This window comes from Colletes gigas, unplaced genomic scaffold (assembly GCF_013123115.1).
Source record: "Colletes gigas isolate AHSC1104 unplaced genomic scaffold, ASM1312311v1 Colletes_gigas_Sc00020, whole genome shotgun sequence".
Classification (NCBI taxonomy): Eukaryota; Metazoa; Arthropoda; class Insecta; order Hymenoptera; family Colletidae; genus Colletes; species Colletes gigas.
In genome coordinates, this window is record NW_025106649.1 from 2,758,864 (window position 1) to 3,031,587 (window position 272,724).

General features: G+C 37.4%; 24 protein-coding genes and 1 non-coding gene across 46 annotated transcripts; 13 read left to right on the forward strand and 12 right to left on the reverse strand.

Moving 5' to 3' along the window:
- Window positions 1-1,952: 1,952 nt before the first annotated feature.
- LOC122400940 (MICAL-like protein 1) lies at window positions 1,953-30,559 on the forward strand. 4 transcript variants are annotated; one of them, XM_043402731.1, is made up of 12 exons: window positions 1,953-2,398; window positions 7,959-8,159; window positions 8,972-9,250; window positions 10,335-10,513; window positions 15,245-15,333; window positions 20,608-22,373; window positions 24,063-24,285; window positions 25,045-25,380; window positions 25,776-25,911; window positions 27,113-27,341; window positions 29,256-29,368; window positions 29,437-30,559. In XM_043402731.1, exons 3-12 carry the CDS (start codon window positions 9,099-9,101, stop codon window positions 29,622-29,624), a joined length of 3,411 nt encoding a protein of 1,136 aa, XP_043258666.1. In that variant the 5' UTR covers window positions 1,953-2,398; window positions 7,959-8,159; window positions 8,972-9,098; the 3' UTR covers window positions 29,625-30,559. The 4 variants fall into 4 exon arrangements, with proteins under 4 accessions (XP_043258666.1, XP_043258667.1, XP_043258668.1 ...); XM_043402732.1 differs by having other exon boundaries at window positions 29,277-29,368; XM_043402733.1 differs by having other exon boundaries at window positions 25,839-25,911.
- Window positions 22,897-39,223, reverse strand: LOC122400943 (E3 ubiquitin-protein ligase ZNRF2). Of its 2 annotated transcripts, none has more exons than XM_043402739.1 (4): window positions 38,447-39,223; window positions 36,408-36,503; window positions 34,844-34,969; window positions 22,897-22,908 (listed from the first exon to the last, which is right to left on the reverse strand). In XM_043402739.1, exons 1-3 carry the CDS (start codon window positions 38,823-38,825, stop codon window positions 34,860-34,862), a joined length of 585 nt encoding a protein of 194 aa, XP_043258674.1. In that variant the 5' UTR covers window positions 38,826-39,223; the 3' UTR covers window positions 22,897-22,908; window positions 34,844-34,859. The 2 variants fall into 2 exon arrangements, with proteins under 2 accessions (XP_043258674.1, XP_043258673.1); XM_043402738.1 differs by lacking the exon at window positions 22,897-22,908 and adding an exon at window positions 33,393-34,605 and having other exon boundaries at window positions 34,864-34,969; window positions 38,447-39,214.
- Window positions 39,224-40,221: 998 nt separating this feature from the next.
- Window positions 40,222-42,013, forward strand: LOC122400944 (protein stunted-like). Of its 2 annotated transcripts, XM_043402740.1 has the most exons (4): window positions 40,222-40,376; window positions 40,508-40,638; window positions 41,228-41,253; window positions 41,847-42,013. In XM_043402740.1, the coding sequence occupies exons 1-3, from the start codon at window positions 40,348-40,350 to the stop codon at window positions 41,239-41,241; spliced, it is 174 nt and encodes a 57-aa protein (XP_043258675.1). In that variant the 5' UTR covers window positions 40,222-40,347; the 3' UTR covers window positions 41,242-41,253; window positions 41,847-42,013. The 2 variants fall into 2 exon arrangements, with proteins under 2 accessions (XP_043258675.1, XP_043258676.1); XM_043402741.1 differs by lacking the exon at window positions 41,228-41,253.
- Window positions 41,908-48,263, reverse strand: LOC122400942 (negative elongation factor D). 2 transcript variants are annotated; one of them, XM_043402735.1, is made up of 12 exons: window positions 48,090-48,263; window positions 47,239-47,422; window positions 44,873-45,092; window positions 44,670-44,777; window positions 44,435-44,584; window positions 44,064-44,194; window positions 43,512-43,699; window positions 43,165-43,417; window positions 42,853-43,063; window positions 42,374-42,514; window positions 42,167-42,296; window positions 41,908-42,093 (listed from the first exon to the last, which is right to left on the reverse strand). In XM_043402735.1, exons 2-12 carry the CDS (start codon window positions 47,415-47,417, stop codon window positions 42,059-42,061), a joined length of 1,746 nt encoding a protein of 581 aa, XP_043258670.1. In that variant the 5' UTR covers window positions 47,418-47,422; window positions 48,090-48,263; the 3' UTR covers window positions 41,908-42,058. The 2 variants fall into 2 exon arrangements, with proteins under 2 accessions (XP_043258670.1, XP_043258671.1); XM_043402736.1 differs by lacking the exon at window positions 48,090-48,263 and adding an exon at window positions 45,167-45,426 and having other exon boundaries at window positions 47,239-47,345.
- A 1,571-nt stretch (window positions 48,264-49,834) lies between these two features.
- On the forward strand, window positions 49,835-60,252 carry LOC122400734 (protein angel). Of its 4 annotated transcripts, none has more exons than XM_043402348.1 (7): window positions 50,023-50,151; window positions 52,601-52,729; window positions 57,036-57,405; window positions 57,465-57,643; window positions 58,069-58,442; window positions 59,266-59,512; window positions 59,833-60,252. In XM_043402348.1, exons 3-7 carry the CDS (start codon window positions 57,075-57,077, stop codon window positions 60,226-60,228), a joined length of 1,527 nt encoding a protein of 508 aa, XP_043258283.1. In that variant the 5' UTR covers window positions 50,023-50,151; window positions 52,601-52,729; window positions 57,036-57,074; the 3' UTR covers window positions 60,229-60,252. The 4 variants fall into 4 exon arrangements, with proteins under 4 accessions (XP_043258281.1, XP_043258283.1, XP_043258282.1 ...); XM_043402347.1 differs by having other exon boundaries at window positions 50,027-50,151; window positions 52,566-52,729; XM_043402346.1 differs by lacking the exon at window positions 52,601-52,729 and having other exon boundaries at window positions 49,835-50,151.
- A 900-nt stretch (window positions 60,253-61,152) lies between these two features.
- LOC122400753 (lysosome-associated membrane glycoprotein 1) lies at window positions 61,153-69,730 on the forward strand. 2 transcript variants are annotated; one of them, XM_043402382.1, is made up of 5 exons: window positions 61,153-61,386; window positions 67,399-67,841; window positions 68,208-68,427; window positions 68,585-68,806; window positions 69,088-69,722. In XM_043402382.1, the coding sequence occupies exons 1-5, from the start codon at window positions 61,338-61,340 to the stop codon at window positions 69,225-69,227; spliced, it is 1,074 nt and encodes a 357-aa protein (XP_043258317.1). In that variant the 5' UTR covers window positions 61,153-61,337; the 3' UTR covers window positions 69,228-69,722. The 2 variants fall into 2 exon arrangements, with proteins under 2 accessions (XP_043258317.1, XP_043258316.1); XM_043402381.1 differs by lacking the exon at window positions 61,153-61,386 and adding an exon at window positions 65,163-65,307 and having other exon boundaries at window positions 69,088-69,730.
- A 2,068-nt stretch (window positions 69,731-71,798) lies between these two features.
- LOC122400874 lies at window positions 71,799-72,714 on the forward strand. Its single transcript, XM_043402608.1, has 4 exons — window positions 71,799-71,948; window positions 72,027-72,220; window positions 72,310-72,474; window positions 72,587-72,714. Exons 1-4 carry the CDS (start codon window positions 71,850-71,852, stop codon window positions 72,639-72,641), a joined length of 513 nt encoding a protein of 170 aa, XP_043258543.1. The 5' UTR covers window positions 71,799-71,849; the 3' UTR covers window positions 72,642-72,714.
- Window positions 72,715-72,919: 205 nt separating this feature from the next.
- LOC122400873 (meteorin-like protein) lies at window positions 72,920-77,159 on the forward strand. Its single transcript, XM_043402607.1, has 3 exons — window positions 72,920-73,850; window positions 74,786-75,428; window positions 76,806-77,159. Exons 1-3 carry the CDS (start codon window positions 73,717-73,719, stop codon window positions 77,019-77,021), a joined length of 993 nt encoding a protein of 330 aa, XP_043258542.1. The 5' UTR covers window positions 72,920-73,716; the 3' UTR covers window positions 77,022-77,159.
- A 63-nt stretch (window positions 77,160-77,222) lies between these two features.
- Window positions 77,223-82,096, reverse strand: LOC122400872 (testis-expressed protein 2-like). Of its 2 annotated transcripts, XM_043402605.1 has the most exons (5): window positions 81,687-82,096; window positions 81,128-81,567; window positions 78,615-81,025; window positions 78,469-78,541; window positions 77,223-78,382 (listed from the first exon to the last, which is right to left on the reverse strand). In XM_043402605.1, the coding sequence occupies exons 1-5, from the start codon at window positions 81,733-81,735 to the stop codon at window positions 78,050-78,052; spliced, it is 3,306 nt and encodes a 1,101-aa protein (XP_043258540.1). In that variant the 5' UTR covers window positions 81,736-82,096; the 3' UTR covers window positions 77,223-78,049. The 2 variants fall into 2 exon arrangements, with proteins under 2 accessions (XP_043258540.1, XP_043258539.1); XM_043402604.1 differs by having other exon boundaries at window positions 77,442-78,382; window positions 78,615-81,567.
- Window positions 82,097-82,233: 137 nt separating this feature from the next.
- On the forward strand, window positions 82,234-89,599 carry LOC122400875 (serine/threonine-protein kinase/endoribonuclease IRE1). Of its 2 annotated transcripts, none has more exons than XM_043402609.1 (13): window positions 82,234-83,282; window positions 83,367-83,487; window positions 83,564-83,606; window positions 83,671-84,050; window positions 84,132-84,351; window positions 84,426-84,670; window positions 84,759-85,108; window positions 85,261-85,424; window positions 86,104-86,390; window positions 86,993-87,289; window positions 87,601-87,776; window positions 88,775-88,966; window positions 89,222-89,599. In XM_043402609.1, the coding sequence occupies exons 1-13, from the start codon at window positions 83,169-83,171 to the stop codon at window positions 89,597-89,599; spliced, it is 2,967 nt and encodes a 988-aa protein (XP_043258544.1). In that variant the 5' UTR covers window positions 82,234-83,168. The 2 variants fall into 2 exon arrangements, with proteins under 2 accessions (XP_043258544.1, XP_043258545.1); XM_043402610.1 differs by having other exon boundaries at window positions 85,264-85,424.
- Window positions 89,600-90,572: 973 nt separating this feature from the next.
- LOC122400876 (putative inorganic phosphate cotransporter) lies at window positions 90,573-99,190 on the reverse strand. Its single transcript, XM_043402611.1, has 4 exons — window positions 98,309-99,190; window positions 93,330-93,583; window positions 92,342-93,239; window positions 90,573-90,909 (listed from the first exon to the last, which is right to left on the reverse strand). Exons 1-4 carry the CDS (start codon window positions 98,331-98,333, stop codon window positions 90,575-90,577), a joined length of 1,512 nt encoding a protein of 503 aa, XP_043258546.1. The 5' UTR covers window positions 98,334-99,190; the 3' UTR covers window positions 90,573-90,574.
- A 512-nt stretch (window positions 99,191-99,702) lies between these two features.
- LOC122400804 (baculoviral IAP repeat-containing protein 5) lies at window positions 99,703-102,205 on the reverse strand. Of its 2 annotated transcripts, none has more exons than XM_043402472.1 (5): window positions 102,143-102,205; window positions 101,577-101,614; window positions 100,400-100,603; window positions 100,192-100,312; window positions 99,703-100,095 (listed from the first exon to the last, which is right to left on the reverse strand). In XM_043402472.1, exons 2-5 carry the CDS (start codon window positions 101,588-101,590, stop codon window positions 99,982-99,984), a joined length of 453 nt encoding a protein of 150 aa, XP_043258407.1. In that variant the 5' UTR covers window positions 101,591-101,614; window positions 102,143-102,205; the 3' UTR covers window positions 99,703-99,981. The 2 variants fall into 2 exon arrangements, with proteins under 2 accessions (XP_043258407.1, XP_043258406.1); XM_043402471.1 differs by lacking the exon at window positions 102,143-102,205 and adding an exon at window positions 101,683-102,102.
- Window positions 102,206-108,476: 6,271 nt separating this feature from the next.
- On the forward strand, window positions 108,477-114,359 carry LOC122400723 (cilia- and flagella-associated protein 52). Its single transcript, XM_043402326.1, has 10 exons — window positions 108,477-108,609; window positions 108,825-109,024; window positions 109,126-109,303; window positions 109,374-109,608; window positions 110,685-110,952; window positions 112,646-112,818; window positions 112,913-113,061; window positions 113,132-113,277; window positions 113,361-113,512; window positions 113,800-114,359. The coding sequence occupies exons 1-10, from the start codon at window positions 108,564-108,566 to the stop codon at window positions 114,332-114,334; spliced, it is 2,082 nt and encodes a 693-aa protein (XP_043258261.1). The 5' UTR covers window positions 108,477-108,563; the 3' UTR covers window positions 114,335-114,359.
- A 139-nt stretch (window positions 114,360-114,498) lies between these two features.
- Window positions 114,499-116,620, reverse strand: LOC122400724 (autophagy protein 12-like). Of its 3 annotated transcripts, none has more exons than XM_043402330.1 (4): window positions 116,060-116,620; window positions 115,293-115,429; window positions 115,048-115,214; window positions 114,499-114,812 (listed from the first exon to the last, which is right to left on the reverse strand). In XM_043402330.1, the coding sequence occupies exons 1-3, from the start codon at window positions 116,226-116,228 to the stop codon at window positions 115,092-115,094; spliced, it is 429 nt and encodes a 142-aa protein (XP_043258265.1). In that variant the 5' UTR covers window positions 116,229-116,620; the 3' UTR covers window positions 114,499-114,812; window positions 115,048-115,091. The 3 variants fall into 3 exon arrangements, with proteins under 3 accessions (XP_043258265.1, XP_043258263.1, XP_043258262.1); XM_043402328.1 differs by having other exon boundaries at window positions 114,500-114,812; window positions 115,054-115,214; XM_043402327.1 differs by having other exon boundaries at window positions 114,501-115,214.
- A 3,210-nt stretch (window positions 116,621-119,830) lies between these two features.
- LOC122400789 (28S ribosomal protein S34, mitochondrial) lies at window positions 119,831-121,111 on the forward strand. The gene is made up of 2 exons (XM_043402452.1): window positions 119,831-120,148; window positions 120,240-121,111. Exons 1-2 carry the CDS (start codon window positions 119,960-119,962, stop codon window positions 120,630-120,632), a joined length of 582 nt encoding a protein of 193 aa, XP_043258387.1. The 5' UTR covers window positions 119,831-119,959; the 3' UTR covers window positions 120,633-121,111.
- LOC122400891 (IQ domain-containing protein K-like) lies at window positions 120,731-121,966 on the reverse strand. Its single transcript, XM_043402626.1, has 5 exons — window positions 121,739-121,966; window positions 121,458-121,594; window positions 121,260-121,383; window positions 120,925-120,997; window positions 120,731-120,857 (listed from the first exon to the last, which is right to left on the reverse strand). The coding sequence occupies exons 1-5, from the start codon at window positions 121,964-121,966 to the stop codon at window positions 120,739-120,741; spliced, it is 681 nt and encodes a 226-aa protein (XP_043258561.1). The 3' UTR covers window positions 120,731-120,738.
- Window positions 121,967-125,303: 3,337 nt separating this feature from the next.
- On the reverse strand, window positions 125,304-125,396 carry Trnai-uau. Its single transcript is given in 2 exon segments — window positions 125,304-125,339; window positions 125,359-125,396. It is a non-coding gene; the product is annotated as a tRNA-Ile (tRNA).
- A 772-nt stretch (window positions 125,397-126,168) lies between these two features.
- LOC122400911 (TATA element modulatory factor) lies at window positions 126,169-132,818 on the forward strand. The gene is made up of 11 exons (XM_043402653.1): window positions 126,169-126,593; window positions 126,722-128,754; window positions 128,854-128,961; window positions 129,114-129,392; window positions 129,471-129,809; window positions 129,930-130,142; window positions 130,299-130,445; window positions 130,542-130,934; window positions 131,019-131,256; window positions 131,348-131,462; window positions 131,753-132,818. The coding sequence occupies exons 2-11, from the start codon at window positions 126,734-126,736 to the stop codon at window positions 132,037-132,039; spliced, it is 4,140 nt and encodes a 1,379-aa protein (XP_043258588.1). The 5' UTR covers window positions 126,169-126,593; window positions 126,722-126,733; the 3' UTR covers window positions 132,040-132,818.
- Window positions 132,819-132,954: 136 nt separating this feature from the next.
- Window positions 132,955-149,248, reverse strand: LOC122400910 (serine/threonine-protein kinase SMG1). Of its 6 annotated transcripts, none has more exons than XM_043402649.1 (16): window positions 149,179-149,248; window positions 147,930-148,241; window positions 147,644-147,867; window positions 147,306-147,558; window positions 147,080-147,209; window positions 145,085-146,411; window positions 144,824-144,980; window positions 144,114-144,642; window positions 143,794-143,981; window positions 139,615-143,706; window positions 139,156-139,429; window positions 138,823-139,085; window positions 138,422-138,698; window positions 136,157-138,044; window positions 134,954-136,018; window positions 132,955-134,861 (listed from the first exon to the last, which is right to left on the reverse strand). In XM_043402649.1, the coding sequence occupies exons 2-16, from the start codon at window positions 148,205-148,207 to the stop codon at window positions 134,677-134,679; spliced, it is 11,130 nt and encodes a 3,709-aa protein (XP_043258584.1). In that variant the 5' UTR covers window positions 148,208-148,241; window positions 149,179-149,248; the 3' UTR covers window positions 132,955-134,676. The 6 variants fall into 6 exon arrangements, with proteins under 6 accessions (XP_043258584.1, XP_043258585.1, XP_043258587.1 ...); XM_043402650.1 differs by lacking the exon at window positions 149,179-149,248 and adding an exon at window positions 148,960-149,122; XM_043402652.1 differs by lacking the exon at window positions 149,179-149,248 and adding an exon at window positions 148,863-149,122 and having other exon boundaries at window positions 147,930-148,194.
- A 2,629-nt stretch (window positions 149,249-151,877) lies between these two features.
- LOC122400892 lies at window positions 151,878-153,561 on the reverse strand. Its single transcript, XM_043402627.1, has 2 exons — window positions 152,389-153,561; window positions 151,878-152,159 (listed from the first exon to the last, which is right to left on the reverse strand). The coding sequence occupies exons 1-2, from the start codon at window positions 153,445-153,447 to the stop codon at window positions 151,917-151,919; spliced, it is 1,302 nt and encodes a 433-aa protein (XP_043258562.1). The 5' UTR covers window positions 153,448-153,561; the 3' UTR covers window positions 151,878-151,916.
- An 8,470-nt stretch (window positions 153,562-162,031) lies between these two features.
- On the forward strand, window positions 162,032-162,931 carry LOC122400766 (thioredoxin, mitochondrial-like). The gene is made up of 3 exons (XM_043402399.1): window positions 162,032-162,369; window positions 162,442-162,565; window positions 162,639-162,931. The coding sequence occupies exons 1-3, from the start codon at window positions 162,197-162,199 to the stop codon at window positions 162,750-162,752; spliced, it is 411 nt and encodes a 136-aa protein (XP_043258334.1). The 5' UTR covers window positions 162,032-162,196; the 3' UTR covers window positions 162,753-162,931.
- Window positions 162,932-163,109: 178 nt separating this feature from the next.
- LOC122400699 lies at window positions 163,110-167,955 on the reverse strand. The gene is made up of 8 exons (XM_043402282.1): window positions 166,543-167,955; window positions 166,175-166,455; window positions 165,926-166,118; window positions 165,749-165,863; window positions 165,511-165,678; window positions 163,870-164,131; window positions 163,626-163,806; window positions 163,110-163,543 (listed from the first exon to the last, which is right to left on the reverse strand). Exons 1-8 carry the CDS (start codon window positions 167,338-167,340, stop codon window positions 163,268-163,270), a joined length of 2,274 nt encoding a protein of 757 aa, XP_043258217.1. The 5' UTR covers window positions 167,341-167,955; the 3' UTR covers window positions 163,110-163,267.
- LOC122400700 lies at window positions 164,391-165,530 on the forward strand. The gene is made up of 2 exons (XM_043402283.1): window positions 164,391-164,901; window positions 165,082-165,530. Exons 1-2 carry the CDS (start codon window positions 164,831-164,833, stop codon window positions 165,419-165,421), a joined length of 411 nt encoding a protein of 136 aa, XP_043258218.1. The 5' UTR covers window positions 164,391-164,830; the 3' UTR covers window positions 165,422-165,530.
- Window positions 167,956-169,301: 1,346 nt separating the features above from the next.
- Window positions 169,302-175,619, forward strand: LOC122400821 (PHAF1 protein CG7083-like). Of its 2 annotated transcripts, none has more exons than XM_043402493.1 (8): window positions 169,302-170,959; window positions 171,471-171,553; window positions 171,638-171,865; window positions 171,948-172,157; window positions 172,240-172,389; window positions 172,508-172,672; window positions 172,756-172,932; window positions 173,142-175,619. In XM_043402493.1, the coding sequence occupies exons 1-8, from the start codon at window positions 170,896-170,898 to the stop codon at window positions 173,337-173,339; spliced, it is 1,275 nt and encodes a 424-aa protein (XP_043258428.1). In that variant the 5' UTR covers window positions 169,302-170,895; the 3' UTR covers window positions 173,340-175,619. The 2 variants fall into 2 exon arrangements, with proteins under 2 accessions (XP_043258428.1, XP_043258429.1); XM_043402494.1 differs by having other exon boundaries at window positions 169,302-170,843.
- LOC122400893 (dual specificity protein phosphatase CDC14A-like) lies at window positions 174,666-180,696 on the reverse strand. Its single transcript, XM_043402628.1, has 10 exons — window positions 180,621-180,696; window positions 180,343-180,544; window positions 180,003-180,250; window positions 179,670-179,931; window positions 178,093-178,222; window positions 177,788-177,966; window positions 177,436-177,548; window positions 177,041-177,106; window positions 175,673-175,873; window positions 174,666-174,797 (listed from the first exon to the last, which is right to left on the reverse strand). Exons 1-9 carry the CDS (start codon window positions 180,694-180,696, stop codon window positions 175,677-175,679), a joined length of 1,473 nt encoding a protein of 490 aa, XP_043258563.1. The 3' UTR covers window positions 174,666-174,797; window positions 175,673-175,676.
- Between the last annotated feature and the right edge of the window lie 92,028 nt (window positions 180,697-272,724).

Consider the following 272,724-nt stretch of genomic DNA (forward strand, 5'->3'; position numbering starts at 1 on the left):
TTATGCTTGATGTGTTGTGAAACGGTTTCTTATAACTAAGGGAATGATTTGGAGAGGAAGAGAAAGGTAAAAATGATGAGAACACATGGAATTCTTTGAAATTATATCATTTATTGCCATAGATTTACATTATACAAAGCTTTAATACATACATATCATGTCAGAAGTTGTCAACAAAGGTCAGCAGTGGTCAGCAGGGGCCAGCAGAAGTCAGCAGGAGCCAGTAGTAATGGTTATACGTTGCCACATATGTATATCAGAAGTGATACCTGAAACAATATACATATGTACGCTCGTACATAGGAATAATAAAAAAAATTTCTTTTTTTCAATAATTAAAATATGATCAGGGGGTCTTAAAACGTGTATTTCCGTGAAATAAATTTTACAAAATTTTTTTGTCATTATGGGTACTTTGCTTATCTGCGCCTACATAGGCCGGAAAGTAAAAATGCCTGGGCCAGTTTTTCAAGAGCGGGAAGGCAAATGTAAGTCTTTCTCTTTCGACTCCCACGAAGCGATCCGAAATTACTTCGGGCAGCTTCGGAGAATCGAGAAAGAGGGCATGTGTTAGTTTGCCTTTGTCGACTCTCCGAAACTCTACAAGCTCACGTACGCGTGATCTGGCATAGTGTGAGAAAGTGCAATCAGGTATCCCCGGTGCACTCGGGGCTCCGTGTGGCATCTCTGGTCAGAAATCCAGTAAGGGTGCACGAATGGCCACAATGTAGAACCAAAGTCGGAACATCCATCCACTTCAGATGCCCCATGGAAAGTAAAATTTTCATCACCAGCAGGTTTATTTATACCGTGCCATAGGAGAGAGGAATGGTGACGAAGAACAAGGTCGCCGAGTCGATAGTTAATCTACCTCTTCAATCTATTGGAAAAATAATTTTTTCGTAAAATAAATATTCCCAATCATTATTTATACGATATATGTATATTACGAAGAATTAATTATTATTTGATATGAACTATTAATTCTTGTAAATAATAAAAATGAAAAATTTTGAAAAGACTGAAAATTTCAATAAATTTCTATTACTTTTAACATTAAAAGTTACTGTTGCAATATTCGTGTTATTTATGCATTGTAAAATATTAAGCAGCTTACATAAATAAATGTAATGTTCCCTAGTTTTTCTAAATATACATCGAAATTGCAATAATAAAACGTTTTTGTACCGCAGTGTTCATAATTTTCTTCCATATCACCCTGGATACATCAATTTGGAAAGGACACCGTACTCGAAAAGTGACTAATTGCTCATCCACTGTGGCTGCGTTTGTTGTTTCATAAACTTCTTGACATTTACCACAAAAATATTAGTGACATCTCTAAGTAGGACTAATTTATCATTAAGTTATATTTTCGCTATCATAGTATTTACATATTTTAGCAATTGCAGATCAAATGTATTTTTAGTAAAAACGAAAATATTTTCTTAGCATTCAAGATGAAATTGAAGAGAATATGTGATATTAGTTTATTTGTCAGTATCCCTTAATAAGATTCGAAATAAATAAGTAAGATACACGATATTAAATAGATTGGAGTATAGCATTACGTATTGCATTTCTTGACCTCGTATATAAGAATATAACGTTGATTTTATGTAAACTCTTCGTATGGTGAGTCAAAAGAGAAATTAGCAGTACACATAATGCACGTTTAACCTAACCAGTAAGTCACACAGCAATAATCTAGGAAACTATACACCTTTCACGAACAGTGTGAGAGACTGGAACCCGACATCCGAAAGGAAAAAAAAAAAAAGACAGAGAAAAATATATAATTTAAAATAAAAAGAAAAAGACGAAGCTAACAGGCTGATCATGAAATGTATGAGTAAGATAGCCACCAGAGGAAGGAAAAAGAGAGAACGAAAAGCGATGGCGTAAACCCAAGAGTACGGCATTCGTAACGTTCAGTCGCAGGATCACACGTGTGGTGTGAGTGTTGTATTCAATGATTCAACAGGACTTGACCAGTTTTTCTGCTAGTGTTCCTTAATGTAAAAAATCAAAATATACGAATAAAGTAATCTGAACACCATTTTTCCGTTTTTATTTCGGTACATTTAACATTTCAAAAACAAATTTCCGCATCGAATTTTTGTTTTGTTTCATATATGTGCCTGTACTAGATAACCACAAGATTGAGGTTAGAAAAGACGTGACATAGTTCTTTATATCGTGCCCGTGCACAGATTGTTAAGATTGTTGTTAAAATGTGTTTGTAATGCGATCACACGAAATAAAAAAAAATCAGGAAAGCATGCTGTCATTTACGTTCACTTGAAGAGAAGACGCGAAGTTATAGTCTTGTAAACGAACATAAGGAGATCCACATTGGCGGTGAAGCAACAAAACGACGTCGCGCGAATGGCATAAGGTAATGAATTTTTTTACGGATAAATAACTTGTAGAAAAGAAAAGTTGAATAGTCGAAAAGAAATTACATGTATACTATTCCATAAATAGTATTCCTGACACGATATTATAATATATGTAATTACTTCTAATGTCTAGTGATAAAATTATGTATAGTATCATGTATAACATTTATGTTTTGTAACATATACTTAATTTATTAATGGAAAACTGGGTCAAGTAATTTAATATTAAAAAACAGTGTCTTATATTTTAAACTTAAGAATGTGTCATCATTCAAACCGTGTCACACTTAAAAATTATAACCACTGCTTCTAAACCCTTCTAATTAATATTATAAAATATTGTCACTGATAATTTAAAACAAAACTACTATTTCTTGTAAGTTTTTAATGTGTATTGTCTATAAATTCTATTGTCATAAAAATGTATTATTAAATTTCTTCTTTTTCATTTGAAATTAGAACTTATTGATGTCCTTTGCATGTCTGAACACAATTCATAAAAATAATATGTGCAATGAATAACTATTTCATTTAAATCTTTCTATATTAAAAGACAACATTTTTGTTATAATTATATCTAACAAAGATATCCTATAGCCGATGTTACATATGAACGTTGAAAAAACTCAAATTTACAAATGCCAGCATAAAAATTATTTTGTTCCAGTGCACATTTTTTACAGATAAGAAAATTTCAAGACAAAACATTTTTAAGTTTAAATGCTTCGGAGGAAGATTGCATTAGGTGAATGCAAAGAGTATCTACTGTGTTCTTAGCAGTTTTATAGAATTTCTCTATTTTGGAATCTTTTCATAAAGTGTATAATTTTTTGAAAATGATACAGAATATATTACATTTCTGTTACTTTTATAAGGAACATAATCATTCTAGTTATAAAAATTAGTATAATGTGCATATATATAGTTGCAGAGATATATATATATGTATGTATATTATTTGAACAATTTATTAGTAAAGATTTGTATAAAAGGATTACAATATTTGTCAAAAAAGATCACATAAAATTTAATTATCCAAAGTAAACCTTAGAAAACAAATCTAGAATCACACGGGATTCAAATCCCAGATTTTGTACCTACGAAACAGTTGTTTCTTGGATCTACCTAGGAACTTCTTTGTAAAACCTATACCTTCTTATAAGGTAATTAAACTTAAAAACTTTTATGTATCAAACCTCAATTGATCATAAACAATTTGCAATAGAACTAAACATTTTATATAATATCTATATTTGACCTATAAATTTATAGTTTTCCTAAAATGAATTTTATTTTAAGTTGTTTCAAATTATGAGAACATTTATTCCATTTATAATTGTGTTAAATACTTTCCCACAGGACTCTCATGTTAGTATAATACAAAGCCATCTGTGTTTATGTTTCTTCTGTCTAATATCACATTAAAAATATTTCATGGGATATTGCAAATACTCTATTTTATATAGAATATTTAAAAAACAAATTAAAAATTGAATAAAGTTCAAATAAGTAAATTAAAAAATAACATTTTCCTCTACTTCAATGCATATTTGACGTTACAATATTTGTATGCAGTCTGGAAGTATACAAATATAATTCTTTTACAAGTTAAAGGACAATATCATTTTTAGACAGACTGTTTATCGTCGGATTTTATCTGTCCTTTTTTTTCATTTTTTTATTAAAAGCTATAAAACCATTCTGTGATTCATATACTGCATATGAGAAAAATTATACTGTGTTAGCAATGCCAAGTAAAGTTGCCATGCACTATAAAACTCACGTTTCCTGTATATGGACATAATTACTTGCCGGTTGATCGAACATTCGGAGGAACACAAAATATTGCGAAAAAGTTAACACATTCTTTTACTGGAAGGTTATTATAAAATGTACAGGGTGTTCGGCCACCCCTGGGAAAAATTTTAATGGGGGATTCTAGAGGCCAAAATAAGACGAAAATCAAGAATACCAATTTGTTGATGGAGGCTTCGTTAAAAAGTTATTAACAATTAAATTCAAAAATTTTAAATCGTTCCGGAAAAATTATTTTCGATTGCGGGGGTCAATTACAATCATTTTTGGTGAATAGACATACCCTCGAAATCTTACGCATTTTCGAGAAAAAAATTCAGTACGGGTGGAACTTTAAACGTTAATAATTTTTTAAGGAAGACTCCATCAACAAATTCGTACTCTTGATTTTCGTCTTATTTTGGCCTCTAGAATAACCCATTAAAATTTTTTCCAGAAGTGGCCGAACACCCTGTATAAAAATTAAATTTTTAAGAATGAGTCAACATCCGTATAATTGGAAAGTCTAACTAACTAAACCAATAAAGATCATTACAAATTAAAAATGTATTTTAAAATTACCGAAAAGAATGTATAAGAATTAAAAAAAATTGTTTCCAAAGTAAAAATCAGAATAAGAGTAATAAGCCATACTATGTCTCAATCGTTTGAATAACCTGTGACGTATTTTCAATGCAACTGATCTTATCCTATAATGGTTAAAAGGACTCACTTCCATAAATGTTTATTTCATTGCTAGCATATGTCCCAGATTTTTGTAATTAAGTATGATTCGCTAAATACGTTCAGGGTTACCAGCTCGCCAGTTTTGTCACCAAATTGATAGAAAAAATGAGTTAACAATTTTTATGATTTTATTAACTAATACATTTTATTTAAAAACTTTGTTCATACCGAAAATAATAAAAGATGTAGAAATATTTTAGTAACGGTGGTATATTTGTAAAATAATCAAAAATGTTGAAATATATATTAGTGATTGTTTCAGTTAATAATGACATATTAAAAATTAGAATTAAGTTAATCTTAAGTGCTTATCAGAACATCGTGATTGGATCGTGATTGAATTAAAAACATTTTTAAAACAAGTTCTCTTATTACATACTAAAATGTAAATTGTTTGGTCATCAATATGTCATCACTGTACGGAAATGCTTTTTCAGATATGCTTGGTATGTTGAAAAGTTAACAGATAACCGTCCATTTGTCCCGAATATAAATCGAGTATCGTTTCCACTGAAAACCCTCAAAGAAATATAATTTTAAGAATTCTGACTTTGTTTAATGCCCTTGTGTCGTGTTTCAAACTGTTTTTGTATTGTTTATCACACTAAACAATACCGACAAATGAATAAATAAACAAATTTCAAACGGGAAATATTGGATTATTTTTTTCTAGTAAAATTATTGTTTAATAATAATAACTGTTAAATCAGAAAAAAAATTGAAACAGAAATTGTTGGAAATTCGGGTAGAAGTAAGTCTTGTATGAGATTTACGGCTTTTCTGGCCCGAGTTTGTACTCGAGTGTCATGGCTTCCGAATGAATACCGTGTCTACGTTTCGCAAACGTTGCAATTTGCATTTTCAGTCGACAAATCGCTGAACCTAAACGCGGTATCCATCCGGAAGCAATGACACTCGAATGAGTCATGGAGTTCCTACAAAAACTGCACCGAATAATGTCCACGTATTTATGAGAGAAGAGTAAAGTTGAAATTTCGATATCGTTCGAACGTTGTTTATTTTGTATCTGAAATGCTCACGACCTCATAACCTCGCAACACGTCGAGGTGATTCAAAGAAAGATAACCGACTTACGATAATTTATTATAGTATTATTTTCTTGTTTATATATTTTTCAAGATATACTCTCAATGCTAATTTGTTATCACCACTCGACGAAAAAAATTTTCCTTTCTCGTGAGAAATGTCTGGTATATCTTATCATTTTCAGACGTTGAATCCAAATCTAGCAACACAATTTGCCCACCACGTTAAGATTTTAAGAGATAAAGTAATAATTTTAGAATTGAACTGATTTCAGAGAAATGTTATGTATCACAATTCGATTTATTTAAGAAAAATAATTGTTGTATCGAAAACAGAGATTTCTGAAAAACGGAACTTTTTAAAAAGTTGGATAAAGAAATTTTAATTTTAGATATTAATTTTCTTCGCGATCTGATTGTATCAAAATGGTGTATTCAGTGTTTTATAAAATATAATTACATAGATACATAACTGAATACAAGCGTTTAGTAGAATGCTGGATTTCAACGTGTACATTCGATCCTCTTTTGCGAACCTGTCTGAGTAAAGACGTGATGCCAGTGTCGGTGTATTAATCCTTGCGGACGCTGGCGCGCAAACCTAATGCTTTCGCATCTCCGTACACGATTCTTACACTTAATTGATCATGGCTATTTCGCAATTCTGCGTCGATCTTTACGGACGTGCAGCCAAGGTTCAATCGAGTGCTAGCTAATGCAATCTACCTGCGTGCGTGCCTTTACTCGGCACTGTTTTATCAGTTTTAGATTTAAACGCGTAGGATGAAGTCTTGGAAAGAGATTATTCGAAAGAGAAGGTTTGTGAGATGTAAAAATTTCATAATTTTGTAATCGACAGATTGTGATCGATCGTGGCTAAATTTGTTAAAAGCATTCCCGTAATTAACTCTCATTGACGCTGGTGAGTAGTAAATGATTTCGCCACTTATCGCGTTGTAGCGTGTCGCGACATCTGTGTGGTGTTGCCTCCCATGCCCACCACCAGAGGGGTCGTGCTCTCACAAGCGCTTGAATGACCCCTCGGATGCTATACATATACGAGATTTTCAGCTATCCTTGAGAAAAATTTTAATGGGAGATTCTAGAGGCCAAATTAACACGAAAATCAAGAATACCAATTTGTTGATGGAGGCTTCGTTAAAAAGTTATTAATGTTTAAAGTTCCGTCTGTACTGATTTTTTTTCTCGAAAGTGCGTAGGATTTCAGAGGTATGTGTATTCACCAAAAATGATTGCAATTGACCCTCGCAACCGAAAATAATTTTTTTAGAACGATTTGAAATTTGTTTTTTTCGCCGAAAAATTTAGGCACCTAATTAGATTTTCAGTAAAGAATTTTTTTCTCGAAAGTGCGTAGGATTTCGGGGATATGTGTAATGACCAAAAATGATTGTAATTGATCCCCGCAACCGAAAATGATTTTTTAGAACGGGTTGAAAAATTGTTTTTTCGCTGAAACATTTCTGCACCTACCTGATTTTTTTTCTCGAAAGTGGATAGGATTTTGGAGGTATGTGTATTTACCAAAAATGATTGTAATTGACCCCCGCAACCGGAAATAATTTTTCCAGAACGATTTGAAATTTTTGAATTTAATTGTTAATAACTTTTTAACGAAGCCTTCATCAACAAATTGGTATTCTTGATTTTCGTCTTATTTTGGTCTCTAGAATCCCCCATTAAAATTTTTCCCAGGGGTGGCCGAAGATCCTGTATAATCCTCGACCGACTTCTCAATATCCCAGTCGTCTAAGGCAAGGCCTGCTAAAAAGCCTGTTACTGATGCCCCCCTGCTTTGCTTTTCTGTCCTCCTACGAAATTCTCCGAGATCCTACCTCCCCGCAGCAGAGCACAGGCGGCCACATCTGTGTAACCCATTGTAGCTTAATCATAAAACCCACGCTTTGTTAGCGGCAGTTCGTATTTGGAGCAATCGCAATTGTTTCAGGCTAAAGAGACATTCATCAGACCTGGGATCTCGTGTTGGACGGACGGGAATGCTCAAGCCGCGAATGACGAAGCTGTTAGGGATATCGTTTGGCAGGTGCAACCATCATCTACACGTGTTTGAAGGATAGTCCATGGATGTGTTTTATCGCGTTGACTCCTGGGATCATTTGAAACCTCTTTAGAAATGATATTTTATCAGGTTTGAATTGGATGAATTTTTAGTATCGTAAAAATCTTCCCTTATAACAGGAGCACAAAATTAAAAAAAAAGGCTTGTATGTACAGGCAATTAAAATTATATAAAAGTAAACTTTAAAGCATTCTTTAGATGCATCGATGCATAAAATTGAATAAAATTGATATTACACTAATAACTTAAAATCATCTTTTGAGCGAACTGTTGAACTGTTTTACCATTACCTAGCTAATTGTAACGAAGCTTCGTCGTTACTAGATGCCAACGGTGGCGATAAGGGTTTACGTAATATACACTATGCCTATGTTTTAGAAATTATATGGAACTGTTTTATCAATCGAGTGCTCTGTATCGCCGACAGACTATTTTTTTTCTCCAGCAAAGTACTCTGTTTTGCCTTACAATGTTTTCTGTTTTATCCGCAGAACGTTTGATTTTCTTTACGGATTTTAGTATTTTTATCGAACATGCGTTCTGTTTTGCTTTGTGAGAATAAAATAAACAGAGCGCTTTATATTCAACAATATCATTACTTGAATCCTCGTTATTTGAGACTTCGTTTTAAAACTATAAGCAGTTAAATTTACGAGTCCCACTTCTCAATCGTGCGTTTTAACACGTTCACTGTGGTACGGGACAAACATGCTCCGTATCAGCTATACTTTATTGAACTTTCGTTACCTGTTAATAGAATATCCTCATAATTTTGTACTGTATTTATTGAAATTTACTGCTGTATTCCTATTTTCCTTGTACCGCCAGGTATTAAAGTACCTATGTCGTGTCTTTTCAATCAAGAAACACGTTTGTTTCAGAATCGTCGTATTTGGACTTCAAGGATTGAAAAGAAGGATCCTCGTTTCTATTTGTGAGAACAGTAAAGCAAAAGTGAAAGTGAAAATTCATCTAAAGAGCCTGGAGGCAAAGGGGTGAAAAGCTAAAATGGGCGAAAAACGGGGCACAAAGGCGTTGGAACTATGGTGCCGACGGATAACCGCGGGATATACTGGTGTAAATGTACAAAATATGACGACTTCTTGGAGAGACGGCCTTGCATTTTGCGCGATGATCCACCATTTCCGGCCAGATCTCATGTAAGTTAATAGTAGATAAATAATAAGAGCAAAACGAGTTGACTATTTAAGCTTATATTAAGCTCTATCGAAGCTCAGATATCTTATTTAATTCTTATGAAGTAGTCCAACTGTTTGTAGGAACTCTCAGATGAGAGAAATTTATTTGCAAATTCTAATAATTTACTAATAATAGTAACAAGCAGCGTAGCCAACAAAATAAGCTAACCCAATTTTTAAGGAGTGGAAGAAGGCCCAATTTAGCTTATTTTTTGTTGGCTACGCTGGTAACGAGAGATACAATAATGCTTGGCTAATTTTCATAAGATTTGGGACCCAACAGTGAACGTTAGGACAGCACATTTTTTATAAAACTGAACTCGAATATTGCTTAACAACGGAAGGGAATGATTATGACAGGAGGAAGCGAGATGGATCATGCAATATATAAAATTTTACTTTCCGTAGTTTTCATATTACAATTTCTAAATAATTATACTATTTATAAAAATGATATCAATGCATCCTTCGGATTCTTCCGATTAAAACGAGTCCAAACACGACATACATCAAACTGCTCTTAATTGACTTAATACAGTAATGATTCTTAAAATGAAAGAAATGTAGATATACAGGGTGTTCGGCCACCACTGAGAAACATTTTAATGGGAGATTCTAGGGGGTAAAATAAGACGAAAATCAAGAATACCAATTTGTTGATGGAGGCTTTGTTAAAAACTTATTAACGTTTAAAGTTCCACCCGTACTGAATTTTTCTCTCAAAAATGCGCAGGATTTTGGGGGTATGTCTATTCACCAAAAATGATTGTAATTGACCCCCGCAACCAAAAATAATTTTTCCAGAACGATTAGAAATTTTTTAATAACTTTTTAATGAAACCTCAGTCAAGAAATTGATGTTCTTGATTTTCGTCTTATTTTGGCCTCTAGAACCTCCCATTAAAATTTTATCCCAGGAATGGCCGAACACCCTGTATAGGATAAATGATATATGTATTTTATAATAAACTTGAAGAACAAAAATGTTTACGTGTGATTATTGTTAATGTTATTCGAAAGAAAAACTCTTTACGTTTGATCGCAGAGACTTCAACAGCCTAGATAAAAATAATGTGTACGGAAACAACGAGCTAGCGTTCAAAACAGCAGAGAAACACCTTGGAATTCCTGCACTTCTGGATGCCGAAGACATGGCCTCCTGTTCCGTACCAGATCGGTTGTCAATTTTAACCTATCTCTCACAGTTCTATCAAACCTTCGGTGGTAAGTTTTCGCGAACAACTACATATGAACTATTTTATTCCGTAGCCGCATAAATTCAGTTAAGGGGGTCTTCTACTATAAAACGCGTTGTTTTATGGTCTCTTTGGTATTTTTTTTTAGAAAGAAACTATGCAAGTCCTTGCATCGTCGTTCCCCTGCAGGCAGGGTGTTCGGCCACTCCTGGGAAAAATTTTAATGAGAGATTCTAGAGGCCAAAATAAGACGAAAATCAAGGATACTAATTTGTTGATTGAGGCTTCGTTAAAAAGTTATTACAAATTTAAATTAAAAAATTTCAAATCATTCATGAAAAAATTATTTTTGGTTGAGGGAGTCAATTACAATCATTTTTTATGAATAGACATACCCCCAAAATCCTACGCACTCTCGAGGAAAAAATTCTTTACCGAAAATACAATGTCTGACCAGGAATGGAATGATTCCCCTGAAATTTCATTTGTTTCAAAGCGTTCTGAAAAAATTATTTTCGGGTGTGGGGGTTACTTACAATAATGTTTTGTGAAGGGACATACCCCCGAAATCCTACGCACTTTCGAAAAAAAAATTCGAGTGGGTGGACAAAGGGTATAGCCGAATAAGGGGGTCAAATGTGCCCCCAAACCGAATGGAACGAGCCACGGGTCATTCGATAGCAAAAAAAAAATAACCCCTGTGTGCAAATTTTTAACTTGAAATCTCGACCGTGGGGGTAGTAATGGGGTGAAAACGAAAATCATGTTTTTGAATTATTTCTCTTGACCTATTGAGTAAAAAAATGTAAAAAAATTCAGAGACATTTCGGGTACCGGGGCACATACTTTGGGAGATTTTCAGATTTTTTGATTGAAGAACCAGGTAGTGAAAAATAAAAAACAGCAAAAAATGCCGAAAAATGCCGATTACGTATTGAAGGAGGCCCGGAACTACTTTTATACTTTTACAGTAAACAGGTATTACTATTACTATTATTCTCAATTTTTTTCAGATTTTTCATTTTGGTGCGCCGCAGTGAAAAAAAATAAAAACCGAGTTTTTCCTCATTTTCTGCGTATTAGAGTAACTTACACGTTGAAATTTTTATGCATCCTTCAATATATAAGTGTTTTGTAGACTGTTTAATGTTTCTACACTAAGCAGAATTACATAACAATTGAAACAAATAAAATAAAGCCAACCATTGGGTGTATATATCCTAAAAAATCAACGATATTTTCAACGGCGTCGATGGCGCAGCGTTAGAGTGTCCGACTGCTGAACCGCTGGAAGTTTTTTTACCGTAGGTTCGAGTCTCTCTTCTGGACTTAGTATTTTTTTTTCTTCATTATTTTTTTTTTCAAATTCTAACTATATAACAATGCTTTATATTTATTTATAAATGTTCTGATAGCATTTTACAAATATTTTAACCTGAAATATGTATAAATATAGTCTTGGAGTGTTTTTTGCGTTTTTATTTTTTTTGTCAACCACGATTATTGTTTAACATCTCTTACACTGAAATTAATGTGAAATGTTAGTTTTCAAATCTCTTACCTTTGACTATTGTGAATGGATCGGAGCAGAAGATTGTATATTGGCTTACTATTACTTCTTCTCGCCCTTCGATCAAGCAGATCTTTCCTTCTCGTTCTCTTTCTTTGATAAATATGAATGTTTGCTGCGGCTTTAGTATCTAACGTAGACATGTAAGGGTTATTATCCTTTCCTTACTGCTGGTTTTAAAGATAATGAAAACACTTGTAGGACCAACCTCTACGGACCATGCCAAGTAATTATGTATAAATCCCATCGCATACAGTAGCTTGAACTGAGTAATTAAAAAATACATTGTGAAACCCGAACGCGACAATCACCCATTGACCTGAACGGTCTGGGCCCTCACCCAACGAACCTTTATTTCCTTCGTAACGCAGGTAGGACAATTAATCATTTTTCCCCGTGGTTTCCATCGAGCAATGATACTTCATTCAAAAATAAGCATGAAACGATCAAACTGGTACTTAAAAATGGGTTTATTAGAAAAAAGTATCATTGGCAGAGAGTGGGTTAATAGATTTGCGGGGAATGGCCCTTACATGTCTACGTTAGATACTAAAGCCGCAGCAAACATTCATATTTATCAAAGAAAGAGAACGAGAAGGAAAGATCTGCTTGATCGAAGGGCGAGAAGAAGTAATAGTAAGCCAATATACAATCTTCTGCTCCGATCCATTCACAATAGTCAAAGGTAAGAGATTTGAAAACTAACATTTCACATTAATTTCAGTGTAAGAGATGTTAAACAATAATCGTGGTTGACAAAAAAAATAAAAACGCAAAAAACACTCCAAGACTATATTTATACATATTTCAGGTTAAAATATTTGTAAAATGCTATCAGAACATTTATAAATAAATATAAAGCATTGTTATATAGTTAGAATTTGAAAAAAAAATAATGAAGAAAAAAAAATACTAAGTCCAGAAGAGAGACTCGAACCTACGGTAAAAAAACTTCCAGCGGTTCACCAGTCGGACACTCTAACGCTGCGCCATCGACGCCGTTGAAAATATCGTTGATTTTTTAGGATATATACACCCAATGGTTGGCTTTATTTTATTTGTTTCAATTGTTATGTAATTCTGCTTAGTGTAGAAACATTAAACAGTCTACAAAACACTTATATATTGAAGGCTGCATAAAAATTTAACGTGTAAGTTACTCTAATACGCAGAAAATGAGGAAAAACTCGGTTTTTATTTTTTTTCACTGCGGCGCACCAAAATGAAAAATCTGAAAAAAATTGAGAATAATAGTAATAGTAATACCTGTTTACTGTAAAAGTATAAAAGTAGTTCCGGGCCTCCTTCAATACGTAATCGGCATTTTTCGGCATTTTTTGTTGTTTTTTATTTTTCACTACCTGGTTCTTCAATCAAAAAATCTGAAAATCTCCCAAAGTATGTGCCCCGGTACCCGAAATGTCTCTGAATTTTTTTACTCAATAGGTCAAGAGAAATAATTCAAAAACTTGATTTTCGTTTTCACCCCATTACTACCCCCACGGTCGAGATTTCAAGTTAAAAATTTGCACACAGGAGTTATTTTTTTTTTGTTATCGAATGACCCATGGCTCGTTCCATGCGGTTTGGGGGCACATTTGACCCCCTTATTCGGCTATACCCTTTTTCAACAAAATTAAAAAATTTCGAATCATTCATGAAAAAATTATTTTTGGTTGCAGGGGTCAATTACAATCATTTTTGGTGAACAGACACATGCTCGAATTCCTACGCACTTTCGAAAAAAAAATTCTTTACCGAAAATATACTCTGTAGCCGGAAATGTTTCTATAACTTTTTAAAGAAACCTCAATCAACGAATTAGTGTCCTTAATTTTCATCTTATTTTGGCCTCTAGAATCTCCCATTAAAATTTTTCCCAAGGGTGGCCGAATACCCTTATATGCTTTTGCATACTTTACTTTAATTTTTCAAAATAAAATATTATTATTCACCTGTATCATTTTCAGTCTCACTTTATGAATAACTTTTTACGTTAAATGACTGACTCATGGCGTGTGACCGAAGCCTAAGTATAATACAGTATGTCATTGGTGATAATGGTTTGTTATCTCACTTTAATATTCACTGTCCACTATTATTGCCGCTATCGTTTGCTTTTGCGTGACCAATCGCAAAATGCACACACTCTAGAAACGTACGATCATTTGTAATCATAGACTTACCCTGCTTTCAAAATGAACGCTTTGCTAAATTTGTTTAGTAACCGAACTTCAGTCAACACAATCGTAAGGAATTTTTACTCTTTTGACTCTGACGCTTTTTTATAGACAAAATCAACATGTTTTCTACGTATTGCTGGTAAAAAAAAATTCATTTCTTTTTTTCTTTTTTTATTGAATTTATACCATTTTCATAATAAACAGTTTAGTTATTACAGCAAATAGTATTGTATTTCAAGTTTACATAAAACAATGATAATTATTAGTCTTCTGTTTAGTAAAAACTTTCTTAATTTTCGACGATCATAGAAAAAAATGTGAACACAATATCTTTATGAGTATAAGAAACCCAATTATTAAAATATACGGGGTGTTCGGCCACCCCTGGGAATAATTTTAATGGGGGATTCCAGAGGCCAAAATAAGACGAAAATCAAGAATACCAATTTGTTGATGAAGGCTCCGTTAAAAAGTTATTAACATTTAAAGTTCCGCCCATACTGAATTTTTTTCTCGAAAATGCACAAGATTTTGGGGTATGTCTATTCACCAAAAATGCTTGTGATTGACCCCTGTAACTAAATATAATTTTTTTAGTATGATTTGAAATTTTTTAATTTCATCTAAAAATTTCACACCTTCTCCAATTTTTTTCTAGAAAGTAGGTAGGAATTCGGGGGTATGTCTGTTCACCAAAAATTATTATTATTGACCCCCGCAACCGAAAATAATTTTTCCAGAACGATTTGAAATTTTTGAATTTAATTGTTAATAACTTTTTAAGGAAGCCTCAAACGAAAAATTGATATTCTTGATTTTCGTCTTATTTTGGCCTCTACAATCTCCCATTAAAATTTTTCCCAGGTGTGGCCGAACACTCTGCATATTAAAAACTGATTGTCTTTAGAGTGGTGGTATCTAAATTTCAAGAATTTTACATTCTCAGTTTGATACGGCATTATAAGTATGAATGTAAATATTATTTGTTTTTTTATTACTGTTCTAGGTTCTTCGCCAAGTCGAGTTGCCGTGAATAGAACAATGGAAGCCGAAGGTGAAATAATCGTTCCAACGTCCGAGTCCCCGAAACAAAAGGTACGAAAATCTTTGTCGTATGAAATGTAGAGAATCAACGACAATATTTCGCGGAATTCAATGTCGATTTAAAAGAATTTCGTAATCGAGATTATTTACAAGGTTGTGAGCTTACACAAATTTTTGCCAACTGCAACAAGGCACGTTTTAGATAACCACTATTACTGATTAAACAGACAATTAGTTTCTGTTTTCTTTTTTACCGTATCAGGTGATGTAACGTCCTTATTCTATTGAATTTGGGCAAAAGCATCTGAATGCTACTGTAAAAACAATGACTTCTTTGGATCGAAAGAAAGTTAGAAGTTTCATTTTCTTTTAACTTGTCTACAAATAAAAAAAAAAGGACTGAAATGCACCACCATCTGAACATTTGCCGTTAAATTAAAACGCTTAGATAGAAAAGACTGAGATTACATTTCTTTCAAGTTTTACAAAGTATCGATTATGTTGCTCCAACGAAAACTGTGTTCATCGTGTTTGTTTCATATTCTCTTCGTGTCAACCCTTTATTATTATTTAAAAAAATTATTATTTATATTTTAAAAACTGTGCTCGTATGAATAGTTGAAATTATTCCAACGTTTTTGAAATTCTTCGAACAGAAAACATTTTATTTTTTATCTGCATGCATATTTTTTTTTAAAAACATCGTAAGGACAGTGATATTTGTATATATAATATTTCGCTAAAACATAAGAGACATCGATAGTAAATAATAAGTTATTTTCGTTCGAAAAATTTTGGAAGATTTTATACATCTATTAAATACAGAAATGTTTAAGAAATCTGATCTCGAAAATAGTACAACTGTAATCCTGGCTATGCGACCGTAACATGTAATGTCAAAATGATTATTATCGAAGTAGGCACTCGAATTATATACTCATCCCCTTCTCCATGACGCGAAACACTGCCTTTCAATTATTAATTATTCTTTGTTTCGAATTTTCAATATCGTTTAAGGTTTCTTGACAAACAAGACTGGAAAATTGATCTGCTAAAACATATTTACAAAGTATCTGTTAGATAATCATTTTTTACTGAGACTGTATGACCATATTTACGTTTGTTGAAATATTTCTCACGATGTGTTGTAAAAATTCTGTATTATTATGATATTGAATTTTTGTAATAAAAATATAGATCAATTATATCGTCCCCTATAATTATGACTGACTAATATACCATAGTAGGTTTCATAAGGACAAATGGAATGTAAGAGTAAAACCTATTAATCACTTAATATTAATCATATAAATCAAATGATTAATCATTTAATAGGTTTTAATAGGTTTAGCCAAGCTGTTTTCATAAACGAGGTTCTGCAACTCGTTTTTACACGACTTTCTATTCAGACCACGTGTATACCGAGATTGGTAGATGGTATAGAGTTTGTCGTCAGTCAAGTGTGCGACGCCGTTTCCCTACACCATAAAGGCAGTGGAGCACCGCCATTATATTTCTTACTGTGAAGTTCACGAGCCCACCGTTTGTGCGCTAGTGTCAGCACGCGAGCTCCCATGCCCATAAAACGGCCAATTGACCTGCAGTAATTCTGAACGTAGACGATTATCGCCTCCTGACACGGAGGCTAGGATACAATTTATTAATGTTTCTTGTGAAATAGGAAACCGATGCGATGCGCATATACAGATACATTGTTTTACCGTATTGTCTTTGCAATGGATCGTAATTTTATTTTTATAGATTGGGGGGCACTGGAGGACAACTTATGAAACCAAGCAGGAAGTAGATCGAGCAAGCTTGGGGACCATTGGTCTGGAGAGTTGAACGAGCTACCGTACACTTACGGACAAAAGTTAAGAAATTTTAGATTTAACACGAGTTATCATAAGCAGTTGACTCCAAATGAAAATGTCAAGGAATATACATTTCCACCAAATGACAAGTGCATGTTACATTATCGTAGAAAATGCATTGTAATTATTGCAACTCTCTTTTGTTTCATACCTACAATAAATGCACGAAAATATTTCAACCACTCGGTATAGACATAATATTCGTTACCTGGAACCAAATGTGAAACTTAGATATGTCGTCGCATTCTAGAACTGTTTTTGATAAAAAAAAAAAAAGGAACCGAGTCTCCTGTTCGAATCGATAAACCATGGATTGGAATGATTGTTCCAGCATGATAATGACCAAAGCATTCGACCAAGTTGACTCAGGACTTTTAGAAAATAAATGTTCTAAAATGGACAGTCCAATCTCATGATGTAAATCCCACAAAGTATCTGTGGGATTACATAAAACGACAAGTAGTTTCATTGTTATTCTCTAACAAAACTTTATTGTGGTCCAAAGTACCAGCGAACCACCAATTAAAGCGAATCGACGTCATACTGATGCAGTATGAATACGTAACGTGAAACTTCTATGCTCTTAAATATTATAGTTGCTATATTTCGTAAGTTTAATATTTCTATTACATTCATAAACCGTTCTGATATAATTCTCACGATCTCATGCATGCAATAATGTAAATAATTTATTAGACATTAATAAATGTGTACACTGTGTTAACAAAATGACACGATAACTAAAACTATGCACTTGTTTCTTAACTTTTGTCCGTAACTGTATAACGACCGAATAGCTTTTTTCATTTTAATGAACCTCGAAAGTCGTCTCACAGTCTCGTTCGAAAGGTCTAGCAATTCTGCAGTATTCTATAGAAATTTTTGGAACAAATTTCCAGATTCCGTAAACGCGGTAACAAAACCAACTATTAAGGATATTCCTGCGGTAAATACAATTTCACTTACGTACGTGTGTGTTCTTCTTTGTGTGTAAAATACTTCTTCCGTGTGTGTTCTTATTTGAAGTGTAAAATACATCAAGTCCCGTGGGATGCATATTTCATTTTAGAAATCGATCTCTTTGATCTCGGGGCGGGAGCTAAGTTTTGCATGTAGCTCTCGATGAGAAGAGCTAATGACAGAAAAAGAAAGCCCAGAATTACGAATACGGTATTATTATGTTTCATACGATTATAATTGGGTTGGAATCGAGAGAACTGCATGCCTTTCTTTTGCACATGACTCTTTTGTTTTAACCTTACTGTTCATCGAACATTCTAGAACAAATTAGAACGGAGAGCGGGCGCCCTTACGAGACACGTACATTTTATGGCCACGAGCGCCATTTAAGGACACAACAGGTATTCGAACGCATGACCTTCTTAACATGAATCTTAAATACTAACGCATCACCTCGCACAGCTGTTGAATACGACGTGAATTTCTTAAATGTTGTAGGAATTTATAAGAATAAAAATGGTTAATGCCATTTTTTATGAAAAAAAAAAAAAAAAAAAAAAATGGTCTGTACTCTGTGCTTGCATCCATTGGTGACTACAATTTGAGTAGACACCCCCTGCACAATACCAAACTTCTCACACACTATTTGACTTTGGGTTCTGTCCTAGAAGAGACATGTGATAATAAATATAATTATAAATATCTAAAGAACTGTTAAGTTTCTTTATGATAGTATTCTTTAAACAGATGGGCCCAATCTACCAGTGTTCAAAGTTTTATTAAAATAGGTGACATCTTCTTGTCAGTACATATTTCCAATTTCCATGTTGTCCATGTTTTCCTGTTTCTGTAACTTTCTTCTCTTCCCTCCCCTCATTCCTTTTCCTTCCATCTTCTTCACTTCCATACTAAATACTCCAGAGTTAACACTCCCTTGTTCTCTTCGCTATATCTTCTTTAATCCGAATCCTTCCAATACCTGACAGTAACAGGTTGTTACCAATTTCTGCACGTTCACATCTTCATCTTGTTAATTGCCTTTACGGTCCTCGGTAAGTATTTAAAATTTCCAATCTTTCTTCCTTCTAGTACCTTCCATTTTGCTGTTCCTTTCTGACCTAATGCCTGTGCTCACATATCTTTTAAATGATTCCCTCTTTTTCCCCCTCCAATCTTGAGTATTTCTATTCCATTCTCAACACAATTCCCACATTAATTAACACTGTTGCCATCGTGGTTTTATGCATACCTATTTCGATCAAAAGACGTTTGCAAATAACTGCAGATACCTGTGGAAATAATTGTTTAAAAAAAGATACAGGGTGGGGAGAAACGTACATATTGTCAAAAAATAATATGTACAGCGGGAGTGACCGATGTAGATTACAATGAGCGAATGTCGGCCTATCTGCCATCTGACATTGGAAGATCGTGTTACCGTCCTGGCGAATAGAACCCGCACATCTTTCAGGGGGCGAACATTTCAGCTCAACACGATACTTATAGCGTTCTTGTAAGTCAGAGCTGGCCAACTGGGCTTCTCGTGGCCGCAGGGGCGCCCGCCGTTGCCCGTGAGCAAAGTTTCGAGCAAGTGACATCACAGCAAGAAATGAAAGGAGGGGATCAACTGCAAAAGTACATATGTGGTGAGGCTCGCGGTCTGCACTTATACTCGCTCTGCATTCATAGAGTACCCCGCCGCGGAAACTTGCCCTTGCCCGTCAGAGCGTGCTCCCAGTTGCCCACGCGGGCAACCGGGTCGTTATAAGCGTTGCTACTCGTTATCTCTGATCTAGCTTATCTCGTACATCCACACATACTTTCGACAAAATGCGTTTCACACAAAGTAGTATTCTTCTTGTACTATGTAATAAATATTTCTATGTCCCATACTTGTTGAAATTTAATGCATGGATTCCATTCCACGCGAAATCAGACACTTTTCGAAGTAACATTTCGGATTTTGTAAAAACTTGGATATCCTGTAGCCATTAGCAATATTTAAACGTATTTTAAAAAATTCTTCAACATTTTGACAATTATTGATTCTACCAGTCGTTTAAAAAATAATGCTTTTTGTCGATAAATTATAATTGTTGAAATTGTAAATTTCTAGGTACTTGATTCAAGTATCAAATAGAAATTATTTTAGTTTTAAAGGAATTTTGTTTAATTAATTTCTTCATAACAGGGATAAATTGAACAGTTTGAGAAAAGTGAGAATATGGTCGCTAAGTAATCTTCTGAAAATAAATTTTCAGTAATGGTGATATTTTAAAATTGACTATACGAATATTACTTGAAGTTAACGATGTTGCATACATACTACAAATATTCCATTATGCGGCCTGCATAGCAAACATTTATTTTTACTTACTTGAATAATGTAGTTGCGACTTTGAATTAGATATATTTTTGTTACAAATGTTTACTTCAATGAAAACACGAAAACTATAAAGGGAAATGTCTAAAATTGCTTGAAATGATACAGGTGCCATCGCGTCTGGGTATACGACGGGATCCATGCATTGCATGCGGACTTCCGGTCTTCTTGGCGGAGAAATTGGTGGTCTCCCATGTCACTTACCATCGTACTTGTTTTCGCTGTGCCCGCTGCAACAATCAGTTAACCCTTGGTAATTATTATGAAACCGAGGAAGGCCAATTTTGCTGCGAAACGTGCCCGGACGAGGATGCTACATCGTCCGCGACACAAAAACACAACGAGGCCATAAAGTTTAGCGCGGAGAGTGAGAATAATGACATCGCGACGGACTCGAGCTATCAAGAATCTTTCGACGATGAAGAGGACGTAAACAGAGTGTTTAGTTTCAATTCCATAAAAAGCCTGGAACTTGATTCTACCATTCCTGACCTGGTTGCACAAACGTCTCGATTAAGACTGAATTTTATATCGAACCATCTGCTCTCGGAAAAAGATAAAGAAACACCTGTCGCTACAAGTTCTTTAATGGATAGCGATTCGACTGCTTTCGAGAAAGATCCCATACGTTCAGAAACTGAAGCAACAAATAGTATAGACTCGACACACCCTGTAAACGACAAATATGACGAGCTAAACAAAAGGGAGGACGAGTATAATTCTTCTAGCGCGTATTTGAAATCTGAATCTCAGCGTGGAGAAGACACGATCGATGAACCTAGTAGAGATTTCATGAGAACGAAGGACTATGTATATGACAATGTAAATAGTAACGTTAGAAAGGAGGGACGCGTATCGACCTCCACTCCAGTCCGAGCCATAGTTAAGAACGAATCTGTTAATTTAGTCGCCAGAGTGAACAATACCAAAGAGCTGTTAGGTCATTCCGATGAACGCGAGGATGACGATAGCCGTCTTTCTCTAGTTCAAAGAAGGCTGAAGCTGTTTGAATCTCAAGATAGGATAGACCACGCTGGAAGAAGAAAGAACGAACATCGAAGTATCGAAGTATCGGAGCCTAAAACTCCGAATAAGCAGGATATAAATGTAATAAACAACGGCCATAAAGATCCAAACGACTTACAAAAAACTAACGTTATAACTTCAGAAAATAATACAGTCAATAACGTTGCTGAAGGTTTATCGAAATGGAGTCAGATAAATTCCAGTAAATCGAACTCAATAACTAACGAAGCAACTGACCAAGAAACTGATCAAGAAAATTCCTTGTCGAGCAGTACTAGGAACCTCGACGCGGAGAAAGTTATAGAAGATGCAAACACTGTGGATGAATCAAAAATACCGTCATCGCCTCTTAGAGAAATGGCTCAACGCTCAATGACGATTCATACGAGTAAAGAAAATAGCGAAGATAAAGCATTTGTTCCCGTTGCGGAAGAAACTAACCAAATCCGTGCATCGAACGCTGACTTGCGTATAAACGAAAGCTATCCAAAGGATTTGAATCCCTTCAAAAGCGACGACGAAGAAGAAGAAGATATTAGTAAAAGTCAAACGAGCAGTTCTAAAGGTACTAGAGATTTAACAAATCCTTTCGACACTGAAGACATCTCGGACCTGGAGGAGGATAAAATGCAAAATGTCACGCCACCGATACCAGCCGCGAGGAGCAACATTAACGGCAACAAGAATAAACAACAGCTTCTTATGGAAATACAAACAAAACGACGCCTGATTGCGCCACAAATTAATTTGAATTCTTTTTCAAGCGACGAAGATGAACGCAATAGCGACTTGGAATGTCAAGAAGAAAGATTGAAGAATATGCCTGTTCCGAAACCGCGCACCGTTAGGTACGTTTTTGTATTAAAATATTCCATCGTTCTGACAAAGTTTCTACTGTATTACGAGCGCGAGCGCGAGATCCTGGATTCGGTGGAGGACGGTACTCGACCGGTGGTTTTAGGTCTGGGTTAGGAAAGAGAAAGGAGTTCCGGACGAACCAGGGGCTCTATATCTTGAGAGCCACGGGGTTAGATTTATAAGGAAAATGTATGGTTTCACGGACGAACCAGGGGCTCTATACCCTGGGAGCCGCTAGATGCCACGTAGGTTTTTAGGATGTTTTAGGATCTTAGTCTGTCGTAATGGTACAACTCGAGCGGTAAAGGTGTACCGGGTTCGTAAAATACCCCTAGTCTTACTGTTAATAGGGTTCAGGGTTGTATTAAGTGAATGATGCAAGTGAGGATAACTACTTGAATATATTCTAGTCGATGCTCAAGTACAATGGTCAACTAACAGAACTAGTACTGTCCTCCGCTCACTTGAAGTCCCGCGAGACGGCACAGGGGCAAGGGGAGTCGGACCGCCCATTTATCTGTCTTGCTCACTTGCTCTCAGGCAGTCCACATGTGTGTGTAACTGCCGCGACGAATAGCGAGCTAGAGACCAATGTGTGCATGGGAATACGTGTGCCCCTTCTACTTCTCCCGTATTCCTTTCGCGGGACTTCAAGTGAGCGGAGGACAGTACTATTGCTAGGTTGCCTTGACGGCGAAAGTTCTATTAATCTAATGAATAGTCACTAATAAAACCGCTAAGGTAGATACATTGCTTGATGGGGATTATGGCCCGATCTTGTCTCGAGAGTCAAAGTAACGTTGTGTCGAGAGTTTTAGAAAAACTGAGCTCCTCCAGTAAGAAAACACGGCCCTTATACAGGCTGTTCGGCCACCCCTGGGAAAAATTTGAATGGGAGATTCTAGAGGGCAAAACAAGACGAAAATCAAGAATACCAATTTGTTGATGGAGACTTCGTTAAAAAGTTATTAACAATTAAATTCAAAAATTGCAAATCGTTCTGGAAAAATTATTTTCGGTTGCAGAGGTCAATTACAATCATTTTTGGTAAATAGACATACCCCCGAAATCCTATCTACTTTCTAGAAAAAAATTCGAGAAGATGCTGAAATTTTTCGACGGAAAAAAACAATTTCAAATCGTTTTGGAAAAATTATTTTTGGTTGCAGGGGTCAATTACAATCATTTTTGGTGAATAGACATATCCCCGAAATCCTGCTCATTTTCGAGAAAAAAATTCACTACGGGCGGAACTTTAAACGTTAATAACTTTTTAACAAAGCCTCCATCGACAAATTGGTATTCTTGATTTTCGTCTTATTTTGGCCTCTAGAGTCCCCCATTAAAATTTTTCCCAGGGGTGGCCGAACACCCTGTATACTAGAAATTGAGCACTTACAGTGGCGGGGCATGGCCATATAAGGTAATCAAAATTGGGCCGAGTGTTCACATATGACATGAGTCAACCCCGTTCGGGGGGAGGGGGCTAGATCATCGGGCCAACGCCCAAGCTACCAAACGTTTCGGTCCCATACACGAATGATATGTAACAACTGTTATCATAACCCAACAAACTTGCATGAATGAAAATAAAAAAAGGATTATAATAATCTTAATCGTATGTAATAGTTACAATACTATTCCGCGCGAAATGCAATCCAAAATTGTTATATTTTCAGACATATTCAAGAAGTGGGAACGAACGAACGGAAATTGGGTCTTAGCCGAAGTAGTTTATCGACGTCGTACGGTTCTTTAACGAGTTTGGAATCAGGAGTGCCTGTTGGAACCATTTCTCGAAAAAAGAAACCGGCACCACTACCACCAAACATGAAGGAACTATCTATTTCTAATCAACGTACTCCCGTAGCCCACCAACCGCACAATAATTCTTCGGATCAAGTAATTCACCAAATATTTTTTATTTCATACTCAACCGTATTTTATTGGTTGTTTATTTTTAAATAAAAATACAAAAATAAATATATTTTTATGTTGTTAACGTTCGTACTATACAGTGATGACTTGACGGCTAGGCACGCTGATTGGCCGTAGCGTAATAGCGACGCCTGCTCTCACACGCATTGTCATTATTGGCTGAGTCGCTCACAACTATCGTCCTTCCACAAGAAGAAGGCACAGTGTGTTTACATCCCCACTCTTGCTGCACTCCGCTGATTGGCTGTCACCGATCTTCGTCACCGTTTTCGACCAATACCTGTGAGTCAGCGGACTGCAATAGGAGTGGGGATGTAAACACGGTGTGCCTTCTTCTCGTAGAAGAATGGTACAATTCCATCGCGTGGCAAAGAACGCGAACGAAACATATAGCGACAGAGTAGCATAGGACAAGACTGAGAGGCATTGACGTAACCGTACGCTCAAAATACTAGCCATGAATAGAACAAAAGTGTATCTCTCGTGGTTATGAAGACCCTACTACTATGTAGCGTGACGTCAGAGCGGGCCTCTATGGTGGGAATAAGGCGGCGCGTAGACCTTCTCTCCTTGTCCTTGCCCCGTTTAGTTTGTAGGTAACTAGCCAGCAAGTCATCTCTGGATAGTACAAATAATATATCGTTTCAAAATTAATTTTATTTCCAATAACAAGTATATTTTATTTAATGAGTAGCTTATAGTATCTAATATCTTTAATATTAGGATTCGTATCTACGCCCAACGCCTAAGGTGCGCAAAACAAAACCTGCACCACCTCCACCTATGCAAAGCAGTAGCCCGTACAATGCATCCATTAGCACAACATTGAATTTCGAAGAATCTCCAATAATCGAATCGCGTAATATGAACAAAAATCAAAATGCGTCGGAAGATAAAAAGACTAATAAGGACGAAGCAAATAGAAGCAAACAAAGCTTAATGCATATTCCGTGCGGTGACAATTTCGATTACAAATCATACATGGACAAAAGTACTCAAGGAAAATGGAAAAGAAAAAAAGGTCCGGCTCCGCCTTGCCCAATGCCGTATAAAAGAAAAGTAAGTTACTTAAAAATATATTTTATATACATTATTCTAAAAAAAAAGGTTTTATACAAAAGTTGCATTTCTCCTGCCTTTATTTTATAACATACTGCATTGAGGATCTCAGAGGTTTTTAGAACGGATTAAAATAATTATTATGCATGCTTCACAATAATATACAATTTATAAATTACTTTTTCATTAAAAACGAGAATTCATTTGAAAAAACATTTTGTTTTAAAACACTACCTACGTGTTATTGAAGTATTCTCGCGCCTAAAAGATACAATAATTCTATGATACACAAAGGACTTTTAATTTTGTTGCTTACAATAGTTCACCGAGTTTCTTATTGTTTTGTAGCAAACCGTGACAAATAGATTTCTTAATGTGTATGTCATATGTTTCAGGTAAAAATATTGTCCCTTGAGGACGTTAAATTGGAATTGGATGAAATTGAATTACAACAACAGGGCTTGGAGAAACAAGGTGTACGATTGGAACAACTAATTAGAAATAAATGCGAATCTGGACTCAGTACTGACGGTAACTATCAAGAATTTACATAATAGAAACAGGGTGTTCGGCCACCCCTGGGAAAAACTTTAATGGGAGATTCTAGAGGCCAAAATAAGACGAAAATCAAGAATATCAATTTCTTGACTGAGGCTTCGTTAAAAAGTTATTAACAATTATATTAAAAAATTTCAAATTGTTCTGGAAAAATTATTTTCGGTTATGAGGGTCAATTACAATCATTTTTGGTGAATACACATACCTCCGAAATCGTACCCACTTTCGAGAAAAAAATTCAGTACGGGTGGAACTTTAAGCGTTAATAACTTCTTAACGAAGTCTCCATCAAGAAATTGGTATTCTTGATTTTCGTCGTATTTTGGCCTCTAAAATACCCCATTAAAATTTTTCCCAGGGTTGGCCGAACACCCTGTATATACACATGTACATAAATATGAGATATATTGAGTATAGCTTTGCGTAGCAACGCTGAGAGCACCGAGGCGAATTACGCCTATAACCTCTAAAGTCCGAAGACCAATAAGTTTAAAATCCACCCACTGGTTCCATTAAACTGCCAGGTGTATGACCAAAGCCCTTTCAAAGTATCTCATATCATTGAGGATGGATACCCGTCGACTCCAAGTCGCAATTTGCCTGTAAGAATCATTATTCTCAGTTCTGGGGCTCTATACCCAGCCTATAGGAGTCCCAGGGGTCCCAACGAAGAGATGAGATCGACCTGTCATACTTAAAACGCCTCTATAGTCTCAACCTAACCCCCACGTATGAGATACATTTAGTGACCTAACCTATATTAGCCAGAGCCTCGATTGCCGGCATTGCCGTTGCCCAGCGTTCACCACAAGGAAGAGGGGTTGACACTTGCCGTGAACTCGATTTGAGTGCAATATCTCATCCTACAGATTTGAACACCACATATGAGATGCAATTGTGGTAGAAAATTACACTTTACTGCTCGCGAATCTCTCACGACAGGCGCGCCAGACTCTTGCCTCACGACTCCTGCCAAAAAGCCTCGAATCTGCCACGGCGGCATTTACAAAACTATTTACGACACAATGAGCATCAAATTATCTTTTGCAATTTTCACTTTATTTAAATTCAAAATTTTATTACTCTTATTGGAAACCCCTATATTGCGCCGCCTTCGATATACCTAATCTCTGGAAAGAATGCTGTCTAATGCGTAATCTTTTAAATATTTCAGATGTATTTCCTGGGACCGATATAGAAGAATTAGTTTTAGAATTATTTGCCCTGGTAAACGAAAAAAATGAATTGTTCAGGCGGCAAGCTGAATTAATGTTACTTCGAAGACAACAGAGATTAGAGGAAGAACATGTTGAAGTGGAATACCAAATTCGATGTTTAATGTCGCATCACGAATCTACAAAGACGGACTACGACAAACAAAAAGAGGAGGTATTAATACAAAGGTACGTACAAGTATTTTGTTAAAATACGTTTACATGTATAGAGGGCGTTTTACTAATTCTGGAAAGAAAGTGATTTTAAAATCAGAGTAATATGTAGGGTAAAAGACGTCTTCGTGTACCGAGGCTCTTTTTACCTGTAATCACCGTGATCTAGAAATCACAAGCGTATAATCTACCTCCTGGCCATTTCACACCAAAAAATAAAAACTCAAAATTACTAGCCCTCTTAACATTCTACGTATGAAGGGGCGTTATCCTGCTTGAAAACTGAATTTATTCATTCAACTGATCCAACTGGGTGCAATACTTATCCGAATTAAATACAGGTAGCCCTTCTACAACACGGCATCCTATAACACGGTTTCGCTATAACACGATTCATAAATTGCGAGAACCCACCTATCACACGGCATCTTATAACACGGTTCTGCTTTAACACTATAAGAAAATTACGAAAACCTTTGTACAACGCTGTACTTCTACAACACTGGATAACATGATTTTTGCAACATATTTAAAACGAAGGAACAATGAACTATAGTGGCTTTACATGAAAATATACAGGGTGTTTGGCCACCCCTGGGAAAAATTTTAATGGGCGATTCTAGAGGCCAAAATAGGACGAAAGTTAAGAATACCAATTTGATGATGGAGGCTTCGTTAAAAAGTTATTAACGTTTAAAGGTTCGCCCGCACTGAATTTTTTTCTAAAAAGTGGGTAGGATTTCGAGGATATGTCTAATGACCAAAAATGATTGTACTTGACCCTCGCAACCGGAAATAATGTTTCTAGAATTATTTGAAATTTTTTCTTTTCATCGAAAAATTCAGGCACCTAAGTACTTCCCTGTCGATTTTTCTAAAAAATTCGTTTTTCATTTTTAGGAATTTTATTTGACGCCCTACAGAAAAGTTGTCTAATACTTTTTTGTAGATACCCATGAGCTCTACTTTAGAAAAAAGTTTCAACGAGATACGTTCACTATTGTAGGAGTTATGGCCGTTTGAAAATTGAACCATTTTTATGGGGTTTTTCTCATTTTGCGGGGTCAAGGAACAACTTTTCGAATATTTTTGCAACTTCTACATATTCTCCACTAAAATACGCGTTGTTTGCTTTTTGTAACATTAAAATCGTCCAATTCGTTCAGAAGTTATGGCATTTTAAAGATTCGTATGAAATTTTGAGAGTGCATTTCGGTCAGGAATTTTTTTCTCGAAAATGCGAAGGATTTCGGGGATATGTGTAATGATCAAAAATGGTTGTAGTTGACTTCTGTAACTGAATATAATTTTTTAGAACGAATTGAGAAATTTTTTTCGCCGAAAAATTTCAGCACCTACCCAAATTGTTTTCTCGAAAGTGGGTAGGATCGGTGGTATGTGTATTCACAAAAAATGTTTGTAATTGACCGCCACAACCAAAAATAATGTTTCAGAATGATTTGAAATTTTTTGATTTAATTTTTTAATAATTTTTTAACGAAATCTCAGTCAAGAAATTGATATTCTTGATTTTCGTCTTATTTTGGCCTCTAGAATCTCACATTAAAATTTTTCCCAGGGGTGGTTGAACACCCTGTATAAACATATTATAATTTATTAAATTAAGGTGGCGTTAAATTAAAATAATATGCTTATGTAGAATTAAAAAAAAATATTTGTTTTTAATAAGTTTTCGGAACGTAACTCCCCTTTTTATACTGGTTCTGGGTCTCATATAACATGGTTTCACATAACACGCCATTTTATAGGAATCTATCTACCGTGTTATAGGAGGGTTACCTGTGTTTCTTTATTGTTTAAGAGTTCGTAATAAATAATATTCTTTCAATCCCACCATTTCGTAATATCGAAATTGCTGTAATATATAAACCAAAATAAGTACCACTTTATACTTATTTTAATTAACAGACTTGTGGAAATTGTCGAAAGACGGAATGAAATTGTCGAATGCTTGGAAATGGATCGTCGCAGAGAAATAGAGGAAGATAAAAGTATACATAAACACATGGATCTCTTTGCTGGTAAATAAATTTTTAACAAATGAATTTAAACTAATATGAACAAAAATTAATTATTCACTTTGTAATAGCCAAAAAAAAAAACGAGACATCAAACAACGGAACAGATGATCCCTGTTGTTCAAAAATGAAGAAAAGCAAAATAAAGAAAAAAACGAAGGAGAAAAAGTCAAATAAAATGTTCAAGAAAGATATTGATAAAGATATAGATGAGACTGAGTTGACAGCCAAACGTCATAATAAGCGGAAATGGTTTTAAGGTGCACTCCTTACTTAAGTTAAAAGCTGTGCATACACTTACACAATATCAGTCTTTAGAAAATAATTTTTCACATAACTCTTACAGTAAATGTTTTATAATATACAGTAAAATTTTGATAATCCATGTTTTATTTAAATAGAGGTCCGTTATTTTGCAATTGTAATTTAGGAAAGGCTGTGTCGATGTTTGCAATCTGTTAAACTCTTATAATGTCACTAAACATAATATATTTGATTTTATTTATTGGATTTATTAGAAAGGTGTGCCCTTTCAAATTACGCAGCACTCACTGAAAATATTTGTAGATAAAATATAAATGATTAATATAATTATTTTTCTCATTAAAAGTGTAACTTTTTTTAAGGGAATCGTCAAATTTTGATAACCTTCCTAGACGTGATTCAACATGTTCGCTGTAATATTATATTTGGTCCAAAAACACGACACATGTTTTGTGTAACCGAGGTCACATTACTTTCTTATAAAAATTCATGCAGTATGCAGTATTACAAATGTACTTAATTGGCCGACACCTTTGCTGCGTTTTTACTATTAAGGGACTAAGAATTTGAACACTAAACATTGTGGACTTATACAGTACACTTGCTAGGAAACGCAACGAGAGTCAATAATCATTTATCTTGATGTAATTTTTCATAAATAAACTACACGAAACTACTTTACAGATCAGACTTATCCGGTGAACATTTGCAGTTGTTTTTCACGATAAGAAATACTATTTGCAACCCCAATTTAACATAATTGTTCTCCGTAAGAAACAATTTCGTTCTCGCTAATTTCTCGAAAATTATATTTACATTAATTATTAATATCAATTGTCTTATATTCTGTACTTTGTTAATAAAGAAATTCTGTAAACTTTGTTTTCATCTTTATATGTAAGTATGTACTATCCTCGATTGTACCTCTGTTTAAATATTTATTATTCAGCACTCCTTACAAGGAAAGCCCACGGTTATGGAAATCGCTTTTAGTATAAGACTGGATTTAATTTTTAACACCCGTGGACTCACCTTGTAAGAATAAAATTATTGAAACATTCAGACATACAAAGAGTTTTCAATGTACTTCATTTCTTTCATTTACATTTTTGAAAATAGTTTCATGTGTTTTTAAATTTTACAACAATTTATAGAGTACAACTTTTGTCTGTATATTAAGAAACAATTCGAAATTCGCAGCCATTAGCTCGGCCTTACTCGGGAGGAAAGTATTTAGAATACTTTCGTCGCGAGTAACACCGATTACCAGGTCTCACCACTAGGAGGTTGCTGCGACTGGAGACCCGAAGGGAGATACAAGGAGTTCAAGTTACTTCGATCTCCCTTTACGATAGAACTTATTAAAGTAAGGAGATAGACGGAATTCAAGTTCTTTCGGTCTATAGATATTCTACGGTTAGGATAGAAACAGCTCAGTCCTGCCACATTGGCAAGAGTGGCAGGATAAACCGGGTTGGCTGTCCTACAGGATGACACAAGTACTCACCGGGCATGGTTGCTTTGGTGAGTACCTGTGTCGAATCGACAAGGAGGCGACGTCGGTGTGCCACCATTGTGGAGGACCCGAGGACACGGCGCAGCACACGCTGGCAGCCTGTCCAGCTGTGTCCTGGAGCAAGAAGTTGGGAGGAATCTCTTACTGACCACCATAGTGAGAAAGATGGTGGCCAGCAAGAGAACCTGGAAAATGGTGGCCTCCTTCTGTGAGGTAGTCATGTCACAGAAGGAGGCCGCCGAGCGGGGGCGTGAGTAAGCCTTGCATCCGGCTCAGAGAGGGAGGGCTCTGAGGAGGACCAGGGCGAGGCGACCTTCGCCTCCTGGCCCCCTCCAGTGGCCTTGAGGTTCGGAAGGACCTACAGAAGTGGGGCGGCCCGACAGCACCCTCCTCCGGCCACCACGTCGGTTGATTGACGGGCCGCCCCTGAGGGCTGTAGGTGCGAGCGGCCCGAGCACCGACGACAGCCCCGGGGCCGCGGGTGTCGGGTGACTTGGCGTCCGCAGCGGAGAAATCAGGGGGGGGAGGAACATATTATCATTCCCCCCAGGATGAGCCTCGACAGGCAAGGCGCGGCGGGGGACTCTGTGATGCCTCACTAGGGTTCCCAGTCCCCTGCCGCAGCGCCAGAGGACGGTCACCGTGGAGTTTTAGCCGGTAAGAGTCCGGCACTACCCCGAGCCCCCCCCCCCCTTACTAGAAGTATATCATTTTCTTCCGATGTTATGAAAACAGTCATACCAATTAAAAAAATAATGCAGAAGTAAAAATAGAAAAAGGAAACATTACATATAGATAGACAGATAAAGTTGAATTAAGACCAAACAATCGAATAAAATAAACAGGTAAATTTCGTGTTAATGATGTGAGTGGAAGGGGCTTACCACTTGTCAGCAAATAGTTACCAAGTCAGCTGTAAAATAAGAAAACATTCATAATATAACAAAAGCGGTTAGACAGTTAAATAAAGTTAAATTAGAATCAAACAATATGATTGACGAGGGAACAGGAGTATTAAATAATTCTTATCGCTAGTCACCATTGGCCGGCAAGAGTCAAAATTGATCAGCAATGGTCAACAATAGACGGTACGTCACAAATGACCACAAATAGGCCAGAAATCGCGAAACCCGATCCGCTGGACGTTCCAAGAATACTGAAGAATTTTGACATCAGCAGCTTTATTTATAACCCCTTGTTAGATAACGAGAAGGTAGAGGAATGCAACGACGAAGTTGATAGTTACTTTGATAGTTTGATCAGCAAAAACTATTTCGGTTAGTTCTACCTCATGGTCATTCTTAAATTCTCACTAGACCGCTGATACCTTGGTATCAATACCATTAGTGATAATAAACTGACCATTGTTGACCATCGAATAATTAATGACCAATTAAAGCTTTCACGAATTCGAAAATTAAAACCTCCTTTTTACAAGGAACCCCTTAAAATTTGATGCATGATTTTTTTTCAACATTTAATTCACTTTGAGGAAGTATACCTTATGTTATAAAACACGCATGTTTTGAAAGTTAAACGCGTATTTCAATAAAAACTATAGTAAATATCTTATTTTTATTTATTGCTGATTTGATTACTTAGTAACATTGTCATTGCGAATGTTGATTGCATTGCACTCGTAATTTTGTAATTAAGTTATTTTTGCAGTTACTATTGCAAATTTAAAAAAAATCATTATTTTCACAAATTTTACATGCATCTCAATTACAAAATTGAAATATATTAAACTCATAGAAACATTATAAAGAATATTCATAAAGTAAATTGAACCTTTCTACTTGAACAAGATCCATGAACTTTGAACTGAACAATAAAACAATTATTATAATACATATAAAATATAAATTTTACTTTTAATATATTCCTGTATTTGGGATTTATTATAAGATGAAAAGGGTATCTTATAAAAGTCTAAACTCATTTAGTTTTAAAACATATATACAAACTACATATTTTCCTACATAATTTTACAACATGCGAATTATAATATTTCAATTCATTCTATAAACAAATACATAAAATGAATATAATGATTTATAAAATGATTAGCTTAACCGATTTAGTATTTCACAAAACAAACAATTTTTTTGTATACCAATTGAAGTATAATTCAATGGAAATATATTGTGATTCATCAATATAAACGTTGTTACCGCACACGTATTATTTAGGTTTATTACTAGTAATAAAATGTTTGTCAATCTTAAAGAAGGAAACTTTTAGAAATTTACTATTTAGGAATATTATGCCGATAAATCAAATTGTTTGGAAACAAAAATATAACAATACCACTCACTATTCATAATTTTAAAAACAGTAGTAAATTTTATATTTTTCTTAATACAGAATTTATATGTGTACCTCGTATCATTATATCTAATATATTGAATGCTTGATTCATTTTTGTAGTTAGTTTGGTTTGAAATTTTCACTTTATTAGACTTTTCACCTTCTGTAATACAAGTCTAATCCAGATATATACAATACGTACATTACTGGAAAATTGACAGACCATGTTTATTTCTGTTACAAAAACTACTACGAGTTATGTTAATGCTTACCATGTAAAAAAGATATTAATTATAAAATAACTAACTTTAATTAATAGTAAATTACATTCCATAATTGGAGAACGTTGATTTTCTAAAAAAGTAAAAGAAATTTATCACAAAGTTTAAATTCTAATGAAGAAATTAAATCTATACTTTATTGTTACAGATTCAACATCATTACTAGTAAAAGTCCGTTTCTTAAAACTTTTATATATCCAATTCTTCCTTTTATGAAAGTATCAAAAATATCCTTTCTGGTATTCATTCCCCAACAGACAACAAAAATGAAACATTGGATTTATAATTAAATCATTAAAGTATAATTAACTTATTTAAAATAGAAGTTGCCTAATTATTATACAGGCCCTGCGACTACGATTCATTTTACCCCCTTTTCCAAAGAAGGTATAATAACCAATAACAATACACATCATGTCGCTTAACTCTAATTCGACTTCAAGATGTAGAACTAAGTAAAATTTATAAATATGGTACAATTTATAATAAGCTATAGAGTACTAATAGATTAATTACAGATACATATAAGTAATAGCACTGTGTCGTTGAATCTTATGGCGATTTTTTAAGTCCCCTGCTTATAAGTAATATAATCAAGGATTTAATTAAATGTCTGTTCTCATATTCAAATTGAGTATGTGTCATTCAGTCGGAACAACCGCGCGCACCAACCACCACAGTGGACTAGTAGCCATCTTGACTAGCTTTTTTCAAATATTTGCCGTTTCCTTCCATTTTATTCCCATCAAGGTGAGAGTCTCTGGGCCAGCAACAAGTTGCATTGTGCTCCTCCATGTTTAGTCGATAGAAATCAATCCCCAGGATGTTCAGGGCAACTACGGTTCACTTGGAACCATTTATCAATGCAACTGAAACACAATCACATTTTATTGTTTAAAAACGATCATATATTAGAGCCCTTTTACACGACGATACTTATGTGATGCACGTATGAGATACAAATCGGGAGTTTACGAGTACAACCAGTATCCGATCAAACTTGTATTATATACTAATATCGTCGTGTAAAAGGTCTCCTACGATAAACTTAATACGATAAAACAAAAGAATTTGCAATTCACCATTTACCATAATTAAAAAATTTACAGGTTTTAATGTAAACTTACTTTTTATGATATATACAAAGGCAAGGTAAACGGGCTATAACATCACCAGGTTGTAAATCTTCAAGACAGATAACACATTCGCCTTTCTCATCAGATAATACATCTTCTACAATAAAATATGAAAAATAATATGTTAATGGCTACTCGCAATAATCGCTTTAATTGTCATTCTTATAGTTTTTGTTATTAATATGAATGACCTTAATTGTTTTTAGCAATTGATATAAATACAGTTGCACTTTATTACCAGTACATTTGGTAATTATCTTTATCACGATTTATTTTTTTTTTTATTTAAATAAACTCATGCAAACTTTGTGTCAAATATTAAAATAATTTCACAGAATTCTATCCTCATTACAATAACAAATATTGCAAAAAGTATATAGAATAATAAAAGAGCTTTGTACTAGCGACGAACCCTTCAGCTGCAACAAGGTCATAAGTGAAAGCACTTGTATTACATAATATAAAAAAGTTGCTTTTTGGTACAGACATGTGGCACAAAGTTTTGATTGTTGCGAAAGTCAGAATACTTGCAAACTTTTATTTGTACAGTAATGTGGACAAAGCTATTTAAATCAGAATGAAATGTTTGAGCAATATTAACATCATATGTGTTGTTGTAAACAGCTTAACATGTTCGCGACAGGCTTAAATTTGTACTATGTACCACCAGTGGTTCAGCCCATCATGAACGTGTTAATGACTAAGTAAAATATTAAACATGACAAGTTGAATGTAATTTCTGGGTCCCATTATAAACCATTTGCAGCGACAGTGTTAAAAGATATAAAGAAATATATTCATAAGATACTACAATAAACTAAATACTTGTGTATTGCGTTAATTTCGAATTTTTGAAAAACTTAAAAATTCACGTATTTTTAATGTTATTTACACAAATACGCTGGAACCAATATACACCATTATAAACAAATTTTTTACAATAGTTAAGCCTCTGAATTCTTTTCTCAATAAACAACTCTTTATTATAGTCATGGCTCTTATCAAAGAAAAAAAATATCTTATAACAACTAAAGTCTCTATACCTTTTAAAAATTATGTAACAAAAGATTATACAAACACATTTTAATACTTTATCAGCCAGTAACCTATTAATTGACTTTACGATTGCCAATTTTTATCGACCAATAGCCTATTAATAGGTTTTTGGTTGTCAATGGTTTTCATCCAATGGGATTTACTGTTAAGTTTGTTAGTTATACAGCTAAACTGGTTTTTACTAAGTGGCAACCTCACCACTACCGGCAGATAAAGTGTTAACAATTAAAATTGATTACAAATATAAACAAAATGTTGAAATATCATATTATATTGAAAATCAAATTATTTTTTTAAAAAGTAAGGATACATTCACAATAAATTAATTAAAATGACCACATCGTACAATTCATTTTTATACTTGCCAAAAACAAATTAATAAGCATTTATCATTTTATAGAAATGCACAATTTTTTAATATCATTTTCAAGTATAACAATATGATTTTAATCAAACAATAGTACAAAATATAAACTCACCATTGTAACTAAGACGTGGTTTGGTCAGGCACATGACCAGGTGACATTCTATATCATCCGGTAGAATAAATTTGGAGCAAACAGGACACTTCAGACCTTAAAAGTAAAGTAAGTGAATTATCTATGAATAATTACAAACACTTAGACATAAAGATAAATGTCAATAGGTTAACAGAAACTGTACCATAAAAAATTCTTCTCACTTGATTTACTTGAACAACCTCAGTCTCAGACTCATTCAAACACGAACTTATTATAATTCCCATAATAATTTCGACATAACTTTAACTTATCCATTCCAGATAATGATTTTTAACATCATAAAACCCTCACTTCCCTAAATTAAGCTTTTTTTGTAGTCGTAATTTAAAATTTACGCAACTACGTTAAATCACAATTGATTTACATGCAGTTACCAGGACAACTACTTCGACAACACACGCCAACGAATGTCCCCTACTTTGTTTGCAATTAATTTAAAACCGTTGTACAAAACGTTAAGATCGCAACATAACCTTGTTTTTGTTTCTTTCTTCGACTAATATAACCATAATTTAAAAAATATTTTTATACTTTAAAATAATTCATGAATGCAATTAAGTTGACAACATACGGTGATTATTACGAAAATACCAATATAATATATTATTAGAAATTAGCGATAAGCATTTAACAATTTAATTCTGAAACTACTATTTGTGTCTGATGATAAAGTATTGAAAATGATGATCTAATTATATATATGTGCACGCTTACATACACATAACGTGTTACATAATCATTGATAAAATTCATGATATCACTACATTGAAAATAATATAATATTATATATAAAAAAAAATATATATATATATTTAACTCAGAACATCCAAATATTTTAATTGCTTATTAACATGTAAAAAATTGTTTAGAACAAAGTTAAACTATTTAAAGAAATAAACAGCAATAGGGATTAAATTCTGAAGGTCATTTGCCTTGGAGATTCCAAGGTCATAAATATATATTTTTATATATAACAAAGAGTCAAATTCAATGATTTGTAACAATATATTATCCCAATGATCTAATTTAATAATATTCACAGTAATATTTCCATAGTTATTGGATTCATATATAGATGTAATCATTGCATAAAGTTTATTTTGATATGAACTATTTTCTCTTATTGTAATCAAGAAAAATTCAAAAAACAAAAACATACTGTATTTTTTCATCAAACTTCATTAAAAACGTTTGAAAATATTTTTCTACATATAAAATGCACATAGTTTCAACATGATAGTTACCCAGTACACTGTTCTAGAATTATAAGAACAATATTGGATACATTTTTATTTTTGAAATATACTAAAGAGAATTGTATACGTTGAAAAACTTACAATGTTAAAACATACAAAACAACGAATTATTATGGTCTTGTACTTCAATTATGTCAGTATTTATGGGAGTGAAAAATTTCTGTACACATATGAATATGTACGTATACAACTTTAGTTTTGCACTGATGTTAATGATCAACAATTTGATCACCTATTATAGTTTCAAAATGTGTTAACACACTATTAACTGATTTCGAGCAAAACTGATCTGCATTAGACGATCGATAGCAAAGCAGTTTTTAACTTGATTTTTATCAGTCTGTTTATGAATAGATACTGATACACTTTATAATATTTCATAAAATTAGAAAGGTTGTAACAACAATCTATTTACACGATCCTGTATTTACCATGTCTAATCTCTAAATGTTAATAAAACCTAAATATATTGAGATTAGATTAAAATTGTATATTATTAGAGGTTATTAAATTTGTCTTTCAATCCTTTTTAAATTACGTGAAAAGGATATATAAGTTCACTTAAAGAAATACAGATGACCTTGAAATGTTGAACCAAATCAACAGAAGAAAAATATTTTTTGTTAACTCTAAGTTTGTTACTTTCCCTACCTTGAATAGAAATCACATACAAGGCATGCATATACGTGTTAATAACTTTCTTGATATTGCTACATATTGTCAATGGACAAATAAACTTACCATTAAGGGACCAAATATGAGAAGGCAAGCTATGGGTAGCATAAACCCGTCCAGTATCTTCATCTGCATCATCTGAATCAAGTTGGGGTAGACCAAGTGCTTGACCAACTCCGACTCCAACAGAAGAAGCAAGACTGCTTTGTTCTCCGGAAGAAAGATCAGGCACTGAACTCAAAGAGCGAGCACGCTGTCTACTATCTCCGGATACTCGAGAAGTTTGTGATTGATTACCCTGCTGATGTTGGTGCTGCAACATACTAACAGCTCCAGGCAGAAAGCGAAGCACAGACAAACTTGGCATGGTAGTTTCATTTGCTTCAGTAGAGGATTGTCCATTACCTCCAGCAGATTGTGCCACAGTGCTTGCTTTAGCTCCCATCCCAATTTTAAGTAATGACAATGTTTATATTTCAATTCTTCCGAAAGTGTTTTAGTTAAATATGAAAACTGTACCTCGTAATCACAAAAAAAACAAGTATTCTAAATACTGGTCTTGGCAATGATACACGCACTGACACAGTTTTTTCCAAATAGTCTTAGTGTTTCTGTTTTTAGTGTTGAAAAGGATAATCGAAATTGTAAATCTTAATGTCAGCAATATTATAATACTTTAATATTTAATGTAGGCCGGAATTTTGCAGACATGCACCACAATAAGCAAGTCATATCGTCCGAAAGCATACTAGCGATTTGTCACGCAAAACACCCCCCGACATCTTGTGAGAAACTTCCTAGAAGTTAATAATCAGCTACTAGATATTTCTTTAACCTCAGTGCCTTGGATTTTGGCCGTGTGAGAGGAAAGTCACCAAAATCCCGCTGCCCTTTTATTGGAGCCACTAGTCAGAGGGGCGCGAATTTCGTTCTCGATTGTGATTAGCGGGAGTCAAAAATACCAAATCATATCTCTATCTTATATTACAAGATTAAACAGAGCTTTCTGTGCGTGTACAGCCCGAGGACGTCAAAACAACGATATATCGACCCACAGACCACAGCCAAGCTGAGCCAACTCCAAACCCAGCCATGCTGAACGAGAAACAGTAAAATCGCAAGAGTCTGATTTTGCACTTGATAGACAGAGCACGCAGCATGTGTGTATCTCTCTCTATCTAGTACAAAATCGGACTCTCACTCAGCATGGCTCGTATTATAAATTACACCCTATATATTTATAGAGTCAACTATGGCAGGACGTATCAAAATTATGTATAAAAACTATTACAGCTAGATTCCAGAGTTGGTCAAATTTTATTCACGAATAACAAATACAAATTTTAGATCCATTTGTAAATTAACTTCCCTTTTCGTTTAATTCGTAAATTTATTTACGAATAAAAATTTATTAGCAGACTTTTTAACCCGTTATTTAAGCAAACAAAACCTACGCAAAAGCTAGGTATGAATAAATCTAAAATTTTCATTCGTTATTCCTGACTAATATTTGTCCGTTATTCCTGATTGAAAACATTTTGTACATATTCTCAAAGGTTGATCAGTCTGTTTTTTAGTTAAGCACAATTTAAATTGTTTTACATCATCTTATTTGTAATTTCTTTAGCACTATTTTATTTGAAGGTACTATACATACTCAATATATTTTCTCGTAAATCTTAATTATTCGCTAATTCTAAAATTGTAAATATCTTCATTTATTTTTGCATTTTGTTAACTTTTGTCATGATTTGAAAATACATTGTTAACAATAGCTAAATTTTGAGATTTCGAACGAAAATCATTTTACAGTGTTGCCCATCTTGTAAGTGGAATGTCTATGTAGTTGCCCATGCTTTTTGAATGGGAGGTATTTCTTACGAACCGTATGAAAGTAATTGATCTGTTCGTTTCGTTCTACTGCAGTTAAATCGAAATTCTTTCTTTTCAAAGTAAAAGTAATAAAAATGGCTGCGTGGAGACAAGCAGGATTGAAGTAAGAAAATTCTACAAAACGTTTTTGCTAATATTGCATACTAATATTATTAACAAAATGTTATATAACTTACGTACTTCCAAACAGCGAAATTTCTATACACCTATCTAATACAGTATTTTATATTTTAGTTACATCAATTATTCGCAAATAGCTGCAAGACTTGTTAGACAAGCTCTAAAACCCGAATTAAGGCCAGAGGCTCTAAAACGCGATGAAGCAAACGTAAGATTTACAAAGTGGGAAAATGGTAAACCTGTCAGTAAGTATATTAATAAATAATATTATTTAATTAATTTATCTATAATTTTTACATATGCAATATGAAATAAATAAAAGAATCATTACTATGCAAAACGAATATCCTAGGCCATGCTCTTAATATATCATAAACTCAAAAATTCAGAAAATTTTGAAAAATTGTGTGCAAGTAGTTTATCCATAACACAGAACCATTTTTCATTTGTGCATAATTCCAATTTGAGAAGGTGAACTAATTAAGGAGGTAGATACTACTCATCATTGATCTAGTTAATGGTTTATATAGAGATAATTTGTGTAACTATATTTTAACTGTACTTTATTAAGAGATTTAAAATATAATAGAAAGTATCAATTTTTACCCAAGTATATATACACAGAACACCGGGAACGATTTGTTCTCGATTTTAAAAGAGAGACAGTGTAACAGTGTTATATTAGGTGTATCCATGCATCTGTAGAAAGAGGTCATGAAAATTTGGGCCACAAGATAGCATTCAAATTTTTCTACTATTTTTTCAACAAAAGAAGGAATACAACTTATCCACGCCATAAATTACTTACTATATACAACAATATTTTTATTACAGCTGAAAGACAATAGTGACAACAATTTGTAAGTCTATAATCATGTTCAGTGACTGTTTGAAATCTATGTAAAATTAACTGTTTTTGAAATAATGCATGGATTACCACTTATAAATGCAAAGATGCATAAATAATAAGTAACCATTTCTTTGCTGTGTGACATGAAACTAAAATCATGAAAAAATTTAAGTGATATTAAATGACATACAAAAGACTGTAGTTATTTATATTTCTATATACTTATATATATAGAAATATAATTAACATAAGGAACGAAGAAAATCAAAAGTATTGTATTGTTGGTTTTAACATGCAGTTATTCCTAAATAACCATATTTTTCTCTAGACTATTGCTCTGAATATTAAAAACACCAGTTTTTAAAATATTCATTAATTACCCAGGCGTGCAATATTTATTTATATCACTAAAAAATGTTAAAGAAATAAAAGTTTTTGTTTTTATGCCAAAGTATGTCTATAAAACTAACAATTCGAAGATATTTAACGGTATAATATACCATTAAAGTGTTAGAGTGGTTTATTTTTATTTATTAACAAATTCACAAAATTAAGTGATTCACATAAATTACATTGCGTCAATAGTAACTGTTTTTGTTGCAGAAAAAGTATAAACCATATCACAGATGAGTGGAAGTCATCCTTTTCTAAGATATGTGACCACATAAGTTATACATGGCAGAAGAGATAGGAGTTTAATGAAATAGTCATTTATGTATGGTAATTCCTCAATATGTTCATCTGAAGTAAAGATATCTTTTGCGAAGTTACAAGATTCTTTTTCATTCAACCTACCTTTATTAATTGTTGAAACATCATCTCACAGTAGGACAATGTGCTTTACAATGTACTAAAGAATATTTAATTTCAATATTATATATAATTTTTGTAAACACTATCAATAAATTAATCAATAAACTCACCAATAAATTCTGAAACAAGATCATTATCGCTATCCCCGCGCATTGTACCTGTGATTTCTTCATCTTCTACCATAGGCAGAAATAAGTGAACAAATTCAGCAGTATACGGCGGGGCAATTGCTTCTAATACCTAGTAATATAAACATATTTTTATAGCTCAAATAATTTAATAAATTTACATCAATTTAAAAACTAATTGTACAATACCTCTGTAACGAAATATCTAATTAAAGATACGTCCGTATCGCCACGTTGCCAACATTGTTTGATGTAACATACCACTGGTACTACACAACCTCTACTTAATAAATTTACCATTCTATCAATCAACATTTTTTTCATTTCCAACTGTGCACCGAAAAAAACATGCAATTAGCTATTAATTATTATTACCTAGTCATTTGTTTTTAAATAAGAAGTATTATATCGTACCAAAAGTGAAAAATGAAAAAAAAAAAACAGCTGAGAATTAAATGTTCTGCTGAATTTTAGGCCATTACTTAAATTTTAGTTTTTGTAACTTTTTTTATTTTTCCCCCGTATACTTTCATAGTAAAGTATGTCTTTAAATCTAATTTGTTTCCCACTGTGAGTTTTCATATGTAATTTTTTAAGAATTCTAACGCGTTGAAAACTTAACTTATGAAATTAATCTTTTTTACTTAAAAGCTGTCAGCTGTTCATACCTGTACAAGTATCTCTAGTTCATCCTGTTTACTTTCAAATAAATATACAAGAAGTTGTAATACTTTTGGATGTAATAAGGAATGACACACTACAACTTCGTCAAGTAATGCGAGATGCACGGGACAATGTTCTGTGCATAATTTGAAATACGATGGTTCTGTTACGGTACATTCTACCCATCTAATTACCCCAACACTTACAACAGGAAATCTAAATAAAAGTATTACATTATGACTTTTCTTTCATGTTACGATTATGCAGTAATAATAATATAGCAACAGCACTGATAGTATAATGTACACGAATCATACCTTATACATTGGTACAAAGTATGTAATTCGGCTATCAATTCAGTAGATCCTTTATTAATGTTACAAATACTATGAACTTTTTCTATGGCTTGAATAGTGGTTTTTAATTCATCTTTATTTAATTTACGCGAATGTCCTTTTTTAGCTGGAATATCACATACACTAGCTGCATAAGCTAGTAAATATATATATTTTGACTTATGTTCGGGATTAATTTTCACACCGGGTTTAAAAAGTGCATCAACCAATAATTCTGCAATTGATTAATAAATTAAAAACTCGTACGCTCTTACTACATTTTTAAGAATAATAATATTACAACATTATAAATATATGCATATTATTACCTAAAAATTGTGGATTACGTAGTAATTCTATAGGGGGTGGCTCTACTGTAGAATAATTTCGAAACAGTACGCTAATATCAGCAGGATTTAAAGTGTTTCGAGATAACATAGATGCCAATGCTTGACATGCACTGGGACTACTTGAAGCCCCATTAAGTGCCATTGTAATTGGAGTAACGTCATGATGACTAAAAATGTACAAGTAAATATTTAAATGTAAAAGTCCAATATCTTAGTTTCTTTTGATAATTCATAAAAATGCTTCAGGGAGAAATTGTTTAGTCACTCAGAAACAAGTATTATGATAGTAAATTACTTATTTGAAGATCATTTTTTTCAACATTTGTAAGTGATGGGTATTTTTGAAGAAAACTACATTTTTGTGTGTTTGATGTTACTGCAGAAATGAAAATAAATTCTGTCAATCATATTTGCTTCTCTTTAGAGACATTTTCGTATTATCAAAAGAAATTGAGCTTTTTAATGTGATTATATTACGTGCCTTTTCACTTTGTGTAATATTAATTAATATATAAAACTATGTTTTCTTACTTTTGTTGAGCACATTTCGTAATTTCTTGGGAAAGCCTTTTCATCATAAAACCGCCACGAGATTCTTGAGCAAGGATTTGTAATAATACTTGACTATAAACATAAGTGTGTTGCCCATGACATACCATTTTCTATTAATAGAAAAATTATATGTAAATATTATAACGTTGAATATTTTAATTTAAAGTTAAGAAAACTTTTTCTTTATATACTCTCATCTAGTACTCAAATACTATTGCAAATCTCAATAATTAATTATCATCCTTGAGCGACCCTTTTTTATGTTAACGTATTTTACAGTTTTATGTAATTAAGCTCATTGCTTCAAAAAGATTAAATTGAAATATTTTAAACATATTAATATTACTAACCGCACATTCCTGTATACTTGACTGCCAATCTTCCGTATTTTGTAAAAAACCAGCAATCGCAGTTTTTAAAACACGAGAAAATACTTCAATTTGTTGTGCTGCCGTTGAAATACTTGTAATTTCACCTTGAAATCCAGCATCGGATATAAGCTAAAAAAAAGAAATAGAAATAAGAAGTTTGAAAACAAAAACTGATATCCTATACATATATTTAAATCTTGAAATGTACTATCACCTTTATAGTAAAATTCAACATTAAACAATCCGGATATTCTTCCGCGAGTCTATAAATAAGAGATCTCCAAGTGGGATGTTGAATCATTTCTGTTAACCAGGCAGGCGTCTAATATGAAACACATTGAATTTCAAACGTATATTAAACGATAATTTTGAATCTAACATCAAAGTTATTCAGAGTTCAGTGTACAAAAAACATACTTCACCCTCCTCTGTAAAAATTTTATCTGCCTTTTTAGGATCAAATGTTTTCAGTATCATGTCTTTTAAATTATTTTCCACCATTGCTTGAACGTCTGAAACTTTAACTCCAGCAAGAATGAGCCATTCTGCAAGGAGATTTGCCATTTGCGCACAGGCAGTGTAATTTTTGGATAATAGTTCAATTACTTGCTCAGGATTTCCACCAGCTTGAAAATATCTATAAAATAGCAAAGAATAATTATATAAAATATTATTATAACATACGTAATAGATTTCTTGGAAGCTTAGTACCATTTTGGAATTATGAATTTTAATGACAGTTTATAGAGCTCTTATATCCGAGAATGGTACGCGCGACACCTTTTCGTCAATCGCACATTCCCATGATTCGCGTTATTGCTCAGGTTACGTCGGTTAACGGCAGAGAAGATGTCATTCCTTGTCCACGCCGTCGAAGTTCATTCCTCGGTCGTTACAGAAGGGAAGTGCAGATTCTCCACCGGGTAGATACATAAATAAAGATGACAACGAATGTTTTACGTGTTTTTCCCCTTGACCAGAAACAGTTCTTATAAAATAAGGGCTGTTGTAATAAATTCCAAAATAAAGGAAATATTGAAACGAAGTAATTCATCGAGGAAGCGTATCAACCATTAGCTGAGAACAAGATGGAGTATGCTAACACTTAATAACTTCAATGCATTGAAGTTCTGAATAACATTAGCTATATCACTAATATGCTCAATAAGTACATATATCTCTATGTACACTCGCACTGTCATTACCTTGCATCGTAGATTAATAAAATTAAAGAACTCGTCGAACGTTAAGTTCACATAAGTAAAATCTGGAGAAGGTACAAGAATCAAGATTGCAAACATACAAAATACATGTGAAGGATGTAAAGAATTACAAGAGAAACGTGCCCAGAACTTAAAATATCATAGTCAAGTGTGGTAACACAGTTGTACTGATTGAGGCATATCTCAGTCCTATGCCCAGGAAAGCTGTGTTTTTTAAGCTTTTGAGGCAGATACAGACATGTTCAATAAATTCGAATTAATGTCTTTACTACTAGGTGGCAGTAGTTAGTTAAATTATATTTGGGAGCAGAGGTCGGTTCTGTCTGATAGACTGACTGATTTTAGTGATCAACTTCACACACGATGCAGGCATTACCCAAGAGAAGATATGCAGACGGTTCGATGACACTTGTTGCCATGGTCTGTTTGTCAAGTTACACACTCGTCGGCGACTTATATGGTGGTCTTTCAACCGCAACTCTTTTAAGAGTGAAACTATGCAACATCCTACATTACTACAGTCTCAGGTCTAGTTCCTGGATAAGTTTGGAGTAATATAAACCTAGACCAGAAAGGAAAGACCCAAATGGAAATATCCTTACTTACAATAATACTTGGCGTTACGATGGTATCATTTAAGTACCATAGAGAGATGACTTGTTGGCTAGGCATCTACAAAGTAAACGGGGCAAGGGTAAGGAGAGAAGGTCTTCGCGCCGCCCTATTTCCACTAGAGAGGTCCGCTTTGACGTCACGCTGCATAGTAGTAGGGTCTCCATAACCATGAGAGATACATGTTTGTTCTATTCATGGTTAGTATTTTAGTCTTGTCCTATCCTACTCTGTCGCTATACGTTTCGTTCACGTCCTTTGTCACGCGATGGAATTGTAGTTGTGGGTGACTCAACCAATAATGACAATCCTAGCCATCAAGTCATCTCTCTATTATACCACTTTGTGATGATACAAAGAATGTTAAGAGGGCTAAGTAATTCTAAGTATAAACTTCTTTGCGGTGAAGTAACCAGGGGATAGATTACACGCTTATGATCTCTGGACCACGTGTCCTCAGTACACCAGGCATCGACACGCAAAGCACATTAATTGTAAAACACTTGATTTTAGCTGTAATTGTTAAATTCGTCTGTCCAGCATTCCATTTTGGTCAAGAGAGGGGCTTGAATCCCATGAAGTGATGTGCAGAACAAACCATTTCTTGACGACCCCACATCAAAATTTAACAAAATGTAATCTGATTACATTTGTCATTATACAATGACATGTAATCATCCAATAATAAATGTCTAGTTGCAGTGTAATCATAATTGTATGTTTTTAAAGCCTATAATAATTGTTTAATTATCATGTGATTATCACGTAATTACAGTGTGATTACATATAATCATATTGTAATAAATGTAATCAGATTATATTTTGCACAACCAAACAAATCCAAAGTCAACAAATTGATTGAGCAATTGCTAACCATCCTTGTTAAAAGATACAAACATACGAACTTTCAGATAACATAAATTATATTGTTTTAAAGCTATATTGTACCTTTTAAGTTGCATGAAGATGCCAGGTTCCATAATATAATCAGGTGTTTTAAACTTGTCTAAACATTCATTTAATATTTCTTGAGGATTATCAAAGCTATCTTCTCCACCGCAGTCTTCAGTTGTTCTGGCCATTTCATCAGTCCAACCACCATGATTTTCATCATAATCGGATTCCATTATTTCTGAAAATAATTCATCAATTGTGAAAATTTTTTTAATTAAATAAATAAGCAATACAAGAATATCTAATACAACAAAAATTAAATTCAATTTCTTCACGTTATAATGAACAGCGACTTGCTTCTCTTTACAAGTTGTACGACTTCATTGTATGGTTTGCCTTCTTGATGTCACTTCACTATTAACTTTCTTAATGATTTGCTTGTTTCGAATTTCTTGTGATTCATTTTGTTATATCGTTAATAACGAAAATTATAATAGAAATTTTGAATACTGTTTGCTTCCGAGTAATTACCAATTAACTGAGCAATATTTGTTTACATTCTGTGATATTGAGGTTTACATTCACTGATAAACTTTAACTAACAGAGTTCAAATACATTTGCGAGTTACTTCTAGTACGTGTTTACAATAAATGTATTGTAATAAGGATTCTGGTTATACTATATATATATATATATATTGTTTATTATTTTCTAATTTCGCTTATGTAGTCTTATCATCCCTTGTTATATGTATCATATTATATCAAATGCTTTAGTTACACATGCATATTTTATTAATTAGATGTTATAAACGTAAGCGTTCAAATACTTTCGTGAACGAATGTAGATCATACAATTAGATTAGGTTATAATTTCATAATATTCTATGACAAAAATTACTTACTTTTATCGATTTATTACCTAGATTAAAATAACGATTAATCGTTTCTGTGTATTTTATAAACAATGTATATAATCACGTACAATGTCAACAAAATTATATAGCATTAAAAGCTCAAAGAATGCCTTTGACGGAAAAACATACATTGTATCCAGTACACTTGTTAAAGGATTCTGGTCATACTATACAGACACACTGAAGAGTAAGGCTGCTTTCAATTGGTAAGATTAGATCTATGACACGTATTCTACCAATCAGAAGGTTTGCATCTTCCGTGCAACTGTAATGTGAACAGGATTGGTGCTGAACTTAGTAACTTTCTTTCAGAAAAACTAGAATCACTTTGGCTTACGACGCTTATGTTTAGTGATGAAATTTGGAACGTTTGAATCGTTTTGAATCTATAAAATGGTGGAAACATCGAATTATTTTAAATGTGATTTAAAGCCTTAGAAGTCTTGAAAATTCAGATTGTCTTGAAAGTTTTATAGTTCCTGAGAAGTTCGATAATCAATACAGTTTGAAAGTTTTATTTGTTTATTAAATAAGTATTCAATATCTTATATACGTTGGTACATAATGTATTTGTATTGCTTTTGTTCATGCAATTTTATTAACATTCAATATGAAAGAAAATTTAGCAAGATATAGTTATTATTAATATACTTTCTTTTACTTAAGACTCTAGACTATAACCTAGAATATTTTATCTCCCTTTAGTATAATACATATTAAAAAGCGTAATTGTCTATTACTTTTCTTATCGTGCTTTTTATTGAAGTGCCCCTAAGAAAAGGCAACCCAATGCTCGCATGAATTGCAATTTTACAATCAGTGACCTTCCCCCACCAACGTACTTTAAAGTTGCGGAAATCTGCAAAATTGAAATTATAGTATATAATTACCAATGTGTGATATGAATCGATTCTAAAATCGATTTACATTTTAGAACAAAATAAACAATGTATTAATTTTTAATATATTATTTAAATAAATGAATTTATCTAGAAACTACTTACGTAATTAAATTTGTCGCCAGAAAAGATAAAATTTCATCGAAAACGGCGACTCAGTAACAATTTGTCACATGTTCCTCTGTTTGATTTTATACCATCAGTTAGAGGACAATGCAGCCTTTAAAATAATCTCACGAAAATGTGATAACGAATATGTTTATGATTTTAGATGATTTATAGATTCTAGTAGATGGGAGATCGGTCAATTACGATTAGATTCATGAATTTAAGCAGATATGAGAGAGGCGATACTCGCTTTATGAATTTATATAAATCCGACAATGGATAATTAGTTTAGCAAATTATTATTAGCCAAATAAGGTATTTTCAAACGCGAAATCCAACTTGATTTGAATATGCAATCTGAGTTTATTTCTTTTCAAGAAGTTTTACACAATAGACTTTTTGTGACATTTTTTTCTACTTCATGCTTTTGCATACATACCTTTAATCCATCTTACATAATAATATATGCACTAGCAAAAGAAAATTTTCCTGGAGGAATTGAAATTAAATCAATTTTTATAGAAATAAAAATCGATTTAGTATAAAAATCATAGAAATATCGTTCGCACTAAATACACATTTGTAATAATTATTTGGATGTAAAAATAAATTTTGTCTGTTAAATATTAGATCTTTATCAAATACGAATAATGAATATGTATATATAATAATACTATGTATATAATATTACAATGTTATCTACAACATCACTTGCTTATTAGGTAACAAGCTTTATGAAATTATAAATGTTCAATCCAATTGGATAATTATAGAATTTGAAAACGGATCATTGTGTGAATTGCGGCAATTCAATTGCCTATTGTGCGCCATACTACGTTATCTGTTTGCTATAGGCTACAGGGATATTCATTCCTACCTTTACTGACAACGAGTGACATAACCTAACCTATGCACCTACGCACAGTCATGTATTAATATCTCCACTGCTTTGTAAATAAATGAATACAGTAAGCAGGTTGTTACGGAAAATTCACAGAACGGGTCTTGAGATCTCTTGTAAATTCTTCCGTCGTGAAGCTAAGGTAATTATTTATTGCTCGATTCTTATTTCTTTTTTATTATTTATTATGTGTGATTTTGCATTGCGCAATTAGATTAATAATTCTTTTTCTTCAATTATTTTTATAGTTTTGTGACATTGTTTATAAAAAGTGTGCACAATACAAATTTACTGTCTAAATTCTCAATTCCGTATTTATTGTTTTACTTCGAATGCTGTATATGTTTTCGGTTTTATCATTCATATTTGACGCTTGTTTTATGTATATAAATGCATAGTTATTTCGGTAATTTACACAAATTTTCAAGGTTTTATCATTATAATATTTTTGCGCAATACTTCACACTACAAATAAATTTTTCATTATCTACAATTAAATTAAAATGTAAAACAAGAATTATAATATATGACGGTTATGGTCCTATAATTCTATTCTAAAACTATATAATATGAAATTGAATACTAATCATAAAACTATACGAAAAGATATCTTAACAATATTATGCACACACAGAATTGTAAACTTTTGATTGATTTTTAAATCAGAATATGATATTTCTTCTGTAAGTAGTTAAAATCATCTTTTTATATTTTTGAATATATTTGTAATGTTCTGCAACTGTAAAATTGGGTTAAAAGTGTTTTAGGGTAATATGTTTATATAAAACTAATATTTATTAATATTTATAAATAACTTGTTCTGTATAATAGAATTTAAAATAATAATTGTTTTTACGACAACATTATCTTTGGGTAATTAATATCGTATAGATTTTAATTCTTATCGTGTAGTATTATGTAATCAAGTAATTACGTACGTGTGTTTTTTTAAACTGTTAGTGATTTTAATTATAAAAAGGATGGTATACAATAAATATTATATACATATTGAGTTACTTAGAAAGTTTATGTTGATTTGCATTAGGTGTTGATATGGTTGTTTGAAAATTGAAATTCTTAAAGGTTTTAGTAATTAATTTTAACACTTAATGCATTTGGTTAATAATTAATGGAAATGTATTAGTAAAATATATTCTGATATGTGGTGATACTAGTGAAATAATATGTGCAAATTTAGTTTTAAGTTATTAAATATTCTGCTTTGCTAGCAGCATTTCCTTGGTAATTATCAGATAAAGACATTAATTAAATATAAGCAAAACTATATGATAAGACAGCAAACAATGTTATTTGTTATCTCTGTTAACATTTATCATGTTTAAGTGTTCTATGATTTCATTACAAATGGTTTGTTGATCTGTATTTTTTTTGCAATTTATTACATATATGAAAATTATCATTACTCAAACAAGTGAGTATAGGTAATAAAAAATGGATAATTTACTACAATGTCAAATAAAAAGAGACCACAGTTAACACGTTCGTTGCGGAAAAGATAGATTTACCTTCATATGCGTTGATTTTTTGGTGAGAATGTATTTGCTTTCTGAGACCTATTATTTTTAAGTCATATTCAATTAATGTATAACTATCGAGCAGTGTTATTTGTTTATGAGTAACTGGTTCAGGATAATCTTAAATAGAAATTTAAATGAAGAAAAATTTTATTTGAGGTAAGCAATATTTAATTTTTATCTATTATTATGAACATCTTGTAATATTTATCATTAATGATTATAAGATAATTTGTACTCTTATTTCATGGGATTTAAAATTTTTTACAGCTTTTACAGAGGAATTTTTTCCTGTCGAATATTTTTTGCCAGAAATTTGTCTGTAACTTGTGGGTAAGATTTCTTATTAGTTTTTTTATTGCATATTTTTATTTTGTATTATACGTATTTTATAATATTTATCAATAATGACTATATAATAATTTAGATCAAATCGGAAGTGAGTACCTGCTGCCCGAGTTATGATAGAGAACAGGAAACTTCTTGAAAACTGTTTTAAAATTGACTACAAAAATGCTGAGTACAAGTCAACATAGAATAGGACTTTGTTTATATTTTTTAATTTTTAATACTGTTGTTTAGATGTAACTATCATTACTAAAAAAAATTTATAATATATATTGTTATTTTTATGAATAAATAATGTATTAATTGCATACTTTTTCTTTTTTATTTATCCCTTATTTAATGATAATATAAACAAATTTTATATCATAAAATTATTGATACCCTAGTGGGTTGCATTGTTTAAATTAGTATTAAAGGATTAAATAATTTTCATTCCTTTCCGTCTTTGGGAGGATGTAAATTTACTTCCTCAAAGGGAATGGTTAAAATCATTTTTTTATTTTGCAAATATATTCATTACTGGGTTCATTATATGAAAATAACTACCGTGGCAAATGAAAATTAAAGAAAAGTCAACCGATTCCGAAGAAAAATTCATCTTTCATTTCGCAACGAACGTGTTAAGCATCATGTATTATTACTGATCACTTTTAAAGTTGGCTTGCATCTACAGCTATTTATGTTCTACATTTCATGGATTTGGAAAAGGAGTATATATTATCAAATTTTTCTAAAAAATGGAACCATTAATATGGAGAAATAATGTTAACAATTCAGTTAGCTGAAGTCATTGAAAACAGCAGTAATTGAAGAAAGGCATCCAGAATTATCTAGCAGGTAAGGTGTAATATTTTATAACACTGCTAGGTAATACATTCAAATGACTGCCATCTTATTCTATTCCACTTAAAAACCACACTTTACAATTTTAAATTACCATGTCTTTACAAACTATATAATGACAAATTTTAATATTATTTAAGAAAACTGAACTTGTTTAAAGACAAAATTCTCTAGACGAAACATTTATGATTTTTGTCTATTGGTCGAAGAATTAATAAAAATCTGCATAAACTTTCAGAGTAACTTAATTATTTTTATATTAACAGAATAATCATTATTCTTACGAATTAACATTTTAAGATAATATCATTAAAGTAACACAAGTACATAATTACAATATTTAACTATGCAATTTCAAGTGGTATTTCTTCCAATAACAAATTCAACCGTGTGTTTATGAAATTAATTATTTCATTCCAAATTAAATATTTTTTGAAGTAATGTTTCGCAATTTGATTGAAATTATGATGTTTAGTCGCTAGCAATATTACTGTAAAACACAAATTTCAATCTGCAATATCCACTGTATGATCTAATATAAAATCAGTTATTCCAAACATAAATCTGAAATAGAAAAACAAAAATGGAGGAGAGTTTCCTGAATATATTTTCGTCTAAACGATCAAGTTTAAAAAATGAGTCGATTATTGTAATGTTTACGTATTGATTTTGAATTTTTACGAAGCACCATATATCTAATATGAATTTGCTACGTAATATCGGATTTGGTAGACATTCACAAAAGAAAACATCCAAAAACAAGTGTCGGAACGGTTGTTAGTTCGAACAGGTCAAGAAAATATTAATCTCCGATACGTTCACGATGTTTTGCCGCCATTCGTTTCTCTTGATTTATCAGTGCTGTAGCTAGGCATAATCGTACTGACGCTAACTGTCGGAATTCGGAATTCGGATAGGCTAATCGTTGACGCTGTTCAAGTCAGACGCGCTGCGCACCTGCGATTCTCCCCTACTTTCGTCCACGTTTTCAGGGTTACTTTTGCCTTATCCGTCTTTTGTTTGATGTGAAATCAGGTGTTGTGGGAAAAGATGTGACCAGTTAAGTTTCGGTAAAGACACTATTCTAAACATACGTTTATTCATATAAATTACACTAACTCTCAATAGATTATATCGGGTTGCATGCCTCGGCTCAATTGAACCCTTAGCCTTTTTTTCTCCGTCTCACGTTTTGACACGCATTCACTCATATACGCACACAGGCGTTCACACCAAAGGCTCGCTTTTGGCACGCCGTCTTATCTCTGTTTATATTCTACGCGCCTAAGCGCACTGCTGTGTTAGGTGACAGAGGCGACGAAAAGTCGGCCCTACATTACATCTAAAGACGGTTAACTTGTTATGGCTGCTTTTTTAGCATGTGCGGTTTCTCTGTTAACATAGGTAACATACACTGCGAGACAACAAGATGACACGCTTCGAAGTTAACTTATTTCTGTTTATTAAACATTATAAGTTCAATGCGAAGTTTCATTTTAAAGTAGATCGAATTAAAAAATATGTGGTATCGCGTATAATAGTATTCGAGCTGGACATCAGTATAATGATGTAAACGAAGACGAAGTATTATAAGAAAGAATTTTATTCTATATTTTCAATTTATTTTATTGCTTTCATAAGCCTCATTCTGGACGTTCAGAAATGCTAACTGAAAGAGAAGAAAAAACAATTATACGAAAAATCAAACAAGATCTATTTACATCTGGATCGCAATTGGTTCACTGGTGGTTACCAGGAAGGCGGGTAGTAAATCGGCACTTCAAAAAGATACAGCTATGATAAAAAAATAATTATGCAATATACAAAATTTTATCGTGCATTGTTGTAGTTGTGAAAACAAAAACAGGCTAGCTGAACTTCAAAGAAATATCGCGCACGTCTGTGTAACATTCGAATCGTTCCATGCCAAATCGATCATTTTTCCCTCGATGTCTAGGATTTTATTCAAACTTGTAGTTTAAGTCGTCATTTTGCTGGTTTTGAATCTGTTTAAAAAATACAAGCCTCTGAAATTTAAGATTTTTATGAAAGTGCGTTATACTTAGGAATTTTGATTGAGAAGCTTTCTTCAGTTTTATTTGGAAAGAATGGATCTTTCTAAATCAATTTTAGCCTGAATGAAAATTCAATTTTCCAACGTTGAAAATCATAAATAAATTTGTATTTTTTAAATTCAGGTCCGTGATCACGTTTTTAAAAATTTGAAAAAAATTCGAAATACAAAATTACCATTGGAGTTAACAACAAGTTGTTTTTGTAATATATAGGATAGATGAAGAATCATAGTACAACCGACTAGAGAAAAAAATATGGTATACTATAATTTTTTCGTTGGAGGCTTCGTTTACGAGAAAATCGAATTTGAAGTTTACTCAACTACGCAATGTGATTTATTTATCTATCCGTTCTAATATTTACAAACATTGATAATGATAGAATATTGTAGGAAATACCCAGATAGTTCGATGAAAACAAAGCTTCAAATAAAAAAATCGAATATCAAATTTGGTTCTTATTTTTTTTAAACTACCCTTAATATTGTATGATCTACATCATATTCAATTTTTAATAAATTCTCAGATATCGAGGGAAAAACGTGAACGATTTAGCGTGGAGTGATCCAGCCACTAATGTAAACTAATAAATTTATATTTCGCATTATATCTTCATGAGTGTATTATTAATAGGCAGGTGAAATTTTCCTGATGAAAATAAATCCAAACAAGATCTTATGTGTATAAAGAAGGAAAGTATTATTGTAATAATGAAAAATTTTTAAAAATTTGTCTTTTTTTTTAAGGAAATGCACGTTTTAAGAACCATGCTCATTTTGAATGTTAACAAAATTTATTAATCGTTTAATATCTTATTTCATAATTATGTAAACTGTTCGTTAAAAATTTAATTCGCCAGTTGATAATATAACGTTCAAAGAAATTTTTTGTATAGTAAACAATGACGGTTACAGAGGTTAAAGCTCACTCCCCCATTTATAAAAGAAACGTTTCAAATAATTTTTTTATTCGTTAACAAATATTTATCGTTAAGACTTCAATATTCCTATTTCTATTTATAATTTCTAAAGACGAGATTCTCAAATTTCTTTCGCAATTGTTTGTTAGATCCCCCACCACTTTGAGCTCTTTTAGATCTGTTACTGATCGTAGATAATTTATCCTTAAGTGTAAATAAAAGAATTTATTTCAAACAAAGACAGTTTACAAAGGAATTCCAATTAAAATAAAAAATAAATTTGTATGCGTGGTATACAGGGTGTTCGATCCCCCCTGGGAAAAATTTTATTAGGGGATTCTAGAGGCCAAAATAAGACGAAAATCAAGAATACCAATTTGTTGATGGAGGCTTCGTTAAAAAGTTATTAACAATTAAATTCAACAATTTCAAATCGTTCTGGAAAAATTATTTTCGGTTGCGGAGGTCAATTACAATCATTTTTAGTGAATACACCTACGTCCGAAATCCTATCCATTTTTGAGAAAAAAAATCGGGTAGGTGCTGAAACTTTTCAACGAAAAAGAAAAATTTCAAATCGTTCTGGAAAAATTATTTTCGGTTGCGGGAGTCAATTACAATCATTTTTGGCGAATAGACATACCCCCGAAATCTTACTCACTTTTTAGAAAAAAATTCGAGAAAGTGTGAAATTTTTCGACGGAAAAAAAAATTTCAAATCGTTTTGGAAAAATTATTTTCGGTTGCGGGTGTCAATTACAATCAGTTTTGGTGAATAGTCATACCCCCGAAATGCTGCGCGTTTTCGAAAAAAAAATTCAATACAGGCGGAACTTTAAACGTTAATAATTTTTTAACGAAGCCTCCATCAACAAATTGGTATTCTCAATTTTCGTCTTATTTTAGCCTCTAGAATCCCCCTTTAAAATTTTTCCCAGGAGTGGTCGAACACCCTGTATAGTTATTTAATTATTATGGTTAAAGAATATAATATTTTTCTTATACATCGGCCACTCGAGGAGTAGACAGGTCAATTGCGGTAATTAAACAGAAACTATATTAGAAATGTTTTCATTTGGGTTATCTAGAAGTTAATCGTTTTATTTATCCGGATAATACTGTATATCAATTTTATTTTTTTTTTTTTTCAAATTAAGTTTCAAAATCTGCGAGCCTCGTGACTGTACATCCCTTGTTTAAACCACACAAATAACAAAAGTAAAATAGAAAGTAATTAAATATACTTAAACTTTTAAGCAGAATATTTAAAAATTGAGATTAAAATATAATTTTATTGTATTTGCAGAATTATAACTATGATACTATTTCAATTTCAACTCCTTATATGTCAGGAGTAGCAGTGAAGCCAGTACTTCTAAGAAAATTTTGTAAAAAAGTGTCAATATCTCATATATTTATATCAACTTATTCGTGTTTGATGAAAACCATGGAAAATTCCACAGCACAACAAAAATTTAATCAAGCAGCAATGGATCCATATTTGGAAACATATTATAATTCCAACAATAGTTGTGAAATGTCATGTGAAAGTGATTCTCAACCAGTTGCTCTTGAGACAAACACATGTGTTGATACATCAGTATGTTTGAAAGATAAGTATCTGGCTGATAGACAATGGTATAAAGCAATGAGACAATGGAAACGTATAAAGAAAGGTAATGTTAGTATTTATACTATAAAACAAAAATTAAAACTCATTGTGTAATTATTCCAGAGAAGATGACCTCTAATTCTGAAGATTATTTTATTCTAAGACTACTTTCTTTCAACATTCTGGCCCAGTCCCTATTAGAAACTTATTCATTTTTGTATAAACATCATGACAAACGAGCACTATCTTGGAAGACAAGGAGACAATTTCTCTTACATGAGATTTTAGAAACACAAGCTAATGTTAGTTTCCATAATGAGCTACTAATTTTTGTACAATTTAGAATAATCTTTCAATCTAATACATAAAATTATAAGAAATTATATATTTTTCAAGAATAATTATATGTTTAACAAATAAAATCAACTTTATATTAAAAAGATATTAATTAAGTCACTTAAAATGACATTAATTCTAAATATGATCTAAGGATATAAGAAAATCATGCATATATTCCTATAGTGTTCTGATAGTGTAATAGTATTGTAAGCTGATTAGTAAAAGCTTTCTAAACTATGTTTAAATAAATACAAAATGTAAGTTCGTGTGATTTTCATTTATATAGTTTAAAAAAACTTATAATTTCAAGGTTTCACTTCTCAATGAGAGTATATAGATCATATAAGAAATAGTTTGATTTTGTTAACAAGTTTATCTGTTTCATTAGGTAATATGTCTTCAAGAAATGCAAGAAGAACACTTGCAGGAGTTTCTGGTCCCATTCAGAGAGTTGGGTTATAATTATTTATATAAAAAAAAAACAAACGATAAAAAAGATGGTCTGCTCTTTCTTTATCGCTCTGATCAATTTGTCCTTCTTGAATATGCAAAGGTTGAGTTTTATCAATCAGGAATAGAACTCCTTAGTAGAGACAATGTTGGAATCATTGCAAAATTAGCAGTGAAGGAAAGTCCTGCAACACAGTTAGTGATTGCCACAACTCATTTACTTTACAACCCTAAACGAAATGATGTAAGACTGGGACAAATGCAACTTTTTTTAGCAGAAATTGAAAGAATTGCGTTTTTGGAGAATACATTGTAAGTAATTATTTTAATTAATTAAAATCTGATTCAAGAAATTACCAAAGTTATAATGTAAAATATGTGTTTCTTGTGAAAATTTGAAAAATTCTTTTAATTGAATTTGTCTGAAATTACCTGCAGTATTGAAACCTACATAATCGTTATAAACAGACGGAAAATATCCTTGTACTTTTAAAACCTATTGTCCAAAATGATATTGAATTGATTACAGTACATAATATTTTTTCAATACAATTTTTACATGTATCCACATAACACATTTGTAATATAAATGAAAATTATTTGAACGTTCTGGTACTTTTTATAAAAGTAATTTGAAATTTATTAACATAATTTTTTAAATATTTCGATGTTCAATTAGTTGCAAAAGAAATTTAATTCACTGCAAAGTTTATATAGAGAGTGTTCGGCCACCTCTGGGAAAAATTTTAATGAGGGATTCTAGAGGCCAAAATAAGACGAAAATCAAGAATATCAATTTCTTGACCGAGGTTTCGTTAAAAAGTTATTAACATTTAAACTTCCGCCCGTACTGAATTTTTTTCTTGAAAATGCGCAAGATTTCGGGGGTATATCTATTCACCAAAAATGATTGTAATTGACCCCCGCAACTGAAAATAATTTTTCCAGAATGATTTGAAATTTTTGAATTTAATTGTTAATAACTTTTTAAGGAAGCTTCCATCAACAAATTGGTATTTCTGATTTTCGTCTTAATTTGGCCTCTAGTATCCCTCATTAAAATTTTTCCCAGGGGTGGCCGAACACCCTGTAATACAAAATTTCGTATAATCTTCAACTTATAAATACGATGTAGGACGGGCGCCAAATATCTACCAATTATACTGGCAGGGGATTTTAATTTAGAACCATATTCCGGAGTTTACAAATTCATTACAGAAGGAATATTTGAGTATCAAGGAAAAGGAAGAAATCTGGAGGAGACAGAGTTTCGGTCTCTTTCAAATTCATTAATTCCGCCTCGGCTCTTCGTTACAGACAATTGTCAACATTTAAATGTTTTGAAAAAAAGATTATGTGGAGAAGGATCTGCTAGAGTAATGGTATGTTCTTTTAACGATAAATAAACATTAAAAAATGTGAAACAGCATTAAAAATTGAATATTCTGTACTCATATCTTATTAAATTTTACTGATTTATTGTTTATAAATCTTGAAATGCAAAAAGGAACATGATGATTTCAAGTTTTTGATCATCAAATCATTATTAAACGTAATAATTAAAATCTATGTCAACGATAGAAATATTTGTTCTAAACATGAATTACAGGGTATTTAACAATTTTCGAATTCATATTTTCATGTTAATGTTAAGATGATTTTTCTACTATCATTGAAATTTAATTTTTTATATCATTTACAGCTAGAAAATAGCGAATATCCCATCTCAGAGGAAAATACGTCAGACAATGATTCCTCGATATATAGTGATGTGAATCCAGATATGACTGATCTTCAAATAATAGAAATTGTACGTGGCTATTGTGCAAAGTTCTGTTCTGGCACTCTCACACATCCGTTCCATTTTCATAGTGTGTATAAACACCAAACACACGAAGGAGAACAAGAAGCTACGACTAATCAAGGAACATGGATTACAGTTGATTACATTTTTTATAGCAACTTGGAACCTCTTGAAAAATATAGATTACCAACAGCAGAAGAGTGCATCGCTTTGCCTACAATACCCAATTTTGCGTTCGGAAGCGATCATTTTTGTTTAGGTGCTACATTTAAAATAAAAAAAGCAAAACTGTAGAAGAGTTAATGTAACAGTTTATAATATTTTAAAAATTTTGGTATAAGTTTCGTATAAAAAAAATGTATTAAATGTATGACTGTAGGAAATAATACACAAAATGAAAATGATATTTTGTTTAAAACGAACGGAAATTATTTTTATTTCTTTTTCTTTGGTAAATATAAACAATTGTTTTATGTGAATTAAAATATTAATCTGTTGGTTTATCCACAATATCGTTCGTTTTATTTATTTGTTATATTAAATGTCAATAGATGAATACTTTTGTGTATAAGTGTAGGTTAGTTGCAACAAGAACCTTGTGCTTTTGCCATTTTAGAATACTTTGTTATATCTAGTAATTTTAGTGACGTCATAAATAAATTTTCGATTCATTCGTAAACTAATTTTTTTGATGTATCATTAGTAAATTAGAATCCATTAATAATCTTTATAAATCGATATTTAGACGAGCGTTGCTGCGGCTAAAAGTTCTATTTGTGAATAAAATTTATTTCGCTCTGAGAAAAATGGCAGTTGTGGTTTTTGATTTTCCGCTCATGCAGCAAAATTTGTCACAGGATACAATGTTTAATATTTTATACTTTTAATATAATGATATCTCTTTGTTATTAATATTTTGTTTAAATTGTTAACAGAGAATGGTTTGTCAATGTACCATTATTTAATATTAGAATATGCTTAAATCAAAACGATGTGAATCAACCAGAATAGATTCTTGAATATGAGCACAGCCGATTCCAGTACTAGCCATGCTGAACGAGAAGCATTAAAGTCGCGAGAGTCTGATTTTGTACTTGATAGAAAGAGTACGCAATATTTGTGCCTCTCTGTCTATCCAATACAAAATCGGACTCTCGCAGCTTTACTACCTCTAGCTCAGTATGACATGTTCTAGAGTCGGCTATGGTGCGAGTTCAATAAAAGTGTGTTTGTGAACGACATTTTAAGAGACCACAGTGTTTCATTGAACTTTCTTACGTTTTATATCATACGCGACGTATTTATATATATTTTCTCAATCCATAATCGTAGTTTATTTTCATAGTAATTGTAAAGTTTCAAGTGTGGTAATTTTTTCTTATAGAAAACTACAATTCTCAATAATGTCGAGGTTTCTGCTGCTCTTCTGCTTTACATCGCTTCACGTTTTGGGTATGACTTCGACATTTATAATTTTTATATTTCTTGCAAGTAACAGTTGAGAATTTTTATTGTATTGCAATGTTGAATTCCCTTTTTTCTGCAGTCCATATTAAAATATATAAAACATGCCTTTTTCGTCAAACTTCATTTTTATTAACGGTTTCTTTGTTTATTTATAGTTAAATTATATGTTTTTTACTAATTTAAATGTATTTAACCTTTGCTGTTTATAAGCTTGCTGCTAGAAAATAAAAAATTCTTGGTAAATTGACAAGTCCTTACACAGGGATAAGCTTATGGTATCTTTACCTTTATGAAATAGAGACATGTAATATTGTGTCTGTGGGTATGGCAGTTTATATTTAGGGTTAATAGAAATTGTACATGCTAGACATTTCATAGTATATCAGCTGATTTATAGAGGAAATTTCTTGTGTCCTTGTATAATTCCTATTAACTGCAAAGGATTAACGATATTTGCATAATGATTTATGGTAAAATTAATTAAATCAGGAATATGCTTTAATACAATTATTAATTTAAGTCTCTAATAATGTATTGAGAATAAAAATTAACAATTCTATATGATAAAAGATATATATACAGGGTGAGGCATTTTAAACAGGTCACCTGAATAACTCGCTTGTTTTTGAAGATAGGAGAAAATGCATTAGACCAAACTTATTTGGTATCGGGGGGCTCATAATCTGGTATTACCAATTTTTTTGTAGGTGGAGGCGTCAAGGAGATATGAAGGTCAACTTTGTTTTTTTAAATGGAACAGTATATTTTATTACTTACATTCTGATAGAGTGTTTCAAGGCGAATACAATGACCTATTATTAAGGTCATTCAAGGTCACCCAAAGTCAACTGCAATAGAAAATAAATTGTGTCAAAGCACTCTTCGAACACTTGGATACTTTGATACTGCTATTACAAGTGTTCAAAATGGCGACCTTGAACATGGATACATAGTCTAAATCGTTGCAATACTGATGACACTGCCTGGCAAATTTCATTTGTATCTATTACAGAGCAAGCTCTTCTTATACGTTCTTGCATGTCAAGTTTGGTAGTTGGTTTTTCGCGGTACACTTCTGCCTTTAATTTTCCCCACAAATAAAAATCGAGAGGTGTCAGGTCTGGGGATCGTGCCGGCCATTTGTTACTTCCTGATCGACCTACCCAAGAATCTCCAAATTTTCTATTTAGAAATTCTGTAACATTGCGTGCTGAATGAGCAGGGCATCCGTCTTGCTGGAACCACATGGATTGTCGTATGTCCAGTGAAGTGTCTTCTAACAATTCTGGCAAAACGTCTTCTAAGATTCTCAGGTACTTACTACTATTTAGCGTGCCATCAATAAAATATGGACCAATTATTTTATTATGAAGAAGACCGCACCAGACGTTTACAGACCAAGGTCTCTGTTTGTCGACTTCTCTCAACCATCGTGGATTATCTACCGACCAGTAGTGCATGTTGTGACGGTTAATTGCTCCATGGTTTGTAAATGTGGCCTCATCGGTAAATAACAATTTACTCAAGAACATTTCATCGTCTTGTAGTTTTTGTAAGCCCCATTCACAAAATTGTAAACGTTTTGTATAATCATTTTCAGTTAATTGTTGATGAAGTGATATGTGGAACGGATGAAATTTGTTAATGTGTAATATTCGTAAAATACTTCGTTGACTGATGCCACTTTCGCGTTCCAGTTGTCTTGTACTAACATGTGGATCTTGTATTACAGCTGCTACAATATTTATCGAGTTTCCATCATCAGTTGCTCGTTTGGCAAGATTACGTGTTTTGTTATCCACAGTTCCAGTTTCTTGGAACTTTTTTATAATGTTTGTAAAGACAGAAAGTGAAGGTCTATTATTACGATCGGGAAATCTTTCACTATACACACGTACCGCTTCCCTCATAATTCTATGACATTCACCATAAATAAGAACCATTTCTACTTTCTCTGCTATCGTGTAACGCATTTTAGAAAACTAAACACTTAGACTGAATAAATGTTACGAAGCTGTGCTCTAGTCGGTAGTAAAATTACCAATAATGTTTGAGGATACGGATAAGCGTACAATGTGATTGAATGTTTGTTTATCTTTTGTGACCCGTGTCACGCAATACACACACGTGATACACAAGTATTCGAAATGTACTCTGACACAATTTATTTTCTATTGCAGTTGACTTTGGGTGACCTTGAATGACCTTAATAATAGGTCATTGTATTCGCCTTGAAACACTCTATCAGAATGTAAGTAATAAAATATACTGTTCCATTTAAAAAAACAAAGTTGACCTTCATATCTCCTTGACGCCTCCACCTACAAAAAAATTGGTAATACCAGATTATGAGCCCCCCGATACCAAATAAGTTTGGTCTAATGCATTTTCTCCTATCTTCAAAAACAAGCGAGTTATTCAGGTGACCTGTTTAAAATGCCTCACCCTGTATATATATATATATATATAACAAACTTTTCTATGGAATTTAATTTATTCTAATCAAACATTATTATCAATCTTAAAACTTGTTTCTAACTTTATTAGTAATCTACATATAAATTTTCGATTATTTAAAATATTTATCAATTTTTTAAATCAACTATAAGGATCAATGCTAGGATGTCACGGATATAAAGTCGATTTTATATTAATTTTTTACACTGCGACAGGACTTGAAACTAATGACTCATGATTTTGTAGGTACCGGATTAATAATTTACATTTTTTATATTAAAGATTTAGCAAGGTTAATACATTCATTATTTATGGCCTTTATATAGATCATTGTAGCTCTGATCCATATACCAGATATACATATATCATATCTATGTGCATTGTTACTGAGATAGAATAGTTGAACTTACAAGTAGAACCATTGTTTGAGACCTGAACAGTAAACATTTCAATTTCCTGAAATATGACTATAAAAGTTCAATGCAACCACTGAGATAATTGCTCGCTAGATCAATGTTTCACGGCATAGGTTCAAATATTGTTGAAACATTTCACTCATATTATTTTCATGCTGCTGATATTGTTCAGGAGTGGATTCTTTACTATGTAATCCAGGGGTCGGCAACCTATGGCACGCGTGCCAGCCTTGTTATCTCTGTGAACAAATTTTTTCTCATATGAAACATAATTTGAGTCCACAAAGAAGTTGTTTAACGACTGAACATTTAGAATCTTGTGTGAAATTAAAAGTGACAAATTATACCCCTGATATTGAAATATTAAGTAAAGCGGTACAGGCACAAGGTTTGCATTCAATTTTTCTAATTTGTGTTGGAAATTTATATCTTTTATTTTTCAAATAAAAGATAAATTTGGTATCCTCTATTATATAATGTGATGAACATATACTATTACTTTGTGGTAAAAAGAATTAAAGAAATATGTAAATGATTATGAAAAGATGAAATTTCTAACAAACAAATGTTAAAACAAAAAATTCTGGAAGTTTGAAATAGTATAAAATTTCGGGTAAATTTTATGTGCGAGTCCATTTATAATACAAAATTTATTGCAAAATTTTAAATGCAGCACACGAATTCAATCAATTTCTTTTATAAATGTCGAAGGTACGAATATTTATGAAACTGACTATATGTATATAAAAAGGTGGGGTTATTTATCAACGGGGTGAGGCAGAGGTTCAAAAATGAGATAGTGGTCAAGGTTCAAGTGTAGAGGTAAATAATGAGATCACTAAGGAATGGAACTTGGCATGTTTTGCTGTTCTTAAGCCGTGTCCCCACTGGGTCGGCAAAGAAATGGCTTTGCCGCGGTGCATAACAGTGGCACGGCCGTGCCGCCTTTTGCCGAACGCTGTGCCGAGCCGTGCCGACCCAGTGGGGACGCAGCTTTATAGAAAGAGGATATCACTATTGATACATAAACATGGTAAAGTATATTTGACATACAACAATACTAAATAAAGTATTAAATGAAACAAGTTTTCAATTAACATACAGAGAGTACCTCAAAGTGTACTACTATCGCGTAGTAGGTAATTCTACGTGAAAAAGTAAATCGAAAATGAAGATTTAAAATGTTTTTCAAGTACCACTTTGCTTCCGAAAAAATTGATTTTAAAAATATACCAAGTATACGTATACTTCATTCCGAAATAATGATGTAATACCATTACGGGTTTCGCTTATAGGAAAATAACCGCGTTCAAGGAGAATATTTTTCTCTGTACAAACGTGATGTAGCGGTAAAGTTTCTGTCGCATGCAACTAGTGCAAGAATCATATCCTGATACCCGTGGTTGGTATACATATATCCTATCGTAACAATAAACAGTTAGACGACCCAAGGTTTATATCGATAACAAGCCAGTAAAATGATAACTAATAAACTGCGACGTGATCATGTTTGTAAACACAAGCACTACCGTTGCCAAAAATATACTTAGTCACTCACAGTGAAAATCGTACAGGTCGTATCGTAAGAAGTACTAGCTCGGTACAATTGTAGAATAAGAAATTTTGTCGATAATAGATTACATAAAAATATACAGTAAAATACAAATCTAATATGAAAAATTAGTTTAATACTTAGTAGGATAACTATTATTATCTATAACTGCCTGTAATCGTTGTGGCATAGACCTTGAACGGTCAGTAAATAAACGGCGAATTCTTTTTTTATAACCACTATATTTAACAGTAAATTACACTCCTGATTTCTCTACTTATATTCTCGTGTGTCTCTTTCCGTCGACGTGTCCTCACCTACTCGCGCGTGTTTTTTTTCTCCTTAGTCGGCTCGATCGACGCAGTGGCGTCGCTGTCGTTGCCGATTCTTCGGTGTGGATATTGTTACCGCTACAGATCGAACCAACTTTTCTAAAAAACTTGGTTCAATATATTTTCCCACGCTGCCCGTATTGCTGCTTTTAATTGATCTTTACTTGATTTTTCACGCTTATTCACTTGTAATTTTAATTCACGCCAAACATGCTCAATGATATTTCAATCAGGCGATTGAGCCGGTGTGTGAATGACTTTAGGGCAGTTGTACGACAGCCATTCTTGAGCGATCCTTGATGCATGTTTCGGGGTCATTATCGCCGCAAAACATGAATGAGTATAATAATCTTGATTTATGTGCACTATCTTTCAAATGAGTTTTCAAAATATTTAAGTAACACCACTTTACCTCATATTTCAATTATTATTTAGTCGGGGGATCGCCTTCAACTTATACAATGATATTCGATTTGAGCCAAATAATAGAGAAACAAATGAAGAGCAAAACATTGTGTGACATTTGTTCGAACAAACGTGATATTATTACGCGGTATAATTATTGAATGTGAGAATGATTTCACGCATAATGTCGTTATTGTTTTTTTTTCGTCGATAAAGAATAAGGTTTAATTTTTTATTCTCGGCCAAATTCTTTATCCCATAATTATACCGAGTCAGTATTTCTTACAATACAACCTGTACGATTTCCACTGTGAGCGACTGTATGCAAAGAAGGTAGAATTTAAATACACCCATACATTTTCAATTTACTTTTTCACGCGTAATTACCCCACGTCAGATAGCAATATATCTTGAGGGACACTTTGTATAATAATTCTTTAATTAATATCAAGAATTGCACAATGATTAATCCTTTGGCTGCCTATCGCTCATACTTGGGACCAAAAACTTAAAAATCATGTTTTTGCCAATTTCTCTTATCTTATTGGAAGAGAAATTTTGAAATAAGAGACGTTTTGGTTGTCGAGGCAGATTGTATGCAATCTTTTTGCATAATCCAAGTTGTAAAAAATAAAAAAAATGCGTAAAAATATGTTTTGTATCGAAGCAATCGCGGAATTGAAAATGTGGAGAAGCTTTTAATTTATGAGAAAAATGATCTCTCCTTAAGACGTAAATCATTAAAATCGATTTGTAAAGAGCTATATGCCAGCTCTTCTGTATATTACAATAATAAAATCAAATATTGTAATAATATGCCTTCTTTTTGCAATAGGTAACGGACAAGAACACGCATCTTCTACAATTAGCGATCACCTTAATACTACCATAACACCAGGGAACAATGGTAGCTTGGTACAGGATTCTGAAACAAATTTACCATTAAACAAGATAACAGAGTCTGTAGACGGAGAGACAATCAAGTTAAAATCAGAAGAAAATACAACTACGATCCACAGTTCCCAAAATTCTTCGTTGTATACTACAGTCGCGTCGCCACATATTACGACCGTTTCAACTTCTGCAACTGAATCAACTGCTAAGCAAATTCCATATACTGCAGTCAGTCCAACTAAAGCATCAGTGAACTCAGCGAGCACTACAGCGGCGGCGTTTCCAAACCCTGGCAAATGGATGGTCAATGAAACCGATAAAATTTGCATTATAGTTCAGATGGCTGTGCAATTCAATGTTTCGTACATAGATGCCTCTAACAAGGTTTGTATCAGTATTTATTTATGTTGAATATTGAAATAAAGAGTAGGGATTTAAAAATCCTGTAGGTTGGTAACGCGCGAGCGGAACTGAAAGTTCGCGTTTCGCGTGCATGCGATATTTAAATGTATCTCGAGAGATTTTTCGAAATTTTGTAAATTATTGAAGTTACGGACGTGTAAAGTTGAGTGCTACCTTTTTTTTTCAAAAAATTATAGCTGTTGAACTAACAAACGGATGAGAATGAAACGGAAGAAAAATTCTACCGATTAAAAAAAATTGTTTTTTTTTTTTTTTTTTTTTTATAAAAAAGAATTATTTAAGAATATATACATTCGCACTAAACTGTTATTGACTACATTTTTTTAGACGTCCTTCGAAGTATTTGATTTGCCAATAGATAATACAACAACCACAAATGGAAGTTGTGGCAAGTTGGAGCAAGAAATTAAACTGATGTGGTCATCTCAAAATGGAACTAATAATGGCACCATGACGCTACACTTTATAAGAAAAGAAAATGATACTGATTATTCTTTGCATCACTTGAATGTTACACTTCCACGAACAGATTTTCCAAAATTAGCTAGTAAGTATTGGTTAATATCTTCTAGACTTATTTGTACTATTTACTGCATAATAATATTTTAACTGGTTAAAATGTTTATAAATTGGTCATGTGTAATTTATTCATATTTGACTTCATGTGTTATATTTTTATTACACAATTCTGTAATTTTTTATAGATAAATCAAATTCGGTGGAACTGATGTACGAGCCCTCTGACTTTAAAGCTCGATTATCTAATTCCTACAAATGCATGAAACAGCAGAGGCTGTACTTGATACAAAATAATAATAATATTACCAATATTACCAATATTACCAATATTACTACTAGCTACTTAACTATATCAGATTTACGATTTCAAGCATTCAGAACAGATAATTCCACTGTTTTAGGATTAGGTAAGTCTTAAAAAGTCAAAACATATAAGTATTAATCGCACGTTAGTTAAGAAATTTTTGTCGTCAAGAATTGGAATTATAAATATGCATTGTAAACTAAAAAAAACTATTTTTAACAACGCAAATACTTTCCCTACCTATGGCTTTAAAAACCTCTGGGTTACTATACACTGTTGCTCAAAATTATAAGTTTAGTTTACTTTTGGCTCTTACATTCTCCAACGACAAATTATAATCAGAATTATTAACATTAATTATAATACATTTTTATTTATTTTCAGCTGAAAATTGCGTTGTGGACACAGAGGACATCGTACCAATTGCAGTGGGATGTATATTGGCAGGATTAGTGTTTATAGTTTTAATTGCATACTTGATTGGTCGTCGACGAAATCGAGCTCTTGGCTATTATAGCATGTAATTTCATGATTTTTTAATTTCTGCTTCTTGAATAATTAAGTCAATAATCTGTGTTTATATACTGCATGTTAATGCCAGAAAAATTATTGCTCTTATTTAAATCCCAGAAATTGCTATTCGAGTGAAAGGCACGCTGAATTTTTAATTATGCGTGTAGCGTCAATTATTCTTTCATTAACCGATTGGGCGAACAGGGAATTTTGTAATAATTCTACTTTTAATTCTTAGGTACTCTTTTTCAATATTCAAAAGCAATATTGGTTAATATGTTTTGATAATTTCATTTTGTGATTGATATTAAAGAATAAGTTCTCATTGTATAATGTAATAATTGCTCGCAAAACGTGATAAAAAGTATTTTTAGAAAATAAAAATTTTAATTGGAAAGTTTAAGAAGTAAGTGGATTATAATGAAAACAGTAAATATGTATAATTTGTGATCAACACATAATCATTCATAGTATTCTGAAGTTATAAAATTCGTTATTCATTTTTTCGAATAATAGACCCAAATTCAAAATTTACAGATGCTAATTGATATAATATATAATGAATAAAATACATACAGTTTACTGTGTTAATAATTTAATGAAACTAAAACCACTTAAAAAGAGTATCATATTATGTACTTTATAAAAGAATAATTTCCGAAAACTCAATATTTCCTATAAAATTACGTCTTTATTCGTAAAAACTATGTATAATATACTTTACCACTTCTTCAGTAGTAATAATATCAATGGTTCTAGTATCAAAGAATGTTATATTACAATATAGCTTCGGGTTTTTAAGTATGAGCCTGTCTTTACGAATGAAAAGCTTAGTTGCTGAATAAATTACAATAAATATTTAAAAACAAAGTATGTTATTCATTATCATTCCTGTTCAATTAGTTCTTAATGTAAATTGATTTTATGATAACGAAGTTATAAGATGTTCTCTTTTCAATCATTTTTGTCTTTCAATTATATTACATTTCGTGTATATATTCTTGTGTTTAATAATAAAATCCTTTGAAAATGAATTTTAATTACTTACAAAATGTATTCAAGTTAATTCACAAATATTAAAAAAAATACAAAACTAATTGTATTAAAGAAGAAAACTTAAGTATTCCTAATGTAAACCTTTTCAAAATTTGATTAGTATAATATTGATCAGTATAATCTGAGCATTGAAATCCTATAATCGTTTAATGATTATGCATAACAAATGTGACTAGTTTTTTAGCAGCTGGTGTATGTTAAGCTGCAAACCAATAATAATAATAATTTTATTATCATTAAATTAATTAATTAAAGACATAAGTGACAATTGCAAGAAAGTAAATACTAAAAATAAACTTAAAATAATAAATGAATATTTCAGAATTTTAATGCTAAAACTACATTGTCAAAAAAAGGTTGTATCTTCAATGAATGATGGTTGAATAAGGCTGATTGTAAGCTCAAAATGTACATGTTTGTGTTTAAAACTAGTTCAAATTGCCAAATTAATTTGTTGCCTTTTGAGAGGTTCATGACTGCTTTGTTTATGCTATGTTTTGTGCTTTACATTACACTTCTACTTGTCACATGACTGGATTGTTAAATAAAAATACAACAACTAGACGATATGGAATATAATCATTATACCTAATTTATATAATAATCTCTCTGTCACCACTAGTTTTCAAAAAACATAAATGATTTTGGGCAAAAATGAGGTATTATATGAAAACTAAAAACGCTAGGAAGTTCTAGTTGGTTTTGAAAAAGAGTGAAAAATCTCCTGAATGATCAAAATTTGAAAAAGTGTCAAAGTGTGTAGTCAAAAGAAGTTTTACAGAAAATTTTGAAACGTGTTAACATTTTTTCCGCGGCGAGTATAGATTGGAAAATAAAACTACACTACTATATAACCACAATATTTTTGAAAGTGAAATAGTCGCTCTTACAGCCTTTCTATTAGATGTCATTTACAAACTAGTCACACTGTTGAAATGAATTTTTATTTCTTATCAAGGCCAGATATTCTACCACGCCATCACCGTACCGCTCATTTTTTAGTAAGATTTGGTTTTGAAAGTAAGCGCCTAAATACTTATTCAATCAATTTAGTTATTTTGTACCTCATTATGACAAATCTAGTAAAAAGCTTTGCTCTTACTCTAGCGGACACTTACTGATATTTTAACGTTATTGAGACGCCATTTAATGGCGCGCAATGCATATTTAAAGATTTTGTAACTTACACTACTATTTCTATTTATTTCTATTCTAATAAAATACTATATTTGTAAAACATTTCTGTGATTAGTTATATACAAAGTAATCTATTTATTCTTTGTATTTGTAACTGTTTTTATAAGCAAATTCCTTTTGTATCATTTACGAAACATATTTACAACAAAAAATACAAAATTGATGCCTTCATCCCCGTTGCCCTTTGATATGTGCATAATACGATCGTTGCAATGAAAGAGCAGCTTTAATTAAAAAAAAAGAAGAAAGAAAAAGAAAATTTACATTTCATTTCTGGAAAAAGAAAAAACGTCGAACGATCTATTTTAGATTTTATGCTTTTAGTTACAGTAAGATAACACAAGACATATATATATATTTGAAATATTAAAAATTAAGAAATGGATAAACATCTCAATCATTCTCAAGACGATCGCAAGCAAAAACAAAACTCGCAACACATTCTTCGCTTGGAAATGCTTGAGCAATCTGTTCAGAAGGTAAATAATTAATGCATTTCAGTTTTAATTGGTAAATGTACACGCTCTATTTTTAATCGGCATGTTTATTTTCGGAAGAACATAGCAGAAACGAAACCCGAAGTCCGAGATTATTTGGAAGAGAAGAAAATTTTTAATACATTTCGTTTTCTAATCGGCCATTTAATCGTTAATCAACCGACGGATCCTATTCAATATTTATACCAACTGCTCGATGATTGCATACTGTTCGGATCGGGACTCAAAGAACCACGATTATTTTGGATGGATAGGTAGATACATAAGTACCTACATACATACGCTTTATGATTACAATACTACGGACATCACGGACAATTTTACACTTGTTTCTGCATTGCAGACACGTTGATAGCATATTTCAAAGCTTCGATCTCAGTAGCTCAGGAGTTATATCTTTAGAATGTTATAGAACTGCTATGAAAATTTTGGGCATACGTTCTTATAACCCTTGTCCCGTTGAATGCGTACCAGGATATGTGAATCGACAAACATTCCGTACAGAGGCGTAAGCTTTACTCCCTTCGTATAAATCTGACATTTGCCTTTCATATATTATCTGTACACTCGATTTAAATTAATGTTGGGTATGAAGTTAAAGAATGTTCGTCTTGTTTCAGATTATACAGTCTGGAAAATGAACTCGCGCATTCTTTCGGCAGAAACGTGTATTAACATGGACACGCAAAACGTTATATGTAAAATTCCAATTTATTAATAATCAATGTATTCGTTGTATCCGTACATATTCGTTGGAAAAGCGAATCAATTCGTGATGGATTTGACCGACAGTGGTACTGTCGCAACAAGGCGTAGCAAGGAAAGAAAAGAAAAAGACAGGAGACGGGAAGAAAGACACGCAAACACTGTTTGATAGTTGCAAGAGGAAGAAGGAACAGGTACGAGACAGCGAGGAAAGGGAGGCATTGAGAGAGAAAATCAACAGACGAAGCGAGGCGAAGCGAAACGAGTCGACTCGAGCTAAAGTAGACTAAAGACTGGGGTAGCGAAGAATAGAGAGTAGGGAGAAAGGCGAGCAACGCAACGACATAGCCCGAAATAGTCGTGCAGGAGTTGTGTAAACGGTGACTATACCTATGCCGGGCACGCGGAAACGCTAAAATCGTTGTGTGTATTTGGATCTTGGTATAGAAAAGCAACCACCTTTCTACGCTTCGACGCAAGCATGATTCTTCGTATATTCTCGACCTCGTTTGTTGTACGTACGCGACCGTACAACCGCGCGACTCGAAGACGCAGTGTAGAAACGAAAGTGAGTGCTTTACTGCTACGACAGTGAAGGCGTGAGGTTCTCGACCGATCGAATTTTAAACGAACGAGTTTTGTTTTTCTGTTTATACCGAGGTTGTATATCCATCACCGTTATGTTGTTATTTGCACCATAAATAGTAAAGATGATATAAATTTTTAACGAAGTACTGTACCTCGTGTAATAACGGTGAAAACACGTTAAAAGAGTGAAATACTAAAATTCGACAAAAAAAAAAAAATAAAATAAAAAATAGACTAAATGCGGCATGCGTCGCTTTCTACTTATACACGTTATTCCATACAACAAATTTTTATGATTTTAACGAAATTAACAATGCAGAAAATGTACTTTGATTGCGGGAAATGAAACCGAATACTCTATATCTTATTAGCAAACGATTGTAAGCGTTGATAAATCAGAAATGCAACTTGGAGCGTGCATCGCAATTTAGTCGACGCGATTCAGAATTAATGAAAAATGAGAACGCTTAGGTTCGTTGCCTGTTTAGTACTTTTGCCATCCTTGCTGCTACGTATTAGCATCGTGTCATCGGCCCCTACGTATGAACATGCTGCTTTCCAAGCCGCCGATCAATGTGACTGGATTGGAAGGTTTGTATTCTGTCTTATTCAATGTATTCTTGTTTTACGTACATGCATATTTTCAACGAGCTTCGATTTTGAAGTAAAAACCACGCAATAATACTCAACGTACATCGGTATTTGCTTAATTTTTATCACAGGAAATAACGTAACGCGCGGTTCGTAAAAATATAATCTCTTCTTTTTGTACCTTTTCCCTTTCACTCCGATATCTTCATTTTATTTTACCTTATATTTTATGCATATTAAACTCTCTAAAGTACTAGAACCTCTGCAGATATATCTACGTATCTACGAAATGCTTTTATAACGGAAAACGAAAACTTCAGGACTTTTATTAAACGTGAAACCAGTCGCACGACTTACTAACAAAACCGGTTTTCTTCGTCCAGTACAAGCGAACTCTAGAAGGATCGTACGAACTGACGTTCGATTTATCATCTCTCTCTTTTCTCAGTCAAAGATTGACTGTCGTATGCTCGCGTAAGCAGACATGCGCGCGCGCGCCACACAAAATGGGGGGGGGGGAGGAGAGAGGCTGCAGGCAGCATACCGGGAAAGAACAAGCAAAGAAAGAATGATTACGTGCATGTAGACGACTGCAACTGTCAAGAACAATCGGGGCCTGAAAAAGTCCTGAAAATAATTGTTTCAAACCGTTACATAAAAGTTCTAATCGAAATTGTTACGAAGAACTCAAGAGTCGAGTTATATCGGTTTAAATTAAAGTTCTTGCATCGACTCTCGTTCAGAATAAAAGTTCTCCATAAATGTTTAAAATATCTAAACATATGTTATAACAGTTTTCAAGCCTCGAGAACAGTTATATTCGCGAGAAACATGTCGAATTAAAATATATGTACTCTGGAAATAGACAAATGACCTGCAACTAATAAATATTCTGAATAACGAAAATAATGTTTCTATGTTGTATCACGTTACAGCGGAGGTGGTGGCAGAGGTGTGCGACCCGTTTATCTCCGATGCTCGAGGGGAACCGTATCTTGGCGATATCCACGCGGAGCTTTGCGCGTAGTCCTGTCGCCTCCTGTTTTGACCGGATCCGTTTCGAAAGTCCATTTCGAATTAGTTGAGAAAAGGGGCAACGACGGCAACGTTAGTACCAGCGACGTTTACCGATTATCCGGATTTCGTACATGCACCAAGGTCTCCGGACCGGTAAGAGTATATTTGGAAACACGTGGAAAACTTCGATCGGTGTACTCTCCGAGAGACGGCAAGCACGAAGCCACGCATAGATGTTTCCGCGCGAAAAAACAACCCGCGGCGCTTTATATCGAAGCGGAAGAACCCCCTGTATCGGGCGAACGTCGTGACGCGAAATTACAATACGATTTGGAATTACGGTACCCCGACAGTGGACGAGAAGGAAGAACACGGCGATTTAACGAGGAGGAGGAAGAGGACTGCAGGCCGTGCTCTATGGACGAATTGGCTAAAGCTTATTGTCAAAGCGACTTGGTAGCTAGGGGTACAGTAAGCGCCGTTCAAAGACAACCGAACTTAGAAGCTGCTGAACTCATCCTTGGAATAACAAAGACTTTGCGTCGAATTGAAGAAAATGAGGTAAAAACAACTTTTCTCCTCGTTCGATGTATACAGGGTGTTCCGGCCACCCCTAGGAAAAATTGTAATGGGAGATTCTAGAGGCGAAAATAAGACGAAAATCAAAAGTACTAATTTGTTGATGGAGGAAAAAGATTGTAATTAACCCCTGCAACCAAAAATGATTTTTTCAGAACGATTTGAAATTTTTTTTTTTCGTCGAAAAATTTAGGCACCTTTCTGAATTTTTTTTGCGTAAATGCGTAAGATTTCGGGGGTATGTCTGTTCACCAAAAATAATTGTAATTGACCCCCGCAACCGAAAATAATTTTTCCAGAACGATTTGAAATTTTTTTTTATCGCCGAAAAATTTTAGCACCTACACCCTATTGATTTTTCTTAAAAATTCGTTTTTCATTTTTAATAAATTTGTTCGACGCCATATAGAAAAGTTGTCTAATACTTTTGTGTAGGTACCTATAAGCTCTACTTCAGAAAAAAGTTTCACTGATATATATTCATTTTTGCAGGAGTTATGGCTGTTTGAAAATTGAACCATTTTTATGGATCTTTTTTCTCATTTTGCGAGATCAAGGAATAACTTTTCGAATATTTTTATAATTTCCACATATTCTTCGATAAAATACGCGTTGTTTGCATTTTTAAACATTAAAATCGTCCAATCTGTTCCGGAGTTATGACATTTTAAATATTCGCATGAAATTTTCGAGTGAGATTTCTGGCCCAAAATTATATTTTCGGTAGGAATTTTTTTTCTCGCAAATGGGGTAGGATTTCGGGAGTATGTGTAATGACCAAACATAATTGTAATCGACCCTTGCAACCGAAAATAATTTTTCCAGAACGATTTGAAATTTTTTAATTTAATTGTTAATAACTTTTTATCGAAGCCTCAAAGGAAAAACTGATATTCTTGATTTTCGTCTTATTTTGGCCTCTAGAATCTCTCATTAAAATTTTTCCCAGGGATGGCCGAACACCCTGTATTTGTATGGTACACTTGATTGAAAAAAAGAACCTGATTACATTACTACAGATGTGTAGACGTTTCTAGCGAAGACTAACACTATTCTCAAAAGATGGAATGGCAATCATTGAACTGGATTCTCATACGCATTTCTTTTATAAAACCGGAATACAATAATTCCATGCGCACTTCTTCTCGAATAACGTGGCTAGGTAACTAAGCGTATACACAATTGATCGTAAGAGTAGTTATATGTTGATCTTATTACCCGTCAGAAGGCATCGAGAGACATGACGCTTTCTTCACTTTCGTTGGATCTTTCTCATTTCTTGCTTTATTCTTCTGCACGATGATAATCTCATAGACTACTATCTTCATGAATTATTCTTTTTTATGCTTGTTCGAACAGGGCAATAATGATGCGGACGTTACTGATTCGTACGACCGAAGAAACATTCGTGTAAGGGTGCCGACTGCCTGTGACGCTCGACACGGCCAGGGCGAGTTTGTCATAATGGCTAAACGAAGACTCGGTGACCTTGTTCTGGTTTGTGCGCCGAGGCTGGAAACTTGGGTAAAAACAGTCCGTGAATTAGAAAGTGCCCCATGCGTACTTCGAAGTTAGCATCTTCAAATTGTAACGAAATTGTTGTAAATACATTGTACTTTCCTGTTCTATACGATACGAATATCGATCTCCGAACTGTGATATTGTTTTGTAAAAATTTTATCGTGACAAATATATAATATCTTCTCAGCAAGATTTTAGAATCACTGAATTTAATATTGTGATACGACTTACCGATTATTCCGTTGTCCTGACATGCCTCTCCGCCATTCCCCCTTGTTGTCTTAGCAGTTTTGTGTTCCATTCTAAACATACTGTATACACTACGTACTATTCTGCGAAAAATTTCACTATAAAATTAAACGTTATCTCATCGTTCGAACTTTGATGACCAAAATTGAGTCGCAGCTTTTCGTAATGTAATAATTTCGAACGCACGTTTCAACTTACACCGATTCATTCATGTATATCATAATCACATACAAGATGAGAATTACATTCAGATAAGCCTTGTTGCTTCGCTCGCATTATACATTTTAACATATTAATTTAATGGCCATAAACAATACACGAACGAACATGCAGATCGATATAATCGTAGACTAAACACAATTTAGAATTTTGCCTATATTCGAAATAATCAAATGCAATCAGATTGTTTTATACCACGATGTTTCGTAATATTTTGGCAAGATTATTTCGGTAAGAACCGGTTATTACACATTAGGAGAAAATCTCTTCAAAACGCATATCCTCATAGACTTCTACGCATCGAGTTCTTCGATACGATATAAACGTAACGTATGGTCCCCAATTTATTCATTCTTATATACTGATGCATATCAAGATGTATTCATTTTGTTGTTGGCTGTAGTCCTATTTTATTGTAGATAGGAAATTTTATTAGAACTCGCTGCGTATGATTCGACTAGACGAAGGGGAGATGCGTTGAGCTTTCCTTTTTACTCCATTATCTTCTGTTATCTGTTTTTAAAATTTCTTTGTTACAGTTATAAATGTAATGCGAGTACATCCAAGTTACGATGTAACAACGACGTTACTAATTATAATACAATGTTTCGCGATTATTGCATTGTCATGTAAGGATAATTAGGACACAATGGCAACACAAAATCATCCATATTCGGCAAAACAACTAGCTTCTCGAATTCCCTGAGCAACTTAGCCTCTATCCACTTAGTTATGTAAACGATGTTAACTGTTCTCTCGCCAACTGCAGGTTTTACGGTAAGAATTATTTTCGGCACGGTTTTGAAACCATACCACAAACGATCAGACGGTGCCGGTGGAATGTTTAAGGAAAGACAACCTTCTATGCTGGAGACGGTAACCATTAATCGGATCTCCATGTTCGAGACACCTTCCATGGCTCTTCGAACATAGGAGAGCTCGGTTGCCTAGTTCAATACGAAAAATATGAGAAGGCAAAATGTTACTCTATCGTAATACCGAAACAACGTATTGAAAACGCCAGTATACTTACGTGTTGAAAATATTTATTCGCAGCTATTTTGTCGACCATACTGAGAAACTTTTTTCCAGACGATTGCGCAGAACTAGAAAGAAAAATGAACGATGGATTCAATGAAAATTGATTGCGAACGATAGAATAATTCAGCTACTGCTTACGTTGTTTCTTTAGCCGTGTTGTATAATTGAATCGTAGAAGTATCGTCGTCCTCCGTAGATGTTTCTGGCGTGTCTTCTATATCGCTATCAAAAATTGGTGATCTGGTCATCGATTCGTCTTTTTCCGTTGGAAGTATGACGCCGCCGCCGGTGTTATTGGCAGGAACCGATCCGGATCTTGTTAACTTCATCAAATTTAGTTTAGTTTCAACAGTCATAGTCAACGATCCTTTGTACGTTACATCCAAATCAAACCAGAGACCTCTTTCGTTTGCCACTGGTTTTGTTACGTTGCGAATAATAGGCGCTCCTTGACCTATTGCTACCTCCGAAACTAAAAGGCACTCCATGAAATACGGTAGTTTTATACTAGACAATTTGCGTTGTATTTTATCCTGTATAAGATTTATAGTTTCTGGACATTTATGCACGTCGAACAATATGCGAGCTATTAAACAGTTGATCCAAAGCGTATTGTCGGTATACAGTGGGGACGTATCTTCTGAAGTCGAAGGACCAACGTCCAGATACTTTGCCATGTAAGCACTATAATTAAGTTCAGGTAAGCTTTCGATCGCATTATTAGCTGAAACAGAAGTTTTCGATTCTGTAATAACAGTTCGCTGTGACGTTGACGTTGTATTACAAGGGGATGATGGATCGGTTGCGAACAATAACATATCTTGCTTTTTGGCGCATTGAGATGCGGCTGAAACCAAACGTCTATACCAATCTTCTTTTTCACGATCAGCCCTGGCAAAAACGAAGATTTTCAACTTGTTCTTTTGTTTGTTCCTATTCGAACGTTTTTTAGAAGAATTTTTCCTTTGCCTTTTAAACCGTGATACTGCGTCGTTTATCGTCTCCCACTTTTCCTCTTTTTGCTGCAGCTCCCTTTTTTCATCTACTTTCTTCGCTTCCATCTCTCCATTGTTATCATAGTCACCGTTACCCTTGTCATTGAAGTCAATGTCGTCCTCTTCCTCCAACTCATCGTCATCGTCCTCTTCGTTGTCATTGTCGTTGTCGTCGTCCTCATCCTCGTCCTCGTCTTCGTCGTCCTCCTCCTCCTCCTCCTCCTCTTCCTCTTCCTCTTCCTCTTCCTCCTCTTCTTCCTCGCGATCATGTTCCTTACCAGTCTCTTTCCTCTCTCCTTTTATTTTATTCTCTTTTTCTACTTTCAAACTATTCTCAAATTTTGTTTCGGTTGGTATTGTTCGTCGCTTTTTGCCTCTTTTGTCGACGTAACGATAACCACTACGACCTTTTGTTACATTTCTTCTTACACAGTCGCCACTTTCTCCTTCATCCTCCCTGTCATGTTTTCTCTTCTCTTCCTCTGCAAACCAACCTTCAGCTTCCCCATTTTCCAAAAACTGTTCTTCACATTCCACGTATTCGTTGTTATCAATACCATCATTGTTGAGATCGTAATTGTAACTTTCACCGTCATCTTCGTCTTCAGCAGTGTTTACCTCTTCCTTTTCTTGTCCTTCATTTTGTCCCATAATTAGTTCTTCTTCTTCTGAATTCATAAGCCAAGTTTCGTAATCATTTTCAGCTTCTTCCCATTTAGTCATAGATTTTCTATCCGATACTAATTTTGTTTGTCCGTGATCATTCATCGAATGTTCGCCGTTAACCGAATCTTTCAAATTTACATTACAAATTGAAGCTCCCTTTTTGAGAGTTATACAAATTGGATACTTTTTACTCCATCGTCTTCTTCTGGTAAGACCATAGGGTAGAAGTTCTATCTTTGCTCCATTCAAATTGTAAGCTCTTCTTTTAATAAATTTCAATTTATGTTTTGATTCATCCCAGACAGCCTTCTTTGGTATTTTCATTTTAGTTTCCATTATCTGCAAAATACTTCCTTCTAGCCTGAAAAAAACGGACTTTGTGCGCGCCACATGATAATTATTGGGTTCGTAACTGTAGGGTAGTTCATTTAACCAGCCTTGAAATCTCTCAATCACAGCATGTTCCTCTACTGCCGGAATCTCTAAAACAGGTATTATCGTTGGCCTACAAATAAATTTTTCATCCGGTAAAGTCGTCAAAATCCTTTTAAACTTCGTTACCGTACTGTAAAATGTAATCGTCGTAAAAACACCCACCACAAATCCAAGCAAATACTCCGGTAATGGAGTAACATAATAAATGCAAAAAACAGCAATAAAAACAGCAATTGATCTATATGTCGCTTGACAAATTAATTGTTTTATCAATTGCGAAAGAATCGCTTTAATATTTGTTTGCTTTGGAAACACAGAGGAATTTATGCAGGGTTGTTCTTGGACGTTATCAGGAGATTTCTTCGACGACTCGCTCTTTGAGCTAGGAATGATATCTTTACCAACATCTTCAGAAAATTCAGAGGCTTCGATACCGCTCTCTACGCACTCGTCCTGTAAACTTTTGTCTTTTAAACCTGTCTTCACTCCGGAAAAACCTACGTATTTAATTGGATTGGCTCTGCTACGAACAATAGTTGTGGCTGGTTCGTTTACCTGTTTATCTTCTATCTTCTCATCGCAGGGTGTGACATTTCCTTGATCCTCAGACTCGCTGATGCTTGAACTTTCTGCTCGAGAGCGGCACGGTTTCTTCTTGTCACTTTTTATTCCTGACAGTTTTTCTTCAAACGTTCTAGTTAGTTTTCCTTTAAAATCTGACAATAATTTCCATGGATCTAGAGACGGAGGCGTGCCTTCGGGTATGGTATTCTCAGCGCCAACAGACTGATTCTCAGAGTTGTTATCAGAAATATTCAATTCTTGCGGAGATTTTTTTTCAGCGCATTTCAGCGGGGAAGAGGTTACATTTAACGAGACTTTTTCAAATTCGGGAGTCGATCTTTGCTCTTCATCCGTGCTAGGATATATTTCTTCCAGTTCGTCATCGCTAGCGTGATAATGGATTGCAGGAACGGAGGTCGTGATAGGTTTACCTTACCGAAGAAAAAAATAAATGAATCGGATAGCCTCTGTTGCTTAACGATCATAATCGAATTGCAAGAAACGTATACACGATTATCGAATCTTACCTGTATTTTTTTGCTCGTCTCACCTTTTATCATGGCCAGTGTCACTTTTCTCGGACTGTGCTTGCTGTTCATGATTGTAAAACACCTATTTCAATAATTCATCAGCGGGTAAATACTGTTGGAACGCACATACCGACGAACCACGAATCTGACCCTACGGTTTGTTGTTGCAACCATCGTATAACTCAGTGTCAAACCTGCCTCAAATCGTTATCATCAACAATGATCGGATAAACATTTTTGACTTTGATCGCAACGTCCAATCTGCGTATCGTCTTATCGTGCGCGTCCGCATGACTGTATCAACACAACGTTTAGGACAGACGTAAATATCGCAACTCTACGCGGAATGATTATTTCCTCGATATTTTCGACGATTTTCAATCGAAAAGCCGAATGTAAAAATTAAACATCTCGACCTACTTAGGTTCGTAAGCGAACAATAGACAATAAGTTCGTTAGGCTACATAGTATGTAGTACTTACATACGCGTACTGCCTTAATGTTCAACACTGCCAGAAAGTTTCCAGTGGAAACTGTTTATCTTATTGTTATCGATGCTTGAATTATTAGTTATATATCTTGCGCGATAGAGGAAGCGAGAGCACATATAATTCTGTAAAATGTATTTCTTAAAATAATGTTTCCATATGAATATTTGCAAACAATAAATTTGAGGGTGAATCTTTGCGAAAACTAGATACTCACAAGGAAATTGCAGTGATATTGTTATAATTATGAGTGATAATGTGGTCGTTTACTGATGAGGACACACAGCGGTGCAATATTCATTGTGCATTGTTTTTGACTTTTTTATGGATGAGCATCGTGCAGTAATGTCGCGCGCGAACACACGTGAGCCACGTGTCTGTAACGTATCGTTGTTCTTTAAATGCATGCGCGACGTCGTTCAGACATCTACTGTGCAAACAAAACATTGAAACTATCTGACGTTTTTTAAAATTGTTGGTCATTCAAGATGGATTATACCATTGTTTAATTACGTCGTACATGTGAACGCTTGGAAGCAAACTGTATAAAAAACGCGAATGTCATTTTCACCTAAAATATATGCCATGTGACTGTTTATTTTCTGACGATTGTCATTTTCTGTTGCAATAATACACGCACAGATGGCAACAACATTCACAGAAAAAGGTTTGTGTTGTCTTATGAAATAAATATCGTCTAAAAAGTTTCTGTTATTATTCAGTATGCCATGATATCATTTAATTGCACGAAAATGAACAGATAAAGAAGTGATTTGTGTATAATGCTTTCTACATGTAATACCCTTCGATACAATGGAAGGCGTTGAAAATTTATATGGATTGCAAAGGAGTTTAGACACAAGATGAGGAATCGAGCAATTGATTGGTGTAAAGAAGTACACAGGCTTAGGGAATTCTTCTGTTATATAATTACAATTCATTCTTTGAAAAAAATAGACTTCTGATTTTGTTTAATTGATGCGTGAAATTGGGTGGCTAGCCATTTTATAAACCATGCAACTCATATTGTTTGCATCAGCTCTGTTGGTTACAGGAATATTCTTTAATGTTATTAATCCGACTAATCAATCAGAACGATCTGAGTATTTGTCCTCTTTCGAACGAGAGGTATGTAATTGCATCTGCCTTAGTTAATGTTAATGGAAACTCCCTTTGGTAAAACCAAAATTATAACAAGTATTATATATGCAGAGACAAAATACAGAATTGATACCTGAACAAGATGACCCTCTCTTGATGTTTTCCACGCTTGATGGTTTTCTTGTTGGCATCGAGCAACATTCAGGAAATATACTTTGGCGGCAAAGCGATGGTATTATCCGTAAATAGAACTTTAAAAGTAAAAAATGTCATAATCTACTATACAAGTTTTACTCTTCATATTTCAGAGCCAATTGTTAAGGTACCGGTTGACTTCTCACGAGCGTCCACGTATGTATTCTTGAATCTCTTTGATTGTGTATTTTAACTTTGTCTAATTTCATTGGTTTTTCAGGCCAGTGTTTTTGCCAGATCCAAAAGATGGTTCTTTGTATGTGTATGGAACAGAAACTGAAGCTCTAAAGAAACTACCATTTACAATTCCCCAGCTTGTTGCAAACAGTCCTTGTCGCAGCAGCGATGGAATACTGTACACTGGTAGAAAGATCGACACTTGGTTCAGTGTTGATCCTCATACCGGTCAAAGGGAGCAACTTCTAGGATTTAACAAAGTTAAAAATACGTGTCCTCTAGAGTTACAGAACACTGTTTTTGTTGGTCGTACCGAATATAATATCATTATGGTAGATAGCAAACAAAAGAACAGAAAATGGAATGTTACGTTTTATGATTATTCAGCTGCAAAAATGGAACCCGAAGGAATAGAAAATTATGGTCCGTTATTCGTTTTATCGTTATACATACGTCGTTATTGCATAGATTAAGAATTTCGATTCTATTATTGTTTTCTTGCAGATTTAGTTCATTTTACAACGAGTTCAACTGGACGTATCGTTACCGTGGATAGAAGATTGGGAATCGTTCTGTGGGAGCTTGATGTACAGAGTCCTGTAATTGCAGTGTATACTGTGAGAGAGGAAGGTCTGCTAACGGTTCCCTTTACTAGTGTTGCGGATGAAACGTTGGATCTCCTATTGAAACGTTTTGCGAATAAACCAAGCGACATTCAATTATTGTAAGATATTTTTTCAATCTAACCAATTCAAAGCATACCATATAATGAAATAATGTTACCGTTTTTTCTTACAGTCCAACATTATATATCGGTCAACATAGACACGGACTTTACGCATTACCGTCTCTCGTTGATTCGACAACGGCTACAATATCAAGTAATAATATTGGACAACTGCTGCTCGAAGGTCCACTAGGGGTTTCACAGCTGAGTAAAAATGACAATAACGTTCCACTTTCCTATGGTAACCGTGAATATGTCAATGATGATACCGATAGCACAGTTGCCCAGCCGAAATATCAAGCAGTTATCACATTAGGTAACTATAACAAACGGAAAACTAGAACAATAACGATATATAATTATCAGTTATTAATCAAGTCTTGCCAATCTTATTACCGGGTTAGGTCATTACGAAGTACCGGCTGAATATAAACTGCAAGACCAACAACCCCTTCAGATTACAGGTCGGTCTGATCCTGTGATCGAAACATTACCACTTTTACGATACTTGAATTCGACGAAGGAGTCTTTATTACTTGACTTGACACAAACTGACAGTGAATCTAGTGACAGTGCAAAAAGTAGTATGTCTTGGCGCGAAATCGTACGGAATATTTACGTCACGAGCAAGAGCTGGCTTAATCAGCAAGAGAATAAAGGACTGAAATTAGCACTGGTTGCATTATTAGGATGTATTTTAGCGATGTTTTGGTATTTGAATGCGCAATTCAAGGAATTTCAACAGCTTTCGCAGGTATTTACTTTTTCTTAAATTTATATGCGTTTTATACATTTTTCACGCCTTCTTGGATGTCTGAAGAACGGAACTGGAAATAGTCTTCGATTCCGATTCTCTTGGTCATTTTTACTGAATTCTGGCCGATTTCATGAACGATCAGTTTTTAGCAGGGCTCGCGAGAAAGTAGTCGCAGCGATGATTATTACGGAATGCGATCGAACGTGCTCGCATCGCCACAAGATATGGGCGAAGGGGTGGTGAAAGTTGGAAAGATAAGTTTCGATACGGGGCTAGTCTTGGGTAAAGGTTGCGAGGGAACATTCGTATACAGGTAAGGAATGATTCGTTTTTCATTTTTAATAAATTTGTTCGTCGCGCTATAGAAAAGTTGTCTAATACTGTTTTGTAGGTACCTATAAGCTCTACTTCAGAAAAAAGTTTCACTGAAATATATTCACTTTTGCAGGAGTTGTGGCTGTTTGAAAATTGAACCATTTTTATGGGTCTTTTTTCTCATTTTGTGAGATTAAGGAATAACTTTTCGAATATTTTTGTAATTTCCCCATATTCTTCGCCAAAATACGCGTTGTTTGCATTTTGAAACATTAAAATCGTCCAATCTGTTCCGGAGTTATGACATTTTAAATATTCGCATGAAATTTTCGAGTGAGATTTCTGGCCCAAAATTATATTTTCGGTAAAGAATTTTTTTTCTCGAAACTGGGTCGGATTTCGGGGGTATGTGTATTCACCGAAAATGATTGTAATCGACTCCCGCAACCGAAAATAATTTTTCCAGAACGATTTGAAATTTTTTAATTTAATTGTTAATAAGTTTGTAACAAAGTCTCCATCGACAAATTGATATTCTTGATTTTCGTCTTATTTTGGCCTCTAGAATCTCCCATTAAAATTTTTCCCAGGGGAGGCCGAACACCCTGTATATATGTATATGTATATGTATATGTATAGTATATTTATAGTATATGTATGTATATTATTTTTTCCAGAGGTGAATTTGATGGTCGTTTCGTAGCAGTAAAACGTTTGTTGCCGGATTGTTTTACGTTCGCCGATCGAGAAGTAGCGTTACTCAGAGAATCAGACGCTCACGCAAATGTTGTACGATACTTTTGCACGGAGCAAGATAGAATGTTTAGATATATCGCGTTGGAGCTAGCCGAAGCGACCTTGCAAGATTATGTTACGGGACGATACGATAGACAGAAAATATCTGCGAAAAGCATTTTACGACAAGCCACATCAGGGCTAGCTCATCTACATTGTCTCGATATTGGTGAGATTTTCATCTTTCAACGTATACATACAGGTTTCGCACATCAAACTCAACTTTTTGCAAATTAAATGCACCCTTTTGTGTTGAAGTACGTGATCTTATTGATCGGACAAGGCATACGCTACTGTTTCTATCATCATATTTTCCAATACTGAATTTCATCGAAAAATAATGTTCAAAAATCAAATTATGTACGAGAAATATGCTAGCTGATACTTCATATCATAAAGGTTTGGTAGACGTAATTAATGGCTCCAGTTGCAACTGTTACTCTCACAAATTGTCACAATTATTATACGAATTTGTATATAAAATTATCACCAATTACTGCAGGGAAATCATTATAGATTAAGTTACGTGTACATTATTAAGTATCTATTCACAGGTTTTATACTAAACTCGTACATAATTATGAATTTATAAGTATTTCATGTACTATTTTGTATTATATACAATAAAATTTTGAATTTCCTAAAAATAAATTTATATTTTATTTTATTTTTGTTATAGAAACTTAAAACAAAACAATTTTGTAGAAAAATTTGATTTGCATAAAGTTGAAATTCTGTCTTATCAAATGTTTTTAATTTTTTCATACACAGTCCACAGAGACATCAAACCACATAACGTACTGTTATCGACTCCGGGACCACGTGGAGAAGTTAGAGCTATGATATCTGATTTTGGGCTGTGCAAAAAACTTCAATTAGGTCGTGTATCCTTTTCGCGTAGATCCGGGGTAACAGGGACTGACGGTTGGATAGCGCCCGAAATGTTAAACGGAAACAGAACGACATGCGCCGTGGATATCTTTTCTCTGGGTTGCGTTTTCTACTATGTCCTTTCTGATGGGAAACACCCATTTGGAGATCCATTGCGACGGCAGGCCAACATTCTTTGTAAGAAATTTGGCATACACATGACTATTTGGAACTAATTTAGCTTGATCCTACAAATTTTGACAACACTGTCCAACGAATTAAAGTTGTTTTTCTATTCTGCATTATCCATCAAGTGTTCCTGGTAGAGTCGTCCGGAAGCAGAATTGCTCCATCACCTTTAGGTTTTGAGAAACACGAATGTTTATAAAAAAAAGCACGATTTTTATATCATTGTAAATAATTGTCAACTCTACTAGGAGCACATAGTGAATATTGCAGAACAAAATTTGTGTTGGACATTGTAATAAATGTGTATTGTTGTATAATAGGCGGCGAGAGTGATTTAACGGCCCTTCAAGATGGACTTTCCCAAAGTACCAAAGAGCTTGCATTAATACTTATAAAGGCGATGATTGCTAGTGATCCATCAGAAAGACCCCCGGTAATGGCTGTTCATGACCATCCCATATTTTGGGAATCTGCCCGAGTCCTTGGATTTTTTCAGGTAATCTCGTTATATTTTATACAGGGTGTTCGGCCACCCATGGGAACAAATTTTAATGGAGGATTCCATAGGCCAAAATAAGAGAAAAATCAAGAATACCAATTTGTTGATGGAGGCTTTGTTAAAAAGTTATTAACAATTAAATTCAAAAATTTCAAATCGTTTTGGAAAAATTATTTTTAGTTGCAGAGGTCTATTATAATCATTTTTGGTCAATATTCATCCCCTCAAAATCCTACGTACTTTCGAGAAAAAAATTCCCGATCGAAAATTTAATGTGAGACCAGAAATGCACCCCCGAAATTTCATGCGAATCTTTAAAATGTCATAACTTCTGAACGGATTGGAGGATTTTAATGTTCCAAAAGGCAAACAACGCGTATTTTAGTGAGGAATATGTAGAAATTCTAAAAATATTCGAAAAGTTGTTCCTTGACTCCGAAAAATGAGAAAAACCCCATAAAAATGGTCCAATTTTCAAATGGCCATACCTCCTACAATAGTGAATATATTTCAATGAAATTTAATTTGGAGGTAGAGCTCTTGGATACCTATGAAAAGGTATTAGACAACACTTCCGTACAGCGCCAACCAAATTTATTAAAAATAAAAAACGAATTTTTAAGAAATAGTAGGTGCCTAAATTTTGCGGCGAAAACAAAAAATTTCAAATCGCTCTAGAAAAATTATTTTCGTTTGCGAGGGTCATTTACAATCATTTTTGGTGAATAGACATAAGCCCGAAATCTTGCGCATTTTCGAGAAAAAAATTCAGTACTGACGGAACTTTAAACGTTAATAACTTTTTAATGGAGCCTCCATTAACAAATTGGTATTCTTGACTTTCGTCCTATTTTAGCCTCTAGAATCTCCCATTACAATTTTTCTCAGGGGTGGCCGAACACCCTGTATATTTGAATCGTTTTAACAGCTTGTCGCGTATTGTCTTGTTTATATGATTCTTGTTTCTCCTACGCAAAAACCTTGTTTATTATTAGGATGTGAGTGATCGAGTAGAAAAAGAGCAAATTGATAGTCCAGCGTTAATCGCGTTGGAAACTGACAACGACCGGGTTGTACGTGGAGACTGGAGATTACTCATCGATGTAGAAGTTGCAACAGATCTTCGAAAATATAGAAGTTACCGTGGAGAAAGTGTTAGAGACCTTTTAAGGGCATTACGAAACAAGGTACTCGTTCATTGTTAAAATAAAATTTTTTGTTTGCAATATGGACCAAAATCGGTTTATTTTTATCATCCTCCATTGTATCCGTTATTTGCGGATAAAATTTGTCTAACTCTGTCTGCGTGCAAAGTTTCATAAAAATCGATATGTTACAGTCGAGTGATGTTCCTTGCAAGTAGAAAAAAATCGATTAAAAAGGTCGACATAGTTTCTTATCTCTAATACTCGTTAACGATTTTTATTGGTTTCTCCTTTTAGAAACATCACTACAGGGAATTGAGCCCGGAGGCGCAAGAGAACCTTGGAGACATTCCCGATAAGTTTACCGATTACTGGCTCTCCAGATTTCCCTGTTTGTTGTCGCACGTTTGGAGCGCGATGCAAGCTTTTCGTCACGAACCAACTTTAAGAGACTATTATCACATGGATTATAAGTTCGTAAATAATATTTGTGACACTGAGTCTGCGAGAATTAGAAGTACACGTGCGACAAATTACGCGTTACAATCGACTTCCTGGAGAGTACGAGATAATATTGACTGGAGCCCAAATAAATCCAGATACCGTGGTCAACGACGAAAACACGAGAAAAAGAAAATCGAGGTACCACTCGCTTGGACTTTGTCGTCAAATTAGACGAAGCTGTTCGAAACTATTAACTTTTATCAATGAATTTTACTAACGAGAGTATATACGTGCATGCGAGTACCGATGATGTACTTATTATCTGTAAAAAGGATATTAAACTACAGTGCGCAACATAAAAAATATTTGTAAATAATGCAGTAAACGTTCTGAACGTTTGAAAAGTGTCATTATTAATATAAATACAAGTATAGTTAAAAACATTGAATTGAACCGTTCATTGAACGATTCAATCCGATTGGATCTAATCTCTTGCATCACGTTGGAATAAACAAATAGAAACGAAGGAAATAAACTACCTTCTTTTAGAGTTTTTACATACAAATTATGTAATATTTCCGTATGTTTTTATAAATGTACATATGTCTATGCACGTGTATATATACGGTAACTTTATACAAGATAGAACATAGGCAACGCATGTATTTTTATCTTCTTTCCATTTTTTTTGTCGGTGATGACACGCTGTACGAATGGAAAAATAAAACGATGCGTATGAACATATGATTTACAACCGTGCAAATACTTTCAGGTACACTGAATATCTCCATCGCGAGAACACGTCGATGTGTAACGTCAGTCGAATATGTCTTTCATTCTCGCTCGATAACGTGCCCATTGAAGCGTGCAAGGCTTCTCTTCTGTACATATATACATAATTCTTCGGTATATTTTGTCGTTCCTTTTCGTTGCACATAGTTACTTCCTTCTATTGGAGGAAATGCAAAAAAAAAGCTCGGACTAGACGGAAAAATACCGGATAATAACGAAGAATTTAAATACATCACGACAAGTATGCTAATAGTAAAATTATTTCTCAACCGTTATTTGAACAGCCGTTCGAATAATCTTTTATGCACTACGCGAGTATTGTGGGTTCGCGTTGCAGAACGTTATTAGCCGTTATAGAAGATCTCGAGGTAGATATTTTTTTTATCGAACAGTGAAATGTTTTTCAATCGAGCTTTAAGGAACAGTTTTCTGGACCTGTGTCGGTTCATTCTTGATTTTCATTTTTTTCTCTTCCCTTTCTCGTCTGATAAATTCAGGATCGTTCCAGTATTCGACTTCTCCGCTCGCGAAAAGTATGAAAACGATATTGGTTACGACGAAAACACCAAAGACGATCCAAAACACGATCCGCCATTCAGTGAGGGTCTCATTCGGTGTCAACACACCGACAATATACGGTGTCAAGATACCGCTGAAAGCACCTATGCCGTTTACAATGGCCATCAAAGTGCCAGAGTAATTCGGACTGAGATCCAGAGCGTTGACCTTCATTCCTGGATAAAATGGGCCTGAAAAAAGAATCAAGAATAAAGTGACATTATAACCGATTCAAAGGTGAATTTGATGATGAACGAACCAGGGACTGATACCAAAATGGAAAATTTTCAAGTAACAACCGATTATGTCAAAATGTGTTTACAGTTAAACAGTAAGAATTTTAGTATACATAAACAGTTTTTCGTTTCCATTGGTCTACAGGGTGTTCAGCCATACCTGGGAAAAATTTTAATGGGGGATTCTAGAGGTCAAAATAAGACGAAAATCAAGAATACCAATTTGTTGATGAAGGCTTCGTTAAAAAGTTATTAATAATTAAAGTCAACAATTTCAAATCGTTCTGGAAAAATTATTTTCGGTTGCAGGGATCAATTACAATCATTTTTGGTCATTACACATACCCTCGAAATCCTACGAACTTTCGAGAAAAAAATTTCCGATCGAAAATTTAATGTGAGACCAGAAATGCACCCCCAAAATTTCATGCGAATCTTTAAAATGTCATACCTTCTGAACGGTTTGGAGGATTTTAATGTTTCAAAGGGCAAACAACGCGTATTTTAGTGAGGAATATGTAGAAATTCTAAAAATATTCGAAAAGTTATTCCTTAACACCGTAAAGTGAGAAAAACCCCATAAAATTGGTCCAATTTTCAAACGGCCATAACTTCTACAATAGTGAATGTATCTCATTGAAATTTAATTTGGAGGTAGAGCTCTTGGATACCTATGAAAAGGTATTAGACAACACGTCCGTACAGCGCCAACCAAATTTATTAAAAATAAAAAACGAATTTTTAAGAAATAGTAGGTGCCTAAATTTTGCGGCGAAAACAAAAAATTTCAAATTGCTCTAGAAAAATTATTTTTGTTTGCGAGGGTCATTTACAATCATTTTTGGTGAATAGACATAAGCCCGAAATCCTTCCCACCTTCTAGAAAAAAATTCGAGAAGATGCTGAAATTTTTCGGCAAAATTAAAAAATTTCAAATCGTCCTGAAAAAATTATTTTTGGTTGCAGGGATCAATTACAATCATTTTTGGTCATTACACGTGCCCCCGAAATCCTACGCACTTTCGAGAAAAAAATTCAGTACGGGCGGAATTTTAAACGTTAATAAGTTTGTAACAAAGTCTCCATCGACAAATTGGTATTCTTGATTTTCGTCTTATTTTGGCCTCTAGAATCCCCCATTAAAATTTTTTCCAGGAATGGTCGAACACCCTGTATACGAATTATCTACTCAATTTTATGAGACAAGTTTAGTAGAAGTGTGAATATCTACAAACTTTGGGAGTGTTGGTAACTCAATGAATATGATATCTTGGTAGAATAGTGTTATTATAAGCTTTTGAAAAGTATTCTTTCAAGACTTGGAAAACATTTTGTTGCTTTGGAACAGAAGTGAAACGGTGTGTTTCGTTTGTGAATTGGTACCTACCCATTAACGTCGTACCAATAGTGAACATAATGACCACAGTTGTTCTCTCGCATTCGGCATAGGACGCGCCAAGAATGAACGCTCCTGGACCAAGGGAAGCGATAGTTGTGCCCAGTTTTCGGACGTTGGTGCGCGACATCACACCGCTTGTGATCATCCAATCGGCTAGACAGGATGTAACCACGCTGCAAATCCACATGGTCAGGTACGGTAATGCGGACAGCAGCCCGTTGCTCTTGATCGAGTATTTGAGTACGTTGCTCATATATTTCGGGAGATCGTTCACCAGAGTGAAGAATCCCCAATCGTGTCCGACCTGCGCGGTTATCAGCGCCCAAACTGGGACAGAGGTTAGAATATGCCGCCATGGCACCGAGGGTGGTTTTTTGTGCGTATGGTCTTGCATCCTTTCGCGCAAAAAGTCCTTCTCTCTCTCGGAAATGAACGGATGCGAGTCCGGATTATTATAACACGTTACCAACCATATCAAGTACCAGACAATTCCGACGCTACCGAACACGTAAAACACAGCTGGCCAGCCTATCGGCGAGTAATGAAGGATCATTCCGGACACCGAGTTTGCAAACACCGTACCGAGTTGAGCACCTGCGAACACCAGCGAGCCGATTTTCGACCTTTCCTCCGGCGGCGTCCATTGGGCGAGCAACGCGTTCAACGCCGGAAACGTTGTGCCTTCGCAGAGACCCATCAACACGCGATCTATGATCAGACCCGTTGAGCCGCCATATTTTACAACGACCGGTGTAATCAGAGTGAACACCGCTGTCGCCAATATGCCCAGGCCGAGAGAATGTTTACCCCCGAACTTTTCGGACAGTATCCCGCCCGGCACATGAGTTACTACATAGCCCCAGTAAAATGATGATAAAATTGCACCCTAACCAGGAAACATTTATTATTGGTGGTGATGGTGTTTTTCTTTTTTTTTATAGTCTATCTACAGGCACGATCAACGTTCGCTGTTTACCTGCGTCATTCCGTCCCAATCGTAAAGCTCCGCGTCCGAAGATGATTTGGTCGTATTCGGAGTTACTGTTTTCGGAGTATTATGGTATTCCTCCTCTCTCTTGCAAATATTTGCGTTATCATTGTTGTGTGTAGGATCTGGTGGCAGTACCATCTCGGTGAGTGTGATCGAGAGGCAAACTCTCATCGCGTAAGCATTAAACAACGCCAAAAATCCCATTACTGCAAATACCCATCGTTGTGGTATCCGTCCACCTGCGCGTAATGAGTATATATCGTTTATTGGTAATTGCATCGTTAAATAGAGACTCGTGTTGTCGTCGCCGCCGCCGCAAAGAAGAAAGCCCGAGGTCAACGGCGCGGAAGGAATGACGATTAGCAGAGCCTTTCCCTATTGGCAGCTGTCTAACGAGCCGTATAAACCTATCTAGGTAAAGGTCAGATTCCTTGCACGTAACAGTGTGACTTGGGTGCAACACGATTTAGATTTCGGCTCGTGTCTGCCGTGGAAGGCAAACGGCAAACGTTGAACCAAGGAGAAATAAGGGAAGGAGAGAGAGAGAGAGAGAGAGAGAGAGAGAAATGAAAATTTCGGAAGCACAAAAATCCTTCAACGAAGAAGGTCGTGCGCGTCGGGTAGGTCCCTCGTAACGATAATTCGTGACTCGATTTTAACTAGTTATCGCGAAATCGTAGGGGAGACCGGGTACGGTAATAATACGTTAAGTATCTTAAAATATATACAGTCAGTCTTATAATTATTCGTACCTTGATTATTTATTAAAGTAATTTATTCAAAATATGTGCTGCGTGCAAGAGTTTTGCAATAAATTTTGTCGTCATAAATGGGCACACGTATAAAAATTTATTTATACTGAACTTTACCAAAATCGAGTAATTAACACTAGAACTACCGACAATTATAGTGTGTTTATTTGTACCAAAGAAATTAAAACGATAGATACGTGAAGAAATATATAATGCAATGGAAATAAGTGTTTATATATTCTCTTATAGAAAATTACGATAAATTTTCAAAAATTCAGTCGAGTAAATTTTTTACAAGTTTTATTAGAAATTACGAATGGGTCATTTTGACTGGTTTGGTAGTTCTAGTGTTAATAAAAAAAAAAAATGTATTAATTTTAATACTTGAATACTTTATATTAATTTTCCGAACATTACATTTTTGTTACTACCGACCCCCCATTTTTTTTTTACGAGTAACTTGGATATTCTTTCACGCATAACAAAATGACTGTGACTCGATAATGTCAAATAACAGTGTAACATGTTCGTATAAAAATTATTATTGCATTGTTATTGTGAATGCGATAGTTTCATTACTACCGTAGAAACGGTAAACAAAGTGTTAATACTACCGTCCCCGGTCTCCCCTACGCTAAATAAATATTTTGTAAACGTCGATTATGCCTTCTGGGCAGTTACTTGGTTTTGCTTAAATGTATAAATACGCCGACAAGAAATTATGAATACAAGCGTCATATGCATATTGGAAAAGTTTGTATTCCGACGATGGAATAGCTTGTAAAACAAAAATTTTCTTCGCGATAAATTAAGCCACGAAAGTAGAGACTAGGTCGAATCAGAAGATAAGGCTCGTGACAAAGGAAAACAATGCGGAGGACGAGTCTTGTAAGAAACTGGGGAAAAATAATGATATATACCGACAAATTTTTATTTATTATCTAGATTAACGCGCAGCGATTCTTAAGCTAAAGCAAATACGAATATGCCGATAAAAGTAATTAATTTCTTATCGATGTTACAGCACACACTTCTCGTTCTGAAAGAAATCCACGTGGATAAACTTGATAGAATAGATTCGGCGAAATGAAGTATCGCGACGCGTCGCGCAGTGCGAAACGTTCGACACGCGGACAAAATGAAGCAAAATGGCATTTTACAAAGTAACGGATGTTATTTATGTAAATTTGCTATATCATAGTTAATAGTTCAAGGCGCTTAAAAAAAGATAAAAATAAGATATCTGACTTTTGATAATGAACGTATCAACTCTCACGATAAACAAATATTATTTTTTTTTTAAACATACTATTAGTAAATATTAAAAATTATTTATATATCTAAATGAGTCTCTCACTTAAACAATTTACATAGATATACACATTAAACAGTACCGGTATAGTTATGTTTAAAACAAATACACTATAAATATTATAGTTTTAGTATTTCAATTGTATTATGGCGTGCAATAAGAACTATTAACAACAAATTACAAAATTCATTGTTTCATAATTGAAAATATTTGTTATTCGTCAACAGTTAATTCAAATATTAATTTGGCATTATTGGAGCGAATTTCATATTTTGTACACGTTTTACACGCTGCGCGTCGTGACTAAAATTCTTGACAGCGTTTAGAAAAAGAAAAAAGGATTACACGCGGCAAATGTTTATTTCTTTATCGCGTTCGATCAAAACGATCGATCAACGCACGACTCCACAAACGCGTAGAATCTTTTATTCCGTTTGGTTAAATGTCACCAAATGCAACATCGACGAGTTTATCTTATCTAACAGTGTTTGGAAACCCCAGACTCCGCAGACCGAAAACTAGCTTAAGATACTACTTCAGTACGATTGATTGCATTTACAAGTAGAGTCGTTGATTCGTTGTAGAGATAACGGGAAAGAGATGTTTGGCTTAAGTCATTCTTCGTCGACTGCTAATGAACATTCTGAATTGCTGTAATCCCGCCTTACTAAGCCAATTGTTTTCTCTGTCTCGGCTAACCATTAATCTATACATATCTAGTATCGTTTTATTTCAAAATAAGCGACTCGCTCGGGACCGACCAATTGCTTATTACGAATCGGTGTACTGTTCAATTTGACTTTGTTCCTGAGCAGAACGAGAAAGAATACGGAAAACAAGCGAGAGGCTCGAGTTAGCGGCGAACCGTAAAGTGACCGACAGAATAAAAGAATAAAATATGGCATGTCTCTACTTCTGGGAAAATTTTGATGGGAGATTCTGGAGGTCAAAATAAGACGAAAATGAAGAATATCAATTTGTTGATCGAGACTTCGTTAAAAAGTTATAACGTTTAAAGTTCCGCCTGTAGAACGGCAATCTGGGTACAGCTGAGTGCATGCGACAGTGGTTCTCACTCAGCATGAGAAACTCTACTTACCGACTCATCGACAGTCTTACAGTTTTTTTGAGTGAGAACCACTGTGATTGCTGTTCTACAGGCGGAACTTTAAACGTTAATAACTTGTTAACGAAGTCTCAATCAACAAATTGGCATTCTTGATTTTCGTCTTGTTTTGTTCACCAGAATCTCCCATTAAAATTTTTCCCAGGTGTGGCCGAACGCCCTGTATATTCGATCCTTCGTTTACTATACGACGTCACTATTCATTCAACAGTAAAATGGCTTCTCCGTTACACGGATCTCTCACTCTGCGGCTGACATCAAATAAACAAGAAGGGATAGCGAGTTGCTTATTATGGATTAAGACTGTACACAGAATGTCCCGCGTAACTGGGAAAAACTGTATCTCTAAAACGGTCAAAGATACGAAAAAATGTCATACGGCAAAATTAAACGGCATTGAACGATATACAAATTCAACGTAATTTTGTTCATTTTTATGCGTCGATGCATCTAAATGCAACTGTATTCTTTCTCTTTTTAAAAAGTAGAACTCTAATTTTAATCATACTATTCAATGTAGCTTCTTAATCTGCATAAAGAAGTATTAAGGCAGTTATGTCCTAAATTTAGTAGTTCAATGATTATAACACTTTAAAGTTTATTTTTAAAAGCTACATTGAATAACTTGATCAAAATAATAGAGTTCTATTAAAAAAAAAAAATCAATGTATAAAAATGAAATAAAATTACGTCCAATACGGTAGATCGTTCAATACCATTTAATGTTTCCTTATGGCATTTTTTTTGTATCTGAAACCGTTTTAGAAATATAGGTTTATTTATCGAACGTAAAACTGTACAAATTACACGAAATCCTTGATTGCCTTTATCACCTTTGATCGATGATGCATTATTTCGCTCCACTTCATATTACATTATTATCCGCGAACAAAAACAATTATTTGCTCGTAAAAATACGCGAAAGGTTTTGATGGAAAAATACTGTAAAGGTAGAAAGAAATTGCTTCTAATAACGAATTTAGAATGAATAAAGTACATAATTGCTCTCAGAGTTCGTGTTCTCGTTGTTCCGACCATTTATTAATTACTTAACAATTGTCTCGTGAAAAAGAAATGATTTAAAAGAGAAACTATTATCGAGGAAATAACGAGAAACGTTATTGAAACTATAAGAGCCGTGAACTTAGAGCATGAAGCCGATGTATGGTAGTACGTGTCTTTGAACGTGTTAAGTTCCGTCATTCTTTACTATTTAGGCAAACAATCGAGGCGAGACGGCCTCGATCTGTACGCGATGAGAATATCAATTTTCAGTAAAATCCCATACACGTGATTGCCTTCATTAATTGTATTAATTTTCTCCATCTGTTCTTTTCTATAGCTTTATCGAAGTTCATTGAATTCACAAAATATAATCGAAGCTGCATCAGCACCTAATTCGGATGTAAAGACAATTTTGAACGCAAAACGGAAATATAAAACACAGTTATTTGTTTATCAACATGACAGCGAAAAGCTCTTAATGTTTAGCGATAATTTTGTGCGCTTTATTTTATTTAACAGCATTATATTTAAAACGAAGAAATTTGTTTCTATCTTTATTATTCGGACGTTTCGATCAAAACCTTAAACACGTATTTTTACAATTATACAAGTACATCGAGGTTTAATCTTTTTTTCTTAAGAAAAATCCAGCAAAAAATGTGAACATTATATACTTTATCTCTTAAGAAGCTCCGCGACTTTTCGGAACGCATTATCAAGACAAATATTGACATACCGCGACTATAAAGTACAACCAAGTAATACTTACAGCATGCTTTCCAGGCAGATATCATCTTGTCGAATATTCTTTGACGTTCGAGAATCGTAACAAAATAAACGTGAAGTACAAATTCCTGGTGACCCGGATTAAATAGTAAATGACTTTAATGATCCTAACTCGAACGAAATACGTAACACGTTATTTAGGATTGTATGTAGCGGGTCCAGTAGTGGAGGAGAGAGCCTAATATTTATTCACAAAATTCTTTGGATACAAACAACAGTTGGGTCGTACATACCACGACCACATGTTGCGAGTAACTGAATCGACGCTCTCTGTGCGAATTCATTTTATACTCATGCACGTGTTTCCTCGTTGAACGCAAAAAGGGAAAGGTAACGTGGATAAGAGACTAAGAGCAGTATAATGGTAAAAGTTGACGCGGAGGAGGCACATAACGAAGAAGGGGAAATGATAACGCGACCGGATATAAGTATTCATTTTTTGATTCCTTATAGTTGTTCGTTTCTAATATCTATATAAATTTATATTCAAGTCAGAAGTTAGAAAACTGTACCTGAACCATCGACAAAAATTCAATTCAACGAAAAACCCCGCAAAAAGCAAGGGATAACAAATGTATCACACTATCGACCCAAGAATAAGAAAACTTGTTTTTTCGTTTATTTGCATCCGTTGCAACATTGGCTATCCTTTTCTCTTGATTCCGTTTTTCTTTTTTGCGTTTTTCTATTCGACGATATATCAGTTATTACCTAAAAATAGATGTAACATCCTTTCTCGCGGTTTATCCAACCGAGAAATTTATAATCATTGTTGAGCTAACTTAATAGAGGAAAAGTCTAATTTCAATACGACTATCAGTAATCTAATAAGCTATCGGTTTAAAGCGATCTAATAAACGAGGAATACGACGAACAAGTAATACAAAGTAAATACAGTATAAAGTATTTCTTATATTACTGTAATGATCATCTTCAGCTAATTATACTGGGCGATTAAATTTCAAGACCAGCTCTCGATGATGATTTCACGATACTCGAGTTGTCCTTGGTCCTACAAGAATTTGCTAAAACTCATTTGACAAGTCTCCATTTTTCAAGGAATTATATATTTCTCACAAATAAAAGTAATTTTTGTACAAATATTTATCGTTTTCAGTAAGAGAATAAATATTTCATACTTGCAACGAACTGTAAAAAGTAACAGAAAAACGACGATATTCCTTCGGCCGATTCATAATTAGTTATGGTTATATAAACTGTTTTCCATGAAAATATAGTTTTTATTCAAGATGCGATATGTAATGCGATGTACTTGTACAAATATATGAAACAATTATTGTATATCTTTATAAAAAATTACATCAACTTATTAATTAATATCACACGAGATCAATGATATGAAATCGCACTCGCCTCTAATATCGTGAAATGAAGTATTACTGTGATAAAATTGAACAATTTGACAAGAATTAATAGCGCAGATTATCTAAACTCGATAAGCTGTGTCTTCTTTTATACTTTATTTCATTTTTTAATCATCTTAAATCGATATCAAGAGGATTATCATTTCTTTTTTCGAGAGATTTCATCAGATTAAGAAGTTACTATACAAGCGAATTTTGTTGACGCGTAAAACGATGGTCGCGCGAATAGGCCACAGGACAAATTGTAAACAGGTATGTGCAATTCTTAACATTAACTTAGAGTTTTGTAACTTTTCCTCAACTCCTTATAAATTTGGGGTATTTTATTTGCCAGATATGCAGCTACTTCTTCTGCCTTGGCTTTACTTTCATCCAATTTTAATGTCTGTGAAATACGTGTGACACATTTCGGTCATAATATGTTTTCACGACTAGTCCCTGTTGGGAAAGAATTCTCTAAAGAATTAAAAAGGATACTTACGCATTCTTTTACTTTGTATTTTCTAAACAGCTGAAATAAATTCTGTACAGTCCACAAATTCTCATGAGGTTTATTTAATTTTATAAAGGGACATTCCTTCTGATGTTTCATATGTTCATCCCTATGAATAATCAAAGAGAATCTATATATGTATATTTTGTAATGTTGAAAATATGAAAAAAGATGATAAAATTATTATAATTCATACCACGGGTTGTCATTAGGATCCCAGCCATCAAGTTGTTTCGAACAGATAAAACATTCGACCAGATCAGGTTCTTCCTTGCTACCAATGGCAAAAAATCCAGCAGAAGCCATTTGGTCAGGATTACATAAATTATCAGAAGATTGGAAAGGCCAGTTTTCAAATGTTTTCAATCTACCAGCTTTCCAAAACGTTGAATTTACTTCTCTGAATGAAAGTGAACGATTGAAGAGCTTTGGTACTATTGATGTTATCATTATTATTATTATAACACTTTTATTATGCAACTAAAAGATAATGTACATATCCCATCAGAGAGTTATTATATTAAGGAGATATTCTATATTAAACCTTGCAGTCCAAATGCCAGGTTTCTTTGACCCAGTCTGTAGACTGTTTGCCGTCAGCCAATTAGCATCTTATTACTTAAGAAAACAAAACAATGTTGGCTTTACCGCGACAGCAAAAACTCAATGAATCACTATTTAGTTTTCAATAGAGCTATAGTGAAAAAAATCAAAAGTTTAGCAAAAATGTATAATCCATAATGTGTGCAGAAGCACAAGCATGTGCATATGTACATTATACATATATATTTTTATTTATTACTGTTCACCAAGCAGTAAAAATTAATAAAGAATGTTAATAAAATATTTGCAGCAGAATTTATTACAAAAGTATCCTTCAACAGATTTATACATGTATGTCTGAATTTTCTTCATAGGTCAAAGTGACCCGGCATTCAGACTTCGCATTGCTGCTGATGTAAAAGTCGAAAAGATGGCTCTTATTTAGGTATTACAAAATTTACACTTTTAGTTTGTGTTTTAGAAAAACTAGGGATAAATATAGATTAGAATTGACTACTTAGATAAAGAATGCATATTTGTTGTTGACCAGTGTTATTAATATTTCACTTGGAAAAAATTTGTAAATATTTCATAAATATCAAGCAATATGTGTGAGATTTTTCGACAAAACGAAATTGTATAGATTCTCACTAAAAAATGATGGAAGGACCTAAAGATACATATGCGTTTTTCAATAAAATACTTTTTTAACAATTCAAAAGTGCTCCACAGTTAAAAGGAGCAGCTATTTTAAACCTAACCTCACAGATATGGTGCATACTTGGCAATCAAACTTCTAATATTCTAATAATATAAAAATGGTAACTTACGGTGGGAAATCCATTTCAGTTCGAAAAGAATTTGGTCCCTTTAAACAGAAAGTGTGAAGTGAAATATCATTGATTTAAAAGTCACCGTACTTAAAGCGTCGCTCACTTTATGAGAGTTTAACCGTTTAACGATATGAAATACCGGTTTCGTAACAAATGTGTCTCGCGCCATACCCTCGCTGTTACCTGATTGGCTCCGCCATTTCGTGCCAAACATTGTTTATTTATGGCGGTTATTTGTTGTTCACAATATACAAATATTGATTTTCACGATAGATACATATAAAATTGTATTAATAATATAATTCAAATAAATATATTCTTTAAAGTATGTAAATATAATAAAGATTTGTTCTAACTAATGTGCATGAGGATATCATGAAAACATAAGCTATTGCACAGTGTTTAGCCTAATATTTACATAGTTGAAATATAAAATAGATTTTGAATTTTATTCTACGTGTAATTATGAAATTGATGATTTGAAGTGGAATAAAGTAAAATTGTAATTGTAATTAGATACATATTACTTGTTTAAAATAAATCGTCTGTATAACATCGCATACTTTCGGTTTGGCAATACATAAATGGCAGAGGAGATGAAATAGAGATCGGTCGCGAGACACTTCTAAAGGGAAACTAATCGTGGCCAGAAAAATAAGCTAAATCCCATTTTTGAGAAGTGGGGGAAGACAGCTTGAACGTAGAAGACCACTACTACTTCACACTGTGCAGAGTAGTAGGAGAAACAACATATACTTCACAGAACTATTAATTTATTATTTAATAATATTACTTAGTTATTATCTATTGATATTGTATATCAACCTTATTAAACGATATTAGTTATGTAAATATTCCGTTCTATACTCTAATTGTTCAGACGAACCAAATTAAATAATATTTTTGGGACACATAGAATTTTGTTTTATTTGTATGTCAAGGAGATAAAACTCGACTGGTACAGATGCAAAAGCAATATTGTCGCCATTATTTAATTATGAATTTGATATCTAGTGTTTACTTTAAAATAGTCAACAATTTGTGGTTTATTAAAATAAACAAGAGATTCAACGTGACTTCGCAAAAAAAGTCTGCTGGCGACAAATTACAAAATCTTGATAGCCAGTTAACAACTGTATTTCTCGAAATAATCTTATCATTGATCATCGATCTCAACAAAGTGATCATTTTAGCAGAAGCGTGGCATGTGGCACCACTTTATTGGTCATCATCACATCTCAAACAAATCAAATCAACAATTTGTGGTTTATTAAAATGAACAAGAGACTCAACATGACTTCGCAAAAAAAGTCTGCTGGCATCAAATTACAAGATCTTGACAGCCAGATAACAACTGCATTTCCCGAAATAATCTTATCATTGATCATTGATCTCAACAAAGTGATAATTTTAGCAAAAGCGTGGCATGTGGTACCACTTTATTGGTCATCATCACATCTCAAACAAATCAAATTTATGTAATTGGCGCCCAAAAAAAAAAAATGAAATCGATCGATCGAACACTCGCCAATAACAGTTACAGTTATATCTTCTTAAGATAACATAATAAGGACCAATGACTTTTGTGGGTACAAAGGTCAACTATTGACAGAGGTTGTATCTCCCCAAATTCGATAATTTTGCTTATTGACAAAGTCATCCATCCAAGAGGTGAACTTCATGGAGTTAACTGTATCTCGTAAGAATGAAAACTGAAGTTTCTACGCAGAATCCGCCATATTGGATTTCGAGGAATGCCTAATTCTTGAGAACGACGTGTAGTCGATAAATTTGAATTCTCAGAACCATTTTTCCTTGTAGTAGTAACTACGTTAACGCGTTGGAATGCGTCGATCAACAACTGCACCAATGGCTTCGAATTTTTCCACTAAACGAATCGTGAGTTCTACCAGTCGATTCTGTTCATTATCAATCAAACGAAGTGCACGAAATGTTGCTCGAATTGAACAAGAATTTTGATAATACATTTTAATAATTTTATCGCGTTGAGCAACTTTGTATCTCTACACGATGACTTGTAAAGCACTACTAAAAACAACTGTTACGTGACCCAAACAAGCGAATAACAAATATGGTGGTTATGGTAAATTAAAAGTTTCGTCGCTTTCGTTGGAAAACCCCATGAACGAGTCCGAGTCTCAAACGGATCGAACACGTGTTGCATATGCATGTTCGATGATTGAAAAATCTGAAAAAAATCTTCTGTAACATTGGATGCATCGGGAGATACATACATTTCAAAGATTCTGGATCGATATTCCCCAAGAATTAATGCGACGATGCATCAACATGCAAGAAAGATTTAAAAAAGTGATAAGGCAATGGTGCTGTAATGCTCGTTTCTAAACACACTAACACATTAAATGCTCATAAAACGTGTACTAAATACACAGGAGGTACAAGTCCAACCGTACAACCTCCTCGCGATGTAAATACCTTGGATTGTTTTAATGACGGCGGCACACTTTTCATTCAAAGTGCGATAAAATAGCAAAAAGAAATAGTACGTCAACTTTCAGTGGATCGTTGTAAAAGAGAATGACTTTTCTTTTAAATTAACCGTAAAAAAAAAATGTATTAAGGTCCATAAAGTCGTTTGAATTTGTAAAATTTTGTAGAAAAAGGACTATCTTCGGTTTTCCATTGCGTTCTATGATATAAAAATATCTTCGAGATAACTCAGGTAAAATGTAGAGTCTCCAAGCTTTAGAACGAACTCAAGTGGACTGTTGTACTATGTTCTTTCTACGAAGTTGTAACAATTTAAGGATTAACAAAATTGCCTTCTAGTTTCTAAGCATTAAAACTATTGTTACTTTGGCTCTATGGTATAACACAATTAGATCAAGTAATTCCCCGTTTGATAAGAAATCCGATTGCATGGTTCGAGTAAACATTGCAAGTTGTGCTGAGTCATTTATATCCGTAAATTTATCCGATCAAAGCGAAACATATATAGAATTTTAAATCAAGGTATGGAGTTTATTCAATAAATATGTATTAATGTCTGTAAATCGTATGGAGATCCTTTGGAGAGACAAAGAAATCCGTTTGAATTGATTTACTGCATCTTCAACCTAAAATGCCATAGTCATTGCAATGATACAACTTTTAATCAATTTTACATCACTAGATCATTTTTTGCTACGATTTCACGTAACAGCATATGATGCTGTAATGCAATTCTTATTATCGTCGACATTCATAAATGATGTGCTCACCGAGTCAGAATCAGAATACGCCTGAATTACTATTCTGTTTTTTATACGCTTCCAATAATAGACCTTAACTCTTCTGTCGAATACATACGTTTTATACGGTTCAGCGTGAAATTGATTATAACGTCATATACTAGCAAATACTCTATCTATCTTCATTAAGAATTTACATATTATACATCTTCCTTTATTTCTTTGAAAAACATAAAACCAATTTACCAATTACAACTGACAAGGCGTCTTTATTGTTAATTAATTAGGTGTCTTTTTTTAAAAAGTTTACCATTTAATCATAAAAGAAAATGTACATCCTTTATCCTTAGTAACAATCGCCATTAAGATGAAATATTTTTTTTTTTATTTCCTTTCAATTTCGATTGTATAATAATACCAAACAGAATAATAATGTCACGGCTGTAACGTTATTCACCAGAAATCACCAGTCACTATGTATTTTTGCACGCTATCGTCAAATTATAAGCACTACAGGTATTTATAAATTATGTATTGCTATTATGTTTTAATTATTAAAAACTACAGCAATATACAGGGAAAAATTTTAATGGGGGATTCTAGAGGCCAAAATAAGACGAAAATCAAAAATATCAATTTGTTGATGGAGGCTTTGTTAAAAAGTTATTAACGTTTAAAGTTTCGCCCGTACTGAATTTTTTTCTCGAAAATGCGCAGGATTTCGGGATTATGTCTATTCACTAAAAATGATTGCAATTGACCCCTGCAATCGAAAATAATTTTTCCAGAACGATTTGAATCTTTTCAATTTCGCCGAAAAATTTAGTTTTTCATTTTTAGTAATTTTATTTGACGTCCTACAGAAAAGATGGCTAGTACTTTTTTATAGATACCCATGAGCTCTATGTTAGAAAAAAGTTTCAATGAGATACGTTTACTATTGTAGGAGTTATGGCCATTTGAAAATTGAACCATTTTTATGAGGTTTTTCTTATTTTCCGGAGTCAAGGAACAACTTTTCGAATATCTTTAGAATTTCTACATATTCTTCGCCAAAATATGCATTGTTCGCCGTTTGAAACATTAAAATCCTCCAATCCGTTCAGAAGTTATGATATTTCAAAGATTCGCATGAAATTTCGAGGGTGCATTTCTGGTCTCACACTAAATTTTTGATCGGAAATTTTTTTCTCAAAAGTACGAAGGATTTCAGGGGTATGCGTAATGACAAAAAATGATTGTAATCGACCTCTGCAACCGAAAATAATTTTTTTAGAACGATTTGAAAAATTTTTTTTCGCCGAAAAATTTCAGCAACTACGCGATTTCTTTCTCGAAAATGGATAGGATTTCGGAGGTATGTGTAATGACCAAAAATGATTGTAATTGACCCCTGCAACCGAAAATAATTTTTCTAGAACGATTTGAAATTTTTTAATTTAATTGTTAATAACTTTTTAACGAAATCTCAATCGAAAAATTGATATTCTTGATTTTTGTCTTATTTTGATCTCTAGAATCCCCCATTAAAATTTTTCCCGGGGGTGGTCGAACAACCTGTATATTTAAATAAATGATTTAATCGTGACTGTTAGGAATTTGCCAAAGCAGACGTAAGAATGATGTTTGACCCTGCTTCTTCAGACGTACCGCGCATTTAAAACAATAAGTGATACGTTAGTTTCCGCGGGAAACCTTCACATTGGTCATGCACCGTACATAGTGTGCCATTGACCAGCATCGTGATGCCATAATAGCGGGAAAGAGTGGGGGATGGCGCCTAATCTCCAGAACTTAACACGTATGTTGCCACCATTCGGTTTGAAAACCGTCTCTCAAAGTTATTCAAATCCTCAAAAATGCTACAATCAAATTCTCGAAAATCCATAAAATTTTAATTACAGTGTTACATATCATTCATGCATGGGGCTGAAACGTTTGGTGACTTGGGCGTTGGCTCGAGCATCTAGCGTGCAACCCTTTGAACGGGGTTGACTCATGCCGTATGCGCACACCCGGCCCAATTTTCATTGCCTTTTATGGTAATGCCCCGCCTTAGTACTGAGCATTTTCAACTATATAAGGGCCGCGGTTTCTTACTCGGGGAGCTCAGTTTTACCTAAACTCTTGGCACGACGTTACTGTGACACTCAGGGCAAGATCGGTCTATAATCCCCTTCAAGCAACTATCTACGACTATCTACCTTAGCGGTTTATCAGTGAGTGTCCATTAATCGAGTAGAGCTCCCGCGAACGCGCCGCGTAAAAGCCGATAACAAATCTTTCGCCTTCGAGGCAATTTAGCAATTGTACAACTTCTTGTAAATCCATAGCTGTACTTGAGCATCGTCAAAAATATATATTCAAGTTATTATTCCTTACGTGTGTTATTCACTCAAAGCAACCCTGAACCATATTAACCGTAAGGCTAGGGGTATCTCACGAACCCGGTACACCTTTACCGCTCGAGGTGTACCATCACGACAGAGAGCAAGATCCTAAAACATCCTAAAAACCTACGTGGCTCCCAGGGTATAAAGCCCCTGGTTCGTCCACTCCTACTAGCGGCTCCCAGGGTATAGAGCCCCTGGTTCGTCCGTGAAACCATTCATTTTCCCTATTAATCTAACCCCGTGGCTCCCAGGGTGTAGAGCCCCTGGTTCGTCCACGTAACCTCCACCTACGGCTCCCAGGGTATAGAGCCCCTGGTTCGTCCGGACCTCCTTTCTTTTCCAAACCATACCCAAAACCACCGGTCGAGTACTGCCCCTCGACCGAATCCAGGATCTCACGTTCCCGCTCGTAACAACAGAAATTTCGAAAACAAAAAGTAATATCAAAATCAGATTCTACACCTCGAAAAAGCCCTAAAACCGTTTCATTCATAATGAACAATGTATTAACAATAACACTAATAATTTAGTTCGCATTTCTGAAGATTCAAACCACTGTGTGTATGTCACAGATCACGCTTTTATAGTAATCTTGTTCAATGTATACTTCTAATTATCTTCAAATAAAATATATTTAATAAACCACCTAAATATCTTGGAAAGAATGATCGACAGTTTATGTTTTACCTTGTCTATAGGGATATAAAATACGTATAACGTTGACCTGCCATGATAACAGATATTTGACGCGCGATAGGGAATGTGTTAAATGGCCTATAATGGTGTACAATGGTGTATACATACGTTGCGTACGATTCTAAAATAAATTTTACAAACTGTACGGATATTTCTATCGAATTGTTAATAGTGTTAGGCCAAACGTAATCTAGTTACATTTGTCATGATTACTTATACAAAGTAATTGCATTGCAATTACACTGTAATTACATTGCAATTATACGGTAATTATATGGTTTAAACGATTTACGATTATGATTACACGGTAATTATCGTATAATTACCGTGTAATTGCAATGTAATTACGTTGCAATTACTTTGTAGAAGTACGAGGATCGACTGAAAAGTAATCCACGCTCGAATATAACCCGAGAACAAAAGAGCATAGAATTTTGAAACACTCTCAAAGTTTTCAATGCATAAGCCATACGTCAAGAAAATAAAAAAACCTCTTCCTTTTCGATACTTAACATATACACGTGTCGACGAATACCTACAGCTGATATAAACATGGCATTGTCATGACGACACTGGGATTTATCGTTCTTTTAATCCTTGTGATTGTCATGACAACGCACTGCTAAGTGTCAATCAGTCGATCACAATATAGTTTCGTTTGAGAGATCAGAGTATTTACAATTATGGACCCGAAACAGCTGGATGTATTTGGAGTAATAGCGTTCGACGGTTAGTATTATGATTTTGAAAGTAAACAATAAAATAGCTGAATTTTATGGATTTATTTAAACGCTTTAGAGTGAATTTGGACAGCAAGCAAAGTTACTTCGAATTTTTATAATTTACTGAATTTATCGGGCTGGATATCTTCCCTTCTAACGTCCTATATTATCATCAAGTAGTACATTATTTGTTTGGAAAATTGTACGTACTTATGTTTATAGGTTTCATGAAAAACGGTTTACAACTGCATCCAGATGGGGAGCATTTAGTATATCCGATAGGTAACAAAGTCACCATAAAAAACGCAAAGACTGGCGAACAGACCTTTCTCACCGGTCACAAAAATGTAGTTTCCGCTTTGGATATCTCACCTTGCGGAAAGTTAATAGCTTCCGGCCAAGTGAACCACCAGGGTTTTAAGGTAATTGTTCTATTCGTTGCGGTTGGCTGTGCCAGCTTCCACGGATCGATTTTAAAAAATTACGAAGTGAAAATAGTAGCGTTCTAATAAAAATTTCGCAGGCGATGGTCATAATATGGGACTATGAAAAACGTAAAATGAAAACTAATTACGAAGTTCACAAAGTCAGAGTCGAGGATGTGTGTTTCACGCAGGACGGACAATATCTGGTTAGTCTCGGTGGTAGAGACGACGGTTGCATTATAGTGTGGGACGTTCAAAACGGAAGTCCTCTTTGCGGTAACGCCGTTTTATCTTTTGTATTCTTTGTTCGCTTTATCGGTTTTAATTTATCTCGTTCGTGATCTAGGCACCTCCGCTGGAAACGCGCTGATGATCGCGCGTAAGAACATTTGCAACGTAGGTTTTGTCACTGTCGGGGACGGAACGTTCAAGGTTTGGCGCATAGATCCAAAAGACCAAAGAGTCCATGGAATGGAAGTAAAAATCGGCAAGATTAGGCGCGTTATTAACTGTATCGTTATAGATGAAAACGATGAAAATATCTATTGCGGAACGACATCTGGTGACATCATAAAAGCAAGGTCGTTTAAAGATTTCTTTTCGCGTTTCTGATCCTTCGGTTGAGCTCAGGGGCAAATCCAGGGGAGCCTCTCTTGGGGGGGGGGCTGTGACCTCTGAAAATAAAAACAATTTTATAGAATTTTTTAGGGGGTAACTTTGAAACTTTTTCTAATAAATGTTTAGTAGTTTCGAAAGAATATTTCTTGAACTACTTCTTGTAAAAATTTCGTATAAAAACATTAATTATTAGAGACATAATAGAAACCGGCGTGAGAGGCCTCCAAAAATTTGTTGTAAACGGGCGGACGTCTAATTTTTCATTGCAAATTCTAAAACAAGAAATCATGCAATTTTCTTAAACTATAAGACAGTAGCTTCAGTTGCACGTAGGGATTTATAAAAATCATAATTTATTATAAAATGGTGGAACTTTGAATAAGAGATCTCAAAAACCTGTGAGAAAGTCAATATTTCTTTTAATACCACGTAGGAACGAATTATTTGATCAAAAATTCCGTATGTACAACTGAAGAGAATAGTATCAGGAGTATTAAATCGAATCAAAATTGACTGAGTTATTGAGTCGCCCAGTTTGAAAAAGTTGGTTTCGAGAAAAACGCGTTTAATGCTTCATCCACTTGATACAAACACTCTTCATTCACACCACTTATCGCTCTAGATTAAATACTCCTGGTTCGCATAGTTATCTCGATCCAAACACTTCCCACTCGTATGAAAACTTGATCACAGAAAAAATAATAAAAGAATTTCGAATGAATGTCCCGAAGTAAAGAGCAATTAGTTTCAAGCGTTAGGCATATTACATTTTTTTTTAATCTACTAAAACCTGTAACATTGTTATTTTGCGAATTTTACTTAAATATTTTAGGAGGTCATTCTTAAAATCACAAATATTAGAAAGAGGTAAAAAAAAAAGTTTCGATTTTTTCAATTCGTCACAGTGGTTTCCTCCCTTAAGTGAAGCTCTTGGAATTGCTCCTAATTGATCCACGTTTATTTCTCATTTTACCTATTCATTAAAATAAGAAATGTAAAGAGAAGACAAACTGTAACCGGCCATAGACTTTTTACATAGGTCAAATATGGCAGAATCGAACGAAGAATCGACCAAGTATCCAATCATGATCGGATGCTATTCGAAGATATCACGTGCTAGAAAAACAAAAACAAGCGAAGGAGAGGTATACGCGGGTGGCGTGACCAATTTATTATTCTTACAAAAGCAAGAGATGATTGTAGGTACTGGAAACGGAACGGTCGAATTAATAGAGATTCCAAAACATTCAACTGCCCCTATCGGAACCAGAACGAAGAAATTACTAGTTGTACCATGGATTATAACGGTAAATATGACATTATTTTTCGATTATAATTATATATTACGGTTCTTGTCGCGATTTCTCATTCGGGGTATACATATACAGGGTGTTCGGCCACCCCTGGGAAAAATTTTAATCGGAGATTCTAGAGGCCAAAATAAGACGAAAAGCAAGATCAATTTCTCGATTGAGATTTCGTTAAAAAGTTATTAACAATTAAATTAAAAAATTTCAAATCATTCTGGAAAAATTATTTTCGGTTGCGGGGGTGAATTACAATCATTTTTGGTCATTACACATACCCCCGAAAGCCTACCTACTTTCGAGAAAAAAATTTGGGTAGGTTCCGAAATTTTTCGGTGAAATAAAAAAATTTTTTTCAAATCGTTCTAAAAAACTTATTTTCGGTTGCAGAGGTCGATTGCAATCATTTTTTGTCATTACGCATACCCCCGAAATCCTTCGCACTTTCGAGAAAAAAATTCCCGATCGAAAATTTGATGTGAGACCAGAAATGCACCCCCGAAATTTCATGCGAATCTTTGAAATGTCATAACTTCTGAACGGATTGGAGGACTTTAATGTTTCAAACGGCGAACAACGCGTATTTTGGCGAAGAATATGTAGACATTCTAAAAATATTCGAAAAGTTGTTCCTTGACTCCGGAAAATGAGAAAAACCCCATAAAAATGGTCCAATATTCAAATGGCCATAACACCTACAATAGTAAACGTATTTCATTCAAACTTTTTTCTAATGTAGAGCTCATGGGTATCTACAAAAAAGTATTAGACAACTTTTCTGTAGAGCGTCAAATAAAATTACTAAAAATGAAAAACTAAATTTTTCGGCGAAATTGAAAAGATTCAAATCGTTCTGAAAAAATTATTTTCGATTGCAGGGGTCAATTGCAATCATTTTTAGTGAATAGACATAATCCCGAAATCCTACCCACTTTCTAGAAAAAAATTCGAGATGGTGTGAAATTTTTCGGCGACATTGAAAAGATTCAAATCGTTTTGGAAAAATTATTTTCGGTTGCAGCGGTCAATTACAATAATTTTTGGTGAATAGACATATCCCTGAAATCCTACGCACTTTCGAGAAAAAAATTCATTACCGAGAAATAATGTGGTCAGAAATGTTGCTCTGAAATTTCATGCGTATGTTTAAAAAGTCATAACTTTTGGTCGGATTGATGGATTTTAATGATTCAAAATGAAAACTATGCACATCTGTTCGAGGATTTAAATGTTAATAACTTTTTAACGAAGCCTCAATCAACTAATTGGTATTCTTGATTTTCGTTTTATTTTGGCCTCTAGGATATCCCATTAAAATTGTTCCCAAGAGTGGCCGAACACCCTGTATGTAGGGTGTCGCATGCAACTGAGGAAAGCTATATCTCTAAAACTGTTGGCGATACAACAAAAATTTTTATGCATTGATGCATATAAAAAATGCACCTGTATTCTTTCTTTTTTTAAATAGAACTCTATAATTTTGATTGCATTATTCAATGCAGCTTTTTAATCTCTACTAAAAAGTATTAAGATACGGTAAAGCTAATATGTAGTTCAAGAGTTCTAACACATTAAAGTTCACCAAATTATTTCAATTTACCTTTGTTCATTTTCTTCTTTTAGCCATCTAAAATCAACAAATTTGTTAAGTATTATTTTGTCCCGTACTGTAAAAATTACATTTCGTTCATAGCATCGCACGGGAAATGTATGCGCCACTGTGACATCAATGATACGCTACAAACATGATTTGATACTGGTGGGAACCGCCGAATGCGAGATCTACGAAATGGAATTATCGAGTTTTCGTACACGCTTGCTTGTCACTTGTCACACTGATTCGATATATGATCTTGCGTTTCCACGGTAAATGCACGCATTAAAACTTTATTATTTCATATAGTATAACAAAAGCAAAAGATGACGTAAAAAATATACGCTCAACGAAATGACTTTGCAGTAATCATTCGGAGATATTTGCAACAAGTAGCAAACACGATATTCGTGTGTGGAAATTGACAACGCAAAAGGAGCTGCTCCGAATCACAGTGCCAAATTTCATTTGTTCCAGTTTATGTTTCGATCGCAAAGGCGGCACTATAATATCTGGTAAGTATTAACCGTACGCGACATACTCGAGTCCCGATTATTACAAAATTTTTTTATTTATTGGAGAAAGCCTGGAACGATGGTGCAATTCGAGGATTTGTTTTAAACGGCGGAAATCTCTTATTTTCAATTCATCGTGCTCACACAAAATCCGTGTCGACAGTCACGATTACAAATGACGATTGCAGGCTCATTAGTGGCGGCTGTGACGGCCAAGTCGGTAAACTGTGTATTTCCTTCTTTACGAATGTACATACTCGTGCAGCGTTTGTTTGATTTGAATGTATCCGCTCGTTCAGGTGCGAATATGGGATGCAAAGTCTGAAACGCGACAACTGTTAGAGGTCTTGAAGGAACACAGGGGTCCGATAACGTCGTTGCATGTTTCACCTGATGATAAAAATTTGATTAGTTCCAGTACAGATGGTACATGCATAGTCTGGGATATATGGTAGTACAATAATGCAAGATTAACTTTCACTAAAATTTGCACGGTTAACTTTCCACGTTTCATCCCTTCCTCAACTCTTTGACTCAGCATCTCGAGCTCAACAAAATCTGACTTAGCAAAAAAGAAAAGAAAATTGGTAAAACGAAAGGATGCGAGACATATGCAGTGCATAGAGATGCCGTAATTCCAAATCCTAGGAAAGTTAACCGTAGAATAAACCATTATGTCTATGACCTCTACATCACGCTAGATATAGGAGTAACTACAGATTCCCCGTTGCTATTTAGGAATTTCACGAGAAAGTTTGCGTTACAAGGAAATACAATGTACATGTCAGCATGTTTCATACCTAGCGGTGTTCAAGTTTTGACGTGTGGTACGGATGGTAAAATAGCTTATTGGGAGACTTTGGATGGATCGTTGGTTAGAGAAGTCGAAGGTTCAATAACTGGCACGTTGAACACTATAAGTGTCAGTCACGACGGACGATATTTTCTCACTGGATCCGACGATTTGATTATAAAACTGTGGGAATATCGTACCGCGAATATTATCAGTTTAGGTCTTACTCACGCTGCTCCAATCACGGCTTGTGCTTTTGCTCCGAATGACAAATTTATGGTTACAGTAAGCACAGATGGTGCTATAATACTCTGGAAATGTCCTTCCGAAATATCGAGCGTGCACGATAACGGAATAGAGGAATCGACCATAAAATGCTCGTCAAGTTCTCAGAGCCACCAGAATGACAAAATTTTAGATGACACTGTACACCGTAACAACAGTGCTTGCAACAACTCCAATACGCACGCAAGTATGTAAATGTATTTATTATAAAAGCTCGGACGCACACATAATACTGTAGAATAGATTTATTATTTTTTATTACGCGTTATGTACTTGTATCTATTGATTCGCTGTATTCGAGTACGTGTACAAAAGTAACTAGGCTAGAGACTCGAATTTTAAATTCGATCGATTTTAAATTGATCAATTCCAATTTCAGATATCAAATCACCCTGTAATAAGGGACCTATGTGACAACGATAGATTCTGAAATGGCCTCCGTGTACAAATACATAGAAAAAACGTAAAAGAATGTTCAGATCTGCGGAAACAACGACAAAATTTTTCTTGAAGAAAATTAACAATTTTATTAAAATGGCGCATACCTTCTTTTTAGAAGTCATTTGATGGAACGCGGACGTGACTCATATTAAGATTACAGATACAGCTTTCAAGACGATTGGGTTTTTTCTTATCCATAAAGCTTCTTTCTTGCCATACTTTGCTCTTTAATCTTCAAGGGAGCAAACAAGAAAATAAAATAAAAAACAAATTTCATACAATAGTAGTATAGATTTAAACAATATTTTTATAATTACTATACCACTATGCCAGATATATCATAGAAAGATCAAAAGATTATGTCATAAGAACCGCCCATGATTAAATTTATAATACTTATTAAAATATGGTATAACTGAACGTTGGCATATTTAGTCATTAATGATGGCGATAAAATGTTTCTATACATTTACATAACATTCACAAGAAAGAAATATTCTTGAAGAAACCTTCAGCCCCAAGCTTGACTTTTACAATAGTGAAGTATTAATTTTCCATCTGCTCCATAGCAGTCATATAAATTTTTGACCACCTGATCAGGAGCTGGTGCAAACGTTTGATTTACATACAGAAACTGGCAAAGAAGGAAACATTTATATGATAAATAATTAATGAAATAATGCAACGGGTGTAATTTCTACATTATACTTACTAGTTTTTCATTGGAATCTAATTTAAGATACCTTCTGATAAAATCTGATATTTTACCAATACAGTAATCTTGACTGACAGCCCACTTCTTTTGTTTCATTATCGGTGCATTACCAGTTGCTTTTAATAAAATATCAACTGAAACATTTAAATACTAATAAATCTATTACAACTATAGGGTTTTCCAATAAGAGCAAAAGAACTTTCAATTGTCATAGGTACTATATTATGCGCTTGTTCAATTTATGTGACATTTGTATTTAGTAATATTTACAAGTCATGTTGGAAAGATGATACACATTTACTCGACAAATTGAAATTATTAAAATTTATTACCAAACTTCTTGTTCAATTTGAATAATATGTTGTGCACTTTGTTTGATTTCTGATCAACATGTCAACATGGTACAAGAAACAAAATAGACAGAATTTGGTTTTTCCTATGTTAAGTTTCATTTATTTTAAGAAACTATAAACTGTTGATTATCTTAAAGCAAATAAAGTTTGTTATTGGTAAAATATACCAGTAGCTTAATTATGTGCTAGTCATCGAAAATTGTGTTTGTTGTATTCACTCTACTAAACACAATTGTGGTGGTTATTTAATGATGCCGTATTTTAAGTATAATATTAACGAACGTGCAGCAAAATAAAACAACGAGTACCAGATTATATTTTATAGTTTTCATTTTATTTCAATTTAAAGTTCTATCGCTCTTATTGGAAAATCCTATATATTAGTTGTAAATTGTGGAAATCGTGTTTTACTTTTTGCTTTGTCCTTAGAAGCTGTCTGACTTTCATTTCGAACTAAAGCTGTTTCCGAAGGAATCGTTTCGAGATTAGCTGGCGTTTCCTCGTGCGAACTATCTCCTGGTTCCTCGGATTTATTAGCAATTTCATTTGTAATTGCGTCGTTCCCTTCTTTTTCGGTCATCGTGAAAGCTTCGTAGCAATTTTTGTGGAAACTTCGATTTAAATTCAAATTTCGCAAAACCAAAGTGACAACATCGTATCTCACTTACTAATTCTTTGGATTTAAAATTACGTTAGTAATAAATATAAAAGAAACTTGTAGAAATACGCGACGATATAGTACATTACAAACTTCGTTAAACAATATCAATTGCTAAATTACAAAATCCTAACCAAACACTAACAGATCGAGTGGAACATCAAGGAAATACGAAGCACAAACTATGGTTACTTTTCAATTTAAAATCTACACAGCAATAAAATCGTACTGTCCATAATGACACCATTAAATTGCATGACTACAAATCAACTTCCACATTTAAAATTGTTTGAACGACAAAGAAGCTACCGATATTATCGATAACATATAGTATAATATAAAGCAAAGAGGATTAGATAAAATGGAAGATTGTATACAAGCCTCATGTAAAAAAAGTGTGTATCAGTGCCCTCTGATGAGTTCGATCGGTATTAAACAGACCCCGCGCCATCACAAAATCAATACTTTCGTGTTTCGTAATTTCAAATCTCTCAGCTGAACGAGTTAGCTACATGTTTATTTGTAATCGCTGGAAAAAGGCTGAATTTTTTCATGATAGAATTTATATGAATATAGTGAGTATTATAAAACATAATATTTATTAAGCAGTATAAAGTTAGTAAACAGTAATTAATACTCGCTTACAATAGTAATTATTTAATGACTATTTATTGTATAACTGCACGAAATAATTATATATAATTGCTTAAACTTTCTCCTCTTTTCGCTCCTCAGATCTAATTTTGATTGCTTCTGAAGTAGTTAAATTCTTTCAATATTTAGTCTTAATTCTAAACACTAAGAGTATTAAATTTGAATTCCAGTGTGAACCGATAACGTTGTAAGTGACACAAAAATAGTAAAGGGACTCGCAGCCCCTAATCTGTATGACAGAAAAAAGCATTGCATGCAACGTCTATTCTGCACCTCGTCTGTGCCCGTAGTGCTTGTTTTGTCTCATCGTGTGGCAGAGATGCCAGAAAAGCACCGCCGGGTGCACACGAAACATGCCAGATACGCGTACGTGAGCTCGTGGAGTTTCGGAAAGTCGACAAAGGCAAACTGACGCATGCTCTCTTTCTCGATTCTCCGAAGCTGCCAGAAGTAATTTCGGATCGCCTCGTGGGAGTCGAGAGAGAAAGGCTCACATTTGCCTTCTCGCTCTAAACAACTGAAATCCGACCTCCCGTCAACGGCATACGATTTGGATTCTCGAGCCGAGATTCTCGACTGCCCCAGGCATTTTTACTTTCCGACCTATGTAGGCGCACATAAGCAAAGTACCCATAATGAAAAAAAAATTTTGTAAAATTTATTTTACGGAAATACACGTTTTAAGACCTCCTGATCATATTTTAATTATTGAAAAAAAAGAAATTTTTTTTATTCCCATGTATGAGCACACATATGTATATTATTAATACGATTTTTGAAAATCAAAATACTTTAAGATTGAAAATTAATAAATTAAAATGAGATTCCACTCTTTACCAGTATTGTGCACGCTGTGGTATTCTTCAATAAGAAGAGTTCTTACTTTTATAACATAAACAAAACAGTAGAATTAATAATTGCAGAAATTAATTAATAATGATTTTCCTCGATTGTTTTGAAATAACCGTATCAATTGGTTATGACGAACTAAATAGAACTAACTAGAAACAAAGGAAAAGTGATCCCGTTTGCCAGTTTAATACAAAGTATGGGTTGCATCTTAAATTTTAAAAGGACATAGTCGAATATTTTTAAAGGTACAAAACATAGCGTTTCAGTGTAGAACAGTAACATAAGTTAACAGGTAATGTCATAAAACTGTTTTTCCCAGCTATATCCCTTTTTACCTGAAGTATAAGGTAAAAAGTACAAGCTACAAGGTACGACTATCCGAAAATCGTTCACATTTTATCAATGTAAATGAAGCGGCCTTTCCATCAGAGTTAGATACAAAATTTTGTTATTTCTGTGAAAACAGAACTTTCATTAGATGTAGGTGGTGCTTGAAATTGTTATGTTTTCACTGTTTTTACGAAAAGTACCATCCAGATTCATGTACTTCGTACATTGAAAATAACATATGTTAAATTCAATTTAAAAAAAAAAATATTCGAAGGTCAGACAAAAATATAATGTCACATTTAGTGTACGATTAAAATATGATTGAAAAAATAAAAAAAAAGGATTTGTTTTGGCAGGGTTCGAACCTGCAGAGCAGAAGAAGCTCGGAACTTGCAGGCAAATACCTTGTCATTCACGCCACGCTGGTTGTTGAATGTATTTCTATTTCTGAAGATAAGTATCTGTAATAACTTTATTAATATTTCAAAGTAAAACCTAACCCAAAATCGGGTACCATTCCAACTTTTCCTTGTTAGAACCGAGTTTTCAATTTGTCTTAGCGAAAATCGTAATCACATTTTGCACATTATTCTAAAACATTTGTGGTATTCGTTTTCAATGCGATTTAAGTAAGCATGTAATGTATAAGATTTCATATAATGTTTTCTTTTCTAGAGAAGATAGAGAAAAAGTTTATATAATTTTTTTTATATAAAATTTAATTCGTCCTAAGATTTATATGAAACATTTAAAAGATTTTTTATACATTATGCCTATATATCGGAACAACTATGAAACAAGAGGTATAATCTGTAAGGAGTATATGTGTGTGGCTAGGAGAACCGTTATCGTTTGCGTCGATAGGAGTGTTTAGTCTAAGCTAGAGTAGGTATCGAGTGAGGTGTTTAGGTTTAAGGTGAAATACGTTTTAGAGACTGCGTCTCGAACGTGCGTTTTGTTTAGATCATTATTATAAGATAGGAATAAGGAAGGGTCGACTTTGACTGCAGGAACGTCACTCTGTATCGAACGTTAGTCGAGAGCAATCACAGTTTTACGTTTACGTTTTATGTCTTTCTCTTATGTTCTTTATGTTAAATAGTTAGTAAATATTAAATAATATAATTACATCGTTACGTTTAGTGTTCACGTATTTGAATCCGTCCACACGCCTTTGAAATGAGAACATAAAACTTAAATGTAAAGTTTCATTTAAATTCATTCAGCTATTTATATTCAATCGTATTAATAATATACATATGTGTGCTCATACATGGGAATAAAAAAAAATTTCTTTTTTTTCAATAATTAAAATATGATCAGGAGGTCTTAAAACGTGTATTTCCGTAAAATAAATTTTACAAAATTTTTTTTTCATTATGGGTACTTTGCTTATGTGCGCCTACATAGGTCGGAAAGTAAAAATGCCTGGGCAGTCGAGAATCTCGGCTCGAGAATCCAAATCGTATGCCGTTGACGGGAGGTCGGATTTCAGTTGTTTAGAGCGAGAAGGCAAATGTGAGCCTTTCTCTCTCGACTCCCACGAGGCGATCCGAAATTACTTCGGGCAGCTTCGGAGAATCGAGAAAGAGGGCATGCGTCAGTTTGCCTTTGTCGACTTTCCGAAACTCCACGAGCTCACGTACGTATATCTGGCATGTTGCGTGTGCACCCGGCGGGCGGTGCTTTTCTGGCATCTCTGTCGTGTGGTTATGTTCGATGCTGTTTGAATTCGGCTGTCGAAAACGAGGTTAGGCTACAGTTCCTTACTTTTTTAGTTAAATCGTTCATCTTCACAATTCGCGAATCTATGTAAAATGCCGATAAAGTATATTGGCCGGACAACCACTTTCAAAGGGAAACCTTTGTGGGAGATCTTAGGAAATTTGAAGAACTATGGAATAGGTAGAATAATTGTACGAAGCCAGCACGAACGATATCCCGAACCATCTTACATAAAAATATTAAAAGTAGCCGCACTACCACATGTTACTGATAATCCTCATGTAAGTATTTTAGTCCACATCTACTTTTCAATACTTGTATGGAAACGCGTTACGATCCAAGCGCATACTAAAATGAATTTGTGTATTACAGTACCCTCGAAAAATAGTGGCTCTTGTTGAAAAAACTTTTAGAGGTAAAACAGCCAACAAACCTGTCCAAATAGAGTCGGTAAGTTATAAGGCAGATTATATTCTGATACCTAAAGATCAGGAGGAATGTTATTTGAATGCTAGTAAGAAAGTGCCTGAAAAAATCTTGCCAAGGACAACAAACTTTCCACCTCTTCTAAAGGAACTCTTGATTCGCCAAGCAAAACAAAAGGGAGAACCTCTTACGGAGGAACCAAAACTTACGATTAAATATAATTTACAAGGCATTAAACATTATAGAATCGCAGAAGAGAATGAAACCCCCACACATAATATTGACATTACGAAAAGTGCTACTTTGTACTTAGACGATAAATGTGAAAACTTGCCGTGAATTGGTCTCAATATTTTATACGACTATCTAATTTTATAGATTAATAAAGGTCGAATGTTTTTTATACATCAGGAACCAATTCAAGCGTCATCATTGTCTCGTAGATTTAAAACGTATCTTTCGTTCTCGCGATGCTCGCTTTATTCGCATAAACCATCCAGCGATATTTTTTGCAACGATCCGAATCGTCGTCCATTATACCATCACCGTTGATTTGTACTTCACCTGCGAGTGTATTAAATCTACGATTGCTGCATTTAAATTTAGACACAAAGAATAAAAAGATACTTACCTGGAATACGAATTCTTTGTTGCTCAATGGTGCTGGTCGTCTCTTTTCGGGTCAAATTTTTCGCAGCGATATCCTAGCGTTATGAGAATTTTTAAATCGATCACAAAATATAACAACATAATATACAGCTGCGGACAAAATTGAGTGGACAGGTAATTTAAATAGTACTATTGTTATAATAAAACTTAAGTATATATAGTAACTATTTCCACAATTCGTCCACTCAATTTTGCCCGTAGCTGTAGATATGGTATGTGATATTGTATAGTATGATATAGTATGGTATATATTAAAAAACGATCAAATGTGATACACATCTTGTTTCGATCGTTCACCTTCCAAAATTGCCTCATTTCCTGAACATCCGCGCGTTTTCTTACGAGCCAACCACGAACATATCGTTGCAAGTGCAATGTCGCTTCTTCCTGGGACCACAGCCACGATTTTGGATAAGGCGGCCTAAATGTGGCGATGGATACATTAGAATGACCATCCGCCTCTCGATACAACTTGAGAATTAATTTCTTCCTTACCGCAGACTCAACCATTGCTTAAACAGTGGAATGTCAAATGCGTTCAATCGGGGTGAAAATTTCTTGGAACGACTCGGATTGTTATTCCACAAAATCTCCGCGATATAGTCGAGACCATTGAAACGACACTTTTGGACCTACGATTTTTTTCATGCATATAAAATGTTATCTACTGCCTATACCAACATGATAGAAACAATAAAAATGTAATTATTCGCATGTTCATAAATTCATTTCCGTCACTGTAAGTGAAACAAAGTATACGGGAAAGTACACGATACCCGTAAAGCGTTCCATTTAGAGGCTTCGCTAAGTGTTTCCTCCAACGCGGGTAATAACAACCGAAAAATTCTTTGTACAAGATATTTAGACGGCAATTGATCATTTTCCTGGACCGCAGCCAGCGTTTCTTCTTCGTCGTTTCTGTGACACTCGCAACATACATTCGTGCCATCATTTTCTAGACTGACTACGCTCGAATGTCCGATATCTGGAATCGAGCATCTCATTTCATTAACACGCGTATCGTGATTTTCCTTCGGCAATTTAGAGCAAATCTGCGCACATCCTTTTTAATTCGAATGTTTTCTTAAACGGATAATTGAATGCGCGAATATCATTTGTCAATCCTGCAGCGACGCGACAACGAACCGTCAAACGATCAACAAGATCGGTTTCTTGATCGAAAATTCGATTATGGAACTTCTGTCGGAGCTGCGAGAATTCTCCGAACGGTTGTCGAAACTGGTCTGAATGTCTGCATGCGAGCCTTGGTGTCCCGTAGTAAAAGTTAAGCTCAAAAAAGTAGGTATGAGCCATTCGCATAAAATTTTCTACGTTATCTTGCTCGTTTCCTTCTGCGTGAATCATTGTTCCGAGATAACCGACGAGGTCTCTAGTCGCCGAATCGCCGTGGATCTGTGAGAGGGCACTTGGTTCGAGAGAAATTCGCAAGGCAGCGCCCTCGGTCAAATCCGAGGATGAAAAGTTCGCGAGCTTGGACCATCAGCGCGACGACGAAAAGCACCGTGAGAAAGACGATGCTCGCGACCGTCGTTACCGCGATGATAGGGATTCGGAAAGAGCAGTGGTGACGGAAAAATGGCTGGACGTAAAGCAGGAAAGGCTTGATGGAACGCCGATGGTCGAGAGAAAAATTTTACTCGACGGGGAAGGTAAATAAGACGGTCGAGTTCGAAAATACAATAAGAAACACGACGGAAACCAATGTTAGGAATTTTTTAACTTACCATTCGTTCCCGCCAAAGAAGCGGAAACGGCTCGACGACTATCCGATATAGATGGAAAAACGAAAGCGACGGCCGCGACGCAATCTGGAATGGCAGGTAAATTAAATTTGTGAAATAAAAAACGAATTACGAGATCAATTCGAAACGTTGGCATGAAACGATCGGTTTGTTAGTATCTTCGAGAATTGTGACGGAGAGGGATGTCGGTTCGTCGTTGCCGATCGTCTCCACCAAAGAAACGGAAACAGCTCAACGACTATACGACGTAGACGCGAAATCGAAAGCGACGGTCGTGACGCAATCCGGCATGGAAGGTAAAGAAAATTTCAGAAATGAAAAACGAATCGATGAATCAATTCGATTCGTTAGTGTCTTCGAGAACCGCAATGGAGAAGGATGTCGGTTCGTCGCTGGCGATCGCCCCCGTCAAAGAAGCTGGGACAGCTCCAGGACTATCCGACGTAGGATCCGACAAGCTGGTGGAAACCGATATGATCGAACGAACTGCTAAATACGCGGGAGATTCGTCAGATAAGATCGCGAAACGTGAAAGAATGGAAACAGCGAGCGAAATGGGTAAACGAGCTCACGAGCCTATTGGCGAACAATACGCTTCAGGCGAGAGAAGCGATATCGCGGACCTTCGAGACGAATGTGATCCAAGCTGCTCTCGACGTGTTTCACAAAGCAAGTATAGTTTCTCCGATAGTTAGCGACATTTTTAACTATTTTGTCCCTACCGATACATAATTTTAAAGTATTTGATATGATTCCTGCAGAAAGCAAACGACGCAAACTCGAAGAAAGGCAAAAGTTAGTAGATGCTTACTTGCTGAACAAGGGCACACGTTACTTCGACGATGTCTGCACTTGTTCCCTTTCCTGTATCCTTTATGCCATGAAAAACGATTCTTTCGTTACGAGTATTTTAACGTCTGTCGCCTTGTTCACGCTTGGGCTCAAACTTTGCTCGGAATTAGATGCTTGGTACTTGCCGACTCGGCTCTCATAAAATAAATTACAAGTAAATTTTATGTACGATACAAGCAGTGTTTTTATTTCTCCTTTATTATCGTTGTTATTATTACGATTATTATTTTTATGATTTTGTCCAAAGTTTCGTCCAAACCGTATACGTACAGTGGCTCGTATTAATATTCGGGCAGCATGGTATTCTATATATTACATTATACACGATGATTTACCTAAACACCTCTCTGTCGGTTATGACGATACAAATAATAATTTGTATGTAATTTATATCAAAAGACTAATACAACGGAAAAATATCGTTCTGCCAAGCCTTTTTATTAGAAGCTTTTAAGGTTATCGGTGTTTTTTGGTGAACTCAATAAAGAATTTTGTGCCTTTATAATTATAATATAATTATAAATCATACCTTTATAATATAAATCGAACACAAAACGCAATTGACATACATATACAGGGTGTTCGGCCACCCCTGGGAAAAATTTTAATGAGAGATTCTAGAGGCTAAAATAAGACGAAAATCAAGAATACCAATTTCTTGACTGAGGCTTCGTTAAAAAGTTATTAACAATTAAATTAAAAAATTTCAAATCATTCTGGAAAAATTATTTTCGGTTGCGGGAGTCGATTACAATCATTTTCGGTGAATACACATACCCTCGAAATCCTACGAACTTTCGAGAAAAAAATTCCCGATCGAAAATTTAATGTGAGACCAGAAATGCACCTCCGAAATTTCATGCGAATCTTTAAAATGTCATACCTTCTGAACGGTTTGGAGGATTTTAATGTTTCAAAGGGCAAACAACGCGTATTTTAGTGAGGAATATGTAGAGATTCTAAAAATATTCGAAACGTTATTCCTTCACACCGTAAAGTGAGAAAAAAACCCCATAAAATTGGTCCAATTTTCAAACGGCCATAACTTCTACAATAGTGAATGTATCTCATTGAAATTTAATTTGGAGATAGAGCTCTTGGATACCTATGAAAAGGTATTAGACAACACGTCCGTACAGCGCCAACCAAATTTATTAAAAATAAAAAACGAATTTTTAAGAAATAGTAGGTGCCTAAATTTTGCGGCGAAAACAAAAAATTTCAAATTGCTCTAGAAAAATTATTTTCATTTGCGAGGGTCATTTACAATCATTTTTGGTGAATAGACATAAGCCCGAAATCCTTCCCACCTTCTAGAAAAAAATTCGAGTAGATGCTGAAATTTTTCGGCAAAATTAAAAAATTTCAAATCGTTCTGAAAAAATTATTTTTGGTTGCAGGGATCAATTACAATCATTTTTGGTGAATAGACATACACCCAAAATCCTGCGCATTTTCGAGAAAACAATTCAGTACGGGCGGAACTTTAAATGTTAATAACTTTTTAACGAAGCCTCCATTAACAAATTGGTATTCTCGATTTTCGTCTTATTTTGGCCTCTAGAATCCCCCATTAAAATTTTTCCCAGTGGTGGCCGAACAACCTGTATATTTTATTAATTGAATATTACAAATGCAAGTGTTCGAATACCTTTGTGTATAATTGTACGTCAAACATTGGTAGTTCTAGTAGTTAAGAAGTAGAAATTTTGAAAGAAAAAAAAACTGCTCCAGGTGAGGCTCGAACTCACAACCCCGGCATTGCTCACTAGTCACTGTCTTATAAGTACCGTGCGCTAACCAATTGCGCCACTGGAGCTGTTGGTAACAACCTTGCTAACAGTGATTTTCTTAGACACGACCACAAAATCGAAAAACCATAACATTATGAAGTATTACACGTACTTAATCATGACTTACTGTTTACGATAGTATGCCAAAGAAGAAAATTTGATGATACCATATGTGGATGTGTGTTGTTAAACGAAAATATTATTTGACGATCGTTACGTGCGTATACGCATATGAAAATGCAAGCAATATGGCTTAAAATAAACATTCTGTTGACGCGTTGAGATATGTACATCAACGATGTAGGTGAAAAATTGGTTAGATTCGGTCAATTCTAGTGTCATCGCCTATTTAATTCGTTCGTTCGTTTGTTGTAAAAGAATCGCGAAACATTGAAATGGTAAAGTAAGATGTCATATTTCGTTGTCGTTAAACAACGTCAGTTGCATCGCCTCTGTTTCCTAAACCGATTTATTATGTGTTATCGGTCGATTCATGTACATAATTGCTGTAACTCATGATGCAAAGGTAACGTTTACATAATAGTTCGTTGCATCGTTCGCTCGTTGACAATTATGAAGCATACAAATGTTATTCATATTTCTAAAAGGAACTGCTTGTAACGGTATCAAACTTGTTTGTTGCTTACACAGCATCTGTCACAGCGTTGTTAAAAGAAATTTCTCAAATGTAGAGTATGACACGCATATATGGCATAGGTATAGACACGCATAGGTATGTGTACTTTAGTGCACACTGCGTATGCACATACTGTATATACGCTGTTGCGTTTTGACGTGTCGCTACTGCCATCATCTTCGTTTTGGTCAATTAAACGTGTTTTGGACTTGCAAATATTGTTTGCATAACGTTAAAAAATTCTATTTATTTTGATAATTAGAATACAATGAATATCGATGTATAGTAAACGACAGTTAATCAATTTCAAACGGCCTATACTTTTAGTTTTCTCATTGTGGTTTTAAGAGAAGAAAATGCGACCAATAGCCTTCCTTTGTGTTTCGTCTCGATTACAATACCTTTTTCACTATTTGTGTAATTCATTCTCAATCAACTATGTGAATTTACGATTCTTCATAGATTGTGCAAAATAATATAGTGTTATAAAGTGTAAGCATTATCACGAATACCCTAACCTTTATCGTGCACTTTGCATTTTCGGAAGAACAATTTTTTATTTAGCTTCAGTGCGTTAATATGCAAAGTAAGTTAGTTTCGTTCCTTGGATTGCTCATATGCAGTATAATCATTATCAACATTCAACAGAAGTATTTTATTCTTAATTTTAGCGCCACTATCGTATGCTTTTGCCTATTCTCGTTTTAATTTTAGATACAATAAAGAATGAGCTGGTTTGATGCCACTGGGTTTGCCAACTTGGCCAAGTCTGCTTTGAAAGAAGCCCAAAAAACTATCGACAAAGCATTGGATATCAAAGATGAAGATCAAAAATCTGTGGAGCACCTTACAGAGGATACATCAGACTTTTTCGCAACCTGGGGATTGAAAAACGATGAAAATGTTGATCAAATAGCACAGATCGATGAGAAAAGCAAGGATTCTAAACAAGAAACATCGAGTAGCATATGGGGCAGTTTCAGTGGATCCTTCTTTGAAACTTCAAAATTAAATGAAGATGAAAGTAGTCAGAACCGTATTACTCATTCCAAATCTTTACAGAGTACATCCGACGGAAATGGGCAAAAATCTAGGCTTACATATTCATCATCTTTCTCAGAAGATTACAGAGGTAAAATTTCAAGCCCTTGGGAGGATTCCAAACATACAAGCAAAGATTGCAAGGAGGACACAGTTGACAAAGCCCACAATGATGCTTCTCAAGATATTACCGATGCATCTACTTCTGACCCTTTGAAGCAATCCGATCCGCTGGAGATAATTACTTCAGACAATACAACTTCCGACGAGGACGACAAAATGAAAGATTGTTTGAATATCAATGTAGAGAAATACGACTGGAGCGAGCACTCCTTAAATAAAAATGATGCTATTGTTATAAACGATCAAAGTGGTGAGTCAGAATGCGACAAAACTGAAGCCTGCGAACACAGCTTGTGTATCGATGACCATGCGTTGAACAGAATGTCGTACGTGTCTTCAGAAAATGATAAGAAGAGTTTGGAAAGCGTCGAGATTCTTGGTTCTCGATCCAATACCGATTGCACTACCACACCAGAATCGGACAGCAATTCCATCAGTAATTCGGCAAGTCCTTCTGCTATGGGCGCTAAAGTGAATTCCGAATCGGTGGAGATATTACCAGACAGTCCAGTTACATCTCCAAGTTCTGTAGAAATTTTAGGGGATTGGAAAAGCGATAGCAGCCCCTATTTATCCCCAATAAATCCAAGGCGCAGCGATTCATCTTCCGCCTTGGATAGAGGCGATTCAGTGACGCCCTGTTGGGAAGACAACAGCGCGGCGCAGAGCGGAAGTAAAGAAGAAAATCAATTGTATCCGTCATCTTCCGATATTTCCCCGTACGAATCACCGATGGAAGAAGCAAAAACGCCACACACCGATTCGTTTATGAGCAGCGTAGATAGTTCATCGTCTACGGGGACCTATCCTGGAGGATCGGTTCCGTATTTAAGCAAAAACTTGCCATCGTCCGGTGTGCATAACGTGAAATCTCTCACGTCAGATAGCGTGGAAGTGATACCATACCCGGATGAACCAGACGAAGCGAGTTTGGCCGAAGATTCTTACACCTCTGCCTCGGAGAGTACGCTCACCACGATATTGGAAACGTTTCAGCAGAAAGAGCAAGCTAAAAGTAAAATCGATATTCCCATCAGCGTTTCTTGTCCGGATGATAAACAAGCTTTGATAAAAAGTTACACGGAAGTTGGTTTAAATCTAAGCTTGGACTCCCTAAAAGAGAAACATAATTTACATCTGCCGATCGAAGCAATCACCACGCAGCCTATTCGTAAATTGATGGAATATCTCGACGGAACGGGTAAAAGATCCGAAACTGATCGAAAAAGTCTCGATCGGCTTTTGAACGTTGCTATAGAACCAGTGGAACCGAAAACGAAACAGTACTCTGCCGACAAAATTATCGTACCGCATCCATTAAAGTCGGACACGTTAGAAACTGTGGATCAGCATTTAATGCCAATAGACTCGAGTTGCGAAGGAACCTCAAACGAAACTAATTCAGAAGATAATCTATCGCTAATGCATAAATTAGAAGAACAAATTTCAGAGACACCTTTGACGACTAGTTCGTACGTGAAGACAATGTTAGCGGATGCGATGATCGAAAAGGGTGAGATCATCGAGATCGAAGGACAGGCCGCGGATATGCCTCGAGAGAATTCCCCCATTTCCTCGGAAAGGTATTTGATAGACGTACATGTTCTATTAAAGCATCAGATAATTACATAGTCTCCTGCATACTCATCCGAACGGCATAAGTTTCATCTTGTTTGTTATAGTCGATCCGATCTGGTTAAAATTGGTTCAGATCAAACGAGTGGTCACACCAGTGGAGACGAATTAGAAACTACAACTTCCAGCGACATTGAAATTATATCCAGGTATAGGTATGATTATAAAACAATAATTAGGTGTAGCTTTGCAACGTATTATACTTTTGTTTGCGTGCACGTGTGCATGTTGTGTATGTATTTTTTACGACTGTCTGATACGGTTTTCAAACTTGATGATAAATAACAATTTATTTTATGGAAAAAAGTCCAAATGGCGATTCGAGCTCGACGCACTCACGACAAAGTCTGGTAAAGGTACAATCGGTAAAAAATAGTGATCTTTTGACGAAAACTTTAAAAGCTAGAGAACATTCAAGAGGATTGAGCGAAATTAGCGTGGGATCCGACGAAGGGAACATCGAGATAGAGACATTGTTAAAGCGTGTACAGGAAATGACAGAAATATTAGAAGCTAGAGAATCGAAGCTTCTAGACATGAGCAGAATGAACATGGAATTACACGAGCAAAATATCAATCTAAAAAAGTATGTTCCGATATACGCGACACATGGTTCGATTCATTTGTCTTTCGTTTTGTTGATTTATTTCTGTATTTTACATAGGCAGCTCGACAATTTTGAAAAGAACGCGGAGCAAAGTCAGCATTTGAATCAAATTGCTGACGAATATACACAACGATTGTCCGCGTTAGAAAAAAAGTTTCAGCAAGCGATACGGGAACGAGATTTGTTGAGGAAGAACTTGGAACAGTTAAAATTGGAAGCAGCTACGCGTTTATCCTCCCAAGAGATGTTTAGTTTGAGCGCCGAGAAAGACGAAATCATTAAGGAGCTTAGGGAAGAAGGTGAAAAGTTGAGCAAGCAACAGCTTCAGCATAGTAATATTATTAAAAAGTTACGAGTCAAGGAAAAAGAAAACGATGCTTTAATAAAGAGTCAAAAGTACGTAAGTCATATTTTTTTTTATAAAAGCAAACCAACAAATAGGAGCGCGTATTTAATTTCATCTTTCAAGGATGAGATTATCTGTGGTAACAATATTTAAACGTGGAACGTTTACAGGGAACAAATGGAAGAACAGACATCAGAATTGGAACGTTTGAAGAGATCGTTGCACGCGAAAGAAGAAGTCGAACGATCCCAAATAGAGGCTGTCCATACATTAACGGCAAAAACGAAAAAACAAGAAAAAGAAATTTTAACATTACAAGAAAAATTAGATAACACTCTCCACAGGATGGATGCCTACAAGAAAAGTTTGGATGCTGCGAAAATGTAAATAAAATGATTTAATCAATTTTTTTCTCGAGAGTATTGTTTGTAATTTATTTTCACAAAAACAAGACAAAATTTTTGTTAAATTGTTCCCATTTCTTTCACCTTTGTAGTCACTCGGAGTTATACGTTAATCAACGAATTAATATATTTTAGAGATTTGACCGAAACTAAGAAACTTCTGGCAGCAACGGAAACGGAATTAAAAGAGGCGACAAACAGCGCCCGGGAATCGTGTCAGCTTCTTGCGCAAGTAGAAGAACTGAAAGTTAAATTACGGGAATCGGAGGAAATGCGTGTCAAGTAAATATCTCACAGACGAAATGGTATTCATAATAGTCCTCTGATAAAATAATTTCTTATGCTACTAGCTCGTCCTTTGTCTTGTCGTATGTTTAGAAAAGAAGAGTTTCTTAAGCACGAGAACAGCGAGCTGCTGAAACGCTTAGAAGCCGCCGAAGCTAGAAGCGAAGAACTTTCGGAATCGGTATCGATGGCCACGAAACCATTACTTAGACAATTAGAACAGCTTCAAGCGAATTTGACGCACAAGTCCAACAGCTTCATGAAGCAAGAAAAGGCGTTATCGGAGAAAAATATCGAATTGCAGACCAAAGTGGAAAATTTAATTGAAATGGAACGTTACTTAAAAGAGGAAAATGTTAACTTAAAGTCGAAAATATCTCAGTTAGAATCGAAACTCACTGCTAAAGAGACCGAAAGAACGCGACTGCAAGAGTCGTACAACGAATTAATGATAAAAAAGGAGAAGCTAATCGAACAGAATGTCCGGTAAGAAAATTTCGCTTTTTGGAGCGTTTAGTTCAATTCAAATCAAGGAAACGTACGAGGAGTATTGATGTGGTTTTTTTTCAGACATCGGCAAACTATAGAAACACTTACGCAGTCGCATTCTTCGCAAATAACGGAGCTGAACAAAGAAATTGTGGCGTTAGAAAATAAACTGGCTGTTGAGCAAGCAGCTACGGACGCAGAAAAGAAGAAAAATCACGCTATGTCAGAGCAACGACGAAATGTTGGAAGCAACGAGCGACTCAGTTCTACCACTGATATAGAGGAAGACTCAGTAGATGCGATAAACAGTATTTGGCCGGTAACATATTCACACAACACTATTTAATTTTCATAGCATATAGTGTATGCTAGAGTCTAGAAAATTATGAATTGAACTATTGTAATTTCAGTTATACCATTCTGAAGACAATTCGGAAAGGTACCCGGTGTACGACGGTATCAGGGCAGGATCGAGTAGCACTTCCATATTTGAGAATTTGCAATCACAATTGAAACAAAAAGATGGTATGTTTTCAAATATTTGTTGGCGATACGTTGCTAAATTTTATCGATCGCACTGTTCAACAAATTAATATCTGTTATTGTTCTGCAATATCCATTTCGGGATTCCCAGTTACAGTTCCTCGTCTCAAACACATATCCGGGAACAAAATTGTACTACCACCCTTAGTTTTTGAGAAACGCGAATTTTTGCAAAAAGAGCAAAACAAAATTCGTGTTAGACAGCGTTATCGTCAGTATATTCGAACGATTTGGTACTCGACGAAATTAACGGAATGGATTTGTTTTTATAGGTGAAATACAGCAACTTCAGTGGGAATTATCGCGTCGTAATACAGAACGGGATGCACTTAACACTGAACTATCCACGTTAACCTTAAAGATCGAAGAATTGAATAGCAAAGTTTCGAATATTATGGTTTTGAACGAAAGTTTGCAGGAAATACAAACACGATACGACGCGTTGTTACAAATGTACGGAGAGAAAATGGAGGAAAATCAAGAATTGCGTTTAGACCTTGCAGATATTAAAGAAATGTACAAAACGCAAATTGATCAACTTCTAAAACGAGATACTTGAAATTGTTCGCGATTAAAACATCCTCATTGATTCATTTAAGTTTCATAGATACGACGACACGTTCTTAAATAATGTTGCTATTACAACGAAATCGTCGAGGTTGATTGAAAACGATAGGGAATGGTAGTAAACTATTGATACCAATTATTAATCTGTATAAAATTACTTTAAGGAAGTATCGTGAAAGTTGCAATCTAGTTAAATTAATTTTATGTTTTACGGTCTATACTTTTGGGAGATTCGAGCTGGTCACGTTGAGTTAGAGAATTCAAACTCTGTCAATTTTATATTCCACTTATTTAATGTTTGTGTAAAATTGCAAAAGCTGCAGTTTGAAGTTCCGTTCACTCCGCAGTTATCGCTGTCGTCAATCGATGGACGACTACCAGACGAGTAACTATTCAAATCAATCTCCGTTGTGTACGTATATGCGCGCATACATGTATATACATCGTGTAAAAGTAGAGTAAGAAGGCAAACAATGTGATATGAAGTATAATATATCTTTTAAAGTTTCTCATATTGTAATATACAATTGAATTACAATGTAATTTATTAAAAAATTACGTTCGTTTACTGAGAATGGTATCTCTTTTGTAGCTACAAACGAGATATCGAAAGATTCAAAATTTAAGGTCGTAATTTTAAATTGGGAGTTGAGAACTTATTGACACATAAGTCTGCACACACGGGCGTACACATACATAGGCAAGTAAGCGAGCAAGCAAAGCATGCAGGCAGACAAAGACTCATATTCAATAAGAATAATACGTATCGGAGAAGAAGAATGGATATGTAAAAAGATTGAAATGGAATGGTGCGGAAATAAAGTAGCCAAAACGTATTGATCGAAAAGGTGCCGAAGAAAATCACATGAAGGGGGGAAAAGGAGATACAGAATGATGAATACCGATGGGTTACCATATCGAAAATAAGAGATCCAAGGTAAATGAACCGTAGGTAAGAATGTTTCTGGAAAGAGTAATTCAACCGAAGGGAATAGATCATTCTCATTATTTTTATATATACCGTAAACTTTATTGGTTACAAAGTGCGACCTTCTCTCTGGTCCTTTCCCTCGTAACAAACGGAAATAAAAAAAAAACGAAAAAGAGAAAAACGCGAGACGTTCGAGTGCTCTTTCGAATTGATGTATTTTTTTTTTTACCTATTACGCAAAAAGAAACATGTTTCTTTCTCTTGAATATCTGCAGCGACATTCACGTTTTCTACTTTGCGTTCTCTCTATTTCAAACTATCGTAGATCGGCGATCGACTATTACGACCGTTGTTACAGAGGCGCGATGGTACAATGATTGTTAATCAAATGATGTTATTACAGAAAACGGTGGGAAAAAACTTGAAACAGGCGACTGTTCATCCTGTGCGAGAAACATTGAAATTGCAGATTTTACCGAATAATAAGTGTAAACTTTGCATAAAATGTAAAAACTGTTGTATTCGAGCGGAAAACTAGCCAGGCATTGAAATTATTACTATTAGAATAATAAGAATCAAACGAGGACGAATATAATGCGTCTACATTATCGATGAAAAATTTAGATATATATAATCAGATTAAATAAAAGCACCAATATTGATAATACATTGAATTGTAATAATGCTTGGCTTTTCATTTCCGGCGTCTCAACAATGAACCTCGTTTATTTTATACAAGACTCGATAGTGACGTCGTTGTTGGTCCCGCTGTGAACTCAAACTCTAAATCTAATCACTCGTTAACAGTGATGATACACACGTTCTCCAAAAATTGGTTTACAGTCGTAAGACTCGACCCCGACCGACCGATACGTACGTTTGCTAAGATACTAGGGAAATTTTATGAGTGAATCGCGAAATAAAATAAATTTAAACTCGGAGAAGGACCGTTTCTTCGAACGAATAACGTTCGTGGCAGACAACGCGTCATAGATGTTCTCGTTAAGAGTCTCGAGTGTCGTCACCGTCGACGCGTTAATCGTCATCGAGTTTCTCCGCATCGTCGACTGAACTTTCAGTCGTCTCGTTATTCCAAAGATGCGACAGATTCTATGCTTTTCCCAAATCTATCGTCGACATTTAAACATTAAAGCCATTCCCAACACGTCAACAAATAGCGGATTCAATAACAAATGACTGTCGTTCAATATTGCGATGATAAGTGCCGTTGACTCTTTCCTCAAATGTGCTTTTATTTGTATTGCACGTCAGTCCACTTTTAATAAATAATTATCGTTTGGTAGTTGTTTTAATCAATCGCCTTACGAAAGAAAATATGACGAGAGTACGTTGACCAGTGGAAACTAGCAAAAAAGGAATGGACCTCTATGGAATTGCACAGTACGCGGCGTAGACGAGAGATTATTGAGATAATCATAGAATCAGTGCCAGAATCGAAGTTCGATCGTGAGTCGCTGATCGCGCAGGATTTTTCCTTGTATTTAGGCACGCGTTGCCGAACTTGCACGGCATCCTTGCGGGCATAGACTTTCTCTTCCAGGTGACGACGAAGTTACTTCACACCTGGTCGAACAGAGAGCTGGCTCCATCGAGCGTAGAGCGAAGGACGGTACGAACTCTAGTACCGTGTGTAACGAGCATTGAACCATCGACGCGATCGCGTCAACCTCCTTTCGTTCAGACCCACGGTGTCCAACCCTCGTACAAAAGGGCTAAATTGTCGGTGCTCTGAGCCTCGCGTATCACGTACTCCACCTGTTCGGCCGTGGTGTATTTGCGTGTCGGTTGTGGATCACGTCCTTCCAGTTTCATTCGTACGCGACGCCATACGTTCAACGCGTAAGCATTCCGCTCTTGAACAGCTGTATATACGAGAATAAAAAAAGAAAGATAAGCGATGGTAACGAATGGACGCTTCTAAAAAATCGTACGACCAATAATAAGTAAACTTTACCTTTGCCCGTAGTCGGATCTCTGGCCAACGGAACTCCCTTTTTCGGGCTGTAACACACGCCCTCTTGCCTGGTCAACTTTCCTTTCTTTTTTGTCATAACGACGGCCGAAGTTTCAGTCTCGGTCTCGTTCTCGGTTACAGCCTCGGCCCCAATCTCGTTCTCTCTTTCTCGCCCCTTTTCATTCGCTTTCTCGGTTTCTTTCTGCTTCTCTAGCATCTTTGCTGAATTCGTCCTCCTCTCGTTCGCAAACTCTAGCAACTCGCTGTACAAACTCGGCACCGTGACCGCCATATTCTCCAATTCTTCTTTGATCGTTCTACCTCTAGCTGCGTCGAGGCTGTCTGATTCAAGTTCCTTGACGATCGATGACACGCTTTCGGTAAAAGACCGATACGACGAGAGAAATTCTTGCAAGCCGTCGATATTTTCTTGCTTGGTCATTGTTCGCAATAAAATCCGTACGTCCCACATCAATATATGATGTTCGGACAAGACGAGTTGTAAATTTCTGACCTGCTCCCTCAAGTGTTCCTGAGCAGCTAGCAAACATTCTTGCTTCTCTTGGAGTTCCTTCTGAACGTCTAGTATCGCCTCGGAAATAAATCTTTCCGCGTGCTTCAACCAGTTTATGTCAACGTTGCAATCCACTTGCAGCAATTCGACCAGGCTCTCCTCGATCGCGGTAACGGTAATGGTTAGATTCATTGTTAAAATACAGCTTTCTTCCCAATGCTTGACCAACTTGGCGAAATTCGCATCATGCGTCACGCTCTCCGACGTTCTGGTTCTTAAAGCCTCGTAGTGCAATATAGAATTGCACGTATTAACGACACTGGATGCAAGATTTTGCTGCCGGGTCAACTTCTCGCAAGAAGAAAGCACGGCGTTGTCAAACGCGGACATCACTTCCCCGAGGGCCGGATTCGCCCCCGCGGCCCACTTCAAACGTTGCACTGCACTAGAGACAAGATTTTGTTGTTGCTCCCGTGTTTCGCATACGCGAGACTGTAAACTCGAGAGCGCCGCGGCTGTTTTTCGTAATTCTAACATGAACGCTGAACGATCTAAAAGCAACAAAAACAAACAAGAAATTAGTCGAGAAGAAAAATCATGCCGGTATTAAGTCTTCGAAGAAGAGGCGAACGAGAAAATGTAAAGAAACAGCGAAATACAAGTTAAAAACGATCAAAAGATATACTTACTCAAAGGATTTAGTAGATTGAGGTTCGATCTCAAGAGCAAACTGTCTTCGTGCAACCAGTGATGAGCAGTTAGCTGTAGCTGAAGTCTCTGCATGCTTGCTCTCGCCGCCTCAACGTTTTGCTGAGCTAATCTGCTGCTTTGTTTTCTTCGCCAAGTGCTCTCAAGGGTGCTACTAAGCGCGCTGGCTTGTGCGAGCACGGATCCCGAGAACGATCCCCTTTTCAGGCATAAATCAACAACCTTTCTACACAGTTCCTCCAACGAGACTTTACTCTCAGCCCCGATGTCCCTCTGTTCGATCTCGGTGGTAACGCTCAATCCCATTCTTTGCAGTAAGAGGCAAAGCGCGATGGCAAGTGTTTGAGACGTAACTCCAAGCAGTTGCCTTGACACGTAATCCGCTGTAAAGATTCTTATCGGTTTATTAAGCCTTTCATCGTCGTAAACATTAGCTAAACCACCCTTGAATGCGGTTGCGATATCTCTGCACATCATAAAAAACTCTTGTATAGTGTGCAATCGTTTGACCAGAAATATGTCCTCTAGAACCTGGCAGGCTGCCTTGTTGAATATGGGTGCGGACATTTCCTTTGCTTCCCGAATTTGGTCGATTTTTCTCCACGCACCTGGAATATCGAGCGTACTCAGAGTAGCTATCAACGCGTTGCCCTCCATTTGGAGTTTCTCGAATAATCCGTTAAAGCCCATCAACAACATTTGACCGGGGGTCAAAGTCTCGTCTTGATTCGGTTCCTGAATCTCAGCCGGTCGGGATAGCAACGCTTCGAATCGCAATCTCATGTTGTTTACTACGCTTTGTATCATTGCGTGAGGACTTTCCATTTCCATAACAGTGAATCTCAAATGCATCTCCAACTGTCCCAAAATTTCACCGAGCGGTACACCGGGTGACACAATGATCTCGGTCAGTTCGCCGATCATCCTGATCACAGTTGGCTCTTCCGTTATGATCGTTTTCATCGCCTCCGGCAGAATAATGGTGTGGAAATTGTAATTAAGCTCTTGCAGCCCCTTGTAGATGCAATCGGATCCCCTCAAGCACTTGAGGACGATAGATATCTTGGGGTCGTTATTCGCTTTGTGACACTCGGGTATCAAGCTGATCAACTCAGCGATCAACGACGACATAAGACGCATTTCATCTAAAAACCAATCCCCTTCCCTAGATGTAAGATCAACCAAACAGTCACCCGCACACTTTGCAGCACCTTCCATCATCAAATATCTTTTATTTAGAGCACACAGAGCAGTTATGTTAACACATTCGAGCGCCCTTTCTGCCCCCTTTTCTCGCCTCAAGAAACTCTGTATCTGCACTCTCGACTCTGTGTACGCTTTTTCTATTCGACCAATCGACTCGGGCAAGCCCTCCGACACCATTCTTTCGTATGCTTTCTTCAGTCTCTCGTTTGCCTCGTTCAGAATACCTTGCATCTGATAGGAGAACGTTATTATTTGTTGCACTTGCTGACTATTCGAGCTCTTTAGCGGATCGAAAGTATTTTCGAACTGTGCCATGACCTCGCGACAAGCCTCGACGCTTCCCGAATTCAAGAGCTCATTGGCCCAACCGTGGTAAAGAACCGTACGATGTTGCGACATAATGCTTAATGGATATAGTCTGCAAATTGCCGAATACTGACTTAGAAGATCCAAACAACTTCGTATCAAAATCGACTGTTGAGTAGCTAATTGTGTCAACTCGTTTTCCGATTGCTCGCATTGGAGAATCATTTGACTTTGACCAGCATTCTGCAAAAATTCCTTGACCAAATCGAACACCACGTGATCCTCTTGATTGGCAGACGTTCCCAATTCTGCTAACCACTGTCCCAATTGGAGACCCCTAACCGCCGAAAGTGCCAACTGAAACCGTGACAGTAAGATACATTTCTGCGAACTCTACATAAATGAAGCGAAAATGGAATATAAATAAATAAAAGTAAAAAGAATACACCAGTCGCGTGTACAGTAGTTGCCTCACTTGAAATGCGGGAGAAGTAGAAGGGATACACGTATTCCCACGTATGCATTGATCTCTCGCTCGCTATTCGTCGCGGCAGTTACACACACATGTGGACTGCCTGAGAGCAAAGGAACGAGATAAATAAATGTGCCGTCCCGCGAGACTTCAAGAGAGGCGACTACTGTACACATGCGGCAAAGCGCTGGCACGTAAATAAAAGTTGCGCGGTAATGTCGAATGATTGTAGTAAATATCTAACGAAAGAATATCTGCTTACATTGTGCATATTAATTTGTTTTTCACAATCTTCTATTCTTTCCTTTAATCCAGTTTTCGCCTTTTCGTGAGCATCGCGTGCTCTTTTAAAAGAGTTGTAACGCTTTATCACCGAGTACAGCGGGTGATTGCGTCCCATTGCCTGTGCTTCTTTGACCAAAGCGAGCTGTTGGTGCCTGTCTTGTAGCAAATCCTGACACTGACGAGTGGCGTCGATCGCATCCACCCAGCAGTTCAAACGGTGACACAGAGCCGGAAACACTTTCATCAGTTCATCCCTATGAGTCAACGAATTTGGCAGTCAGTCAGTCTGTGTAATCAAGATCGGAACTTGAAGTCGTTCCTTTAGAAGAGAAAATAGATAACGCTTTTACTTGCTTAAGCTGATTATTGTTTACCAACCTATTTGCCAACCATGCGGCACGCATCTCTGCCGTTCGAACGGCAAACATTGCCCGCGTAAGTTCCTGTTCCAACTGTTTTCTTCCTATACCTGTGCACCTCGCTCTGGCCTGGCATGCTCCGTAACTCGCGATGCTGTTGTCCGCGCCAGCTCGCCAATCCACCAACGGGTCGTATACGAATGCCTCGAGTAAAGTAAGCAGGGTTTCGCGTCCTCGACGCATCACTCGAAGCGTGTGTTCGCAGGCTAGACGGAATATACCCTGAAAACGGAACCACGTCACATTTTCAATACACGCAGACGGAAATGTTAAGCAAACGTATTAATCTTACCTCGACACCAGTTACCCCTAACGCTGTCCTGATGTTAGGTGTCATTCTGAAGGGCACCTTTTCCGGCACGCGTAACGTTTTTCCTTTTTCGAAGCAAACGTTGTAATCGATATGCACAACTTCTCCTGTATTCAGGTCGACCAGCACGTTGTCCAAGTGTCTATCACCGAGACCGATGATGTAACCGATAATCGACATTACGGCGACCGAATAGGAATAATTTTTGGTTGCCTGCCACCAACTTCCAGCGCTTATGCTGTTGCACCAAATCTCTCTGCGAAGACAGTGACAGAAAAATTCGTTAGTACTGTTCCAGGTATACAATAATGCACGATTAACTTTAATAAGATCAAACACTGATTGACAAAGAAATAAAATGATTATAACGGATACATTACTGTACATGGAGATGGATAGGTCGAGGAATAAAATAGTTTTTGTCAACTTTTTAAAACTAACTTTGCCAATAAATCCTTCGGTGTTTCAGCCATTAACTCGGCCAAGACTTGCTTCAAAATTTGAATGGGCCATTCTTTCCTATTCTCCAAACCAATTCCTCGTTCTTTCAGCAACGGCGTCAGTTTATTGTAGAACAGCTCAGACGGTCGCAAAATAGCCGCGCTGCCGGTTTTATTGGTCATTGCGTTCTCCCTTTGCTGCCATCTCTTATAAAGAACGAACAAGGGCGTGACGCCGTCGACCCATTGTATAAGACCGGATCGCGGACCTAACGGTATAACCGAATAATGTCGTGCCCTGTACACTTGTTTTGAATCGCCTTTCTTCGACATCATAGTGTTACATATATTTAAGAACTGCATAATTCTCTCGTCCAAATGAAGGTCCTCCAATCCTTTGAACAGATACGTGTAAACGTGTCCATCGGAACCATGAAAAATGAGCTTCTTAGGCTTGGTCTTGGTCGGCAATATCTGGACGTTATTATCAACGGATTGGATGGTAACAACTTTATTATCGTTGGCAGCAACGCCCGGCATTGCGATACACGTGTTTTTCAGGTTTGCCAACACCGGACTGATATCGTTCATAGACAGAGAATAAGCAGCACGTCTGTGCACGCGTTGGGCTAACTTGCTTTCCAGCTGCTTCAACGACAGACTCGCGATTTGCGGCTTCGCAGGGTTCTTAGGATTGGTAAGCTTGTTTATCGCTTCTTCGATCGAGGGACCGAACTTTTCTTGAAAATTCTTCTCGTGCGGAGTTTCAGCCGGAACGGAGGTCATAGCCGAAAGATTCTCCAGTATGAACGCTACCGGCTTCAATATAATCCTATGCTTTTCGGCGATCAAACTGTCTTTTTCTTCGGTGCACAACCAAACGTTATCCTGTACCTTTTGCACCTCGATCTCCAGCTGCTCGAATCGCTTGGAGATCTCGGTGTGATGCTGGCAGAGAGTTGCCAACCATAGTTCGTCCCACAGTAACGTGATACGACGCAATTCTTTGACCAATATTTTTATTTGTTCAACGGAATCCTGGACTCGGTTCGAGAGGCAGTCGGCTAATTGGGAGAAACAACAATCCATAAATTTCTCGTGTTCGTCCTGATACTGATACACCGCGGCCGAGTTCTCGCCAGCGATCTCATCCTCCTCCTCCTCCTCTTCCTCGACCTCAACAACCGCGTCCTCTTCCTCTTCGCCCTCCTCCTCGATAAAACCTAAATCGTTCCGCGTGGATCGACCAGTGCCCGTCTTCTCATAGAGAATCTTATCGCAATTCTTTCTCTGGCCGGAAACCGCTCCCACTACCGCGGGGAAAGTAATCAAGTGCGGCGAATTCTCCGCGACTCTGCACAACAGCTCCGAGACCCGTGTGCGTACATAAGACTCGGGATGACTGAGCCTCGAGAATAACTGCGGTATTATCTCCTTCCACGGGGCCGTAGGTGTCGACGAGAGTCCAGACTCGAGAACATTTTGCAACTCGAGAGCATGCTTCACGACCAGACGCAACAATCTGAGCGTGGCTGTTATAGTGTCGCAATGATTGGTCTCCTTATTCGCAGCTAGTTGCAAATACTTGAAATACGCGTTCGCGGAGAGCTCGTAATACGAATAAATTTGTTTCTGCGCCTGTTTCCAGATATCAACGAGCATCCCGAGGCGATCGGAACTCGCGCGACTCAATGCCGGAACGGTTCGTAGCTGATTCTCTATCATATCGGACGTGTTTACATCATTGGACGTGTCCGTTATGTCGCCCTCGTCTTCTGGTATCGTTTTGCTTTGACTCAGAATAGAAAAAATCGCGATCATGTCGGTCTCGTCCGTGTCGAACGGTAAGAGATCCCGTATGGTAGTTCTGTCGGAGTCGGTGAGTCGATCGGAATTCGAATTGTCCACGATTTTTCTTCCCCATTTGTAGCACCATCCAGCGAAGCTGGACCACGCGACCGGTAAATCCGGACATTGATTTACACCTAGCTGCATCAATCTGCCAATTATCATGTCCGAGGTAGGTATCGAATCTGTGGTTGGTCCGAATAGCTTGTTCATCAAGCCGTCGTTGTGCACAGCTTCGAATTCGAGCAACTGATCCAACTGATTGTTTTCGGTACTTCCGGCTTCCTGTTGTATCCATTTACCGAGAGTGAGTAGAAGTCTTGTCCCGTTCTCTCGTAAATCGGTCGAACGTTCTCCGTCGATGATGGCTCGCGATATACCAAGCGCGGTCGCGCTGCAAACTTTCAACGCTTTATCGACGCGCCCCATGTCGTACAATAATTTTGAACATTCGCGGAACGCGCGCATATTATTCTTCGACCATTTCACGCGCATCACGTTCTTCAAGACATCGTCGGTGACTCGATCGAAATCTAGATCGACGCGTTCGAATCGTTCCTCGCCCCTCTTTACTTCCTCGATTCGACAAATCTCCCGTTCGGATCGCAGGTAATTGAGAAGTTCACGTTTCGACAGCTTGAAGTTGCCTTCCTTTCGGGCTGTACGAACAATATGCAACCGTAAATCGGCCACCTCGCTCGACAAAGTATTACCGCTGCTCGGCCGTCCTTTGGAGCTGTCTTTCTCCCTCGCGCTACCAAAATATTCCGACCACCATAGAATTCGTGTCAGAACGTTCGAATCCATACGATCGATCTTCTCAGTCTTGTACAATTCGAACGTGTTTTCTTCTCGACCGGATAACAACAAGCTCTTCAATCCATCGGTCGAATATCGTACCAATATCGACTCGGTCAAATATTCCGACGGTAAGTTTCGAAGACCTTCCTCCATGGTTTTAGATGCCACCCTTCGACATCGTGTTATCTCCTCCTCAAAATAATCCTGATAATCGTTTGCTCGGATTCTGAGCGCAATGTTGGTTAGCGTGTTGCTGCATTCGCCCAACGTTTTTGCACAGCTCCAATTCCCAGTCTTCCCAGCTCCATTTTCCAACAAATTCCAGTCGGTCAGATCGTCGAGATATACCGTTTCGTCAAATTCGAACATCTTCAAACACCTTGCTCGTCGACAATCGCCATTCTCTATCGATGTCTGTTGTTCGAGAATCGAATTTTTTTCACGACAAAACATCTCAGCCTCTTGAAGCTTCCACGCTTCCAATCGAGACCAATCGCTGACCGCCTCGTAACACTTGGACAGCCGTTGCATGCAAAAACCAAGTACCTGATTGTCCCCTTCTGGCCTAACATTTTTTCCTTTGCCGTCGATCGAAGAAGGATCATCGCTTTCGCTAACGCTGTCGATACCAATACCAATACCGATACCACTACCAACACCGCCGTCGCTCTCATCTTCCCCCTCTTCTTCTTGCTCCGTATCTTTTAACAATCGATCGAACGTGGCTCGTGTTTGCTCCTCGATGATCAATTTGTAAGCCTCTGCAGCGGATTCGTAGTGACACGCGGCTTCTTCCATTGCGGCCTTCAACCACGGGAATTTTCTCTCCTTCTCCTTGGTGTAAGTATAAAGCCCTTGTAACGCCTCGGCCTCTCCCAACATTACCATTGCTTGCGCTGTACAAAGAGTTGCCCTTTCAAATTCGATACCCTGCGTGTTATCGCTGTTACTCAAATCCTCCAACAATCTTTGGCTGTTTCTCAGACCACTACCAGCCAGTCCCGAATGCAACGATACTACGCACAACGCCAGTCGAATGCGATTCAACCATTCCTTGCATGTCGATTTGTTAGTTCGAAAGAACGTTCTGACTGGTTTTGATAGTGGCGACAGAGCAATCGCGCAACCTTCCGCCGCGTTGTGTATGGCTCTTTCGAGATGCTCGAGAAATTCGATCAAAAGTCGTACGCGGGTATGTTCGCTCAACAGATGATCCAAACTTCGTTTCTCTTTTTTTGTTATTTCCATACTGTATGATATCTCACGCGCCAATGATTTCAGAGCGCTTTCGATCGACGTAAATGTTTCTTGCGGCTTTCCCAGCGGTGTACGAAGTTTGTTAGTCACGCAATGTTGTGCCGCCTCGAAACCGGCCCAAAAATATAAAAAGGATCGATTCGCGAGCCCTAGTCGGTACATCCTTCTCGTAGTTTCACTGTCGGACCTACGAATATATCGGACAACGTGTTACTCAAATTCCTATTCGCTGTTCTATAGTTTTCTACCACCTGTAACAGCATCACATACTTACACGATTGGCCAGCAAAGTGTAAACATCTCTGATAGCCCGAACGCATCCAGCTGCTGATCTTGCAATAGAAAAGCCATGTAAGTCTTAAAGTGTTGAGCTTGCATCTCTCCATTACTGTTCCCCCGCATGTGCAGTCTCTGAGCAAGAATTACAGACTCGGTCGAATAATTCTTAATCCATTGATGTTTCTATAAAGAAATAAATCGATTCCGACAGCTAGAGTCATCTAAGCACTGTAGACCGAAACTACCGGTATACAATGGAACAAAAAGTGCCTTTATTATAAACTCCCTTTCGAGAATGGATCCTCTTAATCTTACCTTTGTTTCTGATAGCAAGCATTCCTTGTTAAGTTTCGGTATTACTATATTCAGAGGCACGCACGTTAAGAACGAACCATACTTCTCCCGTACGACTTCGTCGCACGAGGTCAAGTGTAACGTCGCCAAATCCACTATGCACGAATAGATTTCCTCCCTCCATGCAACATTCTTCGCGCTCATCAACATCTCGAGAAGTTCACAAACGGCAACAGAAATGTCTCGATCGATGCTAGCTCCGCTGGCAACAAGACTCGACAGAACATTCTCATATTCTTTTGTTTTGCTCAGTATACCGATATAATTTTCAGATTGTACACAGATTTCTTGCATCCACGTCGACAGCAGCAATAACGTTTGTTCCGGTGTATATTCGTTGTAACTCTTGGCTATTAGATTGAGAATTATGGAAAGATGGCCGCTGGTCGGCGACGTAGTAGGTACGTCCAACGCACCCGGGAACATATCTATCGGACGACAAGCGGTAGTTCCAGTTATTAAACTCGAGCTCGGCACGAAGTGATTATACCTAAAATAAAAAAGACGTAACAGGTAATGCCGATCACGCAACAAAAATTACAAACTTATTAGTCAAACTACGGTTGTATAAACTTCGAGCTCTTGAAACTCAGAACTCGATGCTTATTTTAACACTAACTGCGCATCATCTCGCCCCGTTCTCTTTCCTTTTCTATGTTTAAATATTTTACCTGGAACAATGAGCGTATAACAAGTACAAGATACTGTATTGCAAGAATGGACTGCTCACTGACAAGCTACTTTCGTATGGCTTCAGTTTCACCGCCAACAGCTCCAAAATGCTCGGCTTCAATGCCCACATGCCGATGATCGAGTTGCTCGCGTTTGCTGCAAAACATTGCATAAAACTGTGTCAGATCAGTCTACAATCTCTTTCGAATCGATTATCATTTCATTTTTATATTAAAACGTAACAACGCTCGCACATTTACCTATATCGGATAAAGCACGCAGCAAAAAAATAACCACAACTTCTGCATCGTTCTTTTTATATTTTATGTCGTCGACTAACGGATTGTCTGCTACCAAACTTTCAATATCCACTAGGACAAGCTTATAAGCGATCTCCAGATCGGACAATATATATCGATACGATTCCTGTAGTAACGGAATATTTTTTAAACTGAGCAGACTGTGATACACTCCGAGACTGGCATTTTGAATAGAAATAGAATCGCGAAATCTCAATTTGAGTAAGACCGAATCCTTCCCAAGCAATTTGTGCACTAATTCCAGCGGTAGGTTCGCCGAGACTTCTTTTATTATTTTCGAGATAGTATTCAACATCGAAATGATGGTATCGTCCCAAAACACGTTGATCCTTTTCAACTGAAGATCGATAAACTTGTAGAGTAACTCGTGATTTTTTGTAATGCGACTTTGAAGATGCCCCAACAAGAGAAAGGCGCATTCGTTCGCAGTTACTATTAATTCTTCCTTTTCCTCCGTTAAATCCAGAGCTTTTTTCTTTCCTTTCATTTCCAACGATCGTACAACATTTAACAAGGGTTCCCTTTCTTTTAACGATGTCTCCTTTTCGATGCTTTGTTTCAAATTGTTTAGCTCGTTTTTATCAAGATTCAACGATTTAAACATTTTAACGACATCTTTCTCGATTAACTCGGACTTGCTAGAATTAATCGAAATAATACTTGTATTTCTAATACGTTTCAACAATTCATCGGCACTCTCCGGTGTAATAATGAAATTTGAAAGCCAAGTTTCATTACAATCGTCCAATTCGATTGCTTTCACAACGGTTTTCAACATTTTTGACAAACAATCCGATAGAAACGACCATTGCACGTTCGGAGTAAGATTCGGATTCAAATGCTCGGATATACTTTTCGTGACTGTGTTAAACACTGAAATCAGAGACGTGATACGAAGAATACATTCTCTAGGTGTCGGTGATACTTCGTCTCCAGGTGAACTTCTGCCAGATTCTGGTAATGTCAATTCCTCGTCGTAGCTTTCCATGTCCTCTAAAAATTGTCCTAATAACGTTAAGGTGAATTGTAGGTCTGCTATCCAAAAGGTTCGCAATCTCTGTAAACTACGGCTAGCATAGCTTGCAATTGCTTTTTGCTGAGTTGAATCGATGTGCCAGCCGACTAATATGTCAACTGTATCACGAAAATGGTTTGAAAACGTTTCAGGATAAGATTCCATTATTAACAATATTGCATCTACAGTTGCTACCAGTAAATCCGATCGATCGACATTCTCCAGTGTCGATTGCAGTTGCGACATCATTAACTGAAAATAAAACAAAAATTACGCATCTTTATTCATCGTACAGTGATCTCTCTTTCTATCGTACACATTTTATTGTATCATATACAAAGAGTGGCCTAATAACTTTCATCACTGTGAATATCTCAGTTATTTTTAGAGATATGGAAAAACTTTATTTATAAAAGCTTTATACTGCAGAGAAGGTCATAACATGCTAGTAATAATATTTTTGTAGATGGAAGATGTCTGGAAATTTTAAGGACATCTCTATTTATTTTTTTAAGACATGGTGTTAGTAGAATAATGGATGTTTAGACAATTTCAACAGCCTTCGATACAAGGTAATTTGACAATAAATAAAGGCGTAAAAAAATGATTCTTACATCATCAGAGGTGCTCAATTGGTGATAGATCAATAAATAATAACTATACCAAAGTCTTATACCAAAAGTCGTTGAAATCATCCAAACATCCACTACTTTATTAGGAACAAAAAAGTATAGTATATTATTTTAAAAAATAAAGGTGAACTTAGAATCTTTAAAAACACACGGTAAATATCATGTGGCCTAATGTGTATCAGGATCTGCTTAAACTCATCGATATTTGACGATGTTTCACTACCCGAATCAAGTAACCACGCGTCTTTAATAAATGCGCAATATGTAAAAAAAGGAAAAAATAAATACCACTGAGAATTCTTTTAGCCTCGGTGCCTCTGCGTCAATCTTAAAAACTTCAACAAACGATTTGATCAAAAGGCACTTTATATCGTCTTTCCGTTCCAATGAATACTTGTTGAAAATCCAATCCATATATCTGCAAATATACGTCCGATGTTATGGTTAAACCAAACTTAACTTCACTGGCAAAAACAGACATATAAGTCTTAGAGTATCAAATTTTCTCATTTACCGTTTGAAGTCCTGTTCAGCTGCATACCCAATACGACCTAGACATTTTGCGACTTGTTGTTTTGCGTCTGGTCCAGGTCCTGTATGTAATATATCCAATAGGCTTTCGCAGATAATGTCTAAATTTCGTCTTATATATCTCTGATTTTCAGGTGCTATTATTCCTTCCTGTGCTTGCTTGCATAGCACTATAAAATGGTCATAATCATCTTCTCTGCACAATTTCCTCAGGAGCTTAGAAATTCTAGAATCTTCTGTAACAGATTTTTAAATGACTTAGGTGTATAAACATGATACAAATATTATATTCCAAATAGTTTTGAAAGTAGCAATTCTGACCATTTATTCTCTTATCGTCGTAATATTTTCCTTGTGAATTTTCTTGGTTCTTCAATGATTCTTGAAATTTGAGTCGAGTTGTAGGGTAATAGCTGGTTTCTGAATTTGAATCTCGGTCAATGGATGTCTTTTTAAAAGCTCTACCCCGTAATGCACCTCTGGCACGATCTCCGGAACTCCCACCACGAGCCATTCGAAATTCATTTCGTGGAGCACCACCGATTCTGTAATAAATTATACAAAGTCCAAGAATCCATTAAAATAACTAATCATGAATATATTTTACCTTGGCTTGAATCTGGAAAAATTATGGTCGGAGGAATAATTGTTTGTGCTTCTATGACAAATGACCAATGTGCCACGTGGAGCATTAAAATCGTTTATACTGTAACTGTTTAAAACATTCACTTCTCCCTTCTCTAACTCTCCAGCTCGATTATTACCAACAGTTTCTTCCTGTATCTCCAAACACTTAGATCCACGTAGCTTTGTGCTAATATTAGAGTTCCCACAGCTATTCATTACATTACTGTGCAGACGATCTGCATGACCTACACTTTGCATATATAATGTGCTATACGCATACAATAATAGTCATCTATAATAATAAATGATAAAGAATTCAAAAGCACAAATATTATATAATAAAATATATTTCAGCATCAAAGTTCAAATAGATGTTGTGTATTGTTAAGGTTGGACCACTCGCAGCTACATCTTTGGTATATAGAAAAAAGAGCTTAATGATCATAAAACAAATAACCAAGAAAAAAAAATTGTATTACAACAAATCTGCCAAATAGAAACAATTAAATTTGCTGCATTTCTTGTAAAACACACAATAAATTTGTTCAAGAGAATAAATATAATATTCGCTAGTTCGATTTTCATAAAAATCACTTGCTCCGAAAAACACTTTCGGACACGCATGGAAAATACATTGATTTCAGGTCGATCATATTTCGTTGAAGAAAGATAAACGAATAGTAAAATAATATGCGTAACAAATTCGTCACGCGTCCGAATCCAACGTACACCGTGTCGACAACAACAACCGATCAACAGAGAGTCTACAGAAAAATTTACAAATTGACGAACACAGAATTGCAACACGACCTTATTCGCGTGTTGCTTTATGCGCGACAGATTCTTCGGCGTTATCCAAAAATCATACGTGCGACTGTTCAAATTAAACTTTGTTAGATATATAGAAACCAACCACACGGAGTCGAAACGGATCAAACATCATTTACGAGCGATACTTTCCACGCTATCCGTGACGTACTCTCTGTAAACAGCGAATATTTTGACATTACTTTCTCACTCTTGAAATTCTTTCTTTTAAATTCATCGAAAGTTGTGCAATCCAAAGCAAAAAACAGATAGAAAAAGGTATAAACGAAAATAAATCAAGTAGATCAACGAATGAACACGCCACATGCGTTCTAAGCACTAACGAATGGACTAACGAGGGCAAACCCACGCTATACACGCACAGAAACACTTATTTGCGAATGATTATGAAGATTTCGTACCTTATACATAAACTAGGAACTTTAACTCTAGCTACATATAATTATGCTACACTCGTCACTTATATGGATGTATATATATGGATATAATGAAACCATGTGCAACAAAATGATGAAGCAACGAAACTTGAACCAATGCAAATCGTTTGAATAATATTCTGATCGATTCCATAATCTAATTGGTCTGGATCGACCAATATCGCCAAAATTGTTCTACGTAAAATTATCAGTGATCCAATCACCGAGCAAATACATTTATGAAATGTACAGTAAATATACACAATGATGCATAACTATTCTTATCAATGTGCAATAATACTTTTCATTTTTTGTTTATAATAATTCTATGTGTGTAGTACTTTACAATGGTTAGAGTTAATGTATCGATTAACAATCGAAAATAATCAACTAATTATTAAGTAATTTAACGTGTCTTTATTTTATAATTTAAGCTACATTTTTCTTCATAGTTTCAAACAAGAATCATGAATAATCGCAATCGATTTCATCCCCGAAGTCGATTGCTTGAGAATGAACCTTTAATAGACCGTTTCTCCCTCTATTTTCCTTATCTTTTGTTCATGATGACGTTACATTTCGTGGTAACCATGCTTTAGAGCGACCTCTTCGTTCAAAAAATGATGACTTGAAGAACTATAATCAGTTGAACACAGTCAGTCGACAGTTCAAATTTTAAAGTTTAAAATCTGACTCATACTTTGTATTAACATCGCGAACGAAATCATTCGTTAAGTGTTTTGTTTTTGTTTCTATGCCAACATTGTCACCTCAGAAACTTTACTGCTCTGCATAGTAGTGGGAAACGGTTTGAACGATGGTGGGGATCTTGTGGTCCCTAGCCAAATAAAGTTCGGTTATCCGTGTCAAATCGACGGGTACCTAACGGATTAGTTTCTATATTGTTATTTCTATAGTGTCGTGACATTTTATGTATTTGGGTAAGTTTTTAGCAGTTAGTTTTTAATTAGTGCACGTAATTAAATTATTATTTAATATTTTTATTAAAAAATAACAGCGTTTGAGGAACCCCCAAAAAAGTTGAAATATAGTTTTTAATCTGCTTGGATGAATGGTCTAAATTTAAAATCATAATTATTTGAAGTGCCAAAAAATAATGCAGTTTTTTATTGTTCTTTATGTAAAAAAATTTAAATGTCGATCCTCAAACGTCAAGAGGCATTCAGAATCTACGAGACATAAATCTTTATTTTCTAAAGAAACTTTTATAAATAATGATATTATAACGAAACGTCTGCAACAAACTTTCATGCCTCAATGATTTGAAGCTTTGAAGCTTTTGTGTTTACTACAAAAGCACAGTTCGCGCGGAAACGCGTGTTCTGCAACCGCAACTAATTAGAGAGCTACTTTCGTTCCTATAGTTCGTGTGTATATTAATAAAAATTGATGTATTTACGAGCTCTTTTTTCATTATATTATGATTTCACTGTATTAATTAAAGTTAAGGCAAATCAAACATATAACATTTAGTTCTTTGTAACAAATTAATACAATTATCTCGAAACGTATCGAGAAGAATTATTAATCTACTTTTGCAATTAGTTCTTCTGTTTTGATCATATTATAAAATAAGAACATTTGTTATTGAAGACTTCTACAGGTTTGCTTTTGAGAAATGTAGGCGACGTCGGTCACGACGACCCTTGTAGTTTGCTGACATTTCGAATAGATGGCGATGCAAAAGCGAGAAATGTAGGGACTGCGGTCTTCCCTCTCACTCTAGCTGCGAGAGTGGGGGAAGCGCCCATGTTGCGCTCGGCGTGAACCCACCTGGAGAGTCAGCTGTTGTTCAAGACTCAAAGCCTTCAGACGTGTCTTCGCGTCCCACTTATTTTCGATAAACTCCCACAGAAAGAATGATTCACATTTGCTTTCTTTTTCTACTGCTTGAAGTTATTCGAAGTATTGTGCTCACTTCGGGCAGCTTCGGTGAGTCGAGAAAGAAAGTAAATGAGAGCCTTTCTCTCTTGATTCCTTCGAAACGGACTGAAGTACTTACGTCCGCGCTCACTTTGGGCAGCTTCGGAGAGTCGAGAAAAAGGGCAAGTGTTAGCCTGTCTTTTTCGACTCTTCGAAACTCTACGAGCTCAAGTACTCACGATCTGGCATAGTGTACGAAGATGGAATGAAGATTTTCTGGTGCCCCCGGTATTCGGTTGGTAACACTGTAGGTTGAGTGATATTCGGTGAGTTTTCCGTTGCGCCGGGACGAATCTCTATACCGTTCAAAGAAAATAGTGTAATTGGAAAATGTATTGATCTATAAAAGTAAAGGTGTCTGGTAAACAATAATTAATTATTTAAAATTATTAAATCGTAGGAAAGTTATAAATAGTCATAATCATATAACGCAATGTATCCATATTCGATCGAACTTACCGACATACTTCTAATATTACTTCATACCCGAGTAATTTTCATATTTTCCAAAATGACCAATTATTTACACTTATTCTAAAACTGTAACTCTTCGATTATTTCATAATTATAAACTGGTTTTTCGTTAAAAGAAAAATTGAAGAAAAACATCGGATAACTTATACAATAAAGTACACTTTTAGTAAATTGAGTGTACTAGTTTTACACAAGTCACATAAATAAATTTCTCTTTTACTTAAATTATTCGTGTTTTAGTATTTTAAAAAAGATATACTAATTTGTCAGAACTAAAATTACTCATCCAATATGGTTCTTTTTTATCAATACCCGTTTTCAACAACCAATCTTCTTCCTCTTTCATTGAAATTGTCATTAGTCTGTGTCTTTCCCGGAAGTTGTGAAAAACGTTTCACTATGTCCTTAATTGCGGAGGGTTTTACAAGACTTTCTTCGCTTTCATTCAGTCCAAATAATTTTTCCTTATTTCTTGCCAAAGATTCTAAGAGTTGCTCGTTCTTTATTCCTGCATAAATCGGATGAATTATCGCCTCCCGTCCTCTAATCTGTAAATTTTCTTCAATTTATTACTGTATAATTAAAATTTATGAATTAATTCAATTGAGAGCTGCCAATGATTAGACAAAGTATTTGAAGAATGTAATAAACAGTTTTTTATTTTCCTCGAACAGTTCAATTATCGTAATATTTTAATTTTATTTTTAAATTCGCAGTATAAATATATCCCTCCCCGTATGTTACGTATTTTTAGTTAAAGAGTTTCATTTATTTTACCCGTGTCCAATTATCTTCATCTTTGTCTTGCAATGCAACAACCTTCAAAGATAAAGCTCTCGACAATTTCTTAACGCTTCTCGAATTGAATGTCTTCGTTTCTTCTATTAAGTGATCACAAGACATAAAACGCCGTGGTTTTTCCTCGTTCTCCGATTTTTTCCACCTGATCATGGATCCAAAAAAGTCCTTGAAGGATCTTTGTCGATTGAGCTTTTTCTTCGAACGTCCATCGAACGTCGTATCTCTTTTTTCCTTCGAATTCTTGAATATCTTTTCCAAAGTGTTCCCGTTTCGATCGTTGTTACTTTTTTTTAAAAAGTAAAAATTACAAGGGTCATCCTCGTATTCCGATTCAACTCGAGTTCGGTTAGGATCGAAAGAAGAACTATTATAAAATGTCTTCTTTTCATTATTTTTGTTAATATCGAATGCTCTTTTCGAATTTGCTTCGCGCATTCGTGAATCTCGAAATGATCCATTGCGGCGTAAGTTTGCACAAGTTTCATCTCGATGTTTGCTCCTATTTGCGCCTTCTTTTCTCTTGCCGTCATTCATTGGCAAAAACTGATCATCTATTTTGTTATTCGTAAATACAGTTGTTTTGTTTTCAGAAATCATATCGTCGTTCGAATTTACCAAGGTATTCTCGCTCGTATTCACGCGATGGTGTCCGCAACCATTGTTTGTTTCTGTTCTGATAGAATCGTAGAGTTTCTTTTTGCATGAATAGTCAGAGCTCGGATTCGAGTTCCTTCTGTAATATTTTGTGACAAACTCATCGTCCGCTTTGCAAGCCTCATTTTTTCTTTCCAGCGAGGCAATCCACTTTTTAACGAAATTTTGCGATTTCGGCGTCGACGATTCTTCCTCGCGATTGCAATCAGAACACGACGTTTTTACGAAGTATTTCTTCTCTTTCTTAAGGTTTTTGACGGTATATGTCCTGTAACGATTATTCACAGTAGAATTTTCCATAACGTTTTTATTTTCGTACACTATTCCGTCCAGAATATCTGATGTGGACTTGGAACGATTGCTTCTAAGTTCCAGTGCCATTTTTGTTATCGGGTACTATCTTCCAACGCGAATCAACGGTTTCGTGGAATATTTTGATATTTTTGCGAATTTCTGTCACTCGTGTGTTTTTTTTTTGCACTCAACTTTACCCGTTTACTTCGACGTTTGAAACTGTAATGGCGAAACTCGTGCCGATTTGGCTTTTGTTATTCTGTCAAACATCGCGTATTGTAGAGGTCGAACGAGAACGTTTGAAACAGTTTGAAACAAACATCCATTGCTTTCGTATTTTTCTTGCAAACAAACGTATACACGGTGTCTCGACGGTAAGAGACTAAATTAATATCTTCGCTATTTTAAATGCTAGATCAATGTTTCCAATGCAGGGGGGGGGGGGGAATTTTATGTAATTTTGAGGCAATTAGAAAATGATAGTGAGTCATAAAATTATTGGCACAGGTACAATTAGTTGTAAAATTGAGCGTATATGCATATTACTTATACAGGGTGTTCGGCCACCCCTGGAACAAATTTCAATGGGAGATTCTAAGAGTCAAAATAAGACGAAAATCAAGAATACCAATTTGTTGATTGAGGCTTCGTTAAAAAGTTATTAACAATTAAATTACAAAATTTCAAATCGTCTGGAAAAATTATTTTCGGTTGTGGGAGTCAATTACAATTATTTTTGGTGTATAGACATACACCCGAAATCCTACCCACTTTCTAGAAAAAAATTCAGTACGGTTGGAACTTTAAACGTTAATAACTTTTTAACGAAGCCTCCATCAACAAATTGGTATTCTTGATTTTCGTCGTATTTTGGTCTCTAGAATACCCCATTAAAATTTTTCCAAGGGATGGCCGAACACCTTGTATATTTACTTCATAAACTTAATAATAACATCTCTTCTTGTAATTCAATTTGTTTACCTGGGTGGAGTATCCTTCGTAATTAAACAGAATGTTAAATACGCACATTTATAATATTGCATTAATAATGGCGAATAATATACTTATTTCTCAAAACAAAATAAAGTGTACAAGTAAAAAATTATTCTTAGAATTGTTAGAATTAAAGAGAATATACTCAACTTATACAATATTTGTTTATTAATTTAGAAAAGAAAAAAGAAAGGAAACAAAAAGAGTGTAATAATTTGACGCACATTGTGGCTTCCTCGTAGGCTTACTCTCACACACAGAAAAAAAAAAACAGACACACCAAAAGACATAAAAAGGGGACATACAGCAATGCAGCCAACCACACAAAAACAAAAATAACTTTTACTACACAAGCGTTAAACCAGATATAAAAACAAGATTATAGAAACATATTTTTAACAAGAATAAATGGTTTTTAAAAAATCATATTACATTAGCAAAGAACAATTATGCTTTCTTACAAATGAAAAGAAATCACAAAAAATCGTGAATCACTGTGAAAAATCACCAATTGAGAAGAGACATAATCGAATCACTCGTAATTTAAAAAAATGAATTTGTTACGTTATCACGTGAACGTAGGTTTAATGCACATAGCGCCACAACGGGAATTAATTGTAACCCGATTATTCACCGTCGAGTGCAGAGTCATGTAACTGCGTTTTAGTTAAGAACGAATTTCAAACGGACCAGCGTATTGTAATAAACAATACGATTGTATATTTTTCAACGTGGGCGATCAAGCTGGGGAAGGTAGAGAGAAAGGAAGGCACTTCTCTTCAGATACTTAGTTTATTTTCTAAAGGCCGCGTCGATTTCGAGGTTCCATCGTTCCTTTAGTTTATTGTTTAGTTATTACGGACCGTGACCGATTAGTTATTTCCGATAAGAGTTTCAATGGTCTTGACACGCAGCAGGGCCTCGCGACACTTCGCTTCGAGTTTCGTTTACTCTCACAAGGGTCATAAATTTTCTTAAGGGTTGCTTAGGCCGCTAGCCTCATTTTCTCTCTCGACTCCCACGCTCTCTCTCACGCGCGCCGTTCCAACATGGCCGCGAAACCTCCACCTCCACTCGGCTCGGGGGTGGATCATCGATCGAAGACGATCCGGATGGAGGGAGCAAGGCACGAACCCCGATTGGACCAGGACAATCCAGAGGGAGGATCAAGGAATATTCCGGAGAAGGGATGAACACCGAGGACGACGAGAAGATTTCCGCGGAGGAACAGATCGATTTTGAGAGTCAACAGAATTGTATCTAAAATCAAGCTTAAGACGAATAAACTTTGACCAATCTTTTTCGAGCAATCAATAGTAGTTTGATTTTTGCGCGCCTCGCCGAGCAGAGCGGTTCAGCGCTCCACGGGCACCAACCCACCGTCCTTTCTCCCTAAACCGCTATCTCGGGACGTAACAAATTCAAAGAATTTTATTTTCACTCTATAATGTTGGTCACTATGTTTGTAACTATACAGACTATAGACTGCGCAGACCAGTGTGGCCAGATCTGGCATAATTGAGTGCATCGAAATCGACAACAGTAACGCCGAACTTCCTTAGCGTCTAACGGAATGGTGGGGATAGCAGGCATACACTACCGCACGAGCCACGTGTACGTGAGCTCGGCACTTCGCACAAATTCGGCAAATCGATAAAGAACGCTAGTGTGAGCCTTTCCTTCTTGCTCTTGCAAAAGAGAAACAGCTGAAATACGACCTCGCGATAATCGGCATACGATTCCAAGTCTCGACTGCCCCAGCATTTTTACTTTCCGACCTATATGTAAGGTATAAGGAAATTTATAAAGTATCATAATGAAAAAAATTTTGAAGTTTTTTTTTAGCGGAAATACACGTTTTAGGACCCCCTGATCATATTGTGACTATTGAAAAAAAGACATTTTTTTTGTTCCTCAACGACTAACAATAAGTGAATTTCAATAACGAAAAAAATATTTCGAAATTTTTTTTTAGCGGAAATACACGTTTTAGGACCCCCTCATCATATTGTGACTACTACAAAAAAACATATTTTTTTTTTGTTCCTATGCTATTGACATGATTGCGTCTAAACGGCTGAATGAATTTCAATGAAACTTAACATTTAAGTTTTATGTTCTCGTTTTAAGGTCTCATGATATTTTAAGCGTGATCAGCTCCCATATAATGATGATTATACGTTTTTAGTTTTATAATTATTTCGATACATACACATCATTTGTAACAAATTTTTAAAGCGATTTATATAAATCTTAAGAAGGATTAAGATCAAATATATTTTTCTCCTATCTTTCCTAGACAGGAAAAATTAAACGAAATCTTATGCCTTGCATACCTACCTAAACCACATAAAAAACGTATTCCACAAATATTTTAGAATAATGTTGTTCAAAGCAGTCTTACTCGTAAAGGGTTAATTAAGGGTTAATTAAAATGAAAAACCACTCTTAGCCAGTACCGTGCACGCTACAAAAATAGATTACTACTGACTTTTCCCACTATGTTTTTTAATAACCGTATCAAATTGTTACACACAATCAAATGTTATATATTTGACTTAACTTTACATAACAAAATAATTGTAACGATAGGTAAAAGAATAACGTGCACGCTACCGTTCAATGGAAACCACGGGAAGGTGGTGGTCACTTCCATCAGGAGGGAAATGTAAAAAATTGTTATTTCTTTGTAACATTATCACATGCCATATATTAGAACGTCTATATTCTTCTTTCCTTTTTTTTTGATTCCCCTCTAAATTCATTTCTGCAAAATGAAATATATTAAATTGTCGTCTATATACTGCTATTCATTCAATAGAACTTTATTTCGTACGTGCCGTAGGTCATTCTGAGACATTTAAATTGAAAAAAAGCTTTCGCGTAGGTATTCTGTAATTTTCTGTTCTTTCGCTTTTCTGCTTTTATATCATGGAAACGGTTGTGAAATCGAAGAATAAGTGTAAGCGCGGTTTTTTATCTTCATGGATAAATGATCATAGATTTAAATCATGGATACGTGCAGTACCCCATGATAGAAGTCGTTTTTATTGTACTTTATGCAATAAGTCTTATTCTTGCGGTTCCTCAAACGTGTATAGACACGGAGAATCTGGGTGTCATAAAAAAAATAGTACTTCTAAAAGGGACTTTTATGCCTCAATGGCTTGAGAATGATTATTTCAAGCCATGGTTGCATAAAGTCGACGGCGACCCTTATTCGTGGTTCTGTTCGGTTTGCAACAATCAATTTTCATGTCGATTATCGACGATTTATAATCATGCAGATTCTCAGTGTCACATTGAGAATTATAAAAAGAGTAACGATAACGCAGACAATTTGAATAATAATTTTACGACGCAATCCGAAGAATCGCCTCTGTCGTTGGATGAAAGGATAAAATCCGCGGAAATCAAATTTGCCAAATTAATAGCCGAAAAAAATATTCCGTATCGAACCGCAGAGACGATTCTTGAAGTTTTCAAAGACATTGGGCAAGATCCTGATGTCTTGAAACATATGTCGTTCGGTCGAACAAAGTGTTCAAATATTATATCAAACGTTTTGTATCCTTTAGAAACAAAACGTATTTCTAGTGTTTTACAAAACACTAAATTTTCTATTTATATTGACGAAACATCCGACTCGACCAACGAGAAATGGATGACGTTTCTTGTTCGTTATGTTGCACCCGAGACTTTGGATGTTCGAACGGAATTGGTAGAATTATTACATCTTGATGCCAGAAATTGTGACGCAGATAATTTATATAAAACATTTGAAATTGCCATGATAGAAAGAGAAATTCCGTTCGAAAATATTGTCGCGTTGTCATGTGACAACGCTGCTGTCATGACAGGGCGACACTCGTCCTTTATGACAAAGCTTGCAACAAAATGCAGGGACAAATTTTTGACTGTCCGCTGTCCATGTCATCTGTCTGCAATGGTAGTGCGCGAAGCGTGCAATACCATTCCAGACATATGCGAGGAGTTGTTACGAAAAGTAGCAACTTTCATATACAGTAGTCCCAAACGTTCGGCTATATTCCGCGAATTTCAGCAATGTTTTCAAACAACCGACAGAAAAATTTTAAAATTGTGTTCTACGCGATGGTTATCGCATTATACATCCGTAGTTACACTTTTAGAGAATTGGGACTCTGTATTGCTTTTTTTGCAAGAATTGACAATAAGCGAGAAATCAGAGTCCGGGGAACGTCTGTTAATCTCGATGCAAAATCCAGAGGCCAAAGCATATCTTTATTTTCTAAATTACGCTCTTGAGTTTTTTTATAAATTTAGCATTTTCTTTCAAACTCAAGAGACAAGAATTCATTTGCTTCAAAAGACTGCGGCAGAACTTTTATGCGATATATTACGCAATTTTCTGAAACCGCAGCTTTTGAAACACATAGATTTAGTAAGAATGATGAATTTTTCTGTAGTCGAAAATCAACTTCCATTTAATAGTATAAATTTAGGAACAGAGTGTCTTAATTTTCTGCATCAACTGAATGCAGAAGGCAAGTCCGACATCGTAGAAACCGTAAGGAAAAATTGTTTAATGTTTTATATTACAGCTGCAAACGAGCATGTCTTCGTCGAGCAATTCTTAGCATGTTGTATGTTTTTGAACCAACTTTTATATTAAATGATACAAATAGAGACATTTCCTTCAGAAATGTTCTCTTAATCGCTAAGAAATTCGGCGGTTTCGACGAAGAAGGACTGCAAACAGAATGGTCAGTATTGCCTTTGGAATTTACAACGAAAGGTAGACAGACGCTTATCGAGATGAAATTCGATGGTTTCTGGAAAACAATTTTATTAACGCGAAATTTGGACTATAAAATTAAATTTCCTGAATTAGTAATGTAGCGGCTAGCTCGCACAACAAAAGAAACATTTGGCGTGCAAATGCTAGCATGGTTTACGACAAGCAAAGTCGAAAAGGCCACTTTTGAGAAAGCCGTTTCTTACGAATTTTATTAGCCAGCATGTTTTTCGTCGAAGATTGCTAACGGCCTCAGTGGCATATTGCACATGTCGTAAACCAGGGATTTCCGAAGGGCTGCAACGCCAGGTCAAGCGACCCTCGGCGGGTGACATCACCAGGCCTGGACTTGGAGGAAATTCCGCTGCATTGCCAAACTTCCGTCGACAGAGGTACCCCCCACCGAGTCGCGTCGCCTTCCTCAAAAAGCGCGTCAAGGGCGCAAGGAGTAGGCGGCGACTTCCGAATTGCAAAATGCCTAATTGGTTAACTTCGACATATCGGTTCAACCAATTAGGTGGCTGCAAACAGTTCGAAGGAGAAAAAGGAAAATGTAGAACTCAGTCTTCGCCACGACTTGGAGTCGACAACACTGACAATAAAGAACACAAGGCGAACTACGGCGATTTATTTAAAACCTAATTTTATCCTAACACGCAACCCCTCAGTAAATACAATTAGATCACTTCCAAATTCCAATGCCGATGCAGAAAGATTGTTTTCCATGTTACCTGACATAAAAACAAAGAAACGGAATAAACTTTCTTCGGCCAGCGTCAACTCTATTTGCGTTGTGAAATCTTCGTTAAAGGCGCAGAGGGAAAACTCTCAACCCATGGAGGTAGATGACGATCATCTAGCTCTATTGTATTCCAAAAATTTATATCATAGATTTGCTAAGAAGCAAAAGTGTAATTTAAGATTAAACGCAACATATGACAATAACTTTGAGAATTTTCCCGCTACGTCATATGACGAAAATTAAGGTACCGATTTACTACAGAGCTTTTCTCTAGAGAGATTTTTCTCTCCAGAGAAAAGCTCTTTAGTAAATTCGTACTATTAGGCTGCAATGACAGTATAAACATTTTCATGCGACGTCGCGGTAGACTGGTCTTGTTACGTCAACGGTACCGTGACGTAGGCGCAACAAGGTGTGATGCATGTATGTGCCATAACGTCACGCGAAAGCGCTTACACTGCAACCGCAGTCTTGTTAGTGATGTCCAAAATATTTTTTTTTGGACATCGCTAATATGTAAATAGTCGTTCAATTTGTCTCGTGTTGTTACTCTTTTTACGTATTTCGCTTGCTGTAAATACTATTCTGCTTGCTCTAACTATCATTTTTTTTCTTCATTTATTTGCTTATATTTTGCCGTATATTTTTAGTTAGTGAAATTGCTTGCTGTAGATAGTGTGGCTATGACGTAGAATGTCGCGCCTTGTTACACTTACGTCACGGTACCGTAAGAGCAACAATGCACGACATAACGTGCCAGCTTAATCGCAAACGTCCTATCCCGACATCCCATCCTTTGGAAATGTAAACAATTATATCATTTTTCCATTTTTATGGCTCGTGTGTATATTAATAAAAATTAATGCATTCACGAGTTAGTTTTTCATTATATTGTAATTTCATTACATTAATAAAAACATTTTAATATACGGCATGTGATAATGTTACAAAGAAATAACAATTTTTTACATTTCCCTCCTGATGGAAGTGACCACCACCTTCCCGTGGTTTCCATTGAACGGTAGCGTGCACGTTATTCTTTTACCTATCGTTACAATTATTTTGTTATGTAAAGTTAAGTCAAATATATAACATTTGATTGTGTGTAACAATTTGATACGGTTATTAAAAAACATAGTGGGAAAAGTCAGTAGTAATCTATTTTGTAGCGTGCACGGTACTGGCTAAGAGTGGTTTTTCATTTTAATTAACCCTTAATTAACCCTTTACGAGTAAGACTGCTTTGAACAACATTATTCTAAAATATTTGTGGAATACGTTTTTTATGTGGTTTAGGTAGGTATGCAAGGCATAAGATTTCGTTTAATTTTTCCTGTCTAGGAAAGATAGGAGAAAAATATATTTGATCTTAATCCTTCTTAAGATTTATATAAATCGCTTTAAAAATTTGTTACAAATGATGTGTATGTATCGAAATAATTATAAAACTAAAAACGTATAATCATCATTATATGGGAGCTGATCACGCTTAAAATATCATGAGACCTTAAAACGAGAACATAAAACTTAAATGTTAAGTTTCATTGAAATTCATTCAGCCGTTTAGACGCAATCATGTCAATAGCATAGGAACAAAAAAAAAAATATGTTTTTTTGTAGTAGTCACAATATGATGAGGGGGTCCTAAAACGTGTATTTCCGCTAAAAAAAAATTTCGAAATATTTTTTTCGTTATTGAAATTCACTTATTGTTAGTCGTTGAGGAACAAAAAAAATGTCTTTTTTTCAATAGTCACAATATGATCAGGGGGTCCTAAAACGTGTATTTCCGCTAAAAAAAAACTTCAAAATTTTTTTCATTATGATACTTTATAAATTTCCTTATACCTTACATATAGGTCGGAAAGTAAAAATGCTGGGGCAGTCGAGACTTGGAATCGTATGCCACTTATCGCGAGATCGTATTTCAGTTGTTTTGTCTTTTACAAGAGCAAGAAGGAAAGGCTGACACTAGCGTTCTTTATCGATTTCCCGAAGTTGTGCGCAAGCGCCGAGCTCACGTACACGTGGCTCGTGCGGTAGTGTATGCCTGCTATCCCCACCATTCCGTTAGACGCTAAGGAAGTTCGTCGTCACTGTTGTCGATTTCGATGCACTCAATTATGCCCGATCTGGCCACACTGGCGCAGACTATTTACTGACGCAATCTGCTGTATATACGCGTCAACCGTCGTGCGACTTAAAAATAAAAGTATAGGTTAAGTTTAAATGAATCGTGTATTGCGTTTCATAATCTGTATTAATACATTGTTATTTTGAGAATAATTTATTGCGAGTATTGTACATTTACGAAATATTAAAATATGTTCCGCGTCGGCATTAGATCTGCCCGTAATGCTTTGGGATACAGAACATTTGCAAACGCTCCAGCCCAAGAGCAAGCAATTTCAACTGCTTTCAAAGTTCAAGATCCAAAAGATTTCAACGACCGCGTTAAAAACTCTAAAGTGCCTGTGATCGTTGACTTTTTTGCAACGTATGTATATACTTATCTTAAACCATCAAATTATGAAGTAAAAGGTACTATTATGTATAATTCATTTTATAGATGGTGCAATCCTTGTCGTATGCTCACTCCTCGTGTAGAGTCGGTAATTGCAGAAAAGCAAGGGAAGATTTTATTGGCAAAGGTTGATATAGACGAGAATAGCGATCTTGCTTTGGATTATCAGGTTAGTTTTGTTATTTATTTGTTCATTGACACTTTGTTTCTATCAGAATAATACAAATTATCTTTATACGTAGGTTGGATCTATTCCAGTATTAATTGCAATGAAGGATGGAAAAGTTTTAGACAGAATTGTTGGTCTTCAAGATATAGATAAAATTAAACAATTTGTAGATAAGTATTCAGAATAATGTAATTTATTCTAATTACAATTTACTATTAAAAAACTCTGTAGTCAACGGGGTAGTTTGTACAATATTCTGTACAAGGATGCTACCTTGAGTAACAAGTATAAAGTACAATTTTTAATAATGTATAGCTCCAGCTTTATGTATACTAACTTTTAGGGAATTGTTAAATTGTTAAATAAATATTTTTTGTGTAATAAACAGATAAATTTTATTGTTTAATTATTTACAAATATTTAATACAAGTACATACATTTGTAGTTATTAATGTATGTTTCATGAATGACACAATACATAATTACATGCTATAATTTCAATTACATTTTCACAATTAAACTCCTAAAATGTAAACATGTTGCTAAAAACAGTGAAATTTAAAATTTATAAACAAAGTATCAATCAAATTTTCAGATGCAATTCAATATCTAGTATTTAATCTGCTAATACATCTAACATTCATTATAGTTTCAGTTTTGAAACAAAATGATGCGTTGCTTCATCGGTATATTTTAAATCAATTAAGTTTCAGTAGGTAAAGCTTGCAAAAGTTTTCTTGCCCTTTGGTAAGCAACAGATTCCAATTCATCTTTATTTTCTTCACTTTCCTCTACTTTTTTTATAACGTCCATGCCTTTTTTTAAAAGTTGTTCTCTTGCCATTCCTTTACACCCTTCAAAATATTCTAAAACTGTAGGAAAAATGTCGTCTGGAATGGAAGTCTCGTCTAATAAGTTATCTATTAACCAAATTTGTCTTAGTTTTTCAAATTTCCATTCGCTCTGTGCATGTTTCCACTATAGATAAAAAGATTATATAAAAAAATTAGAAAACTGATATTTATTTAATCTCAATTGTATGACGCAGTCTTCAAAATACCTTTGAAACATAGGTTAAACCCTTTTTCATTGCTTCCAGTCTATTAGCCTCCCTCTTTTCATTCTCTTTTTTCTCAGCCTTTTCTCTCTTCAATTGCCGTTTAGAAGGTTGTTTTGGCTTTTTTATATCGCTTTTATGAGCTTCTGTTGTACCTTCTAAATTATTATCCATATTCATAGTACTAAAAAATTTTTTTATTTTAAAATTCTAAAAAATTAAAGTAACAATGCAACTTTTAACTTACTTTGTTCTTTGACATTTTTTCGGAGAAGTTGCTTCGTCACTTGATTCCTTTTGATCCTGATCTTGTATATCATAAAAATTATTTTCTTGTTCATCATTCTTTATTGTTTCTTTATACATACCATTTAAGTTATGACTAATATTTGATTTTTGTTTTCTTTGCTTTCTTTTTTTGCATATCATGTTCTGTTCATTTATTTCCTTTATTTGATTAACATCGTCTTGCGATGCATCTGTATTGCAATCTTTTTTATTATTAATATCTGAAAAAATTCAATTACAATACTCCTATTCTACAATAGAAATATTGAGAGTTGGCTAGATAGATTTTAACCTTAGTAAAATTTATTTAGAAAGAAAATTCAAAAGGACATTACTGTCACTAATGCAATATTTAAAAAAAAAAAACAAAATTATTAAAGTACTGAATATTTACCTTCCGGTTTTTCTTTTTTTTTTGTTCTCTTACGTGATTTTGGATTCTTAACCTCAACTTTTGATGTGCTATCGGAACCCATCGTAACGAACGATCAGTTATTTACTTTACGTATGCACGTAATACCAAATTTACAAAGTTATAATAACATTCTTGATATTAATGTGGTATGAAAATTAAATAACAAGTGTGAGAAAATAAGGAAAATATCACACGCTTTCAAAATTGATTGCCGCTGCACATGCATGTGGATACTTGAACCCAGGATGTTTAAGAAACAAGAATCAGAGCATCATAAAAACAAGGAACAATTATAATCACATGACACAACTATTGACTTTTATTCAATTGCAAGACAAGTTTAATACAAAAGAGTGGATTTATTATTAAGTTGTATATGTTTATTAAGTAACCTTGGAAAAAAATTGTATAGATGTACAGCCTGAATAGATTATCAATCAGTACGAGTTGGTATAGGCTACGAACTAGCAATAAGTAGTTTAATTGGTGTTGGTGCGAACTATTTATGAAGATGTTGCGTTTAAAATTTATCGAGACTAAATCGCAAATTAAAATTGGAAACATACTATTAAAAAGGTATTTTAAAATACATAACTTAAAAAATATTTCTTCTTTGTACTAAAACATTTTTATTAATAAGGTTATGTATTATAAAGAACCGTGTTTCTACATTTAATTGACTTATGTGTTTGAACAAAAGTACTTTATTTTTTTAATACCTTCGATCGATGTAATGAAAAAATTAACATGTTATAGGTACGTTATTCCTCAGATGTGTTGTGCTTCAAAACATAATACTAGTTCAAAAACTAAAGAAGACAATATGCATGATGAGTTTGACAAGCCCATACAATATTCTACTTCAAAAGCTGCGAAATGGGAGGCTGGCTCACACAGACGGAAGAATCAACCCAATTATCAATCATTGGTGGTATCACTTAGCTTAAGTGCTTTCTGTATTTACTTTGGTATATTAAGGGAAGAAAATGACATTGATGAGATGATAATTTCTGAAATGACTCCAGAGATGAAGGAATATTTATATGGCATCAAAGCTACTAACCAAAGAAATAAAGATATGAAAAAACAAATGTAAATAATTTATTACAGCAATGTATTATAAAAATATAATTTATTATTACGAGAAATTATGAATAAATATTTATAGTGGATATAGCAATTCACCCCATATTATATTATTTATTATCTTATTCCATTCAATGGGCGGATGTCGATCAATTGTATCTGGTATACACTTATCCCATGTTTGATTCCATGGTGCTACCACCATGGTCATTATTAATATTATTGGCCCTTCTGCATGGTGTGAATGTACTTTAATGTTTACAATACCTAAGACATATAAATTGTCATGCATATAAATTTAATAATTAATAAATTAAATGCTAGATATTTTACTTACTACGTGTATTATAAGAATGAAATAACCATTTAAATAATGTGTACACAGGCATAACTTGAAGATAAAATTTCATTCTTGTCAAAAAACCTCCAAAACTGATCAATGCTAATCTAAGCTGTAAGAAATGATTAATTTTGAATAATTATAAAAATTCTTAATATATTGTCTTTAATATACCATGGTAAAAACTGCATAATACACCCATGTTGTTGGCATAAGAAAAAGCAAGATCGTAAATAATAATGTCCCCACAAACAATTGGTCTGGTTGATATTGACAAGAATCAACTCTCTCTCGCAACGGATTCATTTTCTTACCCAAAAATAATCGAAATAAAGCAGTAATACCCTTTAGTTGAATATTGAAGAGCCTAGTAAAAAACTGAATTAATATTTTAATTATATCTTGATTGTTATATATAGATACCTTGCTGCATATACATAAATACAGTATGCATGAAAACTGACAAGAGCTAAAAGGTCAGCTGCAATTGCTATTTGAAACGTGATACCCAATCTTCCAAATAATACTAATACTTCAAAAGCAAAATCCATTACAGAGTTCATAAATATTAAGAACGTCCACCATAAATGTATATGATAAAGAAAAAATTTTCCAAGCATATTGTTTAGGGCATGATTTAATTTTAATCCAGCTGGTACACCCATTAACCAGTGTATTAAATCCTTTAAAAATGTCACCACTTTCTGCAAAGCATACATGGACTTAAACATTAAAATGAATATTAGGTAATATTACTATATTATTTTAATATCTTTGCATTCTCAACTTACCTCTGCGTTACTCAAAAGTATTTCAGATGGAAATGTATATTCAAAGTAGTGCAATAAAAATTGCAAAATAAATATTCCCAATAACATGTCTATTATCAATGCAAAAGCATAATTGCCAGTTTTCAATGTAAATCGCTTGTTTTTTATTATAGTAATTAACATCCATTTAACATTTTTCAACCATCCATGAACGTGTAAACCAAGGAAAGAATATTTAAATATTGGTAATAATTTACTTGTTATTTTACTAAGTAGGAGAATTGGATAAAAATACAAAAACATATGATAGATTAATAGAGTTTCTTTTATATAAGTAAATTTTCCCTTCTTTCGTAATTCTCCTTCAACCTGTTTGTTTTGTATCATTTCCATTAATTCATAAAAATGATTTCCTAATATTGCTTTCTGACTAAATAATTCTGTTTCTCTAAGTACTACTTGATCGTATACTGTAATAACTGCATGACAATGTAAAGTTGAAATTTTTTTATTGTTGATAATAATACCCTTTATACTATAATCATACTTATTTTCTCCAAAAGACAAGCTCGGGTGTAAATATATATTAATCCAATCTAAATATTTTTTATCCACATATCCACGTTTATGTTCTGCTGCAGAATAATATCCAATTATATTACTGTTGAATTTCATTGTTTCAAAATTATCAATACTACATATTCCGATTACATAAAATTTTTTTACTCCTGTGTCATCATCATATTTTACTTTACCAAACATATACCCTGGCTTTTCTTTATAAAGGCTATCAGGTACAAAAATCAATAGACTTTTCATGATAGTATTCTTAAAGCGAATTACTATTTTAAAATTACAGTCAACCACAATACGTGAATGAGTGTTTTACAGTTATTCTGTTATCACAAAGTAAATCTTTTACTAAAATACAAATATTTGACAGAAACAACAATCCATTAAATGTATTATGCATTACTTGTACAATACAAGTTACAATAGAGCTCAGTGTTTGTTTGTACTTTAATGAGATCTTCAAATTAACATTATAGTTGAATAAATTAAATTGCAGCGAAAGTAATAGAAATATTACTAGTATAAACCTTCAGTTCGACAATGAAACAGTTTTAGTTTTTAAATGAATTTTATTATCGGACAAGTTTGATGATCACCAATAACAACTACGTGCTTTTAGTAAGCGTTGAAAAATATATACTTTTTCATTAATTATTGCCATTTAAGACAGTGAAGTTACAAATAACCTATTGGGGATTTGAATTACGGTGAATTTACTATATTATCTTAGAAAGCGGCGGGGATAGATGACATATCAATGTACAATACATGCTTTGTATACGCGAAACTGAAACCGACCAGCGTATCATGACTATCATGTATTAGATGAGCCAGGTTTTTTGCGCATGCGCGGTCTATTACAGCTAAACAGTGACCGCATCCACAGAAATCAAATTTCCCATCAAAATTCATAATAAAATAATTTTAATAACAATTCAAAATAAATAACTTCAAGTTACTGTTATTCGTTATTCGTTATTAGTAAAGAGCGTAATACAAAATACAGTTTTTTTATCATTAGGATTGTATTACACGCATTTGTGTACACATTTATTTACACTTCAACTTGACTATAAAACCATGTGATTCAACCATTTTATTCAGACTATTAATAAAACATAAATAGTTTTTTTCAAGTTGTTTACTTGTTTTGTTTTTTTTTCGCCTGCAAAGGGTAATGGTATACCGTGTCTAAAGGTGAAGGCTAAGAAAGAAGTAAATTGTTGCATTATATACGTACAGCCAAAAGTGCATGGGATTCTGAGAAATATATCTCTTTACATGTAAATGCATGTTCATACTTTCAAGAGAATACGAACTATCTATTCCATTTTTAGTACACGGTCAGTACATCAAAAAAAGAACCCAAATTTCGCCCGAAATATGGGTTTACGGGACAAGAGATTTTGCCCTTATATGAGCAGATTTTGGGTCGGATGAGGTCTCATTCGAAAGAGGAAGGTCCAATGCAGCGTGCCCTGGTCAGGATCGAACGAGATTGTGTTCACATTTATTAATATGAACGTCGAAATTTGAGAAAAAAAATCGACAAAATACACCCACAGAATCGAGGTCTTTTTAGGTTACTAAAAGAGTTGTGCAATTCTAATACTGACCAGAGCGCGCTACATTGGACCTTCTTCTTTCGAATAAGCCCTCATTTGACCCAAAATCTGCTCATATAAGGGCAAAATTTCTTGTCCCGTAATTGCATTCCCAAAAGCGAGTTCCGTCATTATATGGGTAATAACGAGCAAGTCACGTGACAAATTTAATCAGGCAGTCGCCACGAGATGGCGCCTAATCAGAAGGGCTGTAAAGGTGAAATCATAGCAAAAGTGAAGCGTTAGCTTCGATACATACGCCCCGAGAAAGCATGATGCTGACAATAGTATATGCATTTTCGTACGATTACCGCTAGACTACCGACGCTCTTGGAAAACGGTGTTTACTTCATGGTATATTACCCGTCTCATAAACGCAATCATTCTGATTTATTTCATTATTGTAACTCGAATGCTAGCTTGCTGTATGTAGTAATATGAAACATTATTTGCTAGAACATATACAAAAGTTTGTCGCATACTTTGTTATAATACGCATAAAACGGCGAGAAAAAAGGTTTTTGAGAAAGTTTATTTTACGGCTAGGAAGGATGTCATATCGCTATGAAAATCGTACGTAAAGAAAATGTGTCGCCCACTTGAAAAAGAAACTCTATGTCTGCATCGTGTTTATTACTCTGTCCTTCGGTGACAAACAACAGTGGCCCTTAGATTTGTTGGACCAACTAAGGTTTTTCTTTATACAGGGGAAGACCGTGTTTCTCAATCATCGATTCGTTTTTGCTCATTTATTATTTACAATAAATCCAACACATACTCTCCCACGAAGCGCGTATACATGAAGAAGACTTTCATGGCAATATTTTATTTTAATCGACATGCAACCCCACTCTAAAATCTTCCACAATAATGTTTCCAACAAAACTTGATTACTATGCATTCATTTCAAAATTCTACTATACAAAATAAAGCAACATTTATTTTCGTGAATAATGTAGGGTATGAAAGTGTAGACAATAAGGAACATATTTTTTCCACAAAAATTGAAATATTAATTCGTGTACATTTCTACAATTGTATAATACGATGTATTTTGAAGCAATTAAGATTTATAGTAAAATCTGGATATATGTAAGTGAGATAAGGACTCAAAAATTGCATGCTAGTGATAATGTATTTATTCCAAACATGTATCGAATCGTATGAAACAGATTCGAAGCTTCAAATCATTGAAAATGTTCGCAGTTTCGAACCTGGTAAACACTATTTAATTGTTTCGAAACTCACGATGCCAGAGATTACAAAGTTCGGAAAGTATTGACCTAGCATAAAGTTTGTAAACTATTGACCCTATGAAACCCTGAAAAGTATTGTCCGACTCCAACCTCGCAAAAGTATTGGCCGATTCAAAACTTGATCGATTCTGAGATCCATATGGAATCGATAACTTTTTGTAGTAATTACAATTACAATTCAAGCTTTTTTAATACTTTTCACGATTTTTCAAGTATTTGCGATAATCTGACAAAAATATATTTTAGACAAAAGCTGATCAGTTTTCGATTAACTGTACATTGCAATAGAAAAAAGTTCAAAATTTTTTTTACTTTTACTATTGGCGGGGCCACCATCATTTTTTAAAATGGCACTTTGTATTTCTGACAATTTCGTTAAAGGAGTGATAATAACTTGTGTTTATGATTAAGACTCGAAATTACATTCAATTCAGGAATCTTGACTAAATTAACATAAACGATTTCGTGAAAAAGTTACAGCAAATGTTCGAATTGAAGTTCATGTTTTTGTAGGCACAATTCCGCTCTACGTAGTAAGTTGTTTGCATTAGTTGCTCTTACGAACTGTCGACAATTCAAACATTGATGCAAGGGCTGATTTTCGCGCTGTTCACCTTGGCCGGCGGAGCCGTCTATTTCGCGACATCTTTGGAACGTGAAACGAAGTTTTTCGTCGAAATACCATGTTGACGAGTTGGTACATAGCCGATAGTTTCGTTTGCTTTTACGTATTCTGCGGAACGTATCAGCTGTTCGGTGACAGTTTGCCAGCCGTAGCAGAGTGTCGAGGTTTATTGTTTGGGAAGCAATATGGCTATCTGGTGATTAGTAACAGTGCGATACGCAGACAAAGAAGCAACGCAGTTCTCATGATCATTGGAGACGCGTTGTACGTTCCGTTCTAGTTTATTTAAGTAAAAAGCCAGGGAAAAATCGGTAGAATGTTGGAGCTGGAGGTAGTGCCCGAGAGATCCCTCGGCTGCGAGCAGTGGGAATTTATTTTAGGCAAGTGACGAAACGCTCATAATGTATCGCGGCTATGTCGTATTACGCATAATTTTCCAACGATTAAATGTTTCCGACCGATTCGCGAATACCGAGACGATCGACGAAAGACGGAACCCTCAGTGTCTAGTGCGTCTTATCGATGCTGCTGTCATGCCAGCGTTCTCGCTTCGCTATTTCGTTCTATTTGTAAACACCTCATCTGACAATCGCGCGTAAACAAAGAAAATGGAGCTTATTATGAATATTTTGTTGCATATTATGTAATTGTTGACAACTATCGCCACTTTGTTGAACCTATCAGAGAGAGAGAATCGATTGTTAGGTTGATAATTAAACAGAAATAGATACTTTGACGAGTATAATCATAAATATGAATAGAAGCTTAAATGAAAATTGTCGAATTGCATTAAGCGCTTGTTATTGCGCATATAGTATTAAATTAATATGTAACTAGAAAAAAATACAAAATGATGCAAAACAAGGGTTTTTAATGCCGATATTATTTTAGGTATGCATTTTTCTCAATCAGTTTCGATAATACAATCTCAAGTGGGCATTATAAGGGGAGTACAAGTACTTTATAGCGATAGTGTAAGTATATGTCTGCAAAAATTTAGATAAATAGTTATTGTATTTGGCATATTACATTTCACCAAATCAAAATTTATTTCACAGAATCCTTTAGATGTAGATTTAGTAATAAACTTACCTCACGACGGTGTACGGCTTATATTTGACCCAGTGGTGCAAAGGCTCAAAATAATTGAAATTTATAATATGAAATTAGTCAAACTTAAATACTGCGGTCTGCCGTTCAATTCGCCGGAAGTTTTGCCATCTATTGAACAAATTGAACACTCGTTTGGAGCAACTCATCCTGGTGTTTACGATAGCGACAAACAAGTACGATATCTCTGTCCCATCTAGAAATTAACAGAAATGCAGGGAATCGCAGATTATCTGTAATATTGTGTATTGGTTTTAGGTGTTTGTTTTAAATTTTCGTGGATTGTCATTTTATTTTCCCATTGACTCGAAGTTCCAACCTGGATATGCGCATGGCTTAGGATCATTGCAATTTCCAAATGGGACCTCCCCCCTTGTAGCTAAAACAGCTATATACATTGGTAATATGGCTAGCGGAAGTGGAACAGACGAGCATAACTTGAAAGCACCTCCACCACCTTTACCGCTCGTAATTATTGTTTGTTGGTGCTATAGTTTAGCATGCATGCAAAAAAAGACAAGACAGAAGCTACATGACTATCTTTTAATAGGTCTGCTATCACAACAATTTGTATTTAGAGAAGGTAGATGTTATGCGGGATAAAGCGCGCACTCGAGGTCTGAGATTGCATCTTTTCACAGAAGGTAGCTCTGTAACTAGGGTATTACTGGAGCCAAGGAAACGCTGCTTGACCAAAGAGGTTTACATTTTGTGATATAGTTTGATGGAGGAATTGATAGTAATTAATAGAAACGCGTATTCACGAAGTTCGGATATAAAGTAACGTGAAATCATGCGAAAATGCTATGCAATTTTAGGTGTTATTTGGCGATACTTGTGAAGATGTGTTGAGCGCTTTGGGTGCACCATCTCGGGTGTTTTTCAAAGCCGAGGACAAGATGCGCATTCATAGTCCTCACGCGCACAAACGTGATAAAATAAGGCGATCGGATTTCTTCTATAACTATTTCACTTTAGGATTGGTAAGTCTTTTACCTCTCGGTTAAATGCTTTACACGTTACAAATAAAAAGCTGTACATATAAAATTCACGTTATCGTTCGTAGGACATTTTATTCGATGCCAAAACCCAATGTGTTAAGAAATTTGTGTTACACACAAATTACCCAGGGCATTATAATTTTAATATGTATCATCGTTGCGAATTCTCTTTATCTTTACCACCTGAAAATAATTCCACTGAATCGGGAAAACTCATAGATGTTTCCCCTTCTCCAGTTATGGTATGATACATGTATCCACTTTATTTCATACTTTAAATTTTGGTGTTGTATATACTGTTCTAAAAGTATCGCAATTCGCACAAACGGTAGGATTCTCTATTAATAATTATTTCTCATGATCTTATGCAAAATATGTTCTGTAATGTTAATATTAGGAATGCGTGTTTTTGCTGAAATTAAGATAATTTTAATAGCTTTTTATTGTTTAGATCACTGCCTATACAAAGTGGGATAGAATAAGCGAGCAGCTGAAGGCTAGTGCACGACCAGTGGTCTTGAATCGTGCGTCTTCAACGAATACTACAAATCCATTTGGATGTACGTTTTGTTATGGTATACGCGATGCGATCGTTGAGGTCATGGCAAATCAACACATTGCAAGTGTAACTTTATACCGAGCTGCGTGACCTTGGTAATTTACTAATATGGTGCATTATAAAACGCTTTCGAACGAGCAAACTGAGGAATGGCATTAGAATGATAAAAAAAAAATAAAAAAATGAGAAAGTTTTAATGTTGGCAATTGCATAATAACATCTACTCGAAAAGACTATGTGATTATAAACAGAAGTGTTAAGAGTAATGCATGTAAAACACCGACGGAGGTTTTTTTAACACTAATGTAATCTGAAAACGGAAGAATGCTAGGTAAAATAATGTATGATTACTGAGGAGCAGCGTGGTGTGAGGCTCATAAACCAAGCGATATCATTTTGAATATCACATATTGTTGCTTGTAACATTTTACATTTTTCCTTGGAGTTATCTATCGAGGAAATGAAACCGAAAAAAAACGAAAAAATGAAAAACCCAAAAAGAAATCAACTAAGGGGTACAACTGTCTGCAATATTCGATAATATCATATTTACTATACCGTTTTTATCTTTTGGTTATAAGTTTTAACTATAGTTAAACAAAAAAAAAAAAAAAAATAATGGTTTTGTGTGAGCAATCAATACTACAATATCTGAGCTCTGTAAAAAAAAAAGGGGGAAGTAGTTCCAGAGGATAATACAAATTTTGATAGCTGATGATAAATCTACAGTGATTATAATAATAACGATTAATAATCGTAAAATATAATAATGTGCTTAGTGCAAGTAATAAAAAGATATCTAACTTTCGTAAAGCAAAATTTTGTAACCCGTGTTTCGAGTAACAAATAATGAAAATAAACGAATGGAGCAAAAATAACGTTTGAATATAGATATCACACATCATAATACGCACGATATGCGTATGAACGGTATTACCCATTCAGTCTGTATAGAATTAAACGTAAAAATGTGAGTTATAGTATCTTAAATATACCTTATGTTAATTTCTTAACAAACATAGTAATGAATTCTCTCTTGAAAAAAGTGTTGGGACGATGTAAACGTCTGTAGAGGATAAAGTATGTTTGTCTGTACAAGAGTAATTAAACAGATGGCCTGCTTTTTACACTCCCATCTATTAAACTCTGAACATTGTGATATGCCAGATCATAAGGCCCATTAATTGTATTGGTTACTTGTTTGCATTAACACAAAAAAAAAAAACGATGTTTAGTTAATAATTTACTTTCTTATATTTCTCTCTGTGCCGTTACGTAATATTGCGGTATAAATATATTCGCAAAACCCGATTAGTCGTTAATGTTTTATTATATAAATGTAACATTGAATTCCTCTATAAATCTGCTGGAAAGCAGCTACTCACGGAAAGTTTCTTTCTCTACAAATCTGAATTCACTTCGATGTTAAATTGCACAATCGTATACCCTATTCCGAACTGTTCTCATTAATTATAGGGTATAAAAAAAAAATATGTTTTATGTATCGTATAAACTTCGATAGTTGATAAATTACAATGATTGTAAGATCTGTAACGAATAATAATCGTAAAATATAATAACGATGACCGTTGAATGGACATGTGAAGTATGAACGATAATTGCTTTAATTAACACTTTTATCTGCACAGCCTTGCGATAGTTTTATTTTCCTATTCGATCGATTAGGGAAATTTGACATCTACGTTCACGAAAAAATTTTTTACAAATTCTAACGCTTTTATTGGGTACAAATCATTCTTTATTTCGAATTCGAATGCAAACTGATCTCATTGCGTCAAGACTCGCGATTCGAAAACGAAATAAGGGAATAAACGGTGATCGAAAAAAGTGTTAATTGATGCGTAATTGTAGAAAATTGGGAGACGCAGACGGCGCTTCGCAATTAGAAAATTGCGCCTGTCCTTGTTTCTCAAAATCCTATTTCGATGGAATACCTCCTATTTTGTGATGCTACGGTAAACTGATTTTGCGTGAAAATTATTTTAAAGTAAATATATAGAGCATAGAATCTTTCGAGGAAATTTCACCAAATTGTGTTATATCGTGTTTTTCTTCGTATTTTTCATTATGATTGATGTAACAAAAAAATGGATCAAAAAGAAAACTTAAATTATTAAGTTAGTGAAACGATAAGGGATTATATTCTCTATATAATTATTTCTAATAATACTCACCGACAAAACTCTATTTAATTTATACGAAAAAAATAGTTTTGTATCGAATGGATTATAAAATCGTGTAAAACAATTTTCTATAAATCATTTCTTTCGCAGCTCTGACTTCAATAATCCTCGTGAAAAATTTTATTATCTGATTGGCGAGATTACTCGCGGTTGATTGAAACGATATTCGAACGTCTCATGTGAATGCAATAAAACAGTAAGTTTCTGTTTATAGTTTACCTCTTTATTTCCTTTTACGCGAATTTTTCAAACTGCCGAGTCCGTAAGCGATGTCATTTTCCTGTGATTCGGAGCTCCGAGACAGTTTGTGTCTATTCATTTTGATTTTGTTCAACCTGTCTCCTTGTGTCATGATTTGTGGATCGTTACTTCTGTGTATCTGCAATTCCTTTTCCGTTCCTCCGATGCTTTTTAATTTCCCTGCGAGAAAATATAACGGAAAATTATTTTCACGATAAATACATACGTAATATCGTTGAATTTCTTTTTTCCGTTTTTAAATATGAAACTAAAGTAATTCGTTACAGCTCACCCGATTTAAATTTCACTGTGTGCACAATTAACACAAAACACAATTTAAAAAAATCACATAAAATAAAGAGACACATTCGCGATTTTAATTACGATTTCAATTAAAACTAATAATGATCAGCTCGTTTATTGGCGGATAGATGCGCGCGCAAGATTATTGATACGTACATCTTTGGCGCGCGAATGGTTTCTCTTAAATTATATTAAATATTGCTCATAGAAAATTATTTAACTTATTATTAATTTATAAAAAATGTAATTGAATTTTTCCTTTATATTGTTCTCTTACTGATTGTCAGATATAGTTTTATTTAAAGTGAAGTATGATTCTGTTGGTACTTTGGTTGCGTGCGCAGCTATTGACTCCCGCCAAATGACCACTATTTGGCGCGCAATTAAGTGTTCTTAATATTTTATAAATAAAAGCTTTTAGAGGTTGGGAGAAAATTTGTATAAAAGCATAAAAATATATAATGTATTTTTTTCTTTTCCTTTCATGCAAATAACCATTGTAAAATTTTAAATCTTATACTGAAAAATAAATTATAGTCGAGTGTAGTTGCGCGCGCAGCCTTGCAGCTCTACTACGCAATTGCGTCTCTCCCGCCTAAACGTGCACAGGATAAGATGGAATGCCGTTCGTTCTCTCGTTTTATTTTTTCATTTCTGGTTAAAAATGAATCCCAAGATATTGTCACAATGAAAATTTCTAGTTCTACTTGCTTAATGCTGCGTATGTATATATAATAATAATAAACTTTCGAAATGATAGGTTAAAATATTGCATAGAAATAATTCGATCTCAATGTACCCATAATCTAATATTTTACCAGAATTTTAGCAAAATTATACAATATCACTTACATAAAAGTTTTTAGTTTTAAAAAGATACATTACTGCGAAATGTTGTTGCAAATGAATAGCTGAGCTATAATCATTTAACAAAAATATTTCTCTGATAACAAATTTGAATCTTCCATTTGCATTTTTGATAAAATTCAACGACATTTATGCATTAAATATAAAATTAAGAAAATATTAAAATTAAATATATACCTAAAATTCGTGTGAATTTCGTTTTGTTCGTTTTCTCCATCGATAGATTCTCGTATTTGTAGGATTCTGAAATGATTAAAAATTTTTTCTTAAATTAAAATTAATGTTCTCTATTGCCTTTGATTAAAAAGATACACGATCGAAATTAAATAAATATTTCGAATGTCAACATATCTTATTCCCTTTTCCAGTTTCCTGTCTATTAAAATCTTCGATTGGTCAAAGATATCGGTCACAGATAAGAGAAATACGTAGCTGACGATGAAAATTATGTTTCTTTTGTGCATCAGGTAAATCTATATTCGCCTTTTTCGTTTTTTGATTCCACGTACTCGAAATCTTTTCTTACATACATATTATTTAAATGTGTTCTAGTTCTAAGTAGAAATATTTACCTTTGTATCCAGCTTCGGAAGAACAGTCCATTTTACGGTCGATTTTGTCTGCTACTGAATATATTCCCCACTTATGATGCAGTGTTCTATCACCATCACCATAGTACTTCAATCTGCACATAAATAAATTATTAGCAGTCACATACAAAATAGGTATTTATAATAAATTAAATTAAATAACATCATTGAAAAAATTAATTTTATTTTTATTAATAATAAAGTAACGAAATATCTACATGAAATTTACTATATTGAAACACTAGTACAGTACATTTGTTAAATTATTAAATTAACGTCAATTTTGATAAATTTTTCTTATAATAATTACATTTTACTGAAAAATTTCAATTACTTGTACTGTTCGCCCGCGTTCAACAAATTCTTTTCAATGTTCTCCAACCATGTTTGTTGGTGTCCGATAACAGAACCGGGTCGGCAAATCCTTATCCAAGCAATAGCTTCCCTGGCTGTCATTTTGTAATGTTTTATCAAATACGCCGCAATTAGCGAACCTGTTCTTCCTAGACCAGCCTGAGTCGTTGAAATGAAAAACAAAACAAATACAGTTTACGTAAATATTACGTGTACTAAAAAATTTACCTTTGCCAATGTAAAGTTATGCGTGTTATATAAAAACAGTAGACGATTATTAATTACTTTGCAATGAACTGCTATAGGTCCGGTAGTATTTTCGCTGAGCGATAAAAATTGATTCAAAATTCTTTTCGGTGGAACGGTACCGTCTGGCATGAACATTTCGTAATGCATGATACCTGCCTTGGTGAATCTGTAAAATATCCATATTAATGCCAATATTATTTGTAATATCGATGCACAGTGGGCAATTTAAACGATCTAGATGGACAAATTTCTTAAGAAACATGTTCGTGAATTTTTTCTCACTATTTGTTTTTTATACATATTTATGGTTTTTAACGATAATATAAACGCATCGTAATATAATAATAATAACAATAATAATTATGGTGACATGTTTGTAATAAAAATTTATAATTTTATTTTTAACAATTTTCAACGATTTGAAATTTTTTAATTTTGTCGAAAAATTTTAGACCTTCTCGAATTCTTTTCTCGAAAGTGCGTAGGAATTCGAAGGTATGTCTATTCACCAAAAATGCTTGTAATTGACCCCTGTAACTAAATATAATTTTTTTAGTATGGTTTTAAATTTTTTAAATTCGTCTAAAAATTTCAGTACCTACTCGAATTTTTTTCTCGAAAGTGGATAGGATTTCAAGAGTATGTGTATTCGTAAAAAATGATCGTAATTGACCCCTGCAACCAAAAATAATTCTTTTAGAACGATTTGAAATTTTTTAATTTCGTCGAAAAATTACTACCTCTTATTGATTTTTTTTTTAAATTCGTTTTTTATTTTTAATAATTTTCTTTGACGCCCTACAGAAAAGTTGTCCAATACTTTTTTCTAGGTGCCCATGAGCTCTACTTCAGAAAAAAGTTTCATTGAAATATGTTCACTATTGTAGTAGTTATGGCCGTTTGAAAATTGGACCATTTTTATGGGGTTTTTCTCATTTTACGGGGTCAAGGAACAACTTCTCGGATATTTTTGGAATTTCTACATAATCTGCATCAAAATACGCGTTGTTTACACTTTGAAACTTTAGAATCCTCCAATCCGTTCAGGAGTTATGATGTTTTAAAGATTCGCATGAAATTTCGGGCAAACATTTCTAGCCAGAAATTATATTTTTGGAAAGGAATTTTTTTCTCGAAAACGCGTAGGAATTCGGGGGTATGTCTATTCACCAAAAATGATCGTAATTGACCCTCGCAACCGAAGATAATTTTTTCAGAACGATTTGAAATTTTTTCATTTTGTCAAAACATTTTACACCTTCTCGAATTTTTTTCTCGAAAGTGCGTAGGAATTCAAAGGTATGTCTATTCACCAAAAATGCTTGTAATTGACCCCTGTAACTAAATATAATTTTTTTAGTACAGTTTAAAATTTGTTAATAGCTTTTAATGAAGCCTCAGTCAAGAAATTGATATTCCTGATTTTCATCTTATTTTGGCCTCCAGAATCTCCCATAAAAATTTGTCCCAGGGGTGGCCGAACACCCTGTATATAAAATAAAATAAAATTTGGGGCTGTTTCGATAACATGAATATTTTCATTTTGTCCACCTAAATCTATGAAATTAGCCACTGTGCGATGGGTACAAGATTTAAAAAATTTATACACGTACCTGGACGCATCGTACGTTTTTTTATTCAGTCTGACGACAGCTGTGACACCGTTTTTAAAAAAATAGTCAATGTAACACTCAGGCGGGTGATAATACGAGAATGGTTCCGTACTTGGACCAACGAAAGCTAGAAACTTTTGCGGTACCATCCAGTTCAAGTCGCCGTTTCGCATGTCCGCGTATTTCTCGTATTCGATTAGATCAAAGTCGTCAAAATTGAAGAAACCGTACCTGGCTGCTTTTTGAAGCGCGTTCAAACAGTCTGTTCCCCCAAAAAGCGATAGAACGATAAGTCCAGTTAATTATTCGGTTTAAAAGAATCACATTTGTTACCTAATATGTGTATATTGTAAATGGAGGCACCCATAGATGCATCTTGAAACGGTTTTATCGGCAGATCGCCTCCCATGAATAGAGCGTTGTAAGCTTCCCTGGGACTTTTATTTAAATATAAAACAGCGTAGGAAGCTACCAAATAAGCGGAATTCGCTCTTTTGTGATCTCGTTGCGACGTGTAATGCACAATTTGTCTGTACTTGTTCGCTGGACTCTGCAGTTTCTTGTTTATCTTTCTGCAGTATCTGTTTGCAATTTATTTAAAAAAATTGTCAATCTTAAAGATTTAAAGATTTCACAGATTGCTTAATTTAAACGTACTAGTGGCTAGTCTTACTTGTATAAGCAAGCAATGTTTAAAGGGCCGAAGTCGTTGTAAAAATTCTGGTAGATCAGTTCGTCGTCGATGGTAAAAAAATGAATGCTCGAGTTGCTTCTTGCATTTTTTCGACCGTTTGACAATGTCGCGAAATAAAATTTATCCTTTATGTATTCGCAAATGTAAGTAACATCCGGATGTTTGTAAACTGTAGCAATTGCTGAAAATCCAATCGAGTTTATAATATAATTATGTAAAGCGTGGATAAAGAAATTCGAATTTTTCTGTGATACTACCTTCCACGTCGCAGAGCCTGTGGTCATAAATATTTCGATAACTTTTTAGGAATCCAAGTTTTCGTGGCTCGTTCATCGTGAAACGACAGCGAATCGTTTTGCAGCAGGATAAATAATTATTAAGTTGAACATTTATCATTTCCCAATAGACAAATATTCGATCGTAATTCCAACGAAATCTATTGTTCCGATACTTAAATGTTGCATAATTAGATTTTGGGTCGAATCCCGTTTAATTTTACGTCGGAACACTTGGGAGAGACTAATTTTCTAACAATTTCTACATAGTTTCGCTATCGTCACAGAAAACCAAGAACATGATTTTCTGAACCTAGATCATAGTGGTAAAGTATGATTTGAGATTATTTTAAACGTTAACAAAGACGATGGGGAAAAATATAGTTTATTTAAGGGATTAGTTGTAAAAAATATATTCGAGAAGCATAATAGGGAAAATATTCAAAATTTTGCGTGTAATGTAAACCTATATAATTCAAATTTTTACGTACCCCATCTAATTTTCATTTTATATCGAAGGGAAATCTGCCCTTAAACGTACGGTAATTTATCATGCCAAGTTATTTATTTCATGTTTGACACATTGATACGAAACGTTTGTCAAGATGTCAAGCCTCCACGTTTTTCAGATTTTTCTTTCATGGAAACCAATCGAACAGACTTACCTTAATGAAACAAAATGAACGGTCAATAATCAAATTCGAATAATTTCATAGTTCGAGGAGTGAAATCAGTTTCCTCGGGAAATAGTTTTAACTATAATCTATAACATATTTTAAATTATTTCAGAAGCGATTGCATCTGGGACGAGGACTGCATCATTCTACGAAATCATCATCAAAGGACCACGAGATTGCAGAATGGAGGATTCAAACAAATCACAGAGGCGCCGTGAGAAGATGCGGGGGGTGAGTCCACTCCTCTATTACTTTTCTTGTCTGATTTTTAATTATAATCATGTTACTGAGAATTGTAAATTATTGTGAGAATTGAAGATGTTAATATTTTTGAAAACTCAGTATATTATATTATACAGGGTGTTCGGTCACCCCTGGGAAAAATTTTAATGGGAGATTCTAGAGGCCAAAAAAAGACGAAAATCAAGAATATCAATTTCTTGATTGAGGCTTCGTTAAAAAGTTATTAAAAAATTAAATTAAAAAATTCCAAATCATTCACAGAAAAATTATTTTCGATTGCGAGGGCCAATTACAATCATTTTTGGTCAATAGATATACCCCCGAAATTCTACCCAAATTGAGAAAAAAATTCGAAAAGGTGTGAAATTTTTCGACGAAAAAAAAACTTTCAAATTGGTCTGGAAAAATTATTTTCGGTTGCAGGGATCATTTACAATCATTTTTGGTGAATAGACATATGCTCGAAATCCTACGCACTTTTTAAAAAAAAATTCTTTTACGAAAATGTAATGTGAGGTTAGAAATGTTGCCCTAAAATTTCATGCGTATGTTCAAAACATCATAACTTCTGAACGGATTGGACGATTTTAATGTTTCAAAAAGCAAACAATGCGTATTTTGGTGAAGAATATGTAGAAATTCCAAGAATATACGAAAAGTTGGTTCTTAACCCCGTAAAGTGAAAAAAACCCTATAAAAATGGTCCAATTTTCAAACGACCATAATTCCTACAATAGTCAATGGATTTCAATGAAATTTAGTTTGGAAGTAGAGCGTATAGATACCTACAAAAGAGTATTAGACAACTTTTCTGTAGGGCGTCAAACAAAATTATTAAAAATTAAAAATGAATTTTGAAAAAAAATCGACAGGGTGCTTGACGAAAAAAAGTTTCAAATCGTTCTAGAAAAATTATGTTTGGTTCCGGGGATCAATTACAAGTATTTTTGGTCAATAGACATATCCCCGAAATCCTACCCACTTTCTAGAAAAAAATTCGAGAAGGTATGAAATTTTCAACAAAATTAAAAAATTTCAAATCGTTCTACAAAAATTATTTTTGGTTGCAAAGGTCAATTACAATCATTTTTGGTCAATAGACATACCCCCGAAATTCTATCCATTTTCGATAAAAAAATTCGAGAAGGTGTGAAATTTTTCGGCATGAAAAAAAACTTTCAAATCGTTCTGGAAAAATTATTTTCGGTTGCAGGGATCAATTATAATCATTTTTTGTTAATACACATACCCCCGAAATCTACGTACTATCGAGAAAAAAATTCTTTACCGAAAATATACTGTGTGACCGGAAATGTTTCTATAACTTTTTAACGAAGTCTCAATCAATAAATTGGTATCCTTGATTTTCGCCTTATTTTGGCTTCTAGAAAGTTTTATTAAAATTTTTCTAGGGGTGGCCGAATACCATATACTATATCATAGATCAATTTAATATCATATATGATAACTGCCTTAAACTATATAAGAAATTCAAAAGTTTTAATTTACCACCAAGTCAATTGCTACTTCAACCGATAATTAATGTTTATTTTTTATTCATTGGAACAAGTTTATCAGCTTTTAAATTATTAATACAAATACAAAGTAACATGTTTATCTGCGGTAGGACAATATGTGCAGACTATTTTGTTAAGATATACAGGAAAATAATACTTTAAAATTTGTGTGCTGATAAGCATGGTAAGTACAAATGTGTAATATAATATGCTGCAGAAAATTTTCTTGTAAATATTCTGTGTCACTGGTTGGTACCACTTTTCAAATTATTTACTTTATATTTTGTGTTATTACTATTTTCTAATAATAAATAAATATATATTAAATCGTACACTCCTGTTTAGTTTTATTCATTTGTTCTGATACTCACTATACATAATACGATAATGAGATTTCTTTCACGTTGTTATACGTATCAGTTATCTATTCAGCATTCTTTGCCAGTCAATTTATCTGATTTGTGTACTGCTGATATAAGACTAATTGGAAAGTAAATGAATCTTCAGAAACTTAGATTTAGGTCAAATTTTTGCAGTAATCCCCTATGATATGGTATTGAATCACGGTGAATGTACTCTAAAAATTCGCCTTAAATATGAATTTCTAGACTAGTTTACTTTCCAATTAGATTCGTATCAACGGGTACAAAATGTATATGAACAAAATCAGATAAATTGGCTGGCAAGGAATACTGAATAGGTAACACTGTTACGTATAACAACGTGAAATAAACTTCATTATCATATCGTCTACAGTGTGTGCCAGCTTAAAATCGTATATTCTACTGCTCAACTGATTTTTATCTGCAGAATCTCAAGCTCAAAACAAATAAATGGAACTGTTACAGGGGCACGTAGCTTGCCATATATTTTTTTAATGCGTAATCTATTCAAAATATAAACGAATCATTACTTATTCTGCGTGCAATAAACTCTTTGATCTCTGAAGAAACATCGTTTTCTCGATTTTACTCCAAGTTGCATGTCTGGAGGGTAGTGTTGTCCGATCGTTCAGCTCGTCGTAGGTGCGGCTTGCATTAAAATTGACACGTCTCACGCTAGCTAAGGATTCAATCTTTACTATTTGCTTCGAATCTATTCAAACTATCGAACAACGTAGATATTCTCTAATACGGAAGGCTGAAGAGATGTATGTAAATTGCTCATCTGGAAAGTTGATTACCAGTTTCATAGTTCTGAGGCGCGAAAGTCGAGGATCAGAGGTTTATTTTAGAGTCTACGAATTCCTGGAGATCGCATATTGCAAAACCACCGTCTTTGGTAGTTTTCATTCTGTTTAAATTCAAAGTTCCGTCGCTGTTATTAACTCTGTGTTTCCTCGTAGTGAAACCGTGGAATCCCCGGAGGAAGAGTTTTCTCGATTTACGTCGAAGCTGCACGCATCGATGGCGGTGTCGCTCAATCGTCCAGCTCGTCGTAGGCGGTTCTTCTAAATCGAGACGTCGCACGCGGACGTGTTCCTTATCCAGGTTGCATAAACCTCGCCGTCGGTCTGCGGTACAATTTGCGAGTGCACCGGGAAGTACTTTAACATGCAACGTGGAGCCTAACCGGTAAAGCGACAAGGGGCATCCGACCGGTGGATATCGCGCCGGCGTCCGATCGGTATTTACGATTCAAGAGAAATCTTTACTCGGGACAGGAGGCGGCTCCGACCATCCGTCCGTGCATCCATGCCTGCGTCCGTCAATCCGTTATAATTTCTCCGTTAATAGAATCCGAGATTTCGTAGCGAATCGTGATACGCATTCGAATACATCTCTCCTTTCTCCGCTCTTCCACCTATGTCGTCTTCCTCCGTTCCCTCTTTCGTTCTCCCCACTATCTGGAACGACCCTTTTCCACGTCCACGTTATTTTATTTCTGGCTAGAAATAGCATTCTTAGATTTTCCGTTCCCCAGCGTCTTTTCTCCTCAAGTTCTGACCCCCCACCAGCATCTTATTAGCATCTAAACGTTTGCTTCTGGGTAGCTTTACAACTTCAGTTCCCTCAACATCTACTCTGTCAACACATCTACTCTGTTTTTACTTTTCATTTATTCGTACGATATTGCCATTTTTATTAGTACCCGTATATTTGATATGATGGACCCCTTCAGTTAATCGGGGATTACTCTATGTTGCTCTATTCATCCCCTTAGATTTCCGTCTGTGTCTGTCCATGTTCTCCGTTTCTCCTTTTTCTTTTGCTCCACCTCCTCTCTTTGCCGATAGTCTTCCTCTACGCCAGAGTGTCTGACTTCGGCGACTCCTGGCGCATTCTTCCCCGCGTTTCAGAATCGTCCGATTCCCCGACGTTTTCCTCGCTTTTCTTTTAGATTCTTGGAGGTATCGTAATCGTGGTTGCGCACGTATGCAAAGCCCAACCCATATCTTCGGGTTGATACGGTCGCGCGTGTGCGCGCTACTAAGGCGGAACGCGTAGCCGGCCAGCGGCGATAAGGTCGAATCGAATTCGTTGGCAGATCTTTTCCAATTGGTAAACGAGTCGCGTGAGATTTCACCGGTGATTTTACGCGAAACGGGTTCGAGTTGCAACATCGAATCGATTTTGGTCTCTTCCTTACTGCGTTCCTACCGTCTAGATGTTGTCGTTCAGTCAGCTCAGGTTTTATCAATGCGCCGCGAGGGGCTACGTACGAAGAATGCTCACGACGCGAGAGAAATCCGTTCTTTCGCCCATAAATTTTCATTTCGCGATAACAGTCAGGACATCGTGGCCTCCTTTATCGTCGATAGCGACGCCAACGATCTTGACCAAGGCTGAAACGACTTAAAAAACTACTGTTCGCCGAATAAAGTTCATCCAGGGGCATCCCATCCGGGTGTCCGGGTCGAAGGAAAGACGATTTGAGAGGACGATGAGTCGTCGACGGCTTTGGTCGTTAAAAATTTCCAGAAGGTGTCTCGCGATCAACATCCTCTGCGGTCGTCGTGTGCGGCATTAAGATCCGCTCATTGTTTCTCTAATGCATATTGACTATTAACAGCAAATCCGTTTTCCTTATACGCATGTATATAACTACGTCACGTCCTTATTCGCTAAGCAGTCTCATCGGCTACGTTCATCTTCGAGCCGCGTCCATATTCGGCGGTCCCGCCCGACCACAATGCTGGTCGCGTTCGCGAAGGTGCCTTACCCGTTTGGCGATCGATCGAAACGAAACGCCGATGCACGGGCCGGACGACGAGGACGCGAAAATCGGAATCCCCTCGGTATTCAACGGCCTTATCCGGCTTGTAACGTTACCCGAGATATGCGCGCTTAAAATAGATCTCGAACGATACTCGTTGGAAACGTAATTAGCAGGCGTGAACTCTCTTCGCGGTAAAGGAAGGTGTTTTTCCCCTCCCGATCGACCTTGCTCCGATTCGCTCGATTGGAAGTTTTGTATCTTTTCGAGCGTGGTACAGGATAACGGGTCACTTCCGACCCGTACCGATGTTTTCAAGTTTGCTAGACGTCAGAGTCTGTAGCAAAATATTGATACGTTTACGGGTTGAATACTTAGGTTTTATTTGGAGACTCTACTTCTGTTTTGCAACGAGTGTAAGAAGACCCAGATGTGAGAAGCAAGTACCTAGGTATTATTAAGATTCTGTACTTCTCTGAAGTAAAGTAAGAAACTCAACAAACTCAAGAATGGAATAAGTGTCATCAGATTAGTTAAGATTCATTGATTCGAAGCACGCGAAGAAACATTAACCTAGGAATGGTAACTTGCGTAATACTATTTCAGGGAGCAGGAGTCTAAGGAAAAGTGCCTGCGATACGAGTCAGGAGGGGAGAGGCTGAAGTCCAATGGCACCTTCGTCCAAGATCTTCCGACATCAAATTTAATAATTTAAACAATCGTGTGCTCCTCCACGACTCGCAAAGCACTACTTACAGCGAAATCTTTCCTCAGGTTGGCGCGTGCAAATTATGAAAGAAGAGGGATCACCGCGGGTCAGTTAATCGTGTCATCGGAGGGCATCGAGGATTCGGGGCACGTAAAGGAACATCGAATAAATCCCCCCGGGATCGGTATCGTCGGTGGATAGGAGGCGTAGATGCCACCCAAAGGATCGACGCTTTTCACCTGGAAGCCGCATCGAGCCGAGACGCCCGTGTATCGGAATGTGCGTCGCGAAAGCATCGTTGCGTCTGCTGCGCCCCGGCCCGATAATTTGGACGGTTGCACAGCCGCGAGCCAAGAGGGCCGAGTTAAACTGGCACATACACACCGGTACCAAAATACCGGCGCAGAAGAGAGCCAGCCCGAGGAACGTGTACGGGGACACGAGGTGTACGTGTTCTGCGAGTGAGAGGCGATCGAGGGATAGATGCTCGCGAGCAGGCGGCTCCGCTTCCGCGTGGACGGACAATCGCCTTTGACGACCGTTCTCTCGCGTGCTCCTCTCTTTCTCTCTCTCCTTCTCTCTCTACTCCGCGCGGATTTCAACGTCGTTGCGCTCGCGCGCGTTTCCAGGTGGACGCGCGTGTGCAGTGTGCACCACGCGCTGTCGAAGAAAGCTCTGGCGGGGACCACGCCACCCGGGGAACTCTCCTCCTGTCTCCTATTCTCTCCGGATGACCGCGGTCGATACGCATGAGCATTCGTATCACGACGACCGCTAGCGGGCACGTAACAATTTCTGTTCTCGGGACTGGAGCCACTGGGATGGCCGATCCTTCCCACTCGGGATCACCGCGTTTCGAATCTTCCTCCGGACGCTCTCTACCCCCGGAGCAAGAGCTGGCGTGTATATCGGGACGACATATTCGACGTCGAAGATCAGAGTCTCCCCTTTACAAGCGGAGCAACGCGTCACCGTAAAATCGTTTATACTTGTAAATTGTATCAATGCTCGATACTTGTAAAATTGTATACCAACGATACCATAGTTTGGAATTGTTTCGACTAAACTATTATTCGAAGTCGATAGCACCAAAACACGAGATTTCTTGCGGATACAAAGAGATCCTCGTTTGGAAGTATTCCGCTCGCCGTTTTAATTTATCGTGATCCTACGTGATTCCCGTTAGGATGATAAACGTCGTGGTTCGGTCGCTGCGTCTTCGGAACGAATTCATCTTCATAACTGTGCGCGGACGATCCGACAACAAAGATTGTTATTCGTAAAGTAACGTGATGTACGAGGTATCCGAAGTGTGGCAGATTTTTCCGTGATGTCCACGCGGGACAGGAAAATAATTTTAGTCGCGAATCGGTATGATTAAACGGTCGTCCAATAGGAGATTGTTCCTACGGAATTTGAAATAGAATTTTGTCATACTCACCCTAATCCCGGTAGCGTCTGCGGAATCGGTTTCTACGGCACGCGTTGCGACAGGATTACTCTTTCCCTGAAACGACCGTAGAGGCGGTGGTTCTTCCCGCTCTCTCGCGGGTCAACGTGTCCCAGGTTTCAATCGTTGATGACGATATTTCAACATTCGACTGTCGGTGGTGATCATGGTGCAAGATTTAAGTCTTGATTCACCGGGACATCCCATTGATACGCGCGTCAGGTACACGCTGAATTCTTATGCTAATGCGAGAAAGGAGCCGAGAAGACAATACATCCACATCCACACGGTCGCTCCCGCATCTGTATACACTCTGCGTCCCGTATTCTGTATTCTGTCAAGTGAATTAATACAATCACGAGGACCGCCGGGTGATTTTAGATGCGGTGAGATCGTGATCGCCGCGCCGGGCTCTTTATTGGGCTTTCTCATTGGGAAACGGAGATCGGGGCCCGATCATCCTGACCTTGGAAAGACCATTTCTAATCGTACCGATACCCTTTCCAACGCCTGAGATTTTAAAACGTTTCGATCGCGTACGGGGCGTTCGAAGAGAAATTCTAGATACTCGTGTTACAATAATAATCATTTCGTGGAGAAAATTAATTTAACCCTTTGCACTCCGAGATTTTTCTTCGATCACTTTCTTACGAAATAGATCCTATATAATCGTTTTAAAACGTTAATATCGTTGTGTTTCCTTAGATGGTACATCCAAAGGGTTGAAGATTGGTATCTCGGTCATTCAGTGTTCGTAGGTGGCGAAACCACGCGTCTTGAGACAGTCACGTCCCCGGGAAGCGCTATAGTTGCGAAACAGGCTTGTACTTCGTGAAAATTAATCGTCGCCGACTGGTCCTTTAATAACTCATCGCGCATATGCGAAAAACATTGCGCATACGTTTCTTTTACGTGATTGATTTATTGAGTCGTTCGTTAAGAAAGTCACCGTACAGCCAATCTCCTCGAACACCCCCCCTCCTGTCCCTCTTAGCGGGTCTCTCTGTAGCACACGATACACGTGGAACTTGCTTCCGGTTGGCTGGTACCCGAACATTACGGTATCGACAACTTCCGGTCATCACGTGCCGCGTGAACCTCTAAACCATCCGGCAGATCTCTCGAACCGAATACGTATCTACACACGTACCACGGACATTAAGATAACGCGAGTTTTTAAAAGTCAACGATAACAGGAGGCCTGGGATACTCGAACGCGTTCGAAATGTCGCGAATACGACGTTCTCGTTGAGTCTGCGTTGATCATCCACGGCTCTGACCGATCTTTTTTCTTTCAGCGAGCATCCAAAGCGATCGATCGAACGATTAAAGCGGTTTGGGGCGTGAGAAAGAATCCTTATCGATGCTCTGTGAGCCCGTAAATTGCGTTTTCTCTACTATGGAAAATGTGCTCGATGGGGGGGAACCTGATAGAAACAGTTCCAATGAAATTAGATGTTTTCAAGTTCAATCGGTTATTGGTTTAACTCGAGCATAATTTAACAAAAATAGATAGCCAAAATCAGGAAAAGTTTCAGATCGAAGGCTTGCAAGGACTTTTATAATCGCGAAAGAGATTTCAGGAAAGAGAAATCAAACCGGAGATGCTGTTTATCGTCATCCATCGCGACCGTCAACGATGTACGGTATTAGTTGCCGGTTAATTCGTAGAAATTACCGGCATCTAGACTGGATTTTCTTTTTCCACGATCGACCATTGACGCAGAAGAGAGAATAGCAGTAAGACCACACGATGTAACGGTCGTTCTGCCTGGCCAGGGTGGATGAGTGTAGCATTTCCCGTATTGCCGTCGTAACTCGCGACTGCTATTCGCGAAATGACAATTGCTGAACAACAGATAGAGGTTCTCGACCGTTGTAACGAGGAATTTCGACTTTCTAGCGATACTGGTATCGTGGTTATTCCTTTTGCTATCGATGGGTCGATTAAAATTCTCTCGTGCTTTGCAAGAATTGTTTTCGTCGTGTTCTGAAATGCAAAGAAAAATACTGATTGTACGATCGAGCGTTTCATCGTTTGGTAAATTAAAAGATAGCTTCCGGGACTTCATTGATAAATTTCAACGCTCTTCGAGCGCAAACTTTATCTTTGCTTAATACAAAGATAAAAGAAGTATATAAATTGTGTCACGTTTAACAGGACACGAATACACGGAGAACCACTGTATTATCCAGAAGACGAGTTAAGATGATAATACGTAAGTTCTCAATAATGCGACGTTAATCAGACTATATAAAATTATATATTTCCAATCGAGAAAGAGGCACGGAGAAAATTATGAATTGCGCCCGACCAGTAACGGAGCATATCTCGATTTCGTAATGATCCATTCGAGAAATTGTTAAATAAAAATTTACAAATTTGTACTGTTTTTTTAAAGTTAATAGAACGGTATAATTTTTTCGCAAAATAGAAATTATTCTATCTGAATATTTTACGAAATTCTTTTTCACGATTATCGTTAATATTATAATTGTATCCACAGTATAGATATCATTTAATTTATTTAATTGTTACTATTCTATATTTAATCGTCGAGAAATATTAACGGTAACGCATTTATCAGTCAAGTTATTCGTAATTTTGCTCGTTTCCCGACAGATGGCGCGAAGTTTCGTCGAATACTTCGGATTTATTCAATGATCGAGAAGAATTATGAACAATGCCGCTCACCCGCGACATTCTGACTCATAAGAGACGATTTATATTCAGCACCGAACGTCATATTGTCTGCGTCCATTATCTCGTCATCGATTTCGTTTGATATTACGTTCTAACGTTGCAAGACAGATAACGCGACGCGTTTGCGTTACTTGGCGTTAACAATTTCTATAAAATTTAATAAAACACCATAACAAGTCGCTGCGATCGTTCAGACCCAAAAAACAGAAATTAAGATACAAATACAATTTTTTAAATCGACCTGTCTCATTCTCTACCACATTTTAAATAGATCATTGACACCGACAAAAAATTTCTTTAATATTATACAAACTATATAAATCGCCTACAATTAAATGAAACATTTTTAATAATACTCGAACGAGTCGATACAAGCATTAAAATTGCAGACAATTTTTACCGCTTGTATCGATACATGCACGTATCATTGAAAATGATCTATTCGATCGTAGATGATTAATACGATTCGTTGCGGCCAAAGACGTCTCGTCGAGGTCGAAAACGTTTGGATATTGAAAAATGGTTGCTTCGAGGTGCCCATTGTTTCGAATAATTGTGATTATCGAACGCGAAGAGCAATTTACGCGCGACACGAATAATCCTCCAGCATCGAAGCGTTGGAATTCCTCTTGGAGTCACTCCGGTTCGTTTATCGTCGTTTATTATCGATCGATTATGAATCGTCACGCCGCGGCTGGACGTAACGCGCCGACAGAAAAGGACTGACGTTCGTTAATTGACCGGACGAGGTATTGAAAACGAAATCATTATCATCCCCAACGGGATGACGGACGAGTGGCCGTCGTGCTGTCTAGAAGAGGGAAACCGTAGAAGGTGGGAAACCTCTCGGAGTCTCCCAACTCCAAGCTAGGAATTAGCATTGCTTCTCCGGCATCTCTTCTCTTCTCTTTTCTCCGTCTACCTCCCTCCCCCCTCATTGTCTTTCCCCCCGCCTCCTCTGCTCCAACATCGGAGAAAAAAGACACCTTCTCGTAAAAAATCCCGATTTTCTGCGATTATTTCGTTCTTCAACGCTTGGAAACGCTCGAGATGTTAACGTTCGTCATATCGAGGCTTTTTTTTATTAATCTACCAAAAGGAGGGGGTGTTACTACCCACTAGACAAAGTACAATATCAAGTAAGATCTTTAAAATAAATTTAATTTTGTAGGATCAAAATACTAGGAATACGATACGATTGAAAAAAATTCTTTTTATTGCAATTTGCAGGCGATCGAAAGCTCAACTTTCGTTTGAAACATTTCTTTCGTCAGATTAAGTACTTGAAAGATCATGACAAATGTTACCTAGGACCGTATAAGTGGAAAACTTCTAACCCTTTGGATCAATGTTTATCAATGTTTATAATTATTTCGCCCATTCTACTTAGAGACTCGGTTTACGAATATTTCTAAGATTTTAAGAGCTTTAATTTTAATTCTCACCCTCTTAACTCAGTGGTTTCTTAATCTTCTTAAGTTTGTAGCACAGTTCAGGAAAAGTTTCTTAATTCTTTTGATCTTCTAGCACAATTTATAAGAAACATGGCTCTTGAATTGTAGAAAGTTGTAGTAGAATTTTATAAAATTATTCAAAATAAAAATTGTGCAGATCTTCGTACGGCTACCTCATTATGGAAACGTTATATACATTTTTCAAGAACCATGTAATGGTTATTGCATCGTTATTGTAAGGTTAAGTAGTATTAAATTAAAGTTGATAGAATCTTAAAATTATAATTGTGAACGCAGTACTCGTTAAATTGAAAAATTGCCAGCACTTTGTTTGATTTGTATCTGTATCATATTACTTTACGATTACGCCCTTTGATTCTCCTACCTGATTATTTGTTTCGTTGCTGTCGTATTATTAAGACGCTAATTGTGACGGTGGTCATCGTCGATCAAACAAATTTCTAACACGTTCACTGACACAACCCAATAATTACTCTGTATCTCGCTGTGTTCAGCCTTTTATCTGGTAATTTGTTTCAAGACCGTTGTCTAATCATTTAGTCTTCCTTGACTTTAATTGCGTATACGTTGCACGTCGGACGAAAAATTTTCCAACTCAGCGAATTATTTTCTATTCCTTAATTAATGTGCATACTATTGCGCGCGAATACTATTAGAATCTTATATTTTAATCATAACCAGGATATTCGTTAAACAGAGAAACAGAGTCCAACCCTTTCGTCGTTCTTTCTCGAAAATATTCCGTGCACCTCATAATACTCGTGATTATTCATTTTAACTCCGAAAGCTGAAATTTTTATCGAAGAATTCATTTCCTGACGTGTAAAAAACAAATAGCGATCGAAACGATCGGTCACGTTACGCGACAGAGAGTAAACGCGGTGAGTTTATCGCTTTTTGTAATCGTGGAAGATTCTGGTCGGGTTTTAAGAATATTTCCAGCTGTGAAATTAGTTGTGCACACTGCACTCTTTTGTGCCACATAAGCCGAAGCTTCTAAAGCTGAAGAGGACGTCCAGTTTGTCGATCTCTTCATCCGATTAAGCCCCACCCGCCCAACCATTCCGCCGCGGTATTCCATCTCCGTGACTCTTTCGTTTCATCGGCTTTGTTTCCATTCAAAATGTTGAAAAATCGCATCGAATCTGAAAGACTTCATTGCGGTTGAAAAATCAGTGCGTGATTGTGTAACGTTTTAAATTTTGGTTCGACTTTTGACTCGGTTGGGCATCTTATTTAAAAGTTATCGAACGAAGTGGTATATTTGAAAGAATTTCTGGTTTCCGTAATTTTAAGCAATTAAATCGGCAATGGGTTACGAAATCCGAGAAAATCCAGCGGTCGAGCACTTCCGTGGGTCGCCAGGTAGTCTTGCGTGTAAATAAATGCGTGAAATGCGTCTAATCGGGTAACAGTCGATCATTCTCGTTGCATCGTACACCTGCACACCCAGTCGCTACCTTTCGAAGACGCATTCGATTCATCGCTATGTAATACGTAATGCGAATTTCACCGAGTTTCGTGTCTCCTTTGTGCCGGTTTCCTTGTCGAGACTGCGACGCGAGTCGCATCGGGAAGGAATTCGTTGTAAACCAGACAATGTCTTACCGATAATTCGAAGATTAGAGTCGAATTCGTGAATTTCGATCGACCATCTGCACAGGGCGCCTTAAAAAATGGTTCGAGGGCGCATAATGTGATTAATGGCTCTTGTTCGTTCCCTTGGTTTCTCTCTTTCTAAAATTCCATAGCATAAAAAGATTATGAATGAAATATCTAGTCCGAGAATATAGTTGTAAAAATGTTGGTAGACCTTGTAAAGGCGTCTATTCATTTTTTGGGGTGAAATTTAGTTTGAATTTTGACTGTTATACGGAATAACTGGAGGCCAAACGAAAGTTTAAAGGCCGTTCGAGAATTGGGTTGCTGATACACATCGCCGATCCCTATTCTCGTTCGGATTTCACGTATAATTGAATCGTTATCAGCGTCGATGAGAATATCTCCGTGTATCCGGTTCTTCGGCCTGATGATCGATGAAATATTAAGATTTCCATTTTTCAATATCGCGAACACGAAATTGCTTCGTGCCGAGAGAATCGAACAGTTAGAGACCGGTGTGCATAGCAGGTGGTGCACACATTGTGTGCACTGTATGTCAGCGATGCGCCACTTTCTTTTCTTCAAAATACAATTCGACTCCTCCGAATATTTCGTTCGATAATATTACCAAATTGTCCCTCACGATCATTAATTCTTAGAATTTATTCGATAATGTCAGACTACAGAATAACGTTAAACCGAAATATTGGCGAACAGACTCGAGCGTTAATTGTTAACCTAATTTCGCAAATTCGAAGGTCACCGACTATACAAAAGAGTTTTAACCTGCTAATTAAGGAAGACGAGCCGACTCGTCGCGAAGGTTTAGCGGTATATCATTTGCTTTTATTCCCACTACGGACGTATTATGTTTTCTGCCGTTTCTCAGCTTGTTTATATCTTTATCTACGGATCTTCGTCCTTCAATCGCGTTCAGTCATATTCTAGTTTGCCGTGGACGAGACGAGACGTTTAAAATTCCAATTTGCCCACGATCTCTTCGATATTTCCAGATATTCCAATATCCGTGCTGTAAATAATTATCGAACCTTATAAGTAAGTCTCTTAGTACTAAATTTCTTTCTCGTGTAGCAGCCATAGATGCGTTCATGGCTCGTCTAACTCGAGGATCCGTGTACTCTCGATTACGTGTAACTTGAGACGATTTAAATATTCTCATAACTTTTTTCAAAATTGTTATTGCAAATGGTAGACTCGAAATACAATTTTCAAGGACCTCGACTATGAGTATGTATACCTACTTTTCGACGTTTAGGTTAGATTTGGGAGCCAATTGGGAGCGTTAAGGGGCGTTGGTTAGGGTTGGGGCGGTTTCCACAGAATTTAAGTCCCCTGAAAACACCCTGCAAAGAGACTCGTCAGTGGAAAGCCCAGTTTCCCCCGGTTGATTCGAAACGGTTTTTAGCGCCGCGATGGCGTCTGCGCAGAAGTCCTCGCGCAGCTCGGTACACCGAAAAAAAAAGTCGAATTCCGTCGGTTTCTCAGCTGATCCCGGCACCGTCGTTCACGGTGACCAATTTCAACGTACCAGGTACGCAACGCGCGCAGGATACCGAGCCGAGTAGAACGAGATAGAGCGCGGCATTTGCGCGAACAAGGGGAGACCGAGCGCTGGAGGAAGGAGAGAAAAAAAAAAAGAGATAGTGTACCCCAGGGACGGGGAGCAGCCCGTGAAACGACGAAGAGGGCCGGCAGGGCTTCGATAAAGCGACAGCGGGAGGAACGGAGAGGGAGAGCGCGGGAGAGACAACTGGAGAACAAGGGAGAGAAGGGGAGGGAACGGATAAGAGGAAGCGTGGGCACTCAGGTGTGACTCTCCCGCGGGTTCTCCTGCCTCTCCTTGCCAGCAGCAACAGATACGCGGACCTTGGTCTCCCCGTGCACCTCCGGAAGTGCTCTTTATCTCTGTCGGTCTGTCCCCTCGCCCGTACCAGCGTGCGTGCGTGCGTGCATGCGTGCCTCTCCCGGCTACACGACGTGCAACCGCCACGCTACCACCGCTCGATTAACCGAAATTCTCGATCCTACCGAACGGTATCGACCAAACGTTCGATAACCCTACCCCGAATCCAATAACTGACCAGAACAAACGACGCCCCAACATCGTCGATGCAAATGTTACTCGCTTGTGAACCCCCCCCCGCCCCCCCCTCATTTCTACGAAAGGAATTTAAATAGTTTCGAGGCTACGAAAATTATTGCTGCTCGAGAGGGTGCCTTGTGCCTCGATTCGCGGGGAATTAATTTTTTGCGATTCCGTTTAGGCTCAGGGTTTTAAAATTACTGTACGTAACGCCGCGGGCGACTCGCGTGGGATGCATGCGTATCGTAATTGTTTTAAAATAGCGTACACCGTGCTTCGTGCGGCATAGTTTGCCGTATAATTAAGCTAATCTTTCCTAGTAGCCCATTTTTAATCGTCACACAGCCTGCTCGCTGTTATTTTTACACTGTATTTAATCGCACATCGCTTTTTTGCTATATTATTCTCGACCCATCCTCGTTATCAGAGTAACACACTGTATTTTTCTGGAGTAATGGATTCTCATAATTACTTATTTAGAAAATATTCGTTAATGTCTTGTACCTTCGCCATTTTTATTCGTCGTTTAAAAGACACCCTGTCCTTAATTTAAAAAATTGAGAACTCCAAGCATATCACATGTATTATTTATTTTGTATCGTGGATATCATGAGCACATTACGCAATCGGATTCGAAATCAAGGCGCCACTGTCGATTCGAGATTATCGATCGATAGTCGATCACGAGTCGTTGGTAACGATTGAATTAATTTATAAAGTTTTGCGTAAATCGCGCAATCTTATCGAACCGGTCACGAGAGATCGATGGGACTTTCGCGATAAATTGTCCGCGAACGAAGATTTTTAAGACTACGAAGACTCGAAGCCTCCATCGTCGGAGGAAATAAGATAAGGTCTTGGGGATTCTGACGCATTTAAATTCCGTCTCGATTTCGTGGAAGCAAGAACTCGATACCTCGATACCTTGGAGCCAAGGAATTCTCTCGATCGAGGCGAAAATTAGGGACCGATAATAGGACGTAACGCAAGAAAAAGGTACAAAGGATCGGTATACATATATTTGTTGGAAACAAAAATAACAGAGAACCGTAGTATTTCCACGACTCCGTCACGCTTACTTCTCACGATTCACTTTCTACGCGCTTCTCACGCCCTGACACGTTTAAATTCCGCTCCATCCTCGTACGCACGGATCCCGAAAAAGGAGAGATTCCATCTACCGATCTTCCACGAATCGTTGCCGAATATTCGAGGAAAATCAGGGATGCATATGCATTCGAATCGAGGAGGAAGTCGTAGGGTAACCGTATCTTCGTTCGCGATGGTAAACTGTCCTCCGATCCTTTCTTGGTTCGTGAACGATCAAAGGGAGAGACAAAGGAGAAGAGCGTGCGAGTGTTACGACCGATCAAGGCGGTTCGACGAGGAACGAAGGGGGAGGGCGACTTAAAGGTAGGGAAAACAATTTGATGGAATATAAAGTCCCCATCCTCCGTTCTCCAACTTCTCCGGACGTAGTTCTCCTTAATCGAAGGAGGATGTGGAGTCGGTTAAGCCAAAGTCAGTCAGTCAGTTTCATTTGAACGTCAGCTGCCCGGATGTCTCCCCCATCTGTGGGACTCGTGTTGCAGGGAACAGAGGCACCCATGTGAGACACCTTCTCCTCCGTGCTCACTCACTCGTCTGCTCACTCAGGTGGACCTACACACCGTGGCGCACGTGTGTCTGTGCGGGTAATGCGCGCGTATCTCGACGGACGTGGATACATCTGGACGAGAAACGCATCTGCGAATCGCTGGTCGCTCGTCGTTCGCTCGAATATCCCCTAGATCCGCGATCGATCGCACAAAAGTATAAAAAACGAGAAGATTTCCTTCCACGAGACGTTTGCGGCCGAGTTCCTTAATTGTTCAGGTTATCTATCGCGATTGATAGTGTCTACAATGCGCTATTCTTTGAACAGACACGCGACACGGTTCAACAATTAAAGTTCTCTGTATCGCTTATCTAGAGTCTCTGTTCCAATCAAATTAGTTTAACGATAGTCTTGCGGATAAGCAATGTTGGTCGTGATTCAACAAAATCTGCCCCAGAAGTATATCAAAGATGCAACTCTTTAGATTTATCATTTTTGCAATTTTCGTCATTTTGTTTGGTTTGGTTGTTCTAGTGTTAATAATGACGCTGACATCCTAGGAGCGCGTAGTACTCCTCGAAACAAACAAAAAAATTTTAAGTATATTTTCGAGAATATGCTTCAAGAGATCTTTTGATCTCTGTTTAATCCTCGAATAACGAAAGAAAGATGGACGCTCGAGGACGCGTGTACGGCGTTTTCGATCGCGTCGAAGGAAACGCGTTTCTTTATTCATTAACGCGTCGAGAAGACTCGTTCGGGCCCGCTGATGAGTTTTTAGGATGCGCACTAACAATGAATAATTCACGGTATGGTCGGCATAGGTGAAAAGGTCAGCAATCAAGGGTCATCCACGCGCATAATGCGTCCGATTATTTATTCGATCTCGAAACCGTATCAGCCGCTTAACCGGCGATCGAATACATATGCATTTTAATTCCGTGACCACCGGTTCATTTGCGCTCAGCCAACGAGTCAAACCCCAGTCTCTGTATTATTCAATGATCGCGATCGATACGTATCGATAGTTTGGCGCGAGTATCGTAACCGCGCGATTTAAGACGACATTTTATTATTTCCTATCGATAGTACGGAGCCTACGGGCGGCTTAGCTACTCCAGGTTTTTAATTATCCAACCAGAGAGAATTATGGCTCATTAAAGCAACAGGATATACTTTTATTTCGATGTTCTGTAGCTTTTTTTTAATGCTGCTCGTTTCGGAAGATGGCGCGCGCACGCGAGGATTACGATAACAGAGAATTCGTGGCGGATATCGTAGGGGATTTCTCGGTATTCATAAAATATGGTGATCAATGGAGATTTGCATGGTCAATTCTGCCCTTGAACCTAGATTCGAGAACCTTTTTTCTAGTAATCGTGCTCCATTTTTCGGTGGATATTGTACAAATATTGTCTTATATCAAAAGACAAACGCTGTTGTTTTGAATCACATCGAGCTTAGTAAGATATTCAAACAATATCGATAGGCACAACTTAATTCTGTATCAATTAAAATAGCCACAAAAAGAACGTTTGCCTCTTACAATTGATCCAAATAAGATCTTCACGGCTTAACAATTTTACTAATATTTCCAAACTTAACACAAACGTTTCTCGACTAATTGGTCTTCCAATACAATTACAACCAGCAATTACAATCGCGTCGATACATTAATAATGTAGATACGGTGGATTTGGAAACTTCTGAACGTTGATGAATAAACATATTTCTCACTTTGCAGACCATTTCGTCGTCCGCTTAATTTTTAATTGGAAACAGGTTTGATACTCGGACGTATTTTTGCAACATTATCGGTTCCACTGTCGAGTGTTTGCATCTTAAGTAACCGTTAACCGTTCGTGTTGGTAGCTGGTGTCGTTGTAAGAATTTCGTGGGTGAAATTGAAACGTGAAAGTGGATTTTCGTGTCAGCGAATTTAGGGACAACTCGACCGGCAATTAATCGAACGTCGCTCGTTACTTTTTTCCAAACGTACATATATTGCACGCCGTTTAATCGCTCTCCACCAAAGGTGCGAGGCGGCATATGGAAAATCGTGTTTCGTCGAACCAACTGTGGCACGGCAATTACGTTTGGAGGGACATTATTTTGGTATATCGCCGTGCAACATTGCTGCAAGCATCCTGTGACACGGTACTTTGTTTCAACAGCAGATGTTGAAGTTCGAGTGACCTTTCTTAAAAAGCTGAACACGCAAGATGCCCTTGATCGGTGATTAACGAATTACGAAATACTCATCGAGTTTGGAAACAGAATCGAATCAGCTTCTGATGTTTAAAAAAATTTTAACAGTCGCCCAAAAAATCTTAACTCAGACTTGCTATCTTCTGTGGAAGGTTCTTGCCTCGAAGACTATTTAATTTATTCTCCAGCCATTTAATAAATCTTCGTACATCCTCTTACCGTGCTATTAAATTTGCTTCTTTTATGCTCGGTGTGTCTATTATTTTAATATTATATGGATTCTCTTTGGTTAGTTCTGTGCGATTCTTTTCCATTTATCCTGACACTTGTACTTGGCAGCTATTCTTCACCCGATAATATCTAGATTCCTCTCAAGGGGAGATCCGAGCCTTCGTTTTTGACGATCCTAGATGTCGGTAGTTACAATTAAAGTCTCTCACAGATGATCATGAAAGAAACATGAAATTAGAATCGCGGAGTCAGTAGTTTTCTTCGCCTCGTAACTTTAACACGTAGACTGTCGGTATCTAGGGAGTCTCGGATATATCTCAAACGATTTTCATAGCTATAAATGTTGCACTACCTTTTTTAAGTGCTATGCACCGCTGCCCTTGTATCGTAACTGCCCTCTTTCAGTGTTTAAAAACTCTTTCCGCATCTAATTAAATCGTTGGCTATCGTAACGTCGAGCTGTTGATATTTTTGAGCACAATTGAAATCTATGCGAAGGAAAATAATTATTTAAAAAATACTTGGGCTCGATCCTGGTCTCGACAGTCGTCTTTCGAGTAGTTTTGCTGTCGGGGATCTGGTGAAAATCACGCGGGATCGGCGATTTTTCGAACGATCGCGTTGCGTGTTACACGTGGCTCAGAAATATTAGCGCCGCATCCGTTTTCTCGGAACCGTTCTCGTATTATAGCGACGACAACTCGCTTCGATGACACCGTTGCGAATATAGCAGATCGCGTATCACAAAAGGCAGTTGACAAACGAGAACCATAACGTTTGCGCGGATGATATCCAGCGCGTGGTACCGTCGTCGTCGTCGCGTAGAAATCCTTCGATTTTCCGCTCGAAAGAATCATTCCATCGGTGCTTGGAGTCATACAAATTTTTCACGATCAAAGATTAAAGATCTCTTTAAAATTTCTCGTTGAATTTAGTCCCATTTTATTCTAATTTCGAGGTACACGCTAAGCGTTTTCTAGTACTCTGTTAGTCGAGGGGGGAGTGTATGAATTATGAACCGGAATATCGAGATTGGCTCTTTTTCCATTAGCTCAGAGGGAATACGTTAGCTATACAGCGCGATGGCGTTCCGCATCCGAGAACATTGAACTCGAAATGCTGCTGACAAAAGACAAGTTTCCTACTTCTGCTTCACAGCCGCCTAGCTATAGTTCCCAGGTACAACAGTGCGTCGATTCTTCTCTCTCTCTTTCTCTCTCGGTTACTTTCTATAGTCACAATTTCTTCCGAAACGGCGAAGAAGCGCGTCGATACATTCTCATTAATTAACATTCAATGCAACAAAAGCGCCTCCTCGAGCCTCCAACGAACCACCACCGTTTCTCCTAAGTTAAATTCTTATTACGCGAGATCTAGATCCCCGACGAACGTTTTACCCGGTCGTACGTTTCCCTCGATCCAAATTTTTCCAAGTTTTAATCAACGAAAAGATTCCTCCGCGAAAGAGAAGAAAGTCTTTCTTAGCAATTTTTTCCCCCGCGGCTCAGACTAGCCCGTAACTCAGTTCGATGGTCGGTTAAATCACAGTACGCGAACGAATGCAAGAATTTCCATAGCAATCTCGAATCAGCCTCTCGGCGAGCACACGAACGTCAGCGTTTCCAAGCGGTCGTTATCTCGCCGCGAGAATTGATCGAGATTAGAGTTCCCGCATCCGGAAGCGTTTCTTCAACAGTTTCCCTTTACCTGTTTTTTTTTTTTCATTCTTTCTACGATCCACGGTTCTACGTCGGGCGTTGCACGCACGTAATTTTCCATCGTCTCTCGCGTTTCCAGCCCGCCCTCGCGAAACGATGCACCTGCGGATGCGCTCGCCGCGACCCGCGAAGCCCGATTAAAGCTGCTCTAGAACGCGCCGGCCACGCTTACACGTTCCGTTACCCCTCCTCCTTCCTCGGGTTTTTTTTCCAGTCGTTTTCGATCCGTTGAGCGAAACAAAGGAACGTCCAGGACGCAGGATGCAGGGGAAAACTCGCCGAGGATCTGCCCCCGGTGGGTCGACGAGCCTCCCGAACGCGGTTGCGTGACGAGATCATTGATAGTTTTAGGTTCGTTGGGAAAATTCATCGTTAGAAATTCTGTGAAATAATAGATATCGTATGTCACTATTTTTCATGCTGTAATTTCGATAGATTTTTAGGGCGTCTCTAGACACGGACGGTGGTCGACGCGTTAACCCTTTGCACTCCAAGAATTCGTTTTAATAGAAGTAATTGGCTATTAGGTTTGTGTTATTATACGTAAACCTTAAATCAAGTTTGATTAAAAAGGGTTAATGTAGCTTTCGAAGAATTGTTTGAAGCTTCTTATTTAAAAAAAACTTCGTCAACCGCTAGGGTAAGCGATAGATGGTGCCTCGAGTGCACCTGTTAGCACGTTGATTCTCGATAGAAGCGTGATTTCACCGATTTGCAACAGCGTGTTCCGCGTATCAAGCCGAGAAACGGCGTAACGACGATTGTTCGTCGGTGTTATGGGCGTGTTTCGTGAGCTCCAGGAAGAAAATCTCCATATAAGAGAGATGACTAAATGCACAGCCAGACACGCCAGGATGGCGCAATCGGGACTGGGAGTCGCGTGGCTGTCTAATCGGTAATGTGGGAGCCGGGGAAGGCGGTTGGGAAACCGCGAATGTTTAAATGGTCGCTACAAAGTGGATCGCGCGCGCGTTCTGCGTCGCCCGCGTAGGGGTAAGGAAAGTGAGCGGAAGACAGGTGAACGCAGGTGAGCAACGTGGCCGCGGCGAGGATGTTGCGGAGGAATCGAATCGCCTGCGGCCAGATCGCTCGACTTTCGTTGCCAGTGGATCGACACTTTGTACGGGATGCGTGCTTTGTTCAATAAAAAAACACCGATTATATGTACCTATTCAGTCGTTGAAACAACGTGCATTATGCGATTATCGAGTATTTTGAGTATATCGAGTATTATCGAAAATAACTACCGATTCAGAAGTAATAAACTTGTCAGTGGACTTGATAGAAACTGGAAATTTTGCATGGGTGTTTCTAGTGTTCGTGGAACCATTGGTTAGAGTTAGTTGCTGGAAACATCTAGTTTTTCTGTACAGGGCACGCAGCTTATGCACGGAAGACTCCAATGACCTGTAATGTGCAAGACCATTAAGGTCTTTCATGCAACGCGTTTTAACTCGTGCATCTATGAAAAATAATTTTTTAAGCGGTCGTGAGACTAAAACAATGATCAGAATTTACTCCATGGAGAGAAGAGTCGAACGCCTGGATTTATTGTATCGAAATGGTGCGAATGAGTTCGCGTATGCCAGATAGGTCTGTAAATATGATCGATAAGAAGTTTAAGTAGATCGCGTCTGTATCTGATGCGAACCTCGCATCCTCCTCGCGAGTATAAATCATAATGACGTAAAACGCGTCTGCGGGAGCTTTACAGTTCGTACGTCTCGACGGTTCCCCGATAAAATCAGCTCGTTAGAATGAATAATTGAGCTTTCTAGCCGAAATGTCAAGACTCCAGGAGTTAAGGAGGCCCTAATGATCACGGTTGAAGCAATGTTACCCACTCCGGCCGGGGTACCATTAACAGATATTCCTAACATCGTGACAGATAGAATTACTTTGGCAATTTCGTTAAAGACCGAATTATGCAACGTTTCGTCTTAAATTACATTTCCAATGATTGAACGTCCCTTGACTGTCGACGTTTCCGGGCTGCTTGAATATTATACTACTGCGTGTGCACACGACGTTTTCAAAAGCTAATGACACTCAAAGCTTGGTCCTAGTACTTTGTAAGTTGAATGTTCGTTCAAGTCCTTCTTATTTGCATCGAATATATTCGAAATTGTATGCGAATCTTCGTCTCAAAAATACTTGGAAATTCTTTTTTATTCGCTATACGTTTCCCCAGGCACTGAATCTTAAATTTTAATTTTTAAATTCAACATCGTCAAAGAGGATAACACGATACCTTAATAAATAATAGAAAGAACGCGAGAAGATTGTTTCTCTGAAATGTTAAGACGTTTCCCTGTAAATAGTTTCATCGAAAGAAATTGGCAAGAGGAGAAAGCGAAGAATTAATCATTTTCGAAGCGTCCGGGCGCACGTAGCTCGTTAACAACATGGAAACAAACCGCAAGACACCGCGACGAAACGTATCCCGTGCGCCGTGGGGCGAATCCCTCCTAATAACACGACCTTTTAGCATCGAAAGGAAGCCTTCGGGGCCGAAAGCAACGCAGTCATCGAGTCAAAAAGCGACGGGAAGGAAGCGAGTCGCAGAGAACCGTCGTCCGAGCCGAGCCAGGGGATGCACGGACACGGAGAGTCTTGCGTGTTTGTGGGTGGCGAGAACAGAGAGAAACAGAGAGGGAGAGGGAGAGAGAACACCCCTTTCGCTCGTCCCCAGGGCTTCCCGTGGCTGCGGTTCCCGGAAATGGGTGGCTGGCTCGGTCGCCACGAAAGGAACACGCGTGAACACGAGTACGCGCGAAGGGAGATATCAGCCGTTTCATAGATAATTTCACGGAGACCTGGGGGAACGATCGACCCCGAAAAGAAGGGGTTCGTTTCGAATTTGTCCGAACGATTGAACCAGTTACACTTTACTTATTCGGAGCTGTTCCGCGAAGATGACGAAAGAAGATAATGGGGATGGTAATTGCAATAGGAAGAGTATGAGAAACCAGGAATTGTTTCGTAGACAATTAGCGCGGTAAACGCTTTCCGAGAAGCCACTTTGGTTCGAGAGTTCGTCGAGAGAAACTCTTGGTCAGGAGGAAGAGAGTATCACAGCGATGATCGAGAAAAAGGATTGGTCTAATCTTATTATTGTCTGTAATACACGTTGTCTTTGAAGCTTGTAGTACTTTTGACAAGAAAGCAAAAAGATAGTTTGTGTCTGTATGAATCTAAACAGAATCAAAGTTTGAAGATTCATCGACAGTGTCATGGCGGTCGTGTTACGGAAGAGCAGACTCTTAGACTATTTCGAAGGCACATTGGTTCTAGAGTTTGTCGAGAGAAACTCTTGGTCTTGGTTAGTTCTGGGTTAGGAACTTTCAAGATCTGTCTACTCCTGTCTCATCCGTTTTTCAAGGGTTTTTTCCTATTCCTCTCGGATAGAGGAGATTCAGAGTAGCGTGGTCAATATTCACGGTGGTTTTTACCGAATACATTAAAAGCGTTAGGTATTCTGGGCCGTTGGTTGTAGGGTTGAGGGTGCTCGTGCGCGGTGTCGAAACCGTCGAGAGAACGAGATACGGATGAGGGGTTAGCGGCCCGTGGTCGTCGTTAACGGCGGGAAACGTTGGTTGTGCGCCGGTGGATGGTGGCGTCGGTCGATGGAGGGGATCGGTGTCCTGGTGCTGCTGCTGCCGTTGATGTGTGGCGGCCGGGGAGGGTCGGTGGGAAGGACGGGACAGGTGGAGAGCAACTCTCCACCGGTGACGTTTTAGCTCATGCGGAGGTAAGCCGGCACCAGAGGCGAGGTATTGACCGGTTGCCTCCCTAGTTCGTAGCCTAGCAACCGTTTGTACCCAACACACCTATGAAACCTTGGAGATCTGACTTTAGCCGCCCGTCCACCCACGCCGGCCCGGCCACCTCTTTCTCCCCTTGAATCAGATTCCCTGGGTTCGTGGAAGAAGCGCCCGATCATTAAGGCTTCCTCGCAAGTTCTCGCGTTCGTACCTCCGCCCGCGTCACGAATCGCGGCGCAAGGGGGAGGCCAGATGGTTATTACCGCCACGGAATACGCCACGGGAGCCAAAAACTGTCGTGTCATGGGCTGAATTTCGCGGAGCATCCGCCATCCTCTTTGCCAATTCCAAGACGTTCCCTCAAACTTGCTATCCAAGGGCTGAATATTCGATAGGGTCAAAATTGTACAGGTGCATCGCGGAACACGAATTGTTGAGTTATCGTTGGCTTCCTCTACTCTTTGACGTATCTACTCTGGCATATAGAGGTATCTCTACGCCTAATGCACCGTACAATAGAGGCGCCTTTGTGCCACTACTTTCTCTGCAGCCTACAATAGGTGCTCTGCTACGTCTATGAGATCCAAATAGCAAAGATACTTCTACTCCACTTTGTTCAGCATTAAGTCTCCGAGGAGACACTATTTTACAAAGATCAAAGTCACCACGGTTTTCGAGCAATTAACCTAGCTGTCAACGAATCACGAGTTTCCACGTTCTACAGAAAATATTTTACTGCAAGTGGTATCGATCCGGCCAAGAGACTATCGGACGGTAATTGAAAGTTGGAGCGTATCAAAATCTAGGTTATCCAAGGGAAACCTGCAACGTCCAGGATGCCCCGGGTCGACCAGGCGCCGCATCAGAATCACACACTGCGGCGCACAGTAGCCGACGGTTGTTAGATGAGTAATAAATTGGTCAATCGAGGGTGTGGTTATGGCTGGAACTAGCCCAGGTTGCCAGGCTACGAAACCACCTACCTCGGATCCTCCACAGTGGCGAGCCCTCGTGTTGTCTGCCTCGTTCCTACCTCTAATAATCTTACCAATTTCAATTATTCCTGAACCTTGACTCCACATCAAGATCATCTTTCTCAAACGCAGCCTCCAACCGTTTCATACTCTATGATCTAGTCTAATTATCGCCACGATAGAGTCGATCGACGACGAACGCTGTTGCGTGGTGTGAATATATTCGAAGCATCTACGCGGAGTTCGGTATCTGCGTCGTTCCCTCGTGCAGCCGCGGCTTACGTGTAGCTCCCGCGGCCAGGTGTGTGGGTGTACCGCGTAGGTATAGGCGACCATTATATATCCATACCACATCCAGTATGGTCCTCCTCGGGCCGGGAGTAAAATCAACCGGCGAGTCAGCCAGCCGAGCCAGCCGAGCGGCGATCAATAACCGGGGACCTCGGTAGCTCCGCGAGCTGTCTTCCGTGGAGTACACACCTTTCGTGGAAATTGCGTTAACGGCGCGAACCTCACCTGAGAAATCCGCCGGGCGCGTAGACCGGCGCCGCAATGCCGCCATTGTTCGACCGCAAACGGGAGATGACGGGAATCGAGGTTAGCCAATTGGCATTCGCGTAACAAGGGACCGACGGATTCTGTTCAGGCCTTATTCATACGAGAAACGTAGCTGCTGCTTCTGCAACGTTGCGCAATTAGATCCAACATGGGTGTCGGTGCAGGAATTATCAGCTTTTCCAACGAGAGCTACGGAACTTTCGATCGAAATAGAAACGTAAGATTACACGGGAAATAGAATTTTCCATAACTCTGGGCACACGGTGTTCACCGAGAACAGTTTGTGGTTCGTTTGGAAGAAACTAGAGACTCGATGGCGTAGGTTGCGGACATTTTGTCGAGTAAAAAGAATTTGGTTCGAATCGATGCAGATGTTTTAACCCGGGCTCGCGTCCTAGGGTTGGGTTGTTTGACCAGGCAACTGATTCTTCGTGAATCCAATATGGCTACTATCTACGGTTATCGATGGGAGTCGATATCGCGGGCTTTAGACCAATTTAACGTATTGAAAATTGGGGTTCGAATACTGGTCTAGCTTTCTAACATTGTCTTCTAATAATACACAAATTTTTCTATATTGCCTGATAATAGGTTGAGCGTATTCATTTCGAAGATATCAGTCACATAATGGGCTGTCAAGGATAAGGAGAAGACCAGCTATAAATGTTAAATAGTGATACTGTCATTGTATATTCCAGATTCTCAATATTTTCGATTAACAAGATATTTTCGAGACCTCTTACATCCCTAGTAAAAATCAATCGACTGATACTTTCCTCCGCTTGCAGTAGGATTTCTCGAGCCCAAGAAACTGAACGTTGAATTCTCGTCTCGAGGATTCACGTAACCCGTTGTCGAGATACTAACGCTTATGTTTTTATTAATGATCGTCGGTAGGGATGGGGAGTACCTTAGTCATCCGAAAGTGACAAAGCTACACTTAGAACAGTAGCATCGGGCTGCTGATGATCTTGGAAGCGGCAACGCGGAACGGCCACCGACAGTCCTGTGCATTGTTCTGCCCGCTGAATAAACACTAATACTGCTAACCCACGCTCTTGAAAGATACTACACCAGTTCCCACGATCCGCGAACACGCGAATTCAAGGTACCAGTATTGTGTGATTACAGGCATCTTGCATGACGCTCATCCGAGATTCGAGACGCGTAATGAGACTTTGAAAAAGAAAAATACGTTTATCCCTAATTCCAGGGACGCTCGAGACGTTTCGTGCAATTCATTCGAGATCACCGTGTCATTCTCTCTTTCGCGTTCTGGTAACTTTGAAAATATCTCGAAAACATGCCTTCCGTGGAATCCTGAATCGTGTATCTACTTTTATTCGCAAAGTTTGTATCTTAAATATGGTCAAATCCAGTGAAATCGGTTCGAGATCCACGGAAATCGGTTTCAGGGTACGCGTGTCCGCTCGGGGAGTAAAAGTGGCCGTCGTCGTAAAGTCTCTAGCGTTAAGGATCGCGACTCGCGACCTGCACGACTCATTAGCGACATTCCACGTTGTTGTCTGACTCACCAGGCAATGTCTCAGACCCATACAACTCTGCATACCTGAAGACAGAAGCTCGTGTTGTGATTTCGATCTCACGGAGTCGATAGGCGATCGCGAGCCGCCTTTAATGTTCTCTAGGAATGGCGCACAACGGTAACGCGCGCCATCGCGATCCCCTCGAAGACGAACGTTCTTCCGACCAAAATTTATTCGCGACCAATCAAAACTAGCTTTTGTTCGCCTGGATGGTCGAAGAATTTATGTAACAATTGTTATTTTTTTCACGCGAATAATCGTAACGGGGGAAACGTTCTAGCCATCGCGTCGCTTGCATCGAAACGCGCTAAATACTTTCGCTAAACGAGGCCCGTCAAGATTTGCATCGACACGACACGCGCGCGAGATTATTTATATCGAACTTAGGGCAGCGTGAAACGTTAAACTCTGATCGACAATGTTACCTTGCGTTTGATGAGATCTTTTACATTTAATTAGGGGCAACGATTGTTGCTCCGATATACCACTAAAATTTCATTCGTGTTAAGGGTGAAGAAATCCCAATTCGTCTTTTCATAATCAATTTTTCTCGAAACTAGGTTTGTTTGAAAGTAATTTTATTCCAAACCATATTAGTAGTTTTATACATGTGGTAACGAATCTAGAAATATCGATCTACCTAACGAGCACACGTACAGCGACTCATAGTTTTTTCCACGTGAAAGTGTCGTATTCCTAGATCCAGATCGTATGTAGACGCGCAGTTTTCGTTCTGCAGGAAAACTAGATCGCAGATACGTCGAGCATGGCAAACACGAAGACAGTGCAGATAACAGAAATAAAGTTAACAGTTTCTACAATTTATTACTGTTAATTTACGTGGACCAATCTGTGAGTCACCGCGCGAATAAACAGTGCACGACTGTAAAAATGTAACCACCGACGAACGATTGTTTATATCCAGACGAGAATTCTGCTCGTCTTCGATCAGATCGAATTTCGATTCCAATTCCAATTAAATGGCTACATGCACGGTCACGTGCAGCCACGGTCATGAATTATTTTGACGAGATTAGATCGTTTGTCTCCGTTGAAACGGAGATTTGCATTCGTCGTGGACGTTGTCACGTGTTCTGGACGACTCGCGAAACCAAGATTCGCGTTCGATGGTTACGGAATGGCCTGTCGCGGCTAATATCATTTGAATCACTTCTTTTCCTCCGCTTCGTTTTCACGACGCGATCCGAATCGTTCTGTAGTAGGCCGAATAACAGGATATACGGTGTCCGATGAACATCCTACAAGTCTGCGGCGTCTCTGCCCGTTATCGACCACTCGCGGACACGTTTGCACACTGATAGGTGCACGCTCCTTTCGATGTGAGCTGCGATCGTGTGGGTGGCAACCTCCACACGCGAGGAAAAATGCGACACTCGACCGTGCACGCTCGAACCGACTCCTGGCTCTGGAAGACGGTGGAAATTCATGGAAACTGACTTTTCCACCTTTTATTTCTGATATATATTGCTTATAAAAAAAAAAAATCAGTCGAAGTAGCTTGAACTAACATTAATATAAACGTTGAGACCATTAGGCGTGGTCGTCGTCATTATAATTGGAGCAAACCGAGAACTAGAATTTTGAATTTTAGTTATATAATGCTAATTTCTATTCCTAGATTTCTCTTCGCAGTCCAGTAGAATTAATGTAAATAAGGAATTACTATAGAAGCAAAACGAGCTACATATTGTAGTAAAATCGATTTGTTTCGTTGAGCGAGTAGACTTCATCTTTCGATGCATTCTCTAAGCGTTTCTTTCTCGATATTATACAATCGGTTCAAGCAACGGTGCGCAACGTAACAGACAGAACAAAGGCGCCTGTCACAAGCGACACGAATGCCTCGTGGTCCTTGCTTTCTTCTCTTCTGGAAATTTAAAAGCGCCTCCGAACCGTAACAAAACACCGCGCGAACGTGTTTGAAAACATGGCCATATGTAAAATAATAGAATTTTCGCGTCTGTTTTCGTATTAATCTATTGTCGTATTAAAAACCATTTCATAGTTCGTATGGTCTCCGAGTTTAAAAACTCTATTTAGAATTTTATTTTGGAGCCGGATCGACACGTTTCAGAAGATAGAGGAACCTTTTTACGTAATCGTTCGAATTGGTCCTGGTATCTCACGCTCCCCCTCGTTTGTCCTCGACTCAAAAGATGAGTTCCAACCGTGACAAAGTGACTCGATGAACTATACACACCGTGTGGCAGCGGGGATAGGTCGGCGCTTAGCGGTACCAGCCTATTAGAGGGATGCTGCTCTGACATTTTAACAGCGTGGCATTTAGTCTCTTCTCCCTCGCTCCCCCTTCGTTAAACATCCCTATACAATTTCCTATCTGATCACGGAGGCCAATATCACTCGGAGAACGTTTCCCGCCTTTCTGGATGACATAATGTCGTCATCTCTCGTGCCCCCTGTGTGTGTTCTTCCCACACTCGGTTTCGGTGGCACGCGCTGCCTGAAACCGCTATACTCGCGACACGATACACTCAGAGGTGCCCATAGTTTGTCCCGCGATTCAATTCGAACCATCCATCAAAGGGCAAGTCCAATTTGGGGATCTAAAAAACCGATCTTTCCCTTAAAAAAAATTTTTTCTTTTTAAGGTTTAGAACCAGTACGGTGGTACATAAATTTAAACTGTGTGTGACAAACTTTTTAAAATTTTAGTTCGTCAGAATATTTCAGAATTTTTTGAGAATTATTTGAGAGTCTCTTAGTATTTGAATGCAGTAATTTTCAAAGATTTCCAAATTTAAAAGATCTCGTGTTTGTATCGCTAAACCTTTGAGTACCAATATTAAAAAAAAGAAATTTAGTTTAATTGAACTATTCTATTTCAGTCCTCGAATGAAATTCGATCAAGTTATATTTTTATCTTGGGCATATTAAGGCGAAGAGGTTGTGCACCACTGCGATACACGCTCCTCGGATGAAATTGCACACTGTGGCTGGTGTTTGGCGCGTCAAATATTTGCGATACGTCGGTCGTAGTATATTTGTTGCTGGTTAGCGATAATCATTTAGCCGGTGGTCCAATGTCTCGTGGCTGATGTGTCTAGGCCAGGGACGATGGCTGGTTTTCTTTCGTGCGATATCGAGTGACTGTTAATTTGCGGATCCCCGAGGTCAAGGTCTCGCGTTAGGTACTATTCTTAGGAGAATTACACGGTCGAGGGGTAGATTAAGGTTGTGCAGTCGCGAGTGGTTCGAGGCAGAGTCGTTTTTTCGATAGGAAGCGTACGTTGTAAACGTGAGAAAAAATAGATAAAAACGGTACTAACATTTTCCTCTGAACGAAGAAAAATTTTTGAAAAAAATTGCACGTACGGAGAATAATTTAAATGTGTCGAATAATCGTTTTCCAAATCGGGGAACGTTCAATCTTCGTATCACGAAACGCGACGTGTACGAGGCGTTTTTTCGCTCGCATCATCCGGCGTTGATCAGCACTCTTCTCGGAGTCAGCTGTCTTCTGAGTACCCACCTTCGATGACGATAATAAATATCCATTAATGCGGTCGTGGCGAGAAGGGGGGAATAGTTATCGCATCGCGAGCTACACGGGCAGATGACTCGAGGAAGGTCCAGCTGCCTTCGATCAGTAGGTTATTGTCAGTTCCATCCGCCGACTAAAAGATGCGGACGCATATGGGCAACCAGTATTTAAAAAAGGAGAAGAAAAAAAAGCGACGGAGAACCGTCGCGAAACGACCGGTTACGCGTTGCGCAATTCGTTCGTGGCGTACGTTCCGCGAACGTGACAATTAAAAAGAACTCGTCGCGAATCGTTTCGTAGTTGATTAAAGCTTCCGACTCGTTCGTCAATCATAGAAGATTATCACGCAAGGACTTTGTCCGTCTCCGAGGAAACGGAGGATCAAACACCTCTGACATTACACCGTTTCAAATACTTTTTTATACAGAGAATAACACGTTCCTTCCATGGAATCGATGGTTAATTCTCTTCTCATTGCAATAAATAATCCTGTAAATCATCCTCGCTTATTTGCTCCGCTCGACAACTCAAGGACAGGGCTTGTACACACGTGGACCATTTTTTAAACGCGCCGCAGTATCGAGGATCTCGACGGGGCCGTATTAAACCGAGATGAAATATGGCACAGGTGTCTTCCTGTTGTGACTTTTTACGACTTCGTCCTGTTTCCTTTCTCGTGTCCTTACCTGTGCTAACCTGTACGTTCCGTAAATTCTATAGACGGTGGAACAAGGTCGATTGACAAAAGTGTTAATAGAAAATAGAGTACGTTCATCTATGTTTGCCAGAACATGTGCCTGCAAATTTATTCCAGCGTTGTGTAATTTTTCAATACTACAAATTTTGGCGGCCACTTCAGGGTTGACTTCAGGGTTTACATTGTAATACTTTTGCTTTTACGGAAAGACGATCGCTGGAGCGGCGCGTTTGGTCGTCTTAATTAGGCTGGCGTACATCGTTGGTATTATCACGATCGACAACGTGTGATTACGACACGGGGATGATGATGAACGGTGCGTCCGGGAAATTCGAGGCGGTCTGAAACCAAGCCACCCTGTCGTCGGGCGTCGATACGCATCTCCCTGTTGCGTCGCGCGGTACGACTGAAAGCCACCTCTTCGGAGCGTTCTCGAAGCAGCAGGTGACATCCATGAATTTAAACGGACGTTCGCGGCCACGAGCCCCGATGCAGGTAGCACGAACCAAGAGGAGCAGATGAGAGATGCGTTCTTATCGCGCCTCGCGCCGGATCTTTCGCTCTGCGCCTCGAAACTAAGGTTCGAAAGGTCACTCGACCCCGGTTCGACGATCGAATATAAAATTTACTTTCGGTCGTCGAGTTTAAAATACTAATTGACCCCTCTATCGGTACTCGGATCTAAACACAGGCACAAGCACTTAGATATATTTCTCTCACAGGATCCTATTTCTTTTAGAATTATAATGCTCAATTTTCGATAACTGTAACGACATAAACTTCAGTTAGGCTCTGATTGTGCTCGTGACGTTCTCGAGCTGGGAAACTATTCCCGTTCAAACAGTTCTCTCTAATTGGTTCTTTTAAGTCTCCCACGGAAACGAGTGGAGCCAGCAATTTTCTCCAGCGAAATACGAAATCGATAGTCACAACAACAGCAGTATTATTTAAGTAATAATATTGCGTTTGTCTCTTTCTGACCTGGATTTAGCTCGATAGTTCCTCCATCCTCGGCTTTAAATTGCAAATTCTGTTCTCAATACAATTACTTTCTGATAAAATTTCTCAATCCATGATCGCGGCGAGTCGTTTATCGGAGGATGAAGGAACGAGAAGAACCGTGGCGGTGAAATTACAGTGTAAGTCAATGGATGACAATGGACAGGTTGCATCTGCGAGTGCGCGTAACGTCGCGACCATCTTGCAGATGCGGGACCCGTGTTTGCGCATGTGTAAGAGTCAGCTCCCGGTTGTATATCGCGGGTATTCATCCCGGAGCATGAAGGGTAGCACCTGCTACCTGAGCCAACAATGCTCGCTCGGATGAAGATCCTGGCATAAAAATTTTTTATCACTCGACGCGCTCGAACGCCGCGTCGTGCAGACTCCTCGTCGTTCTCTTAACCCAGATACGTCCGCTGATATTTTCAGGCTATTTTTCACTTTTACTTTCACGCCATCAGGACGAAGGTTACGTTTATGGGGAACCTCTTCCAACCACAGAATACACTCGATACATATTTCCAATGACAACGATCGACGCTTCTGCGATGCAGCAGAGATAAGGGTGACTGGGATCTTTGTGGAGGCGTTTGAAGGCTACTTGCACAGATAAATCCCGGGATTCTACATTTATACTACTTTATGCTACTTTTATACTTTCTACGAAACTTCGTTCCAGTTTGTCGAGGGGGGCACCTCTGAGCTGTTATAGAATTGTTAAGTTCAGAGATTTCCAGGTCTCTTTCTATACTCGGTATGAAACTTCATCCGACGATCGATAAGAAATTCAAAGTTGAACCACCCACTAGCCAAATCCACATATAAATCAAAAAGTGAAAATCTATTACGCGTACAGAAAGTTGGGACTCGAATGGCCCATATATCGAATTTCGAAAATTTCGAAAGTAAATAATTTTGAAAAATGTGCCCTCCACAGTCGCGTAACCCTTGAAACCCACGTTGCCAAATATCGTTGGTGTATCTTGCGTGCGCGTACATCGTCAAACTATGCAACGTCTTCCGATAAAAACGAGGTATCCTGTCCGTGGTTACGGTAAAAGGCGATCGTCCGAAGGTTTCCGTATTCGGTCGTATTTCGGCGGAACGAAAATTTCACCGGGTCCGATTCCTCGAGATAGAGGCAGGAGGGCAACGGCCAGACGTACCGGAGGATCTCGGTATTCACATCTTGAAGGCTGCCGGCACGCGTCTGCAGCAAGGTGTGCCTCTCACTTTATTCATCCACCTCCGGTGTTCGGGGCACAGCAGCAGCTGTTGCTGGGCCGGCGCGTGCCACCAGGTACCTATATAATAAACCGGGAGATAATGTCAGGGTGCGTGGCTCACCACGCTACCAAAGGGCCTTCCACTCGAGGGAGAGGAGCGTTCTTTTTTTTTACTCCAAGGGGAGATCGGTTGTTTATCCTTCGCGTACGTAGGTGGACCTCGTCCTTTCCCGTCGCGCTCCCATTTTCGCCCGATCGATCACCGTACTTTTTGCTTTAATTGGCTTCCTGGGAATCGATCTCGCCTCTCTTCCTGGCCCGGTATCCTGGGTATCCGCGCTAAACTGGTCTCTTTCACCTACAACGTTCTTCGTTTTAATTTCTCCCACGATACCATTTTGGAGAGCAAACAAACTCTAATCTGCAAACTCGGTTGCACTATTGGACAATTCCAGAGGACTATCGGTGGGTAGATTTAGTTATCCATGACACATTGAATCGAAATCACGCGACGGGGATCGAAAGGGCACGAAGTCAGGGGTCAATCGCCCCCTTCTCGAGCTACGAGCTAATAAAACTAAACGCGCTCGATAATCATCTCTCCACGCCCGTCGTTCGGGGATCCTCTCCTTTGGCAGATTAATTATCTAATGCGGCTGCAACATCTGTCATCGCTTTGTATCCTCGCGGGCGCAGCTTCATCGACCCTCTTGCGAGCAGACTACAGTTTTGCGCGGACCGTGTAATTATTTTTTGCCGTTTCCTTTTATTTTCGCGGACCTAATGATTCATCCGCAACGAAGATTTCTGTATCGATAAAATAATTGCTTCGTCTAGCCTCGAAAGATGTTTGTATCTCTTATTTTAAAAGTGTTGCATTTTTTATTTAACCACGAAATCTTGGGGTCGATGAAGCTGAAAAGGAAACGAGCGAGTCTGAGAAATAGCGAGGAGCCTCGCGGTTAGTCAATTGCTGGGGGAAAGAGACGTTACAGTTAGTTCTAAACAACAGGCTTGCGGCTCGACCGATCCTCCCGCGTATAATACGAGATCCGAGCATGCCATACAATATGAGAAAATACCTCGTTACTTAGATTCCGGTAATAGAAATGATGGCAACCACGGACCCACGAATTACGTCAATTTATTAGCGTAACCACTCGTGATTAGATCGCGATTTAATAAATGGCCGTGCGGCAAACGCGAATTAAACGTAATAAACCACGCGGTCATGAGTTTTAGCATAACTTTGGCCCGGTACACGCCACGTCGGTGCATTGTCTTCTTCCCTTGGCAGACTCATCGGTTGCTCGAACCGTATTTGCTTCTAAAATCCATCGATACTACTCTTAGAACCATACTAGGGCTATCTAAAAAATCTCTGATCGCGATCTGAGCCCTAAATATGAATTTTAGTCCGAGACCAGATTGATTTTTAATCCGAATTTATGGAAAAAATCCCAAGGTAGAATTTATATTTATAAAACTCAAATAAACTATATTATAAAACGAATAATTGAATAACTTCGGGGCACACGATGCATCGACTCATTTTTTATTTATTTATTTAACGTCCCTGCTGCACAAAGTTCGCATCAGTGAATATGCAAAGTAAACTTTCATGCACAGTGAAAGTTAAGATGCAAGAAAGAAATTATACAAGGAGTCAAGGTGCAGCTATTGTATTTAAACCCAACATCAACGATATATCTTATTTTCTTCGTAGACACGAGGCTCCGACGTAGAACTCGTACGAACAACTAAAGAATAGTCGCTTCCAGAATTCGTTAAAATTATTAATAAAATTGTACAAGGACTGTCGCGAACGTGCTACGTTTCTGCAACATTTTTCAGTGGAAGAGATCGATGAAATTCTTATGCGAGCGTGTTCTTTATCGGGAGTAGTGAAATGTAGGAGCATTCCACGTTGTCGAGCTACATTAATTTTCTCTTCCATTTGATCCGACTGACCCGTTGACCAAGAATCGATGGATCGATTGGCCAAGAGACTTCCGTTACTATCATGAAGTAGGCCTGCAGTGACAGCGTTTGCCTTCTAAGTCGCGATTCTTATTACCAGTCCCCAATACCAGCCGAGATCCAGCGATATCCGTGATCGAACCTCCCACCAGTACAACTCCTACGAAAACGCGTTTATTAAAAATAAAAAACGAAATTTAAGAAAAGTCGACAGGGGGTACGTGGACAAATTTTTCGACGAAATTAAAAAATTTCAAATCGTTTAAAAAAAATTATTTTTGGTTGCAGGGGTCAATTACGATCATTTTTGGTCAATAGACATACCCTCGAACTCCTACGTGTTTTCGAGAAAAAAATTCTTTACCGAAAATACAATTACTGGCCAGAAATGTTTGCCCGAAATGCGAATCTTTAAAACATCATAACTCCTGAACGGATTGGACGATTTTAATGTTTCAAAAAGCAAACAATTCGTATTTTGATGCCGAATATGTAGAAATTCCAAAAATATCCGAAAAGTTGTTGCTTGACCCCGTAAAATGACAAAAACCCCATAAAAATGGCCCAATTTTCAAACGGCCATAACTTCTACAATAGTGAATATATTTCAATGCAACTTTTTCCTGAAGTAGAGCTCAGGGGTACCTAGGAAAAAGTATTAGACAACTTTTCTGTAGGACATCAAATAAAATTATTAAAAATAAAAAACGAATTTTTAAGAAAAATCGACACGGGGTAATCGACAGGGTGTCTACATTTTTTGAAGAAAAAAAAAATTTCAAATTGTTCTGAAAAAATTATTTTCGATTGCAGGGGTCGATTACAATCATTTTTGATGAATAAACATACCACCGACATCCTATCCACATTCGAGATAAAAATTCAGAAAGTGGACACATTTTTCGACGAAATTAAAAAATTTCAAATCGTTTAAAAAAAATTATTTTTAGTTGCAGGGGTTAATTACAATCATTTTTGGTGAATAAACATACCCCCGAAATCCTATCCACTTTCGAGAAAAAAATTCGAGTAGATGCTAAAATTTTTTGGCGAAATTAAAAAATATCAAATCGATCTAAAAAAATTATTTTCCGTTGCAGGGGTCAATTACAATCATTTTTGGTGAATAGACATACACCAGAATTCCTACGTACTTTCGTGAAAAAAATTTGTGAAGGTGGACAAATTTTTCGACGAAATTAAAAGATGTCAAATCATTCTGAAAAAATTATTTTTGGTTGCAGGGGTCAATTACGATCATTTTTGGTAGATACACATACCCCCGAAATTTTACGCAATTTCGAGAAAAAAATTCTTTACCGAAAATATTTCGCCGAAATTTCATGCGTATGTTTGTAACATCATAATTTCTGAACGAGTATGTCGGATAATCGGAATTTTACTGTACTTTCATTTTTGCCAAGTCAGGAATTAGTCCACTTTCTATTTTGATACTTGTTTTATCGGGTTTCGTACAACGAAACTTAGATTCGAACGAGACCACGACGATATTTGCTGGCGTCTATCGTCGATAGAAAAATGGAGTCGGCAGAGAGAGGCGTTCGAAGTCGCAGATCGGTCTTTAAATCCCGTTAGTTTTCGTTTCCACCGCGATGTTTACCAGCGACGGGGGCGTCGTGACGCGTGCCGCGCTTGCTTATGCGGGCGCAGACGTTCGACGACGCGTCCGATACGCTAGGCGTCACCGAACTATGCGTGCACGCGTCCGAAAATAAACTGCTAACGTTCTTAACACGTGCTTACGTGGGTGTCTTACAAATTGCATGCGGGGTACTCGGGTGGAATTTATTGCCCGGCGTATCAAGGAGGTTTCCTGAAATCATAATTCGGAGGAACGGCGTACCGAAGCATGCAGAAAATCATAAAAAAAACGACGAGTCCTCTGCGTCTTTAATACTCGAACGCAATGGAGGCCTGTAGTTGTCAGAAACGCGATGAAAGGGAGTAAGCTCTGATACCCATGATAGAAGATTGCATAGAAAGTCATTAACGCGTTAACTACCGTAACGGTAACTAATGACAGCCACTTCGACGTTTCTCTTTAACATTTACAATTAATGAACTCTAATGCTTCCAAGCTTTTAAGCCGCTTTCGATAGGAGTATTGCAAAATAACAACTATTTTCGAAGCACTAATTCGAGCGAATTTCGAGAACATCGCTAAACGTGGAAAATTTGCGCGGGCAGTATTAAAAATAGTCGAGTAAATCCGTATAGCTAACGTTTTGGTAGGTATCTAATTGATTGTTTGTTCAGAGTCCCTCAATTATCACTAATGTCCACATTAGTGCCGTACCAGTCGCCTGGAAGGAACCAAACCTATTCGATAAATCAACTCGGGGAAAGCAATTAACGATGATTTCGTTTGCCACCGTTGCACTATATGGATACCCCAAGTTATTAATCAAGTCCCAATGAACCTTTCGAAAGAGATGACACCCATATTTCGACCGTAGTTATGCAACAACAAAAGGAACAAGTTAGCTAAACTTGATCATCTACCAATTCCAATAGCTATACTTGATCAGCTGCGATTTGAGAGGGGTTTAGGGAGCAGAGAAGGTTGCTAGGTCCATCGAACTGTGGATCGTGGCAAAAGGAAGGAGTCAACGACTCTTGGATGCCCTTCGGGACTGGGTAAAGGGCCGAGACGAAAAAATCGTGAGATCAGTCACCTAATAAGGACGAGTCCGCTTAGATAGTGTAGGTAGGTGGATGGGTGGTTATAGGTTAGCGGGCAGGCAAGGAGGCAAGCAGGCAAGCGGGCTAACATCGAACAGGCAGACAAGCAGGCAGGCGGGCGGGCGGGTGATCAGACAGGCAGGCAGGCAGGCAGGCAAGCAAGTAGGCAGGTGCAACGCTGATGTTGCCTGAGGACTGAAACAGCTGTCGTCTTGCCCTGCCCTACTGCAGGCGCACGCGCCAACCGCGTCCGCATTTACATTACGTTGCGTTACCTTTCTCCCTGTTCTCGGTTTTAATCGGCATCTCCTGCGTGTAACGGTCAACGATCCCGCGCAGATGAAAATGTCCCCGGGAAACGGGCCAATGGCAACAGCCTGACACACTGTCCGACGTCGTTGCACTTGTCGACCGACGCAGCAGCCGCGAAACGACCGACGCGTCGCCCGGACGCCAATTACCGTAATTTTCGTTAAAAGCGAAAGCACGTCGGGCTTTTACTATCGGGACGAACCAACGACTCGTCGGGGACATTTTTCACCCAGCGAAAGTGGCGAAAAGGACTTCGCCGCCACCCTCTCGATTTTTCTATTTGTTTCTGGGGTTCTATGTATAAATTTAAGGGTTGCTATCAGTGAAGTTTCGTTCAGGATAGTGGAGGGATCGATTGAAACAGAGGACTCGACGTAATCTTGTTGATAGGAGGCTCGATTTTTGTACTTGTGTGTAATTTTTTTTTCAAACTCTTCCGGAAATATAAGTTGAAATATAAATTTAAGGGTTGAAATAAGTGGAGTTCAGGGCCCAAACAATGTATTCGATGCAACCCTTTCGCCAGGAGTGTCTCAATTTTTGCCTGTGTAATTTTTTTTTAATTATTCGTTTCGATACACGCAACGTGCCAACGCTTCAGCCGAAGTTTTCTCATTTAATCTTCCTTGGACGAATAAAATGGCTAACGCGGCTAGTCGCGGGCACACCAATTGCCAGGAAATTACAGACACTTGGGTAATCAATGAAAGCGTTTACGGATGAAAATTCATCAAGAAAACGATTCCTAAACAACGGCCCCGGTTGATGAATTATTGATCGATGGAAATTGACGTCGCACTTGCGAACGTTCGCGGAAAAATGATCTACGGGAAAAATGTAAATTTGTTCAGACGCCGCGGTGACGAAGCATCGTAGTCGTTCGCTTCGGAAAATTGCAACAATGTTGATAATTCAGCCAAAAGAAACGTGAAAATATTTGTATTTTTTCCCCTCGGACAGAACCACCGCGAGTTTCGAAGAATATTATTTAATTTTTCTTCGCGTTATTTAGGAGCGAAGAAAATTTTATTCCAGGAAGCGGCGGTTCGTGTGGACAAATAAAGATGTTTACGCGACTATTAGCGACTATCACTTCTATGGCAGTTCAATGCCAGTCTAGCTTTCGATACAGTCGCGTGGAAGGTTGCTTTATCGTAGCAACGTTCGTATGCTATTGGTAAAACTCGACGATAGGCGTTTCCGATCTTTCGTCAAGGATTTGATGATATTTTCGACGACGAGGAACGATTTCAGGCATTCGTGTTTCCACCTTCGTCGAATTATTGCCTTAAATATGGTACGGTGAGCGCAATTTTGAAAAAAATAATTTCAAACGATAGAATAAATATTTTTAAGTATCCGTGCATAAAAATTACAGCTTTCTATCGCGTTGTTTTGCTTGTAATTTAATTAATCGGTTGAAGTTTCGCGCAAGATATTGAGCAGAATAACGCGCAAAATAGAAAATGATTTCTGCGTTTCGTTACTTACGTTTCTGTGCCTGCGAACATTATTCTAGTAGAAGCGTGTTATCAGCGACGCAATGACAAATATGTTCGTTTTCGTTTCACATAGAATCTGCATTGATTAGAGAATTAATAGATAGATTCGTTTACGTGACAATCATCCTGAGGATGAAAACGATTTGTCGCCGAGTTATTTATTTATTCGTCTACTCGGGTTCTCATTCAAAATGCATATTAACGAATCATAAAATAAATAAATATTGCAATTACCCACCAGAATAACTCGAGGCACGCGAAGAACATTTTCCTTGGGAAATCGAATCCGTAGAAAAATAATCGGGATCGAAGGGGTTAAGATAAGGCAATTGTTATATTAAGCCGCACAGTTTGATCATGAGATTTTAATTAAATACGGATTCAACCGTCTTGTGTAGAATTAATTTTTAATTGGTGGAAGAAAATGCTCGAAAGCATCGCGGAGCAACGGGACCAGGTTTGAGAAATCGCGGCGCGCTCGTTTCCAGGAAAACTTTCCGCGCGGCGTCGGCGGATCAAGGCTCGCCGAGTAGGTGGAAGGCCGCGACGATGCATTATGCGATCCGACGACAATGGAGAGCTGTCCGTAACAAGGGACGAAAGGAAAAAGGGGGACATACCGCGGTCCGATATGGCGTTTATCGTTATCGGGAGCGCGTCTTTTCTTCGCCGCTCCTCCGCGGCCATCATCGTTCGCTAGGCGCGAAGTCGTCCAACGAGAATACGAGCCAACTATCAGCGATATCGATGCGTGCCCCTCGTTTTTCGCTCAACGTTTGCACGAACTGGCCATTTACAACCGAACCACGCTCGTTTCGACAGAAATTTTCATACCAATCCACCGAATTTTATCGGTCGGAGCTTGGAAGTCGCGAAACTTAGGACGTCGGATGTTCTTTGGATCTGGAAATTTTACTCAAATATCGTTCCCATTGTACCAGCAATCGAATAATAGCAATTTCAAGCGGAACTATTTCCCCTAAAAATTGAAAACTGGGTAGTGTAGACGTGGAACTTGTGGAAATGGGGGGGTCGAGGATTTTTGAGCAATTTGCTATCTTAAGCAGAGTAGATCTAATGTAAACGATAGCCTTATTTTTGCGAGAATTTTTATTCACAAGTACAAAATTGTGTAGAGTTGATAGGAAACCCATGGAGGTTGAAAGAGACTTCGATGCGTGGAGTTTCATCGATGAATTAAAGTATATCAGTGACTCAATGTTGTCAAGAAGGTAGTTATAATCGCAAGATGTTCAAAAGCTCACGAATTATGAGCCATCCTGTATAATTGGATCGTAATGCCTTGAATCTAGAAATAGCAAATGGATATGACTGACAGTAGTAAAGTATTTACAATAAAGTGAAGTGTGTCAAGTATAAATACATAAGGCTTTACATCTTATAACGCGACTGAAATAAAGCCATCCCGTCATTAGGAATTGATTATAATCCTAATACTTCTGAATCAGAAACGACATGCGGCAATTTTCGTCCCGTAGTTTGCTAGACAAATAACTACAGTTCATCTATCTCTCATATAGACCTACAAAATTCAGTTAAACGGGTCTCTGACGTGTTTACATTATCCCTTATCGAGTGAACTTACATTTTACTTTAATCATTTGACAGCCCTTTGAAGAGCAATACGAGGGTGGTAAATAAAAAAAAAATTAGCAAAACACTCTGAAGCAACGTATATTTATACATGTGCATACAAAAATAAGAGCACCACACGTCTCTCGTAATTTTCTCTGCTCGTCGTTAATTTTACGAGGATCTCTATCGTTTGGTCGAACGTTTCAGAATTAATATAGAATGAATGTCTAATTGAAACAAAATGGAGGCGCGGTGTTTCGTAGTGGGTGGCTCCGATTGTCTCCGGAAAGCACTTAGGCGACCCTCTCGCGCTTTCGATCGTTCCACAAAAGCGAGTACTCGCGTAAGAGAAGGCGTTTACGACTTTCCACGTCGCGGGTGCGCACACAATGAGCATCGGTGCGCGACACACCACAGACAAACCTAAACGCGCACACGGACGATCCACGAGTCGCGCGAACACTGTTACGTGATCAGCGATTGTTATGTAAATATGGCTGCTCGCTTACGCACGCGGACGCAAAACGTCGTTTTTCTCTGCTTTTTCATTCTTTCCTCCCCCGCCCTTCATCGTCGGTCACGATTTTTCCCTCTCGCTACTATAGAACGGGGCAAGTACTCCATTTCTAATTCGTTAAAGATCTTATTCTACTCCATTGTTGCTCAGAAATTTTTTTTTCTCTCGTTTCCAACCAAAAATATTTCGTATATTTTCGTTCCATTCTCGCGTTTCTGGCGTTACGGTTACCCGAGTGGAGAGAATTTCAATTAATTTCAATTTTCGCCTGGTTCCCATCCCCCACGAGTCGAGGAAAAGAAACTTGCGCGCGGAGTTTTCGACTTTATCGAGTAAATAGAGCCCCGCGTGCCCGTGGCGTGTGAGCTTGAACTTGAGATCGTTATACTTAAACGTACACGTAGGAACGCCTAAATACCTGAATACTCGTACGACGCTTATGCGTTTGCTGCACGAACGGCTCTCGATGGCTATATAGCGGCGAGGAAAAAGTATCGAAAGCGAAAAACTTAAGATACAATAACAATGTCTTTGTTACGCGTGATTCGAACGCTATTAAACTTGGTTTGTAATTGTACGGGAAACAAGGGTCGAAGAAAAGTATAGTAAAATTGAATTGGGAGACACGAGCGTTCGGATTTCACTCGTTCGTTTATTTAAGCGGAGATCAGTAGTGGGATAATACTCGGATATGGGAGGCCCTATTAAATATGAAGAAGAATGGGGCCTTGAAAATTCACGAGCAGCGTGTATATTTTGTCGAATGATGGGTTAAAACAGCGAGGGTGATTTTCCCCTTTCTGTGAAAAAATATCACTGAAAAGTACGAGAGAAAATTTTACAGACTATAGGGGAGAAATGAAAACGAAGCCTGAGAAGGTACCGGAGAGGTTGGAAATAAAGTTGTAACCCCTGAAATGCGAATGGGACACGAAACACTCGAAGCAACGACGAACCGGGGTAATGCGAACTGCAAGGGTTGCGAGGGAACTGGAACTTGGTAGAAATATAACAATAGGTCGAAAATAGAACGTTAAGAAAGTCAAGAAACGAACGATGGTACCAGAAAAATGTAGAAAATCAAACAAAGCGGATAAAGCGGGTAGAAAACATGAAAATGATACTCTGTGAAATGAAATAGTCTACTATTCACCTTGTCAAACCTGGCAGTAATGCACATGATATTTTAATGTCAATAATTTTATAATGCCCAATATATATTCGCACATCTTATGTACAGGTGCATACATACATTTATTATAGTATGTTTAGTTACGATAGATTTATACATTATTGATACCTTGTATCGTGATCCAGGTGCTATGATCAATTCCTACTACGAATTCACCTTGAATCTTCTGACTCGGTTTACATCATAATCTTCGTCAATTTTAACGAAGCTTCCACCTTCGTAGATTGGAACCTGGTTTTAAATCATTCCCAAACTTGAGAGTTTGCTGCATCTATTTTATCTCGTGGATCTCGCGTATTACGAGGAAGATACCAGTTTCCAAGGGTGCGTTAGATGAAACGACAAATCGGATACCAAACTTTCGCCGATACGGGCAGGTGTAGGCGTTCCACAGGAACTGGAATCGAATCGACAAAGGCGTACGCTGATCGCCTCGTCATGGGAGGCACCATTAAAACGGATTACGTGTCACGTGGAGGCTCAACGGTGGCTGAAGGAGTCATTTCCATGCGGGAACCAGGGTACTCGCGGGAGCAGAAGGCGCCCGTCGAAGGATATTAAGGTTCGGAAATGGAGTCCGGGAGGATAATTCATCGGTTCGGAGGGCGAGGTAGGACGCCAGTCAGCACCACCGTCCGGAGGAGGGTGAAGAAATTGATTCCCGCGCGGCATCAATGGCCCGAAACAAATCGTCAAAGTGGCGATTTTCTGTTGTGGCCGGTATCGCGATGGCAACCGTGCCGGCGGCCATGGTAACGCCGCTGGCTCATTCGGGCTCTAATTCACAAACGTAGAGACGGTCGGACGGCTCCGCTCCGCTTGGAGATATTCCGCGTGGGCGAAAGAGGTCGAAGGGCGAGGGAACGCCACGGTGAAAAAGCACGGGGCGCGCCCGAGCGAGAGGAGAGGCCGCGAGGGCGGGCTGACAGCCCTCGGTGGAACGAGGACAAACGACAAAGAGCGACTGAGAGAAAGTACGTCGCGGCCAGAGGGGGAGAGAAAAAACGGGACCGTGCTACTACAACCCCACGTGTGTTTCTCCACGGGTCGTCATGGCGACGCTTTGGTGTTCGTTATAGTAATGGGTTGGGAGTTGCGCTGGGAGGCGCTCGACTCTCCCACGCTTGTCGGGGACACCTGCTTTAACGATTATCCGCTGAAAAAGAGGAAAATGAATAAAAAAAGAGAACAGGGGGAGGAAGAGACGGCTCTATCGAGGAAAGGACCGCTCAAATTATGCACGGCCACGCGCTCGTTCCGACTGGGCTGTCTTTCTCCTCTGGATATCCCATTTTGGAGTTCCTTCGGGAATCTGAGAATCTGATGCGTTTAGAACACGAGGGCTGATTGATAACAAAGGTCCTCCATCTTGAAAAATATTAATGTTTCGAATGTGAAATCGAAATGCTGATTTCTCGGTTATTTTCTTCAACTTTCCTACATTGAAAACATCGACGAACAATGGCGTCGTTAGAGACTCTCTAATACACTCGAAGTGGGAGGGCATTTGTCTCGTGAAAGTTTATTTTTCAATTAATAAATCAATTTATAGTTCGTACGGACCAAGAAACCTAAGGGAGAAATGCTTTGTCGATATGTGGGACGTATTTAAATATATATCATGCGTTTTTTCTATGAAAATTCCCTTCAAGGGGAAGAAATAGCCTCTCGAATAATTCCCAGTAGCCTACCTGTTATTTTCGAAGAAGCGATTCCGTTTTTCTTCAGACACGAAGGAACAAGTTGGTAAATTTTATAGAACGCCCGTTCGGTATTCTCGAGTTTTTCGTGCCAAAGGCGGCGAATTAGTTTTCTATGCGCATGCTGCAGATACGCGAAGGTGAGTCACGCGTTCCCAACTCTAGATATGCGAAACGTAACCAATGACCAGCATTAGCCGAGCATATCGCGGCCATAGAGCCATTTGGTTCTTGTTTTTCTTCATCCATCGGGGAGTATCTGCCATAATGCTCGCGTTATCATCGTTAATTGCACGACTATTAACCGTAATGCCGTGGAAAAGCGAGAGTTCGTCCCGGGGATCGCTTTAAATGTTCCATTTGCCGACAACTAAAAACTTTCAGCGCCTAATTAAACGTATTCTTCCTCGAAGCGACTGGAAACCTAACCCCCCCGTTTCATGAATTTTATCTTATCACTCGGGAAAGACATTGTTCGGTTATTTATAGTTCATTAACTATAATATATATATACGTATTCCGTATCGACTAATGATACATTCCAGCGAACGAAAAATCATGAAACTGTTTTGAATAATTCACCGTTCGAATATATCATAGATACTCGAATGCTATCAAGTTTATTTACAATTTAAACCATGAATATTCAAGCGATGGGACTACGTTCGAATAATATTTGAACGATGTACAGCATTCGAGCATCCCAGCGATCTATAAATATTTCATATTAAAATGTTCGTGTAATATTCGGATAGTATAGAATTTGCGTGTTTAAGTAATGGAATTGTATTCGAATTGTCGAAATGTTCGAACGTACGAACGTAGTCCCACAGAAAACTGTGCGTAGTTGCGGTCGAACGGTTTCGCGACGCGTCTCTTTCATTCATCTTCTCTTCCGGTGGTTTCTATATTTCTCCAAGCGTGTTCTCCGTGCTCGCCGGCGCAGCACTGTCATTTCTGACATGAGTTCGACTTGGTTTTTCCCACACGCGGGATTGTTTGCAACGACCTCCGACCCCGTTCGGTACGCGCGTCGCAACATCATCGTTACATTCACGCAAATAAGCTGGTCGATGCTCGAGGCTAAACCGAGACGGGTCTCCTCTGTTCTTCCTCCTGCCCCCGCATCGCGAATCCGCATGAATATGGATCGAGCGACGCGATGTCGATCATTCATTGATCCTCGGGTCAGGAGGATGCTCTAACTTTCTGGGCTCGATTATGGCTGTCCCCGGTGTCGCCGATTGGTCGCCTCCGCCTCGTCCGCTGGCATCTTCGTCGGTCTGGATAAGCTTCTGTTTGTGTCTCGTTGCTTCCATTCAATGCAAATGATCGAAACGAGGATTTCAGAACCGACGGAAAAATCAAAACGCTCGTTACGAAACATCAGCCTTCCCAGTAATCTCGAGAAATTCCCAGAAATTGGTTTATTCATTTATTTCGATGATCAGGGCGACAAAAATCGAATTGGCCGAAGCGTACACGATGATCTTAACCTTGGAAATTCATTCCCAATTTCTGTGCATTTATGGTTTCCCATCGTCGATCGTAGACGATTGTTTTAGTCGGTACTTAGTCGTTAATTACATGGTAATGTAATTTTATGAAATCTATAAATGAGGTTGTGCATCGGCGTAGCCATCGCAGGGTTAATATTGGCATACAATGACTTGTATAATGCATTCTTGAAAAGTGACACGGGACGAAAAAAGGTATGCAATTAATCGGATCACGAGAACATACTAGCTTTTATAAATTGAACTGATGAAAAATTGAATATTTCATGCTATCGTTAATGATGCAGCGGAACCCCGATTATTGCAGGAAACGCCCGATTCGATAAATAGTAGTCCTTCGCGGCCTGTTCCCTCCACTACGAGCAATCTTAACTATCGGTTAGAAACCATCCCCTGTGCTTGTCCACGCAATAGTAAATTTAATATTAGCATACACGATTACTGATATTGCTTAAAGGTAGCGCCAATATTTTTACGAGCTCGTAGAGTATTTGGAAGGAAACGGTACGAACGTGGAACACGAGTGGAGCGTATTATTTATGTAAACGCGAAGTTTTGCAGATTCGAGCGCGTTAAATTATATAAGTCGTGTAGACCGTGCGTATTCTCCTCCCTTCGTTTGACGATGCATCCATAGAAATAAATAACGCTTAGGGATCAAGCGTATGCAAAGCAGACAGTTACCACGCTGATAGCCAGTCGCGGGGCAGCACACCGGACGTTCCGTCTGTAAATTTATGTTAATCACGATGTATCAGTTGTTCTGGAAGCTCAAACCGAGCGACGCCGGTACGCTTCACGAAAGAGACGCGATACGACGACCTGTTAACGCGCCCTGAAAAACTCCCTCCACGACCAATTCTTTTAAATCGTACGCGTGGGACCTCAAAATAGAACTTGGTTTGAATATTTTCTCTGCGAAGTTTGGCAGATCTTAGAAATATCTTTCAGGCAGCTAAGAGGGATTTTTCTTATGTCTTTATTGTACACGTGAGATTCGCTCTAAAACTTTCTAATGGTTTACGACAAGTATATAGAATATATTTCGTATAATATTAAGAATTGTGCCAAAACAACGGAATAATTTATACCTGTGGATGGAAGAAAACATACGGAAAAAGTATGTAGAATATATTTTATACAATATCAAGAATCGGGACAAAACAACAGAATAATATTTACCTATACTGCAAGAATTGTGAAGATAAGAGCACACCGTGGAAGAGGAAGATGGGAAAGAAAAATGTTCGACGGATGATAGCGGAAGACCAATATCTTTCAGCTCCTCCGAAAAAGCGTCCTTATCGTAAACCAAAGTCCAGAACTCTGTTCTCACACTCCGTCTACCGCGATAAGACACCCCAGTTTCCCATGTGAATCCCCTCGGGAAACGTGGACCGAAGTTTAACAGAGACGCGAACCTTCTCTTGGACAGTAGAGCCATCCTCGAGACGTTGTTCCATCCTCCAGGATGAATGGAACGGGACGAAAGGACCCCGCGGGAGACGAAGATCGCAGAGAGCCACCCCAACCCCGTGGCAAATACGGGGCGAAGGGGTACCCCGATATTCTAATTTCGAGATCGACTGACCTATGCGAATGGTCAGTCGGTCTAGATTCCCATGGACGCTGGCTACCTGGAGAAGGCGATTTCTGCCTCTCCGGGACGAAGAATGCCCCGACCGCGGTCATCCACGGTCGAAATTTTACCTGGACACCCTCCCCGGGCCCGATTATTGCGGAGGAACCTATTTAAATCAGGTCGAAAAAATCCGTTAGACACAGGTGACCTCGTGTCCAGCTCGATACACGCATCCTTCGGATGGGAAAGACGCCTAAAATGGCCGTTAAGGGATGCGCGGCGGTCACGAGCACCTGGACACGAAACCTTCGTCCGATATTTAACGTTGTCTACCGATTTTTTTCGGTTTTTTTTTTTCGCCGGGCAAGGGCCATTTCGTTAACTGGAGCAACGGTCCCCGACCACTCGGTTGGTCGCTTGACCGTTGGAGCTTCGTCGCTCCATTGGTCGAAGCTCGATTTTAAGCGGAGCAACGGACTTCACGTGTCCTCCTTGGCGCGAAAAATGATCGATCGAACCCGATTTTCCGTTGGTAGTTGCACCACCTCGATTTAAATTTAGCGTCGTACAGGAGAACGTACCATTACCTCCCTAAAGAGGGTTTCTTCCTGTTCTTTTTATTCCGTAGAAGTACTCGTACCAAGTTTTCCCGTCGAGAATTCCACTTATAGTATACTGAACTTTGAAATTTAACCGTCGGTAGAAGTTTATCGCCCGTTATCGGGAGTACCGTCGTGTTCTTTACATTATTCAATACGTACGACGCGTAAAATGGTCGCTGAGAATCGAATCTGACGCCTCCTCGAAGAGCTAGCGATTTCATTTTAGAAAGAAAAACAAATCGATGTCTTGTTAGTATAATTTAATGACGCTAGAACCACTTCCAGCCTTCGAATTTCGCCCTAATTCATCGATAATATCCATTCTTCCCCGCGTCCAAATTAGTACGCGAGAAATTTCGTCGCGCAAGAACCGTCGTCCATCAACCCCTGTCACCCGTGCAAACATCCAACGGCTGTTTCGTCCATTGTCCATCCTCCTCTTTCCTCGAAAACGGTTCCGCGATCCGCCAATCGTGGCGCAGGGTTCAAAGGAACGGATATTTTATCAGAGTTGTCTTCGACACCCCGTACAGGAAGGGTTTGCGCGAAATAAGGGCATTTAAATGGGCCCCCGAAAGGGTTATGTACCTGCGTGACCCGCACCGTTTCATCCTTGGGCTCGTTCTGACCTGCGGACCTGACGGTTCCCCTCTCTCCATAGAACGGAATCGAGTCGATCCCTCGAGAATCAGGTTTTCCACACGCACGCTTCCGATCGAACAGGTAGTGGACGAGCGTCCCCGTGGAACGTGCAGGTATATGAACCTACGACCTCTCGGGATGAACCCTGGTCCACTTCGTTGACGACGTCTGCAGTTCCGGTTTCCTTCTGGAGCAACTATTTTTTTTCCAATTCATCCTTCGGTCGAGTGACCACCGATGCCCATTGTTCGATCATGGAAATTTGTGGGGAGGGATATCAGGAATTAAATTGTAATATTGTTGTACTTCCTTTATCAATTCGTATTGGAGCTTGTAATACGGTAGTGAGAAAAGTGGGTGGACCAGTTACTAGTTACCACTATTGATAAAACAAGATTTCACGCTGAATCTTTGGCTTATTGTTAGTATCGTCCTGAAATATTTTTTAACGCAACGATAGATAAAATAATAGATTCACGAGCTCTTATATTGCTCTAAAATCTATTTTACCTTCATAACATAACCATTTAATAGTTTACCGTGTGTTGTTGTGTTATATTATTCGAAATGAACAAATTCACGGTACAGTGGTGAATGCTGGATTACCGGATGCTGCGCAAGCGTGATCCTCTCGCTTCCTATTGGCTTCAGGACCTCGTCCAATCCGAATGTAGGCCTCCCCGCCACTCGATTGGTCCAGCCTCTCCTACAGTTGTCAGAATCCCTTTGCTATACTCTGCAACTCGATTCTAAATAGCTTCCCTTCGTGTGAAACCCCATGACACCACCTCCAGGGGAGGTTTCAAACTTGCAACTGCTCCAAATAATAGAATTCCAAGGACTCGAGGACTCTTCCTGGCCCAAGTCACTTAAAATATTTAAAAATATACCCTAATAATTCTAATATTATTATTAGGTAATGTTACAAAACAAGTATGTCCTGTACAGAGGATCTTCACTTTGATAAATTTTCTTTACGAACAAGCTTACTATAGCGATTCGAAGGTGCACCAGGCGTTACTGTGCTGGTGATTTTAACGCCTCTTGGTGGAACGATTTTTCTCGAGTCGGAGGAAACCGGTTCGCGGATCGTATCGGAACAACAACGACGCTCGTCGCGTTTGTTTTATCATCGCAACGATAAGTCGGGGTGACCATTACTTGCGCAACGATTATGCAGCACAAACGCGTTGCTCCGTATGCAAAATTCGTGCCCATTTCTGAATCATGATTTAAAGATTCCGCCGTTCCAGTCCGTCGGATGACCCGAATTCTAAACGTTGATTTTTCCATTATTCTTTTTCCTCCGCGTTTGAGAAAAAGAACGCGAAACCCTTTCGCGAGCCTCGAAGTTCTTGGATTTCGACCATCGAACAGCTCGAGCGCTTGAAATATTCAAGTTTGGCCCGAGCACCGACCACAAGTAATTATTACGATTATTATAATTAACTCTGAGCCGATACCGGTGCCATGTCGGTATTTTGCAGAAAAACTGACGAATAGCTGTATCATACGTATTATTATCAGTCGTTTGGGATGCATATTAACCATAAGGAAACATTTAAATTTTTAACGTCAACGTTACTCGAAATTTCGAAATTTTTTCGCCATTTTTCGAAGTAAAATAATATAGAACAGTTCCCTTTATTGAGATCTATTTGGCTATACTGATATTTATCGACGAAAGGGCCTGAAAATTGTTATCTTTAACCTAAATTTACTACGGAAACGAGCTGCTATACACGCCTGAAAGTTAAACAGATCTTCGAGAGGAGTCGAAACGATGTACAGTGCCAAAAGAAAATAAATGGTGAAAGATTTTAGGCGAGAATCGCTTACCGTGCACAAATTCTTTATCATAATATGGAAATACGCAAACGGTTTCTCCGAAGTGTGCTTTAAAGTTACGAACAACGTGGAAATATGGTTGAATTTATAATTATTCGAAGCGTGCTCGGACGTTCGAGACACTTTTTACGGAGTTCGCGAGCGACTCGTGGGCGCAATTACGCGAAAAGCAGGATCGCCTTGGTACTCGCGCGATAATGCATCGCCGCTTCTATCGGCGTGCGTGCACTATTCTTAGAAATACTATCGCTATGTGTAAATAAATCGAGCCCGAACCAGAACGGAATGTCGGGAGAAAGTATTCGATTTTCGTTTCGTTCATGGAAGTTCCGCGTGTCAGATTTTTCGGGGATTCTCGTTTCTTCGTCGTATTCGAGATTCGTTCGATTTAATCGGTCAGAAACATGTGAGAAACATTTCGTTACGTAATTGCTTAAATTCGAACCACGATAGAAACGTTCGTTAGATTCCGTGCAAATTAAATTTGATTTTCTGATCTCGTTGGAGTCAATTGTCGTTGGGTATTTTTCACGATCGTATTCCTGGACACTCGAACGATTAGAGAAGGTTTCATTGTATTTTTACAACGTAAAATCACGAACTCGTGCTCGTTTTAACGGTTTTGAAGGTTGATCCAATAAACAACGAGAGTTCCCTGGACGAAGACGAAGAGGGTTGGCTCGAGAAAGACGAAACATCGTCCGTTAACTGGAGCAGGAAGGGTGGTTCCTTCGATCCTAACTAAAAGAGAGGGGGTTGAACCACTCTCATGGCCGATTATCATCGTCTGGTTCACCTTGAATCTCCGATGATAGGCGCTGTCGTCGTTGTCATTCAGTCCTCGGAATTCAGATCGCTTCTGGACACGGTCCAGGAATGTTCGACGCTCTCTCGCGTTTGACATAACGGTGAAATTACGCGACAGCTCGTTTATGGGAGAGTTCTATACCTCCCCTTCGCCCCCGCCCACCCGTCCAACCCTCGATACGCGTTCCAACGAACGTCGACGTAGCTCGAATCGTTTGATTGCGGACGCGAATCGATTCCGTTTATGCGGACGTGCCGCCGCGTAATTGATCGACCGACGGTTTGATCGATAGAAGGAGGACGATCACGTACGCGGCTCGTCGCGCGTGAAGATTCAACCCTGCTGGCCATGGAAAGTTCATCTCTCGAACAACGATATGGGTGAGTCTTTGATTTTTATTCGCAGATCGAATCGAAACAGCTCTTTTAATTTTGCTCCAGTCACTTTTACGAGATTTAGCACCATTTTTAAAAAATTGTTGAAGCATACGAAGATTAAATTTCGTATTACGTTTCCTAGATGTACTTGTATATATATACTCACAACTCGAAAGAATATTCACGGTCAATAAATGTTTATTAACATTTATGTCATATTAACATTGTTTATTCATATATATATATATGAAAACTGTTTACCGTCTTATTTTCTCATTGTTGAAACAGAAATTGAATTCTAATCGGTGCAAAGAATAACTTCTCTATCAAAGACAATATTTACCAATGGGAAATATAATCTGTATCTATCATTTATTGACCGTGAATATTCCTTCGAGTTGTGAGAAATTCAAGTTCGCGTGGATGGTGTTATTTCGTTCCATCCTGTCGTACAAAATGTTATCTCTTAAAGATCGTGACTCATTTTTTATCATTCTAACGATTCTTAGACTTGAAGATCATTTCTACAGGCAACGATCAATGATTAGTCCGCGAATGTTCGCGTCAGGTGAGAATCGATAAAATAAAATTGCAACTATCTCGTGGAGATATACAGATCCCAATATAGAGTTTACGCGAACCGCAGAGATTAAAATTTCACTATAATCTATAGATAAGCGGTATTCTCTGAAATACAAACACGAAGACTTCGGAACAAAGTTAACCCTTTGCACTCCGATAGTATTTATTAATGTGAACGATTAGCAATACCAAATTAAATATATACGAAATATCTATAACTTAGATTTTATTACTTATATTCCATAAATGAAAGTTCAATCGAGCTATGGTTATTATGTTTGTTGCCATAGTCAGTGAAGTGCTAAGGGTTCAAGCCACTATCGGTTTATCAAAAATCGGCCGTAGTATTATTAGCCCGGGTCGCAGAAACGTCGAAAGGAGTCTGTCGCGACTCGTCGATAACGTTCGCCTAAACGTGTCAAGGATTTACGGGAGGATTCGTCGCGGCGTTTCGATGGTCGTCGGAATTATTTCTGTATCAGGACACCGCGAATCGATCATGCTCGCTCGAGGAAACCCCGGATGACGTCCAGCGAAGATTGTCGATTCGATATCGCGTCGTTATCAGTCGCATCTGCGGACGCCTTCGCAAACGAATAAACACGAGACTCTGAGTCGTCAATTTTTTTGTTTCCTCCCCTCACCCGTTCATCTACGAGCTCCGGCAAATAGTAAAGATAAAAGTGCGACCGAGAAGCAATAAGCGTCGATGCGTGACTCGGTCGTAACACGACGCGTGCGAAGATGGCCAGAATTTTTATAGAGCTCCTCGATACAAGGGCAGATATTCCCAGATAACTTCGAAGCCATAATTTCGTACGTCGTTTCAGCGAGATAAACTCTCAAACTTTGTTCTTCAATTCAATTAAATTATTAATAAGAGTGTCTGTTTCTATATTTCGTTCGACGAGCAGAAGAGTTTTAGGCACTGTTCAATATGAGGAACTATGTAGCTGTAGTAAATTTTTGTTTATTTTGTGATGGTGAACGCGTCGAAGGAAATACCCTGTAGGGCAAGGGTCGTCTAGCAGTTTGAAACGAAAGAACAATGGTCGTCGAGAGGGTACAATTGCAAAAACACGAAGAAGAGTTCGGTACCATGAGTCACGAGGGCTGCTTCTGTCAACGCACGCCTCGATATGCGTGCGGACACGCACTCCGGAAACCACGTGATTCATCGGGTACAATAATCGGTAGATCTGCATCGACGATGCGCTCGGTGATTCCGAATCGACTTTTCATCCCGTCGCGACTTTGTCTCCATCCTCGCTGAATCGCGTTTGGACAACGATCGACCAGATTTTATTAGCAAATATTATCATTGGTAATCGTGCAACGAATAAATTTAAATATCTTGACCAAGATCCATCGATGAAAAAAATTTTTCTTTTATAGAATACGCCATCTTACTCTTTTATCGACGTAAAAGGCACATTAATCTGAATCTATCTTCCTTCTTTCGTGTTTTAGAGTATTGTTAATTGTGTTTTCAACCCCCTGTGCTCCAAAACTTACGACCCAGATGCTAACAATCATCCTGGATATATACACTCCCAGCCAAAAAGATAGCACATGTGTGCTATCTTTAATTTCTCACTGACACACGTACAATTTTGGGTTTGTAACACATAATATAGTAAGCTTACGAGCTCAGAACATGCGGATCGCTGCAAAGATGTCGCGGCATCACGGTGTTCTGTTTACAAAACAGAAACAGTGTTGTATACGAAGGACGAAATGATAGCACACTTATAAAGCAATAAACATTTATTTAATTTGTTATCAATCTATATAATTATTCATTAATTGTTTAATAATGAGTACATCCTCCTTTATTTTCTATGATTTCAATCATTCTATTTGGTAACGACTTATATAATTTTTGAATATTTTCTTGATTTAAATTGCTCCATTCCGCGACAATAGCTTCTTTTAGTTCGTGGACATTCTCGTATTGTTTCCCATGTTTGTAAACTGCTTGACTGAGTTGACTCCAATAATTTTCGATAATATTAATATCCGGTGGGCGCGCAGGCCATGATAAAACACGTATCCTTTCTTTTTCAAAATAGGTTTTTACAAGTTTTGCAGTATGTACCGCTGCATTATCCTGCTGATAAATGAATCCAGACCCAGATATACGTAGGGCATGCTTTGTTATTTGTTGCTTTATCAAATCCAAATAATATTTACTGTTCATTTTTCCATGAATAAATTTTATTTCCGTTTTACCGAAGTAACCGATGGCCGCCCACACTATTACTCCACCACGGCCCATTGCTCGCCGAATTTTTGACAATTTTTCTTTTCTTAGATCGTGGAAATAATAGTTTAAACCATCAGGTCCATCTAAATTAATTTTTTTTTCGTCGGAAAATATCACTTCTCGCCACTTCTTCCAGTTAATGCAGGTTTCTTTTTTATTGTTAGTCTTCTAATGTGCTTGCATGATTGTAATACACGACGAACACTTGAAACACTTGCATTGACGCCAGCCTTTTGCATGATTTGTTTTGTTGTTACACTAGGTATTGGAAGCTATACGCAAAACAGTTCGTTTATCCCGTTGTGACAACGATGATGGTCTTCCACTACTCTTCTTTTTACCATAATTTTCCACGTTTTTAAGTAAATTATAAATTACCTTTCGACTTCTGCTAGTTATTTTCGAAATTTTAGATACTGATAAATTTTGCCTTTTCAGTTCAAGAATATGCTTTATTTCTGATGTCGTTAATTTTTCCCCCCGTCTTATTCTTGTAAATTACTAGGCAATACTTTCGCGTCTTGAATACCTAAGAGATCGCGAAATACTAAGCAGTTTATAAACATGTAGACGGAGTGTGCTATCATTTCGTCCTTCGTATACAACACTGTTTCTGTTTTGTAAACAAAACGCCGTGATGCCGCGACATCTTTGCAGCGATCCGCATGTTCTGAGCTCGTAAGCTTACTATATTATGTGTTACAAACCCAAAATTGTACGTGTGCCAGTGAGAAAGTAAAGATAGCACACATGTGCTATCTTTTTGGCTGGGCGTGTATACCTGAGGAGATTAACAACACGTTGATGGATTATTATTGCAGACAGTCGTATCGTTTGTCTCCGTTACGGATGTTTAGCGAGCGCACCGTGATTGTTTCTTACGCGTGTAATAACATACAGGTTATTACACGAATAAAATACAGCCAGTGTACAGATAATACGGGTGTATACTGTTACACAGATTACGCGTGCCGTACGCCTCGCAATCTTCGACCTCTTTTGCATCTTGTGTCAACGGTATCCTATTTGTTTAGTCGAAAACATTCAGCAGTCGAACTCCAAATACAGAAAATTTAATCGCAAACTTTGCGAATAAAATCCAAATTTGTATCGAAATGGATTCGATATTAAATTGAAATAAAATTCTGTTGAATCGTAAACAGATATATTAATTTTCCTTCTGAAATTGGAAGTTCCACGCGGATTGAAAGCGTTGTTAGATACTCGTTGGATTTAAATCGTCGATGCGGCGCTGGTAATTTTGCACGGTCGGCGGTGTTATTTTTCCGTCAGCGTTTGATTCTCTTCCTGCAACAATTCTCGTGTTCGTTAGATCAGCATTCTCGAAGATACCATATGCAGCGAGATCGAGCGATAACGCGAACAATCGCGAGATGGGACACCTCGTATCCTTGTCGCCTTACACTGTACCGTGCGCGTCTATCTTTTCGATGTGTTATCGTTTAATACGGGGTACGTGTGTACACATCATCTCCGGTGTGGCCGCCATAGTGTCTCGTTGCCACGTGCTGAAATAACTCAGCTGTTGAGTCTGCACGCGTATCTGATTCCTGTTACATTTCGCTTCTATCAAACTTTTTTTTTCTGCCTCTTCGTTCGACGGTGTCCATTTTCTCGATTCGTTTCTAAGCGCGACAGAAACGATATATTCCCCGAGACCACTGAGAATCTGGCCAGTTATGGTATTTAAACAAAGCAGAAAAATATTATTTGAGGTTTAATTTTTTTATCAACACGAATTCGTATCGAGAGAACGGCAGAGGATTCCAAGCTTTTGGAAGGAACTGAAAGTGGAAGTTTACAGAGTCTTTGAAAATTCGAGTCAGAGAGAAAACCGTGCTCGTTCTGAATTCTCCGGAGAAGTCACGTATGTATCAGCGGGGAGATCAGACGTTTCCATGGTGTCATCAGCGAGATCCCATGGCTATGAACTTTCTTAACAGTCGAACGGCGTTTCCTCCGAAGGGAATAAAAAGAAACGGAGGGAAAGAGAACTGGAAGTCACCGTGGACAAAAGAAATGGTGCACGTCATATAACGTTCAGTGGCCCGAAGCTTTATGGGATTTATGGCTGCGGGGTGTAGCAAGACTTGTTTAATAGCCCTAGTTCTGCTCCAAGATGAGCGTACGCGTAACCCCGGTCGTGCACTGTTTCGAAACTGGTCAACTTTGTGCCCAACGCCGCGCAACTCTCGTCTCAACGACAAAAAAATTCCCCTATTTTTGTATTACTTTAAATTTTAGTAAAATTATAGGGAAAATTAAATTTTATGCCTGCATAAATGGGAGCATGGCCGCGTAACAGGAGGATTCGCTGTACTTGGGAAACTCTGTATCCGAAACTTTCATTTTCTTCCAAATCGAATGAAGTTTCACCGATGATAGTTGCGTAGAACATGAAGAACAAGGCAAAAACACGCTTCTGCGTAGAACTCTTGGCGATAATTACGTAAGCTCCTCCCAATTTCCATTAAACTAAATGGGAAAAGGAGTTGCGCTTCCTTATGGCGATGCCAGCCACGCTTTTCCTACTGTTTTTCATCGTTATCTCTTTGCAATCTAATTGGCTCGTCGATTAAAGGTTTTCTGGTCTGAACGGACCTCACAGAAGTTACCTCGACTCTTGAAAATCCCGCGCGTGTAAAAAGTATCATCGTTCGCATATATTTGTACAATGTTTCGTGTAGAATTTTTTTATACGAGCTATCGATCTCGAGGAAATTTGTTGCACGTTGGCTCGCGATAGGCATCGCGATTTTCTTGAAAGCTGAAGTTAACGGAAAAAAATGTCTTGCACCACACGTTTTTATGAATTATTCTCCTGTTTTTAAACCCCCACCCCAACGGCCGTTATCAGCGATCGGCGTACGATTCGCTGAAAATAAAGTCCACCAAGATGAAATCGGTGAAAGTGTTTGTGCAAGGAAAATGAGGGGAGCGCAGATCGCGGGATTCGATTACCCGCGAAACGTAGCGTTTTTTTTTATTTTTTATTAGTTCACGCGTAGATTGAAAAATGCGTTCTGAATCGCGAACGGGAACTGCGTGCGCCTCGATCCGAGAAGCGATTCATCGTGAGCGCGTATCCTGAAGAAAAATACGAGACTATTCATTGAAATATATTTAAATGCATCTTAAAATTAATTCTCGCGACTAAACGATCGCTCGTCCCGCGTTTGATATTTTAGACTTTATTGCTGAGTTCGTAACTTATCACGATTATTATTCATGTGTGCTTCGTATGCAGGCAAGAAACGCAGGCAAGTGTATAATTTTTATTTCTTGTACTCTGACCATTTGCACCGCATTATGCTGAAGCGAAACTCATCTTGGCATCCTTTCGTACTGTGTTGTTTATATTTCAATAATAAACTCCTGGGAATGGATCCCTGCTGGATCGCCCAAGGAACTGCGAATTTAAAAAAGAAACCGAAACTTCTCAGCGATCTGTGCGCGGATTCTTTATTAACCAACCAAAACGAACAATTCAAAGGCCACGAGTGTTATCCATTCGATCGGATCCGAGTAACGCCGATAGGCGAAATATCTTCGAAGGGGGAAACAACGACGGCGGAGATCTCTCGATCGCCGCGTAACCATCTTTCTTTCCGCAATAGCGCGGTTGCGAAATTCATTTCACGGTTCTTAATTAGTTTTAATTATCATTGTCCGCGATTGCGGAGCACTCGTTACCGCGGTGGCTTCGAATTTTTCTTTTCGCCGCGGCGTCACGCGTCTAGGATCGCGGCTGGACGTGCGAATCCGTGAAACGAATCCGCGTCCTCCGATCCTAATCGGCAGAAAAATCTGATCGGGATGCGTTCCAGTCCAAATTAAGCCCGGCGGGGCCTCGATACTTGCACGCGATCTTCGACGGTTGCATCGCGTTGATAGAAGGGACGACGAGAAAGCGCGAGTGGAATTGGATCGGTTGCTCCGAAAATCTGAACGATCTTCTGTATTTTAAGGGGGTCTTCTAACTCGTTCAAATTTTTGTGAATTTTTTTTGTAGAAACCACAAGACTTTTCGAACCTACGATTTTTTTGCTTCTTCGTTCATCTTTTGAGAACGCTGACAAATTTTTTAAATAGAAACTAATAAAAAAGTTATGCAATGATATAAATACGAGCTGTGTTAAAACACGTGTCCAGGTGGGTGACAAGGTGGTCGCCATTTTACTAATCTATATCGATCTTAAAATCGATTTCGTTCTGTTCTTCGTTCGAAAACTTATACATACGTGTATATATATCATTGGATTTCCAATATCGATATTTCCCAATGTTTAATCGGTTCACCATCTGCGCGTGTTTTGAAAGGTCTCGCCTCCTCGATCCTCTATAGATCCGAACCACGGTTTGGATCGGTTGTTTACCAACCGTCTTAATATTATGCGTGGCCTGTTACTTAATTTGTTCGCCAAGGAAAATACAGAAAATCATTCGCGGGGTAGGGGTGACGAGGGGGCGTGGGTGGGAGGGTGGTGCACGGTCTCGCGCGAGCGCGCGAATTTTTCGAAAGTCTAGTCTTTTCGAAATCGACGGGCCCCGAGGAAGATCGAAGCCATCGGGCGTTGGTCGATCCACGGATCGCGAGGCGTGTTTCCAGTAAACTTAGTCGACCATAAATGGTCAGTTAACGGAAGACGAAGCTCTCCGGAAAGCGAGAGCCCATGGCAACGCGCAGCTTACGCGTCGATTCCGGAAGAGAGAGGCTGCGCGAACTCCGACGATCTAGCATACGATCTAACCGATTCGCCGACATAACGCATCCAATTTGCCCGGGCGAAAATCGTTCGCGATCGCAGGTACGTGACTAGCCATCTCCACCAGCGACCAAAACTAACGGTACCCTACAAATTTCTACGAAAAAGAATCCTTAAAGCTTGTATATTCAGGCTGAAGATCATTGTCGTCGAATGTGAAACAAATTTTGTAACGATTTAAACATTTTTTCTGACTATATTGGTATGGAAATGTTTTATTATTTTATAATTTTTCAACGAATACGATTCTTATCAGTGATATGGACCACGAATGTGATCCTAAGGTTTGACATGCATTTGGTTAGAATCCAAGTGCCTATTATTCCTGTTCGATTCTCGTATCCCTAAAGTAGACCAACTCAAGATATCAATTCGAATTCTATACTTTGTCGAACGAACAAGGGATTGGTAGTTGTTTTAATAAAAGAAATCTTTAATTCGTTGTACGGAATCTTCGTAATCGAGGAGATTACGTTTCCTCTCTCTTTCGCTCGAGGCGCGTTTAATTTCCGCGCGCAATCCGCTCGAAACGGCCACGAATATCCGCGACTGTCCAGCCGGGTTACGTAAAACTAGACGCGTTTATTGCACGGCAAACTTTTGCTAATTAGCGCGGGAGAAACCGGCGGCCAGCCAGCCGAGATAGCCGGTTACACCGACCGCCTTAAGGTACCCACACACACGATCAATATCGTCGAAACTACAATATTTTCCACAATATTTGCACAACCGATATTCCAATAACAGATATACCATTGATATCGAGCTCTCGCTAAATTAATCTGAACATTTCAAAAGTTACTTCATTCCATTTTGCAATTTTCCAACGACCCTGCTTTACTCTTTACACGCACGGAATCGTTCTACTTGTTTATGTTCACCAAAATCAGGTAGTCCCACTTTATAAACTAGTGCAATTGCATTTTGGAAGAAAAAAATCGTGTCATTGGATAATGGAGATCCTGTAGCTTGACGTTTTCTATCAATAAACTCGTCATTTTTCTAAGGAAATTATCCTGAAGATATCCTTCTTCTTAATTATTATCAATCGACTTTACAATCGATTACATATTTACAATCGACTACATTTAAAATATTTCTGTGATACATTTTTACACGATAGGATCTACGTATGTATAACGATCTCGTATCTCATAAATGTTGGCTCGAAAGTTAGCGTTGCTATAATATTACTGTTGCTAATATTGTGGAAACGACGACCGTGTGTGGGAGTACCTTTACGTGCGTTGCACGGACGCGAAGGCGGATACGATGCCTTGCGCCTCGTAATCTGAACAAGCGTTCATCGCGAGCGACTCGCATCGCGACGCTCCGAATTCTTCTCGGTGAAAATTATGCTCCCGCTCATCCTCGTCGACTCCATCCGCCATTTCAAAAGAAGACGAGGCATACGAGTACCTTTCCAGCAATTCTTTAAAGAAATATGTATCATTTCTATCGTATAAAGAAACGTAATTTCTAAATTTCTTAAAAAGAAAGCACTCGCTGGACTTGTTTACCATCGTATGGATAAATTATTTCACAATATCGAAAATAATAAATTCTCTATTCTAAAATTTGTTTCTTGAAATATTACGTCAAAGTGCAGAATATTATTTCCAGATCTCTAATCGAGATTCATCGAATATACAAATATTATCCGCGTTGCAACTTTTCTGTTCCACTCGTGATCTCGGTAATCTTGGATCGTTGTTTTTCCCCCCATCTTCGAGTTAGTAAACTTGGAACAATTATGGAGGTTGGATTAAAAGCAGCGTATTAAAGTCGAAAGTATATTGTGAAAGAATCCGTCCTTTCCGCAGAAATGCTCGTAAAATCGGTTTAACAGGCAGCGTTATAACTGGTAACCTAAAAGTGCACTCGAAGCGGAGACAGTAGGTGAAACGGGCTAGCATTTCTGCACAAAGACCCGGGGTACACGGATTTCTAGCCCGTGCACGCAGGGTGGCTCATCGGAGAGGAACCAGGAAAGTCTCGAAGGACGAGGAAGCGACCGGCGATGTTTATAATTCGAATTCGCCGAGTGGTGAAGGCGCGTTACGCCGCCGATCGCGCGATAAGAGAAAATGATGTGCTCCGAAAAGAGTCTAGGAGAGAGACTGACTGGAAAACAGTTCCGCTTTGTTCCTCCTAATCGCGCAAGAAAAGAGACGGGGCTCCTCTGAAACTCTTTTTCTTACCGTGGAATTCTCCAAAATGGTCGCAACAACACTAACAATCAATCCCTTCGAACGATCTTGGGACAGGCTATATTAAACGATATTAAATTATTAAATTAAACTGGTCCAAACAGGCTTCTATTGAGTTGTTCGGATAGTAGTTTCGTTTTCTTACCGACAGGGACGTTGATTGTATCTTTAACCAGCCAACTTTATTCTAAACTCTACTCTCGTTATATATTTTCACAGTTGACATTTCAAGGATTATTTGTAAAAAATTTTGTTTGATGTCAAAAATCACTTGGATCAGTTTTTTTACAAATAAAGATCATACTACTACCAGGAAGATGGCAAAAGGTGTTGGACCAAAATGACCAGTGTATAATTCAATGAAATAATTTTCACGAAAAAGAAAGACGAAAGTACAACCCAATACATCGACAGACTTTTTATCATTGGCAATATTATTTACTAAAATAATGATCGACAAGTCTCTTCGTTCCCAGTGTCTCTGCGAATGGGAGCAGAGGCAGTTTTTATCGCGTAAAACTTTCGACGGTTTCGCGATGCTCCGCGGTTCAGCATCGTTGGCTCGTTCGCTGGCAAATAAATCTATCGCGAGAAAATTAAAACCGTCGTTTTCGGGATACGGTCTTCCCTTCCGGTACGGAAAAGAAAACGCCGCGCTCCTTTGATTTATCTCTCGAATTGCTCATTTCACTCTCTCGCGTTCTGTAACCGCGCCTTACGTAGATCCACGCCGGCCTCGCAATTAAACGCATCGAAAGTTGCGCTCGATGTCCGTCAGCTTGTTTTATTTCCAGTCGCATAAATATTGCCCGCGCAAATATCGGGCAAACTCTGCCCGTTTTCTCTGCGTTCGCGTAAAAAAATTTATTGACCAACCTCGAGTCCGACAGAATCTTATTTAAAAATGAAATACGGTAAGGATCATACCTGAACCAATAACCACAAGTTCTGTACAAATCATTATTTATTGCTAAGAATATTAAAAAATAAACATTACAGTTATTTTTATCACAGTAACATAAGACATTTTTTTTAGTGATTAGTGATAAAGAGAACTATAATGTTTGTTTTTTAATACTCTCCTATATTCTTGGCAGTAAGTAACGATCTATACAAGACTCGTGATTATTGATTCAGTTATGCTCCTTACTGTATACAGGGTGTTCGGCCACCTCTGGGAAAAATTTTAATGGGAGATTCTAGAGGCCAAAATAAGACGAAAATCAAGAATACTAATTTGTTGATGGAGGCTTCGTTAAAAAGTTATTAACGTTTAAAGTTCCGCCCGTACTGAATTTTTTTCTAGAAAGTGGGTAGGATTTCGGGAGTAGGTCTATTCACCAAAAATGATTGTAATTGACCTCTGCAACCAAAAATAATTTTTCCAGAACGATTTGAAATTTTTTAATTTTGTCGAAACATTTCACACATTCTCGAATTTTTATCTCGAAAGTAGATAGAATTTCGAGGGTATGTCTAATAACTAAAAATGGCTGTAATTGACCCCCGCAACCAAAAATAATTTTTCCAGAACGATTTGAAATTTTTTAATTTTTTCGAAAAATTTCACACCTTCTAGAATTTTTTTCTCGAAAGTAGGTAGAATTTCAAGGGTATGTCTAATAACTAAAACTGGCTGTAATTGACCCCCGCAACCAAACATAATTTTTCCAGAATGATTTGAAATTTTATAATTTTGTCGAAATATTTCACACCTTCTCGAATTTTTTTCTCGATAGTGGGTAGGAATTCGAGGGTATGTCTAATGACCAAACATGATTGTAATTGACCCCCGCAACCGAAAATAATTTTTCCAGAACGATTTGAAATTTTTTTATTTAATTTTTTAATAACTTTTTAACGAAGCCTCAATCAACAAATTGATATTGTTGATTTTCGTCTTATTTTTGCCTCTAGAATCTCCCATTAAAATTTTTCCCAAGGGTGGCCGAACACCCTGTATAATAGATGTATCAAAGTGTCGCGAATAGTGGGTCACAATAATTTTTGTCCGCGAGAGAATCGTAATTTGGGTTTACAGAGGGCTTAGCAGTTTAATTAGAATCAGGCTGTGTAATTGTGTTCCCGCAAAAATTGTTCCAAAAGAACTCGTTTCTCCGCCGTTATTCGGACGAGATCTTGGCCAATCTCTGTCGACTATCGAATACGCCGCGAACCGAGTCACGCAGACATTAAAATTTTTTTTTTTTATCTCGCCTCGTGTTCTCATTACCTCGAGGCATTAAGGATTCAACCGTTGAACGTACGAACGGGCTCCGTACACACTGTCGCCGTACGTTTTCGAGGCGTTCAGATAACGTTGTAATCTTATTTGCCCCGTCGTTGATCTCCGAGAGATTAAAAGTTTTGCGGTAATCGGTCGCGTTGGTCCATGTCGTAAAGCTGTGCTCGTTTCTCGGAAACTGGGGGATCCCGTGATCTCGATACGTCTCGCGAAATCTCGCTGAAAGTCGACGTCCACGTGCAACAAAATTTAGATTTAATAACGATACTAAATCGGTTCTTGGCACGGATAAATACGTACATTGTTTTAACTTCATTTAACTTCAACGAGAATTATCAATCTTAGAGATAAACGTTGGAAATTATCAGCGAACTTCAGAATCGTTGGGATCGAGGGATCGATCACTTTATTTCGAGATTGTCGTTACAACGTTAACTTAATCACGTCCCGTTTTTCTCTCGTTGTTAAACGGGACAGTTTGTAAGCATTTCGCAAGAGGTTTCGGGATCAGAAAATGGTTTTTTAAGCGTCCCTGGTCCCACGCTACGAAGATTTGACACCGGACCCGCGAAACGGGTAGCTTACGTGATTACACGAAGCCCCAGAGCGGTACACGCGTTTACAATAGAACGTGCTACGTGTATGTACCGTAACGCTCGTTTCGTTACCAGCAAATTAACCGTGCCCGTTCCGTTCGTTCCCGAAAGGTCGAGTGCAAGCGTCACTTTAAGAGACCGATGAAACGCCAAGTTTCCAAGCGGAAGCAGCCCGGGCACCGTAAGATCGTGATTTTTTAATTAAACGCGCTCGTCGAGCTTTCTCTCTCTTTCCAGGCGCCGTAAAACTCTCGAAAAGGAGTGCCAAACCGAAAGTTCTTTGCTTCATTCTTCTTAACACCTCGACGCACTCGTCGATTTCCATTCGACACTGGTCGATCTTACACCCTCGATTCTGATTCATTTGAGACGTATAGATTTCAAGTCACGTGCTCACGATGAGAGTACAATCTGTTGTACATATCGTGCAAATATTTTTTCTCCGCTGTGAGATCAACGAAGAGAATTATATAATTACAAGAATGAACAATTTAAATCACACTTGGACACCAATCTAAAATTGTTAGGATTGTCAAGGATGGTCAGAGGCTATGGAGGAGTATAAACTAGATTATTCAATATTACTAAAAACTATTTAACATAAAGAACATAAAACGTAAACGTAAAAAACCATAAGCGTAAAACCGTAACTACTCTCGACCAGCGTTCGATGCAGAGTGACTTTCTGCAGTCAAAGTCGAACCTTCTCGATTCCTATCCTCATAATATTCTAAACAAACGTACGTTCGAAGAGCAGACCCCCGAGCGCATTTCATCCTAAACCTAAAAAGTTCACTCATCGATACGTACTTGATCTTAGCCTAAATACCATACGGTCCCACGGTCCAAACACATATATAGTCCGGGCCACGCTATAGCGAGGTCGTAAACTCGAGTATAGTGTCAAAGTTTACACGTTTCAGCTCCCGGAACAAGTGAATTGACAGAAATTCGAGCAGCTAAGGGCCTTGGACCATAGTCAGGGCCGTAGGAAGAAATGTTTTATCTAGTGTCGCCATTTTTAGAAAGCCATTTTTAGAGGTATCGTAACAGGGAAAAGTCTTACTCAAGTCTTTAACACTAGATTCACGGAAGCCGTCAATTTGACGGATGTCTGATTCCATATTTAAAATTGCAGAACGCGTAAATATTATTTTTTAACAATTTATGTTGAATTTTATTGATGCACTGGCATGAATACACATTCTAATTAAAAGAAAAATCGTATTGTAAGGTAATCGTCAACATGAAAGGTATCAATCGATATACGTGCGATCAATGCCCGTAAATCTAGTGTTAATATCTTAATTTACCTGCTTATAATATATGCATGTAGAAAATGAGAAAAGATAGTGCAGTTACGGACACAGAAAGACACTCAGAAAGGCACCCTCAAGCAAGATGTCATGTATGGCCCAAAGTCCCAGAGCAGTAGTCGGTCCCAACCCTCAAGAGTTTAGTTTACGACCTCGCTATATCGTGGCCCGGACTATACACTTCTTACAAAATTAATATATAGCAGTTCCTCGCGAATTTAAACGAACGAAACACAAATAAATCTTAAATAAATATATAAGTACGAGTAGAGGATGATCTTGGGAGAGATCCAGGTTGGTTTCGTTTTGGTGGACAGAGGTTTTGGGAAGGTTCTTCGCGGAGACGGAAAACGAGGCGTCCAGGAGGCTCGTGTGCTCGGACACGCGCGCGATAAACGTCGCGCCCTTTTGATCGTCGTTGCACTTGACCCCTCATCTTTCGACTCCGGTGCCTCTGTGTCCCGGTTCGGGACAATGTCTGTCCTCCGGAACGGAGCAGGTTCCGGCCAATGGCACCGACGTGTTCAACACGTGCCGTTTGACCACTTCGTATTTCGTACCACTTCCTGCTGACTCGTTTCTCCTTCTTCTCTCCCGGGTTTTGTCTCTGTTCTCTTCCTCCCGGCGAGAGAGCGTCGCCGCAGAAGGAAACGACGTATCGCGCATCGCAAAGCGCTGGATCACGCCGAGAGGGTGGAAATTTACCCGTCCAAATCGATAGAGTACAAAGTACCGATGCCCCGTATCAATTCATGGACCCTCTGTGGCAAAAAACACTAATTTACCCATGGGGTGTTTTATAGAAGAGGTATTAGAATCGTGCCATAGGCTACGTTAATTATTTATGAAGGAGGAGGGATCTAACCCAGACCAACGAAGACATTTTTAATAGATTGCTACATTCAGATCCACTAGTAACACTTCAGGGCATAATTCCAAAAAGAAATAAAGAAACAGATTCCTGGCAAAGTTCTAAACATACTATATGATAGCGAACATACTCGTTAGAATTCGAATCTGACTAAAAATGAAGGGTGTGATCAGTAAAATAGCAGTTTTAGTTTCAAAGTCTGGTCATTAATTTCAATTTTCATTACAAATCTATCATTTTTGTCAACATATTCGAACGTCCTGACCTTGTTTTTCGAAATTTTTACTTCAGATTCGTAATCAGCGCTCTCGAAAAGTCTAGAATATCTATACTCGTACAAATCAAAAGGCGCCTTCATATTTTGGCCAGCTTCGCAATAAAATAGGCCACTGTGCATCGTGGTGTCATTTTTTATCCAAACGCATACCGATTGCATTATTTAATCATTGCAATTATCTATCTTCTATACATATAAAAAAAATAAATGATTCACTGACTCATCAACGCCCAGGTTAAGCCCTTGGACATAAAAAGCTTAAGTTTTGCACAGAGGTTTCCTTTATGATGTATACAAGAAATAAGAAAGGATATTCTGAAATTCAACCCTTAAGGGGGTGGAAAGGGGTTCCAACGTCTGTATAAGGAATATTTTATTTGTGGTCGGAATTACTTGAAACTTGGTCTTAATGCTCTTTGACATACTTAATCAAACACCTGTTTCGGCATATTAACGAATTCTACTCCTGGAGGTGTGAAAGGGGGTTGCAACGTTTGTATGGGACATATTTTGTTCATTATTGGATTTGCTTCATACTTGGTCTTAATATCTAATATAATTCATCAAACACTTATTTCGGTGTTTTTTAAAATTCAATTTCTGAAGGGGTGAAAAGGGGTTGCAACGTTTGTATGAGGAATACTTTATTTGTGGTCGGGTTTGCTTCAAACTTGGTCTTAATGCTCTTTGATATAATTAACCAAACACCTATTTCGGCATTTTAAAAAATTTAACCTCTGAAGGGGTGAAAAGGGGTTGCAACGTTTGTATGAGGAATACTTTATTTGTGGTCGGATTTACTTGAAACTTGGTCTTAATGCTCTTTGACATAATTAACCAAACACCTATTTCGGCATTTTAAAAAATTTAACCTCTGAAGGGGTGAAAATGGGTTGCTATGTTTGTATGGGACATATTTTGTTTGTGGTCGGATTTACCTGATACTTGGTCAGAATGCTCATTGATACACTTATTTCGCATTAAAGTTGCCTCATTTCCGTAAATAAATCTAGAAACTTCAAATTTAACATGTAAATACGTAATTATTATCTTATCACTAAACCGTTGCAATGGTGTAAATTCGCCTAAATATCGGTATGGGTGTTGTTGTGAAGGTTTTTTGGGACGTTAATTACGAAAATGGTATCAATTTTGAAATGTAAGATGGCGACATGACATAAAATTAAAGCTCTATAGAGGTGAATGGGGGCTTAAAAGGTTTAATGGAGAAACAATATCTATTTCCAAGGGAACTAAACGGTTTTCTGTGCGAACGAAGCCGCGGGCAAAAGCTAGTTACGAATAAAATTAAACGGAATGGTAATCGTGGAACGATCTCGGTGGAGTCGAAGAGTAGAATTCAGCAGCGAGGAAAGCGAGAGGATCGTTTTCATGGCGTTGAAACGCTCGCATTGCCGATTGATTTCGCGAAGTCTGCAGAATAAGAGAAACACCGCGAGCGGTCCCGAAAGGCGGTCGCGCGAAATCCGCGGCGGGATACGCGTCGCAAAAGCGTTCGCCAGGCTTAAACGGTATCGCGATCTCATCGATTTTTTTTTGCCACGAGCGACGCGTCGCATAAGCGAATTCCATCGAAGCTCCCGGCGACGTTTCCGATTCGCTGGTCGGATGAATCTTGAAAGACGAGGCAGACGAAGACCAGCCGCGCGAAGAACGCAAAATCGACGTCATTTGATCCGCGGAGGTCGCGAGATGTACTTACGCGATTCATCCGTGTCTCGTCTACGATTTTTTCCTCTTTTATCGCTGTCCCTCTGTTGCACCCACGCAACCTACCCCGTGATGTGTACTAGATTTATATGGATCGAATAGAAAACTGTCTATAAATTTAATATTTTCTCCTGATAAAAGATGAGAAACAAGTCTTTTTTTCATTCATAGTTAATCGTTATTATTATAACGTACGAGTACGAGCGGATGCAACCGTGTATCCTTAATTAATTTGACTTTCGATAGAATTAATCAAAGATAAGATTAAGAACCTGTTAAAGCGTTTCTACGGTCATTTGATGTAATCTCCTTGGTGATCTTTGACTGTTTGCCAGCGTTCGAGAAAGTCTCGAATAGCAGTTAATTTCTTGTTGGAGTTGAGCTCTCTATCCGTGTGGAAATCATCCGATGTGTCCCGATTACCGATTCGATCCTGACTGCTAATCAAACTTCTCCGTTTTAAGTTAAACCCGTACAGACTATGAAAGAGAATAACAGGAACTCCAATATTTCTGCTTGCTACGATTTGAAAAAAATGTCTACGACATCCCCCGACAGAGAAAGCTTATTAAAATATACGCGAGAGTACGAATAATTTTAAAATCATTCGAAGATCGAAACCTGCTACGATTTATTGTCTGAATACGAAAATGAAATTATTTGAACGTAAACAGGGATGGATATTCGTGGGTTCTGGCATCAGAGAAATCGCGACAGGCGGAATCGTGCGTTTCGTAGGGTCGAATCCTTTTTTTCATCGCTGACATCCGCACGAATCTGTCGCGTAATGCGTGTCACACGTCGCTCGAGGAAAGCAACGGTGCCACGGCCTGACGTATCGTCATTTTGTTATGCGAGGGGCGTCATTTCCTTCTTCCATCGTGAGGCCTCTTCGAGAAGCGACGGGGAAGAAGGAACACCGTCAATTGAGAGCAAGATTTGTAAGCACAGTTTCCGACTCGACGAGACCCGCCGCGTCTTGAAAGCTTAATGCACGACTCTGCGTTACGACTTTAACGTGGAACGACTTTTGCACCACCCTCTGCTTGAAATATATTCTGGGAGATTTAAAGGACAGCGCGAGAAGACAAGACAAGATTTACTATTTAAAAATTGATAAAAACACCTCCAAAGAACCTTCCTTTCAGTAAATACACCCATTTATTATTGTCTTAACACTAGAACTACCAAACCAATCAAAATGACCCATTCGTAATTTCTAATAAAACCTGTAAAAAATTTTCTCGACTGAATTTTTGGAAATTGATCGTAATTTTCTATAAGAGAATGAATAAACACTTATTTCTATTGCATTATACATTTCTTCACGCACCTATCGTTTCAATTTACTTGGTACAAATAAACACACTATAATTGTCGGTAGTTCTAGTGTTAAAGAGAGTCGCGTTGATTTGCTTTGGATGGAAATTTTTTGATCGTAACAAATAGGAAGATGGACAGAGAATGAAAGTGTAAGAGTGGAATTGGGAGACCTTGGGTGGATAGAAAATTCAGCGACAGAACGGAACGAGTCGATGCGATTGTCCATTACGCAATACGTTACGTGTTACACGTTAAGTCGAGGAAAAGAGCTGCTCGGACACAGGCATCGTTGGTTTGTTATGCGACGGGCATCATTTCCTTCTCGTGGGCTCCGTGAGAAGAGGAGAAATGACGGAGAACGAAGACCGGAGTCGACAGAACGACGGAACCGCATGCAATTGACGATGCACGCTACGAAATCGTCGAATGGCTCTCCTCGTTTTATCGACGTTCGTGCGAAACGACGTTCAAGCGACTTGCTTCCAAGCAAAGGGACTTTGAAATTTCGTTGCGTTGCTCCTAAGAAACGATGCACGTATTCCGCGTCGTTCGATAAAGCGCGTTAAATCCCTGTTGAACGAACTCTATCGATACAGAAATTACGTCAACCCTCTCTGGGTCAGTATAGACCCCACTATATTTTCTATTCTCATCACCCGGGTCCAATAGTTCCTGTATCGTAGCAAATAATACATTCAAATCGAGAGACTGAAATTTCTATTACATTCTTAGCAACGCAAATAAATAAAAAAAATAATTTAACGTTCATCGGACCTGATTTATATTTATCCGACTCTGATTCGGAATAACCGTTATTTGCCTTTGGCACGAATGCGTGAAATTTTCTCACGAGATTCGGGACGATTGTACGCCACTAAAAAAATTGCTTAGAGAACTTATTTTTGAATCTAATCGTTTCTGGTTACGGATTAAATATCAGGTCTCTGGTGCATCGCGGTAAGTTTCGTCGACGCGCTACAATCCGCGATATATCTCTGAAAGTGTATAAGATAATTAGACAAATAATGATTTAAAAGTTCGTTTCTTCGCCGGTGTACGTGAGATATAAATGATAAATGAGTCGTATCCTGGTCGGTTTTATCGAGCAACGGGGCGAACGTAATTATTCATTAACTACGACGTTTCGACCATGAGCGAGCACGGTCCCCTCCGGGCGTAATAACAACGAATATTCAATTATCGCGATAATCGGTGCACGAGGAACATTATGGTGGCCATCGATAGAATCTGAGAACGTGAAACCGATCTTGGAGCTAAACGATACGATAAACAGTCAACGTTACGCGAGAATCGCGGGTGTTCGCGGTTTTCGTAATTATAGGACGGAGCGAAATTAAATCTCTTCTATTGCTAACGATGATGGACGATGCCGTGGCTCGTGCAGTGTTTAACACTCAGACGATTCGAACACTTGCTGGCATTAATCGGTAAAATATAAATATCTGTATCGATACAGATGTTGTCGTAAGAGATAATAGATGGAATCTCATTAACCCGTGTACCGTGATAAATTTTTATTGGAATATGCATAAAATTCAACGTTTAGACCACCGCGACAGCGAACGTGGCGAGTGTTAAAAAATTCGAAAACTGTCAGTCCCTGTAAATAAATTCTAAAGAATCGAATGCGAACGGTCGACGGTTTTGACAAAGAATTTTCGTCGAATCGGTTTCCGATTACCGCTTTCTTCGCTCGCGAAACGCACACTCCTACGCTCGTGCACGCACACACGGACACATGGGGAACGCGACCTTATCGCGAACCGTTGCCAAGGAAAAGTATTTCGAAATTGCGTAAATCGCGTCTCGTGTGACACCCGCGGAAACGGGACGCCTGCTATTGACACATCGACGAGATCCAATCGACTCTGAAAGCGTCGCTCGATTTCGCGGAATCGAATTCCACTGCCTCGATTCGTCGATCTTCACGATTTCGCGCGTAACGCGGTTAATCGTGAACAATATAGTATCGAATTACAATTTTCGAAGCCCCAGAAAAACGATAAGGAAAGTGGGGGAGGATGTAAAGATTTTTAGGTAATCTTAAAAGGAAGAGCGTTATCTTCGAAAATGACCGCGATATCGACGTGACAATTTTTTTAAATGTCTCACGCTCCAACGAGAGTGAATTTAATTCCTTAAAATGTCACGACAGATTTATATTGAATTGGTCGAGGTGCGCGAAGAGCGCGTTAAAGTTTTGGAAAGACCACGTCGTCGAAAGAGGAAGAACCGTACGGAAATACATTCGAACGAAAGTTTGTCCAGGAAATCGTACGCGTTCAGTGACCCCGGTTGCAAGTGGCCACTGACTTGCATCCCAAATGCCCGCCAACAACTCCGAATTTTCGATCCTCCTCTTCCCTTTTTTTCCTTCGCGCATTCTCTGACGTCGTCGTACGGTGGACAGATCGTCCTGCTTCTCTGGGAAGCGTAAAACAATTTACTTTTGTATTGGACTAGAATTTTATCAAATCCTTCGCGTTACGAATTTGTAATTCGTAAATTAGCTTGAAATTCGGCGCTTTCGTTGGCCATCGAAGCTTTATTTACGAATAAATCTGAAATAAAACTCCAAGAAAATCTAAATATTGCGATCAACGATGACAAACCTATACTAGAAAATGTTTGAGAGCGTGATTGGTTTCCGGAGGATCGACGAAGATCAGTTCGCGTCGTCACGGTAATGGCCGTCCAGATAAAATTTGCGGATGTTTCTCGTAAGCTCGCGTGCCTTCTTCCGCGAAGAAAACTATTAGGCTCGGCTATCTGCCTACGCGATCGTACGGCTAACGAGCCAATCTGCTCGCGAAATACAAATAGAGTCGATATTTTTTTACCCTTTACGGAAGCGATTTGGTCTCTTCTTCCAAAATACGATGTTAATAGCCAATTTACGAACATCAAACCTTGTGCAACAATCTTTCTCGTAGTTTACGAGGGATTAAAAATTTCTATTAAATCGTCTCCCTACGATTTAGGGGGGGGGGAAGGGGGGAGTAGTCTCATGTGAATGATAGAAAATTGAACCATTTTTCTTAATTTTTTTTTATGGAAATCTTACATCTGACGTTATGATTCATTTTTGCAGTTTACTTAGCTATCCTTTGGGAATACAAGGTAATTCTTATTGACTTTTAATGTTGTTATCACATCCCCAGTAAACATGTGTTTAAATACTGGCATAGGTGAATGCAGCTCTCAAGATTGACTAAATCAAAAAAATCAAAAAGATTTTTATTCGGTAGGTTTACAGTTATTGAAAGCTTAAAGTAAAAATTGCAAAATTTCGTCGTTTCTTTTGCAACTTTTTAATAAAAAAAGATATGATAAACTCATTATAACAATTTGATTTTGGTACGGGCGAGAACTAGTATGTGGAACAATCGAACGTATAGTTTTTGAGATTTTATCTACGCCAGTTAAGAAAGTAACGTTTCGAGAGAAACACATTTAAAGTCTGCAAGATCATACTCATCAATCCCAGCTCCATATAGAATTCCTTCCAGAATATCTCTCCCAGATGAAAAAAACTCTCAAATTTCGACTTTTAATAATAGCAGATGTCTCTTGACCCTGTCGTAAACCTTTCGAAATATTAATGTCCGGGCTGTACAAGATAATCACCCGAAGCAATGACTCCGGTAATTACCTCGAGGACTATACAAAAAAAACATTTGACAGTTATCTCTCAAAATTAAACAGTACATTCTTAAATATATATATTTTCAAAAAATGAAATAAAAAAAATTGATTTTTTTAAGGTCTCACATGAGACTCCCCCCTTAATAAAATTCAGATGCAATAGAAAGTGAATTTTTTTAACGATCCTTTCCAAAGGACGTTTCTCCAATAAGCGTAGCATCGAACGATTAATTATTCGATTGACCATTAATCGCGAATGGTGGAGGCGAGCTAACGAGACGGAGGAAACGGGCAGACTCCACCGGAAGTCGTCGTACCGTGAACATCTCTCGAAGGAGCGTTCCGAGAGCAAGCTCGCATGAGCACAAAGAATTATTACATCTTCGCGGTCTGGTGCACGAGGCTGCGCGTTTAGTCATGCCACGGCCGAAAGTGGACTCCGCGAAAAAGGAGAGAAAAAAAAAGACGAGCATAACAGGAGAATCGACGACGAGCATAACAGGAAACGGCTCCGAGGATACGGCGAAATTATCGAGATTTCCTTCCTTGGCCGAAGCCGCAGGAGTCCACGTGAATTGGACAATTTCGAGTCGCTCGTTATTTCGCTACGAAGAATCTAATCTAGCCGAGTCTAATGGCTCTTTCGATGTTTGCTGCGCGCGGTTTCATTTCTCCGAGCTAAACAGACTCGAGAATACCTGCTTCGAATTTTTCTTTTACGCGGTGAATTATTTCTAACTATGATAATCTCGTGCAGGCAATCTCTTGCAAAGTTTTGCAACAGTAGATATTTTATTACGAATTAAAGTCTTGAAAGTACTCGAAAGTAGTGAAAAGATGGTCGAGTTTGAGGACACGCTTTGCTTCACTTTTCGTTGTGTATAAAAGTTTCAGTAAAACTCGTAAAAGTGTGAACCTATGTTGTGTCACGCGAATTATAAAGTTGGGTATCGGTTCTCGATTAACGGGAGAAATATACCAGAGAATATCGAAGTTCTTTCTTTCTCGATAGCCAACGAAATGGTGAAAACGACCACATCATCCAACGTAGCAGGAAGATACGTCGAAGGCATACCGACTTACGAGTTTGTCGAGCGGATGACAAAGGCGTGTTCTTTCGCGGGAGAAGATAATGTATGTTCGTGTACACAGGTGCCAAGAAAAGGCCACGCAGATGCTGTGTCTAATCGTAGGAGGCCTCGTAAGTGGACGAGCGGATACGTATTGTAACAGTAAACTCGACGCTACATCAGACGCAAGACTCCAAGAGCTGCTTTAACTTCACTTTATTCAGAAAATTTCTTGCCATAAACCCGTTGCTAATCTCGAAGCTCCGACGAGGGATGGTGGCCACAAAATACATCCATATAATTTACTCGTTAATTCTCGATAACTGGAAACTGATATATTACATATTGCGCGAAGTTCAGAAACTATATCGATCGTTTAGCTCTAAGCAAAAGAGAATCAAAAGAAATGTAGAATGGATCGAGGAAATTAACAAATAGATTTATTTAGTGATACGAAGCTTATATAAATTAAAAGTGTTGAGACAATCTTGGAATAGAAAGTGCACACAGCTCAGTAACAATACCATTTAAGTTTCTATAAATAAAAATATAACAGATCGCGTGAATGTCGTAAATAAATGGATTTCTTTCGTTATCCGTTACTCGAGCAGAATTTTGCTCATCTCCGGACCTCCAAAAGATCTCTGTTTGCACATCTGTGATCCGTTTGCCTTTTGAACGCCGACTTATCTTCGCCAAGTTTGCTTTGTTTACGAATTACGGATCCCCCGTCTCTGTTCTTTTCTCTGTCGCATTATCGCTCGGATCTTTCAGTTTTATCGAACCGAGGCGAATTTCATGCATCTTCCGCGAAGAATCGAATCCGGGCGTCGAACTGATTTCGATCGAAGGATTCGATATCGATACGATCGATTCTGATAAAACCACGGAGAAACGGATGGAATTTTTTTACTTCTCGACTAATCTTCCATTTGTTGATAGACTGTTTCCACTGGTTTGTGATACATTGTTCGTCCATCTGCGATACGAATAACATCCAGATAAAACGTTATTCTCGAACGCCTCAGCGAGTCGACGGTTGTTTTTTTTTTCCACGATGAAATAAACCAACCTATCGCGCTATCGCGGTACATGTTCATTAGTAATTTCTTCGCGAGGGTTGCGGGTAGATGGACCACATAGATAATAGGAAGTGGCCGTCCCGAAGACGTCAGAGTTCGCGAAACGCAGTTGCTGAACGTCCCCCTTCCAGGTGTTCCCCATTATATCTGCGTACAATGTGCGTACTCGATACACACCGTGTACGGGGCTCTCCATTTTTCTCTCTTTCCTTTTTTTTTTCTTTTCCCTTCCACTCTGTACCCTCGCGAATATGTAAAACGCGAGGAAGTTTATTTCTATAGGCGCCACGTCTTTCAGAACGTTTCCTGTTAGACAAGCGATAATGGTCTCGCTGTTACGGGGAGATTTCTTAGCCCGATACACCCAGAGCGTAGGGTTCCTTGATTGTTCGAACCGCTTATTAGATCTCTGGAACATCTGGATAATTAATGATACTGCGATTGATCATTTTTTATTGTTCCCGTTGCGTATTGTAAAATCCTCATTAATCCATCGTTAATGCCGAGACCGTAACAACAAAAGCGCGAGCAGGGAATACGTTGATGCAAATGGCCGACCGGGGGCTTTCCACCTGCAACTTTCACCGTTCACCCTTTCGTTCTGCCTTTTTCTCGAAATTAGGGGAAAGTGGAATTTTCCATTCGATGGTTAGATTCGTTTCGACCATAAACCGAAGACATCTAAAGGCAAAATATTCGGTATAAATCAAAGAAAACTAGCTAGTGGACCGATACAAAAACCAATTTTCGCAGTATAAACTCTCACTCTCTGCCTGTGTGGTCACAGGTTCAAGGACTCAAGTGTTTAAGTCACAGGTTGCATTTTACCGTCCCTTCGATAGTGCATCGAAAGTAGGAAAAGATAGACCTCTATGTGTTTAATTGTTTAGTGTTAGAATTATAGTTTTCGATAAATTTGATTTCCGAGGGGAGGCCCAGGAGGCGTCGAGGAGGGAACGGCGGGCTGGTTGTCGGTGAAAGAGCACGCGATCGGTTCGCTCGAGTCGACGTTGCTCGCAAACAACTGTTTAACAACCGCAAACACGTTGCGCAACCGTTTCATCCGATACCGAAACCGTCTATCGTCGAGCAATTAAACGTCGAACGCCGTCCGGCTAACTGACATTTCCATATTACAATGTAAACAGCTTTCACGTTCGCGAACGATCGTTCTCACGTGGACAGGACCGACGCGGAGGAACAATAAAATCTATTCGATGAATACAAACTAATCTTTTCCACGGAGAGCGAGAGAGCGCGCGGCCGCGACGAAGCTCGGAGGCTGCAACGCGCACGTGGGAGACAGGTAGCTCGACTTCCGGTCGGCCGGGACCATTGTACGGGCCACTGCGGACTCTCCAGGCAGCTGACGCCGTGTTACGACCACCAGATACTACGTGCCAGCGTTTCCAAAACCGTGGTCCGTTATCGATTCTTCCATGGTGGATCCAGAGAACGATCGGACCAAGTGGCAACAGTATTGCACGGGACAAAATGCCTGTGAAGCACCTTGGTCGTCAGTTTCTTCCTTTTGGAGTCAAAACGAGCGATGGTACGTCGTAGAAAGAATAATGGTACCTGAGCAAACTTTATGGTACACCTTCATCGAGCACTAGCTTTCTCATTCAAGATGGCTACTAGTATCTACAATTCAAGTGGCTCTTGCTTCTATGGTAACATTGGTAACGTTTTAAGTTTATTGAACACTGTGAAGTACCTTGATCGTCAGTTTCTTCCCTTTGAAGACAAAATGGGCGATGGTACATCGTAGAAAGAGTAAAGGTATCTGAGGTACCTTCATCGAGCACTAGTTTTCCACTTACCTTATGGTACCTTGGATCCACACCTGTAAAAGGGGTTACCACTGTCAAGAGATCTGATTTAGGTGGAATGTTTTCGAAACAATGGGTGCATGCATTATTTGTTAATATAATAGATCTGGAAACTCTGTGGATAAGAAACGAGCCAGAAGTTCTCTAACGTCTAACTAGACGTCTAACTAGACGTCGATTTCCATGAGAAACGGTTCTCTATTTAAAACAGCTCATTTCCACGGCTATGCGAAGTACTCGTGCTGATTCCACGTATAGTAGCTTTCTCGTTGAATCATTCCTCTGGTCGAAACGGATGCTTACCGCAATTAATTAGTAGATCGAAGAACTCGCGAAGAGAATCTACCTCGGGGCAAAAGGTCATTAGAATCGTGAAAGTATCTCAAATATTGTATCTGTAAGTAGTCGTTCTGATTCCACGTATGGTAACTTTCTCGTTGAATTATTACTCGGGTTGAAACTGATGTACCATAATTAACCCTCGGCTGTCCCCTCTGAAGGGACAACCAGCAAAGAATTTGGATGTACCCTCTAGGGAAACACAACGACATTATTATTTTAAAGTACATAGGACAAAATACATTTATTAAAAATCAAAAACGAATTTTTAAGGAAAATCGACAGGGGGTAGGTGCTGAAATTTTTCGGCAAAAACAACATATATCAAATCGTTCTGGAAAAATTATTTTGGACTGCGGTGGTCGATTACAATTATTTTTGGTGAATAGACATACCCCCGAAATCCTATCTACTTTCGAGAAAAAAATTCGAGTAGGACAAATTTTTCGACAAAATTAAAAAATTTCAAATCGTTCTAAAAAAATTATTTTCAGTTGCCGGGGTCAATTACAATCATTTTTGGTCAATAGACATACCCCCGAAATCCTACGCGTTTTCGAGAAAAAAATTCCTTACCGAAAATATAATTTCTGGCCAGAAGAGTTTGCCCGAAATTTCATGCAAATGTTTAAAACATCATAACTCCTGAACGGATTGGACGATTTTAATATTTCAAAAAGCAAACAACGCGTATTTTGATGCGGAGTATGTAGAAATTCCAAACATATCCGAAAAGTTGTTGCTTGATCCCGTAAAATGAGAAAAACCCCATAACAATGGTTCAATATTCAAACGGTCATAACTCCTACAATAGTGAACATATTTCAATGAAACTTTTTTCTGAAGTAGAGCTCATGTGCACCTAGAAAAAAGTATTAGACAACTTTTCTGTAGGGTGTCAAACAAAATTATTAAAAATCAAAAACGAATTTTCAAGAAAAATCGACAGGGGGGTGCCTAAATTTTTTGATGAAAAAAAAAATTTCAAATTGTTCTAAAAAAATTATTTTCGGTTGCGAGGGTCGATTACAATCATTTTTTATGAATAAACATACCACCAAAATCCTATTCACATTCGAGATAAAAAATTCAGAAAGTGGACTTTTTCGACGAAATTCAAAAATTTCACATCGTTTAAAAAAAATTATTTTTAATTGCAGGGTTCAATTACAATCATTTTTGGTGAATAGACATACTCTCGAATTCCAACGCACTTTCGAGAAAAAAATTCGAGTAGGACGAATTTTTTGACGAGAAAAAAGAATTTCAAATTGTTCTGAAAAAATTATTTTTCGTTGCAGGGGTCAATTACAATCATTTTTGGTAAATAGACATACCCTCGAATTCCAACGCACTTTCGAGAAAAAAATTCGAATAGGTGCTGAAATTTTTCGGCGAAATTAAAAAATTTCAAATCGTTTTAAAAAAATTATTTTTAGTTCCAGGGGTCAATTATAATCATTTTTGGTGAATGCATATATCCCCGAAATGCTACACACTTTCGAGAAAAAAATTCCTTACCGAAAAATGTTTGCTTGAAGTATGTACTATCTGTTTCGTAAGAAAGTGTGCTTGAGTTAGTAGTAGGTAATCGAAGAAAAGTCTCCGAGTGCAAAGGGTTAATTAGTGAAGGACTCGTGTTTCTACCTCGGCCAAAAGGTCGTTGGAATCGTGAAATTATCTGAAATATTGTATGTGTTCGATGGATTTGCTGGAAGATGACGAGGACGATCGATGGAAATGGGTCACCCGGTGCGACGGCCGCAAAGAATTCGACGTTCGTGGGCTCGGAAGGAAGCTGGAAATTACACCGTCCTCTCGAAGGTACCAAGCATGCGACACATACGCGTAATATAGAATCCGTAGGTATCGTGTGGTAGGGCCTCTACATTTCGTGCATCCCGTATAATGGTCTCCCAACGGCCGGAAGTCGAGCTGCCTGTCTCCCACGTGTGCGATGCAGCCAGCCTCCCAACGTAATGCAACGCAACACGAGTTGAGGTCGTCGTTGCGCACAGGTATACGCGTTGGACGCGAGGACAAAAGGCACGGACAGCCACGAGGTGTCACAATGTCAAGTATCTCGTCTTTTTTGTTCTCCGCCAACGTACGAGAATGCTACACCTCGGTCACTTCCATCGGGCGAGAAACGATTAAAAGACCACCCATGCGAGCGACTTTAATCGTTCGCCAAACTTTGTAATTTGAAAATTGGTAACTTTCTTCCCCAGCCTCGAAAATATTGTTTTGTATCCTTCGAGCCCGTAAGATGCCTTGAATTTTTTTAGAGAAAAATCGAGCATAGTATCGAGCATAGTTTCGCGACGGAAGCGTTTCTGACAGATGGTGTGCACTGCTTTCACCCGTATGGTTTCCCGTGCATCCGCATGAACGACTCCCATGGACAGGTACGCGTTAAGTATCGCGCAGGTTTCCTCGAGATTCTTCTCGTTCGACGAGTTTCATCAATTCTGTTGTGCAACACAGCTGCAACTCGGCTGGTCACCTCGGTACGTCGCTCCTGGAATCCTTCGATAATTCTACAACAATAGAATACTATAATGTCTCAACAAAAACAAAAATATTTCAACTAAAATGAAGACCTGTTGGTTTAAAAGAAAAGTTCCTGTCGATGCGTCTTGTTGAGAGAGAAGAAAGGAAGATGTAAAGATCGACTCGAAGGGGATTAAGTAATGTGGAAAGGAAGAAAGAGGTTCCACAGGAATCTCGCTGCTTTCGATGCTGGGGGACACACGATGGGAGAAGAGAAACGAAGCGGACCAATGGCCGCTTCTCATTCGTAATTCCAACCGCGTGCCGTTCACAGATGAATGAGACTTCGGAAACACGGGAAGCATAAAAAGCTCGCGAGACGATCTGTAATCTGCTCCTCATCTACGTGGAGGCGCGTGAAACGCTGGACGTTCGATTCCCTCACTTGCAGAGTTTTCAAGCGATTCCACCGTATCGCGATAGAATTCTGATTGGCATCCCCGATGATCGAATAATTGATCGATGACGTTTCGATGCACGAGCGTTTCCCATCGACGACGATACTCGAGGACGTAGAGTTTTGGATTATATTCACATTAAATTAGTGTTAACATAATTTTATATTGAATTGGAACAACCAATCTGACAGAACTTTTTATAAGATTGCGGTAAATTTTAGTACAATTGACAAATTTGAAACAGTTAAAAATAATATGTTGCCCAATTGCTTTAACATAAAATGGTAAAAATGGTAATTTTGATGAATGAATGCTATTTTCTACGCAACTACGTCGAAAAGTTGGTCACGAATTTGGTTATTTAACGTACAACAACCTAGGGCAATATATTCCATTATACTCGAGTTCCTGGAGCTTGTAGGTGTTCCCGAAGATATTGAATGACCTAACTCTCTCAATATAAACGTGAAAACCTTGAGAGCCTTGGAACGCCGAGATCTTTCACGCGGCGGAAGTTGTACCATTGTTTGGACGAGCAGTAGTAGTAATGTAATCACTATGACTTCAATATAACGCTGTAACAATACAGATTCTTCTAAGAAACTCTTCATCTTCCAAAGTTTTCTTAGAATCTTTATTCCCCGGAGGATCTACGGACGATCTTTGGAAATTAACAATCCACCATTCTTTGCTTCCGGTTCGTATCGTGAGATTTTTTTTCGTTAACGTCCATAATTCTTCGATTTCGTTCGATTGATATTATCGCTGACCGGAGGACGGAAGTTTTCGTCCGATGGCCGATATCGGTGCAATATCTTCGTAGGAACGTGCACACGCGCGTCTGAAGTTCAGTGGCCCCGAGTAGATGCATAGTAAACTATTCGCATTTAGCATACCGGTGTCGTTAGTCATTTCGAGCCACAGAAAGGCACCGGAACACCCTCTAATTTATGAATCGAATTCGCGTTCTTTTAGGGACCGGAAAGTACCAATTTGTAAAATAGAAGTCAATCTTTTAGTGATAATGATATTTAAATATTCTGTAGGAGGTATTATATTGCATAAAAAGAACATATCGATATTAAACCTTGCGAATCAAACAACAGAGGTGAATAAAATAATTAAGGAATAATGGAAACTACCGTATACATAAAATATTCAAACTCTATTTTATTTCCATTACGAACAAAATATTGCAATTTAATCAGAAGCCTTTTAAATCTGTTTAAAAAATTTCTAACGTTAGCAACCGCCGTAGTTATGTTTCGAATTTGGTCCTTACCTCAGAAATGAGTGAGAATCGTTTCTGTTTCCAAAGGGAGAGCACGCGAGTTTATTTACACAGGCTGTTCCATCCGCGATACATTTGCAAGAGTAAAGCCTTTCGGAGCCTAGTAAATCGTGTTCGAAAGAACGATACCGATTCCGTTCTTGCACCGGGGGCCCACCTCTTGGAACAGTACATCCAATTGCTGGTCATATTCTAACGGATAACCTACATTCGTGGCGAACTGATACGCTCACGGCCGTCCACGTGGATTAGCCGGGTCCCTTTCGTATGCAACTTTCGTAGCTTCTTTTCCATCCTGTACACCTTTATCCACGTATCCACGTGAATGCGCGCGTGTACGTACTCAGATATATGGCCCCGTAAGTGGGTCTCGTACCGTTGTCTCTCGCGTTAAGTCAAACGACTGGAAAGAAGAAAAATGTCACCGCGAATAAAAGCGTTCCTCTCGAGCTAATCGCTCGAACCAACCACCCATTCGACAAAGACACGTTCCCCGTCGATTTTCTCCAATATTCCTCTTATCGAACCGTTAACCCATTGACACACTGCCCATCGATCTCCATCTTCGCTCCATTTTATGAAACTTGTAATCTAACAGAGGCAAAAGTTAATAAGTTCTTCATGTCAAGTTTCACAATCAAGTCTTATATATTAAAATCAGCACATATCTACATTTACGAGGTATTCGTGAAACAAATCTATTCTCTTTCGTGGCCATTTGTTGTACAAACAAAAAACAAAATTAAATAGTATACTTTTGTCGAACTATTGGGAGTACAAATTAGCACGGTCCGTTTTGAAAAGATGACTCTGGATGTTATGAATGTTTCATAGTGACAGCTGATTTCGGTTGTTTCAGAGAGGTTAGACATCTACCAATAATATTCAATGTATATCGCTTTGAGTTTCATACAAAACGTTTGTTTTTTACTGTGTTGAATATGTCAAATTTTGTGTTAACCAAGCAGCATTTGCGGGAGGTTTTAGTTTTCTGCTTTAATTGGAAAAAAAGTGCAGATGAAGCGCATAGAATGCTTATAGAAGTTTATGGTGACAATGCTCCAACTGATAAATCATGTAGGGAATGGTTTCGACGTTTCAAAAATGGTGATTTCACCGTTGAAGACAAGCCTCGCTCCAGACAGCCAAAAAAATTCGCAAACGCAAGAGGAGCTTGCAGAATCATTGGGAGTTACGCAACAAGCAGTTTCCGTACGAATGATTCACAAGCAAGGCAATTGGGTGCCTTATGAATTGAAACAGAGAGACGTTGAAAGGCGATTTTTCGCCTGCGAGCAGCTGATTCAAAGGCAACAAAGAAAGGGTTTTTACATAGAATTGTGACTGAGGATAAAAAATGGATATTCTACGATAATCCCAAGAAGAAAACACATTACGCTATGCTCGGTCAATCGTTGTCATCGACCTCAACATCAACACCAAAGCCGAATATTCATGGTTCGAAGGTCATGCTGTGTATTTGGTGGGACCAAAAGGGTGTTATATACAATGTGCTGCTACAACCTGGCGATTCCATTACGGGCCAACGATATAGGCTACAATTAATTCGTTTGGTTCTTCTTCATTATAACGCTCGGCCTCATGTCGCAAAAGTCGTTAAAAAATATTTGGAAACGCTCAGATTACTGGTCATTCCGACGGATGCAGCACGATTTGGCAGGTCACCGGTTCACTTCTCTCGCAGAAATCGAAAATTGGCTCCTAACTTGGATCGCCTCAAAAGACGAAAAATTTGTTCGAGATGGAACTCGAAAATTGCCTGAGAGGTGGGAAAAAGTAATAGCCAGCGATGGACAATACTTTGATTAATCATAATACAAAAAAAAACAAACCGAACTAATTTGTACTCCCAATATTTGAAATGAAATCGTACGTCAAGGGGTTGAGATTACGTTGCTAGTATTGTCTGTGAAGCTTGATTAGTCGATCGATTGTACTTAAAGTACATAGATCTCTCCTCCTCTGAGAAATATATATAAATAACATATTTTCGTTGTCGTTGTTGACTTCTCTGGTTGTTTTGTACCCAAGTAACATAATTAGAATCGACGCGTCGAAAGAAATTTGGAGCCCCATGACGTCACCCTCTGTACAAATCAAGGGAGAATAACTCTGTGTGTGCGTTTGGTGTATCCATGGGCTACCTGTACACAGCAGATGGGAGGAACGGGTCGTGTAAATATAAGTACCTGTCTAACCTCCCCATGGCAGGCACCTTTCGACCACCCCGCGCCATTATATGCTCATCAACCACTCTTCCATGGGGTTGCGACTTTGTAACATGTGTGTCGTTAATGTACATCGTGCACGCGAGACACCCTTGCTTTCGACTCGTTAGCCGTCGAATTTTCCGCTCTTTTTCGCCCGTTCACCAATTTCCCATTCGACTTTTCCCATTGGAACGATATTCGATCGATGATTTAATCAAACAGCGTTTGATTTGCATCGTTGGTATGTTCGAAAGCGCGCAAGAAAATTATTGTCGACCGTTTTTTGTGAGCTTTGACAATTTTTTTTGAAACGAGAATAGCTTTCGCGAATCTCGTATTGCGAGCTCCAACGCGAATAACGCGGTTTAATCTGATTTGTTGAACACGATAGGGAGGATATGACTATTTCTGCGTCGATACGAAGATAGCGAGATATTAGAGCATTATCTGGCGACGAGATATGAAAATGTCACCTCTCGTTCGAGGCCTCGAAGATTCTATTCTTGATCTTGGCGAACGATAAACGATCCACCGCGAAGCCATCGATATCGAGAGTGATTTTTTTTTACGGGATCCTCGCGGATAAGGGGATCGTACAATCGCTAACATCGGGAATTTATATTTCACAAAAGTCGCCACGAAAATCTTACGATCACTCTATAGGTGTCCGTAGCAGAGTTAGGTGGACTTTATTTACGAATTTTCCAGGCTCGTTCCTATTGAAAAAATTGTCAAAATTGGTACGAGAGATATTTAAGATTTTAATCGCAAGACACGCCAAGCAAAAGGTGTTTTCTATTTTCAGCGAGTAATCTCTTCGGATCTAATCTATACTGTGTAATATGTGTACTTTTTTTAATTGAGAATATTAATCTTAAGCCACTATCGCGTGCCCTTTGAAGCTTAACATCGACTGTCCTGGTTAGGTCGTGTAAGGAAGTAAGAAATTAGTAATTTACTATTAGGTCTATCTGAAAGTTCTGACCAATTTTTAATTAGTATCATGGGGCAGTTACCTCTTCGATAACGAACATCTTCGCTTCGTAACAGTTACTTCATGTTTCTTGTAAATCGTGCGTCAAACATTTCGACCTTCCGCTCGAAGACTGTTCAATATCGGTATTTAATCATTTTCGATAAGGATTTTATGGAGCAAAGCATTAACGTATTACCGAGTTAAAATTGGTCGAGTCTCGCCAACTCATCTTGCTCGTAGTACAAACTTTCAAGATTCAATAATCGTAAAAATTCAAAATTAAATAACACAAAAGAATTCCTGCAAAGATGGTTCGATGTATCAAAAATTCGTAACTTTCGAGTGCAACTGAACATGCAGTCACGCATAGTTCGAACAAGAACACATTGTATGAGTCGAATCCTCACCTTTGTACGAATAACATCCAAATACAGAGCAGTATATTCATCGTTATACACTGTATTGTAAATAATATAACAACCAACATAAATAAAAATTACGTGCAGAGAATAACAACGTAGCGATCAATTTTATAGAATAAAGCAAAGCACAAGAACCAACAGGAGCTCGCAGAAATTCGATAAAAAATCGTTCGATTTTGTCGAACGTGGAGTTCGGTAAGTAACGTTCGATTTTTATCAAGTTGGAGACTTTGACCTAATCCCGAACCGGATGGACCAACGGTGACATCATCGTTCAAACATGGGCGAGGAGAAGCAAACAAGAGCGATCTAATCGCCAGTCACTTATCAGCTACGTGGTTCTACGGAGCGAGAAGTTATTGACGTTGCAGCATCACCGACACTGATTCCAGGACTTTCCTGTGGGAATACCTTATCGCCCCGATTTCTCGTCGTCGAAGAGACGCGGTCGCGTTGACAGGTTTCCGCCCGGAAATCGTGGTCGATGGGCCGCCATCCTCTCTCTCGATACTTTCCCGTTCGTAACTGGCCGCAGTATCCCAGCAGAAATACGAAACACGGACCGTCATCGATCCTTGCTCTCATCCAGAACACCATAAAACACTGGAACACAATGCTAGAAAATTGTTTAATGCATACAGATCACAGAAGTCGTGGCTCCGGAATCGAGGGACCAGATTTGGATAAATTCTAGATCGGCGTATCCTTAATATTCTCTCCGTGTTTGTTCTAAATAGAACTAAATGGACCTAGGATCGTTTCTCGATCGCCAAACCAAGGTCTTGGATGCTCGCACTTAAACCATTAAGCGTATCTCGTCTCTGATCGCGTCCCTTGAGCAGTAAACTCCAGCTTTCGTCCGCTAATCTCGAGCATTTCCTAACGTCGTTGGCAATTAGTCGTACGTTCCCGGAAATATTTATACGACTCGAGAGACAAAGAGGGAACGAGGCGTTCTGGCGTCAGAATTCCTGTGCATAATAATAGAATTCGGGCGTAGACGATCGTGGGTAATCGACGGATAGAACAGGTAGAAATTGTTGCAGTTACAAGCGTGGCAAAGTGTTCCGTTTAATACCATCGTTTGAAAGAATTTACGAACAAAATTTTCAGCTGACCTGCAAAGGGTAGAAAAAAAGAAATCATGGGGTAGTTGGACCATTTAAAATTATTTTATTGTTAAAAATTCACTATTAATTTCTATGACGTGTCACCGTTTCTTAGAAACGGATGAAACGAAAATAATTTGGGAACACGTGATGGGGTGCCATTGGAGCGTAGTTTCTGGAAAAGGGTGTCCAAGCTCGAAACTTTCCAGAGTCAATAACGTCACTGATCGTTGAAAGAAAGAGCAGTATAATGTTCTCGATTGGTCCGGGGAAATTCTTTGCGGGACTTTCTCGAGGGTCTAGATGCTTCAAAGGGGACAGTAAAACGACGACCGCAATAAAAGGGATTAAGTAGTTGCCTGGTCAACGAGCTCGAGTCGAACAAGCGACTGAAAAGCTTCGGTTAATCCGCAATCGCGTTATTAAGACGCCATAAACGAAAGGTTCCTCCGAGGCGACCGATGCCCACGAATTGTCAGATGGCTAATGACGTCTTTGGGACGACGCGTACGTGCCAACGCCAACGTCGCGACGTCTCTATTGCAGTGCTATACTTCTTCGAAACGCGGTTGTAAAATTTTCGAGCCACAATTGGCGATTTCGACGCCCCAGAATCGAATTTTCCCTTCGAAAAGGCATAAAGAAACTAGTTTTCCATGGAAGGGAAATTTATTTATGGGGACGAAAAATGGTACTCAGGGTAAATTAAACCAATATTTTATTTCCGAGTATTCTGATTCAACGACCTTTTTAACATTGTCAAATGATTTTTTATTCTCGATAAATTTGATAGGTTTCTTAATGTTTATAATACGATTAGTAAATTTCTCGATATTCCCAATTCTCGATTCGATGATTATTGCATTTCGTCTGCACGGTGATTCAACCTAAATTTCTCTGTACGATACAGATAAGATTACCAGGTCTCCTCCATTCTTATTTTAACAATTTATTTTGAGAATAATTATTGAATTCACATAGTTTCCATTCGATGTCGCGAATGGTCGTCCCCAAAGAACAATTTCGAACCCAACGAAATAAATTTCGTCATTTAAAGTGGAATACTTTGGGGAATTGTGTACCAACCAGCGACAGATTACGGAGCAATTGGTGTCATTGTGCCAGGAATCGGTCAGGTATGCGAACGGGAAACAGGTATGGCTGGGTCCTTTCGCTAATTTTCCACTAACACCTTCGAATAATTATGTTTATTAATTACTATCGCCAGCAGTCGGTCGTTGCAATAATTTCCAACGAGCGTGAATTATTCTACGGTCATAACGATTCGCTGAACACGGTCTCTGGACCGTTTGCATCCGTAAGATACGATATTCGTTCCCGAAACGACCCTCTTCCCTTCCAGGTAGAAGACAAAACGGTTGAGAGTCAAGGCTGTCTGTTTTTTATTCGGAATATAATTTGACTTCCGGACAGGTACAGAGGGTAGCCTCCCTTTTACACCCCTTTCTCTGGCTCCAGGTCACGATGAACCATCTGGACATCACGGTCAATTTTTGTTATGTCAAAGAGTCGGTTCCTTGGTCCTAACAATGGACAAAGTTCTAATGTTAAAAAACCAAAAGTCTTGACTAAGGAACATAGTACTTTATTCGTCAAAGTTCTCAAAGTCTTTCAAAGTTCCATTGCTACAAAAATGACCGAACAACGCGCAGATATCGTTGAACGATCGCAGACTGGGGATTTTGAAAATGCTTTCTTCTCGACCAATGACTCAGAGAGCGGACGCAAGATAAAGCATTCCCTAATCGACGGCCAACTTACGGTTTCACAGCGTCCGAAAAATCTCCTTCTAGCAAGAATGACTCAAAACGTTGAACACGTTTAGTGTTTGTGCAGTTTAGACTTACTTAGATGGACGACTTACGGTTTAATCGGCTCAGGTAACCGATATTACCATACGGACACCCCCTTGGAAAACGTTACGGGGTTGTTTTTCGTTATTTCTCTGGTTGGTCCCAAATGTCTCCGGGCCACGATACCTGGAGTCAACTGTTGTCCTGCATTATTTTATTGGGTCCGAAGATGAGGCGGCTGTTTGACCAACAGACTTCTGAGATTATGCGCTTTTTGTTGTTGGACGCAGGTATGCGATCTTCTCCCCGGGGTTTATTGTCGCTCGTCAAGGGTTAAAGGGGGTGGTCGAGTTCTAACGATTGCAACGGACTTTCGACGTCCTTTCTATACCAAGTGTTACCAAACTGTGAACAAAATTAATTCAAAATTAGAAAATGTCGAAGGTTCGGTTCGATTAAAATTATTTTAACGAATTTTGCAAACGGTAGCGACGAGAACGAATCGTTCTGGCAGTTTATCCCGACGATTTCCGTCGAAAGTGACCGTTGGACGTTTCGAGTCAGAGGTACAAACTTTTATGCCAGGGTGCGATTTCTGACTTCAAAGGGTTCACAGAAAAGTGGCTAACCGAACATTGGCATAAACTCCATGAATAGAAAATGAATCAGTTGGTAATTTTGGTAATAATGCCCCCCACTTGCGAGGTTTATTATTGCTGCACCGTTCGACCTGGACTTAATGGATTTAATACATAATTATTACATGTATTATGTATAAATAATGTGATACTTGTATCAACGTCTGTATTTTATTCGAATTCACGATGTTAAACAATTTTTCTTTCTACGACGGGTTAATCAATTTTCTTGAAAAAAATGCAACATAATTACGTAACGAATTTCGTTAAAAAATATTAAAATATTTCCATCGACCTGTCGTTGTTGTTTTTTTATCGTAATTGAGACACGGAAGGAAGCGCACAAGTGAGAATCGTCGTCGAGTTTTTCGCGGGCTTTCGCGAAACGGAAACGGGTTACTTTCGCGGCGCAGGCTTTATCGTTATCGCAAATGGCGCGCGTAAGGCATCGTTTCGCGGTTGTTCCCTGTTGTTCTGGCCGAGTTGACGCACGTTCGAGCATACATTATCTAACGAAACTTTAATGCTCGGTCATCCGTCCAATGACGGTGACCTTGCACCTTATCGACGGGAACTATCGTCAACAATTTTCACGATCGAAGCGGCGGCGCATTATTGCAGACTCCTCCGAACGACTTTAATAACGCTTTTTGCCGACTTATTCCAGAAGAATATACGCGAATACGATTCGTTATTCGATGAAACTCGTTTATTCGTTTCGCGCAAATAACAATTTCTCGATACAACTATCGTCACACCATTAGTTGTAGATACTCTAATACTGAAATTTTACTGAAAGAGTATTGTATATTTTTTAGTAAGACCAACATAAAATTATACTAGCTAAGATCGCGTTTTGTTATATAATTATAGTACACGATCCCAACGTTTTTCGTACCCC

What these genes read in the sequence shown, in the direction of transcription:
- LOC122400699 (XM_043402282.1), bottom strand. Translation starts at nt 167,340, where the DNA reads ATGAAAAGTCTATTGATTTTTGTACCTGATAGCCTTTATAAAGAAAAG. An exon ending in TACTTTTGAGTAACGCAGAG is followed by an intron (nt 166,456 to 166,542) that starts GTAAGTTGAGAA and finishes TATGCTTTGCAG; the next exon opens with AAAGTGGTGACATTTTTAAA. An exon ending in GTTTAACCTATGTTTCAAAG is followed by an intron (nt 163,544 to 163,625) that starts GTATTTTGAAGA and finishes TTTTATCTATAG; the next exon opens with TGGAAACATGCACAGAGCGA.
- LOC122400753 (XM_043402381.1), top strand. Translation starts at nt 65,178, where the DNA reads ATGGCTTTGCCGCGGTGCATAACAGTGGCACGGCCGTGCCGCCTTTTG. An exon ending in ACTATTGATACATAAACATG is followed by an intron (nt 65,308 to 67,398) that starts GTAAAGTATATT and finishes TTTTTGCAATAG; the next exon opens with GTAACGGACAAGAACACGCA. An exon ending in TTCCACTGTTTTAGGATTAG is followed by an intron (nt 68,807 to 69,087) that starts GTAAGTCTTAAA and finishes ATTTATTTTCAG; the next exon opens with CTGAAAATTGCGTTGTGGAC.
- LOC122400875 (XM_043402609.1), top strand. Translation starts at nt 83,169, where the DNA reads ATGCAACTCATATTGTTTGCATCAGCTCTGTTGGTTACAGGAATATTC. An exon ending in TCAAGCAGTTATCACATTAG is followed by an intron (nt 84,671 to 84,758) that starts GTAACTATAACA and finishes TTACCGGGTTAG; the next exon opens with GTCATTACGAAGTACCGGCT. An exon ending in ACGGCAGGCCAACATTCTTT is followed by an intron (nt 87,290 to 87,600) that starts GTAAGAAATTTG and finishes GTTGTATAATAG; the next exon opens with GCGGCGAGAGTGATTTAACG.
- LOC122400876 (XM_043402611.1), bottom strand. Translation starts at nt 98,333, where the DNA reads ATGATATCTGCCTGGAAAGCATGCT. An exon ending in ATTGGGACGGAATGACGCAG is followed by an intron (nt 93,240 to 93,329) that starts GTAAACAGCGAA and finishes TTTCCTGGTTAG; the next exon opens with GGTGCAATTTTATCATCATT. An exon ending in TATTGGTACGACGTTAATGG is followed by an intron (nt 90,910 to 92,341) that starts GTAGGTACCAAT and finishes TTCTTTTTTCAG; the next exon opens with GCCCATTTTATCCAGGAATG.
- LOC122400734 (XM_043402346.1), top strand. Translation starts at nt 50,068, where the DNA reads ATGAATACAGTAAGCAGGTTGTTACGGAAAATTCACAGAACGGGTCTT. An exon ending in TCTTCCGTCGTGAAGCTAAG is followed by an intron (nt 50,152 to 57,035) that starts GTAATTATTTAT and finishes TTGTATTTGCAG; the next exon opens with AATTATAACTATGATACTAT. An exon ending in GCGTTTTTGGAGAATACATT is followed by an intron (nt 58,443 to 59,265) that starts GTAAGTAATTAT and finishes AATACGATGTAG; the next exon opens with GACGGGCGCCAAATATCTAC.
- LOC122400700 (XM_043402283.1), top strand. Translation starts at nt 164,831, where the DNA reads ATGAAGATGTTGCGTTTAAAATTTATCGAGACTAAATCGCAAATTAAA. An exon ending in GGAAACATACTATTAAAAAG is followed by an intron (nt 164,902 to 165,081) that starts GTATTTTAAAAT and finishes AACATGTTATAG; the next exon opens with GTACGTTATTCCTCAGATGT.
- LOC122400821 (XM_043402493.1), top strand. Translation starts at nt 170,896, where the DNA reads ATGTTGGAGCTGGAGGTAGTGCCCGAGAGATCCCTCGGCTGCGAGCAG. An exon ending in CTCCACCACCTTTACCGCTC is followed by an intron (nt 172,158 to 172,239) that starts GTAATTATTGTT and finishes ATCTTTTAATAG; the next exon opens with GTCTGCTATCACAACAATTT. An exon ending in TTTCCCCTTCTCCAGTTATG is followed by an intron (nt 172,933 to 173,141) that starts GTATGATACATG and finishes TTTATTGTTTAG; the next exon opens with ATCACTGCCTATACAAAGTG.
- LOC122400766 (XM_043402399.1), top strand. Translation starts at nt 162,197, where the DNA reads ATGTTCCGCGTCGGCATTAGATCTGCCCGTAATGCTTTGGGATACAGA. An exon ending in ATCGTTGACTTTTTTGCAAC is followed by an intron (nt 162,370 to 162,441) that starts GTATGTATATAC and finishes TTCATTTTATAG; the next exon opens with ATGGTGCAATCCTTGTCGTA. An exon ending in ATCTTGCTTTGGATTATCAG is followed by an intron (nt 162,566 to 162,638) that starts GTTAGTTTTGTT and finishes CTTTATACGTAG; the next exon opens with GTTGGATCTATTCCAGTATT.
- LOC122400944 (XM_043402740.1), top strand. Translation starts at nt 40,348, where the DNA reads ATGGCTGCGTGGAGACAAGCAGGATTGAA. An exon ending in TGGAGACAAGCAGGATTGAA is followed by an intron (nt 40,377 to 40,507) that starts GTAAGAAAATTC and finishes TTTATATTTTAG; the next exon opens with TTACATCAATTATTCGCAAA.
- LOC122400723 (XM_043402326.1), top strand. Translation starts at nt 108,564, where the DNA reads ATGGACCCGAAACAGCTGGATGTATTTGGAGTAATAGCGTTCGACG. An exon ending in TGGAGTAATAGCGTTCGACG is followed by an intron (nt 108,610 to 108,824) that starts GTTAGTATTATG and finishes TTATGTTTATAG; the next exon opens with GTTTCATGAAAAACGGTTTA. An exon ending in GTGGCGGCTGTGACGGCCAA is followed by an intron (nt 113,278 to 113,360) that starts GTCGGTAAACTG and finishes CCGCTCGTTCAG; the next exon opens with GTGCGAATATGGGATGCAAA.
- LOC122400804 (XM_043402471.1), bottom strand. Translation starts at nt 101,793, where the DNA reads ATGTTTGGCACGAAATGGCGGAGCCAATCAGGTAACAGCGAGGGTATG. An exon ending in GATCCTAATGACAACCCGTG is followed by an intron (nt 100,313 to 100,399) that starts GTATGAATTATA and finishes GATTATTCATAG; the next exon opens with GGATGAACATATGAAACATC. An exon ending in AATACAAAGTAAAAGAATGC is followed by an intron (nt 100,096 to 100,191) that starts GTAAGTATCCTT and finishes CGTATTTCACAG; the next exon opens with ACATTAAAATTGGATGAAAG.
- LOC122400940 (XM_043402731.1), top strand. Translation starts at nt 9,099, where the DNA reads ATGGGCGAAAAACGGGGCACAAAGGCGTTGGAACTATGGTGCCGACGG. An exon ending in GTTCTATCAAACCTTCGGTG is followed by an intron (nt 10,514 to 15,244) that starts GTAAGTTTTCGC and finishes TTACTGTTCTAG; the next exon opens with GTTCTTCGCCAAGTCGAGTT. An exon ending in CCGAGTCCCCGAAACAAAAG is followed by an intron (nt 15,334 to 20,607) that starts GTACGAAAATCT and finishes GAAATGATACAG; the next exon opens with GTGCCATCGCGTCTGGGTAT.
- LOC122400874 (XM_043402608.1), top strand. Translation starts at nt 71,850, where the DNA reads ATGGATAAACATCTCAATCATTCTCAAGACGATCGCAAGCAAAAACAA. An exon ending in CGATTATTTTGGATGGATAG is followed by an intron (nt 72,221 to 72,309) that starts GTAGATACATAA and finishes TCTGCATTGCAG; the next exon opens with ACACGTTGATAGCATATTTC. An exon ending in CAAACATTCCGTACAGAGGC is followed by an intron (nt 72,475 to 72,586) that starts GTAAGCTTTACT and finishes GTCTTGTTTCAG; the next exon opens with ATTATACAGTCTGGAAAATG.
- LOC122400724 (XM_043402330.1), bottom strand. Translation starts at nt 116,228, where the DNA reads ATGACCGAAAAAGAAGGGAACGACGCAATTACAAATGAAATTGCTAAT. An exon ending in TTCTAAGGACAAAGCAAAAA is followed by an intron (nt 115,430 to 116,059) that starts GTAAAACACGAT and finishes TAAATGTTTCAG; the next exon opens with TTGATATTTTATTAAAAGCA. An exon ending in TAGATTCCAATGAAAAACTA is followed by an intron (nt 115,215 to 115,292) that starts GTAAGTATAATG and finishes CTTCTTTGCCAG; the next exon opens with TTTCTGTATGTAAATCAAAC.
- LOC122400873 (XM_043402607.1), top strand. Translation starts at nt 73,717, where the DNA reads ATGAGAACGCTTAGGTTCGTTGCCTGTTTAGTACTTTTGCCATCCTTG. An exon ending in CAATGTGACTGGATTGGAAG is followed by an intron (nt 73,851 to 74,785) that starts GTTTGTATTCTG and finishes ATCACGTTACAG; the next exon opens with CGGAGGTGGTGGCAGAGGTG. An exon ending in GTCGAATTGAAGAAAATGAG is followed by an intron (nt 75,429 to 76,805) that starts GTAAAAACAACT and finishes TTGTTCGAACAG; the next exon opens with GGCAATAATGATGCGGACGT.
- LOC122400891 (XM_043402626.1), bottom strand. Translation starts at nt 121,966, where the DNA reads ATGAGATGCTCGATTCCAGATATCGGACATTCGAGCGTAGTCAGTCTA. An exon ending in AAGCAATGGTTGAGTCTGCG is followed by an intron (nt 121,384 to 121,457) that starts GTAAGGAAGAAA and finishes CGCCACATTTAG; the next exon opens with GCCGCCTTATCCAAAATCGT. An exon ending in AAATGAGGCAATTTTGGAAG is followed by an intron (nt 120,998 to 121,259) that starts GTGAACGATCGA and finishes TCATAACGCTAG; the next exon opens with GATATCGCTGCGAAAAATTT.
- LOC122400872 (XM_043402604.1), bottom strand. Translation starts at nt 81,735, where the DNA reads ATGAACAGCAAGCACAGTCCGAGAAAAGTGACACTGGCCATGATAAAA. An exon ending in AACACGGCTAAAGAAACAAC is followed by an intron (nt 78,542 to 78,614) that starts GTAAGCAGTAGC and finishes TTTTCTTTCTAG; the next exon opens with TTCTGCGCAATCGTCTGGAA. An exon ending in CGAATAAATATTTTCAACAC is followed by an intron (nt 78,383 to 78,468) that starts GTAAGTATACTG and finishes GTATTGAACTAG; the next exon opens with GCAACCGAGCTCTCCTATGT.
- LOC122400911 (XM_043402653.1), top strand. Translation starts at nt 126,734, where the DNA reads ATGAGCTGGTTTGATGCCACTGGGTTTGCCAACTTGGCCAAGTCTGCT. An exon ending in TCCCCCATTTCCTCGGAAAG is followed by an intron (nt 128,755 to 128,853) that starts GTATTTGATAGA and finishes TGTTTGTTATAG; the next exon opens with TCGATCCGATCTGGTTAAAA. An exon ending in CTAATCGAACAGAATGTCCG is followed by an intron (nt 130,935 to 131,018) that starts GTAAGAAAATTT and finishes GTTTTTTTTCAG; the next exon opens with ACATCGGCAAACTATAGAAA.
- LOC122400893 (XM_043402628.1), bottom strand. Translation starts at nt 180,696, where the DNA reads ATGAACGAGCCACGAAAACTTGGATTCCTAAAAAGTTATCGAAATATT. An exon ending in TTACAATATACACATATTAG is followed by an intron (nt 179,932 to 180,002) that starts GTAACAAATGTG and finishes TTGGGGGAACAG; the next exon opens with ACTGTTTGAACGCGCTTCAA. An exon ending in AACGCGGGCGAACAGTACAA is followed by an intron (nt 177,549 to 177,787) that starts GTAATTGAAATT and finishes ATTTATGTGCAG; the next exon opens with ATTGAAGTACTATGGTGATG.
- LOC122400942 (XM_043402735.1), bottom strand. Translation starts at nt 47,417, where the DNA reads ATGGAATCCGATTATGATGAAAATCATGGTGGTTGGACTGATGAAATG. An exon ending in ACGTAATCCACAATTTTTAG is followed by an intron (nt 43,418 to 43,511) that starts GTAATAATATGC and finishes AATCAATTGCAG; the next exon opens with AATTATTGGTTGATGCACTT. An exon ending in ACTTTGTACCAATGTATAAG is followed by an intron (nt 43,064 to 43,164) that starts GTATGATTCGTG and finishes ACTTTTATTTAG; the next exon opens with ATTTCCTGTTGTAAGTGTTG.
- LOC122400943 (XM_043402738.1), bottom strand. Translation starts at nt 38,825, where the DNA reads ATGGGAGCTAAAGCAAGCACTGTGGCACAATCTGCTGGAGGTAATGGA. An exon ending in TCATATTTGGTCCCTTAATG is followed by an intron (nt 36,504 to 38,446) that starts GTAAGTTTATTT and finishes TTTACTTTTAAG; the next exon opens with GTCTGAAGTGTCCTGTTTGC. An exon ending in ACCACGTCTTAGTTACAATG is followed by an intron (nt 34,970 to 36,407) that starts GTGAGTTTATAT and finishes ATTTTATTGTAG; the next exon opens with AAGATGTATTATCTGATGAG.
- LOC122400892 (XM_043402627.1), bottom strand. Translation starts at nt 153,447, where the DNA reads ATGGCACTGGAACTTAGAAGCAATCGTTCCAAGTCCACATCAGATATT. An exon ending in ATGAAGATAATTGGACACGG is followed by an intron (nt 152,160 to 152,388) that starts GTAAAATAAATG and finishes GAAAATTTACAG; the next exon opens with ATTAGAGGACGGGAGGCGAT.
- LOC122400910 (XM_043402649.1), bottom strand. Translation starts at nt 148,207, where the DNA reads ATGCAAAGTGTAGGTCATGCAGATCGTCTGCACAGTAATGTAATGAAT. An exon ending in CGACGATAAGAGAATAAATG is followed by an intron (nt 147,559 to 147,643) that starts GTCAGAATTGCT and finishes AATCTGTTACAG; the next exon opens with AAGATTCTAGAATTTCTAAG. An exon ending in GCTGAACAGGACTTCAAACG is followed by an intron (nt 147,210 to 147,305) that starts GTAAATGAGAAA and finishes GTATATTTGCAG; the next exon opens with ATATATGGATTGGATTTTCA.
- LOC122400789 (XM_043402452.1), top strand. Translation starts at nt 119,960, where the DNA reads ATGCCGATAAAGTATATTGGCCGGACAACCACTTTCAAAGGGAAACCT. An exon ending in ATGTTACTGATAATCCTCAT is followed by an intron (nt 120,149 to 120,239) that starts GTAAGTATTTTA and finishes TGTGTATTACAG; the next exon opens with TACCCTCGAAAAATAGTGGC.